Source organism: Peromyscus leucopus, chromosome 9, assembly GCF_004664715.2.
Source record: "Peromyscus leucopus breed LL Stock chromosome 9, UCI_PerLeu_2.1, whole genome shotgun sequence".
Classification (NCBI taxonomy): Eukaryota; Metazoa; Chordata; class Mammalia; order Rodentia; family Cricetidae; genus Peromyscus; species Peromyscus leucopus.
Genome location: NC_051070.1, coordinates 76,067,474 through 76,334,204, shown reverse-complemented (window position 1 = coordinate 76,334,204; position 266,731 = coordinate 76,067,474). Strand labels below are relative to the sequence as shown.

Below are 266,731 nucleotides of genomic sequence, written 5' to 3'. Positions count from 1 at the left end.
AATCGTCATAATTATTATTATTATTACCTTCAAAGTTCATACCTAACCAGGCCTGGTGCAAACAGGTCATCTCAGCTCCTCAGGAGATGGAGACAAAGATTTCAACATCAAGGCCTACCTGGGTGACTTAATGAGACATTGTCTGAAAAAAAAAAAAAAAAAAAAAAAAAAGCCAGAGGCATCACTTAGGGCATTTACCTAGTATTTGCGAGGCCCTGGGTTCAATTCCCTGCACCAAAAAGGAAAACAGGTGTTTCTAGTGAGCAAAAAACAGAACCTGACTTCCTTTTCCCAATGCCTGGTATCCATTAGCAAGTGGGGGTTCTTACATCACCACCCTGGCTGGAAACGTATGACCGGACAAAAGCACATATATCATGATAGATGAGGCTGGTGTCTCTAACCAGAGCTGTATGCATCACACCAAGAGCTGAAAGGGGCATTCCTTCCTCCGGTACACTTCAGTGAAGCTTATCTGAGCAGGGGAGAGTGCAGGATCAGGCAAGTCCCACAAGCAAAACAAGTTCCGAGGGAGGACTCCAAGCAATAGCCAGATGAGGCAGCATCTAGAGACAGCCAGGGCTAGGCACAGGAGTGCCTTAACGCAGTCCGGCTTAGTTAGGCGGCAAAGAGTTCTTTAGTACGTTAGCTACTAGGCGTCTTCTAACCAACAAAAACCCACTGTTGTGCTTCAGGTCTAGGTCCAACACCAGCATCTGCTGGATGAGAGCATGATGTAAGCCTCAGTGGGCGGAAGTATCTAAGGAGAGCTTGTTACATAGACATAAATATTTCTGCCTTTTCTGCTTTAAAGGGCTGCTGTAACTTGGTCCTTCCTTTTCCAGTGTACCCCACAAATAGACAACTACCAAAGTCAAAGTTTCCACTCTGTGGTCACTGTAATTCCAAATTGTGTCATCCATTCTTCTAGGAAAAGTGCAGATTCTATCATCTCCAATTCATGAAGTTAGCTGGAATTCCAAATGCAGAAGTTCCAAATCCTAGATATGGTTAAGTCTGTCCAACCCAGATAGACACCACAACCCACCCCCAAGAGATTACATGCCTCCGGCAGTGTTATAGCTGAGGCTTCCAGGCTCTTGGCCTCTTACACAAAGAAATAAGGACACAATGATTTGCATTTATTTATGTGTGTGTGTTTTTGCCTGATGTGTGTATGTACACATGAGACCAAAGAGGGTATTGAATCTCCTAGAACTGAATTCAGTTACAGAGGTTGTGAGCCACCATCCGGGGGACGGGAATTGAACCCAGGTCCTCTACAAGAGCATCCAGTGCTTATAACCACTGAGCCATCTCCAGTCCCAAAGAATTGTGAAAAGGAAAATGACTTAGGCCAGTTGACTCCAACAGAGTTCTCTGAACAAGGTGAAACAAAGGGATTCCAGACTCGGACGGTCTCAGAACTCCAGCTGACCAGAACAGACAGCATCTCCAGGGAAACGGAGGGGTGGCATAGAAAACAACAGGCTGGAGGAAGCTCAGTACTGGAGCTCTCCTGAGGCCCTGGGTTTGTCCCCATAAGTGAACAAATAAAGGAATAAAGGAGTGAATGATCTTGATGGCTACAGCTTAGTCAACCAGTTATTTTTAGTTGGGGGTGAGGGGTGGGGTTCAAAACAGGGTTTCTCTGTGTAGCTTTGGCTATCTTAGAACTCACTCTGTAGACCAGGCTGGCCTCAAATTCAGAGATCCACCTGCCTCTGCCTCCTGAGTGCTGGGATTAAAGGCACATGCCACCCCTGCCCGACTATTTTTAAGTTTTTGTTTTGTTTTGTTTTTCTGAGACAGGGTTTCTCTCTGTAGCTTTGAAGCCTGTCCTGGATCTCACTTTGTAGACCAGGCTGGCCTCGAACTCACAGAGATTCACCTGGCTCTGCCTCCTGAGTGCTGGGATTAAAGGCGTGTGCTGCTGCTGCCCGGACTATTTTTAAATTTTAATTTATTTATGTATGTGTGTGTGTGTGTAACATTTGAGTGCAGTTAAAGTCAAGGCTGAGAAGGACCATTTCCTCTGGATCTCAATGAGGCATCCCCAGATTCAGCAGCAACTCACCCGGCTCGTCTCAACAGTGTTCTGCTGGGAGCTGAACATGGCCTGTTTCCCTGGCCTTATTCTTGCCTTCGTGCCTCGAACACTACTGGATCGGGTGGCGGCCTGGGTAGGAGGCTAATCGTAAATCCCACATAATGGCCAATACATCTTACCGTAGCCAGCGGCAGGTAAACTCCTTAGGAGGCGGGTGTTGAAACGATCTAGGTCGGAGTTGCGGGGCTGGAACTGGGTCAAGACAGCATGGGAAGCCAGCAGAACAGAACCGACATAACTGGGCTCCTGAGAGACTTGAGGAACTGGAACAAAATCCTGGAACGTGTCTGGCCTGGCACGGAGGGACAGCAGGCTCAGGGAGGTTGGAACTGGAAAGTGGCCCATGTCACCTGTAAGCCTGTAAAGGAGGTCCTGGAGCTGACCGGCTGTCGGACCAATGGGAACAAACGAAAGGTCTGCCAGAAGGACAGAGCAATCCCTTGATGGCCCAAAATTCTGCAGCCACAGGAGAGGCCCATGAACGGCAGGGTACCAACCAGGCCTTGCTTGTAACTATCCCCACTCCCCGGGGCTCAGTGCCTGCTCACTACAACCCTGCTCACCTAATCCACTTCCGTTGTTAAGCAATGCCATCTATGGTTCCCCTCTTCTAAGATGCAGAATCCTGGAAGGAAGGGCACTTCAGCAAGCCAGTGGAATCAGGTCATCATCTATTCAACCAATCTGAGAAGCGCCCCTGAGGTAGGTACTTCACTGGGAAGCCTGATGCCCTGGGAAATACGGCTTCATCACGGTGGCCCAGAAGACTCAGTTCAAACTCTGAGGTACCGACTGGACACCTCTGGTCACCAGAAAGGGAGCTGAGCCAGGAGAATAACAGGAAGATGCACGACACTGCCAGCCCCCTGGAGGAGCCTCTAGCCTTGTTGGGGGGAAGCCAAGTGCACAGAAGACACAGACAGAGCGGGAAGAGTCACTAAGGGTCCCGGTGAAGATCCGAGCTGAGGGTGGCCATGTCAAAGAGCCTTTTCAGATTTCGCATGGCTGACCCACACTGACTCTTTCATCCAGGAGCCTGGAAAGTGGGCTGTTCCAACCCACAGTTTTCTAAATATTAACATGGGTGTAACTTCCTGGTTCTAGGGCCTCGCCTTGGTTCCCAGCCTCCAGAGTCCTCCTTTCTAGGTTGTATTAAAGAGAGTCATTCATACGGGTTTGCAGTGTGCAGAGGGGCCCACCCACACATTTAACTTGTTCCCCTGACTCTGGCCACTTACCAAGTCCTCGTGGTAGGCTGAGTGGTTTCACATTTACAAAATGCTCCTGTGACAGATCCTGTCTGTCACAGTCAAGCTCACAAGGCACCCTTGTGAGACGGTCACCAGCTCGGACACTCGGTGGGAAGGGAGGACTGTGACCATCAAGTGGAGACAATTGTGTGCTGCTCTGTGTTCCCAGCCCTCGGGAGATGGAGCCAGAAGGATCAGGACCAGAAGGATCAGGAGACCCAAGCCAGATTTGGCTATGTTACAAGTTCAAGTACGAGGCCACTGTGGGCTACATGAGACGCTGTTTCAAAACAAGAAAGACGGAGCGGGGAAATGTGAAGAGTTAGGCTTGCGGAATTAGAAAGGAGATTGAGAAGGGTGAAATGGGTGACAAAGATGGATGGGAGTGGGGGAGAGGACACACGGACAGGAAGGATGAGAAGAGATCGTCAGGGAAGGGCTACAGGGGGAGTTAAGTGTAGCTGAGAGGGGAAGGAGAATGGAAAAGGCACACTTTTAAAAAGCCATAATGATATCTCATGTCTCGTAGGCTCGCTTTAAATTTTAAAAAGTTTAAAACTTTTGAAACTTTATTTACTTCTATTTCATATGTTCGAGCATTTGCTCGAATGTATGCCTGTGTCCAAGGAGGCAAGAAAAAGTCATAGGATGCTTTGGGACTAGAGTTACAGACAGCTGTGAGCTGCCATGTGGGATGCTGGGAATGAATCCAGGTCCTCTGGAAGAGCAGCCAGTGCTCTGAGCCACTGAGACATATCTCCAGCCCCCTAATTTTATTTTGTTTATTTGATTATTTATTCATTTGTTTTTTGTTTTTGTGTTTTGGTTTCTCTGTGTAGCCCTGGCTATCTTGGAACTCACTTTATAGACCAGGCTGGCCTTGAACCTAGAGATCTGCCTGCCTCTGTCTCCTGAGTGCTGGGATTAAAGGCATGCACCACCACCTTTGTTTGTTTGTTTGTTTGTTTGTTTTGGCTTTTGGTTTTTAGAGACAGGGTTTCTCTGTGTAACAGCCCCGACTGTCCTGAAACTCACTTTGTAGACCAAGCTGGCCTGGAACTCAGAGATTCCTAATTTTATTTTTAATTATTAAAAGAATTATGCTAGGCATAGTGGCATATGCCTTTATGCCCAAAACTAGGGAGGCAAAGGCAGGGGGATGTCTGTCACTTGGAGCCCATTGAGGGCTGCATGGTGAATCCTATCTTTAAAAATAAAAGTTATGCCAGGCGGCGGCGGCGCACGCCTTTAATCCCAGCACTCGGGAGGTAGAGCCAGGCGGATCTCTGTGAGTTCGAGGCCAGCCTGGACTACCAAGTGAGTTCCAGGAAAAGGCGCAAAGCTACACAGAGAAACCCTGTCTCGAAAAACCAAAAAAAAAAAAAAAAAAAAAAAAAAAAAAAAAAAAAAAAAAAAAAATTTAAATAAATAAATAATAAAAGTTATGAGTTGAGCTGAAGCCAGGACTTGGAATTCGGAAGAGCATAAAAGGGCAGTGCTACCCAGCCGGAAGAGCTGAACTGGTAGCCCGTGTTCTCCTGGAAGCACGCTCCAGGCTAAGGGCTTTGGGGAGCCCGAGTCAAAGTCTGCAGAATGTAGATGTGCGGGAATCAATCAGTATCAAGCTTGTGGGAGTCGATTCCGCATCAGGCCCCCTGGCAACACTGGTTGGGAAAAATATTCAGAGAGCATTCAGAGCAGAACTGCAGAAGGAAAGCAGAAGGCCGGGCACAGGGGCGGGGTGTGCAATGAGGCACACTGGAAGTTGGGTAGCAGCAAGTTCCTGTTACAGACCAGGCAAGGCCCTGGAGCACTGGCTGCCTCGGACTTGGGTGGCTGACTAGGCAGAAACACTGGAGAGGACTGAGAATAATGTCCAGTACCTTAGAAGGCGCATGTGCTACAGTGCTGACTCTGTTGCATTGCATACTCGGGATTTGTGTCTTTCACTGTACATACTTTTTGCCTGTAAGAATTCTAGTTTGGGGTTGGGGATTTAGCTCAGTGGTAGAGTGCTTGCCTAGCAAGTGCAAGGTTCTAGGTTCGGTCCTCAGCTCTGGGAAAGAAAAAAAAAAAAAGAAAGAAAAAGAAAAAGAATTCTAGTTAGGCCGGGCAGCGGTAGGGCATGCCTTTAATCCCAGCTCTTGGGAGGCAGAGCCAGGCAGATCTCTGTGAGTTCGAGGCCAGCCTGGTCTACAGCTCAAGATCCAGGACAGGCACCAAAACGATACAGAGAAACCCTGTGTCGAAAACAAACAAATAAAAAAAAAAACACAAACAAACAACAATTCTAGTTAAGGCCTGCAGAGTTGGCTCATTGGTCCAGAGCACTTGTTGTTCTTCCGGAGGACTAAATTCCATTCCCAGCACCCCCATGGCAGCTCAAGACTGTAGCTCCAGTCCCAGGGGATCCAAAGCCCTCTTCTGACCTTTGAGAGCACCAGGCACACACATGGTACACATACATATGTGAAGGCAAAAATACTCATACATATAAAAAAGTAATAAAATAAATACATCTTACAAAAGAACTGCCCTCGACTGAATCCTTAGTTTCCTTCCAGCAGAGCTATAGTTAGCAGTTCTGAAACATGTGTGCGGCTATACCTGAGACTCCTAACTCAACACTGGGGCCTCAAAGCAGAGGCCCCAGTAGAAGTGAGCATAGTTAGCAACCAGGTACCTTTTTTTTTTTCTCATTTTCTTTAATTGAAAATATATTTTTTTCAAACAATATATTCTGAGCGTGGCTTCCCCTCCCTCATCTCCTGGATCCTCTGCACGTCCCCATCCATCAATTCAATGCAAGTGAAAATAAACCACATCAGCCAGAATTAAAAAAAAAAAAAATGAAGAAAAAGCATTAGAAACATGCATACACTCATACACAAAACCCATAAAAATACAGAATCAGAAACTATAATATACATGCAAAAGACCAGGTGGATAAAAACGACAAAAACAGGTCGGGTGGTGGTGGCACACGCCTTTAATCCCAGCACTCGGGAGGTAGAGCCAGGTGGATCTCTGTGAGTTTGAGGCCAGCCTGGGCTACCAAGTGAGTCCCAAGAAAGGCGCAAAGCTACACAGAGAAACCCTGTCTCGAAAAACCAAAAAAAAAAAAAAAAAAAAAAAAAGACAAAAACAAAAACAAAAGTGCCCTCCAAAAGCAGAATAAAGCAAAATATCTCCCCAAATGCCATTGAGTTCTTGGGTTGGCCATCCACTGCTGGGCATGGGCCTGCCGTCGAGTGTGGTTTCGTGGTTTCTACACCCAGTGAGACTCCATACAAAACTAATTTTTCCTTTGTAAGCAACTGTCAATTAGAGATAGCTTCCTGTTTAGGGGTGGGAGCTCATGTCAACTTCCCTCTCTCGGCATTGGGACCCCCTCTGGCTTGGACCTGTGCAGGCCCTGTGCATGCTGCCTTGGTCTCTATGAGTTCATATGTGCCTCCGTCCTGTTGTGTCTGGAAGACACTGTTTCCTCGAAGTCCTCCATCTCCTCTGGCTCTTACAGTCTTCCTGCTTCCTCTTCTGCACAGTTCCCGGAGTCTTGAGGGGAGGGGTTTGATGAATCCCTTCTCTGATGATGACTGATCGAGCCTGATCTGAGTCCGAACCTGGTGTGGCTCAGGGTATCAGTTTCTAGCTAGCTTTCCTCACTAAAGGGACAGGGGATCTTGCTGTCGATTTGGGTTAGGATTTATCTTAGTTATGGTTTCTATTTCTGTAATGAAACTCCATGACCAAAAAGCAAGTTGGGGAAGAAAGGGTTTATTTGGCTTACACTTCCACATTGCTGTTCATCACCGAAGGGAGTCAGGACAGGAACTCAAACAGGGCAGGAACCTGGAGGCAGGAGCTGATGCAGAGGTCATAGAGGGTGCTGCTTACTGGCTTGCTTTCCCCTGGCTTGTTCAGCCCACTTTCTTATAGAACCCAGGACCACAGCCCAGGGACGGCACCACCCACAAAGGGTTGGGCCCTCCCCCATTGACCACTAATTGAGACAGTGCCTGACAGCTGGACCTCATGGAGGCATTTCCTCAACTGAGGCTCCTTCCTCTGATGACTCTGCCTTGTGTCAAGTTGACACAAAAAACCAGCCAGTACAGAAAGTGAAGGCTGAACCAGAAAGCAAGTAGTGCTCAAAGAGCTACCGTTGTTTGAGTGGGATCTGGAAGACCCTGGAAAGCAGTATGAAGGGGTTGGTCAAGTGTGGAACAAGCATCAGAGTAAATGCGGCCTGAATAAAAGTCTTTACTGGGTCAGTAATATTCGGTAAACAAATCACTCGGTAAAAGGCAATAAAGCAACAATAAACAAGGGGGAGGAAGACCTTCATTACAATAAAATGTCCATCAACACAGGATGATGGAGGTGGACAGTTGAGAATAGATGCTTAAACCAGTGAAAGTCTGGTAAGAAAAGGGGCAACTGTAGCTGCTCCCTCCATCCCGGAGTCTGTGTCTTCGGAGTCAACCAGCTGCAGAGCAAAAATATTTTCCTTAATTGTGTCAAAACACTGAATCTGTTTTAAACATAGTTTTCCTTGCATTGTTACATAAATGACACATTGTAACAGCTATTTATATTAGGTAACAAATCTTTGTTTGTTTGTTTGTTTGTTTTTGGAGACAGGGTTTCTCTATGTAGCTTTGGAGCCTGTCCTGGAACTCACTCTGTAGCCCAGGCTGGCCTTGAACTCACAGAGATCCACCCACCTCTGCCTCCTGAGAGCAGTGATTAAAGGTGTGTGCCACCAGCGCCTGGCTGGTAACAAATCTTAAAAGGATTCATGGAGCAGCCACCACAGGTCCACTGCTCTCTAATGCCGCAAGCTCCACCTGCAGAAGGGAGTTTCTGTAAAGCAGGACGGCCCCCAGGTAAACCACTGGTAAAGCACCCAGGCAACACTGGACTACAAACGTTGCTGGGAGAATATACCCTCTTACAGGCCTGGGGTCACAAAATCAGCAAGCTCCTATGTACGAGAACCTCCGCACTTGGAAAAAAACAAAAAACAAAAAACAACCCCAAGCCAAGACATGGCAGCTACACCTGCAGTTGCCAGCTGTTAGGGAGGCAGAGGCAGGAGAGTCAAAAGTTCAAGGCTGTCTCAATAAATAAAAAAACAAGTAAAGTAAGTAAATAAGGGCCAGAAGTGTAGCTCAGTGGCAGAGTGCTTGCCTAGCGCGTGAGAGGCCCTGGATTGGTGATTGCATTCACAAACTCTCTGGTGAGGGGTTGTACAGGAATTCAAAAGAGAGCTGTACCTTGGAGAACCTGGCTGTTGGCCTTTTGCAGACAGACCTTTAGGCCTGCTTTGTTGGCCCTCTGCTGTCTGTGCCGAATATGCTTATAATGATGAGAAAAGCATGTAGGCTCTGCTATGGGGTCGGGGGTGCAGTTCGCGGCCGTTCCCAGCTGAACTCAGGTCCTCTGTGACTGCAGTACGTGCTCCTAACCACCGAGCCAGTGATCCAGTCGGTATGGCTCCTACATGAGGCCCTGGGTTTGAACTCAACACAGAAAAAAAGAGGGTCAGGGGACTGTGAAAGCTTTTCTCTTTTCTTCCTGTTCTTCACAGCTCTGAATTGTTCTATTATCCCCCTGGAGTCCTAAGGTCCCTACGTGTATCATTGTGAATGGAAAAACATGAAGCCAGGATAAAGTAATGGCTATTTGTCCAGACTCATTTGTGTGTGCGCTTGCAATAGAAATATGGAAACTAAAACATTAGTGCAAGCAAAATGCATCTGTTTTATCTTACAACAATTAGAAAATGACATTGTGAGGCTGGAGAGATGGCTCCGCAGGTAAGAGCACTGACTGCTCTTCCAGAGGTCCTGAGTTCAATTCCCAGCACCCACATGGTGGCTCACACCTGTCTGTAACTCACTTTCAGGGCTTCGGACACCCTCACACAGACATACATGCAGGCAAAACGCCAATGAACGTCAAATAGGAATAAATTTTAAAAAAAGAAAATGAAGTTGCTAAAAGTCTCCAAACAGTGCCCGTATTTGGATATTTTTACAAAAGCTTTCCGTTTTATTTATGTGTATGTGTCATGCATGTGGACTCGGAGAATTGCAGGTGGATGTGAGCCGCCTGACATCCCTGCTGGGAACTGAACTCAGGTCCTCTGTAAGAGCAGTGCATGCTCTCAAGCACCGAGCTAACAATTCAGTGTGTAAGATTTGGATTTTTCAACATAAGTACATTTTTGTATTGAGACCAACTAAATGCTATCGGTGGCATTTTTGTAAGAAAGTAGAGTTCCTCTATTCACTGTGCTTTTCAGGGTTGTCCTGTGTGGAAGTGCTTGGTTTTGAGTTTTGTTTTGTGTGTATATCTATGTGTGTGTGTGTGTGTGTGTGTGTGTGTGTGTGTGTGTGTGTGTATGTCTGTGTCTGTGTGTGTGTGCATGTATGCCTGTGTATGTGTGCATGTGTGCATGTATGTCTCAGTATGTGCATGTGTGTTTGTGTGTATGTGTAAGCACACATACACCTCTGCAGAGGCTACAAGAAAAATCAGGAAGTGCTCTTAACAGCTGAGCTACTTTTCAAGTCCCAGAAAATACTCATTTTTAATATTGTCCATCTCTTGTGCTATTCCTTTTTTTTTTTTGGGTTTTTTTTTTTTTTTTTTTGAGACAGGGTTTCTCTGTGTAGCTTTGCGCCTTTCCTGGAGCTCACTTGGTAGCCCAGGCTGGCCTCGAACTCACAGAGATCCGCCTGGCTCTGCCTCCCAAGTGCTGGGATTAAAGGCGTGCGCCACCACCGCCCGGCTCTATTCCTTTTTTTTAAGATTTATTTATTTATCATGTATACAGAAGAGGGTGCCAGATCTCATTACAGATGGTTGTGAGCCACCATGTGGGTGCTAGGAATTGAACTCAGGACCTCTGGAAGAGCAGTTGGTGCTCTTAACCTCTGAGCCATCTCTCCAGCCCCTCTTGTTCTATTCTTATAAGTTTGCTATTAAAATGTAGAAACTATTTCTTGTTTTTAATTTTTTATTATTTTCATTCTTCAGCTGAGACCCTGAGAAAAGTGACTTACTGTTCGTGAGTTACACTTGACCACAAGTGAGAACAGAAGTAATCCATGATGCTAGAGGGCCAGGGCAGAGGGCCAGCGGGACTGTTCTGGTTGCAAGGAAGGCAGACGGTCTCTCGTGTGGTCTTGGGGTGCAGGCGCTGATGCCCCAGATCCATTGAGACTTATTGCCGACAGCAGCGTTCAGTCCAACAACTTGTACCAGTGCCGCAGCCTTCAGCACCCTTCTTTCTGCTGCTGCAGCCTTTAGGGGTACACAGGACAATTTACGTGGACCTCCACCTCATCTTTCCTCTTTCCCCTCAGCCTCGGCATTTCCTTCTCCCTCCACTTCGATCTCACGGAGCAGGAGTTTCACATTAGATGGCACTAAGGCCTAAAGAGCTTCTTTTTTATTTTTTAAAGTTTATTTATTTTTGTTTATGGTTCTTTTGACTCCATATATATCTTCATACTTCATGTGTAGCTGCTGCCAAAAGAGGCCGGAAGAGGGTGTCAGATCCCCTGGAATGGGAATCATCGACAGTTATGAGCTGCCATGTAGGTGCTGGAGATTTAACCTGGGTCCTCTGGTAGAGCAGCTGGTGCTCTTAATCTCTGAGGCATCTCTCAGCTCAAACTATTAAATTAAAAAAAAATCAATGAAATTTATAGGTAGAAGTGATGGTGGACCTGTGGCCCCCAGCACCCTGGAAACTGATGGAGAATCACAAATCCAAGGCCAGCATCGGCTACATAGCAAGATCTTGTTTCCCTTCTCCCCTCAAACAAAAACAAAAAAACAAGAAAGGAAAGAAGAGAAAGTAGAGCCAGGGACATGGCTGAGTTGGTAGAGAACCTGTCTGTCATGTGCAAAGCCCTGAGGCAGACACCTGCCATCTTCTAAGACATGAGTGGTAACACACCTCGTACCTCGGCACTTGGGAAGTGAAAGCAGAAAGACTGGAAATTCACATTCATCTTTGGCTGCGTATCAAGTTCAAGGCCATTGGGAAGGCTGTGTGCGGGCTCTGTATAAATACCAGGGCGTTATCCTAGGAACTCGAGCCTTTGCCTAATTCGCTGCTCCCAGCATACCTGGGTCTCTCACAGGTAGTGACCAACAAGGCTTCAATCAGGTCACCAAGCAGCTGTATTTTCATATAGATTAGTATCTAATATCATACTCTCAAAGAACACAGCATTGTTCCTGTGATAGCCCTGCCCAAAAGGCATGTCCCGAGTCTACTCATGAGGAAACACAAGGCCAGCCCAAAATCAAAGACATTCTGTGAACAACTGACCTATCCTCTGAAAAACACCAGAGTCAGGAAACAAAAAGAGAGTCTCACAAGCTGTTCCAGAATAAAAGAGCATAAACAGACCTGGCCAAAACAAAACAAAACAAAACACTGCTGTGTGGTCTTGGATTTAGTCCTAGACTCAGGAGAAAAAAAAAAAAAAGTAAGGAGATTCCTGGAGCAATCAGAGAAATAGATGAGAGAATAATGGTTAATTCCAATCGAATTAACCACTCCTGGTTAATTCCTGCTCTGTGACTGTGCAGAAAACATACTTCCTAAAAGCTAGATGTGGTGGGACATATCTCGTGTACATACATTACCGGTGGTACGTACCTGTAATCCCAGCACTTAGGAGCTACAGACTAAAGGATGAGAAGTTCAAGGTCAGCCTTGGCTACATTTGATCAGATCTCAGGAAGCAAAAACAAAACAGAATGTCTGTCCTTTCTTGGCCTTGGAAATGCACACGGAAGCATTCATGGGGGAAGGAAACTGCGTCTCTCCTCACTCTTAAGTGACTGCAGAAGTGGTGGGGCCTGCCGGAAGTATTTGGGTCATGGACCCTTTTCTCCTGAATGGAGTTCCCATGAGCATGCGTTAGCCGTCACAAGACTGATAGCTGTAATGTGCTCTGTCCCCTTTTGTTCCTTTTCTTGTTACAAAGAATCCATTTGCCCTTCTGCTTTTCTCTGTGAATTTAAGCAGCTTAGGGCCCAGCCCACTCTTAACTTCATTAAAGCTATGAGTCAAAGTAAACCTTTTCCCTTATAAATGAATCACTATCGTTCCGTTGTTGCACTAGAAAACGAACTCCGTGACTGTGGGTTAGGAATTATATGAGGGGCTGGACAGGTGACTCAGCAGGGAAGAAGGCTTACTGCTCTTGCCCAAAGGCCCAGATGTAAGTGGTTTCCAGGACCTATACCAGACTGCTCACAACTCTGTAAGTATAGTTTCAGGGGGATCCAATACCCTCTATGTTCTGTGGGCATCTGCACAAACGTGGTGCACACAAGACCCACACATAACCGTAAATAAATATAATAAACAAATCTCGGGTTGAGTGGAGTACACAGTGCATGCCTGTAATTCAGGCTCTCTAGAGGCAGAGAGGCAGGCAGATTTCTGTGTGAGTTTGAGGGTGGCCAGAACTACACAGTGAGACACATATTTATGAATTACTCATATCGCTCTTGCTTGCCATTTTTCTTTTTTCTTTTCTTTTGTAAAATTTATTTATTTATTTTATGTGCATTGGTGTTTTGCTGGCATGTATCTCTATGTGTGGGTGTCAGATCCTCTGGGACTGGAGTTAGAGACAGTTGTGAGCTGCCTTGTGGGCGCTGGGTCCTCTGGAAGAGCAGCCAGGCTCTTAACCGCTGAGCCATATCTCCAGCCCCACTTGCCATTTTTCTGTATGTCAGAAATTATATAAATTAAAAGCAAAGCAACCTATGGATGTGGTCAGAAGCCAGGCAACACTCTGAATCTGTTAATTTGAAGGTCTGTGCTTCTTGCTGGGGCCAGAGAAAGGGCGAATAGGACACTTTGGGACCTGTGGGAGAGGACAGGTAGACTCTCCAAGGTAGGCTGGAGCATTTGTTATACAAATTCTGTCAGCACTGGACTGTAGATGAATTTCTAAATGGCCTTATTAAATTAAAAAACACGGAGCCAGATATAGGGTTAAAACCTGAGAGATCAAGGAAATAGGGAAAACCTCAGCTAACCTTACCTCACCAACTTCGCAGCTTCCAAATGTGAGATATTTCCTGTCCATCCACACCTATATGCCTTGCTGTTCTGCCATCTGATTTGCTCTCTCTGTCCAGCTACATCACTTCCTCTTTCTGCCCAGCTCTGTCACTTCCTGTCTGTCTGTACAGACCCCCAGGCCTCCATGGTTAACTAGTGTTGAAATTTAAGGCGTGTGCCACCGCCTGGTTCTGTTCCCAGTGTGGCCTTGAACCTACAGAGATCCAGACAGATCCCTGCCTGCCAAGTGATAGAATTAAAGGCATGTGCTACCATCGCCTGACTTCTTTGTTGACTTATAAAGGCTGGCTTTTTCCTCTGATCTCCAGGCAAGCTTTATTTATTAGAGCACAAATAAAATATCACCACATTTCAGCATGAAAGGACCAAAACAGATGCCATAACAGGCTGTCAGTCTTCTCTCAGAGATCAGGCCTCAATTTCAGTTTCCTGAGACTTGAGCAAGCAGTCTCTGGAAGGGCCATGAACAAAAGACATAGTCCTTGCAGTAACTCCCTTTCTGCATGTACTCTGACTGCTCAAGGTTCAGCCAGTTGTTTATTGACTGGGACTCCTCACCAACTTAGAGCTACATGCATGGGTCAGTGTGAACATGCGAGGACAGCCAGCCTCCATGGCAGCCCAAGGACAGAGTCTGGGACTTGTCCAGGCCTGCCCAAAAATGATAACTGTAACCGCAACCAGTAAATTCAAAGGTTACATACCTTCACCCAATCACATGATGCCGAGGCTTGTACCACCCTGCTTGTGGTTTTTTTCCCTTTAAAAACGCCTCACCCTGAGAGCTCAGGGCCGTCCTCCTTCACCTGGCTAGCCAGTGTGTTGGACGCGGATCAAGCCCGGGCTTGCTTGTGATCAATAAACTCCTGTGTGGTGTGTTTTGCATCAGATATCGGCTCTGTGGTGGTCTTGCTCGGGGCTCTCGAGATGCAGCCACAAGCAGCACAAATAAATTATCTAAACATCAAACTGGGACACGGTTCCGGGCAGCAGAGCCACCGTGTCCTGGGAGCAGAGTTCTTGCAGCTGTTTTGTGTCAAATGACTCAGATGCCACACAGCAAACAGCCAACAAAAGTGTCCTCGGTAAATACTGGTGCTTGGATTATTCTCTTCCGTAAAAGTAATTATGGTCTAAGTTTGCTTTTGTTACAACCCATTAATAAATACAATGCTTGTATTTTTGCAAGGAAACCTGACTTTTTAAAATCGGGACCCCTTCCCCGAAGGGCAAGGCCCCGGAAGTGTTTCTCTGTTGAGTGGGAGAGGCAGAAGCTGCCTCCAAGCAGTGATTCCTTCCAGAGAAGCAGTCTATGTTCAAAGGTAACTCACTCAGTGCGACCTCTGCGGCCCTTTACCTGACGCCAGCGGTCCCTCTCTCCTTCATCTCTGCCTTCCCTCAGTCTCGGCAATGCTAGTGATATAATTCCCACCATGCTGCTTCACAAAGGCTTTCCTTTGGGGGGCTGGGTGTGGGGTGGGGATGGGTCAGTGGCTGTGCTGGCTGGTTTTGTCCACTTGACACAAGCTAGAGTCATCTTGCAAGAAGGAACCTCAATGGAGAGATGACCTCCAACAGATGGCCTGTCAGCAAGTTGGTGGGGCTTTTTTTCCGCCCAAGACAGAGTTTCTCTGTGTAGTTTTGGTGCCTGTCCTGGATCTCGCTCTGTAGACCAGGCTGTCCTCGAACTCACAGAGATCCACCTAGCTTTGCCTCCCGGGTACTGGGATTAAAGGAGTGCACCATGGCCTGGGCTTTTTTCTTGATGAATGATTAATGTGGGAGGCAGGTGATCCTGGGTGGTATGAGAAAGAAAGATGAGCAAGCCATGGGGAGCAAGTCAGTAAGCAGCATTCCTCCATGGCCTCTGTTTGACTTCCTACCTCAAGGTCCCTCCTTGAGTTCCTGCCCTGACTTCCCTCCATGACGCACTGTGAGCTGTGAATCAAATAAACCTTTCCTCTCCGAGTTGCATTTGCCCTGTGCTTTTTCGCGTGACAGAAATGAAACTAGAACAGTGATCAAGAGCGCTTGCTGCACAGTCGTGGGGCTGCAGCCTGGATCCCAGCACCCGCGTAACCAGCCCAACATGCCAGCGCCAAGAGGGGCAGAGATGGGAGGATGGCTGGGCCTTGCAGACTTCCAATCTAGCTGAATGAGCCCCAGGTGCAGGGAGGACGCCTGCCCGGAAGGAATAGGCAAGAGCGATAGAGGAGGACATCTGGTACCCTCTTCTGGCCTCTACACATGTGTACAAGTGCATGCACCCAGAGACTACATGTGTGCTTATACTCACACAGGGACAGGAGTACCTCAACCAAAAAAATCAATTAAAAAAACCACTTGGGGCCTCAGTTTCTTTGCTAGTTTTAACCCGCGTGCCGCACACATTAAAGGATGAGTACGACAGACTTCTCAAAACAGGAGAATGTCAATTTGGGAGCCCTCCAAAGTGTACAGGACCTTGTAAATGCCTCCGACCCTCCACCTCACAACTCCAAACAGGGTCTGCTGCTGGGGAGGGGGACAGAGAGGTTTGTTTGTCCCCGTCCTCCCTCCCCTCCCCCGCCCCCCGCCCCCAGCCTGCAGGGAGTGTTTGTAGCTCCTGCAGGACATGGGACAAGGTGCCTGCCCTTGGAACACCTGACCGGGTTTCTGCCAGCTTCACCCTAAGAAGGTCTGGAAAAACAGCCAGGCCTCAGAGCCCATGAGTCATCTGGGTGGAGACATGGCTGTGCTTCATTCTTGCAACATAAAGAGCTAACAGAGTCCAGACAAAATAGGCTGGATTTTATAGCACTTTTTTTTTTAACCTTTTAATATTTTCACATGTCTGGGTATTTGGCCTGCATGTGTATCTGTGCACCATTCCCATGCATTACCCACAGAGGTCAGAAGAGAACGCCAGGTGGTCTGGGACTGGAGTTACACATGGTTGTGAGCTAGCTGCCATGTGTGTGTTGCGAATCAAACCCAGGTCCTCTGGAAGAGCGGTCCGTGCTCTTAACCACCAAGCCTTCTCTCCAGCCCTGTAACACTTTTAAAAGACAAGTGTATAAAGTGTATAAAATAGGCTGTACTGATGGCTGGGTGAGTCAGCAAGATGCAGAACCAGCTCAGCTCCCCCTCCCCCAACCACCACCACCACCTTTGAGGGAGCTGAGCGCTCCGGCAAAGGCAGGGTATGAACTTTGATTTCTAAAAGGTCAGTGAACAAGAAGTGGCTGGGAATTTGCCTCCCTCAGCGACTCTCCAAGCCTCCTCTCTCCTTGGCTTCAACCACTGTCAGTCTTGGCCTTCTACCCGTGAAGAACTTTGCTGACAGAAGGTCCCATCCATCTGCCTTCCCCAGACAGGGCGTATTGGTTTAGGGCTGATATCTGTGTAGTCTAGGGCAATGTTGCTTCAGATGTCTGTGTACCACCAATCTTAAAGAGTCTTATTAATAAAATCAAACCTAAGGCCAGTTATTGGGATGAACGCTGGAAGATCAGAGAAGCAGAACAAGCCACAGCTTCCTCACCTCGACAGTTCCTCAGCTGATCCTGTTTCCTCAGACTAGAAGGTTCTGTGTCCTCATCACAATGGCTCTCAGCTGAACTGCTGCTTGAAAGCCTGAAGCTTAACCAGCCAAAAGCTGCTAGTTTCTGGTCTTCACGCCCTATATACCTTTCTGCTTTCTGCCATCACTCCCTGGGATTAAAGGCTCACTTCTTGGGATTAAAGGCGTGAGTCACCATGCCTGGCTGTTTCCAATGTGGCCTTGAACTCACAAAGATCCAGAGGGATTTCTGCCTCTGGAATGCTAGGATTAAAGGTATGGGTGCCAGGGCTGGAGAGATGGCTCAGAGGTTAAAGCACCGACTGTTCTTCCAGAGGTCCTGAGTTTAATTCCCAGCACCCACATGGTGGCTCACAACCATCTGTAATGAGATCTAGCACCCTTTTCTGTATACATAATAAAAATCTTAAAAAAAAAAAAAGTGTGAGTGCCACCATTTTCTAGCCTCTGTATCTAATGGTTGTTCTGTTCTTTGGCCCCAGATAAGTTTATTAGGGTGCACAATATTTTGGGGAACACAATACCACCACATGTCTGAAGTCAGAACTACAGTTTCTTGGAGATAACAGGGTCTTGAAAGGCAGGTGGTCTAGTTCCTGGCCACCACAGCCCAGCCTCTTGACCTAATTTGTTTTCCTCACATATCCAAAGCATTTCCTTCAGGCAGTTACCTAAAGAGGGACACCTGGCCCTGATGTCACAATAATGCTGATCCTGAGGAGAAAATTGCTTCTGGAAGATCAGCTGGGAGAGTCCTGAGACTAACAACCCAGTACAGTGGCCACACCCAGTCCCAGAGTGCACCCCACCTCTCACCAGGGCCTTACGACTTGGCATTTAATTAGAAATGAGACATTTGCTTTCACCGGTAAAGTAGAAGTCTTGGGAAACAGCTGCCTTCTGTCTTTGCCTTTCTTGACTTTCCTCCTGCCTCCTGAGCTGAGCAGAGAGAGTTCATTTTGAAGGAAAGGGATAAAGAACCTGGGAAGATGTTGATAGAAATCTTTCTTTCCAGGTGACAAGTGAATGTCCAGCTCCTGGATGACTGAGCCACACTCTTCAAAATATGGATGTCTAGGCCCGGAAAGTCTGTGTCTCAGGGTGTGTACTGTCATATGAATATATGCTAGAGCCTTCTTGCCCAAGAAAATTTTACATGACTCAGGGCATGTAACTACATAAAAATGGGTATAGAAAGCAAAGGTTGACAGATAACACATTGTAAAAAAATTATTAAAGAAGAGTCTTTTAAAGTTTAAAAATTATATATACATATGTATACACACACATATATATAGTATACATCTATATGTGTGTTTTTTGTTTTTTTCGAGACAGGGTTTCTCTGTGTAGCTTTGTACCTTTCCTGGAACTCACTTGGTAGCCCAGGCTGGCCTTGAACTCACAGAGATCCCTATATGTGTGTGTGTGTGTGTGTGTGTGTGTGTGTGTGTGTGTGTGTGTGTGTGTGTTTAGATGTATACCCAGAACAGTGTGTATGTAGAGGACACAGAACAACTTTCAAAAGTCAAGTCTTTTCTTACAACATATGGTCCCAGGTTTTACTTTTACAAAGCTGTATCAATTTAAGGAATAGACAGATGACAAGGTAAACTGCTTTAGAAATATTCACCTGGGTGGTGGTGGTGCATGCCTTTGATCCCAGCATTCTGAGTTCGAGGCCAGCCTGATCTACAGAGCAGGTTCCGGGATAGTAGGGCTACACAGAGAAACCCTATCTCAAAAAAGAAAATTTTACTTTTTGTAACTAATGTTAATATTTTTCTTTTGCCACTGCCATGATTGGACCTAGAACCCCATACTTGCTGGGACAATCACCCTGCCGCTGAGCTACGCCCTCCACCTGTAACAAAAAAGTATAAAGAAGTAAATTAAATGCAGAGCTTGGCATAAGGTTGCAATGGGTCTGCCTGTATTATTTCAAACTTTGGAGTTCCCCAAAAGCAGATTTTCACATAAGTTGACTATGTAAGAAGTAAATACGAGCTGTAAATATGAACGAACTCACGGTGGCTGTGAGAGTCTGCGGAAGCCATGTGCAAGCTCAAGCCAGGTCAAACGCCGGCGTGGAGAGGAGGGCTGGGAATGTGGCCCATCCCTAGCTGAGGAGCTGTTGGTAACCGTTAGCTGCTGGGAGAGGGAGAGAGAAAGTCGGTTTTCTTTCAGAGTGTGGCCTCCTGGGGCTGGTGACCTGGTGGGCGGATCAAGGTGCTTTCCACCAAGCCTGGCAGCCTGAGTTTGATTCTCAGGAACCATGTGGCGGAAGCAGAGGACTGACCTCACGCATCACACTCAGTAAGTGTGATTTTAAAAAAGAGTGTAGCTCCTGGTGAGTGGACCACCCCCTGACTTTCAAGAACACCCACCTCAAAACCTCCTCCATGTCTGAGGAGGGATGAGGTCAGCTGAGCCATGGCAGCCCACACCTGCTGTCCCAGCGCGTGGGAGGCTGAGGCAGGGCTACAAATTTGAGGTCAGTCCCGGCTACACAGCAAGTCCCTGTCTCAACAAAACAAAACTGTCAAGCAGTCACTTCATCCATTTTGATTTTTTTTTAGCATTCTGTGCCTGGCATTTTGCTAGAGACTAAGGATAAGGTAACCAAAGGATGGCAGTCTGAGCTGGCGCTAAGAACCTCTTGAGGAAATGTGAAGTTCATCGTGAAGTAAGGGCCAACTCATTCTGAGAAGAAATCCTCCTTGTTCCCCCTCCAGGCCTCCGGCCTCCTGTCCGGGTCCCATTTCCCTCTCTCACTTCCGGCCTGTCGTTCCTTCCGGTCAGCACCGCGCAATGGCTTTCCTCCCAGCTGTGCCTGCAAATGTCTACACAGAACAGTTTTACACTCCTTATCTTCTCAGCCACCAAACTGTGCAGGTGGCGTCCACCCACGTCCCAGTTCTGAAAATGCTCTCTCTGTGTCGGTGGTTGGGATGCTTGCTGAACCCTTCCTGCAGACATATCACTGTTCTTGTCTTAGACAAGAGAGGGCATCCGTGAGTACATCGGCCGCGGGATTCTCCCTGTATCTGGCATCACTTTCTCGTTTCTCCCTACGTGGTTTGGGGGTACAGCCTCCATCCTCCACTGTTCTCTGTTCTTTCTGGGAGATGACAGTCACCTGGAAGACTTCAGCGACATTCTCTCTTTGCTCCAGCTGGGGTCTCCCCTGACCTTAGACCCTTATTTTCTCTTCTACTTTTCTTCTTGGGCATGCTGTTGGGTTTCCGATCCGTGGAAACAAAAAATCAAAGCGACGGTTTTCTTTTCCACTCTCCTCTCCACTGTAATTGACAGCAGCAGGGATCTGAGTCCGAAGCCTCCATGATGTCTGTGACTACCACACTGTCCCCTCTCATCCAAGCATTCTTCCTGCCACTGAGATCTGTTAGAGAGAGTTGACCTTGAGTCATCTGTTCCACTGAGGGGTGGTGACTAGGTTTCATCGGTCTGAGTCATGTGTTAAGGATTCTGAGGCAGCATCCAGCCTCACAAGAAAACAGTGTTCTGTCTGGTTGTGCCCCCACAGCAGAATGCACACCGTCCTTCCCAGTTAGCCTACACCTTGTCTGGGAAGCAAATGAAGCTTTCTCCTTCCTGTGGTGGGTTGCCATTGCCCTGGGCACTCTCTCAGAACAGGGTCTCTTAATAAACATTTCCCACTTGTGACCCCTCATCACCGCAGAAATTAATGCAACCCTGCATGTACAGATATACCAAATAGGACTAAAAATCAAACATTTATTGATAGTAAATCATAAAGAAATGTATTTTAAACAATCCTTTGGTGTATGTAGCAATTCACCATTTATTTAAGAGGAAAGAAATGTTTACACTTAAAAAAAGGATGTGCTTGTTTATTTAAATGTAAAATTAAACCTTGGCTGAATGTTTGATACTAAAAGATGTAGAGACATTCAATATTCTTTGAAGTTAATCAATATTTTGCTTTACAAATAATCAGTGCTGAGCATGCTGCTTTGCATAATCATAAAATGGCAGAAGTGTGTTTATAGCCATTTCAGAGATGGCTAAAAATTCTATTCTAATAGCAAGCCAAAATTCATTTAACAACTTAAAAATTATTATTATTTAATGGTTATGGGTGACTTGCCTGCATGTATGTCTACACTGTGTGTGCTTGGTGCCTGGGGAGGCCAGGAGAGGGCCTGCAGTGACAGACAGTTGTGAGCCACCACGGGGTGCTGAGAATCAAACCCACGTCTTCTGGGAGAGCGGTCAATGTTCTTCAATGCCCAGCCATTCCTCCAGCCCGAACATTTTTTTTTAAGTCTTTGCTTCCTAAAATCAAACCACTATGTTGTTCTAAGAGCAAAAATCTTGTAGAGTAGAAACACCGCAAATCATAACGTAGAAGAGCCTCGCAGGTGAGCCGGGGTATGTCAGACAGACAGCATGCACAGCGCAAAGTGGACTCTGTGTGTTCGGAACCAACGTTACGGTGAGGTCCCCAACCTTACGGTGAGGTCCCCGTGATACAACATGGGTGAAGACCGCCAGGGACATCCCAGGTGTGTTACCTGTTTGCTTTGGAATTAATTTTTGGTAGTTCTATGTTTGCAAGACTTTCACTGTTGCCACATTTGTCACGAGCCCCACATTCAGTGATGTGACCCACAGTCTAAGAAGCTGAGTCTTGAGTCAGGATCGTGATGGGAAAAACCACAGAGACAGCTGACCCAAGCTAGTGGGAGCTCATGGACTCTGGACTGACAGCTGGGGAGCCTGCATGGGACCGCACTGGGCCCTCTGCATGTGGGTGAAAGAGGCGTGGCTTGATGTGTTTGTGGGTCCCCTGGCAAAGGGACCAGGATTTATCCCGGGTACACGAACTGGCTTTTTAGAGCCCATTCCCTAGGGTGCGATGCCTTACTCGGCCTTGATGCAAAGAGGAGGGGCTAGGTCCGGCCCCAACTTGGTGTGCCAGCCTGTGTTGACTACCCAAGGGAGGCCTTACCCTCTATGAGGAGGAGGTGGGGGTGGGATGGGGGTATGTGGTGGGGAGCGGAAGAAGGGAAGGAGGAGGAACAGGGGTTGGTGTATAAAGTGAAAGAAAAAAATTTAATAATTAAAAAAAGAGAAGCTGAGTCTTGGAATACTTGGAATATTCCAAAATTCCAAGTATTCCAAGAATACTAGAGTCCTCTACCTTCTGACTCTGCCCCTCTACAGTTCAGCCCTTGTAGCATCCCTCTACAGCAGTGGTTCTCAACCTGTGAGTTCTGACCCCTTTGGGGTTTAAACAACCCTTTCGCAGACCATCTGAATATCAGTTATTCACGTTACTCTTCATAACAGTAGCAAAATTACAGTTATGAAGTAGCAACAAGAATAATTTTATGGGTGGGGGGGTATCAGCACAACATGAGGAACTGTATCAAGGGGTCACAGAACTAAGGAAGGGTTGAGAAGCGCTACTTTAAAGCAAACCCCTCACAAAGGACATTCACAATCTGACCTACCCACACCATAGTTTTGTGGCTCATGGTGTAGACCCAAGGCCTCCCTGCCTGATTTCAAACCCCAAGTCAGCCACTTACTCTCTGTGTGACCCTGGTCCATTTATTTAATTCCCGATGCCTCGGTTTCCGGATCAAACAAGTGAAAGTATTTATTACTCACTGATAGGTTGTTGTGAGGCTCATACAAATTGAAGGGCAGAAAAGGCCTGCCTGGCTTAGCTCCTGCCGAGTAATAAAGCCAAGGGCAACGTCCAGCATATTGCTACCACACCTGGAACCCTTCTCACCCTTGACTTTGGTCGGGGTGTTCCGCTGGTCCTGCCCTTCCTTACTGCACTCCCAGGAGGAGTAAATTGTCCTTGCTCTGCCCACCACAGCATACGTCCCATTTCCACCCTAGCAGGTACTCGGTCATACAGTAGTTAGTATCTCTGTGTTCACAAGGTCCAGTGTTTGGGTGCTCCTTAAGGGCAGGGGTCATGGTTTTCCTGTTGTGTTATCTGCTTCTACCGAGTGTCTGGAGGGCAGTAGCCCCGATTATGAATAATGACATGGTAATGAATGAATGAACTGGCCACGAAGGCAGATTGAGCACTGAGTAATAATAGTGTCAGAGTTGAAGTCGTTTATCTCCCTTGCAGGTTTCTCTTTGCTTCCTGGAAGACCGCATCGATCGCTTCGACGCTCTTTCCTGATTTTGTGCACGCATAGCCAGAAATCACTTGGCTAGCCCTGACCTTTCATTTGCATCCAGGATGGCCTGGCCTTTGTGAACGTCAGTGCCGTAATTCTCATTCTTGTCGCCATAAACGTAGATTGCACTTTTCATGGCCTGATTTCCTCCACCACTCGGTTCTGTACTAGGTAAAGAACAATAGGAGTTCCTTCCTTCCCTATTCCAGGCCTCTCGACACACCCTCCTCCATGTCTTTTTGAGACAAGATCTCACTATGTAGCTTTGGCAAGCCTAGAACTCACAGAGCTCCACCTGCCTTTGCCTCTCAAGTGCTGGGATTGAAGGCGTGCACCACCATGCCTGGCTTGGCATTCATTCTTGTTGAGAGCATGGGCAAGCAGCTCTGAGGTCTTCATGACTGTGAATATCATTGCTGCCAGCGGTCACAAGGTTTTTGGAGAACTTTGAGTTACAGTTAGCTTAGAGGAAGTAGCCTCTTCTGAAATCTTCCAACCACAGTTTCTGCCTGAGCTGAAGGCATGGCCTAGCATTCCGGCACACTCATGTTACTAGACTGCCACACCTTATAGTAAATAGCCAGGCTAGACTGTGCTTTTTGGATTCCCTGAGAAGTTTGCAACCTGGATTCCTACCCTTGTGGTTTCCCAGCCTATGACAGGCCCTTCAAAAGTACAGAGAGGGGCTGGAGAGGGGCTGGCTGCACTTTCAAAGAACCCAAGTTCAGTTCCCAGCACCAACTTGTCGGCTCCCAGTTACTCCAGCTCCAGGGGATTCAATGACCTCTTTGGGCCTCTGTGGGCCTCAGGCACACATGTGGTGCAGATGTATACATGCAGACATTCACATATACATATAAGATGAAAATAAATAAATCTTTTTTTTTTTTTAAGTGCAGAGAGAGCTAAGAAGTTGGCTCCGTGGGTAAGAGCACTTGCTGAGCAAGCCTCCTCAGATCTTAGTGCCCACATAAAAAGCCAGGTGTGGTCATGCGCACCTGTAACTTCAGTTCTTTTGAAGGGCAAAGGTGGCAGAATCATTTGGGCTTGCTGGTCCCCAGCCTAGCTCCACGTTCAGTGGCAGACCCTGCCTCAAAGGAACGTGGTGGAGAGTGATGGAGCGGGGCTCATGGCATCTTCCTCTCGCCTTCTAAGCGCACACAGGTGCCTTCTAAGTGTGCACACAAGTGCCATCTAAATGTGCACACAGATGCCTTCTAAGCACACACACAGATGCACCGCCCCCACCCATATGAAACCACAGGAAACAAAGGAAAGAAGACAGATGGCCAGAAAAGTGGCCTTGGTGGCACATGCCTGTAGTCCTGTTTCAAGAGGTAGAGTTAGAGGAATCAAGTCATTCTTGAGTCTGTATGTTGTTCACAACCAGCCCCAGCTACGTGAGACCCTGCCTCAAACAAATAACTAGAAACACAGAGGGGAAGATTCTCCATGTTCTCGGGGTCTCTGCACAATTTGGTTCTCCCCCAACTCACTGCAAAGATTTTGATGGTTGCTGGCCAGGAAAAGCACTGATGATATACACAGTGGGTTGCCGACATGAAGAGCTGTAGCCTGTTTGTCTTGTTCTCTACGCCCTGGCACAGCCCTAGCACAGCCCCGACAAGCCCACGGTTCTGTTTGCAGTGTGAGCATGTTTGTGCCAGGGAAATTTTTCTTATCAGTAGGTCACATGTACACGCACCCACCAGCTGACCCCCTTCTCTGCTTGCTCTGTGCAAAAAGCTCAAACAAAGCTCGCACCGGGAGAGGGTGTTGACAGTCTGTCCTGAAGCTCACTATGCAATCCAGGCTAGTCTCAAACTCACATCAATCCTCCTGCTGCAGCCTCCCAGATGATGGGATTAGAGCCACTACTCCGTGTTATCCCTTGACGGTCAGTTTTTAGTTTGGGAGGAACTTACTAAGCAGGCCTGTGTGTTCCTGGGGGGTAAGAAGAGGGTGACTGGGGAGTTGAGGAAGGGACAGAATGTGCTAAGGGGCAGGCAGGAAGTGAGACAACATTCCAGGGTCTTCAGCAACGTGGCAGGGAGATCTGATGGGAAAGGGTCAGGGAAGAAAGTGGAGGGTCCATGCGAGCACAAGTCCCAGTGCAGTGGCTCCCTGGAAGGTGCACCCCAACAGCGAGCTCCCAGAAAAGACTCTCCCAAGGGAAGTTGTCTGACTGGTTTGGACTTCATAGGGAAATCCTGGAACATGAGTCATGTAGTCATGGTAATAGGCATGGAAACCAGTGCTTTCTGGCTCAAGCCTGACCTGGCACACACAGTCCTCTCCACAAGCCAGTCTGCTGGGGAGCCTATGCCCTGCCCTAATTAGAATGCCTTTGTAGCCCGGGACAGAAGCCAGCTTTAGCTAGTCTAAGCTTTAGAAAGGCAGAGTTAAAAAAGGGTCCCAGGTGGGCTGGTCAAGAGTGGGATGCACAGTCCAAATGCAGACATGAGATTGGATATTTCAAGAATCCAGGACTCCACCTGGGTGTCAATCCTTCCTCCATCAAAGCCTTCCTCCTCCCTCTCCCCTTCCTCCCCCTCTCCCTTCCCCCTCCCTCCTTCCCTCCCTCCTCCTCCCTATTCCCTTCCTCCTCCCCTTCCTCTTTCTCCTTCTCTCTTTCCCTCCTCTTCTCCTTTCTTCTTCTTTTTCTTCAGTAGGATCTCAATAGGTAGCCTAAGCTTAGTTCAAACTCACAATGCTCCTGCCTCAGTTTCCCAAGTTTCATCAAGCTTCCTTGTTTTTTATTTTAATTTTTAAATTAAAATTTTAACTTAGGGTACAAAGAAACTGGTTTATTTAAAAAAACACTTTTTATTTATTTATTTATTACTGTGTATGTAACTGAGTGTACGGTACATGTGTGAGTCTGGGTACATGTGTCATGGCCTGTGTATGGCGGTCAGAGGACCACCATTGGAGACAGTTCTCCTCTTCCACCATGTGAGGGCCTGGGATCCAACTCAGGTTTTCAGGCTTGGTGGAAAGCACCCTTAATCATCTGGCCCCAAAGTGACGGTTTTCGCTGTTTTTATCGCGTGTGTGGGTCATCATACTCCGTTCTGGTCACCCTCTTCCTCCTGCCATGCCCTATGCTCCATCTTCACCTCAGACCATCTCTCTCCACCTTTCTCATCCAGAGGCAGAGAAGGTCCCCAGGTTAACACCGCACGGGCACCTCCCGGATACCACCTGCCTGCTGTCTGGCAGGGCCCAGGTGGGAAAGCCAAACACTGAGCCTGTGCGGGCAGATTGCCTCGGATTCTACCAACTTCAGTGTGTCAAGAAGCTCCAACCCAGGAACGGGGCCACCCTGTCAATCACGGCAGGAAGGTCATCTGGAGAGAGACGAGAAGTCATCCAGTGCCTGTCTTCTGTCCCGTCGTCCTGCTCAGCCCAGTGGTCTCGCGGCCCACCTCAGCGTTGGCAGCTCAGCTCAGCTGTCATCTTCTGAACTGCCGGTGACCATTTTAGCTCACAGGACAATTACCTCCTCCAGTCCTTCCTCGGTCGTCCTATTTTATAAGCTGGACTGTGTCCCTCCCTCATTCATGTTGAAGACCTAACCTCCAGTGCCTTTGGATGTGACTTTATTTGAAACTGGGGGCCTTGAAGAAGCTGAGAAGGTAGACGTGGGGTCCCTAGGGTGGGCCCTCATCCAGTTGTGTGACGGGGGTCCCTTCTATGGTAAGAAGATGGGGACTCGGAGATGCCCAGAGGGAACTGTGTGAAGACTCGGGAAGACACAGGCATTTCTTTTCTTTTTTAAGATTTACTTATTTGTTAATTATGTATACAGTGTTCTGCCTGCATGTATGCCTGCACACCAGAAGAGGGCGCCAGATCTCATTACAGGTGGTTGTGAGCCACCATGTGGGTGCTGGGAACTGAACTCAAGATCCCTGGAAGAGCAGCCAGTGCTCCTAACCGCCGAGTCTTCTCTCCAGTCCCCAAGCACAGTCATTTCTAAGAGAGAGGCCTCAGAAGAAACTAACTTTCATGTGTATGTCAAAGAATAAATAAAGGATATTCCATCACAACAGAAGAGCCAGGCATGGTGGCATGCCGCTTTAATCCCAGCCCTTGACAGGCAAAGGCAGGTGGATGTCTGTGAGTTTAAAGGGCAGCCTGGTCTACACGGGGAGTCCCAGGACAGCCATGGATACACAGTGAGACCCTGTCTCAAAAAGAAGGAAGAGGAAGGCACTAACTTGGTGTTCTTAGACGTCTGGCCCCTGTATTTGCAAGTAAGTAAATGTCTGTCGTGGAAGCCACCCGGTCTACAGTCGGTCTACAGTACTTCCCCACAGCACCTGAAGCAAACGCTTTCATTCCATTCTTCGCCTTATTTTCTGTCTCTTCACAGGCGCAGCCAACAGAGGTGTCCCATACTTAGCCCTGGAAGCGCATTCTGTCAGGGGCAGCTGCGGATGAGCTGATGGGCACGCTGAGGCCCCAAGCTCTCAGGAGAGGCTCTGGCAGGAGGGTGGGGTTTGTGGTAGCTAGTGCTAAAGGCCAGCTTGGGTTAGGCTCGTGGCAGAAACAGGACAGAGGTGGCTAGAGCTGAGGCGGGCAGGGAAAGGAGCTTTCCACTGTGATAGTGGATGGCTCTCGTTCCCTCATTCTGTTGGCTTCTCTCTACGCTGGTTGGCTAGGGCTGCCAGTGCATTCTTGAGGGGGCTTGGGCTGCAGCCTGGGCAAGGAGCCTGGGTAAACCAACAATTGGTACCTTGCTGCCACTGGCCCCATTTTATGTGTTGGCTAGGTTTTGATGAACTTGTGTACCGAGTGAGTTGGAAGGGATGGATTTGCAAAATGGCCGACGCATATGTCACATCCCTGCTAAGCGCGCTGGAAAGGAAGGACCAACTACAGACAGCTGAGATGTTAGCCGCGGACAGCCACAGTCCTTTGGTGCCAGAACTGGAAAGTGTTCTGTCTTCAAGGCATTCACTGTGTTCCCATGACACCAAGGCTCACCCTGTGTCCCTAAAGTTCCGGGTTCCCAACTCAGAAGCCCGCTGTGAGCCTCACAGCCACCAAACGTCCTCAGGCCAGCTCCATTTCTCACTTGTCACCTGGTCGTACTGACAGGATTCAGACACAGGCGGAATTGGCAAGTTTGCTGTGGACCAGATGTGACAAGGGGGAAGATCTTTTTCTTTTTTCTGGTTGCTCCAACAGTCTACTCTCTGTGAGAGTTACAGTCCATCGGTTTTTGTTTGTATTTCCCCAGGGCTTCAAGTTTTGTGGGGCATCTTTCTTTACTTGGCACAGTGCAGCTAGTTTCTGGGAAATTTCTCTCTCTGGCTTTAGTTCATGTTTCTTCATGCTTTAATTTTTATTGCATTTGATTTTATTTGTGTGTGGGAGGACATGAAAATGCCACGGCACATAATGGAGGTCAGAGGACAGCTTGCGGGAGCCAGCTCTCCCCTTCCACCATGTGGGCCCCGGGCTTGAACTTAGGTCATCAGGCTTGGTGGCAGACACCTTTACCTGCTGAGCCATCTCAACCCCCCGACCCCCCCCCAAGCTTTTTATATGTCCATAATTTTTTTTTTCCGGAGCTGAGGACCGAACCCAGGGCCTTGTGCTTGCTAGGCAAGCGCTCTACCACTGAGCTAAATCCCCAAACCCCATAATTTTCTTATTATTTACTTCTAGCATTCTTCTCCAATTCTAATTTTCCTATTTAAAAAGTGACTAGTTGGTTCTCTCTCTCTCTCTCTCTCTCTCTCTCTCTCTCTCTCTCTCTCGTTTACTTTTTTGCTCTAGTCTCCTTCACACTCTCCTGGCCTCTTCCTCCAAATCCCTCTTCGAGAGCACTGTGGGTATGAAGTTGCCCTGAGCGCCTTTGCTTGACTTTTTCTATCATTCGTTCATTAAATCAGAGCCCTAGCATCTCTGCATCAGGAGAAAACATGTGGCCTGTTGCTGCGGGCCAAGGTTAGGCTTGTCCCTTCTTTCAACAGGACCATCATCGGTATCTAGTAGTCATTCAGTGATATTTTATGAGCCTGTCTTGGACATTTATTTTAAATGAGTTTATATAGGCGTTGGGTTGGGTTCTGAAGAGTCATTTCCTGCACATATACAGATTATAAACTCCAGGCACTCCCTGATATAGCAAGACCCTGTGGCTAGTTTTATTTTGGCATAAAATTGGCAGAGAAGTGTTCTGTAGGATGGGGCAGTGGAGAAGTAAGTCTGAGCTTATGAATTTATTCGGTTCAGCATAAGTGAGCCTTCTAAGCAACAAAGATATAAGCTTTTTCTAGCCCTAAAAAACGACCAAAGATTACCCAGAGAGGAAGAATGTGACTCATCTCTTATCTCTATAGCAAACTGCTTGGTTGTCCACTTTTGGCTAGCCCTCAGAGAGAGGGCGTTCTTATGATTCAACATCTTAAGGCTTGAAGCATTTTCTTAAGGGAGAAAAGACAGTCCTGTGGCCCATCCTGCTCTTACTCACATGCTAATCATCTACAGATGACTCATTCAAACAGTTGGTTGCCAGGCTACCTGTGCAGAGCAGAGTTCACGGTAGATGTAGAATGCATCTACAGCCACACAGTGACTTCCGGGGGTCAGCTTGGAGGGGACAGCAATGATTCCATGGAGGCAGGCCCTGTAGAACGTGTCCATCTATCCTAGAGCACACAGTAGGCCTTCTCAGTGCCACTGAGGAATGAGTGCTTGTGTGCACATTTCCCTCTGGTTGTGGAAGACTGGCTGAGGTCATTCATTAATACACTAATAACTGATTATTTTAGAGACTACAGGAATTCTGGAGAGTCAGGTGACTTCTGGACTGCTCCCTGGTTTACATAAACCAGCTTCTACAGTGATTGGGGTGTTTGTTTTTGTTTCGTTTTCATTTGGTCTTCTCTACAGAAAGAATCAGCGACCAGGTGGCTTGTAAACAGCAGGCGCTCACACCTTATCACTCTGGAGGCTGGGACCCAGCACCAAGTCTGTGTTTGCCTTATTGTTAGAGTGTGGCTTCCCACTGTGTTCTCACTAGAGGAACAATTGTTCTCTCTTCTAGGATCTCATTAGAAAGGCCCTGACTTGATGCATTTTTTTTTTTTTAAATTTTAAGGTGCGTGCGTGTGTGCGTGCGTGCCTGCGTGTGTGTGTTCCTACTGTAGTCCAGGGCTTGAACTCCCAATCCTCCTGAATACTGGAATTACAGGCATCACCCCATTCTCAGTTCTTTCATCCTGGTTATTTGTTGTTTTGACGTAGGGTCTCAGTATGCAGCCTAGGCTGGCCTTAATAGACTATGTTTGGCCAGAGGCAGAGGCAGGCGGATCTCTGTGAGTTCAAAGCCAGCCTGGGCTACCAAGTGAGTTCTAGGAAAGGTGCAAAGCTACACAGAGAAACCCTGTCTCAAAAAACCAAAAACCAAAAACCAAAAACCAAAAAAAAAAAAAAAAAAAAAAAAAAAAAAAAAGACTATGTTTGAGAAATGTTTCTGAAAAAAAACTTTTTTTTCCCTATTCAACAGATGGAAGCAGGGAAAAAGGAAGACAGGAAGAGGGAAGGGAAGGTGGGGAGGGGGAGGGAGGGGAGGCCCACCGAATTATGGTTACTTTAGGCAAGGCTGTAATCAGCCATTCAGAAATGGAAAGAGCAGCTGACCGCAGATGAAGTTCTTCTCTCTGGACAGTGGCCGAGCACAGCGAGTCCTTCAGACCCCACACGGCACGGGACCAGAGCTTCCTGTCTGACCCCCTTGGAGCTGTCTGTCAGTCAGTCTTGGGGGTTTTAGTTAGAGCAGGAACACCTGGTGCCAGAGGAACCATTTCTCAAGCCCTTGGACGCTAACAGACTTTCACCTCCATCATGGTTGTATTTTATTCTCTATTCCTAAATTCTCTCGGGTCTAAAATGGGATTTGTAAGCAAGGGCACACGGAAACCACGGAACTGGACTGATTGCTCCATGGGTAGAAATAAAGGTTTATTGCCAAGGTAACACCCTCACTCCGGGTGGGGGAGAAATGCAAGAAGGTTTTTTATATGACAGGTAGCAGAATGGGGGCGGGGTGTCTTCCAGCAGATGCAGCCTGTTGGAATTGACCGGGAACTAGATGCCCTTGCCCTGGGTAGTTGACATTTAGGGGCAGATTAAGAGAGATTCCGGGTCAACAGAAACCACCTTGAAGTCCCTGTTTACCCAGCCAGAGTCCTTCTGTTTAGGACATAGTCACCAGCACTGCCATTTTGGGGGGCTGCTTTGGACCTAACAGGATTAAAATAATACCAACTCCATAAATGTATGTAAAGCCCTAGGCACAGTATGGAGCACACCAACGTTTGGTGGATATTAGCTGATGTTATCATCTGAAGCCGGAAAAGAAAAATCATCTGGAATATCCGTAACCACATCACTCAGTTTTTATCTAAATAAATGCTTCCAAACAGGTTATCAGCCTTCTTGCAAAGGTGGCGTGTATCATATTACAGACAGAGCTTCGCCCTGTTCTTATGATTTAACTGTCCCTCGCCCTGCAGTACTCTCCTCCAGTCTTTGAGAAAACATCTTTCTAGGAAGCAATTCATTCATTCATTCATTCATTCATTCATTCATTCATCTACTCTCATTCACCCATTCATTAATCAACAAATACCCACTGAGAAAAACCTACCATGTACCACCTTCTGAGTAGACCAAAAACACCAAAACTTTGGGGTGTTCAGACACAACAAAATTCAGTGCAGGAGTGAATGCAAACGGGGGGGGGTGCCTCTTACAGCTCAGACATGTCAGGGACACCTGCTCCTCCCTCCCCTCACACGCATAAGTCACTGCGCACTTCTGGGGAAGGCTTTGGGTGAAGGAAAGGGTAGCAGGCTGTGCCCGTCAGAGGCAGCTTCAGACTCAGGAATCGTGTGAATCTTAGAGTGTCTGGGTGCAGACGGCCAGGGCCCACTGCCAGGCACAGGTGAGGGGCGCAGGCCGGCGGGGCGTGTCCTTGTTCCAGCTTTGGACAGCTCCGGGGTCCGCAGGGCGCGGTCGGGTCAGGCGCCTGCTGGGCGAGGGATGCTGCCCCGCCCCGGGAGGGCGGGCCAGGAAGAAGTGTACTAGAAGTGCCCCAGCCGCCGCCCAACTCGCTAACAGCTAGCGGAGCGACGGGCGGAGCACTGACCAGGTGAGCGGCGCGGGCGAGGGGGGCCGGTGCTGCAGCTCAGTGCACCAAGAAAGGGCTCGGCTCGCGGGAGAGCCCGCGGTTCCTGCTCTGCGGCCTGGCGGGAGGCGACCTTTAGGGTCCCAGACGCGGGTCCACAGCCGTGGCTCCCCCACCGGTAACACTCGGAGAAAGTTAGCTGCGACCTACATACTAAGCATCCTTGGGGCGGCGGGATGCCAGCGTGCTCTGGGCACAAACGCCCTGCGCTCGAGTGAGCCCCAAGAGCCACCTTGCAGTTGGCTCTAAGCGGTTGGCCCTAGCTTGGCCCTAGGAACCAAGTCCCCCTCCCGGAATGCTAGGGGGCTGCCTGGAGACTCTACAGGGTATCTCCTGGGATCCTTGACTTGGCCAGCAGACTCATTTGGTGCACTTGCGGAGCCTTCCGCTAAAGATCTTGTTGTGTGGTGCCCCTGAGCTCTGCCAGGTCCAGCAGCGGCAGGGGCTATAGCCACTCCCTGCGTGCTGACCGCACGGAAAACAGGGCTGCCCATGCTCTAGATGGTAACCTCTAAACTTTTTGCAAGCCAAGTGACTCATCAGTGCCCAATGTGATTTGAGCAATAACATCTAGATCTGGGCTGAGGAAATCTTGGGTGTGGTGGTGTTTATCCCAGAGCTGCAGCCTTAGCTGGAGGCTTTTAAAAGTTGGATTTATTCCGAATTATCTGGGGCTCAAACACGAATGCAGGTTTGATGCGGGGATTGAGGCTGTCATTTAGGATTTCCTGTCCCAGGAACTGGAATATTTGTAACGTGACCCTTGGGGAGTTGGGTTTCTAGATAATGAGGACCTCTGGACCTAGTGACCCAACTTATTCTGAAGAAAACAATTGCAGTCACGGTGTTTAAAACTCACTAATTCCTGAAATTCCAAGTTGTTTGCTTCAAGTTTATATATTTCCGTATTTTTATGTCTTTGCTTTCTGAGGGAGGGAGGGAGGGAGGGAGGGAGGGAGGGAGGGAGGGAGGGAGGAAAGGAGGAAAGGAGGGAGGGAGGAAAGGAGGGAGGGAGGGAGGGAGGGAGAGGCAGAGTCTCACTACAGCCTAGGCAGGAACTCACTATGTAGCCCAGGCTGGCTTTCACTTTTCAATCCTGTCTCAGTCTCCCAAGTGCTGGGGTGTGAGCCGCCACCCACAACTGTTTCCATAAAAATTGAAGTTTGGTAACCAAAAGCTTTCTTTTCTGCCACAATAGTCTTTGGGTGGAGGGAAAAGGAACTTGGGATTGGAAGAATTTTTGTTGTTTTTAACTGAGGCAAGGTCTTCCTATGTGATCTAGGCTGGTTTTGAACTTGTGATTTTCCACACCAGTACAACCACACTTAGCAATTGTCTCCTTCTTGGTCACTGATACTTTTTTGCTTTGTTTTTCTTTTGTTTCTTGAGATAGGATCTTCCAATATAGCCTTGGCTGGCTTCATACTTAGTATATAGTCCAGGCTGGCCTTGAACTCATGGAACCCCCTCTACCATAGTCTCCAGAGTGCTGGGATTACAGTGTGTGGACCATCACGCTAGACTCTGCACATTGATTCTGAATACTTTTCAAATAGGTCCCTTTCCCCTAAGATTGTCATATTTATCCTTGATGGGGCTAGCTTCCTAAATTCACAATGTTTAGAGTTTAAAATCTGGGCTGTAGAGATGGCTCAGAGTTTAAGAGCACTGACTGCTCTTCCAGAGGACCTGAGTTCAGTTCTCAGCAACCACATGGTGGCTCAGGACAATCTATAATAAGATCTGGTGCCCTCTTCTGGCATGCAGGTACATATGCAGGTGGAACACTGTGTACATAATAAATAAATATATCTTTTTTTCTTTTTAAAAGCGGGCTGGGCAGTGGTGGCCCATGCCTTTAATCCCAGCACTTGGGAGGCAGAGACAGGCAAATCTCTGTGAGTTCGAGGCCAGCCTGGTCTACAGAGTGAGTTCCAGCACAGCCAAGGCTACACAGAGAAACCCTGTCAATAATAATAATAATAATAATAATAATAATAATAATAATAAAGAATTTAAAATCCGTATTATTCCATATCCTGGGGAGGACTTTCATGGGGTCTCACAGCTGGAACTTGGTAGGTAGATCAGGCAGGCCTGGACTTATGACACCCACCTGCCTCTGCCTCCTGAGTATGCACAGATGCTTTCCAAAGAACTTTTCCTTAGGTGGGTATGGGAGTAAGTACCTGTAATTCCAACACTCAAGAGGCAGAGCCCAGAGAATCTCAAGTTCAAGGCCAGCATAGGCTACATTGAGAATTCAAAGCCAACCTGGGCCAGAGAGTGAGACCTGTCTCAAAATAAATATATAAAAAAGTAACCGTACTTCTTGCCAGTGAGCTCAAGTGGCCTATCGTGGTCTTACTTAGATTTAGGTGCTGTTTGCCTAGCACCCTTGGTAGCCAGAGTCCAAGTCTTCACTGTAGCAGACCCATGTCCAGCTTGCTGTTGACTAGGGGTCATGCCTTCTTCCTTGACTGACACTTGGCTTTTCCAAAGGGAAAAAGTCAGTGACTGAGAAAAGAAACACAGAGTAACTTTATTTGAGGAACTGGGAAGAGAAGGAAATCCTAGGAGATAGCCAGTGTCCCCTCACTGACTGCGGCTTTGGGACGTGGACTTCCTCACGCCCTGCTTCATGTTTCCACAAAGGCGGGGAATGGAGTGGCGCTGCCTGGGTTCCTGGGGAAGGAGTGTGGGGAGGGCCTAGGATCACTAGTTATTGTTTTACAGTTTTGTTCTTTATGAACACAAGTTCCAGAAGAGTCCCTGGGAGCCCAGACAACCGGGTGGTTGGGAGGTAGGCACAGCAGTGCATGGAACAGTGGGTCACTCCTATTAAAGGAAAAGCTCCCAATAAACAGCTGGCTACATTGACTCATGTTTAAATCCATCAGAATGACACTGAGCTGTTTCTGCCTGCTGCTTCCAAATGCAGTATTTCCAAATACAGAGACCAAGTCCCATACTCTGCTTAAAAAAAAAAATCTTTGATGAATTTTGCTTTTTTTTTTTTTTTTTTTTTTTTTTTTTTTTTTTGCCGAGGCCCTTCAAAAATTTCTGGTTCTAGAAGTGATAGAATAGAGTTTATACGTTTACATGATCTGTAGGGTGGGAATAAACTGAGTTTATTCACTGGAAGGAAGGAGAGAACCAACTCCTAAAATCTGTCCTTTGACCCCCCCTTACACACACACAGACACACAGACACACACACACACACACACACACACACACACACCTGCAGACACAAAATAAATTCATGTACTTGAAAAAACTCTATTTGGGGGCTGGAGAGATGGCTCAATGCAGCATAATCAGAGAACCTGAGTTCAGATCTCGATCGCACACTCACAAAGCTGGGAATGGCCACCGGAGCCTATCCCTCATCCTGGATTGTGGATGCGGAGACAGGAGGATTCTGTGGGATCACTCACCAGTCATTCCGGCCAGTCAGGGCACCTCAGGCTCACATAGACATGGTCTCAGAAAGTAAGGGGAAGGGAGATTGTGGAAGGCATCTGGCACTGACCTCTGACCTCCCCACAGGGGCATGCGCACCTTCACACACAGGTGCATGATAAGCTTGCATACACGCACGCACACATGCACACTCCCATCTCAGTTTAAAAAAAAAAGATCTGTGGTTGAGAGAAGACACAAACAAAACAATAAATACTGGTTTTGGAAAAATACAACTTGTTGGTTACATTGTGGTTCGTCTTAGCAACGTGACTGTATGTACAGGATGGTATTCTGTGTTCAGTATCCTGTGTGTTGAATGAGTCACCGAGTTAGTGTTCTGAACAAAGCTTGAGCTTATTTTTAAATTTGTTTACTATTTCTGCATGTCATGTAGTTCCGGGTGAACCAGCCAGAGGGCTTTTCAGGGAAGTAACTAACAATTCCAAAGGATTTTATTTAAAAACATCAAACATGTATGGTTTAAAGTAATACAGAACAAACTTGTATTAGTCAGGACACTTGTGTCCTGGTCCCCAGACTGCCAGCAAGATGGCTTTGGGCCACTGAATTAGCTCTCTGATTTCTCACTTAACAGTGGCAGTGTTTTCCCCGGTGGGTCTCATCAGATTGCTAACAAAATAAGACGGATCTGTGAAAGTTCCCTGGGGACAGACCATCACCACACAAATTCAGGGAGGCCATCCCGTGGAATGTGTCACAGTTCAGTCCAAACTGTCATCCACGGCTCCCGTGAATCACAATGGAATCTGCTGTTTCTAAAACTTCATTTGATGAGGTTGAAAAATGGACTAAACCAGCCCTCATCCGAGGCTTTGCCAAGAACAAAGCTCAATGTGGAAATGTCCCTTACAGTTTCTAGTTGTATCATTCTTAAACATAATTGATTGGTGTTTTATTAATAGGACGCTTTTTGAAGAAAATTGTAAACTTAGGTTGTTTTGTTTTTCTCACACAGAATTTTCAAGTGAAACATTATTTAACATCAGAGATTTGGCCTTCAGATTTAAGAGCTTAACGTAAGTCTTCCAACCTCTTAAAACCGTAACTTACTTAAGAAAAAAAGGCGGGGGTTTGGGGGAAGTGTTACCTTTATGGCTTTTGGAGACAACCTTGCTATGTGGCTTAGGTTAACCTTAAACTCAATCCTCCTGCCTCAGCCTTCTGAGTGCTAGGATTACCGGTGTGCAGCACCACACCCAGCAATAGACTTCCCTTGTTTTGGAAAGAGGGTCTGCTCGGACCTGTAGCTTAGACGGGCTTTATTTACACTTTATCCTCTTGTGTCAGTTTCCCTAGAGGGGAAGTCACAAGTGGCTACCACCCTTTCTTGTAAACTTGCCTAGTTTGAAAACCTGGAACTCCCTGATAGTTTTTATTGCCTTGCTTCTGTATCTTTATGTAGGGATAACCATTAGCAGCCTAGATTGGTTCTTTTTCAACCATACCTGGTTTTGGCCCTAGGGGATATCTGGCGATGTCTGAAAACATTTGAGGCTGTCACAAGTTACAGGAATTTAGTGGCTTGAAGCCAGAGATACTGCAGAAGGGGTGGGAAAAGGGTACCCAGAAGTCCTAAGTTCCCTGCCCACTTTGAACTTCAAAACTGTTCCCCAACAGCCTTCAAAATGGACGCAGGACTACATAGCCTTGGCTGGCCCGGGACTTGCTACATAGACCAGGCCTGGCCTCAGACTCCCAGACATCTACCTGCCTCTGCCTTCTGAATACTGTGTGCCACCGTGCCCAACCTAGGCTTTATTTTCTTAAGAAAACCCTGAAGTCAGGCACTGTGGCTCAAGCCTCTGATCCCACCCACCGGGAGGCTGAGAGAGGAGGATTGCCCTCAGTGTTCCAGGCCAGAATGAGCCCCTGGAACTCGGAATGTAGTCCAGGCTGGCCTCAAACTCATGGTAGTCCTCATGCTACAGAATGCTGGGGTTACAGGCAGGAGCCAGCACACTCGCCTAATAGTTATTTCTGGGATAATTGAGTAAAATCGCAGGGGGCAAATGAAGTCAGAAGAGGCTTCGATTATTTCCAGGTCCAGGCAAAATGCTTCTGAGCTCAGCTAGAACTCACCCCAGTCCAAACAGCCCTCTGGCGGCTGCTTGTGAGGCTTACTTAGCACTGGAGTGTCTGCCAAAGATTCCAAGGCAGGGAAATTAATCCCCAGCACCCTAAAGGGGGAAAAAGTGCGAGCAAGTAAGAGAGAGAGAGAGAGAGAGAGAGAGAGAGAGAGAGAGAGAGAGAGAGAGAGGTTTCCAAGTCTGCTTCACTCTGAGGGAGCTGTTACCACAGGGGTAGGTGGTGCTTTCATAGGCCGGGCACAGGAGCAGGAGGAAGTAGGTTATGCCTGCAAACCAGCCCCGGGCAGCTTTGTGCGAGACAAACCTGTTTGACGGTATCTTGGCCCCCAAATGCTTCTGTGCCCATCGCCACCTGACTCACCTGTGTTCGGCTGCTTTACTGTTATTTGGAATAACAAGTACCTTTAAGAGAAGCTAGGCACCGTGGCTCACACCACAGCCAGCACTTGAGAGGCTGAGGCCAGAGGATCCTAAGTGCAAGGTCAGGATGGGCTGCGTAGAAAGACCTTTCTGAAGTATAAAACAAAACATCCCCAAATCCAAGGACACGAACACTCCCAGGTGTCACCTGCCCCTCAAGGCTTTGGTCCAACACCATCTCCCTTCCCAACTCACAAGCAAGCTCTCAGGTTTGAATGTCCCAGCAGTCTGGCCGCATTGATACCACCCTTGTGTGCATGCATCTCATGTCCTCTGCTGGTCTGCGGGCCTGGGACTGCATGGAAAGTGGTGCCTCAGAGCAGGCATCGGGTGTGCCAGTGGGGGATAAGTAACCAGGCCGCAGCTCTGCCAGCTGTCTCGGAGACCTCAGGAGGAACCGCCACACAGCTGCCCCCCAGTGTCCAGAAGGGCTGGGGAGAGAAAGGGGTGGCCTGTGCTGCCATAAATCCTTTCAAGGGTAGAGAAACCGCGGGAAGAAGGCAGCCGAGAGAAGCCGCACCTTGTACCGTATTTCACCTAGAGAAGAGGCAGAAGTGCTCACCCTGCCCTTTGCCCCTCAAGGCTTTACTCTCAGGCTTCAGACCAGGAGCTCCTGGCACCAAGGTCTAACTCCACAACTTAGGTCAGTTTGGAATTTAGCTAGAAAGTATCCCCGCCCCACCACAAGATGTCTTTTCGTCCTGCACCATTGACTTGGGCAAGTGATTGTAGACTGGCTGGAATTGCCCATCAACTATTTGGGATGCTAAATCTTTTAGGCTCAAATAATAATAACCCCCTTTGGCTTTTTTTTTTTTTTCTCTTAGGAAAATGGCAGATAGTTTTTCGGTAAGTATTTCATGTCTGCTTTCTTAGCCCGACACGCTCACAGGGTTAAAGGTTTCATTCCTGCTACCAAACTTTCCCTTTGACCAACCTTCCTACCATGAAATTCCCTCTGGCGCACCTGTCTGCTCAGGGCCTGTTAGCTGGAGGCTTGCTTTTCCAGCAGCAGATTCCAGGGAGAGACTTGGCCTCTGCAGCAGTGACTTCCCCGATGAAAGCAGCAGGCCCATGGCAGTTCCTGGTGTCAGTTAGAAGAGCTTAGAGGGCCCTGATCTGATGATGAGAGGCCAGACTCAAAGTAAACCGCAAAGGCTCAATCCCGAAGTCTGAGTCCTTGGAACTCAAACTGTAGCATAGACGAGGGCACAGTGAACTGTGGTGGTATTCTAATTGTACCAAAATGTGATTTTGATTGTATGTTAATAAAGTTGCCCAGGGGTCAGAGCTATTAGAGCCATAGCAAGAGTGTGGCGGTGGTGGCACACGCCTTTAATCCCAGCACTTGGTAGAAGAGCTAGGTAGATCTCTGTGTGTTCAGGGATACAGCCAGCATTGGAGACATATGCCTTTAAGACCTGGGGGGCTGTACATACAGTGACGAGGCAGTCACGTGTTGGGGTTTACAACCAATGAGAAGGCAGAACAAAAGACTATGAAAAGACTTACACACAGGAAATAGGTCTCTTTGGGAGAGCTAGGACCACCGCAGGAGGAAGGGTGAGATTTTAGCTCTGAGCTCTGACCTCTCGGCTTTCTCTTTTACATTGTTTCTGTGTTTCTTATTTAATAAGACGGTTGGTTACATCTACAGTGAACCTTCTCTTATTTCTCGGCTTCTCAGGTCACAAACGCCTGTAGTCCTGTGAATTCTATTTTGTGAATGAGTCTCGACCTCTAATTGTCTGCCTTTCTTTACAGCTTAATGATGCCTTAGCTGGCCCTGGAAACCCAAACCCTCAAGGATGGCCCGGTGCATGGGGGAACCAGCCTGGGGCAGGGGGCTACCCAGGGGCTGCCTATCCTGGGGCCTACCCGGGACAGGCTCCTCCTCCAGGGGCTTATCCTGGGCAGGCTCCTCCTAGTGCCTACCCTGGCCCAACTGCCCCTGGAGCTTACCCTGGTCCAACTGCCCCTGGAGCTTTCCCTGGACCTCCTGCACCTGGAGCCATGCCAGGGCAACCTGGAGGACCCGGAGCCTACCCTAGTGCTCCCGGGGCCTATCCTGCTGCTGGCCCCTATGGTGCCCCCACTGGACCACTGGTAAGGAGGAAGAGTTGTTTCATGGGCTTGATATACGGAGGAGAGGGCAGTAGGGGGGTTATCTTTAAGCCTGCTGCTTACAGCCGTGTCTCAAGGGCCAACCACAGGAGTATATTGGTCAGGTGGAAAAGGAATGTTCATACTGAGTTTATTCTGTGGCTTGTTAGTATAGAGAGATGATAAGGCATTGATACGTGCTTTAATATAAATCCAGTTAAGATTGTGGTACTGAGCTGGGCATAATGATGCACGCCTTTAATCCCAGCACTCAGAGGCAGAGGCAGGTGGATCTCTGTGAGTTTGAGGCCAACCTGGTCTAAACAGCGAGACTTTGTCTTGCCAAGCGGTGGTGGCGCACAATTTTAAATCCAGCAATCGGGAGGTAGAGGCAGCTGGATCTCTGTGAGTTCGAGGCCAGCCTGGTCTACAGAGTGAGATCCAGGACAGGCACCAAAACTACACAGAGAAACCCTGTCTCAGAAAAGAGAGAGAAAGGAGGGAGGGAGGGAGGGAAGGAGAGGGGGAGAGAGAGAGAGAGAGGGAGAGAGAGAGAGAGAGAGAGAGAGAGAGAGAGAGAGAGAGAGAGAGACCGACCCTGTCTCATTTTTATTATTTTGTTTGTGCACACTGGGAACTTTATCACTTTAGGCTGTGGCAAGATGGCCTCAGCATCTAGACAGGAGGCCTAAACTAGGGTTCTGTGTTAGTCACACGCATCGTAACAGTGTTAGCAATGGAATTCTACTTCCCTCAGGAAAACACAGTGTCTTACTGACACACACGTTCTCGTCTGTTCCAGAACGTGCCCTATCACCTGCCCTTGCCTGGAGGAGTCATGCCCCGCATGCTGATCACCATCGTGGGCGCAGTGAAACCCAATGCAGACAAGTACTGAGGGGGGGGGGCGCCAGCAGCCAACCAATCTCTTGATTGGCTTTGGAATAAATACTATCTTAAGATGCTACAAACTGCATGTTAGAATCCTGGCTGGGCTATCACATGGATTAGCCGTGTGATTTTTCTGTCAGGGCTGTTCCGAGTGAATGCTAACATTCTCAACTGTGTGTGTCCTATCTTTTGATCTTTATGAGTGAAAGCAGGGCAAGGACCATTGCTTTCCCTTTTGACAGATAAAACTGAGGCTTAGGTCTTACCAGCAGTGACCAGCAGGCTGGGAAGCCCACCCTTCTGAGTGAGCTTTATTATTTAAAGGGTTGGAGAAGATTCTGTTAAAAGATTTCTTCAAAACAAACCACTGGGACAGGATTGACTGAGGTGGACCGGTTGGGGGGAGGTAATTTAGGATACCTATGCCAGTTTATAGCAGCCAGGGGCAGACTGGACCCAGTGATCCCTTCCAGTTATGCTTACATGTGATACGACACAGCTGAGTGTCCCGAGCAATCCATTTCGCCTGTCCCTGACGTCAGTGGTGCCATCAACACCCCTGTGATCGTTAGTGAGTCTGTTTCTAAGTCCTATGGACAAAAGGGAGATATTCCAGCCAGATGCACAGGTTTATTTAAGAACCTTGAAGTAGAGGATTGGATATGGTGGTCATAGCCACAATCCCAGCTTGTAGGAGATAGAAATGGAAGATTCTAAGTTCAAGGACAGCCTGGACTATATAGAGCAAGACTCTGTCTCAAAAAACCAGAATGAAGCTATGAATTCCTCTGTAGTAGTTTCTACCTGGTAAAGGAATGAGCCATATTCTGTCACCAGATGGACACAGCTTTGATAGGCTTGCATTTGCTCCTCTGGTTCTGCACGAGAGGCACCATCCTAAGTGAGACCCTGTCTCAATGAACAGACCACACATATTGCCCTTCTAGACCGTCACGAGAGGATGGGCCCGCTCTTTCTCTGAGTTGGAACTCATGCTCTGGCTCATTTGCTTCCTGTACAGAAAAACAATCCCTATATGTTATAGAAAGGTTTGCCTTTGAGAAACTTAGATGCTCTTGACTTGATACATACTTTAATATCTTTAATTTCTGGTTTAACACAGGATTATTCTAAATTTCAAGAAAGGGGATGACGTTGCCTTCCACTTCAACCCCCGCTTCAATGAGAACAACAAGAGGGTCATTGTGTGCAACACCAAAGAGCATAACAACTGGGGCCGGGAAGAGAGACAGTCAGCCTTCCCATTTCAAAGTGGCCAACCCTTCAAAGTGAGTTATCGCTGCCGTGCGCAGACAATGCTCTTAGGAGGGGGAACACTTGGAAACCCCGTGCCTGTCCTGGACACCTAGCCAATCTTCCTCCCCACCCCAGCGACCAGACTTAGCAGGCTGGGGGTGTGGCCAGGAGAGGCATGTTATCCAGTTCCTTCGGGACCCTCCCCATCGTCACTGACAACTCCAAACTTACCCTCTTCTATACTAACAGGTTTAAGGATGAATGTCCACTCACTATAGGGAGTGCGTTTCCTGGCCTTTCCCAAACAGGCTATAAACTAACCAGTCCTATAAATTAATATTTGTCATTAATGAACGTCTTCCTATGTTGTTTTTAACTTTTAGGTATTTTAGGACCCACTAAAACTAAACTTGGGTGAAGGCAAATTATGCTTCTATGGTTTCCATTATCCATCCTTCTGATAATTTTGATGCCTTTTTACTGTGGTTTAAATCTGACAATCAAGATTCATTTTGCTATGCAGTTACCGTCTCTGATCTTTATCATTCCACAAAAAAAAAAAAAGGAATGTAACTCAGGTTACACTGGTTTAAAATCAATCTGTCTATTTCTTCCTTCCCTCTTGTTTTTTAACTTTTCTTTTTTCATTTAATATTTCTTACTGCATGTTTGCCTACAGGCCAGAAGAGGGCACCAGGTCTCATTACAGACGGTTGTGAGTCACCATGTGGGTGCTGGGAATTGAACTCAGGACCTCTGGAAGATTAGCCTGTGATCTTAACTCCTGAGCCATCTTTCCCCTCCTTCCTTCTTTCTATAGAAACTGACAAATGAAAATTACACACCACGGACAGTAGGTCCTGAAAAGCGTACACATGGTGGGCCGCCTGAATTGCACGAGGTACCACGTGCTCGCTCTCCCTGACGGTTTCCCTATCTGGTTTCTAGGTCCAAGTGCTGGTTGAACCTGACCATTTCAAGGTTGCAGTCAATGATGCTCACCTGCTGCAGTACAACCATCGGATGAAAAATCTCAGGGAAATCAACCAAGTGGAAGTTTCTGGTGACGTAACCCTTACCAGTGTTTCACCCACCATGATCTAATCCAGAAGGAGCAGCGTGCGAAGCCGGAGTTAAATGTTACGCATTTAAGGCTCTGTGCTCATTATGAGTGGAAAACTTTACATTTATTCCTTATCCTTCTTGTAAGGCATCCATTTAATAAATATTTTCATGCTGATGGATACCTGGTTTTTGTTTTCTGATACTAGGCATCAAATCTTAGGACCTGTGAATGCTAGGCAAGTGTTCTATCACTGAGCTACACAGCCCCAGCCCTTTAAGCTGTGTGTGTGTGTGTGCGCGCGCACGTGTAGGTGCCTGCTCACAGGCGAGAGGCATTAAGGCCTCTGGAGTTGGAGTCACAGGCGGTTGTGAGCCGCCTAACATGGATGCTTGGGAACCAGACTCAGGTCCTCGGGAAGAGCGGGTCAGGCTCTTCGCTGCCGAGTCATCTTTCCAGCTCCCTCTCCCCCTTTTTTTTTTCCCAGAGAGGATGGTTGAGTTGCCCATTCAGGAAGACTTGCATCTCTCTTCCCAAGGTGCTGGGACTAGTCAGGTCCACCAAGGCCCGCTCTAGCTGTCTTTATTTGCGCTTTGAATTGGTGCAGTGTAAGTGATGCAAAGGAAAGTATGGAATATTAGTAAGCCATCTTGAATTTCTAAAAGGAAATAGATGAGGAGTGCTAACGGTCCACCAGTAGGCAGTCACCACTGGCATCTGGGCAGCCATGCTACTTAGTACTGTTAGGTGATTCTGAGTAAAGATCAAAGGGTGCCATGTCCAGAACCCAATCTGGACACGGTAACAAGAGGGGTTGAGGCTGCTAACGCACACTGCATTTGTCTCCCAGAATTATGTGGTGTACCATGTAGACTCTTCCATACAACAGGGAGCAGGATGCTCACACCAGCATCACCGCAATCATGTACACTGCTCCACTGCCAAGGCCACACCAATAGGTGACTGGAACCATTCTCAGTCACGATTATTTATGGGACAGTCACGTATACAGTCCTGAAATAGCTGTAGTATAGGCTGTTTTTAGCCCATTTTCCTTCTAAAGCCATAAGTCATTGCCATCAAACCAGTATTCGATACCAATGAGACTTTCTGTGTCTTGGTTTTTATATCCACATTCTCCTACCTAAAGCTTCTATCTTTCCTATCACCAATATGCTCAAAGATTAGGGAAATGTCAGAATTCTGTTCTACTATCTTCTCAAACAATTTAAACTGTTGATCGTCACAAGCTGGTATCCCAGGAAGAACAGAAATCAAAAGGTTGGTAAAGTCAAGCACTTGTGGGGGCTGGAGAGATGGCTCAGAGGTTAAGAGCACTGGCTGTTCTTCTAGAGGTCCCGAGTTCAATTCCCAGCACCCACATGGTGGCTCACAACCATCTACATTGATTGGGCTCTGATTCTCTCTTCTGGTGTGCATGAAGACAGGTCACTCATATACATTAAAACAAAAACAAAACAAAAAAAAGCAAGGATTTGCAGTCAACACCTGAAGGAACAAGATCATGCAGAGAGCTTGCTCTCTCCTTCCGCCATGTAGGGTCCAGGCATCAACCTCAGGCCAAGCTTGGTTCCCTTAGCCGTCAGGCAATCTCACTGCCCTGGAACTTTGCATCATGTGGAGTATTTGTTCACTGTGTAAGGATGTGTTGCTGTGATTGGTGTAATAAAAAGCTCAACAGCCAATAGCTAGGCAGGAGAGAGAGGCAGGACTTCTGGGGACAGAGAGGACTCTGGGAAGAAGAAAGGTGGAATTGCCAGCCAGACTTGGAAGAAGCAAGATGGGCAATATGGAGGTAATACCATGTGGTGGAATATAGATTAATATCAATAGGTTAATTTAAGTTATTAGAGCTAGTGGGTCCAGCTCAAGCTAATGGTGAAGCTTCCATAATTAAGAGGTCTCTGCGTAGGGGGGTGGACTGGGGGGAAGGGGAGGGGGGCGAACAAGGGAATCCGTGGCTGATATGTAGAACTGAATGGTATTGTAAAATAAAATAAAATAAAATAAAATAAAAAAAGAAGTCTCCGCGTTGTTATTTGTGAGCTGGTGGCCGACAACAAAGTTCACGACACATTAGTTGACTGTTAAATCAATCTTCATCTTTTGGTAAGAGGCATTCCATGAACATTCCTTTGTGCAAACATCTTATGTAACCTTCCAATAAGTTGCTTGGACTTCATAATAAACACCATCTTTCTCAAATGGCACAATCACATCTACTTCTGACATAAAAGGTAGATTGAGCTTTCTCTTTTGAAAATGTCTAATCTTAAAAGATAACCTACAAAGTTCCTATTGCAGAATGTCTTCTTCCAATCCTCGGCTCACACTCAGACCAAAACAACAATGCAGGTCTGGCTATTAGCATTTGTTAGTGCTGCTGTCTGGAGCACTGTGTTTTGTATTTATTTTCTATTGTATGTATGTATGTATGTATGTATGTATGTATGTACGTACGTACGTATGTGTGTGGGGTGGGTAGCATATGCCATGTGAAGTGCCTTCATCTGCTGGGCTGTCTCCCTCCTGAATTAGCACTGTGTTTTATAATCACAAAGCTAAGAGTTTATCAAAGAATAGAGCTGGAGTGATGACTCCGTCAAGAGTGCACACCGCTCTTCCAGGACCTGGCTTCCAGCTCCCACATGAGGTAGCTCACAGCATCCTGTAATTAAGAATTTATTAAGGTGCCCCCCCTCACACCCCCCTCCTTGTCAATGGTAGCTGGCGCTGTTAAAGAGACAATTACCAGAGGCAGCAGGGTTGACCTGCAATAAATGGACTTCATGATCCAGAAAACTTCACCTAAAGGAACAAAGGAAATCAATGCTATTTGCTGTCAACAGATCCAGTTCAAATGAAGAAGTAGAAAATGAGGATGCAGATGCGGATATTGCTTCATGTTTAATATTTTACATAACCTGCATATTTACATGATCACCACTGAAGTGTGTCTGGATGAACATAGGACATTAAAACATCATGTAATACAATGTAGATAGACCAAACAGAAGTGAATACTAATGCGTATTCTTAAATTTTCCAACAATTTAAGAATTATCAGAGAACTAATGATATGAAGGAAAAACCTGTTTAGGGTTGTATTGAAGTTAAAAACCCTCCTGGTGCTCTCTACTTCGGGGTCTCAGCGGTGAGAAGACGATGAGGTCGCCACCAAAGGAGACATATCTGGCGCGGTCTCGCTGTCTGGTCTCTGCCCGTGTGCACGGACTGCTGCTGCTTAGGGCTGGCTGAAGAGCAAACGCAGAGAAGTGTCTGAGTTCACCATCAAGAGCTGCCCCCAATAAACTTCCTGCACTGCCAATTCTTAAGTTTCGTAAATTTCCCTATGTAACAATGAAATTATCAAAAACGCACGACCAGTGTTTCTCTGTGTAGTCCTGGCTGACCTGGAACTCACTCTGTAGCCCAGGCTGCCCTCGAACTCAGAGATCCGCCTGCCTCTGCCTCCTGAGTGCTGGGATTAAAGGTGTGCGCCATCACTGCCTGGATCTTTTCTTTTTTCATACTTTATTATAAAAACTTGAGGGACTGGAGAGATGGCTCAGTGGTTAAGAGCACTGACTGCTCTTCCAGAGGTCCTGAGTTCAATTCCCAGCACCTACATGGCAGCTAACAACTGTCTGTAACTACAAGATCTGACACCCTCACACAGACATGCATACAGACAGAACACCAATGCACATGAAATAAAAATAATTATTAAAAACAAAACAAAAAAACAAAAACTTGAACCATTTGGAAACATCTGGCAGAATCCAAGCCACTTATTTGGTAAGTTTTCAGCTAATTTGTCCTATCAGATTTGAATAGCAAAATGCATGTCAGGGGTTAAGACTATTACAGGGTATAAATATGGAAGCCTTTTCTCAATTAAAAATTTAAAAATACATGTATTTCATGTGTATGGGTGTTCTGCCCACGAAGGCCAGAAGAGGGCGGTGGATGCTCTGGAACAAGAATTACAGATGTGTGTGCTGCCCTGTGGGTGCTGGGACCTGAATCCAGGTGCTCTGGGAGGGCAGCCATTACAGTCGGCCCTCCAGTCCTTTCCCACATTAGAACAGGTAATGGCAAGACATAAATCCTGCACACAAGTGAAAAGGGAGGAGTTTCATTTTATACGAGAAACTGAAATCTCAGTATCACAGAGGGAGAGTTAGTGGCTAGCTTGGTCTTTAGAACAAGACCCTATTCTGAAACCAAACAAAACCAGGATGGGTGAGAAGTTTCAGCAGGTAAAAGGGGTGGCGACTTGAGTTCCATCCCTGGAAACCCCAACTGAAGGGAAGAACTCACTCCCAGAACTTGTCCTCCGACCTCCATACACATGCTGTGCCAGGCTCACACCCACATGGTAACCGTAAGTAAGATAAAAATCAAAAACTTTACAGTTGTAAAAATCTAGAACATACAGACACTTGCCCAATTAAGGTGGGAACTTACTGGATCGAGAGGGTAGAGTTCAGAAGTGACCTGTCTGTGCAACGGTACTGAAAAACAAGAGAAAATCATTTTAAAGAACATTCTACAAACGGACAAAGCTTTAAAAGATAGGGAAAACTACAATCAAATGCTAAGACAAAGCCATGCCCAGCTATTTTTTAATGCAATTAGATTTCTAGGTAAAATTCTTACGTTAAGTATAGGGGTGGCCAGGCGGTGGTGACACATGCCTCTAATCATAGCCCTCAGGAGGCAGGGGCAGATAGATCTATATGAGGTCCTGCACAGCAGGTCTACACAGCAAGTCACAGGCCAGCCAGGGCCACCTAGTGAGATCCTGTCTCACACAAAAGAAGTAAGTCCAGGTAAAGACATGAAAAGTCTGCACAGCTGTAACATTGTACCGTCCCTTGGGTCTCCAGCAGACCTGAGAACAGCATCACAGAACAGGAGACGAGGCCCTCATCATACTGTAACACAAATGTGAGGCCCAGTCCCCTTTACAGAATAACCACAGCACATAAGAAGATAGAAACAGGCATTTGGGAGGAAAAATGGAGGATTTTGAAGACAGTTTTGGGGATATGGGCAGAAGAAGGGAACTGAAGGAATTTTACTGACTGTGTGGACTCCCAACCAGGTTTCACACTAATGCCCCTCATCTCCAGTGTGGACCAGCACCTGTCTCTCAAGCCTCGGGTCAGAAGCACCGGACTCTTTCTGTCGTTTTGAGACAGGGTTTCACTGTATTGCTCATGCTGGCCTGGAATACCATGTGTAGGACAGGCTGGCCCTGAACTAGTAGTAATCCTCCTGCCTCTGTTTTGGTCCACCACACCTGGTTGAAGAACAAAGTATTCTGAAACTAGTTTGCATGATATTTCCAGTGAGCCTCTAATATTTTAACCTACATCATGAGAAACTACTTCTCAGAATTCTATGACAATCACACCTTCGTCTAATTTGTTTATCCAGGCTTCGCTGTATCTGAGAAAACTTTACCTGACTGGGACACTTCGACTTCTTCCTGTGAAGAGGCACTTCGTGAGGGGGAGTTTTTCTCAGGATTACTCATCAGCACATCTTGGGAGCTGACTTTAGAATGCAGCTCGGCACCTTCCACATCGGAAAGTGCCTCTGTCTGCTTAGTGTCATCGGCCACTCCACCAGCAGGAGAACAATCCATCGCGACATTCATCTTATTTACATCCTAGAGGTAAAAATGGGCACCATAGATTCCAATTATTCATAACTGGAACAAATAAAAAAGTCTTACTGCTGTGATATGTAAGAAAGAAAAAAAAAAAAAACAGAAGGCTGACATATTGAAAAGTCTAAAGAATGCTGGGCAGAGGTGGTGCATGTCTTTAATCCACGAACTTTAGGGGGCAGAGGCAGGTGGATCTCTGTGAGTTCCAGGCCAGCCTGGTCCACAAAGAGCTCCAGAACAGCCGGGGCTGATGAACAGAGAAACCCTGTCAAAACAGCAACAAAAAACCATAAAAAGTCTAAAGAACACTGAACCCTACTGTCTCGTTTCACATCTCAAAGAACTGATAGGAATGAAGGCAGGCTGCTCTCAGCAAGCACCTGCATCCAGCTCAAAGATGGGCAAACTTTTTTTGTGAAAGAAAAGTAAATTCACGAGAGCAAATGGGGCCTGGTGGCAGCAGACTACAGTGCTTCCCAGGATGCTGGCACAGAGGTCCCGGGACACGCCTGCCAGGCCTACAAAGTGAAAGAAGACACACATAACACACAGACGCGCACAGCCACGTCAGCAACCTCTTCCAGAGGATGAGAATGTGATTCCCAGGACCCACACGGCAGCTCACAATCTTCTGTAATTCCATGTGCAGGAGACTTGACACCCATTTCTGACCCCACAGCACTACATGCACACAGGGCACAGATACACATATGTAGGCAAAACATTTACACACAAAGTAATTCAAAACACTTAAAAAGAGGCCGAAGATTGCTGGCCCTTGCCCTAATTCACAGGTTCTACATTCACCTTGATGTGGCCTGAGGAATACCAAGAGAGGTGCGTTTCAAACCACCCAAGGGCTATTCAGATGAGAATGATGACTGCATGATTCACGTAGACTTCCAATACAAGTTTTGTTATTTTTTTCTTCCTTTCTTTGAGTTACTTCCTGTCTGACACAAATATATGACACCCTTGGCTACCTACCGCCACCTTGCAATAGACTTACATGCTCTATGGCACTTGAATCTTGCTCTCCAGGACTCGAAGTGTCTTCCACTCTGCTGGACCTGAAACAGACAGTGATTATACTCCAATAATCAAGCATATCACAGTCGTTCGACCTGTGCTTTGAGTCCAACCTTCATGGAGGGTGTTAGCTTGCCTAATGAGGTCAGAGATAGAGCCTGGCCCAAGAGCCTGCCTCAGCTGTACAGACTGGTTACAGTTATTGCCTGACGGCTCACAGGTCCTCTTCCTATGCCAATTACTCAGCCGAATACGGCTCCCCCTGCAACGCTGAATCGTAGCCAAATCCAGAGCCACATAACCAGGGTCAAGATGAGGCTGACCTCTGAAGCAGAGCAACTCAATTATTGTGTGGTCAGATTTGCTTTGTTTTTCATGAAAGAGTCTTGCTATGTAACCCAGGCTGGCTTCTCAATGTTCCTCCCTCAGCTTCCCAAGTGCTGGGACTACAAATGGGACCATGCTGTCTTCAAGTCGGCTACATTACTTTAGTATAATTCAATATATTCTAATCATAATGACGTTTAGACCAGATCTGGGTATGCATGGGCCCACAAACATTCAGACACAATATGCATACATAAGAATGTCATTTAGAAGAACAAAGTATAGGGCTGGCAGAGGACTTGCCTAGCATGTGTGAGGCCATGTGTTAAACCCAGCACCACCAAAACAAACAAAACCTGAGGATGCCACAACAAAACTCATCTTTTTGTATGTTAATAAAACACAAATTAGGATATTTATCTGTCATAATCTCTTTGGAGACCCACGAGATGGTTCCCTGCCACCAAGTCTGATGACCTGAGTTCAACCCCTAGAACATGTTGGGAGGAGAGAACTGATCCCTGAAAAGCTGTGCTCTGGCCTCCACACACCATGACATGGCATGAATGCATGAATCCACACGTTCAAAGTGAATAAACAGAATGTTAATTTCCATCTTTTAAAAGTTTGTTTTAAAAATAGTCTCTTCTGGAGAGATGGAGTTTGTTGTTCTTACAGAGGGTGGGAGTTTGCTTCCCATGTTGGTCAGCTTATAATTGCTTGTAACTCAGGCTTCAGGAAACCTACAACTCTCTTCTGCACTCTGTGGGACACACACACACACACACACACACACACACACACACACACACACACACACACACACACACGGTCTTTGCAGGTATCTAAACACACATGAAGCATACATGTAACATATACACACAGAAATAAAAATCAATCTTTTTTGGGGGGGTGGGGTGGTTCAAGACAGGGTTTCTCTGTGTAGCCTTGGCTGTCCTGGAACTTGTTCTGTAGACCAGACTGGCCTGGAGTCACCTGCCTCTGCCTCCCGGGTGCTGGGATTAATAAAAATGAATCTTGAAGAACAACTTATTGCAAAGTTGTTTATTTTCAAGATAGCTTCTTGAAAGACATTTGCAAGGAACATTTGAAAGAGTTAACTGTATGTGTGTGAAGGCCACACTGCACAAGGGAGATCCGAGTGACTGGCAGCAGTGAGCTCTCTTTTCCCCCTTTATGTCGTTTGTACAGACCCAACTCAGGCCACGGCCTGCAAATCAAGCACCTTTACCCACGGAGCCATCTTGCTGGCCCCAGATTCTCATTTCGAGGGGACAAATACTTATGAGTCAAATGCTATTACAGATCTTCCTAACACAGATAATAATCATAAGTTATACAAAGTAACATGAAAATAAATTGGTAGTTTACAAAACAGATTTTTATAATACCAAAAGCATTTTTGTAGCCCTAAAGGCTAACAATGCTTTCGTGTATACTGGAAATTTAGAAAGACTTTATCAAATAGTTCAGAACGCTCATGAACTTCGCCTACTTTCACTCGCACGGCCTGCCTCCCCACACCCCCTTAGTGATATTTTTTGCAATGACGAGTGTTCAACACTTTCCAAAGTTCAGATTAGTTCATAAGCCCAATAACCTTGTTTAGACATCAGATTACAATTTTATTTCCTACTTGTTTAAAATCCCTTTCCCCATCAGATGGGCTGTGCATTTATGAACCGTTATTAGATTATTTCGATGCATTTGTGGAGAGGTGACATTCCTATGGATCCATTTTGACCAACTGCAAGTGGCATTTCATTAAGATACCATTTAACTTTCCTCACTGGGCACCTGACATGGCTGCTGCATGGGCGGGCACTAGTTAACAACCTAAAGTGACATCTAGGTCGTCTGCACACACTGGCTACTTCCTATACAGACCAGTGTGACAGTAGGTGCCTCTCGAGCACCCCAGAAGCAGCAGACTGTCGTCAGTCCTGCTCTGGAGATGAGGAGAGTGAATCTCACTTAACTAACATGCCCCCAGTTTTCACAGCTGGCCAGTCATGTGGCGGGTCTTGAGCTCAGCTCTGCTAAATACCAGGACAGCACTCTGCTTTCCTCTCCCTGTACTGCGCCATCCACTCTGCCCATCTAAACGTGACCACTGACCAACTCTGATCTCTCTGCTTTCTAAGACAGGCTGTGCCTCTGTCTTAGGCTGGCCTCAAGCTCCTGGTTAAAGCATCACTCCACCTGTCTCCTGAGTGGCCAGGATTACCACCACCAAACTTGCTTCTGACTGAAATCTCAGTGAGAAAAGAGCAAGTCTAGCCTACGTGTTACAGGTCATCCATCTGTGAAACGTCTGTCACATTTTACCAGCTTAACCCTGAGAAAGGACAGTTACTACCGGCACCGTTAACCCTGTAATGCGCAGTGAAGAGATACCTGCTTTCGAGGATGTCCGGAAACAATGTCTTAGCGACACTTTCACTCTTGCTGCTGTGAGGATCAGGATTCTCCAGCGAAACCCTTTGATTCGGAAGGTCCCCTGCTGCCCCACTCTCAGGAACGACTCTGCTGGCAGACTTAAGTGCTCCAAATCTCTGAGAACGACGTTCAGAAGAAAGTGCTAGAAAAAGAAAGTAATCTCCATAGCAAAAGTCCTTTCATTCACTTCTTGTTCAGCAAGGCAATGCAAATCTTAACCAGGCCTTCTCTTGTCAACATCGGACAAGTGCCAGGGACTTCCTTTGAAGAATTATTGCTTAGACAGCGTGTCCCTTTGCTATCCATGCCTACAATGTTACAGAACTGCTCTTAAAAGGTTTGATGTTGACAGGCAGCAGTGGTGCACGCCTTTAATCCCAACACTGGGGAGACAGAGCCTGTTGGATCTCTGTGAGTTCAAGGCCAGCCTGGGCTATAGAGCGAGATCCAGGACAGGCACCAAAACTACACAGAGAAATCGTGTCTCGAAAAACCAAAACCAAAACCAAAACCAAAACCAAAACCAAAGAAAACAAAAAACAAAAACCCCACTAGCTGCTCTCCTAGAGGAACCAGGTTTGACTCCCGGCACCTCCTGGTGCTTCACAACAGCTGTAACTCCAGGCCCTGGGGATCTGAGGCCCTCTTCTGGCTTCTGCAGGCACCAGGCACACACACGGTGCGGATAACCATGCAGGCAAAGCATCTATGTACATAAAACACTAAACCTTAAAAAATAAAAAGAGGGGCAGCTCTGACAATTGAGACAACAGTGAGAATATTTTAGAAGGTATAATGCAATTAGCAAGTGAGCGAATCCTTAGCTAACCCAAATGAATGCTTGAGTCAAGAGTGTCAACCTGGCTGGAGTGAATTCCAGGACAGCCAAGGCTACACAGAGAAACCCTGTCTTGAAAAACTAAACAAAACAAAACCCCAGTTTGAATATTAATTATAATAAGTTCCTTTGATTATTTTGTAAAGCAGAATATTTCCTGGAAGGTTGAGGCACAGGCTGTATCCTGATGTAGTTACCAGATATAGCCAAAAAACAGGTTACTACACGGAAACAAGTGAATATTTATACATGAATTGTTGAGACACTCAGCTTTTTCCCATCAGCACTTGGATGGCTGGTGCCAGAACCAGACAGTCCCAGCAGGAGGTGAGAAAGCGATCTCAAGTGGAGTGAGCAGGTAGTAGCATACAGAAAAACAGTTGAATTCAGTGATATGAAGTGGGACCTGGTGGGACAAGCCCAACACCCCAGCCTCCCCAGAGGCAAAGGCAGGAGGATTTGAACAAGTTCCAGGCCTCCATGAGTTCAAGGACAGCCTGGGAAACATAACCAGACCTTGTCTCAAAGGAGAGAATTTCAAAAAGGGAGGCTATCACTCAGTGGACAAGTGCTTGCCTAGCTTACTTATGCAAAGCTGAGTTTGATCCCAAGAATCTCAATGAACAGCAAACAAAATGCAGCCATGTACAGGTTTCTACCAAGGCAGCTTGGGTACCTCCCCATCTCTCATGGGGAGAGGCAGGCTGCAGTCAGCTGGACTGCTCAGGGAAGAGCAAAGCCCAGGTCCAATTTCTTTTGCATCTGAATTCTAACCTAACTTGTCACAGAACCTACAGACTGGGATTACATGGCAGTAGCAGCTATGGAATCTTTTGGAAAACACAAACATGATCTTAAAAGATAAATCACACACAAGCCAATCTGATCACACCTCTCAAAAGGTGATTTGCACGCACATAGTCTATTTTCTAGAAATCGGTGCACTTTCATCTTTTCACGTGAAAACTACGTTTCACCTTTTACACAAGCTCCCATTTGGCCCAAATATTTCTCTTAAGTCTCTGCAAAAACACAAACCTGCAAACGACTTGACAGGACTCTCAATCCTGAAAAACCCGGCATCGAACACTATTTTGTCGACTTCCTTTGGTGCTTCCACAGCTGCGGCTGGGGCATGCTCCTCCTGCTTCAGTCTCTCTCTCATCGCATTTTTGATGGCAGCGAGACGATTTCTAGCCGCCATCCTTCCATCGTCATCCTGTTTTGCCTTGCTCGTTCTGGCAGGCACAATTTTTTTCTGCAGAGAGAAACAGTAGTAATTTAAGGTGACATCACCATGCTTTTCCTGTTCCTTTGGTACTGAGGACCAAACATTACCATCTGTGGTTTGATGCAGCTGGCCCCCATAAGCTCACAGGGAGTGGCACTATTAGGTGTGGCCTGTTAGAGTGGGTGTGGTCTTCTTGGAGGAAGTGTGTCACTGCGGAGGTGGGCTTGGAGGTCTCATACATGCTCAAGCCACACCCAGCGACTCAGACCACTTCCTGTTGCTTGCAAGTCAAGACGTAGGACACTCTGCCCCTTCTCCAGCACCATGTCTGCCTGAACGCCGCCATGTCCCACCATGACGATAATGGACTGAACCTCTGACACTGTAAGCCAGCCCCAATTAAATGTTTTTCCTTTATAAGAGTTGTCGTGGTCATGGTGTCTCTTCACAGCAACAGAAACCCTAATACACCACCTTGAACACTACCATTCTCTTCCTGTTCCTTTGGTACTGAGGTACATGGCAGGAAATCTTTCTACCACTCAAGTAAGTCATTAGCCCTTTATAACTTATTTTCTGACAGTCTCACTAAGCTGTCCCAGCTGGTCTTGAATGCACACCCACTCTGACCTTAGGACCAGTTGAGATTAAAGACCGGCATCCCCACACCAAGTTTCACCCTGTGTGGTGTGGCGGTTTGAATGAGAATGGCCACCAAACGCTCACGCATTTAAATGGTTGGTGCCCAGCTAGTGGAACCATCTGGGCAGAATTAGGAGGTGTGGCCCTGTTGAAGTAGGTGTGACTTTGTTGGAGGAGGTGTGTCGCTGAGGCTGGGAGGCTGGGAGGCTTCCTAAGCCTGCACGGGGCCTCTTTCTCTCTCCTCCTGCTACCTCTGGATGGAAAGCTCTCAGCTACTGCTCCAGCACCTTGCAGATTTGTTTTCCTCCACGATGACCATGGACGAACCTTCTAAGAGTGTAAGCAGGCCCCCAACTAAATGCTTTATATGACTTGCCTTGGTTATAGTGTCTCCTCACTAAGACATTTGGTTTAAAAAAAAAAAAAAGTTCAGTTTTTGTTTTGGTTAAGAACCTCATTGTAGGGCTGGAGAGATGGCTCAGAGGTTAAGAGCACTGGCTGCTCTTCCAGAGGTCCTGAGTTCAATTCCCAGCAACCACATGGTGGCTCACAACCATCTGTAAGATCTATGAGATGTGGTACATAATAAATAAATAAATAAATAAATAAATAAATAAATAAATAAATAGAAAGAACCTTATTGCACCGGGTGGTGGAGGCGCACGCCTTTTGTTCCAGCACTCGGGAGGCAGAGGTAGGCAGATCTCTGTGAGTTCGAGGCCAGCCTGGTCTACAGAGCGAGCTCCAGGACAGGCACCAAAACTACACAGAGAAACCCTGTCTGGAAAACAAAACAAAGAAAAGTACCTCATTGTGTGGTACAGGATGGTCTAGAGCTCCCTCATCTAAAAAATAAAACAAACAAACAAAAAAAACCAGGAAGAAAACAGCACTGAGGAGGAAACAGGAAGTGATATGGCTGGGTGCAGAGAGGAAGTGAAAAGCAGAGTAGAGACAGGAGCTCCGCCCCCTCAGTCTGAGGTTTCCTAGAGGTAAGAAGTCTTTCTAGTGGCTGGCTGCTCTGCTTCTCTCATCTTTCAGCTTTCACCCTGATATCTGACTCTGGGTTTTTAGAATTAGAATTCGTGCTACAGAAAACTGTTGGAATACAGTCCAGGAATGGAGTGAGGAAAATTCTGAATGCTTGTAAGAACACTCCAAAACATTCACGTGACCTGTTTCCGCAGAACACAGAATTGTTCTTGGAATGTGTTTTGTGCTCCTCAAAGGTGTAGCAGATAGAGGTGAGTTTACTTCAGATTTCTAATTATTGCTTGATGTTGTATTCAAGTAAATGTTTAAATGATCCTTTATATTCCTCTCTGGAAAAACATGTTTTACCACCTGTGACTTATCCTTGTGATTTTTTTTTTTTTTTAGATTTATTTATTATGTATACAGTGTGTATGACTGCAGGCCAGAAAAGGGCACCAGATCTCATTACAGATGGTTGTGAGCCACCGTGTGGTTGCTGGGAATTAAACTCAGGACCTCTGGAAGAACAGTCAGTACTCTTAACCTCTGAGCCATCTCTCCAGCCCCCTTATCCTTGTGATTGTATACAGCTTGAACTCATATGAAATTTACTCATGTGACCTTTTTTTTTTTTTTCCCCGAGACAGGGTTTCTCTGTGTAGCTTTGTGCCTTTCCTGGAACTCACTTGGTAGCCCAGGCTGGCCTCGAACTCACAGAGATCCGCCTGGCTCTGCCTCCCGAGCGCTGGGATTAAAGGTGTGCGCCACCACCGCCCGGCTCATGTGACCTTTCTTAATCCTCGGAGAATAGTGTTAAAGGCTCTGAATAAAGTTGGCTATTGCACGGGACTTTAATCTACCTCATTTATGGACTCCATTCTCCTAAGTTCCACTGCCTGTAGAGCAGTGACGAGAAATATGTAACTAAAATTGAGAGGATATACACCCGATGGCATGGCGATGCCATTCTTCTGAGACAGGAAAACAGTTCACGGAAATGATTTTACTAAAGATACTCTGAGATAACGGTGTGCAGAATTTGAGCTTGAGCAGTAACTTTTGTGTGCAGTACAGATTTGGGACACGTGGCTGGAGAGATGGAACAGCACTTGAGGAGCTGAGACATAGTAAAGATGTCTGACCAGGCAAGCTGGTTGGTTTCAGTGTAATAAGGTTAGATCTCGAACACATTTAAAGAGGGAGTAACAAATAAGACTGATAGACTGAGGGAAATGTATAGGAGTTAAGGGTGTGTCAAAGTATAGGTAAGAGATTAGTTTTATTTGATTAACAGTAGCCTTAAGGGCTTGGTGTATAGCTCAGACATAAACCTCCCCCAACCAACCAAACTGTAGCCTAAAACAAAGTAGGAGAGAGACATCTGGTGGTCACAGGCAGAATTACAACTCTTATACGATACAGCCACTGATACTACTTTCAGATCTCAACAATAAGAAATACCCACAGGATGTCAGGAGCAGCATTGCAACAATCCCATTATCCTGGAAGCTGAGGAAGGAGGATTCCATGTTTGAGTTCAGGCTGAGATACATAGTGAGACCCATCTCAAAAACATTTATCATTGTCTTAGTACCTTAAATAAATAACATCCTTTATTTTATAGAGGATTTGATATTTATTCAACCACCTAATCATTCCCCTCAGATCCTTGGAGTGAGACTTCATTGGGGAAAATAAGGTTTCTTTTAATTCTTTATCACTTTGCTCTGCTAAGATGGAATTCAGAACCTCTTTGTTTGCATAACACACTATAAAGTATGAATCAACCTGAGTTTATAAACTAAGTGTTCTTCCAACATCATAAGGAAAACTGACAATTTAATAAGGCAAATGTCCATCTGAAGCGTAAGAAAAACAGACTTTAAAAAAGATCTTAATGTGTACATGTGTGTGTCTGTATGAGACTGTGCATGAGTGCAGGTGTCCCCGAGTCCAGAAGAGAGCATCCACCCCCAGAGCTGGCATCATAGGCCACTGTGAGCTACCCTGTGTGTGTGCAAGAAAGAACTAGTGCTCTTGACCCCCTAATGGACTTTTATTAGACTGACAAAGCATGTTTTACAGGAGAATAGAAAACCTTATAAGCATAGTGAGGAAGAAATACATAAGATCTTATTACTCTACAGTCCATTACACAAAAAGCTTGTCAACAGTGAAGAGGTGTGATCTGCTCAGTAAGAGCATGAACTGTGGAATACAAAGGCCTGGAATGAAATCCAGCACTACCCTGGGCAAATTATTTAATCTTTCATTTTTCCAACCATAAATTTTAGATATAGCACTCCTCTAAATAGACTGCTATAAAGTTTAAGATGGGACTACTTGGAATTTAGCATAAATAAAACATGAATTACCTACGGCTATTGCAATTACAAAGAAATATATAAATGTAGGAGGTTTGTTATGTTTTGTAAGACACAGTCTTGTTATGTAGCCCTGGCTGTCCTGAAACTTGCTACGGAGCCCATGTTGGCCTTGAACTCATGGTAATCATTCTGTCTCAGCCTCCCAAGAGCTGCTATTACAAGTGTGCCACACCACACCTGTCAACATAGGTGCGGCATTCAGAACAAACCCATGCCCATCTACTCACTATCTAGAAACATACATGTCACCTGGATACCCCAATTCAATCACACATCTCTTCCTTCCCTCTCTTTAGAAACACACATCTTACACTTCATGTTTATTATATCCTTGCTCCCCCCCCCAAAGCAATCAGAATGTAATAAGCAATATATGAAATTTAGTTTGTGAAACAAGAAACCCAAAGCTAAATATTTTCAAAACTTATATGGTAGAAGTAAAGAATCAATGACTCCAAGTTGTCCTCTGACCTCCGCATGTGCTCCATGGCACAACTGGGCCACCACCCACCCACCCACCCACCCACCCGCATAAATACATGTTTTTTGTAAAAAACAAAAACCAGAGAAGAATCTATGCTAGAAATTTGGTTAGAAAATGCACAAACCTACCCGGAGGACTTTTTTGCTTGGATTATTATCGTTTTTCCATCCAGCTTCCTCAAGTTTGATGAGGTTGTTGAATTTTTGGTTTACATCATCTACCTGTTAATAAAAGCACAAGTTCATCCCATTAATGCTATGTTAAAATTGCTACTTTATGACTATAAAATGACTATGTTAAATAAACTGAAAATGGTGACCCAGAACTGGTTAGTTATTACACATAAAATCCTGTGTGTGTGTGTGTGTGTGTGTGTGAGAGAGAGAGAGAGAGAGAGAGAGAGAGAGAGAGAGTGTGAGGGAGGGAGAGAGAGAGGGGGGGAGGGAGAGACGGACGGACGGAGGGAGGGAGAAAGAGAGAGACTGCATGAGTGTGTAGGAGTGGCAAGGTCTTAAGTCACTGTGGGATGACCCACATCTCGCTGCACAGTCCAGGACATACTCTACCTCCCAAATGCTGGGGTTATTCAGCTTAAGTCACTGTAAACAGTGTTCAAATCAAGAATTTTTATGTAAAAGTATTCATTGGTAGTTTTGGCCTAGACATCTTATAACCTATGGAAAGGATGTTATATATGCATAACTCTCCCGGATTGACCGATGGATCACTGTGGTGGCAGAAAAGATGGCCTCGGTACCATTGCTCCTCATAACACAAACAGAATCCCTTTAAAAACACTGATCTCATTAAGGGACATCTCATTTTCCCCAGATGTGGGCAAACACAAACAGCGTTGCTCTTGGCACCGCATACAAATCACATGCCAACACACTCTGTCGATCGCTTGAGTAAACACTCAGGATGGTGACTTTGGGACCACAACGTCAGAGTCTATTTAGTTTTGCCAGGAACCTGGCCCTGTCACCAGCAGTGACAGAGTTCCTGCTGCCTCGTGTCCTGCTGCTTGCTCACCAGCATTCACCGTCAGGGTTCTCGAAGCGTCTGGTTAGCTGTCACCTTGTTGCTCTAACTGCTAACTGCCTGGTGGCATATGACGCTGACAGTTACAAGCTCACCATTTCATCAGTCACCATCTGTTTTCATTCTGGGCTGTGGCGTCTGTTCGGGTCTTTTTCCAACTTTTTAAGCTCGGCTGTTCATTTTCATGCTTTTCTCAATGTTTTTAGGGGGAGGAGGAGGGATGGGGGATAAACACTACAAATTCAAAGCCCGAGATGAGGAAGAAGGGATGCCCTGATGACCGAGTGCTCGCCGGCAGAGGGAAGCCCCCAATGCAGGTGCAGCAGGTGCATAGAGAAGGTGAAAATCCTTTACATAAAGTGTCATGGTCTTTGCAGGCTGCCTGATGTAGGTGCTGGGAACAGAATCGTAGTCCTATGCAAGAGGAGCAGGTGCTCTTAACTGCTGGCCCATCTCCTCAGCTCCCCACTAGCTTATTTCTGAAATAAACTCAGCAAGGTAGAAAATGTTCTTCCTCCAAAAAGGCTCCCAGCCACTGCCTCCACCTGAGAGCTGCTAGTGAAACCATTCACTCGGCTTCGAGTCTGTTTCGTGTTGAAGACGGGGTTTCTCTGTGTACTCTGGCTGTCCTGGAACTGTAGACCAGGCTGGCCTTGACCTCAGATCCACCAGCCTCTGCCTGGGATTAAAGACATGGGCCACTACGGCCAGCTCTTTTCATTTTTATCATTTCTTCAATGCCCGACACACAAGAGAATTCACTAACTGCACTGGCTCATGCCTCCCCTGTAGAATTACCTGTCACAGACTATTTGACACCATGGGGAAAAGACAATGCAGCTTACACGGTGCACCGGATAGCTCCCTTATCACATCCTAGGTAGCTAAACCACTACTGTCCATTTTACTGTCCTTAGAAGCAAATGTAGGAAGCACCTGACACATACCTGAAAATTAACCATATCCCAAAATCCATCCAGGTCGGAACAGGTCGTCTCTTTTTCACCTCGTTTATATTCACAATTATCCACCAGCCCTTCAAACTGTTTGAATCTTTCCATAATAAGGAGTCTTGTTTGACCAACTGTTGTGCGAATAAGGTCTTTAGCTGAAGAAGTTAAGAAAAGAAAATGGACCTTTATAGCAAGCCAGCCAACTGAGACTTAACCCCCGATCCCTAGAGTTTACAGAATTAAATTCTTACAGAAAAACAAAAAATAACCATCCAAAAAACTTTGCCACAGATACTGAGCCCTAGCTCCTGGCTTCACACACCAGTAACAATTAGTGGTGTTTATCCTCAATCACACATGGCTTCACAAAGAGTACCATTCCCTTTCTCCTGTATTTTATGAGAATTCAACCTCAAACAGGTCAAGTACATAAGTATCCCAGGACCTCACACTGGTAACTTTTTAAATAGCTTCTCCAAATAAAATAGGACTAAGGACTTTGTCCAAAATTTGTTTTCGTACTGATATACATAATTATAATTCAGAACATAGTATTGTATAATTAAGGAATATGAAATTAACAACACTATATACAAGTTCACATTAAAAAACAAAATACACAAAAGCTGTACACTTCTTTGGCATAGAGACATTAGAGGTTGAACAACTCTTGGTGTTTTGAGCAATACTGAAACTACAAAGTTGAACGCTAGAGTTTTAATTTTGAGAGAATGCAACAATCTTAATAGAAACAAGGGCTAGATATAGCTCTCTGGTCAAGCACTTTCTTAGCACCAAAAAGGTCCTGGGTTCAATCCCTGCTACTCCTCCAAAAAAAGAAACAGTACACGGCATCATCCTTTCTACTGTCAGGTGTGTTTGGGCATACCTGTAAGCCCAGCCCTTGACAGGCGGGACAAGATGACTAGGGTTCAGGTCACTGTCAACTACAGAGTGAGCTCTAGGCCAGCCTGTGCTAGGAAAACCTCTCTAAAACACAAAACGATATAATGCCAACAACAAGAAGAAACAAAACTAAGAATGTTTTATTCTTACCATCGTCAGGAATGTCCAGTTCCAGCTTCCTGTCCCACTCCAGGCACTGTGAGGTTAACTTGTCAGTTTCTGACTGGAGGATTTTTCTAAAAGTGTGACATCTGTTTTAGTTCTACAAGTGTGGCCACCTGAGTTCAGGTTGACCATTATGACACTTTAACACACAAGACTAGGATGGTTTAAAACAAAGGCACAAAACAGTAAAGGAAATAGGCAAAATAGCCATTTTGAAGACTTTATGGGTAAGGATTTAATGAACGAAATTTAATACACGAAACTCACAAAAGACAAATTTCCTGTCATATACACCTTGTGTATGCCCTTTGTCTATACCTAAAATTTACACTGGATGGATGATGCTAAGACCCACTTTCCCACTTCTCAAGCTACCATTGGTGATTTGTTCTGTTCTTTGTTCAGAGTCCAGCATCTCTTGGTGTGTAATGCGCACTCAGGTACTCTTCACAGAACTAAGGACTGCCAAAGCAAGCTGAGGATAAACCCGTGGACTCTAAGTTCACTTAGGTACAGCACTGCACAGCTGCCGTCCGGCAGTGAGGAGGCAGAGGTCGGAAGAGCAGTGCAAACGAAAGGCCAGCATGGTCCACACAGTGAGTTCCAGCCAGCCACGGCTACTACAGAGCAGACTGTCTCAGAAAACAAGGACTGAAACAAACACAATAAAAATGTGAGTAATAGTGAGGCTGAGAGACCTCCCCATGAGGCGGAGGCCAGTCTGGTCTACAAAGTGAGGCCCATGCCAGTCAGGACTACACATTGAAATCACAACTCAAAAAAAAAAAGAGAGAGAGAGGAAAGAAAGGTTAACACTACAGATCAATCTTAAGGACACTATGCTAAGTAAAACAAACCAGTCACAAAGACAGACCAAAAAAAAAAAAAAAAAAAAAAAAAAAAACTAGCCTGGGGTACTTGAGACTGTCTTAAAAACAAAGGGCCAGGCATGCCTTTAATCCCAGCATCTCAGAAGGCAGAATTAGGCAGATCTCTGAGGTCAAGGCCAGCCTGGTCTACATAGTGAGTTCCAGGACAGTCAAGGCTTTATAGAGAAACCCGGTCTTGAAAAACCAAAATAAATAAATTAATTAAAAGGCTGGGTATGGTAGCACACACCTTTGATCCCAGCACTCAGGAGGAAGAGGCAAGTGGATCTCTTGTGAGTTCAAGGCCAGCCTGGTCAACATAATGAGTTCCAGGACAGCCAGGGCTATGTAGAGAGATCCAAAGGGCTTCCATGTCCCCAAAAGAAATTAGTTAATTAAATGCAAATAGTGTGTGATTCTATTTAATCACATGACACACACTTAAAAAAAAAGTCACAGAGACAAACTAGAACTGTGTTTGTCAAGGGCTCTTGGGAGAAATAGGGATTTGTCTAGCAGATAAAGAATTTTTTAGTTTTACAAGATGAAAGCTCTGGAGATGGATGGTGGTAATGGGCACATAACACTGTATTTAATACCTGTGAGCTGTATACTTAAAGAACTGCATGATGTACATCTCACCATAGTAAAAAACTGGAAAACTATCAACACAAACTCAGGAGAAACAAACAAACAAGGTATGGGAGGGAGTGGGGTAGATCACCCCACAAACTCCCTAAGAAGAAAACCCAAGGACAGCTTGTTTTGTTCTTAAATCCTTTTCTTTGAGACAGGGTCTCACTATGTAACACAGGCTAGCCTGAAATTTGAGAGTCTCCCAAGCGCTGGGATTACAAGGGTGAGTCATCCTGTCTAGAGATGTTAGTGGTTAAACATCTACAGAACACATACAAGGCCTGGGTTTGAAGCGCAACAGTGAAGAAATATGAAATGATAGGCAAAAAGGAAGGTCTACTGTTCTCATCTATCCAGGCTGGTCTTGAATTTGTTATGTAGCCAAGGGTGACCTTTAACTTCAGACCCTTCTGGCTTTACCTCCTGAGTGCTGGGACAATAGGCCTGGTCAGTTTATTCCATTTTGAGACCAGTCCCAGGGCTTCCTGGGGGCTAGGAGTGTGTTACCAACAGACACTGGCAGTCCATCCATAAGATGCTCTCCCTCTTCCGTTTTGGCTTCAAGAGTGAGCAGCTGAACTCTGTTTACATCCACTGAGCCCGACTAAATAAACCATGATAGAGCAGGACAAGAGAGTACTCTGCACCCACATACGAGAGAGTCCTTCAGGTGCTGAAAAGGACTGTAAGCAACATTTACCACTAAATGAAAACAAAACAATGTACTGTACAAGACTTGCATATTCTCAAAAGACAAAAGGCCTGCATGTGTCCACAAATCCATTATCTACCTCTCAAAATAACACAAGAAAGTTAACACCTGCATGGGAGGGTCAGACTTCGGAGCTGGGAAGGCCACTTCCCTCATACATCTACCTACCCTTGGAATAGAAACCTTACTATGTCCTAGCTATTAGAAGAGTTAAAACTGCACAGTAAAAATCCCCCAAAGCCAGCTCCTCCCCACTCACCATATTAAATATGTATGCATAAAATTAAACACTTTAATTTGGGGTTTAATGTCTAGACATGAACGCACATTCTCACGGTCATAGCAGACAAACCTGAAATACGGCACATCATGCGGTGGCTGAGACACCTGACCTTCCCCTTCTTCAAGTGATGTGACTCCTCCCACCGAAAGGCGACTGGAATCTGTAGTAGACGCTTCCTTTTGATTTAAGCCATGTTCTACGATGCGAAAGAAAACATTACTCATTAACTAAGAACAATTTCTAGAATGACAGTCCTCACAAGATAATTTTTAAATTCCTTCAGTTTTCTCAGTGTTGAACTTTGAAATTTTTATTTCTACTTCAGTCATTTCATTCACATCTGTTCTATTATGGCTGTCAGTGTGTGTGTGTGTGGAGGTCAGAGGTCATTGCAAGTGTCGTTCTTCAAGCGCTCTCCACTTTCTTCCTGAAATGGTCTCTCCAGGGCCTGGGACAGGCCACCTCCCCTAGGGCTCCTTCCAGCTCCTGCCCGACCCACATCCAGCTCTGTCCTTGGCGGCTGAGCGATTCCCCAGCTCCTTCTCCATCCCCACTTTCTCCAGGCCCAGGTCACATTCCTGAAGCACGTGGTGAAAATGAGCTCTACAGGAAGTTCTTCAAGATCATCAGCCGGAGATGGGATGAGAACGCCGTACCTTCCTTACAGACTGCCGGAGAACCTAAAGCGCTCGGGGAGTCATTTCGTTCCTGCTGCGCTGTGTCTGCAGAGCAAGTCAGAGATTTTTGCACCAAGATTTCATTTGCTGCATCTTGAGTTGTAGTGCTAAAAATAACAGCAAAAAAAAAATATACTTCATGAAAAATGAAGTCCACATATATATAAAACTGAAGGACTGGAAAGCTGTGTTGCTTTAAAAAAAAAAGATAAAGTGGAAATGCTTTTTGTTTGAGAGTAGGCCTCATTACGTCACTCCCAGAGTTGCTTTTATTGAATACATATCTATCTGGGCATGGTGGTACAAGTTTATATTCCCAGCACTTCGGAGGCCAAGGCTGTTTAGGTTACAAAGGGAGCTGCTATCTCAGCCACAGTCCACCCCCCCCACAAAATTCTAAGGGGCTGGAGAAATGACTTAGTTACAAGCACTTGCAGCTCTAGAAGAGAATGTGAGTTCAGTTCCCAGAACCCACAGGCTGACCCCATCATCTGTAACTCCTGTGCCAGGGGATCGATGCCCCCTAGAGGCACTGCATACGGGTGGCACATTTTTTCCATGTGTACACTTATAGACACGAATGCAAATCACTTACGTACATAAAAATAAATCTTTACAAAAGTAAAGTAAATACTATTTAAGGGCTATAATTAAACCACGTATTTAAAAGCAAAACCCAACATGTTTATGATGAAGACAACTCACAGAAAATATCAAAACTATCAAAGGCATTACTGTAGGCTTCTGAAGAACTTGTCTCAAAAGAACTCTTTTGTGTGTGTGATTCATAGTTAGCATATTTCACTAACTACAAATAGTGCAGAAAAAAAGACAGAGGAAAAGAAAGAGTAGAAATGCAAGACAGGCATTTGTTACTCCTTTTAATAAAGTGCTTATTATTACGATTAATTGTGTATTAGTATTTGCGTGTGCTTAAAGATTTCATCTTACACTTCTGCTTTTAAAGGGTTCCAGTCACAACTGGGTGTCAAGAGAGCGCTGTCACTTCTATGACCCATGGGTGCCACTTGATAGGTCTTCAGACCGCACGGAGGCTGAAACACACAATGCGTGGGTGCGAAGGACTTCCTCTCCTTCACTGTCTTTGTTGAGCTCTCCACCTCTGGGAAGACGCCGCCCAGATCCATTCCATTCCCCGTTACACTGGTCTGCGGATCCATACTATTTTCTTTATCAACTTTAGAGGGAAGGACCTAGGTATAAGCAGAATCGAGTTGGAATTTCTCTTCCAGGAACAAACCCAAATTTTAACAGAAACACAAACAGCAGCAGCAGCAGCAGCAACAAACAAGTTTCACAGTGTGATGGCTTGTACTGATTGGAATTCTACAAGATTCATCTTCTGGGGCTCAGAGGTTAAGAGCACTGGCTGCTCTTCCAGAAGACCTGAGTTCAATTCTCGGCAGCCACATGATGGGTCACAACCATCTGTAACTCCAATCCCAGGGGATCTAACACCCTCTTCTGGCCTCCTCAGCCACCAGGCACACAAGTGGCCCAAAGACATATATGTAAGCAAAACACCCACATACTTAAAATTGGTAAGTACCTAAAAAATAACCTTGGGCTGTACATAATCTTACCACAGAACAATAGTTCTCGGTGTGATACAATGAGATCAAGCAATAGAATACAAAGATATTCTTCTAAGTCGGTTTAGTTGTTAACTGATATTTAGACATTAAAAAATAGTTTGGCTTATTAATGAGATCTGAACTCAAACTCAACCTAGATAAGGATCTCAAAGGCCAAGGTGTCAGTGAAAGTAAAAACCAATGATAACATGCAGAGGAACAATCATTTTTTAAAAATACACTTATTATGGTACTGTCTGTGTATTTGTTTGGGGGCATGCACACCAGGGCATGGGTGGAATTAGAACACATCTTTCAGATGTTAGCTCCCTTCCTCCACCTCGTGGGATCTGGGAATCAGGGTTGACAGCAAGGTCTTTAACCCACTGGGCCATCTCGCTGGCCCCACAAAATTAATCTTAGCATGGCTTAAAAAGATTCTCTCTCCATTTCCTTCCTTGGAGGATTTTGACATTCAGTAAGGCTCCAGGCAGGTTTCTTACTCTTCAGCAGGAGATTTTTTTTCCCCCCTAAAGATTAAGGTTGCACTGTAGTCCAAGAAACTAGGAACTCAAAATAGTTCCTTAAAATTTTTGTTTTCTTTTTTAATTTTTTTTTTTTTTTTTTTTTTGAGACAGGGTTTCTCTGTGCAGTTTTGGTGCCTGTCCTGTAGACCAGGCTGGCCTGGAACTCACAGAGATCCACTTGGCTCTGCCTCCTGAGTGCTGGGATTAAAGGTGTGCGCGACCACTGCCCAGCTTCTTTTAATTTCTATGAGTGGTGGTCAGAGGAGTGGATTCTCTCTTTCCACCATGTGGGTTCTGGGGATTAAACTAATCTGGCTTGGCAGCAAGCTCCTTTACCTGCTGAGCCATCTTGCAGGCTCTGGTCCTGTTTTTTAAGGATCTCATGGCTGGATGCTGTTAAAAACCCTAGCTTATTGATTCTTGACAACCTATACAGGAAATTCTGTTAGGGATGGAGAAATAAACTCCAATTACGCAGCTAATTGCAAGCATAGACAATACCCTGCTCTAGCTGAATCCAAAATCAAAGCATCTCACCCTATAACTAGTTCTTGCAAAAACAGTCCCAGCTGTGTTTTCCTAGTCTCCATTTTCTGTTAACCAGACTGTGCCTTCTCTACTTATAAAACCCAGGGTTAGATCAAGACACCTAACGACCAGTATCAGTAAATCCTTGTGACGCGTCCTTATGTGGAAGGCGTTGACGTGTGTGGAGGGGCTCGCTGAAGCAGTCTGCCCGCTCCCCTTCCGCTGTGTCAAGGCTCTTAGAGAGAAGCAGCCCCGTGCTCTACCTTGCCAAGTTTGGCCTCCACCTTCCTGGCGGGTCTTCCTCTACTCGGGCCCACTCTTTCGGATTCATTCTCTAAAATAAAAAACGAAGTAAGATATCCATTTTAAGACAGACAGGCAATGCTCCGTTAAAGTACTAGATCATTCGGTGAAGTTTGAAGAAAGACAAATAGGAATGTTTATCTTCAACTTTTAGGATTACAAGTCACACTATCAAAGGGGACAAAAACAAGTGAAATTTCCTGTCAAATACAAAGCAAACTTTATTTTGCTTTTCAAAATAAAGTATGTTTCCTTTCTTTCTGATTACCAAATACATACTGATTATAAAAAAGAAAACAGAAACAACAAATCTAATCTAAGCAACCAACCAACCAAACCAACCAACACAGCTGGGCAGCCTACAACTTCAGAACTTCCTCGGAAGACTGAGGCAACAGGATCAAGAGTGTAGGCTAGCCTCAGCTAATTGGTGAGACCTTGTCTCAAAAAACCAGTATGGCGGCTGGAGAGAGGGTTCAGCAGTTAAGAGCACTGCCTGTTCTTCAGAGGGTGACTCCCAGCACCTAGATGGCAGTTAACCACCACCTTAACTCCAGTTCCAGGAGATAAAGATGACCTCTTCTGGCCTCCATAGGCACACATGTGGTACACAAACATAATGCAGGTAAAACCCACCCACATTAAATAGAAATAAATCTCAAAAAGAAAAGAAACATAAACCAACAAAAAGGTCCAGAGCAGGAGTTCAGTTGGCACAGTGCTAACTGTAAGACAAGGACCCGAGTCTGGGTCCCAGGACTCTATCCATCTGCAGTCAGTGCTGGACCCCCGGAGCTTACCAACCAGCCAGGCTAGCTGAATGGGCAAGCTCCAGGGTCAGAGACTGCCCCTCAGAAAGCAAGGTGAGGAATAAGTGAGGAAGCGACCTACGGCCTACACACAGCCCTCGGCCATGACTCCAGTACCAATCTGATAATTCAGCATCTGTTTATAGTGTTTTTTGTTTATTAGCACACTGTATTTCAGGGCCATGATCTGTTCTGAAGCTTTCTTGTTCTTTATAAAGTGCATTACTGTGTGCGCACTGGGACAGTCCTTACCACCAGCAACTCTCGTAACTGGCTTTCTCGGGGCAGACGACACTGTTTGGGCCGTCTGCTTTGTCCTCTGAGGAGCAGCTGATCCAGTCACTCTCCCTGACGACACCATGGGCTGCACGACTGGGAAAAATAATCCAATCAGATGTCTTTTGTCATTCCTAAATTATTCCTGTGGCAGCACCAAGTGCATCATCATTGCTAATGTTCCCACCTTTTTTCTCTTTGTCCAGTGTTTTCTTTTCAGAAGTTTGTTTTTGGCCACATCCTGTTGTTTGAAGAACATTCTTGCTCTCAATCTGTGAAGAGAATTAGGTACTTTGTTATGTAACTGCATAAGAAATCAAATACACTTTTTTGTTTTTCCTGGAACTCACTTGGTAGCCCAGGCTGGCCTTGAACTCACACGAGATCCGCCTGGCTCTGCCTCCCTAGTGCTGGGATTAAAGGCGTGCGTCACCACCGCCACCTGGACAAATACACTTTTAACTTATAAGTTGATCTCAAAAGAATCAGCAGTTGAGACCAGCCTCAACCAATAGGGAGATACATGGGTCTGGGCTACATGAAATCCTATCTCAAAAAAACACAAAAAAACAAAATACAAAGCTGGTAGGCATGGCGGCACACACCTTTAATCCCAGCACTGGGAGGCAGAGCCAGGCAGAGCCAGGCGGATCTCTCTGAGTTCAAGGCCATATGCTCACTTGAGAATTCTGAAAACACTAACATTAACTGTGGTTTTCTTTCCGAGATGAGGCCTTTTGTGTTGCCTAGGCTGGCAAGCTAGTCCCCTGCCTCAGCCTCTTGAGGAGCCATGAACAGTGAGTGGCTCCTGGACCACGGTCCAGTTAGTCGCTCAGGGGTACAGAGCGTGCCTAACCTGCAGTTCCCTGGCCTCTGATTCCCAACACCGCTGGGGAAAAAAAAGCAACAAATTACAACAGCAAAAGAGAAATCTCTGAATTTTACATTTACATTTCTCCTAGGCAGAAAGCCTTTTCCTGGGGTTCACTCACCTCCTTAAGACTACACCCTACATGTAAACACCTCAGTAAGGTTTCCCTGGACTGCTCCAACTGAAATGTTACTCAATGCCATCTCCTATCTTACACACCATATGTATCGATTTTATTTCTAGGCCCTCAGAATTGTATTCAGCACTGTAAGTATCCCCAAAGCTAGAGGAGCTACGAGGACATGGCAGTGACCCCAATATGTTAAAAACATGAAACTTAGCTTCCTTACTTGACAGAAAGTCATACTCAGGCCCCCCCGACATACTTAATTCTCTCCCAAAGCCTTCATTTGCTGCCATATTTAGAGGATCCGGAAATGTGTCTCAGCCACCTTGTTGCTTTCCTCATTCCGATCTGCACTTCCTGCAGTTGGTGTGGAACGCACAGTAGCAGCACAGTAAACAGCAGCATGCGGCTGAAGTCTGGATGGACTGCATTAAGAGGTGTTTCTGCACAGACTATTGTGAGTGAAAATCTCCTTGGCCTCTAGCCAGAAACTAAGTCACCGCTAATTTTCACACTTCTGATTCAGGTAAATAAATCACTATGTTTGCATCCGATTTTAGGTTTAAAATGGAATTACAAACTTTTGAGGGAGGAAAAGGCACAGTATGTTATTTCAGTAGCAATTATCTATACACAATGATACCTTAGTCTGTTCCATGTGGTCTTTGGCTTTGGATCTTGTAATCCGCCCACTGTATGGAAAAGCCTTTAAACAGTTAAAAAAAAATCAATTAAAAAAGAACAAAAACGGAAACACAAATACAGACAAAATTTATTCTATGTCTCAGTTTAATATTCAAACGTTTCCCTAAGTTAAGTAGCTGCTTTTCAGTTCCAGAGTTAAAGGAACTGTCTGATGTTTTAAGTTAAACCATGGACGCACCTTCTCGGGCTGGGTCCTCACACCCCTCTGGTCTGTGACGGGGAAGCCGGGGGCAGCAGGCTGGGTCCTCACACTCCTCTGGTTTGTGATGGGGAAGCTGGGGGCGGCAGGCTGGGTCCTCACACTCCTCTGGTCTGTGACGAGGAAGCCCGGGGCAGCAGGCTGGGTCCTCACACTCCTCTGGTTTGTGATGGGGAAGCTGGGGGCGGCAGGCTGGGTCCTCACACTCCTCTGGTCTGTGACGAGGAAGCCCGGGGCAGCAGGCCTGTAGAGACCCACTTTAAACACTCCTCGCTTAGCTTTCTCTCGTTGTTCTTTCAATTTCTGAAGCTGCTTTTCTTCCTTGTATTTCTGGAGGAGCTGCTTCCGCTGGTCACTCAGAACCGTTTTCTCTGACTCTAAGGGGAGCAGAGTGTCAAACAACAGTCCATGAAACATTTTACACAAAATATTACAAAACAACTTTTGGTTGTTTTGGGTCTTTTTTTTTTTCTTATTTTTTCAAGACAGGGTTTCTCTCTGTATAGCCTTTGCTGCTCTGTAGACCAGGCTGGCCTCGATCTCAGAGATCTGTCTGCCTCTGCCTCCCAAGTGCTGGGATTAAAGGCGTGCATCACCAGTGCCTGGTTAACATCAAATTTCTAAAAGCACACTTTTTGTCTAATTTCATCTGCTAAGAAATGCTTTTAATACTGTCCTATTAATTCCTTAACACTGTAAAACAAGTTATTTATTTTTTGTCTGTTTGTTTTTTTGAGTCAGGGTTTCTCTGTGTAGTTTTGGTGCCTGTCCTGATCTCAATCTGTAGACCAGGCTGGCCTCAAACTCACAGAGATCTGCCTGGCTCAGCCCCCACCCCACCCCCCCATGCTGGGATTAAAGGTATGCACCACCACCACCACACCACCACCACCACCACCACCACCACCACCAGGCAAAACAAGTTATTTCAAGCTCAAATCATTTTGAAAATTGTATTCACTGTGTATGCCTTCACTTGCTCAATTAAAAAAAAAAATTGGTAAATTGATTACTTCAGGCTGAATCACTTAAAAGAACTTTAGAATGGGGCATTTGATCTGCCTTCTCCTACATGCAACAAGCATGAAGAATTCTTTTGGTATTTTTTGACATATGCCTACAAGCTATATCTTGAGAGAGGGAAGCAAGGTCTTCGCTAGCCTGGCATTAGCAAAACACAAGGTTCTTTTGGCAGTCTAGTTCAGTGGAAGAGCACATGCTTAATTAACTGCCTAGCCTGGGTGAGGCCCTGAGTTCGATTCCTCACACCTTGCAAACAAAGCAAAAGCATTCTTTGGGAGGGATGTCACTCATCACAAAGCCTTCCTCAGCGGGGCTCCAGTTTTTGACTAGACTGGCTCTTCCACCAGCTTTATCTCCCTAGCTCTGCGTGTCTCTCAGCAACACTGCTGTTCTTACCACCCTGTTCGGTCATTCCTTCACAAGCTTACCGACCTTTGCTCTAAGAAGCATCACACTGTGGTCATTTCTTTGAATTTCATTCTCTGTAAATTTTATAAGCTTCTCTGTGAATTGTCTCTGGCATTAATCAGGTTCTTAAGCCTAGGCCAAGCCTGCATAAGAACTGGTCCCTTGTTGGGCTCTTGTTTTTGCTTATTTCAAGTTTTTCACTTATTCCTAACCTCCACATTTTTGAGAGTAGAAATTACATCTAAGGGTTTTACTAGACTCAAGTTCAATCTTTGAAGACAGAATATGTCCTAGACGACACTTCCATTCTCTTTTGAACCCATTCCTATCTCCCCCACCCTCCCCCCTCCTTTGAGCCAGGGTCTCACTACATACAGCCCCTACGGCTTTAACATGCCTCTGCGTCCTGGGTACTGGGATTAAAGGCATGAGCCATCACGTCAGGCCCCTCAATTACTTTTTAAAAATCATCTCTGCTTACATGCCTAATAGGCATTATAACTTCAACATGTCCAACAAGCAGGCTGTACATATATACTTGTGTGTACATATACAGACATGCATATGTATGTAATAATAATAAAAGAAAGACTATCAATTTAGGGACATAGGAGGGTTTGGAAGGGTGGGACCTAAGAACTGGCGGGAGGAAAGGGAAGGGGGAAAGTGAGGTAATTCTATTTTAATTTAAAATGTATTTTTCAAAAATGAAAAATTGAACTCAATTTTAAAAATGCCTTTTCCTAAAACTATTGTTGTATTCTTCAATATTCACTGTATGTTTTATCTGTGCTCAGACCACAAAAAAAAAGTCTCCTTTCAAAACTCTGGTTCTAGGCCTTTTTCATTTCCTGCAGGCTCCCCAAATAGGTTGTTATTTTCTCTTTCCAAACAGGCTAGCAGGCCCAGTTCCTTTTTTCTTCAAACATGCACTATTCACCTCAGGTCAGAAGAAACAAAAACCTGGAACTGTTTTGTCCAGTTCTCGCCCCTCACACTTCTTCAGAATCTGGGAGAGCTGGGCGAGGTGGCAGACTATCACCTTCCAGTCCCAATACCACCCTTTCCAAAATCAGGTTCAAATGCACAGGGTGCACATGCCACACTGACCCTGCAAACCGTAACATAAAACTTCTAGGGGCCAAGAGGACAGCTCAGTGGTTACAGCGCTTGCTAAGCAACCCTGACACGTGAGTTTCACCTCTGGAACCAACATAATGTTGGTGGAAGGAGAGCCGAGCGCCGAAGCTGTCCTCTGAGCTCCACACACTTGACGGACAGAGAACGGCCATACTTCCATCTACCTCCCACACAGCACCAACCAAACCTTCTAAGAACATTCTCTCATTCACCACTTATGTTGTGAGGCATGACGGCCATTTAGTTTCTAACTCTTGGTATATAAACAAAACAGGACTCCAGTGACTCCTGGCTAGAGCTTAAGTCATGCCTTGGTTCTCTTCCTCCATCCCTATAACACTTCTTGCCTTCTAGGACACTCTATTTTCATTGTTTTTTATTTTTTTCTGAGAATAACCCTTTTTGCTTATTCAGTTCTTTCTTTCCTTGCATTTTGGGCAAATGTTAAGCATGATCTCTTAGGGGTTGGGGATTTTAGCTCAGTGGGAGAGCGCTTGCCCAGCAAGTGCAAGGCCCTGGGTTCAGTCCTCAGCTCTGGGAAATAATAATAATAATAATAATAATAATAATAATAATAATAATAATAATAACCTCTTTGTTCTCTCTAGATGACTGGCAAAGTATTTTTATTTTATTTCAAAGGTTCTCACCGAGTTATTTAGAATGATTTTCCTTTGATCAGTGGAGTTCTTTAATTTCCCTCCCAGGCATTAAACCAACTTTCACTTTGCTTTTAATTTTTATCTAATGCATGCATGCATGCATCTGAGTGTATGTATGTGTCTGTATGTGCACCACATGCATGCAGGAGCCTGTGAGATCAGAAGAGGAGTCAGACACCCTGACGCTGGAGCTGCAGATGGTTATGAGCCACCACACCAGGAACTGAACCCAGGTCCCCTGCAAGAACAGTAAGCATCCTTAACTGTGAGCCATCTCTCCAGACCCACTTTGACTCACTCTGAATAGTACTTACAATTTCGAAAGGTCTTTACTTACTTGTTTTGGTACTGGCCTTTTCTGGAGCGAGGTCTAGAGACATCTCATGTATATTAACAAGGTCTCTACCTTCCAATGGAATGTTGACATCTTTCAAGCCGAAGTGCCTGTTTCGTTCATATACCTTGTGTCTGTTTTCCTTCTGAGATAATGACTTCCTGTGAGCAATCTGGGTTCTGATCATTTCAGTGCTTAAATCTTTCCGAAGCCGACTGGCAAAATGTGAAGACATCCTGTCAAAAAAGAGAAATAGACATTAACTTAATGGATTTTCATTTTATTTTTATTTATTTATTTATTTATTTATTTATTTATTTATTTTATTTATTTATTTTTCCCCTGGAGCTGAGGATCGAACCCAGGGCCTTGAGCTTGCTAGGCAAGCGCTCTACTCCTGAGCTAAATCCCCAACCCCATGGATTTTCATTTTAGTATTTAAAAAATTAAGATCTGAGACCAGGTGGTGGTGGCTGGCTCTCCCTTATAATTCCATCACTTGGGAGGCTCAAGAAAGCAGAATATTGTGAGTTTCAGGATCTTCTGGACTAAAGAGTAAGAGCCTCTCTCAAAGACCAAAATAAAGAAATTAATAAAAACAATTAAGATTTCAGTCTATCTCTTATACTCCTTTGCACTCCCTTGAAATGAAAATATTAAAACATACAACAGAATAAAAATGAATAAGTATGAAAGTAGAAAGTTATCAAAGACAAAGATACGTGCCTATCTGGGGTTTCTGGGTAGAAAGCTGCTCAGCAGATTAAATGAAGCAGAGGCAAACTATAATCTAGAATACAGACAAGAGGCAACTTGTGAAGTGGAAACAAAGGAAGTAAAGAGCTGTTACAGAACAACTTCCTTAACCTTCCTCTGGCGATGAAGAGCCTCAGCCTTTCTTCTCAATTCAAACAGCAAAAAATGAGCCGGGCGGTGGTGGTGCACGACTTTAATCCCAGCACTGGGGAGGCGGAGGCAGGCTTAAAAAAAAAGCAAAAATGGTCTGGGGAGATGGCTCAATCCACCTGAGTGCCTGCCACACAACCCCGAAGACCCTAGCTCATCTCTAACATGTTAAGAGGCAGGCGCAGCAGCAGCACATATCTGTAATTCCAGTGCTGACCTGGGCAGATGCAGGCACTTTACTTCTGCCAGCCAGCCTAACTGAATGAATGAGCTCCAGCTTTGATGAGCAACTCAGGAAGAGAGCTGTCTTGGTTAGTGTTTCTATTGCCGCAACAAAACACCATGACCAAAGAGCGAGGGTTTATTTGGCTTACACTTCCAGATCACAGTCCTTCATTGGAGGAAATCCAAAGTTCCTACTCAAGCAGGACAGGAACCTACAGGCAGGAGCTGATACAGAAGCCTTGGAAGGGCGCTGCTTCCTGGCTTACAAGCTCCCTATACCTTGCTCAGCCTGCTTTCCTATAGAATCCTGGACACCAACCAGCCCAGGGATGGCACCACCCACAATGGGCTGGGCTCTCCCACATCAATCACTAATTAACAAAATGCCTCACAGCTGAATCTTATGGAGTCATTTTCTCAATTGAGGTTTCTATCTCAGATAACTCGAGTTTGTGTGTCAAGTTGACGTAAGACTAGCGAGACAATAGACCCCCTTATCAGTTTGACAAACACACACATCACTATTAAGCCACAACCTTCCCTTTTTTTGTTTTGTTTTTTGGAGACAAGGTTTCTCTGTGTAGCTTTGCGCCTTTCCTGGAACTCACTCTGTAGCCCAGGCTGGCCTCAAACTCACAGAGATCCGCCTGCCTCTGACTCTGCTTCCTGAGTGCGGGGTTTAAAGGCATGTGCCACCATCACCTGGCAACCTTTCCTTTCTTGTTCATCCCCAAGATCTCACATTAAAAACATAAATAACTTGATAAGTCCATAGCCCTTACAAATTCATTCATATTTCAGTCTCTTTAAAATACCCAATCTCTTTACAAATCCCAAATCTCTTTTAAAAGTTCAAAGAATTTCGCGCTGTGGACTCCTGTAAAAATAAAAAGTAAATTACATACTTTCTTACTTCAAGAGGGAAGAACCAGGGCACAGTCACAATCAAATCAAAGCAAAACCAAACTCCAAGTGTAAAAAACACAATGTCCAATGCCTGGGATCCACTATGATCTTACGGGTTCCTCCAAGGGGCTTGGGTCACTTCTTGGTTTTTCGAGACAGGGTTTCTCTGTGTAGCTTTGCGCCTTTCCTGGATCTCACTCTGTAGACCAGGCTGGCCTCGAACTCACAGAGATCGGTCTGGCTCTGCCTCCCGAGTGCTGGGATTAAAGGCGTGCGCCACCGCTGCCCGGCTTAGGTCACTTCTCCAGCTCTGCCCTCTGCAGCACACACAGCTCGTCTTCTGGGCTCGGGCTGGCTCCACTCCACTGCTGCTGCTGTCCTTGGTGGTCTTCCCATGGTAACGGCATCTCCGAAACTCTGGGGTCTTCTGCAGCAGCTGGGCTGCACTTTCACCAACAGCCTCTCCTAGGCTCTCTTCATGGTGCCAAGCCTCAACATCTCTGCATGACTTCTTCAGTCCTGGGCCTTCAACTGCCCCTGAGACTGTACTTTCACCAGGGGCCTCTCCTGGTTTCTCACAGCCAAGCCTCAGCTACTCTTCATGACCCCTTCATGCTTTCAAAACCAGTACTACCTTCGTGACTCTTACACGACCAAATTCTGCTTGCTGTCAGCACAAGGTCCAACTTTGGTCGCCTCTGGAACACGGCTTCTGTGCACTGACTCTCAGGAAACACTTCCCAGAAGATTTCACCTCAACGGTGCTGGTCTCTTCTTAATCATCGCTAACTTCTCAGCTCCAGCTGACCAGCATCGAGGATCCCAGCAAAGAAAAGTTTTTCTTTAGTAGTTCTGGTATCTTTTTAATCACAGCTGATTCTTAAGCCCCAGCGAACGAGAACCAAAGAATCTTCAATCAAAATGGCAAAGAGCCCTGATAGTCTTTAAACTTCCCTCTGAAATTTCACAGGCCAGACCTCCGTCCTCTGCACTACTCTCCACATTCTTATCTCCCAAGCTCCCACAGAATATCCCACTGAGCTCTCAACACTCAATGGCTTTTCTAGCCCAAAGTTCCAAGGTCTTTCCACAATCCCCCTAGAAACACGGTCAGGTCTGTTACAGCAAACCCCCCAGTTCACTGGTGCCAACTTGTCTTAGTTAGGGTTTCTATTGCTGCAACAAAACACCAAGAACAAAAGGCAAGTTGGGGAGAAAAGGGTTTATTTGGCTTACACTTCCACATCATAGTCCTTCACTGAAGGAAGTCAGGACAGGAACTCAAACAGGGCAGGAACCTGAAGCCAGATGCAGAGGCCATGGGAGGGGTGCTGCTTACTGGCTTGCTCCTATGGCTTGCTCTGCCTGCTTTCTTATAGAACCCAGGACCACCAGCCCAGGGATGGCACCATCCACAATGGGCTGGGTCCTCCCCCCATCAATCACTAATTAGGAAAATGCCTTACAGCCAGATCTTATGGGGGCATTTTCTCAACTGAAGGTTGACTCTAGTTTGTGTGTCAAATTGTCAAAAAACCAGCCAGACAAGAGCCATAGAGGAAGATGCCTGCCATTGACTTCAGGCCTCCACAGCATGTGTATACACACACACCAAACACACTCCTAGCAATAGTTATTGGGACTCTGACACAGAAGGCTCAGTAGAGTTCAAAGCCAGGTTGGGCTAGAGTGAGATCATTCCAGTGCTAGCCTACTGTGATGAATACTCTTGTGATTCTAGCACCCGGCTAAAGCCGTCCTATGAAAACGGTTGAGACCACAATCTCAAACCCACAATCACAGCACTTGGGAGATGGGAGGCGAGAGGGCTGGGCCATGGCCAGTCTTAGCTCCACAGGGTGTTCAAGGCTGGAGAGAGCTACATGAGACCTTGTTTTAATCCTCTCCCCACCCCACCCCACCCCAAAAAAAAGAAAAAAGAAAGAAACAGAAAACAAGCCAAACACAAAGTAACTACTAGAGAAAGGGTTTAAGCAAAACTTGGTAACACTGTTAACCTCATCAGTTTGCCCCATTATTTTTGTCCATCTTAGAAATCATACTTTGCAATGACCTTTTCTTAGGAAGATCTTTTTGTTTTTGTTTTCAAGACAAGGTTTCTCTGTGTAGTCCTGGCTGCCCTGGAACTCAGAGAGATCTGCCCCGCCTCTAGTCTCCTGAATGCTGGGATTAAAGGCGTGTGCCACCACCAGGCTAGAAAGATCTTTGATAAATAATGTATCCGAGCAAAATACTGGAGAAGGACACTAAGGACCAAGATCTGATTCCAAAAGTTTTCTATCCCTAGTCCGCTTTCTGTTGTGATCAAACACTGGCTAAAACCTACTTAGGAGAGAAGAGGTTTACGTGGCTTACAGCCCATCCAGGGAAGTCGAAGCAGGAACCTACAGGCAAGATCTGAAGGGACCATACAGGGGCCGCTCCACAGTGAGGGGAGCAGCTGACTGACAATAACAGCCAGTACCTTCCACTGGTGGTGATGATCAAACGTGACTCTCACGCCAGCCCCCTCGCGTGGGCTCTCACCCTACTCCCCTGTATTTTAAAACACCGTAAGTTCTAGCTTTTAAGATTTTCAACTTAATAACTAGAGGAGGTAACAAATGACAAGAGTCTTCATGAAAAGCGAAGGCCGCTGCCACTTCTGGGCTCTTTTGAGAGGCTTACAAGTCAGCTTACAAGTCAGATAGATTCTTATCTCCAACACTTTGTTAATTCTCTAGGACAACATGCATAATTTTCATGCCGCTTTTTAATTTCTCGAAGACACACTCTCTCTCTCTCTCTCTCTCTCTCTCTCTCTCTCTCTCTCTCTCTCTCTCTCTCTCTCTCTCTCTCTCTCTGTGTGTGTGTGTGTGTGTGTGTATCTGCATATTAATGTCCAAAAGAGGGTGTCGGCTCTCTTGACGCTGGCTACAGGCTAAAGATGTCTAATGTGAGTTGCTGGGAGTGACGTGAACCTCTGCAAAAGCAGCAAGCGCTCCTAGCTGCTGAGCCATCTTCCTGGACCACGCAAACATTTCAGCCTAGGCCATTCTCAAGCCGGTATGCGGCGAAGGAGGACCTTGATCTCTAGATCCTACTTACCTGAAGCCGCTTCTGGGCACGATCCCCGACAATCCCGCAACAGAGAAACCTCCGCAGACGCGCAGTGGGAGCGCCTCGAGCCGGCCCTGAACTGAAACTTCCCGCGGCGGGTCGCTGATTGGAGGGACCTTGGCCAACACTTCCGGAAGCTCCCGCCCCTTCCCCTCGGGCGAGGCTTGCGATAGGTCGGTTCTGTGCGACTTTTGAATTGTTTGGAAGGCGAAGGACTAGGAGGCGGTGACGGCGCGGTAAACAGGCTGGCGGGGAGCGTCTGCCCCGCTAGAGTGGACGGGAGGGCGAGGCCAGCGGAGGAGCTTTCCTTCTCGCCTCTGCAGGTCGTTTATTCTCATCTCCTTTCATTTTAAAAGATTTTTTTTTCTTTGCCGGGCGGTGCTGGCGCACGCCTTTAATCCCAGCGCTCGGGAGGCAGAGCCTGGAGGATCTCTGTGAGTTCAGGGCCAGCCTGGGTGGGCTACAGAGTGAGTTCCAGGACAGGCGCAAAGCTACACAGAGAAACCCTGTCTCAAAAAACTTAAAAAAAAAAAAATTGCTGAGACAATGGCTGGCGGGTTGGCTTAGCAATTGAGAGAGCTTTTTTGCTCTTGCAAAGGACCCAGGTTCAGTTCTACATGGTGGCTTACAACCAACTGTTACTCCAATTCCTGAGGATCCATCATCTTCTGACCTCTGTGGGCACAAATGTGAGGCAGATACATAGTCAGGCAAAACGCTCACGTGCAGAAAACAAAGTCTTAGAACATTTAATAAATAAGTTCTGTTTTTAAAGGCTGAGTCCAGACTGGCAGGTTTCACTGGAGATCTGTGAGTTCCAGACAAGCCAAGGCCACAGAGCATGATCCTATCTATATCCAAACAAAACTGTTAGGAGCGTGAGTGAAACCATTTTGTGTAACTTAAAATCCATTCTGTGTGATTTGGAATAATATAATGCCTATAAGATAGGAGCTTCAGCTATGTTCATAGCAGCACTATTTGTAATAGCCAGAACCTGGAAACAACCTAGATGCCCGTCAACGGAAGAATGGATGAAAAAAATGTGGTACATATACACAATGGAGTACTACTCAGCAGAGAAAAACAAGAAAGCATGAAATTTGCAGGCAAATGGATGGAACTAGAAAAAAATCATCCTGAGTGAGGTAACCCAAACCCAGAAAGACAGTCATGGTATGTACTCACTCATAAGTGGGTTCTAGATATAAAATAAAGAATAATCAGACCACAACCCATAGAACCATGGAGGATATATATATATATATATATATATATATATATATATATATATATATATATATATATGCATGGAGGTCCCCAGGACGACTGTGGCTTATAATAAATTTCAGTTTTACTCAATTATTGAAAAAAATAGCCAAATGAATGGAAACACATGAACTATGAACCAAAGGCTGAAGGGCCCCAGCTGGATCAGGCCCTCTGAATAGGTGTGACAGTTGATTGGCTTGATCAGTTTGGGAGGCAACTAAGCAGTGTGACCAAGTCCTGTGCTCATTGCATGAGTTGGCTGTTTGAAACCTGGAGCTTATGCAGGGACACTTGGCTCAGTCTGGGAGGAAGGGACTGGACCTGCCTGGACTGAGTGTACCAGGTTGATCGCAGTCCTCAGGGGAGGACTTGTCCTGGAGGAGGTGGGAATGGGGGGTAGGCTGGGGGTGAGGGGAGGGGGTGGGAGGGGGGAGAATAGGGGAACCCGTGGCTGATATGTAGAACTGAATGGTATTGTAAAATAAAATTTAAAAAAAAAATAAAGAAACAATTTTGAAAAAAAAGAAAAAGACAGGAGCTTGTCACCAGGTAGCTCTGATCAGAGCTGGGCCTCAGAACCAAGCTCTGGTATGTTGGTAAACCCAGCCACATGGTAGCTCAGGTAGGAGCCAAACCCAAGGCAGGCCTAGACATGCCTAGACCGAACCCAAAGGTGGCCTTGATATGTTAGTGAACCACCACCAACTCATGAGCTCCAAAAACACAAATCTACCATTCAGTGATATAAATGATACAGAAACTGGATCTTTGGGAATGGTCTTTAGGATCTCACTGGAGTACTCCTGAGACATAGCTTCTCTACCCTCTGCATGGATACCCCTGGGTGAGAGGACTAGAGATTGGCCCCTGTGTGTGGCCCTGGTGGCAGTGGCCATGGAACCATATCTGCCACAGTCCTTGGGCTCACAATTAACTGCCTGTTGATGCCACTCTGCTCTCAATGACCTGCTGGACCTCCATTTGTACCATCCCCCCAGCCTGCCAACCCTGAAAATCTTCATGGCTGATGTGGGTCGAGCCAGCAAACCTCTCAAAGCATCCTCACCAGGGAAGATTCCCCAGCGAAAGCCTGCAGCACTCCTTGCCCAAGTTCTCTACTTGGTGAGATGTCTGTTTAACTTTTACATTAGCGGGGTATTGTAAGGAATGCTTGTATGAACAAAACGAGCATATTCTTCTTTTTTAAAAAAATTTATTTTATGTGCATTTGTGTGAAGGTGTCAGATCTCCTGGAATAGTAATTACAGACAGTTGTGAGCTGCCATGTAGGTGCTGGGAATTGAACCCAGGTCCCCTGGAAGAGCAGCCAGTGGTCTTAACCACTGAGCCGTCTTTCCAGCCCTCAAAATGAGCATATTCAAAGCCCACCTCCAGTGACACACTTCTTCCAACAAGGCTGCACCTCCTAATTCTTCTAATCCTCTCAAACAGTTCCAATCCTGGGTAGCTAAGACTTTTATTATGTAAGCTTTTTAATACAAATCTAATAATTTTAATATATGAGCATATGGGGGCCTTTCTCACTCAACTCTCCACAGCTAGGTTGGTGGCTAATACTCGTCATCCCAGCAATCTGGAGGCAGAGGCAGGAGAATCCCTAGTTCAAGACCAGCCTGAGCCACATAATGAGGTGCTGTTTCTTACAAAATAGTAAAAAGAAAAAAATATTAATTGGGAGCTGTCTTGGTTGAGTTTCTATTGCTGTGATAAAACAGTGACCGAAAGTAAGGTGGAGAGGAGAGGGTTCACTGGGTTTACCTGGTCGCCGTCCGTCCCTCGAGGGAAGCCTGGGCAGGAGCCTAGAGGCAGGAACTGAAGCAAAACCCACGGAGGAGCTCTGCTTCCTGGCTTGCTCCCCCTGCTCCCTTTGGTCACATCCTCACACATCCCAGGACCACCAGCCCAGGAGTAGCACCGGCCACAGAGAGTAGGCACTCCCACACTAAGGAAATGCCCTGCAGACTTGCCTACAAGCAATCTGATGGAGGATTTATCTCAAGTGAGGTTTCCCTTCCCAGACAATTCTAACTTCTGTCAAGTTGATAGAAACAAATAAATAACAACAACAACAAAACAACCAGGACAGATACTTTACATATATCTAATTTAAAAAAATAAAATAAAATTGCAAACACAGCTGGAGATAGAGCTCATCTGGTATAGCTTTTTCCTGGCAGGTACAAGACCCTGGATTTAATTCTTAGTACCCCAAAGATAAAGAAAAATATATAGAAAATGTTGGACCAACTACAATTACAAATTAAATATTTATTTATTTTATGTGTATGGGTGTTTTGCCTGCATGTATGTGTACCATGTGCATGCTAAGTGCTGTCAGGGGCCAGAAGAGGGCGCCAGATCCCCTTGAACTGGAGTCACAGATGGATGAGCCACCATGTGGGGCCTGGGAACTGAACCCAGCTTCTTCTGCAAAATCAGTGGGTGGTCCTAACTTCTGGGACATCTCTCTAGTCCTTGAGATGACAAATGAAGAGAATAGAAGCCATTTCAAATCTATAAATAAAGATGGTAACTACAAATGCTAGTAAACTAGCAATCTGTGGGTAGATTTTACTTAAAAACCTAGATATTTGCTGTTTACAAGATATATTCTCAAATCCCATTGATATAAAGAGTCTGGAGGAGGGTAGTAGAATCACAGACAAATAACCAAAGGACGCCTGGGCAGAGGTGTGCAGCGGTGCTAGACTATACTCAGAGCTAAGGAGGAGGCTTTGGCAGGAGGATCTTGAGTTTGAACCCATCCTGAGCTAGGAGACATTGTCTCAAATCAAACAGACAAAGCATTTGTTAGAGATGAAAGGGGTCTTGGTACAATGACAAAAAGTTCTGGTTTGCCAAGGCTGGACACTTTGTAACACGGATATATCTATTAAAATAATTGACAAGAGATGGAACCAAAAAAAATGTTAGAGTTATAGAGAAAAAAAATTGAGAGATTCTGCCATCATTGTTATCCTAATTAGAGTTTCTATTGCTGTGAAGAGACACCATGACCACAGCAAAACATTTAATGGAGTGGCTTACAGTTTCAGAGGTTTAGTCCATTATCGTCATGATGGGATGTGGCGGCGTGCAGGCAGACATGGTGCTGGAGGAGGAGCTGGCAGTTCTACATCTTGCACATATAACACTGGGCGTGGCTTGAGCACATGTGAGACCTCAAACCCCGACTCCACAGTGACACACTTCCTCCAACAAGGCCACACCTCCTAGTAGTGCCACTCTCTTTGGGGGGCCATTTTCTTTCAAACCACCCCAATTGTGAAAGAGTGTATTGTTTACTTTCTATTTCTAATACTATAATGCACTTTCCAAAGATGGGTAGGAAGTTTATAAAGGTTTGTTATCATTCCACTCTGAAGACAGAAAGTCCAAACATTAGGGCACAGACTCTGGCTAGAACCCCTGGAGGCTGTACCTCTTGTCTGGTGGCATCATGATGGGCATGCTATAAAAAGAAGAGATCACAGGGTACCACAGGAAGTCAGAGACAGCCTGACCAGTGATAGAGCCTGGAGAGTCACACTAATGGCTTCCAAGGAAATGACCTCAGTGACCTCTTAGCTTTCCATCTTTTAAAATTAACAAAACAAGATTACATATTTGGGTGTTTTGGCTGCATGCAGGTCTGTATACCATGTACATGCCTGGTGCCCATGGATGTGAGAAGAGGGTATTAGATCTCCTGGAAATGTGGTTACAGATGGGTGTATGCCACTGTGTGGGTGCTGAGAATCGAACTCATGTCCTCAGGTGCTTTTCACTGATGAGTGGTCTTTCCAGACCCATTCTAAAACCACACGTTTCAACCACATTCAAACCACAGTAGATTTAACATATGCCTCATAAGCTCAGCGGGAAAAACTTTGGCAAGTAGACAAGCAAATATTAACTTGATAATTAACATACTTGAACAGAAACATAAAACAAGGAGAAAATGCATTTTCCATCAGCACTCACAATACACATGACAGTTACAAATGATCACACACTAGACCATGACAAAAGGCACCACGAAGCTTCAGAGAGCAGATCTCCAATTAAATCAGAAACCAAGAACAAAAAGATAAATTTAAGACTGTTAAGAAATAGGTTGAGCTGGGTGGTGGTGGCACACACCTTTAATCCCAGCACTTGGGAGGCAGAGGCAGGCAGATCTCTGTGAGTTCAAGGCTAGCCTGGTCTACAAAGTGAGTTCCAGAACAGTCAGGACTGTTACACGGAGTAATAAACCGAAAAAACAAACAAACAAAAAGAAACAGGTTGAAGAAGAAATTACAACGGAAAATTTAAAAAGCCTAAAGCTAAGTGTTCTGGTGGGAACTCCACCTCAACCCCTGGCACCCGTGTACCCAAAGAGTCTGGAATGTTCTGGTGGAAGCTCCACCTCAATTTTCCTCCCCCATCTCTCTCTCTCCCCAAACCTGCCTCCTCAAAACTCTCCCCCTAGAGCTGCCCTCCTATTCCAGACCCTCTCCCCCTCAAAGCCCACCCAAAACCAGCTCCTCCCTGGGGCTGCTCAAGACCATACCTCCAGGGTACTTAAGGCCTGCTAGTCATATTTGCCATGTGACCCTTCCTCTGTGACCCTTCTGTGACTCTTCCTCTCTGACTCTTCCCCTGACTTCCCAAGGTCACCCAGGATTGCTTTGCTCATTAAACCTGGATTTATTAATTCAGTTTGATTGGATTATTACATCAGTGGCGGGCTGGGTGGGGACGACCCAGAAACCAGGGCTTTAAAACAATCACTAAGTGAAAATGAAAATAATGTTAATCAAAACTTATAGGAGGCCCTGAAATAATGACTCATTAGTTAAGAGCGCTTGCTGCTCTACCATGGGACTGGAGTTTGAATCTCAGCACCCATATCAAGTGGTTCTCGAAGACTTTTAACTCTAGCTTCAAGAGATCCAACACTTTCTTCTGGCCTCCAGAGCACCTGCAAACACACATGCGTACATGGTCTTACACACACACACACACACACACACACACACACACACACACACACACACAGTGTTGTGTTAGTGTGAGTGTGTTACAATGTGTGTGTGTGTGTGTGTGTGTGTGTGTGTGTGTGTGTGTGTGTGTGCATGTGCCATGGTGTGCTTGTGGAAGTCAGTTAACTGATGGTGCTAACTTTGGGGAGACTTTGGGAGGCGGGATTTGTCTGGAGGAGGGAGGTCCTGAGGGTGGGCCTTGAGGATTATAGCCCAGCCCAGCTTCCTGTTGACCTCTCTGATCCTGATCCACTGAGAAGTGAGCAAGCAGCCTCTGGACGCTCTGCTCACTGCTCTGGACGCTCTGCTCACTGCTGCACTGCCTTAGCGAGATGGACTGCATCCCTCAGATGTGAGCCGAGTAAACCTTGCCTGCCTTTGTTGCTTTTTGTCAGGAATTTGGCCACAGTGATGAAAAAATATCTAACACAGTGTTCAGTGGATAAGTATACTTTTTACAAAGGAGAAAAATGAGTGAGAGCTGAAGGAACTAACCCACTTTCTTAAGGATTTTATCCTGTGAGGACCTTAATGACTACAATATCTTATACTTTTTTGGGGGCCGGGGTTTGAGACAGGGTTTCTCTGTGTAGCTTTGTGCCTTTCCTGGATCTAGCTTTGTAGACCAGGCTGGCCTCGAACTCACAAAGATCCGCCTGGCTCTGCCTCCCAAGTGCTGGGATTAAAGGTGTGCGCCACCACCGCCCAGCCTTATACTTTCTTTTACTCAGAGTCAGGATACTTTTGTGGCCATTGTCCTGTAACCCAAACTGGCTTCCAACTGGCCAAATGGAGACTGGTCTTGAACTACTTGAAACTTCAGAAGTTGTTTATTTTAGGTATTTAAATACAGCACAATCTGGTAAAAATTTATTCTTGTGATGATTAACTCAATCCCACGGGCACAACAAAGCATATCTAAATCTCTTTGAGGAACAGAGTAAGCTGAATCACACGTGACACCTTCCATAAAGATAGACATAAAGATAGCTTGTATAGAAACAAGTTTACGAGGATGAACCTGGAGGAAGGTCCCATTCGGGGAAAGTCTCCAGCCACACATATTTCACAATGGTCACCAGGCTAGAACGTGCATTTGCTCCAGCCTTCCAGGCAGAAGATAGGTTTGGGATTCCTTTCCTTGAAGGAAAAACCCTGTGTGCTTAACATTCCAGGTTCCTCCAGTCCATGTGAGCACAAAAGACCTCCATGCCCCCTACAGTTCTCAGACTTCCACATATGTACCAAAGCATGCATGCACCCACATTTCTACACCACATAATAAACACACACACACACACACACACACACACACACACACACGAAATGAATAAAAATGTGTTGTGGGGTATCCACCAGAGATGACTACTCGGACATGGGTTTAAACCAATAGACAGTCTTTATCAGCTGGCGGGGACTGCACTGGGTGTTCGGGGTCCCAGTGTAACCCCGAGCCTTTCTCAGGGTGAGCTTTTAAGCACAAAAGACATATCCTGGGTTGACATACTTCAGTGAACAAGAACAGTTAGCCAGAAGAGGAACTATAGGAGCCAAAAAGCAAGGTTAGTACATTTAGAGTCTTGCCCAGAACTATGTATTTTGATGGATTAAGTCTTTGTTTTCGTGTTTGGCTAGTAGTGCTGTCTACATGCTGAGTGTCTACACGGCCTGACCTGCACTTCCATCATGGCGTCAGTTGTGCCAAGGTCTGGGAGCCTATGAAGGTCTGAGGGTCCATTACAAATGTAATAAAAGCAGTTCAACTGGATCACATAACCTGATTGCCTTTTGACTAACTGGTTTTCTTTTCCAGAAGACTGCATGCTCACTGAAGCTGTTCTGTGACTCTTGTTAATTTTTGTTATGTTATAAACAAGTTATAGTTGTAACTTGTTTTTATTTTGGAGGAAATAGTTCATTTGTAGAAAGGCAAGGAGTTTTTTCCTTTCTGTATACTTTATTTGCTTATTCTTTGTGTGTTTGGTTGCAAACACACCACGGCGCACACATGGAGGGCAAGGGACAGACAATTACAGGAATCAGTTTTCTCCCACTCTGGTTTCTAAGGCTTGAACAAGTGCCTCTAACCACTGAGCCACCTTACTGACCCCAGGAGTTTTTCCTGAATATTTTTAGCAGTTGTTTATGATACAGGAAGAGATTTAGCAGTGAATTTTAACCGTGAAAACCTAGTGCCCATGGGCATATTTTAATGAGTTCTTCATTAACTATATCTTATAAATATTAATGAGGCCATGTGTTAAAAAGAGCCTTATTTATTTTTAATTGATCTAATTTTGTTAAAGTGTTTCCATTCAGATAATGTAAAAATTAGAATAAAACAAGCCTAATATGGAAAAATTCAATCTCCCTACTTTGCCCGACTCTCTTCCAGTCTGTAATTCATTTCCATAAATAACTGACGGTGATAATTTCTGCTTTTAGTTTAATATATTTCTGCTCTTCAAGTTGTGTCAGATTCACATAGAGTCAGCTGATTTTCTTCAAAGAACACTTAAGATTTTAGTATGATCTATCTATCCCCCCACTTCTGGATGCATATTTTATTTACTTGTTTGTTTTTTAAGCAGAGTTTCACGGTATAGCCCAAGCTACCCTGGAGTTCATGAGCCTCCTGCTTCTGTCTGTTGAATGCTGGGGTCTAGGTATGCACTATAGTGCCCACCTCCTCTGTGTTTTTATTACTGGTATTTTTTTTATTAGTTTTTAAAAGTACTCTGGTGGTTGATTCATTGGCTTTAAATAATAGAGTTCTCTAGAGGAACAGAACTTATAGAATGAATAAGATCTCTTAAACCCTATTTATATATTTATTTTGGTGAGTGTATATGTGCGTGGATGAGGAGGTCAGAGAACAACTTCCAGGAATTTGTGCTTGTCTTCTTTCATGGAGGCTCTGGGGATTGAACTCAGGTCATCAGGCTTGGTAGCAGGCATCTTTACCCCTAGAGCCAACTTGCCGACCCTAGGCTCTAGGAATTATTTCTTCTTTCTTTCTGCTCTCTCCTTCATTTCCTTCCTTTTTTTGCGGGGTGGGGGTGGTTGGTGGGACAGGGTCTCACTTTTTAACTCTGTAGCCCAAGCTGGTCTAGAACTCACTGTGTAGCTCAGGCTGGCTCTGAATTCTTTGGCAATCTTCCTAGGTGAGCCACCCAGGCCAACCAGGCCTGTCTTGATGTAGTCAGGTTTAGAATGAGGATTAACCATCACGGTTACAACACCACGGTGTCTGAATATTTAAAATATTTATGGTATTAGTTCATATTTCTTCTAATTTATATTTCCCTTTACCATTTCCCCACTCAAGAAAATATCACGCTCCAAATGTTCTCACCTTAGGTATAATACAGGGATGAAAGTATGGTTAGCTGGTAAAATTTCATTTGCTGCAAACCTAACTCAGTGAGACGTTCAGGGCTTAAGGGTAGCCCCATGGAAACAGAGAAGCGGGAAGCTGGCAGGGCCTTCTCTGCAGAGATTGGGTAAGGGTTGGGGCAGTGGCCAAGCGTGTATTCTCCTCAGATACTGCTCCATCTTGGTATCCTGAGGCAAGGGCAAGCCTCAGAAGAGACAGAGGTGGCAAATCTTGGAGAAGGTAGGATGCTTGCACAGGCTTTCTGACTTCAGAAAGACTCACGCCACTCACTGGGCCCAGAGGCAGGAGCGGAGCCCTGCGATCATTCATGGAGACTCTTGGGTACCTGACTGCAAAGATTACTCATGGTGGAAGGGTCTCCCTGCTCGCTAGTGCTTTGGCAACTGTGTGTCATGACCGGACCCTGAGAGATCAAGGAAATCCCAGACCATCTGCAGTTCGTTTCTTATTTAGCAGTACTAGAGGGAGAGGAAAAGAAAGGGAGGTTGTCCCAGAAGCAGGCTTGGTTAAACTTTTGATTACGTTTATTTTATTATTTTGGTGTATGGGTGTGTGTCCGTTGTGTGTGCCACAGCTTGTGTGTGGAGGTCAGAGCAGGTTCTCTCTTTCCAACATGTGGGCTCCAGGGATAGAATCCAGGTCCTCAGGCTTGGTGGCTAGTGCCTTATCTTGCTGGGCCATCTCACCGGCCCCAGAAGCAGGCTTTTAAGTTGAAGTGTAGAAAAAAAGAGGTATTTCTCACACTTGAGTTTATTGACTGAGATTTTTACCCTGCTACATAATTTTTATATTGTCAAAGTTTATGACGTATACACACTGTTCTTTAATTATTAAATTTTCTGTGCTTTGATTCAGATTAAACCAGGGTTTGGAGGCTGAAGAGCTGGTCAGTGGTTTGGAGCACTTCTTGCTTTTGCTGAGGTCCCAGGTTCAATTCCCAGAACCCATGTTGTGGCTCCCAGTCAACTGTGACTCCAGTTATAGGGTGTCCCTTTCTGATTTCTGTGTACCCCAGGCTTGCACATGGTGACAAGGCACATATGTACATGTGTGTATGTGTAAACATATGTATCTATATAGAGATAGATACACACATGTGTGTGTGGTAAAAAACACTCACGTATATAAAATTATTTATATATATATAATTTACAAATTAATTAATTAATTAAATAAATAGTATCTGCTGGCTGAGAGGGAGCATGCTCGCTGAGTATGTACAAGGCCCTGGGTCCTGTCCCCACAATCCCTCCCTCAAACACAAACACTTACAATAAATATTATCCCCATGTTAGCAGGCTTCACAGGCAATGCAAATTATGCTAAGAATATACATATATGTTATATATATAAAACACTAGGGACTGGAGAAATGGCTCAGTGATTTTTTTAAAGATTTATTTATTTATTATGTATACAGTGTTCTGCCTGCACACCAGAAGAGGGCACCAGATCTCATTATAGATGGTTGTGAGCCACCATGTGGTTGCTGGGAATTGAACTCAGGACCTCTGGAAGAACAGCCAGTGCTCATAACCTCTGAGCCATCTCTCCAGCTCTGATGTCTCAGGGATTAAGGCACTTGTTACTCTTGCAGAGGACCCAGATTCAGCACCCATAGCCCACAACCATCCATAACTCCAGTTCAGGGAGACTTTTGAGAGCACATACACACACGCAAAACACTCATACACATGTACATTTCAAAAGTCTAAACAAATTAAAACAACAGGGTGTTCAGATAATGTTGTAATTAAATACATGCAATCCTCTGTAAGTCAAATAGTATGATTTGAACTAATTAAGAAGGAAAAAGTCTAGGAGTTTGCCGTTTCATTTCTTACTCTTTCTGGTTCCACGTGATTGCCATAATTGTTGTGTAGCCTGGGAGCTTAGGCTCCTTCTTTGTTGGCCAACTGTTTTAAGAAATTTTTCTATGGAAGGAATGAATTTTAAACTTGCCTTTTTATTCCCCAAACAATTTTATTTTGGCCCCATGCTTAATTAATAATAATGCTGAGGTGAAAATATTTTCCTCAGATTGTTGAAGCTATTATTACACTTTATTCTCCAGTGTTACCCATTTTTCATCTATTTGCACTAACACGAGTGAAAAGAGCTGAGCTGGAGCCTCCACGTCTCTTCTGTTCCGAGTCTTAGAATCACTTATAACTTCTGCTTCTGAGTGTTGAATGAGTGTCTCTGGTCCCAGATCTCTCACCAGAAGCATCTTCTGTGAGCCCTCCCGTGGCCCTGCAGCCCACTGCTCTGTCAGTGAGTCCTCCCGTGGCTCTGCAGCCCACTGCTCTGTCAGTGAGTCCTCCCGTGGCCCTGCAGCCCACTGCTCTGTCGGTGAGTCCTCCCGTGGCTCTGCAGCCCACTGTTCTGTCAGTGAGCCCTCCCGTGGCCCTGCAGCCCACTGCTCTGTCAGTGAGCCCTCCCGTGGCTCTGCAGCCCACTGCTCTGTCAGTGAGTCCTCCCGTGGCCCTGCAGCCCACTGCTCTGTCGGTGAGTCCTCCCGTGGCTCTGCAGCCCACTGCTCTGTCAGTGAGTCCTCCCGTGGCTCTGCAGCCCACTGCTCTGTCAGTGAGTCCTCCCGTGGCTCTGCAGCCCACTGCTCTGTCAGTGAGTCCTCCCGTGGCCCTGCAGCCCACTGCTCTGTCGGTGAGTCCTCCCGTGGCTCTGCAGCCCACTGTTCTGTCAGTGAGCCCTCCCGTGGCCCTGCAGCCCACTGCTCTGTCAGTGAGCACTCCCATGGCTCTGCAGCCCACTGCTCTGTCAGTGAGCCCTCCCGTGGCTCTGCGGCCCACTGCTCTGTCAGTGAACCCTCCCGTGGCCCTGCAGCCCACTGCTCTGTCAGTGAGCACTCCCGTGGCCCTGCAGCCCACTGCTCTGTCAGTGAACCCTCCCGTGGCCCTGCAGCCCACTGCTCTGTCAGTGAGCACTCCCGTGGCCCTGCAGCCCACTGCTCTGTCAGTGAACCCTCCCGTGGCCCTGCAGCCCACTGCTCTGTCAGTGAGCACTCCCGTGGCTCTGCGGCCCACTGCTCTGTCAGTGAGTCCTCCCGTGGCTCTGCGGCCCACTGCTCTGTCAGTGAGCCCTCCCGTGGCTCTGCAGCCCACTGCTCTGTCAGTGAGTCCTCCCGTGGCTCTGCAGCCCACTGCTCTGTCAGTGAGTCCTCCCGTGGCTCTGCAGCCCACTGCTCTGTCAGTGAGTCCTCCCGTGGCCCTGCAGCCCACTGTTCTGTCGGTGAGTCCTCCCGTGGCCCTGCAGCCCACTGCTCTGTCAGTGAGCACTCCTGTGGCCCTGCAGCCCACTGCTCTGTCAGTGAGCACTCCCGTGGCTCTGCGGCCCACTGCTCTGTCAGTGAGTCCTCCCGTGGCCCTGCAGCCCACTGCTCTGTCAGTGAGTCCTCCTGTGGCCCTGCAGCCCACTGCTCTGTCGGTGAGTCCTCCCGTGGCCCTGCAGCCCACTGCTCTGTCAGTGAACCCTCCCGTGGCCCTGCAGCCCACTGCTCTGTCGGTGAGTCCTCCCGTGGCCCTGCAGCCCACTGTTCTGTCGGTGAGCCCTCCCGTGGCTCTGCGGCCCACTGTTCTGTCAGTGAGTCCTCCCGTGGCCCTGCGGCCCACTGTTCTGTCAGTGAGTCCTCCCGTGGCCCTGCAGTCCACTGTTCTGTCGGTGAGCACTCCCGTGGCCCTGCAGCCCACTGTTCTGTTAGTGAGTCCTCCCGTGGCTCTGCAGCCCACTGCTCTGTCGGTGAGTCCTCCCGTGGCCCTGCAGCCCACTGCTCTGTCGGTGAGTCCTCCCGTGGCCCTGCAGCCCACTGCTCTGTCGGTGAGTCCTCCCGTGGCTCTGCAGCCCACTGCTCTGTCAGTGAGGCCCTGCAGCCCACTGCTCTGTCGGTGAGTCCTCCTGTGGCTCTCCAGCCCACTGCTCTGTCAGTGAGCCTTCCCGTGGCTCTGCAGCCCACTGCTCTGTCAGTGAACCCTCCCGTGGCCCTGCGGCCCACTGCTCTGTCAGTGAGCCCTCCCGTGGCTCTGCGGCCCACTGCTCTGTCAGTGAGCCCTCCTGTGGCCCTGCAGCCCACTGTTCTGTCGGTGAGTCCTCCCGTGGCTCTGCAGCCCACTGTTCTGTCAGTGAGCCCTCCCGTGGCTCTGCAGCCCACTGCTCTGTCAGTGAGTCCTCCCGTGGCTCTGCAGCCCACTGCTCTGTTAGTGAGTCCTCCCGTGGCTCTGCGGCCCACTGCTCTGTCAGTGAGCCCTCCCGTGGCCCTGCAGCCCACTGCTCTGTTAGTGAGTCCTCCCGTGGCCCTGCAGCCCACTGCTCTGTCAGTGAGCACTCCTGTGGCTCTGCAGCCCACTGTTCTGTCAGTGAGCCCTCCCGTGGCTCTGCAGCCCACTGTTCTGTCAGTGAGCACTCCCGTGGCCCTGCGGCCCACTGCTCTGTCAGTGAGCCCTCCCGTGGCTCTGCAGCCCACTGCTCTGTCAGTGAGTCCTCCCATGGCTCTGCAGCCCACTGTTCTGTCAGTGAGTCCTCCCGTGGCTCTGCAGCCCACTGTTCTGTCGGTGAGTCCTCCCGTGGCTCTGCAGCCCACTGTTCTGTCGGTGAGTCCTCCCGTGGCTCTGCAGCCCACTGTTCTGTCAGTGAGTCCTCCCGTGGCTCTGCAGCCCACTGCTCTGTCAGTGAGCACTCCCGTGGCTCTGCGGCCCACTGCTCTGTCGGTGAGTCCTCCCGTGGCCCTGCGGCCCACTGTTCTGTCAGTGAGCCCTCCCGTGGCCCTGCGGCCCACTGCTCTGTCAGTGAGCACTCCCGTGGCCCTGCGGCCCACTGCTCTGTCAGTGAGCACTCCCGTGGCCCTGCGGCCCACTGCTCTGTCGGTGAGTCCTCCCGTGGCCCTGCAGCCCACTGCTCTGTCTTTGGTGCTTTGTCTGGAACAACTCTGAAGCTGTCTCAGAAAGAACCTGGCTTGTTTTCCAAGTTTTGAGATACAATTTTCTTTCTTTTAATTTTTCTGGAAATTTAAATCCATGTAGTTCTTAAAGTTTGGGATACATCAATGATACTCAAACCGTTTTCCACCACTAAGATTTTACAAGGTTTATGTTTTTATTTTTTGTGTATAGGTGTTCTGCCTACACATATGTCTGTACACTACATGCAAGTGTTGCCCATGGAGGCAGAAGAGGGTTTCAGATCCCCTGGAACTAGAGTTACAGACAGTTGTTAGCCACTACGTGGGTGCTGGAAATTGAACCCAGATTCTCTGGAAGAACAGACAGTGTTCTTAACCACCGGGCCACCTTTCAACCACCATTGCTGTTTTTTAAAAATAACTTTGATGGTATTTCGAGGATTAGCCATATTGGAAAGTCTGTAGTTTGATCTAGATCTCTTTGCATTCCACTTCTGTTAGCAGTAGGTCTGCAGAGGAGACTTAGTGGTTAAGAGCATGTATTACTCTTTCAAGGACCTGAGTTCAGCCCTCAGCACCCATGTTAGGTGGCTCACAACCATCTGTAACGCCAGCTTCAGGGAATCCAACACCTCTGGCCTCCGTGGACATTGTCATTTATATGTACATATCCACATAGAGAAGACACACACCCAAAACACACAATTAAATATAAATCTTTAAAAGATGATTGGTTGTGGGGAACTAGTGTACCTGTGTGAATGAACATTCATGACATAAACAAGGCCATGTCACGTTTCCTTCAACAGTTTCCTCATCCAGGGTGCCTGCCGCCTGGGACTGCTCCCCTACAGAAACCCCCTACCAAGATTGGCTAGCTCACCTCTTCATTCAGCTAAAAAGAATAAACTCACTGAGTTTATTCTTTTTAGCTGAATGAGTCAGTGAGTCTCCATCCTAGTACACAGGCCTCCTAATCCCAGCTTCTCTCTCTCTCTCTCAAGACTTATTTATTATGTATGCCTGCAGGCCAGAAGAGAGCACCAGATCTCATTGTAGATGGTTGTGAGCCACCATGTGGGTGCTGGGAATTGAACTCAGGACCTCAGGTAGGGCAGCCAGTGCCCTTAACCTCCGAGCCATCTCTCCAGCCCAACCACAGCTCTTCAGTACATATATCTGTCATTTCTTCATTCCCCATCATCTCAGTAGTGTCCATCCCAAAGCCAACAGGCCATGGCAGTTGTTTAATCATTGAATCCGTCATCTGAACACTTCTGCTTAGTATTAAGTTCTCAGTGCTCAGCTTCTCTTTCTGTCTTTCCTGAACAGCACTAGAAAACCTTACTAGAATTGTGTGTATTAGTGAGTACATTAGTTACTTTGTATCTCTGTGACCAAATCACCCCACAGGAACGACCTAAGGGACTTTTATTTGGCTCCTGGTTTCAGAGGTTTCAGTCCATCATGGCAGTTCACTGTAGCAACACAGCGTGGTGGAAGCCGTTGACAGAGGAAGGAAGGAAGGATCTGGGGGTCAGAGATAGCGTTCAAAGGCCTAATCCCAGCGACCTACTTGTGCTAGCTAAGTCCCCTTTACGCGGTTTGCTGCCCAGTATCCCTTCTTTTGGGAGACAACCCAAAATTCCAGAGTTCCGCAGCCTCCCCAAATAGTGCCAGCAGCTCTGTAACAAGTGTCCGAAGCATGAGTGCATATCGTTTTCAGAACTCGGTGCACATTTAGAGAGATTTTACTGCCATGATAGTTACAGATGAGCATCATTTCCATAGGAATGACAGGCATTTGTCATCAGAAGAGAGAATAATGAAAAATATATCAGCAAGTCCAAAAGTTAAAACAAACCACTTGCCTATAATCTTATCATTTCCATACACTATCCAACTCAAAGCATTCTACAGCTAGCAGGAGATGATATTTGCAATGCCTACCTACCGTAAGTGTGAGAAGATGAACAGAGGTTATCATAAAATAGTGCACAGGCAAAACCCATCACTAAAACCATATTTAAGGCAGAAATGGGTATAGCTGGGGTCACAGGTGTGTCCTATCTCATCCCATTTGTGCTTTGTGTACTAGTCTACATATTTAATTTTACTATAAATATCTGTGATGTCCTTATCTGATGATCCTAAATTCTCTCTCTCTCTCTTTTTTTGTTTTGTTTTTTGAGACAGTCTCTCACTTTGTAGTGCAGGCTGGCTTCGGACTCACTATGTAGCCCAGGTTGGCCTCCAACTTACAGCAATCCTCCTGACTCAGCCTCCCAAGTGCTAGGATTTCAGATACAAGTTACCGTGGCCTGTGTTAAAGCCCGTTCTTGGGAGGTAAATCTTACTTTCTTAGTAGATAGATCAGTTCATCTGCTTTCATAGTCACCTGCGTCCAAATCTATATCGTCTCAGTTCATTTTGGAATTCCATTCTTGAGCCCTTCTTTAAAGGAACCAAGCAGCAGCAGTACAGTGGACTCACCAAAGGGGGGCGCCTCCAGGTCTAGCAGACTGTGCACACAATCCTGATTCTGTCTGTCCAAACATGCTGACAGAGTGTGTAGACAGCAGCAGGAAATATACAGCTGTAAGATATTATATTAAAGACAGCATGTATATCTGAAAAACCATTAAACTGTGTTTGAGGCCAGCCTGGTCTAGAGTGTGAGTTCCCAGACTGCCAGGGATACACAGTGAAACACTATCTCCAAAAACAAAACAAAACAAAAAAAACAAAACAAACAAACAAACAACAACAACAACAACAAAAACAACAACCCTAAAAAGATGTGTACATTTTACTACATACATATAATACATCAGTAAAAAAATTTAAATTTTTTTTTTGATACAGGGTTTCATGTAGCCCAAGATGGCTCAAATTTGTGAAATGGCTAAGGCTGACAAAACCTCTCTCTTCCAAATGAAAGCAAGTGTTTTGATTCACAGTACTGGAAAAATAACTAAATAGCTAAAAATTAACTATCGAATTGAAGCATTTTACATAAGGAATCATAAACTTTTTCCCTGTTATTGAACACAGTAATGAAGTTTCACAAGAAGTGCTAAGTGTGAACAATTTTCCTGGGTAGTTAGAGCATCTATTCATCTAAAAAAAGGACATTTATTTTAGCTTACTGTAGTACATTTAAAACATACAGGTGGATATACCATGAACATTATGCTGACAGATAGGAACATCATATGAATGAGAGCTAAGAGATCACATCTGCATATATTTTTAACATGTTCAAATTTTACAAACACAATATTGAGTGAAAAGTCATAAATATCACTCATATGTAAACTTTCATACAAAATTCAAAAATATTCTAAATAAAATCCACTTAGGGATGTCCACATGGATAGCCAACGTTAAAGAAATGCCAGACAGAGAGGAGGTGGGGGGAGGGAATTGGAGGAGAGGAGAGAGGGGAAAATGCAGTTGGGGTGTAAAATAAATGAAAAAATTTTAATTAATAAGAAATTAGAAAAGAAAAAAGAAACGCCAGAGAACAGTTATCATTGTTCTGTGAAATCAGGACAGTGGCTGCTCCTTAAGGGGAAGGAGGAAGATTGTGTTGTTTGAATGAAAATGGCCTCCCATATACCCATAGGGAGTGGCATTCTAAGGAGGTGTAGTTGGAGGAAGTGTGTCACTGGGGGCGGGCTTTGAGGTCCCAGATGCTCAAGCCAGGCCCAGTGTCACACTCTCTTCCTGCTGTCTGGGGATCTGGATGTAGAACTCTCTGCTACCTCTCCAGCACCATGTCAGCCTGCATGCCGCCATGCTTCCTGCCGTGATGATAATGGACTAAACCTCTGAACTGTAAGTCAGCTCCAAATAAATGCTTCCCTTTCTAGAGTTGCTGTTGTCATGGTGTCTCTTCACAGCAATAGGACACTGACTAAGATAAGGACACAACTTGAGGATAGGGACATAGAGGGCTGTTAAGGTGTGGCCGAATCTCTCCTAGTACTTAGCCTGGGTGCTAGTCACACAGGGCTTGTTTTATAACTACTAATAATTACTCCTTAAGCAAAAAGAAAAAGATAAAAAACAAACAATCCCATAATTAGATATTTTATACTCCAAGAAACCCAGGGTTTTATCTACTAGTAAACTAAAAAGAGTTGTAAGCACCTGGAATTATCTGTTGGGTGGCCAGATCCTAACAAATATAAAGACAGAACTCTAGAAAATTAAAATATGGGATGTCCAGTAACTTCACATAAATGGCAAATACTTTTGTTGTGGTTTGTTCTGCAAGCCTGGGGGCCATACTCAGGATAGACAAGCACTCTGCTTCTGAGCTACAACCAATCTCTAACAATAATTAATATATCTCCATGCAATCAATAGCTGGTGTTATACAACATCTAGGACATATTAAAAAAAACAACAACAACAAGACAAAGCTGGGCTGTGGTGGAGTACTCCTTTAATCCCATCACTCAGGAGACAGAGGCAGGTGGATCTCTGTGAGTTTGAGGCCAGCCTGGTCTATAAAGCAAGTTCCAGGACAGAATCCAAAGCTGCACAGAGAAACCCTGTCTCAAAAAACAAACAAACAAACAAAAAAAAACCAAGACAATTATATATTTGAAATTTACAAAAAATGAAGCATTGGAGATTTTACCTGGCAACTTCTATTATACAAGTTATACAGGAAGAAGTAGAGTGATGAGCAGACAAGCCTCCAGAGGAAGAAGGAAAAAAGAAAAGAAGTTAGTCTGGATCTAAGCTCCTTTTGAACAACAGTGTAAATGGATCTTCTAAGTTCTGTTGTTGCAACCATTCTAAGTGAATTTACAAGCTGTAGCAAACCATTTCTATCAGCCCAAAGCATTGTCAGCAAATGTTGCAAAGAGCCATCAGTCCTTCCTAAAAATTACCTGTCTCCCTCCTAATGCATCGGATGCTCTTCTCTTAGTCTTGGAGGAAGATATGCGAGCTAGCCCTGGTTATGCGCATTTAGACCTAATTTTTTTTTTTTTCTGATGTGGAGCTGATGCTTGGGAGTGGAGTTGCAAGGCACACTACTTTGTTCTGTCTACAACTTTCTCTTTCCGATGACTTGCCTTGTGTCAGAAACCGAGGGAGGCTCTAAAGACAGGGTAACTTTGAGGACAGACATGGGCTCCTCTTGGGTCTTAGAGACTAAGCGATGGGAACTGTAAATTGTGACATAGATATGGATTAGTTGGCGTACGTGGTAAAGCAGTAGTTAGCTACAGTGGCTATCTACTGTTTGTTGCCTAGTATCCCTTCTTTTGGGGAACAATCTAGAATTCCTATTTACTGTCTGGTTTAGCTGGAATAGGTCTCGAGCTTATTGCCATGACAATGATTCAAGGATGATCACATACTACAGTTGAGAGTGACAAGCCAAGATACTTCGGGGAAAGTAAGCATCCACTCTTGCTGTGGAAAGTGGTAAAGCTTGGTAAGGGGTCACCGTATTGCTAACTTGAAGGAAGCCATTCAGATAGCAAGGGTGAAGCAGTAAGTACACGCCACCAGGAGGCATCACTCACACATGCAAAGCATGAAGTGAGCAGTCGGAAATAGCATCCTGGTCCCACTGAGGTGCCCCGATTCAGGACCAGCTTGAAACTACCCGTAGATTTTTCTGTTACATTGACCAGTGGATGTGCCTGTTCGTTAGAGCAGGTGCGGTTCTGTCACCTGTGCACTAGAGCTGTCAAAATCTAGGAAGACTTCCCACTCCCACCCTTGAGCTCCCTGCTGTGCCTATTCCAGACACTTGCACGGATATAAAACAGATGCACGTAATACAAGCCTTTAAACTTTTACGTAGATACGTGCGTGTAAGTCACTCTTCTCATTACTGACAAATTCATGACCAAAGCCACTTAAGGCAGGAAGGGTTTGTTTTGACTCATAATTTAAGAAGGGCTGCAATCCATCATGGGAGGAAGGCATCGCTGGGGGAGAGTGAGCCCACAGTGACTCGCCCCCTCCAGCTAGGCTCCGCCCCCTAAAGGTTCCACAGCCTTCAAAAATAGAGCCACCGTCAACACAAAATGAACTCAGTGATAGTTCTGTTTATTTTAATTTGTCATTTGTTTGTTTGTTTTTGTCTTTTTTTTGGTCTTATTGGTCTTTTGCTTGTTTAATATTCGTTTTTGTGGGGTTTTTTTCAGGGTATTTTTGTTTCTTTTGTTTTTTTGGGGGGAAGAGAAAGAGAAAAGGAACACAGAACTGGGTGGGTGGGGAGGTTAGAGAGGATCTGGGAAGAATAAGGGAGGGAAAAACATGATAAAATATATAATTTTTTTTTAAAAAAAGAATATTTATATAAGGCTGGAAAGATGGCTAGATTAAAAAAGGAAAAAAGTCACCACACCAGCTGGGTCCAAGCTTTCAGACATGTGAGCCTACAGGGAACATACCCCATCCTAACCACAATAGTATGCATGCTTTTAAATTTTTATTAGGTGTGTGCGTGGGCCACAGCACTTGTATGGAGGCCAGGAGACATTTGTGGAGCTGGCTCTGGCTTTCCACCACGTGCCTCCTGGAGATCAAGCCTCGGTCATTTGTCAGGCTTGGTGGCAAGCACCTATACCCTCTGAGCCATCTACCCAGTCCAGCCGTTTTTCCTTTTTTCTTTTTAGAGACTGGACTGTTACAAGTTCAATAGAACTTCTTGTGTGCCTCTCTGATTTCATGCTTCTCCACCTTCCCCAGAGGAAACCACCTTGCCTCAGCTGATGTGCCCGAGTGTGTGGAGATCATTTGTCTACCCGAAACCTTCCTCATATGCACTAAAATCTTGACCCTTTTCCTCTATCCTTCAGGGTAAAACGGGACAGGAAATAACAAAAGACTGAACATACCAACTGTAGCAGTTGTCCTTATACAAGTCACTTCAGGATCCGCAGGGATTTGTGTGAGACAGACTCATTTCACAACAAAGGTGCCCAGGAGAAGCTGTCCACAAGCGTGCCGGGCTCCTGATTAATGTTGCTAATAAAGGACAGAAGGGCCTGTCCATCAACCTTGCCTCAGTGAAGCTAGCGGTTTGTGATTAGAGGACATTGGTCTAACTTAGTTGAACCCCAGGAGAGGAGATAAGTTTTAGGCTCTAACATCTGTAATATAATATCTGGAAGCGGACAAGACTGGTTCTGCCTCCATGAAAGGAGAGGATGGTGGGGACGGGATGCTCCGGTCAGCTTGGGCTTGGAGGATGAAGGATCTGTCTAGCGAGCAAGGCGATAGAACCAATGAGAAAATACCTGAACACTTTTCAATTTGTTTTGATTTGTCTTTTTAAACAAGGCTTCACTCTGCAACCTAATCCTTCCTCAGACTCACTATGTTGCCCATACTGGGGTTGAATTCACTGCAGGCCTCATGGCTCTGCTTCCCCAGGGCTGGGGCATGAGACACCACACCAGAGTTGAGCATTTTTGAAGAAAGAATTACCTTTTGTTTTTTTTTTTTTTTTATGAGTAAGCAGGGCCTGTGAGATGGCTAAGTGCTTAAAGGTGTGGAAACTAACCCTGGCACCCCAGGTTAACCCCTACACCCCACAGAGTGGAGGAGGAAACCCCACTTCCTCAAGCTGTCCTCTACCTCCATACTTACTGTGGTGTGCGAACCTAGGGCCTCACAAGAGCCAGGCGATTCTTTCTCTCACGGAACTACAGCCCTAGCCTGGATTTATTTTTAATATTTTTTTCTCTTTTTGAGACAAGATGTCAAGTAACCGAGGCTGGTCTCAAATTCACTGTATAACTGAGAATGACCTTGAACTTCTTGCTCTTCTGCTGTAAGATTGAGCGAAGATTACTGATATGTACTACCCCACGGATATGTACCACCCCTCCTGGTTTATGTAGTATTGAGATTCAAACCCAGAGCTTTGTGACTGCTAGACACTCTATCAAGTGGTGCTCAGAAGATTTTTTTTCTTATAGTTTTGATTTTTCTTGTCATATTCAGTTTGAGTGAGAAGTGATTATTTCTTACAAACACTTCTCTTTTTAGGTCACAGTGGAGAAATTTGGAAAATGGTGCTAACTGACCAGAAATCTGGTGATTTGATTCCATTATATAGCACCATACCTACCAGTCATTAAGAGAGGACACAAGTGAAGTCAAATTAACTTCAGAAGATGTGTTTGGGAAACCTCTCAACCCTGGATGTCGTCGCCAGCTGCTTTTCACCTGAAGCGTTTTCTCTTCGCACAAAACCGAGTTACCGAATGCAGCCTTCCCGAGTGTCGGGTTAGGGTAACCGTTCACCTGTGGTAACTGTGGGTCCCAGGACTGATGTTTCTTCCCCCCTCTCCTCCTTTCTCTTCCTCATCAAGCCAATCCTGAGGATTCCGGCAACTGCTAGCTGTGCCATAGTTCAGGCTAACCGTTTTTACGCTGTAAGTTTATCCATGGCATTCCACAGTGCCGTGGCATCCCAACTACAAGTCAGTTACAACGCTAAACCTGTAGGATAACCAGACGTGACACCTGCTGAGTGGTATGTGTAGACAGGCAATGCATTTATAAAGTGAGAGAGGAATGGAGCAGGTGTGGTGAATCAGAAGTCTTGATGTGGACTGAAAATGTGTTTGCTTCTTCAGAAACCAGGGATATTTTCTTTCTTTTTTTTTTTTTTTTTGGTTTTTCGAGACAGGGTTTCTCTGTGTAGCTTTGCGCCTTTCCTGGAACTCGCTTTGGAGACCAGGCTGGCCTCGAACTCACAGAGATCCGCCTGGCTCTGCCTCCCGAGTGCTGGGATTAAAGGCGTGCGCCACCACCGCCCGGCCGGATATTTTCTTACTTTCATGTTCAACACTTTTCATAAAATGTATTACCTAAAAGAGTATGACTCCTAATCATAGTTCCCTGTACCGTCTCTGGATGTTGGATTATGTTCCTTCACCACTGTATAAACCTAAATAAAAAAAAAAAAAACTAAATGGAATTTACCTCCAGGTGGGCATTCATCAGACTTCTGTGTGGAAACCTCCTTTGTGGTATACAACGAGTGATAACTGGTATATTAATATCTCCTTTTCTGTCTCCTACTAGAGAGCTGTTGGCTAATTCACTAGCTTAAGGACACTCCTCTGCATTAGAATTACTAAAGAGTGAAAATATTTGCTAAGAGCATTAGCTGATCTGTCCTCTGCTGTGACATCTTTTATGTATGAAATGTAAATGCCAAAAGGAAATCATAGGCCTCGGCACACGGCCTTTGGGAAACCGACAGCAACCCATGACTAAACTGATTTGACAATGGATGTGTTAACAGATTCTAAGCAGAAGTTAATTGCTCAGCTTTCTCAGCAGATACTCTATTTTGAAGGAAAAGGTGCATAGTACAACCCTGAGTCCCAAGAAAGGCAATTGCAATTAATTTAATGATAAATTTGCTTTTATCAGTGACTTCTGTGGTGTTGACAGAAATGTTGGTGGAACGCTTCTTTCTCATCTGGAGCCCTTCTTGCACATCTGGAACTTCAGAGTCAGTCCTGGTTAGTAACACTTTTATGTGTAAACTCATAGCAGTTGGGGGCTGGTATAATTCCTATAGAGAAGCCTGTGCTACATTCATCATTCTGAATGAAAGCAATGGCCATTAACCCATTTCCTGGTTCTTCTCTGCATATTCTCCAGTAAGCCATTGGTGAGAATTTTAGAACAGAAGGACCCTTGATTTGGAGGTAGAGTGCCTGGATTTGAATACAGCCTCCAACTAGCTGTGTGGTTGCCAGTGTGTAGTGTAATCATCTCTCTGTCTCTTAGATCTTTGTCTGTAAGTGGTCACCAAGTTGCCAAACAAGATATTAAGACAAAATGAGATAGCTCATGGGGAAAGAAGCACAGAAAATCCTCTCAAAAACATTTGAGAATGAGCATTTTGATGCAGGCCTGGAACTCCATCACTCTGGAGGCTGAGACAGAAAGAACAAGAGATGGAAGTCATCCTGGGCTGCTCAGGAGAACTTATCTCAACAAACAAAACAAAGAAAAACAAAACAAAAACACCCTTTTAATCTGGGGCTATAGCGAAGATATAGTGTGCTTGTCAACAGGCAAAAACATCCTTTTAATCTGGGGCTATAGCGAAGATATAGTGTGCTTGTCAACAGGCACAAGGCCCTGGGTTTGCTCTCTAACCATGTAAAACAAAACAAAACAAACAAAAACTTCAGTTGATACATATTTCAACCATATTCTTCCAAAGAAAAGCAGGAGCTGGAGAGATGGCTCAACAGATAAGTACACTTGCTGCTCTTGCAAAGGACAAGAGTTCGGGCCCCAGCACCCACACTTGCCTGTAACACCAGCTCCAGGGGATCTGACATCCTCTTCTGGCCTCTAAGGACATCTGCATGTGTATGTACATGCACGCACGCACGCACGCACGCAATACACATAAATAAAATAAATTTTTGCCAGCTGTGGTGGTTTATACCTTTAATCCCAGCAACCCGAAGGAGGCAAAGGCAGGTGGCTCTCTGTGAGTTCAAGGCCAGCATGATCTATATAGAGATTTTTTCATGAAGAAAAAGGAGAAGGAGAAGAAGAAGAGGAAGACCACATTTTTGTGTCAACCAGACAGTGGCAACAATTATCTGCTCACACCCAGTAACGTTGCATTCACATTTCAAGCCCATGTCCTCAGGATGAATAGCTAGTGCTCTGAACAACTGAGCTGTCTCCCTAGGGCCCCCAAAACCTCTTCTTGATAAAAGCAGTAGAGGAGAATCTTCCCAACCTAAAAAGGACACCTATGAAAAACCAACAGCCAGCTCATACACCATAATAAAAGATTGTTTTCTGCCTAGAGTCGGGCGTAAGACAAGAACAGCACCCCTCTTCCTCTCCCACTCCACTTTTGTTTTTGAGTCGGAAGTCTTGATGCTGCCCATGCTGGTGACCAATTCCTGGGCTCACTTGATGCTCCCACGTAAGCCTCCCAAGTAGCTGGAGCTATAGGCTTGCCCCCCCCCCCATGCCCAGCTTATTCTCATCAACTCAAGTGAACATTTCATTAGACATTCTTTCTAGGTAAATTGAGTAAGACATTAAAAAAAATGGTATCTGAATTAGAAAGAAAAAATTAAAACTTTTAAATTGACATGATTTTACATGTGGGAATGGGGGATACAGCTTAGTGATTACATGCATGAGGCCTTGTTTCAACCACCAACTGGCATCACATAAAATAAAAACAAAAACCTTATGAAAATATTCCTTGATTCTGTTTATATCAATCCTCTAATCCAACAGATCTAGAGACACAAGAAGTGACTGATGAGGCCTTAGGTGTAGGGCTTGGAGAGGGTGGGTAGGGATGGAGGCATATTCGAAGGATAAAACCTTTTCTAAAATTGACTGTGGTGGCAATGGCCCAGCTTCTGTAACGCAGTCAGTCCCTTGAATCTGCAGGTTCCACATTTTCACAGTCAACCAGCTACAAACTGGGGGTAAAACTGTACATATGTGCACTGGACGCCATACCCAGGGCCTGTGCATTCTAATCATATGCTGCACCACTAAACAATACCCTAGCTGCCTGAAAACACTTATTTTCTCTTATTAACCTTTTAGTGTACAAATGAGTTTCATTATGACATTTCAGAACACATATGTCAAGTGTGCCTTGCTCATATTCACCCCTCTTCTACCCTCCTCTGTCCTTCCTCTCTGCTTCTCTGGCATCCTTTATCCAGAATTTATTTTTTCAATTGCTCCTGTTGTGGCTGGAGAGATGGCTCAGCAGTTAAGATCACTTGCTGATCTTGCAGAGGACTGGGTTTGGTTCCAATCACTCACAGGATGGCTCACAATTGTCTGTATCTCCAGTTCTGGGCATCTGACACCTCTTTTGGACCCCATGGGCACCAGGCATGGACATGGTACACAGACACACATGCAGAAAAACATTTATACACATAAAATAAAAATAAACAAATCTTTAAAACAATACTTCTCTGCTAAAACGTTTCATGGTCTTGCCATTATCTTTTAAACAGTATAGTATAACAACTAGTTGTGTGCTATTTTTTTTAATCATATGTTTTAAGTAATATGTGAGTCACAGTTACATGGGAGGATGGCTACAGATTATATACAGATACTATACCATTATATCCAAGGGATTTTACCACCTATAGATTTTGGTATCTGTGGAAGGACCTAGAACCAATGCTGTGGTGGCTTGAATGAAAATGACCCCCATAGACCCATAGGGAGTGGCACTATTAGGAGGTGTGGCTTTGTTGGAGGAGGTGTGGCTTTGTTGGAGGAGGTGTGGCTTTGTTGGAGTGGGTGTGGCTTTGTTGGAGTGGGTGTGGCTTTGTTGGAGTGGGTGTGGCTTTGTTGGAGTGGGTGTGGCTTTGTTGGAGTGGGTGTGGCTTTGTTGGAGGAGGTGTGGCTTTGTTGGAGGAGGTGTGGCTTTGTTGGAGTGGGTGTGGCTTTGTTGGAGGAGGTGTGGCCTTGTTGGAGGAGGTGTGGCTTTGTTGGAGTGGGTGTGGCTTTGTTGGAGGAGGTGTGGCTTTGCTGGAGGAGGTGTGCCTTTGTTGGAGGAGGTGTGGCTTTGTTGGAGGAGGTGTGGCTTTGTTGGAGGAGGTGTGGCTTTGTTGGAGGAGGTGTGGCTTTGTTGGAGGAGGTGTTTGTTGAGGAGGTGTGGCTTTGTTGGAGGAGGTGTGGCTTTGTTGGAGGAGGTGTGGCTTTGTTGGAGTGGGTGTGGCTTTGTTGGAGTGGGTGTGGCTTTGTTGGAGTGGGTGTGGCTTTGTTGGAGTGGGTGTGGCTTTGTTGGAGTGGGTGTGGCTTTGTTGGAGGAGGTGTGCCTTTGTTGGAGGAGGTGTGGCTTTGTTGGAGTGGGTGTGGCTTTGTTGGAGGAGGTGTGGCTTTGTTGGAGGAAGTGTGTAACTAGGGGGTGGGCTTTGAGGTCTCAGAATCTCAAGCCTGGCCAGTGTGTCACTGTCACTTCCCGCTGCCTGCATAGTGTCCTGACGTAGAACTCTCAGCTACCTCTCCAGCACCACGTCTGTCTGCATGATGCCATGCTCTCTGCCATGACGATAATGGACTAAGCCTCTGAAACTGTAAGCCAACCCCAATTAAATGTTTTCCTTTGTAAGAGTTGCCGTGCTGTGGTCATGGTGTCTCTTCACAGCAATAAAACCCTAAAGACAAATGCCTTGTGGATATTGATAAATGACAATATACTGTAATCAACTGAATTAATACTTTAAGCAGGCAAATTATATTTATTTTGTGTTAATTATATCTCACTAATAAATAATAAAGCTATATTGTCTTTTAAATATTTTGTTAATCCTCTGAGAATTTCATACAATGTATTTTAATCATATTCACCTCTGTCTTTCAGCTCCTCTCAGGTTCACTCCCACATTCTTATCCACCCACCTTCCTGTGCTCTCTCTCTCTAAATTTAAAACCATTGAGTCTAATTTGTGCAGCCCAGCTACTCTTGGGAGTGGGGCTTGCACTGTACTATCTATGGTCAACCTACCAGGGTCACATGATTAAAGAAAATGAACTCTCCCTCTCCCAGCACTATCAGATGTTAATAGCTCCTCAGCTCCTCAGGGTGGGACTTCATGCCCACCTTCCCCTTCCCTGCTGGGATTATGTCTGGCTTGAGCTTCCGCGGGCCTTAGGCATGCTGTCATGGCTACTGTGGGTTCACATGTGCTGCTGCCCTGTTGAGTCTGGAAGACACTTCGCCTGAAGTCGTCACCACCTTTGGCTCTCACAATCTTACAAGAAGCTCCCTGAGCCTCGGGGGTGGGGCATGACACAGACCTCTCATTTAGGGCTGAGCACTCCTTAGTCTCTGGTTCTTCCGACACTGGCCTGCATCAGGTTTCTGCACTGATTGTCATCTACAGCAAGAAGCAGCTTCTCTGCTATCCGCTGAGAGCCTCACTGACCTGGGCTTCCAGGTCAGACTCCACCTCCACAAAGCTGTCCCTTTTGAGGGGGGATGTGAGTCTCTCCTGAGTTCAGTGACTGGAAAGCACAGCTGAGTTTGTCATTGCGCCCTTTCCTCTTGGCTCTTCCTTCCTGAAGGCCTGTGGACAAGCTTCAGCTTGGCCCCATGGGGATGTAGCACATTCAAGATCTTGCCTTGTCTACTACCTGCTCTGTGGACTTCGGGCTTGCTTAACTAGCCCACAATCTCATAAGCCAATTCCTTATAGCACAGTAAGTATGCTCAGTTTCATTGGTTGAAATCTGACTTTGAGAGATGCTGGTGGAGAAGAGTTTTTCGATAAATACTCATTGCAAGAACCTAGGCTGGACATTTGGTTGAGGATTAGGGGAGCCATGGAATCTGCCAAATAGCCAATCAACACCACTTCCCTTGGGAATGGCTGTTGAGTAAGTTCTTTTCACCACGGGTTGGAAAAGCAACCTTGTGAAGCATGGAGCAAATTGTGCTGATCCTGTCCTTATTGGAAGGGAACAGCTGTCTCTCGTCCTAACGATGGATATTCCTTTATACGATCAATTTTACAAAACCTGGAGGACACTGTGGATGATGGAGACATGCCCATTAATTTAGCATTTCTTTAGCATGGTTCTATCTATTCCCTTACTCCACCCAAACAATTTGGTCATCGGAGAAAATTCTGAACTTGCACAATGCCAGAATAATAACTTGGACCTTTTAGACTGAGGGTGTCATGGTTTGTATAAACGGTACCCCAAATCTAGGTTGTAGGCATGACTCCAGGCGATACTGTTAGGAAATGGTGGAGTCTTTAAGAAATGGTGTGGCTTTATGGTCATAATGGACTCATTCATCAAAGGCTCCAAACATCAGGCCCAGCTGGTCAGGAACTAGAACCCATGAAATTGTGCACCCTAAGAAATCTGTTCTGTTTCTGTTAATTGCACTGAGTATGTTATTATGGTGATGAAAAGTCAGCAGGGAATCTAGATGATCCAACCCTAGAGTCCATGTGGCTGCTAGATTCTAACCCACAGAAGTTAGTACTCATCCCAGATCCGCTAGTCTTCTAGCAATAAGTTGGAAATAGTCTGTATTTTTTTTTTTTAGCCCACTGTACTTTCTAGCATATCTTGTCTTTTCCTTAATATGCTGAGACAAAAAAAAAAAAATAGAATGTCATGCTATTTTTCCCTCATTTTACATGCTTCCCTGGTGATCAGGATTTTGTCATTATTATAGATGAAGAAACGTGTGTACTGTGGGATAGATAATTTTCTCATGGCCATAGTGCTTACAAGAGGTAGCACTGGAAACGAAATCTAGTACTCTAATTTTAGTCCCAGGCTGGAATTGTGAGATTATTTTTCTTGTCAAAATGCCAAACTAAACTAAAGAGAAGAGTAGAACCCTGTGTTGCTAGGACAGAGTGCCTGGCTTGGGTGTTAATTCAACTGCCCAACTCTGGTTCCTTTCCAGCATGATGTCACAGTATGTTGTGGAATTAAAATTTCCTCTCAAAGAATAGAAGGAAATAAGTAGAATGGGGTGTTACTGCCTAACTCCAAGCCTGTGATCTTAATTAACTCTGATGTGTTACTGCCTCCCCAGGAGTGTAAGGTGCAAACATAAATTTGTAGACAGCCAAAGGAAAGTTTCACCAATTTTCCAGGAGCAATTTAATTTATACATTATTCATTAAGTAATAGAACTTAGCACTTGTATATTCTAGGTTTCCTTAAATAATCCCCCCTGTGGTATCATTACAAGAAATCCAATAATGTGAAAGATACATATTAGGCCACTCTGTGGCCTGGAGAGGGGACGCTGGTGATTTTTTTGCAGACTGCTATTTGTTAATGAGGCCATTGCCCTGGCTTTCTATGAAATTTACAAGTTCATTTAGATTTTCTGCAGAAAGTCTTTAACCACATATATCCGTTTCCTATGTTGAGCATTAAAGTCACTCATCCTTCGCTCTTCATCGGGTGCTGTTTTAGGGACTGGGAGTAGGGTGATATATTGAATAGAGCTCCTGGTCTCATTACGCAGAAGGTATTATAAAACAATAGAGCTCATTTGCGGTTAAGTTAGGCATGCCACCTGTGGATTCGCTTGTGTCCGTGGGAAAGAAGAAAAAGATGCACAGGAGCTGCAGCTCAGCGGGAAAGAGCCCTGGCTGCTCCCCCGAAGACCTGTGTTCGCATCTCAGCACCTGCGTAGATGCTCACAACCATCAAGGCTGCCCACTCGCTCCATACCTATTCACTATGGTCCTTGAAGTCTCAGCTGGAGCAATAAGACAACTGAAGGAGACCAAGGGGATACAAACAGGAAGAGAAGAAGTCAAGGTATCTTTATTTACAGAAGATATGATAGATATACATGTGTGACCCTAAAAATTCCACCAGGAAACTGCTACAGCTGAAAAACCTTTCAGCAAAGTAGCAGGACACAAAATTAGCACACAAAACCCACTAACCTTCCTATATACAAAACAACCAAAGGAAATCAGAAAAATAGCACCTTTCACAATGGCTTCAAAAAGTGTAAAACCTCTTGGAGTAATTCCACCAAGCAAGCAAAAGACTTGTATGATAAAAACCTTAAGACATTAGGCCAGGCGGTGGTGGCACAAGCCTTTAGTCCCAGCACTCCAGAGGCAGAGCCAGGCAGATCTCTGTGAGTTCAAGGCCAGGCAGACCTACAGAGCGAGATCCCGGACAGGCACCAAAACTACACAGAGAAACCCTGTCTCGAAAAAACAACAACAACAAAACAAACAAACAAAAAACCCTTTAAGACATTGAAGAAGATATCAGAAGATGGAAAGCTCTCCCATGCTCATGGATAGGCAGGAATAATATAGTTAAAATGGCCATCCTACCAAAAGCAATCTATAGATTCAATGCAATCACATCAAAATTCTAACACAGTTCTTCACAGGTCTCAAAAGCACAATTTCCAGCTTCATACAGAAACACACACACACACACACACAACCCAGAATATACAAAACAATCCTCAGTAATAAAAGAACTGCCGGAGGTATCACCATCCTGATCTCAAATTGTACTACAGAGCTATGGTAATTAAAACAGCATAGGTCTGAGGCTGGAGAGATGGCTCAGAGGTTAAGACACTGGCTGCTCTTCCAGAAGTCCTGGGTTCAATTCCCAGCCCACACATGGTGACTCACAACTATCTCTAATGAGATCTGGTGACCCCTTCAGGCAGAACACTGTATACATAATAAATAAATAAATCTAAAAAAAGGAAGGAAGAAAAGAAAACAGCATAGATCTTCCTAGGAAGGGAAGATAGAATAGTAACAAATAAACTGGCGGGGAGGGGGGCTGTAACAGGAGGATCCAACAAGTAGGGGAAGGGATTATGGGGAGGAGACAGCTAAAACTAAGGGCTATTGGAGGGGTCATATGGAAATCTAATACAGTAGAATCTTTCTAAAGTATACACATATAGGAAGATGATCTAAATGAAATCGCCAAATAATGGGGGAGACGGAGCCCTAGTTGAACATCTCACCAAATGAAGCTTCCAGTACCAGGAACTGGTTACATCTAATCTAGTTGTTGGCCAAAGGGGTCCCATGAGAACTCCCAAACAACCTAGGTGATTGCCAAGGCTGTTGGCTGCTCTCCACCAAGTGATGGTAAGGCCCTATTGCTGACGACAACACCTTTACAACCCAATGAACACGGAGAAGTCAAGCCGGTGCCTACCTATGTAGCAGGGCAAGGTTTCTCCATTTTGTCTCAGTTGAAGCCATCTTTGGTTTCTAGCCCCTGCCCTGAAAAGTCCCATGGGAAAGCACCCTCCCCTGTTCTAGAAACTCAGGGTTGAAATGCCCCAGCAAACTGCGTGTTCTTTTTTTTTTTTTTTTTTGGTTTTTCCAAGACAGGGTTTCTCTATGTAGCTTTGCACCTTACCTGGAACTCACATGGTAGCCCAGGCTGGCCTCGAACTCACAGAGATTCGCCTGGCTCTGCTGGGATTAAAGGCGTGAGTCACCACCAACCGGTTTAACTGCGTGTTCTTGACTCTTGTTCAACTGCTTGTTGGTCCTCCTGCAACCGCCAGCCCGGATGTAGTTTTTTTTGCTGTGTTCTTTGTCTTTAAAAACTCCCTGTAATATGCATTTGAGGCTGCTCTGTGAGAAGTGTTTCTCTCCAGGCAGTCACTGGCCGGCTTAATACAGACTCTCAGTTTGAACATTGGTTGTACTCAGTGGTCAGTTTGGGGTTTTTACCCCATAACACCTGGAGCCTTCACCCCTATGGACTAGTGTTCTTGGTACTGGAAGACACTCTGCATGCTACCAGAGCAGAAATGTAAACACCAACCCAGCCACCAACCCTTCGATCTGTAATGGTCTATAACCTGCCTGCAAGATATGCTGATACAATAGTTGCACACACTTGTGGGAGTAACCAACCAATATTTGATTTGAGTTGGAGTCCATTCCATGAAATGGAACCCATACCCAGTGCCGCTCGGGTGGTCCAGAACATGAGACCAGATGGGCCAGGGACTGTTTACTGCTCTTATGTCATGAACCTGGGAGAGCAGGGCCCCAAAATGAAGAGGACTAAAGTCTCGTGCAATAGTCATGTTTATTGAGAGCATCAGGCAGTTTATACCTTGAGTGTTAAGAAAGGTCACCTGAGGCCGGGCGGTGGTGGCGCACGCCTTTAATCCCAGCACTCGGGAGGCAGAGCCAGGCGGATCTCTGTGAGTTCGAGGCCAGCCTGGTCTACCAAGTGAGTTCCAGGAAAGGCGCAAAGCTACACAAAGAAACCCTGTCTCGAAAAACCAAAAAAAAAAAAAAAAAGAAAGGTCACCTGAGTAAAATTTTCATGCGTTCAAGCTGTATACAGTCACAAGGACAAACTGCCTGTGGCAAAAACATGTTTTTTCCATAGAGGCGCATGAATAACAACAGCTGAAGTCAACTCACTCTTTTTTTTTTTTTTCTTTCAAGATAGGGTTTCTCTTTGTAGTTTTGGTGTGCACTCTGTAGCCCAGGCTGGCCTTGAACTCACAGAGATCCTCCTGGCTCTGCCTCCCCGAGTGCTGGGATTAAAGGCGTGCGCCACCACCACCCGGCTGTCAACTCATTCCTATCTGTTAACATCTGGGAGGAGCATGAAAACACATTCCCAGAACAATTTTGTGTTTTTGAAGAAACTGAGGTCACAAGATTCATGTTTTGTTTTCTTGGGGTTTTCTCACAAGCACTCAGAAATCTCCTCACACTACTCCATTCTTGGACCATGTTCCAACAAGGGACCGAGGGGAAAACCAAATACTACTGTCCTGTTAAAGGAAGTTGGCAGTAAAATCATTCCCTAATGACATTCTGCTGTACTTACAGATCAGTGTCTTGCTCAGCCATCATCAGAGAAGCTTCTTCCTGCAGCAGATGAGAACAAATACAGAGACCCAGTCTGACAACATGCAGAGAGTGAGAGACCTTGGAACTCTCTGCCCTAATTGAGATGTCTCCATCAATTCTCTCCTCTCAGAGCTCAGGGAATTCTGTAGAAGTGGAGGTGTGGAGGATGTAAGAGCCAGAGGGAATAAAGGACACCAAGGAAGCAAGGCCTTCTAAACAGAGCACTACAGATACACAGAGCAACTCGCAGAGACTGTGGCAGCATGCATGCATCTGCACCAAATGTGAGACTGTGGCAGCATGCAAAGCAGGCTTGCATGGGTCTGCACCAAATGTGAGACTGTGGCAGCATGCAGAGCAGGCCTGCATGGGTCTGCACTAAATGGTGGCGGCCTAGAACTGAGAGGAGAGGTGGACACCCATACCCATCCCTAACCCAGATGACTATTTGCAAATGGAGAATAAGTTTTCTCCAAGGGAGTCTCACGGAGGAAACATGCCACTCTAAGGGGAGGTCCTGCCAGGCAGTGGTGGCGTACGCCTTTAATCCCAGCACTCTGGAGGCAGAGCCAGGCGGATCTCTGCGAGTTCGAGGCTAGCCTGGTCTACAGAGGTAGTCCAGGACAGGCTACAAAGCTACAGAGAAACCCTGTCTTGAAAAACCAAAAAAAAAAAAAAAGGAGGCCCTATGCTTGGCAAAAGATGGCTAACACAAAATGAACTCGGTTTCATGTTTTCATGGGTTTTCTGTGTTTTAGAACATGCGTGTCTCTGTGTTTATATTGCATTTGCTGTATTTTTCCTTAGGCTCTTTTTCTTATGTTTCATTAATTTTATTTTGATTTTTTGTTTTTGTTATATATTATTTTATTTTATATTAGATGCCTTAGATGCCTGTTGTCTTTTAATGAGAGACAGATGAGATATAGATCAAGATGGGAGGGGGAGTTGGTGAGGAAATGTGAGGAGCTGAGGGAGGAGAAACCATAATCAGAATATATTGCATGAAAATAATCTATTTTCAATAAAAGAAAAGAATGGCAATAAAAACAATTCCATACATGCATTGAATATGTTTTGATCAAATCTACCCCCCAATTCCCTCCTCTTAAAACCTTTTTACCCATTAAATTAAATAGAAATATACAACTAAACAGCACAAATATAGAGCTTTTGTGTTATAATAAGAAGGCTACCCCGGTAACCCAGCTCCAGACTCAGATGTGACCCAGCATCCTCTGGAGTCCCTTGCTATTCACACCCATTTCTCCTCCCCAGCTCCTCTCCTGGCTTTTGAATCAGCCACTCTCTGGTGTCCTCTACAACTTCTTCCCTCCTATGTGGCACTTGTACACTAACTTACTATTGTCCAGAATCGTGCTTTTAAAAATTATTTGACATATCGCTCCTGTCTTTGGATTTGAAGAACTTCAGATTTTGATAAAGATGGTTAAGCTAAGTGCATATAATTAATGATAGTACTGACCACATATGTGTCCTGAGTGTATTCTATCCCTGTCAGTGGTTAAAAAAGTAACAAATAATGAGCCAGGCGTGGCACCAGGAGGCCTGGGCTCTTAGCATTGGCAGTACTGAGGCAGGAAGGTCATTTGTGCCAAGTGAGACCCTGTCTCAAAAACAAATGAATAAAATGCTAATGAGCATTTTGAGATCTTTATTAGTATCAGCTTCATACAGTCTCAGCAGATACTTGATGTTGGAGGGAAGCTCCCCAAACATTTGTTGTGTCTTTGGAGTCTCTTTCGGTCTCCAGGTTTCTCCTCCACTCCTTCCCTTGTATTATTTACTGTGGAAAGCAGTGTGTCTGACTTAGACCTCCTTACCGTCTCTATTTTGTTGATGACACACTCACTGCATTGTTCTTGTTTGTCTGTCTTCTGTGTTTCTTAGAAATTGGCCCCTAGGTCCAGAGGCATCATCAAACTCAGGTTCAATTCTTCTCATGCCCTTTATTTGTTTTTGTGTGAGTTTGACATGGGGTCTAGGTATGTTAGACTTTAAACTTAGGATCCCTCTGCCTCAACCTTTCAGGTACTGGGATTACAATTGTATCCCACCATGATGACCCCTCACCTCCTCTCTCATTTTGACAGTCTTGTTTGTATTTGCTGGGACAAGGGACAGGGGAGTCTGGTCTCCAAAGCTTGCTGTGTATATAATGGAGAAGTAGAAGTGTGTCTGTCCAGATGCCCAGACAGCACAAGCTCCTTCAGTAAGCTTTGCCCATAGTACAGACTTCAACAGGAGTTAATCTTCTGCTGTCACTATTTGACATCCAGACTGTCTCAGATTTAGCTAATGGGAGACCTTCAAACTGGCTCTGATCTTTCTCGAACTTACCCATCATTCTTTGAGTGCTTTGTTACTTTCTTGCTCAACAAGATGTTCCAGGAACACTTTGACCTTACCCTGTCCCAGCAAGTCAACCGTTTATTCGTGGATTTTTGTATCTTCTTTGTGGAGAATGGAGCTCCCTTCCTGTATTAATTCTCTTCTTTGACCCTGACAAAGATGGCTCCCATGATCACAATGCCTTCAAATAAGCTCCCTGTGTATAAAACATTTCTCCACCAATGACTGACTGCCTTGCAGACCAAGACATCACCTTCCCTATGGCTAACCCAGGAGAGGAAATGATGTCTCCATAGTGAGGCAACCCATCTGCTATTTCTACTGTAACTTGTAAAATGCATGTTATCCAAAACATGAAATACTTTCTTTTCAAGTAATGCCTACTCTTACTCTGTGTGTAAAAGTTTATAGATGAACTTTAGAACTCTATTTATTATAACCCTAAGAAATTTATTTCACGTTTATTTATTTTGACATTGATGGTATATATATAATAGCTGGAACCACCTTGCTTGGTGTGTCTGCTCTGTTTACGAACTTACTGCACTTGAGAATGGTTGTTCAGCTTCTTTCTGGATATACAAACTTGACAGATGAGATCTGATCAGCAGGGGAAAGGAGTGAGAAAAATTTAAAGTCAATTAGCCACAGATGCCAATCTTAAAGAGGTAATGAAAAAACTCAAATCTCACTCTTACTCAATAAATGTGTTTCTAAAGTATTTGCTACATGGCTGTGAGCATTGCTGTTAATAAAGGTAGCTTTTATCTGCATGAGTGCCGTGGTTTACAAAGCATTTAAGAGCTAACATCCTAATTTCTTCTGGCTCTGTGGCATCACTGAGATCATCTTCACTTAATAGATACATCGAAGGCTTGTTAAGAATGTAGCTTGTTAGCTGGGCAGTGATGGCGCACACCTTGGATCACAACACTCAGGAGGCAGAGGCAGGCAGATCTCCGAGTTCAAGGCCAGGCTGGTCTACAGAGTGAGTTCCGGATAGCCAGGGCTATACAGAGAAACACTGTCTCAAAAACAACAACAACAAAAACAAACAAACAAACAAACAAACAAAAATGTAGCTTGTTACTGGTCACTTAGCTATTAGAATTAGAATCCAGACGCAGTTGTTTTTAAAATATATATTAAAGTATTTTATTTATGTGTCTGAGTGTTTGAGTCTGTGCACCGTATATGTACCTGGTACCTGAGGAGGCCAGAAGAAGGCTTCAGAGCCCTGAATCTGGAGTAACACATGCTTGTCAGCTCCCATGTGGGTGCTGTGACTGAATGGTCCTCTGTTAGACAGAGCTGAAGCATCCCTCCAGCACCCAAACACAGTTCTTTTAACCCATAACTTATTGGTCCCTTTTCATTACTTATTTTTCTAAATTGGGATTTTTTTCTCTCTTCTCATACTTGTCTTGTTTGCTAGATTAGAAATGGGTCACCACCTTTCCAAGTATTAATACGTCACTCCTGTGTCCCCAGGCTTGAGGTCATTCTACCAACCGCACTAATCTCAATTCTTTTTTTGGGGGGGAGGGGTCTAGACAGGGTTTCTCTGTGTAGCTTTGGAGCCTGTCCTGGAACTCACTCTGTAGCCCAGGCTGGTCTCGAACTCACAGAGATCCTCCTGCCTCTGCCTCCCTAGTGCTGGATTAAAGGAATGCACCACCACAGCCCAGCCCTAATCCCATTTCTTTAGAGCAGCTGCAAATGCATATTGTTCCCAAAATTTATTTCCCCCTGTTTCCTAGTCATAGGCTGTTTACAGGAAAATGGCCACCCCAGGGTAAAGTCCCCTTCTGAGTGTGCGTCTAAGGTAGGCATGGCCACAGGATAAAGGCAGTGATGTGCCCAGCTGCTGGTGTCCCATGCTTCTTCTTCCTTGTACCTTCTTCATCCTGCTGCCAAGGGTTATGACAACGAAGGCTGAATCCTAGGAATGCCACTAGGATCAGAGTCCCAAGGACAATGGAGAGAGCTATGGCCCAACCTGTATTATCACATTATAGATGCTAGTCAGTAGAGAGAGCTACTCTGTTTGGTCCATTGGTATTCTGACTTACCCAGGCACATCCCTATGTACACATTTATCCTTCTGTGGGCTCTACTGATTTTCCCAGCATTAACTTGCCTTCTGTCATCATCAATCAGTAGGTAAATGACATTGATTACACGTTTTACATCTAGAGGTCCACCCTCCTGGGATAGGGCCACTCCAGGTCATTTCTACTGGGTGTGAAGAATTGGCTCAATAATGAGTGTTAGTTCATTAGTGACAGTCAGCCTGCGGCCTTTCTGTGCTCCTGGTGATTGGTTCCGCTGACACAAATAATTGGAGGATTGGTAGAGGCACCTTCTCCTCAGAAAGAATGCAGTTCCACAGGCAAACATGGAAGCCGCTAGCTGTACAGAAACCAAGGTAAAGAGAATGCAGTTGGAGAAATGTAGATCCAAGGGAATTGTGGGTGATTTCTCTGAGACTGGACTAACACTAAAGCCAACATGTGGCCATTTCAGGAAAATGCCAACATATATCCAGTAAGATTCTTTAAGCTCAGCTGACTTGGGTTTTCTGTTACTAGCACTAAATATATCTCCTGTTACACCTTGCAGTGACTTCAGGGTCACATCAGTGTTCAGTAAAGCCCATCAAGCTGAGTGTAGTGACACAGGCCTATAATTCCCAAGGCAGAGGAGCCCCTCAGGCCCAGAATTTGAGGCTAGTCTTGGGTTCAAGGTCATTCTTGGTTATATAGCAAGTTCAAGGTCAGCCTAGGCTACATGAAACTTCGTCTTAAAAAAAAAAATCAAAGATGGAGAAGTTAGCATGATGGCACACTCTTGTAATCCGAGCCCTCAGGGAGCAGACACAGAGGGTAGATGCCGACTTGAGGCCAACCTAGTCTAAATAGCAAGTTCCAGTCCAACAAAGACCGCATAGTAAGACCTTGTCTCAAAATATGAAAAAAACAAAACAAAACATGGAGGTTTCTCTCTCTCTCTCTCTCTCTCTCTCTCTCTCTCTCTCTCTCTCTCTCTCTCTCCCTCCCTCCCTGTCTCCCTTCCTCTTTTCCTCGAGATTGTGTCTTTCTGTGTAGCTTAGTCCTGGCCATCCTGGAACTCACTTTATAGACCATGCTGGCCTTGGACAGAGATCCACCTGCCTCTGCTTCCCGAGTGCTGGAATTAAAGGCGTGTGCTACCACAGCCCGGGCTTCTTACATTTCTTATGCTGTTCCATTTCTTTAGTTTTTTTTTTTTTTTTTTTTTTTTTTGCCCATTTCTTGGATGTTGTCAGTAGTGAAACCTTCAAAAGTGATTTCTCTTAAGTTTCAGAAAGATGGGCACATTGAATGTCTCAGTTTGTCAATTTATTTAAATATTCCCTCCCCCCCCCTCACCCCCCCACCCCAGAGCTGAGGACCGAACCCAGGGCCTTGCGCTTGCTAGGCAAGTGCTTTACCACTGAGCTAAATCCCCAACCAAATATTTCTTTTTTATTGACAAGTGAAAACATATTTGTGGTGGACAGACATTTTAAATATGAATACATTGTAAAATGGCTAAAATGAGATAACATTCTTTATTTCACACACTTTTTGTAGAGCACTGGTTTTCTTGCTAATTTTCAAGTATGCTATACATTATTATTAACTATATCAGCTCTCTTGAACTTATTCCTCCCATGTAACTACAGTTGTGTCTTTTTTTTTTTAAAGATTTATTTATTAAGTATATACAAAGTTCTGCCTGCATATATGCCTGCAGGCCAGAAGAGGGCATCAGATCTCATTACAGGTGGTTGTGAGCCACCATGTGGGTGCTGGGAATTGAACTCAGGACCTCCGGAAGAGAAATCAGTGCTCTTAACCTCTGAGCCATCTCTTCAGCCCCAATTGTGTCTTTTGACCAACCTCTTCCTGACCCTCCTCCAGACCGGCCTTTTCTTTCAGATTACATTCATAAGGGGGATTTTATAAGTCTTTCTGTGATTGGTTTATTTCACATCTTGTCCTCTAAGTCCACGGAATCACATGGCATGGCTTATTGCCCACCTGATTAATATGCAGCTTTCCCCGAGAGCTGCTCGCTCACAGCTTAGGTCTCAGACTTCCTTGTGTTTCAGGCCCCAGTACCATAGGCACCTCAAGCACATTAGCCACCTAGCTGCACTAACCTCATCCTTCCCAAATGCCTTGCTCTGTAAAATTCTCTGTTCTCACTTAAAACATTACTCTCACTCTCCCTACATTCCCAAATTTGAAGTCAGCCTTATCTTCCAATTTCCCCTTTCAACTGTATTTAGCCATTACATGCAATTTTTTTCTTCCGAAATGAACTCAAGGACCACTGCCTGACCCAGCCGCGAACAATCAATCTCCCATCTAGATGACTTTATTTTCCACCTCGTCATACTCTTTCCCATCTATTATATGGAATTCTAAAATCCTGCTAAGAGTCTTCAAAGACTCCTTTAAAAACCCTTCTTATGGAATGTCTGACCTCCTACTTGTGTGTTGGTGGGGGGAAGATCGGGTCTTACTATGTACCCCAGGCTGGCCTACCACTCAGTATGTAGACCTGGCTGGCTTAGAACTCCAATCCATCTGCCTCTGCCTCCTATATGCTGGGATTAAAGGTGTGTGCCACCATGCCCGACTTTTTTTTTTTTCTTCTTCTTCTTTAAGATAAAATCTTACTCTGTAGCCCAGGCTGGCTTGGAACTTACTATATAATCAAGGTCAACTTTAAAGTCATGGCAATCTGCCTGCCCTAGCCTCCCAAATGCTGGAATTACAGGCATGGGCTACCACATCAGACTCCCTTTCTTCCTAACATCAAAGTGGCATGGTCATTTCTTGCCATGTTTCCACACTCTTTGCTCACATCCTTGCCCGTGTTCTGAAAGTTCCTCTTTCTTCTTAGAAGTGATTTAAGCTCGCCTCTCCTTCAGTGCTAAAGTCAAGATGGTTGTGGTATTTCCTGTGTGAAATCCCCGCAATTGCGAGGCTGAAGCGGGGGATGTTGAGTATTCGAGGCCAGCTTAAGTTTCCGTGTGATGTCCTGTGCCATCCCCACCCTCAAAAACTAAATTCGGGTCTTCGTTCCTCAAAGAAGTCGTCCCTCTCTCCTCTCTCCTCCTAGAATCAGATACCCAGTGGACCAGTCTGTCAGAGGTCGTCTTTAGTGGACTCTCCAGCCTTTGTAGGAAGCACTACCATGGTGCCCAACCTGACCTGTGGGACCTGGTGATCAGGTAGATTATACAACCTGAAGGCAGACTTCTTTAAGTCCTCCCCTGCCCTCTTTCTACTTTGATCTCCAGAATTAGAAATCCTAATCCCTTTTCAAAGAAGCAGACTGAATCAGAAGAGTGGTAGTTGACATAAAAAGCAAGTGGTCCTGGGACTCGGGTGAAGGGGAGATTTGAAAGAGAGAGATGAATCTAGCACTGGGGAAGGAGGGGGCTGCACTGAGGAGTGGGGGCGGCGGCGGCGGCGGCGGCGGCGGCGGGTGCAGGTAGTGGGGGGGAGGGGGAGGCTGCGATCCGGCCCCAGTGAGGGAATTTAGGGTAGATACGGAATGAAGCAGAGGCATCCTTTATCTCCAGCGGCACAAAAAGCCTTTTTGTGCATTCGTCCAGACTGTGCGAACATGACCTGCTTGGTAAGGTCGAGTAGCAAGACTCTTTGGTAACGAGAACAGAGTTCTCTTCCTTCTGGAATATGAACATAATGCAACAGTAAGTCTCTGGCTGTCATGGATGACCCACTTACTGAGTTGTACTGAAAAGTTTAGTGGAGACACTATTTTCAGAAGTATGGACCAGGTTAAGGGATCCAGTGAAGGCTGGGGAAAGACCCGAGATTAACAACAGCTGGAATCTATTGCTACTGTAAACCTTAAGAGATCAGGGAGGCAGCAATATCTCTGAGACCTGGGAAGCCGGAGCTGTGGCCATAGAGTAACACAGCCATGGCCAGAGGGACACAGGGTGTAGCTCTTACTTTTCTCTAGTCCCTCATTTTGGGGGGTGGGGAATGTTCCTTTTTAGTCGTTTCCTGTGGAAAGCTATCGAAAAAGGGAGCCCAGGGTTTGAGGTCCTTGGACATCATCCTTCTAAGGCACAGAGGAGAGTGGAGAAAGAGCAGATAGATGGTGGATCAGAGATCAACCCAGAATGTGCATCACTCCAGGGTTCTAACAGCCACAGCCTGTACTCTAAATGGGGCTGTACGGCACTTACTCTGTAACTCCATTGCAGTTTCCGACGAGGATGTCCTTAGCCTGCCCAGGAGCAAAAGGTGTTTGAACAATACACAAATAAACTAGATGTGGGTCCCTTTATGAACTTACATCCAGTGGGCAAGCTCTGGGCACTTAGAATTGTCCATTCTGTGCCGCTTTTTATCTTTTTTAGTGGGCTTTACTTTTTCAGAGTCCAAGAGCAGAGATGTGTCCCGGTCATTTCATATGATGTGAGTTTTATGGTATATTCTGAAACAAACAAAAAAACTCCAGAATCTTAGTACACATGCTGTGGAGAACCTAGAGAGTCCCCACAACTGCCTTGTAGATACGTGTCTGAATCAGATGATTGTGGCTCTCTGCTCTCCATTTCTAAGCTGTCTCCTACACTTTTTTGTTTGTTTCTTTTTTTTGTGGTGTGTGCGCGTACGTGCGTGCATGTGTGTATGTGTGTGGTGTATGTATATGTGGTGTGTGTGTGTGTGTGTGTTTGTGCACGTGTGATATGCGCAGGTGTTCATGCCTATCACAGATGTTAGGAGGCTAGAGGAGGAGACGAGGGGTCTTCCTCACAATATCCCGACATTCTGGATGTATTAGGGTGGCTTACAGGCTGTGGTCTAATTCTTCTAACAATGGCTGTCCACCAGCATTGAAAGGACACTAGCCCACCTGAGCATGTGGCCCTGGCAGGCCTTGCGCTCCCACCCCCTTGGCCTTGCTAAAAATCATTAGATTACATTCCTAAAGTTAGCCATCAGGGTCTAGTCCATTGGCCATTGCTTCCTTGTGGTGGTTTGAAAAAACAAAACAAAACAAAACAAACAAACAACAACAAAAAAAAAAGCAGCCCCCAAAGGAAGCAGGAATCTTAGGAGGTATGGCTTTGCTGGAGTAGATGTGGCCTTGTTAGAAGAAGCATGAAGGTAGGTTTTGAAGTCTCATATATTCAAGCACATCCAGTATCTCAGACCACTTCCTGTTGCCTCTGAGTCAAGATGTAGGACACACGGCTACTTCCCCAGCACCATGTCTGCCTGCACACTACCATGTTGCACCATGATGATCATGGACTGAACCTCTGAAAATGTAAGCCAGCCAAATTAAATGTTTTTTTTTCTTTATAGGAGTTGCTGTGGTCATGGTGTCTCTTCACAGCAATAGAAACCCTGACTAAGACACTCTTACTGAGGTTGACCACCAAGGTGCAGCTATGAAAGTGTTGAAGTCCAGCAATCAAAATGCCCTTTGGCTCACCTAATTAACATGCCCAGTTAAATTTAAACACCTCATCCTAACACAGGAATTCCCTGTTGTAACTTTATTTATTTATTTTTGAGCTAAGGATCGAACCCAGGGCCTTGTGTTTGCTAGGCAAGTGCTCTACCACTGAGCTAAATCCCTAACCCCTGTTGTAACTTTATAAACTGCCATTTTCCTATGTTCCACGTCCATCTCCCCTCTATCCAGAGGCAGTCCTTTGTCTCCACTGCACCCTGGGACAAATGCCTCTGCTCCTTTTCCTTGTTCTGTTGTGGTTTCTTTTGGCTCTTTTAGGGGGCCAGCTCCTAAATAATTCACACACAGAGGCTTATTCCTACTTATGAATGCCCAGCCTTAGCTTGGCTTATTTCTTGCCAGCTTTCCTGAACTTAAATCGTCCGTCTGTCTTTTGTCTCTGGGCTTTTCCGTTCTCTTACTTCTGTAAATCTTACTCTTACTCCATGGCTGGCTGTGTAGCTGGGTGGCAGCCCCTGGAGTCCCCATTCTCTGGCCACTCCTTTCCTCCCAGATTTCTTCTTCTATTGATCATCTCTGCCTGCCAGCCTTGCCTATGTCTTTCTCCTACCTCACTCTTGGCCATTCGGCTCTTTATTAGACCATCAGGTGTTTTAGACAGGCACAGTAACACAGCTTCACAGAGTTAAACAAATGCAACATAAACAAAAGTAACACACCTTCAAATAATATCCTACTACATTGTTCCCTTCCCCTTCTCCCTGGTCCTCTATCTCCTGTCTTTGTCTTCTATTCCCTGCTTTCTGTTCTGGGGCAAATAAATCTCCTTTGTGCTGAGAACTTGGCCTTGAGGGTCCTGAGCTGATACTTTCCCCTTCAAGCATAAAACCCAATGATCCACAAGGCTAGATACCTCAGACGCTCTTCAGAATATGCCGGAATCCTGAAGAAGTAGCCTCTAATGCCAGTGAAGGAATCAACTTGCCAGTCTCTTTCCTCAGCCTCCTCTGTCTTTGCCCAATGGGCCCATGACCAATGTGGCCAGGTTGGCAGAGATGAAGGTTATGCATGGGTCGACAACCTGGACTTTCAGTCACCATGGCTACCTAGCTACACCTGCTGCTGATGCCAGATCTGCCAACAGCAGAGGCCAACACTGAGGCCCAGATATGGCATCATTCTCCAGGAAACCAGCCAGCGACCTGATGACTATATTGGACCATTGTCTTCATGGAAGGGACAATGGTTTGTCCTTAATGTTGCAGATACTTATTCTGGTTATGGATTTGCCTTTCCTTCAGGTAGTGCTTCTGCCAAAACTACCATTCATGAACTTACAGAATGCCTTATCGTGATATTCCACACAGTATTGCTTCTGACCAAGGAACTCACTTCACAGCCAGAGAAGAGCAACAGTGGACCTACGATCATGGACTCTGTTGGCCTTATCATGTTTCACAACACTCTGAAGCAGCTGGCCAGATAGAATGATGGCCTTTTGAAGACACAGTTACAGGGCTAATTAGGTGGCAGCAGCCCGGAGGGCTGGAGCAGGGTTCTCCAGAAGTGTTATATGCTTTGAATCAGCATCCAGTATATGGTACTGTTTCTCCCATAGCCAGGATCTATGGGTTCATGAATCAAGGGGTGGAAAAAGTAATGTTTCCACTCTCCTGCCTAGTGACCCACTAGGAAAATTTTTGCTTCCTGTTCCCATGACCTTAGGTTCTGCTGGCCTAGAAATTTTGGTTCCAGAATGGGGAGTGCCCCTGCCAGGAGACACAACAAACATTCCACTGAACTGGAAGCTCGGACTTCTCCCTGGCCACCTTGGGCTTCTGATGCCCTTAATCCAACAGGCTAAGAAAGTAGTAGTGTTAGGAGGGGAGATTGATCCAGATTACCAAGTGGAAACTGGATTGCTTCCCTACAATGGAAGAAATACAGAATGGGTAGTAGAGAAAGGTAGTTATAAATACCGACCAAGGCCACATGGCCGGTTGCAAAAGCAAGGATTATATAACTGACATGCATGTTTCTGTCATATTTTGTTAAGAATGTGCTTGTGAAGATATTTGTGTGTTCTTTTCCCAATTCTATATTGCATAATTTAATATCAATCGAGAGAATATCAGTGGTTATCATATTTCAGTTTTGAGTCACTAAAAGAATGTCTCTCAAGGGACATGGCCATGTATTCTAAAATTTATTATGCATTTGTGGTCATACGTGGAGTAGTTATATCACCGTAGGCACCATATGGCCTGGTTGTCACTTTCATTTTGAAATTAAGCATGACAAAGAGATGTGATTGTGTATCAACTTGACAAGGGGTGGGTTTGTGATGGCTATTTTTGGTTGTCAATTTTTACTACATCTGGAATTAACTAAAACCCTAGTAGCTTGTGCACTTGGGAGGGATTTTTATTAATTAAATCATTTTAAATAGGAAGACGCATCCTAAATGCAGATCTTTTGAGATGAGATAATCCAACTTAAGTCTGGGCCACACCTTCTGGTGGCAGTCCATATAAAGGACATGGAAGAAGGACGCTCTTTGCTCTTTGCCTTTTTGCTAGCAACTTCATTTCTTCACTGGCATTAGAGGCTGAAGACCATTTGAGACATCCAGTTTTGTGGGCTGAACAACTACTGGATTCTTAGACTTTCTGCTGGAAGACAGCCATTGTTGGATTAGCTAGACCACAACCTGTAAGCTACGCTAACAAATCCCCTTTTAAAATACATTCATTCTCTCAGTTCTTTCCCTCTAGAGAACCTTGATGAATACAAGAGGAATTCTTATTCTCACTTTTATGGACATCATAATGTTTTAAGGGCTTCAGAATAAGAAAATTACAAGAGGAAAAGAGTCATTGGCCAATGTTCTACCAGCACTTCCTATCACATCTGCTGAGGTTTATACCTGGTGTCACTGTACTAATGAAGAGCTGCGTTCAATCCTTAGTCCTGTAAAAATAAAACAACAACTAAAGTTTAAAAAGAAATGACTACATACTAAATTCCACTCTGGAAAAGGTTATGGAAACAAAAGAAATTATCGATCACCAGGGATGTGGTAGGGAAGGATGAAGAGTCCAAGCATAGAAGGGCTTTGGGACAGTGAAGTTATTCTGTGCCATACCACAATGATGCATGCAGTCACTGCACATTGAACCAAACCTGGAGAATGTCTGACATCAAGTGAGAACTCTGACATACACAATGAACTCTAGGCGAACATGATGTGCAAGTCTGGGCTCATCCCTGTAAGAAGCACACCACCACCGTGCTGTAAATGGTGGAAGATGCTGTGCACACATGGGAACTCTGTACTTCTCACTTAATTGTGTTATGAACCTAAGAATTATTTTTAAAATATAGTTTATTAATTAAAAAAATCTAAAGTTTACAAGAAAGGTGGTAAGGATAATACAGAAAACTTACCAAAAAAGTCTTAAGCCAGCCTGGCAAGGTGGCACCAATCTACAGTCTCAGAGTGAGACTCTGTCTGAAGAGGGGTGGGGTGGGGAGACAAAATCAAATAAATGAATAAACAAATAGTAAACTCTTGCACCATGTAATCCTCAACTCAGAGGCTAACGTGGGTAAATATCGCTGCTGATTCCTGAGCTGCCATTAGATCCCATCAGGAGTTCCAAATTATTATTATATTAATACTACTGCTAATAAAATTCAGGTCCCCTTCAGCGGAGAAGGAAAGGGGACCAGGAAACTTTCATCAGTTTTAATGGAAGTGACATTTGATAATGGCCTGGGCTTTGCCAGATCTTTCCTTGGGTTTGAAACCAGGAACTTAAGAAAGAAAAGATACAAGCATTCAAAACAAATTGAATGTGATTGACAGCATGAGAATGATTTAGTCTTTAGAATGTGTGACAAAACACACAAGACTGCTCCCAAAACAGAATTCAAAATGCCTGACAGAAATGCCAGCAACGTCAGAAGCACTAAAAGGAATTTTGGGTGAAAAGTCTGATTATCAAGAAAGCATAACACTGTGTTCACAAGAAGCTGAAGAATGGAACAGAAGACTGGAGGAATTTATCCCACAGAAAAGAAGTCTAGACATGCTTAGGACATATGGAACACGTTCTAAACAATTGTGGGGGGAGGGCAAGCGTACAGGGAAAAGTGGCCAAAAATGAGAAATTGGACTCCACTGGAGAAAGATTGGAAGAAAACCACACAATGTGAGAAATTTGGAATTAGACGCCTGAATGGAGTGTGAAAAAAAATGGATTGTTACAGATGAGTTACTTGTGCAAAGGTTTTTGAAGAAAAAAAAAATCCTAAATGTATATAGTACAGATAGGAGGGAAGAAATTGGTAAAACTGGTGACCATAGTAGACATTTCCAAACCAGTACCTGATTTACCACAATCATTATTTTTCAGCCTGCTGTATTTTGCTCTATTGATGTATCTTCTGCCTTCCTCCCATGACTTCAGCCCTTACATCTATTTCCCAAGAAGGCAATAAAAGGACAGTTGCTGGGGTCCTGAGCACCTCAGGCAACTGGAGAGGGGATAGAAACCACAGCAGTCATTGAGCATGACACAAATTGACAATCAAGAAATCTGAAGCAGAGTGGGAATGGAGGGCAAACAAGGGTGGGAAGGGCGTGAAAGAAGCGGTACCCATTTTGTTATGAGGGCTGGAGAGACAGCCTCAAACATTTTAAGGGGTATGTCAAGAAGAGGGGAGATGGTGTTAGAGCCTGAAGGAGGATCTGGGGGTTAAGGAAGGGGTGTCTTTCTCTTTGTAGAATGAAACCTACCCCCAACCTCAGGACAACAGCTTCACAGATGGTAGAGACATTTTGATCTTTGTAGGCAAAGTAGAGAAAGACTAACGAAACTGTGGAAAGAAGTCTTCCTGGAAGTCCTGGTGTAGCCGACCCATAGAGGCACTGTTGCTGTGAAATGCCATGCCATTGTTCATGAGAAAGAAAGACAAAAAAGACATCCTCAGCTCAGAGATGAATTCGATTTCAGATCAAGAACTAGACTGATTAAACACGAGAGGAGAAGGTGCCAGGTAGTTCTTTCACCCGAGTCTCCTATTCCAGTGTGGGACCTTTTCCTACTATCACCAGGACCTGGTCGGGTTATGTCCCTTGAATCTTGTCTTCAGAATGGTACTTTTTGACTAGATGGTCCTCTTTGTATCAGAACGTCATTCTTCCACAAATAGAACCAAAATGAACACAGAGCTCTCAGGAAGGGAGAGGCCAAACTCTGGCAGAATGTCCAAGTTCTTTCAGAATAACCTCAAGGAAAAGAAATGAAATTTCATAAAAAAAAAACAATTCAGAAGCAATTTACTCTATAGATTAGGGATAGAAGCCTAAGGGTGGAAAGATGTGAAGAGCTGAACAAAAAGTCAAAGCCAAAATTCCTTCCAAGGAGATAGAAAATAATTCATGAGATATCACCAAAGCTAGTTTATTTTTTCATAAAAGGAAGAGTCATAACAACCGGTTGAGAGTTATCTAGGCTGGAAAAAACTTGATAGTTTAAGAATAGAAAATGCATGCATTTAGGTGCTTGGAAAATACTCTTAAGTCCCTAGCTTTCACATTGGTCAGAGATCCAAGACTAACCCCTAAGGAAGCGACCCTCTTACCAATCATATCCACAAGGAAGGACTATTCAGCAATGTTGAGGAAGTCAAGGGTCTGGAGCCCTATATGGATCATATGTTTCCCCCTAGGGTTGGAGGTCCCTCTGATAAAAGATTCTTCTCTTATGCCAACCCCATCTTAACTCCCATCTCCTAGAGAATCAAAAGACTTGATCCTAGTGTTCATCATGCTGACAGATGCTCAGAATTTTCTTTTGGTTCCACTCGCCACCTGAATTGGAGATCAGTGGTCTGAGTGGTCCTTCCCTTATCCTACTGTCATGGATCTGATGTTACAGAGAGGCAGAAGAGCCTAGGGACATAAAATGTTATTTTCTAACTCTTTGCTGTAGCGTCCACATCAAAAGCTCCAATATCCTGGAGCTCCCACCGAGGAACTGCTGAGAGCCGACTCTGAGCTTCCTTTCCCGACTCCAGCACATCAGTAGCCTGAACCTGACCAGGGTGGGAGTATTTATACCGCTCTTCAGGCCAGTGCTGTGACCATCCAATTGGAGCTTTGCTGCAGCACTTCCCCAGCCCACCTCCAAACCTGCTTTATCCACAGGTGTAGTGGTATTTGCTAAAAGGCTGATTCTGTGATTACACACCTATTAGAAGTTATGGCCATTATGAGAATACCTGTACAAATTAAGATTGACAATGTCCCAATATATATCTCAAATAAAATGAGACAGTTTTTTGCTTATTATGACATAAAGCATGTTACAGGTATAACACACAATCCCACAGGCCAAGCAGTCATAGAAAGATCCAATCGAACTTTAAAGGATATGCTAAATAAATAGCAATCAGTAACAATGACTCCTAGAAATAGATTACATAGTGCTTTATTAACCTTGAAATTTCTCAATGCTGATGAGAAAGGAACAACAGCTGTGGAGAGACATTGGACAACAACAACAACAAAAATTCCCAAGCTAAACAATTGGTTTACTTCAAAGATGTGTTGACCTCGGAATGAAAACCAGAATACATCCTATATTGGGGAAAGGGTTTTGCTTTTGTTTCTGCAGGAGAAGAAAACTATGGATACAAAATTAATAAAAATTCGATTTGAACAGGAAAAACCCTTTGATGAGGAGAAGTAATAGCCCATCCACCCATGTGACATCTCTACAAGTAGTAAGAAAAACTCAACAAACAAGGGTCAGGGCAGGGTTCTGGTTTTTTTTTTTGTCTTTACAGGATAATAGGAATTCCCATCTTCAAGAAATCATAAGGCTTTGGACACCCAGAGGTCTACAGCAGAAGGGAAGAGCCTATTGGTACTAATATACTCTACAGGGCAATATCTCACTACCTAACATCAATATCTCTTTAACTGTAGAATAGCTGTGGTCCTGATTCAATTATAAATCAAGCTGGCTTTGGAGCTGGAATGTGCCTCTCTCCTCTAAACCCAAGCATGCTGTTAAAAGAAAAAAAAATTAAGAGATTCTTTCTCATATTGGAAGAGCCAACTGATGTGAGACAGAATAAAACCAATAATCTAAGGACTGTTGTTTTCAAGATTCTATTTCTTTCCATGCTTATTATTGATTTCTCAGAATTCTTCCTCACACGTCATGTCATCTTTAGATTCAAACTTTCCATTTTGATATTAATAATGTTCAAGTTTTCCACAGTAGAAATAAGTCTTCCCAATACCAATCTCTGAAGTCTTTAGAAGGAAGATGGAGCCCCACAACAATGACTCTGCTTGTCCAGAAAGATGTCATGGTACCTAAGACCATTACTCAATGATCAGCTTTGGACTGAAGACTCTTCAGGACAGTTCCAAGATGAGATGGTCCATCATACTACACTTGTAGCCAGAATCTCAGACAACCTTATCCATTTCTGAGACTGGCTACGGCTAGCCCTATTGAGAGCTAATTATCTGAGCTTTCTTACAGGACCCCACAGAGATACCATCGCCCCCTAAACAGCAGGAAGTAATTCTAAGAAAATGAAGCCCCTCTCCCAAATGTTTCATTAAACTCAGGGTTATGGATGGATGGTTGTACGGTTGGGGGTGGAACATTAAAATTTGGACTCAGTATTCTCCTTTAGAAAAGAAAAAGGGGAATGAATATGTATAGGATATTAAGGTAGATTATTGTATTTACTAGTAAACTAATTCAGTAAAATATCAGCCTTAAATAATTTGCACTGATATGGATTCTTGTATATTGATACAAATGTAAACTATTCTTATATTCCTATTTAAGATAATTTGTATATTGATACAAATACAAAACTATATTTGTTGTATTGTACACATAGTCTTACTTTTGTTTGAAATATTTTATATATTGATACAAATGTAATATTATGTTTGTCATACTGTATGTATGTTCTACCTCTGTTTAAGGTATTTTGTATATTGATACATATTTAGGATTATTGTCACATTGCATATTGCACTATACATTCCTACCTCTGTTTAAGCTATTTTGTATATTGTCACAATTTTGAGGTCATTGTTCTTATATGGTACATCTGTTTACAGACTGTTTATCTTAATATGAAGCCTTAGTCCTTTAGTTATTTAAGCAGAAAAGATTTACTGGTTTATAGTCATTCATGCTTGTTATTTCTATAGTTGTGTTAGTTAGGCTCTCCAGATTTACAGAAACATATGTCAGATGGATAGGTAATCTTCAAACACTTCATAGACCTAGAGAATATGGCATTTAAATGTTTTTATAATACTGTTGGTGTGAGACATCATTGCTCTTGGCAGCACTGATCTGACCCCGAGAGAATGTTGGGCTTCTGAGACATTTCTGTTTGGAAGTTTGTCTTCTTCCTGGCACATAATGGCCTGCTGGGCAAAGAACTGCCCTCGCCTCAACTGCTGACAGTATGAATGCTGTCCTTTCTGGATGAGCAAGACACAAGGAAAAGTGACTACTGAACCTTGCCAAGACAGGGTAAGATGGTCTTTTAAACTTCTTGCTTCTTAAAATGGTCTGTCAGATATTCTAGGCCTATAGCCAAATTGGTTGCCCCAATGATGCTGAGAAACTTTAGGTGATTGTCCAGGCTGCCAACTGTCTCTGTCTATTCTCGAAAGAATTTTGGAAATTGTTTGCATTTTCTGCTTTCTCAGGTATTATTATGTTCTTTCTCAGGTCTTTGATGGGGTTCAAGACTAGATAGTTACAGTTACAATCTTCTCATATCTTAGCTAGAACATATTAATACTAGAGTTAGAATCTTCAAGACAGAGCAGCTATGGGAGTAATCTTGGTAAATACGCCATTTACCCATGTTCTGGACATTTAGCATGTCTTTCTTATTTGTTGTTTTCTTGTTGGTTGTAGTTCCATTTTGCCTTTGTTTTTCCTGGACAATACTTGATAATCATTCTTATTGTATATAGTTTATATTAAGATTAGAACCTTCTTATTTAGACAAAAAAGGGAACTGTAGTGGATAGGGCCCGAAGGAGGCGGTGCTTCCTGCTGTTGTCCCTCTTAAAGGAAGTGGAGAAGGGTCACATGCCCCTTCTCCCTGCTCCTACCTGCAAGGTGGATTCGCTCCTGGTCAGATCAGAGGATGACTTCTGCTGTATTTGTGAGTGCATTTCCTCAATTTATATCTTCATAAATTTTGTTACCCATTTAATAGACTCACGTGGATTGATTATAATACACAGGTCCCTGGCCCCTTGGCAACAATTCTTCCTTGTTCTTCAGTCACTGATGTGTGGGAATCGCCTAGAGCTCTCCAGTCAGATGGTCAGGGACAATGTTTCTGTAACCCACTTCTCCTCTCCTGGGCCCTGGAGGTGAGTAAAGAACAGCATGAAACTGGACCAGATTGCCTGCTGTGCTGGCCCAGCCTTTCCTCAACTGGTAATCACTCGGCTGCCATTCACTCCCCTTCTTATGCAGTATTCAACATGGTAGGAGAATGTCTTCTTTATGTTGAATGCTGTCTTTGGCATAGGTCTCAGTTACAAATTCATTTTAATTTTCATCACAGTTATTCTGTGTGTGTGTGTGTGTGTGTGTGTGTGTGTGTTTGTGTGTGTGCGCACACACACTTTTTGAAAAGTGTTGTTGGTGTTTTCAAGCAAGACTTGGCAATAGAAGCACCATTATGGCTGCTAAGAAAATGTCAGCAAACTCAGAAACTGCACCAGAAGTTGCTGGCTTTTTCAGAGAACTCAATTCTAAGTAAAATTCATTCCCCGGGCCATTTTAGCAAGCTATGTAACTAGGTTAGTTTAGCCAGACAGGGCCTCCTTGCTGCAGCAGGTGCCTGCTAATTAGGTGTTCAAGTGCTTATCAGGAGCAAGGCCAGGCTGGCTGGTCTCACGCACATGCTGAAGGTTCAGCCAATTAAATTGCAGTCATTAGGAAATGCCATCTTCTTAAAGATTTCAAAATGGCACATGAGATCCTCCTGGTTTATTTAGAGAACACTGCCTTAAGCATTAATAGAAAAAAAAATCTCCCTATCACTGATTTTTATTAGCCTCTGATATAACTAATTCAAAGATATCCTGGAAGCACAAAAACACAAATTATTTTATTATTAGCCAGCTACCGAGCTTGTTTCCAGAAGAATAGGCCAGAGTCTTTCTCCCCTTATTTTGTTTTCTATTCAACCTATTAGACAAAATAAAAATATACAATGTATACGCTAGGATGTTTTCAGCCACAGAGTTTTTAAAGCCCCATAAATTCCTTAATAATAATGGGACGTAGGACCTCATCTGACAAGAAGTCTTAAGGGTTGGTTAGTCAGTTTCGTGGATTCCAGGAAGGATGCAGGGAACTTCCATTCTTTGGCTTTGCTATCCTCGTTAATTTGCTTCTGCTAACTGCTCTGAGGTCCAGCATTCCAGACAGGCACTGTTCTAGACACCACCACCTCAAACAGGCATCTCACAGCGGGATTGCAACCTAAATCTTATGTCCTACCCCTCTCCCCTTGTCCCCTTCCCCCTCTCTCTCCAAGCAGAAAAGTGTGTGATGCATTTTACCAGTCTTCTTTAAGGTTAAGAAAGGTCCTTTCACCTCAGCATGGAGGTGTGCGCCTGTTAGGAGGCTGAGCCGGAAGGATTGCTGGGAATTTGTGGATAGACTGAGCTACATGGTGATACCAGGCCAGTCAGGGCTACACGGTAAGATCCCCTGTGAACAAAACAAAACAAAACAAAAGCCCCCTTTCCAACAATATATCAGCAAACTTCCCTTTGTATTTTATTGCCAAGATTTGAGTCTCACTCATTGGAGCCAATCATTTACAGGGAGGTTGGCCAACACTGTTTTGCTCAGGGCAGGGCTTCTCAAGTTTGGGATTATTGGTGTTTTGGGTGGTGTGACTGTGTGTCGGGAACTGTACTCCCTGATGCAGAATGTGGAGCATTTATTGGACACCTACAGTGTCTCCCCTTAAGTGGTGACAATTGGTCTCTGGAAATGGCCAAATGTCTTTTGGAAGTGAAGTCAATCTTCCCGTGGAAGGAAAGTAATTGACTTAGAGCAATCGTTATTCACTCCACAGGTGCAGACCCACTGCCTCGGGAGCACAGAAAGGCTAGCAGAGATCAGCTCTGTATGATTTCTCAATTAATGCTAGTCTATCTATATCAGTGGTTCTCAACTTTCCTAATGCTGTGACCCTTTAATACAGTTCCTCATGCTGTGGTGACCCCCAGCCATAAAAAGATTTTCATTGTTACTTCATAATTGTAATTTTGTTATTGTTATGAATTATAATATAAATATCTGTGGTTTTTTGATATTCTTAGGTGACTCTTGTTAAAGGATCATTCTGACCACAAAGGGGTCGAGACCCACAGGTCAAGAACCACTTATCTAACTGCTCAGTGACCAGTATACATAGTTTTGTGATCAGTTGGTGATGGAGAATCTCTGATCAAGTGTAGCTCCTGAGCCAGGCATGGTGGCACATACCTTTAATTCCAGCATTCGGGAGCCAGAAGCAGGAGGATCACTGTGAGTTCGAGGCCAGCCTGGTCTACAAAGCAAGTTCCAGGACAGCCAGGAGAAACCCTGTTTCAAAAATACAAAAAAAAAAAAAGTGTAGCTCATATCAAAGCAGCAGCATTACTTCGGGATGCTCTGCTGTTTCTAGGAGACTCAGGTGTCCTCATCATCAGTGTGTCTTTGCAGGAATTCAGGATCTTTCTGACGGCCACAACTCTCTTATCACTTTTATTATTCATCTGCTGGGGATTAGCACTTATGTCTTAGATTCAACTATTTCTTAATGAGAAAAACTATGAACAGTTTTATTAATTCAACAACTATATTTTGGGACCTGCTGTGACTGGGGATGTATATTAATAGAGGAAAATGGCCGGGCTGAATGACTAGACTTGACAGTCAGGGAAAGCTCTTGGAGGAGAGACATTTTAGCTAAGACAGGGGAAGTGGGAGAATGAACGAGGACGAGGGCTTGTCTGATAACGATGGATCCCACTTCTGAGAGCAGACTGAAGAGTCACAGAGTTTGGGAACAGCGTGGCGGTGATAATGGTGATGCTGACGCCAATGGCGACCGTGTGCGTGATGAACTTTGTCCTTGGAATGAAGCTGGCTTTAATTCCTTGTGTGCTACACTAACTATCAGGATACATAAGGTTGCATCCTCTCTCTGTGATTTTTATTCCAACTCTTAAGTTTGCATTGTCATCTCAGCTCTTGGTTCTCTCTTAGGTCTTTTCCTTTAAAAAGTCCCAACTTCTGTGTTTCTGTTTGGTCAACTTCGGACCTCAGAGTCTGCGGCTTCAGAGACTTTCTCTTTTGTTTGACTTCACCGGCTAAGGGCCGCTGGGCAAGTTTCAGGAAGAGTCTTGGGATCAAGACGTCTCTCTTCTTCCCATTTATTTTTCAACTGCTCCCACCGCTCGTAACTACAGGGGCTAGATGCTTCTTAATGCAGTTGTTCTTATGGAAAAATCCTTAAAGCACTTCTTCAACCATTGTTTACCCAATAAGAATCACAACTTGAGGTTAGCTGCTTGGTATATCGATGACTGTAACTCAGTTCCGCATCTCTTCAGAGCAGTTGTGCCACAGGAAATGGTACATCAAAGTGAGTGGCGTCCGTGTTATGAAAGAACTACATGGCTTTGTGAAAGAACATACTTTTGGGAGAGTAGGTAGGATGGCAAAGGAAGTTTAGCTGTGACTCCACACCTCCTAAAAGGACAGGCGAAATCTCCACCCAAGCCGCACTTGCTCAGTAAATGTACCAAGTCAACCCCCATCCTAATACATAGATCATAGCATCTTTGGTGCTCTTAGGGGATCCTTAAGCCAACACCCAAACTAGGGTTGTGGCTAACCAGTTACAGAGAGGGACCTTCCGGGCTAAGGGATGAGAACAGGTTTGGAAAGCGAACAGATTGCTTAACCCAGAAAAGGCTCTAACAAAATGACGTCATTGATTTGTGCTCCGTATACTTACTTAAATTCTGCTAGAGAAGGCATTTCATGCATATGTTTAGAGACAGGGTCTCATGTATCCCTGACTGGTCTTGAACTCACTAGGGGCTGAGCACAGGGTCACACACCACAACCCCAGGATGTGGTAGGATGAGGCAGGAGGGTCTTGCGTTTCTAGGCTATTCTGAGGCGCAATGAGAAACCTGTCTCAATAACCAAACAGGCACACAAACAAGTAAACAGGGAGATGAGGCAGGAGGATTGGTAATTGAAGGCCATGAGAACAGCAGGGGTGAAGCTTGTTGCCTAAGCCCAGAATTCTAGTAGAAAGTCCAATATGAAGGGGTGGGATTGGAAAGCACTGTATCCTGTTATCAGACCCTGCCCTGGTGCTAATTTCCATGATAGAAATGGAGAGTCTCTGGCCGGAAGAAGGAATCAATCACTTCTTCCATGTTTCCAGGAAGTGAGATATCTACTGAAGTCACCACAGCCCACAGTGGCGGAGGTATAAAAGCCATCTTCTGAAAGTTGCAGAAAGACCAAGGACACTGTTGACAATGAGATCTTCTGAGGGTGATGTCATAGGCATACAGAGACCTAGGGCCTTACCTAGGTTTGCTATGATGTTGTCAATCATCAGTCCTTATGTTCTTTATGAAAGTGAGATGAACTAAAGTAAGTTGACCTAAAGGACTTTTGAAAAAATATGACTCTCCTTTTTGAGGTAGACTCTCATGTAGCCTAGGTTGACCCGTTACTTATAATACTTCTGCCTTCTGCCTCCTGAGTGCTTGACTACAGATGTCTGCCACCATGCCAGGTCAGTTTTAAACCTCGTGCATGTCCACAATCAAGTGTATGTGTGCATGTACATGTGAGCACATGCCAGGTGTCTTCCTCAGTCATCCTTTACCTTAGTTACTTGCTTACATTTTAAAAATTCAACTTGTTCATTTTACTTTATGTGTGAATTTTTTGACTGCGTGTATGTATGTGCACCACACACATGCCTGGTGCCCTCAGAGGTCAGAAGATGGCATTGGGTTCCCTGCAACTGGGATTATGGACGGTTTCAAATCACTGTGTGAATGCTAAGACTCAACAAGTGCTCTTAACTGCTCAGCCATCTCTCCAGTCCTTACTTATTTTTTAACGTGTGTGTGTGTGTGTGTGTGTGAGCTCACACATGTGCGAATGCACATGCCATGGTATGTAGTGGGTAGCCATTCCAGCTTTGGTCTGGAAGTTCCCACCCCCATTGAGGCTTCGGTAACTGTCACACCTACAAGGCGGGGCCAAGAGAGGGCCCTGAAGACCCGAGATCCAGATGTGCCACCCTCTCTTGGTTCCCGGACCCTAGACGCTGGAGGTAGACTGAGCAGAGTTCTCCAGAGAACACCACTGGACTGCGCTACGTCTTTCTTGACCCTGCAACCTATCTATCCCTTCATTTGTAAGTTATGCCACTAAATAAACCTCCCTTTTAACTACGTTGAGTGGCCTTAATAATTTCACCAATAATAGTAGGTGTGTGGAGGTCAGAACTTGGGGGAGTCAGTTCTCCATTTTCCACATGTGTGTCCTGGGGATCAATCTCAGATCACCAGACTTGGCAGCCGGCACCTTTACCTGTTGAACCACCTCTTTGGTTCCGTTTATTTATTCATTGACTTAAGATATTTTTTATTTCATTTATTTACTTATTGTGTGTGTTTGTGCGTGCATGCACAAGACATAGGCAGGTCAGAGGACAACTTATGGGAGTCAGTTCTCTCTTTCTACCACGTGGTACCCAGGAAATGAACTCAAGTCATCAGGCTTGGCAGCAAACACCTTTACCCGCTGAGCTGTCTCCCTGCTCCTGTCTCATGCAGCTAGATTGGGCTGAAACTTACTACGTAGCTGAGGCTGGCCTTGAACTCCTGATCCTCCTGCCTCTACCTCGAGAGTGGTAGGACTATAGGTAAGCCCCACCATGCTCAGTTTATATGGTTCTGGAGGTTGGTGGAGCCCAGGCCTTTATGAACATTAGACACACATTTTACCAAGCTGAAATACATGTACAGCTTCCTCCCCATTTTATTTTTTGGGGCCTCATGAACATGGAACTGAGTGATCTGGCTAGACTGGCCAACAAGCTCTGGGGGTTCCTCATGTCTTGACTACCCCCCCTCCCCCGCACTGGGACTACAAGCTTGTGATGCCAGGCCTCCGTCTTTCCCATGGCTGCTGGAGTAGGGCTCAGGTCTCCCTGCTCACTGGGGAAGCACAGTACCGGCTGACCCATCTCTCTGGCCCTGAGTTTAGACTTTAGAAAGCACTTTTGCCCTTCTTACTGGGTCCTCACAATAGCACACTCCAAGTAGACAGGAGCGGCCTGGGTTCGTGCAGCAAAGATGGTCCTTGATGCAAAGCCTAATGGAGTCGGCCTCCTGTTTCTTGGTTTCCTTCCCCTGAGATAGGGGAAGTGAATGCTGTAAGCATTAGGGGTTTGAGGAAGAAGCTAAAGATGGAATGGGCTGGGGGTAGGGCGGTGTTTTGCCTCCTTTGGAGACAGGAATATGGTTTTTAAACAGGAAGTGGTAGGGTCTTAGCTTTTCTCTTAATTGATGTTGTGTTCCACCCCCACCCCCAGCACAGAACAGCAATGAAACAGAAGCTTATCCGAGACAAAAGCCATTGTACTGGTATTAGTTTAGGGCAGCGCTTGCTGGCTTGAGAAAAGTCATTTCTAGTCATTGATATGGTAACCAAAATTGTGTATGATATATTTAGACCTTTTCTGCTGCTGGGCCACCTTGGCCTGTTCCAGCTCCTGTAGGTTTCTCTGTATCATTGTAACTGACACCCCCCAACTCCCCCAACCCCCAATATACACACAGGGAGCACCGTGTACTGAGTGTCCATTACAGGGCTTGTGGTGTTTTGTATTGCTTTGGCTCTCTGGCCCTTTTTCTTGCTGTTATACAAATGGAGAAAGTCAAGGGAACATCTTCCTAATGTGGCTTCACAGCTTTACACTTTCGATCAGTTCTGCTCAGGGAGGTCCAGTGGCTGGTCTGTGACAATTAAGTGTTTAAAACTTTATTGGCTGGCAACTAGGCCGAATAATTTTATGCATGTTCTGTGTACTCATATGTGTGTATGTTTATGTGGACACACAGGCATGTGGAAATCAGACACTGTTCACTGTCTTTTTTTTTTTTTTTTTTTTTTTGAACTTGCTGAGTATGCTAGACTGGCTGGCCAGCAAACCCTGGGGATCTGGCTGTCTCAGTCTCCTTAGTGCTGAGATTATAGCCCAGGCTACCACACTTTACTAGTGTTTTGATATGATTTCTGGGGACTGAGCTCAGGTTCTCAAAGCCCCATTGTATGTTTCAGACAGAATCTTGCAGCGTAGACAAGACTGGCCTGCAATTTGCAGCAATCCGGAGCCTTTTCCTTCTCAGTGCCAGAGCAGGCATGCATTGCCTAGCTTTGCAGTTTGTTAACAGCCAGCGCTCATTGCGTGTGTACCTGGATATTATGTTACGGACATTTACATAGGGTTTAGTTGCTTGATTTGGTTTGTGGTTTGGGGGAGAAGGTTTCACTATCTAGTCCAGGTTGACCCGGAACTCATGGCAACCCCTCAGCTGCACAAGTGCAAATATTTTATGGGCATGTGCCACCACTTACCACCTGACTTCCTCTGCTGTTACGGGAGTTTCATGAGTTAAAGAACATGAGTTAAAGAACGGACCCTGCAAAGCATAACTCAGATAGCATTGTACTGAGGTGGCAATGGCTTGCACACCGATGGCCTATCATTATCCAAAGTTCTTTCTGATTTCCTGAGCTCCAGTGCAGTATCTGTGGGGGGAAAAATAGGGCTTTGTTTTTGTTTTAAACATTTAACACTGCATCCAGGGAGATGGCTGAGTGAGTCGAAGATCTTGCTGCAAAAGCCTTACGGCCTGAGTTCCAACCCTGGAACCTACACACACATCCATACAAAGCCTTGCGCTGCTTAGCAACTGAAACCACCGAAGATACTGCCTCCACAAGGTGAGAAAGACTCACCCTAAATGTGGGCAGCACCCCTGGATGGCTGGGGCTCTGAACTGCCTATAAAAAGATGCTGAGCGCCACCACTCACCTCTGTCTACTTCCTGACTGTGGACACCATGTGACCAGCTACCTCTTAATGCCACTGTACCTTCTCTGCTTCATATTGTGAGCAACAGAAACCCTTTGCTCTATGTAATTAAAAAAAAACCAAAACTTTAGGTTTATTCATTTTACTTCATATTTATGAGTTTTGCCTGCATCTATGTCTGGGCATCATGTGTGCCTGGTGCCCTTGGAGGTCACAAGAGGGCATCAGAGCCCCTGAACCTGTAGTTACAGCAGGTTGTGAGCTGCCATTCGGGTGCTAGGAATCAAACCTGGGTTCTCTGTAAGAGCAGCAAGAGCTCTTCACCACTGAGCCATCTCTCCAGCCCCACCAAATAAGCCCTTTATTTCTTAAGTTGTTTTTGTCAAGTACTTTGATCACAGCAAAGAAAAAGTGACTGATGTAGGCCAGTAGGCCTGGTACTGATACAGCCCTTAGGCCTGGTGCATACTATATAGCCCAGAATGGCCTCAAACTGCTAACCACCTCCTGTCTCAGCCCCCAAATTTGGGGATTACAGATGTGTGCCACCATGCTTGGCTTATTTTTACATTTAAAAATTACAGCGTGTGTGTGTGTGTGGGGGGGGGGCATCCATGGTACACATGTCGAGGTCAGAGGATAACTTTTGGGAGTCAGTTCCCTCCTCCCATCAGGTGGGTCCTGAGGATTGAACTCAGGGTGTCAGGCTTGAGGATAGGTACCTTTATCTGCTGAGCCATCTCACTGGCCCTATTTTGACATTTTGACACTTAAGACTTCACATGCCTGTCATACATACATGTTTCAGAAGAGATTTTTTTTCTCCAGTTTGAGTAAGGTGTTTTAAGAATTGTTTTATGTGGATAGGTGTTTTGTCTGCGTGTATGTGCAGCCAGTGTGTGTCTGGTGCCCAAAGAGAGTGTCAGATCCCCTGGGACTGAAGTTACAGGTGGTTGTGAGCCACGGTGTGGGTGCTGAGAATCACACCTGGGTCCCTGGAAAGAGCAGTCAGAGATCCTAACTGCTGTGCCATCTCTCCAGACCCTCGAGTCAGGGTTTGACTGTGGTACACTGTACAAGCTGGTCTTGAATACTTGAAACCTCCCATCGGACACTCCCAACAAGCATTCCTAAGAGTAGTGTTACATTAAGAGAACTGGCTAGAACTAACTTTTTAAAAAATGTGTGTGCAACATGAGTTTATGTGCACTACGTGCATGCAGATACCTGCAGAGACCAGAAGAAGGTGTCAACTCTCCAGGAACTGGAGTTCCAGGTGGTTGTGAGCCACCTAATGTGGGTGACCAGAGTCAAATTCAAGTCCCATGCAAGAATAGGTAGGTGATCTTAACTGCAGAACCATCTCTCCAGCCCCTACTTTCTTAAAGGGCTGGATAAAACCAGACTTTCCTGATTTTGGTGCTAGGACTCGAACCCAGGCCCTTTCGGACACTAATTTGTGCACAATCCCTGGGCTAACCTCCAGAAGGCTCACAACACCTGTAACTTCAGATCCAGGAAATTGACCCCTTCCTCTGGTTACTCCAGGAACCCACACAAGTGGCATACACAGACCCGGAGGCAGGAGCTGATGCAGAGGCCATGGAGGGGTGCTGCTTGCTGGCTTGCTCCCCGTGGCTTGCTCAACCTGCTTCCTTACAGAACCCAGGACCGCCAGCTCAGGGATGGCACTACCCACAATAGGTTGGGCCTCCCATGTCAATTACTAATTAAGAAAACGCCTTACAGGCTTGCCTACAGCCTGATCTTATGGAGGCATTTTCTTATTCGAGGCTCCCTCCTCTCAGATGACTTTAGCTTGTGTTAAGGTAACATAAAATTAGCCAGCACATTGTCCAATGTGGTTGAAATTATTCAATGGAAACAATTTTAAAGATTATTAAAAGGTGTTTTATTGATTCTCTGACTTGAATCTAGAAATTGAAAGCCTTTTTTTTTTTTTTTTTTTTTTTTTTTTATAAATTCATTGACAAGCCTGTAGGTTGCTGTAAACTAGCAGTTCAACCTCAAAGTTTATGTACTTTCTGGTAGGTACTTCTGTCATAATTTCATGTAAAATATATATTTTTTGAAAATTAGAATTTTATCTGCATGATGTTTTGCCTGCATATGTCTGTGCACCACGTGCATGCATTGTCTGTGGAGGTCAGAAAAGAGAGTCTAATTCCTTGGGACTGGAGTTACAGAGAGTTGTGAACCACCTCGTGGTACTGGGAATTGAACTGAGTTCCTCTGGAAGAGCAGTCCAGGCTGATCTCAAATTTGTGTTGTTATTGAGGATGACCTTGAACTTCTGGTCCACCGGCAGCCACTTCCCAAATTCTGGGATTACAGATGTGAAGCAGCGTGCCCAGTGTGTACGATGCTAGCTAGGTATCAAACCTAGGGCTTTGGGCTTGCTAAGTGGTTGGTTTTTACACGCTTGAACTCGGAAATAAACACCATGTAAGCTCGTGGCGGACCCGAGATTAGGACCCAGGTACGTTGGCTACCGAACAGTGTCCAGCATATGACTTCTGGACCACCTGGGAGCGCTAATGAACTTGTCACTCTAGCCTTGCTCTAGGGTTAGGGTCCTAGCCCCGCGGTGGCCGCACCGGAGCTCCCCGCCGTCTCCACCACTGGGGGGCTCGCAGGCGCTTCTCCCGGCGGCCTTCCACCTCTCTCCGCAGCGCTCGCGGCCACCGGCAGGGGGCGCCGGCGCGCGCGGGCTCCGCGGCCCCGCCCCCGGGCAACCGTCGATTGGGCCGGCGCGTGATGTCACGCCGGTTTAGCCAAACAAATGGGTTTCGGGGCGAGCGTTGGGCTCCGCCGCCGCACCGCGCTGAGCTCCTGGTCCGCCTCAGTCTTGGGGAGCGAGTCAGGCCTGCCGCCGCCGCATCGGGCTGCCGCAGCCCCGGGCCAGGCCCCGGCCGGGCAGAAGCACAGGTGGGCCGGGCGGGGAGGCAGGGGCGCGAGGCGGGCGGACACCGTGGCGGCTCCCGCTGCTCCCCGCGGCGGGGCCGGGCGTTGGGGGCGGGGACCCGCGGGTCGCCGCGCTCGGGGTGCCGCCGCCGCCGCCGCCGCCGCCGCTGCCGCCGCCGCGTCCTCCGGGCGCCGTCCGCGCGGCCTGGCCCCGAGGTCGTGCGCCCGGTGGGTCCCTGGGCCCCCCGAGAGGCGGAGGACCCGAGCTAGGCCGCCTCCGGTGAGCTGTGTGCGGGGGGCGCGGGGTCTGGGGTCCGGGGTGGGGGGGGTCCCAGCGCAGGTGAGCGGCGCGTCCCCTCCGCCCTCCCTCCCCCGGGGGCCCTGGCGTGTGAGCCTGCGGCGGTGAGGTCACAGTGCCCAGGCTCCGGGCGCCTGTGATGTCAAGGCTCGACCCAGAGAGACCGTGATGTCACCGCAGGCCCCGAGTGGCGACCTTGGCGCGCGGAAGGGCTGGGAGGACCCGCGGGGAGAAAAAGGAAGTTCAGTCCCTAGCAGATTTGAACCGAAATCGTGGGATCTCTCGGCTTCGTTCCGTTCGAATGTAATAATTGTCAGGTGCTTAAAACTTCATTTTCGGGAAGCATCGCTAGTACGCTTTGAGGACGTTTTGGGTTTGGAAATAGAGAAGTCATGGGGGACCTTGGGGGGTGGGGAGGGCGAGGAAGGGGTACTGGGGTATTCACTTTCAGGAAGCTAAACTCAGTTTGATGGTTTGATAACGGCAGTGGCTGGGGAGGGGTGCGCGGGGGCAGAACCAACTGGAGTGCTGATAATTCAGTTGGCTTTATTTACCTTTTTTTTTTTTTGGCCAGTCATCTGCTTGTTAGCCTTTTTGTTAGCGAATGGCCATGGCAAGCAGATCTTAAACGAACTTTGTCTTGTAAAGAGGGAGAAGCTTGCATCAATGCAGCATTCTTTTAAAATAATAATCGCCCGAGGATTTAATATATCCAGGTGTTTTTTTGCACCACCCCTCCTCCCGCCGTTCATCAAGGATAATTGGAGGTTTTCTGTGGTTATAGCTCAGCAACAAGCCTTTTTGCTTTTTTTTTTTTTTTTTTTTTTTTTAAAAACCATGACTGGCCTGTAACTTAATATAATAACACATCGGAAGCCTGCTTTTCGGGACAGGTAACTGAAATTTGGTCGGTAGTGCTTTTGAATGTGAAATTATAAATTTTAGCAGGTGATTTTGTGAATGTTGTTTTTCCTCGGGCTTTCAAAAGATAGAAGATCTGCGTAGAAGCTGGCGTTCTAAACCTGCTTGGGATATTCCAGCGAATCAGTCTTTTCATCCTTTCTTCCCTCTAAAATCCGGTTCAAAAGGTAGCAGACTCAAAACTGGAGCATAATTATGATTAGGATTTTCAGCAGGATGCCTTCGTAGGAGCTGTCCGTGGGTCCTCAGGGACAGTTACTTGTACTAGTAGGGTGCTCTCCCCCCAATACTTCCTGCTTCCCATTTGTTCTTCAAATGTTTGCATATCGTTTAATAACTTCTTTTTTGACTGGGTCTCGCTCTGGCTCTGAGTGGCTCAGTACTTGCTGTGCGGCCCAGGGTGGCCCGGAACCCTCATCAGATACCCTGTCTCTGGTGTGCTGGGAGTGCCTGTGTGTGCCATCACACCTGCCTCCTTGAAGAGTTTTGATGTCTTTTTGGATTTTACATCGGTATGCAGATGAAATGCCAATTAACACAGGAAATGAAAGCAAAAGTTATCTCTGTTAATATTGGATTTGGGTGTGTGTGTCCAGAGATTCAAGTCCAGGGTCTTCTACACACAAATATTGGCCCTGAGCTACATTCCCAGGTCCTTACTGTTGGATTTGACTCGAAGTTCCCAAGACAAGCCTTCTCAAATCTTATTTTATCCTCACCAAACTTTGATAATTCAGTAGCCATTCTGTGTATTGTTGAACAGAATTTTTCCCCTTAAAGAAATTGGAAATTGGGGCTGGAGAGATGCCTTGGCGGTTAAGAGCACCGACTGCTTTTCCAGAGGACCCAGGTTCAATTCCCAGCACTCACATGGCAGCTCACAACTGTCTATAACTCCAGTTCCAGAGGACCCTCACACAGACATACACACAGGCAAAGCACCAATGCACATAAAATAAAATAAATAAATGATTAAAAAAAGGAAATTAGAAATTGTATACTAATAATGTCCAGGTAAAGCTTTTACTAAAATTTGAGCCTTTGGAACACCCAGCACGTGTTATTCACATGAAACTGCTGATATGCGAGTGGGGCAGGTGGGTGTTAATCTACCTACTATTTAAGGTCAGAGAATGGTCTCACAGGGGATATGTTCCAAAGTTGACTGTGATACTAAAAGGGACCCCTACAGGAGTCATTGTTAGGTAGGCTCCTTCCTGGCTCTGTCAGTGGTTCTCAACCTTCCTAATGCTGTGACCCTTTAATACAGTTCCTCCTGTTGTCGTGACCTCCAACCATAAAATTTATTTGCTCCTTCATAACTGTAATTTTGCTGCTTTTATGAATTGTAATATCTGATATGTGACCCCTGTGGGAGGGGTCACGACCCACAGGTTGAGAGCTCCTGCTCTATGTAAATTGACTGTGCTAATGTAAATGGGAAGGGATGGAAGTCAGTCTGAATGGGAATGGCAGACCCTGGGGTTGATGGCCGTGCTTGGCGGTGCTTGTCTGCCTCATTGCTTACCTTGCTTGGGTGTTAGTTTTTATTTTGACATGGAGAAAGAAGAGTTAATAGGTGGAGAATGGAAGTCTTAGTGGGTTCTGATGTTACTAAGAGACACTGGTGGGCATAGAGAAAGCCTCCTTAGTGTATCGTTGCATAACAAGCCATAGCTATGGAACATTTGTATAACCTGCTTCTACTTTGGATGCTTTTCACCCACGCCTTGCAGATTTGGGTTCTAGGAAGCAGCTCTTACTTCTTAAATGGCTTTATGGAAATTGGAGATTAAGCTTATTTTAAGATATTTTGTCATTGAGTTCACTTCCAGAACTCGGAGGGACCGAAGCAGTCGTTAGCGATGTGGCATCTTCCTAATGGGTACACAAACCCTGGGATGAGGGTAGTGTCAGAATTCTCTCGGCTAGGCTTATTGGGCAGTTATTTTACTAACGTGCAGAACTTAAAATCCTGTAAACATTTTCTAACCTTAGTTTATGCTCAGCGAGTGGAATTTCTACAGTATTGAAATGCCACTGGACTTGACTCTTGTCTTAATGCTTGTTGGTAGGAGGAGAATAGTCTTGAGAGACTTCATTTAGAGCCACTTTCCCAAATTTGCAGCTGTTTAAAACCAGATACTTGGGGGAAGCGACCATGGTGTGGTGAATGCCTCTCTTGTTAGGTCATTGGTGACAGGCAGGATTCAGGAGGTGCATAATCTGCATGCTGTCCTCTGGAAGCAGCAACAGAAAAGAGCAGATGAGCTCTGATGCACAGTGGGGCATTTGGAAATGGATTTCTGTCCATCCTTGTCTACTTTGTCGCCCCCACTTATGTTTATGAGATTTTGAAGCAGGTGAGCCTACTGTATCATCCAGGACGGAGTTCATAATTAAAATGTATATGATTCTCAGTGTTCATTTAAATTACTTAACCTTTCATTTTCAACTCCATCTTCTAGTTATTGCTCCACAGGACTCTACTAGAGCATCCCGTTGGAAATACTTAGCTTCACAGTGTAAGTCTTAAGTGTGAATCCAAGCCTGTGCTAGTGTGCCTGCACAGCCCTGTCAGCCAGCAAACACTTTTTGAGCATCTTTGTGCCAGAGACTGCGGCACATGATGCAATCAGTGCCTACTGCACGTTCTTACCTTTTCTTCTTCTTCTTTTTTTCTTTTGGTGTGTGGGTGTGGGTGTGCACTTGCGCACTAATGCACCCTCCTGCATGGGAAGAGGTGTGGAGACCAGACGTCTCCCTCAGTCACTTCTCCACCCTAATCTTTGAGACAGTTTCACTGAAACTGAGGGTCACTGCTTTATCTAGACCTGCCTGGCTAGTGAGTCCATGGGATCCAACTGTTTGTCCCTCTCCCAGGTACTGGGGATACAGACATGTACCACTGTGCTCAGCTTTGAATGAATGGGTGCTGGGGATCTGAACTCAGGGCCTCATACTTGAGTAGCAAGCACTTTACTCCTCCTCTGAGGACCTGTGTCCCCATCCTTTACCTTCGATTGACATTGACTTAGCAGAGAGAGCACGGGGTCTGAGGGATTAGAATCAGGCCCATGACTGCTGGTACACTTGGCCGGTCAGGTGTTCCCAGACTGTTAGTTAAGGAGGCATTAGAAACGCAGGTAGAAAGGATAGGGAGGACACTGTCATAGCCTCAGACAAAGGACTTATGTCATTACGTCACTGATTTGTATTGTCCTAGAATGAATGGCGAGGATAAGTGCCTAAGGCCAGAGCTAGTCTGTGTAGGCCATCAAAATTACATCTGTTCTCTGTTCCCCCTTTCCTTCCTTCCTCTCAATTTTTGGTTTTTTGAGACAGAATATTACCACATAGTTCAGGTTGGCCTTAAACTCACAATTTCCCTGCAGTAGCCTTCCAAGTTCTGAGACTCTAGGCATGCTTCACCACGCCTGACTGTCTTCACTTTCAGGTGTGTGTGTGTGTGTGTGTGTGTGTGTGTGTGTGTGTGTGTGTGTGTACCTTTTTATTAAAGTGAGTTCTCTTAGTTTGTGGCCTTGAGAAGTGCATGAGCCTCTCATAGCCTTCATTTTTAGTCTTTTCTTGACATGTTATGGGGAAAATTATTATTACAGAAAAATATTTGACTGTTGAATACCTAAATACCCACCATCTAGATTCTGTAATTCCATAATAGTCTGCGAATAGTCAGCTGACTTTGTCTTACTACCTGTTTATTTCCCTCCTTTTATCAGCCAATCTTTTAGTTTCGTTGTATTTTATAGTAAGTATATTTCACATGTACATACTTCAGAATACTTAATACTTACTTAGTTTTAGGTAACATTTATAGTAAAATGTACAAATCTGTATCTCCATATCCATGTAACCTGTGTATCCTGTCAAGATCACAGGACATTACCGTCACCGCAGAGAGTCTCTCGTCAGTTTAAGTGGCCATTAATCTTTCGCTGTATTACATTCCCCAGTTTCTTCTGAAACTGCTTAAAAACCCGCTTGCCTGCTTCGTTAGTGCACATCTGGGCAGGGTTATTCTGGGGGTTAGGACAGCAAATGGGCGCTCAGGTGGTGGGAGCGAGCGGGTGCCTTTACCAGAGAGGCTTTGGGACCGCCTGACCTTGTTGTCCTGTGTGGGAGTCAGCAGGCCACCGAGCGAGCACAGCATTGGCTGGTGTGAAAGAACCTGGCTAAGCTGTTTTGTTTTAGCAGCCCTACCGAGGAGGGGGAGTGGCCCTGGGAAGCAGTAACTGAAAATGTGGGGATGGCTTTGGGGGTGGGTAGACAGGAGACAGTGGGCTGCTGGGAAAGGAACTTTAAAGACACCTGTGGACTCAGGTGGAAGTGAGGAGTGGGTTGGAAACTAGAGGGCTGGCAGTCGTGTTGAACGTGGACAGAACAGGGCAGTTGTGTCCTTGTGCTCTCTCTTCAGAAACACTTTCCGAGCCGTGGAAGAGTCACCTCAGCAAAGTGCTGACGGTGCCCGTGGCCTCTCTTGACGACTTACAGTAATATGACGGCGACAAAAGCAAGTTCCACGGGAGATTCATAATGAAAAGGGACAAACTGGCCCGGTTAGAAAAGAAAGACACTCGGGGGAGAGCGTGCAGGGTGTAGCCCGGTGAACTTTGGATAAAGAGATTAGCGTGGGCCGGTGAGGCCAGGTGCTGTTCATCAGGACAGTAATCCTGAAGGCATGTCAGCCCCTGTACAGCTGCCCTGCCCGTCACAGGCCCAGATGACCTCAAGGTTCTGTTCCTCACATTCCAGTGTCCACTTCCGACTACCCCAGGTGCAGTCTAGGTCACAGTGGCCACCTCTCTGGAGGTCTCAAACTTTAGCTGTGTGCCTCAGGCTCCTCCAGAGCAGAGTGCCTAAATTGTGTGTGCGAGTGTGTATGTATGTGAGTGTGTGTGTGTGTGTGTGTGTGTGTGTGTGTGTGTGTGTGAGAGAGAGAGAGAGAGAGAGGGAGGGAGGGAGGGAGGGAGGGAGGGAGGAAGGGAGGGAGGGAGAGAGTGAACAAGAGTATGGACAGGGCATTCTGTATTCACCTAGATCTCAAAGCATGCTCTGGAGAACTTTGGATTCCAGACAGAGACCCCCACTCCCATCCAGTAGGTGGGCCGTGATGGAGAGCTCCCCCACCCCCATCCAGTAGGTGGGCAGTGATGGAGAGCTCCCCCACCCCCATCCAGTAGGTGGGCAGTGATGGAGAGCTCCCCCACCCCCATCCAGTAGGTGGGCAGTGATGGAGAGCTCCCCCACCCCCATCCAGTAGGTGGGCAGTGATGGAGAGTTCCCCCACCCCCATCCAGTAGGTGGGCAGTGATGGAGAGCTCCCCTACTCCCATCCAGTAGGTGGGCCGTGATGGAGAGCTCCCCCACCCCCATCTAGTAGGTGGGCAGTGATGGAGAGCTCCCCCACCCCCATCCAGTAGGTGGGCAGTGATGGAGAGCTCCCCTACTAGGGCCAAGCTCCATGGAGCTTTAGGGATGGAGTTGCCCCTACAGCCTCTGGAGTCTCCAGCTAACAACTCCGGCTTGATGAGATTTGCAGCCTGGGCTGTGTCCAGCAAAGCCATGGGAGTGGCTACTTCTTGGATCCTTGGGGGCCCAGTCCCCAGCATAGTTTGTCTGGAAAGCAGGCTATCAAGGCAGGGAGACTATGGAACACAGTCTGGGAGGTTCTGTACTTCGTGACAGCTTTAAGAAATGATTGGTTGATCTTTTAATGCATGCTCCACTCCCCTTTGGAATTGTGTCTGACTCACTGCTGGGTTTTGGAAGCACTTGAACTGTTTGGTTCTTTGGTTTCACAGGCCGGTACCAGACAGCAGTTTGCTTTGTGATGATTTTCATTCATTGATTTAGACGAAAGTCTGGACGTTAGGTTTCTGAGTTGTTGCTTGGATTGCCTGAGACCTTTGGGGCTGTTGCTAAGGAGTGAAGATATTTTGTATGACCTTTGGAGGACCAGGAACGGAAGTCTGTGGCTCAAATATGTCCCGCCAGATTCTGTAGTGAATCCTAATCTCAAGGGACGATTCTCAGGAGCTTCGGGCTGTGATTAGGTGTGTCCTTAGAAGAGCCTTGTTTTCTTTTTAAAAGGACTGGAAGTTTTGTTGTAAAGTATCAGTAGGAGAAGTGCCAGAATTTAGGGAGAATTTCTTAAAATTTGGTTTTCAAGTGTATGAGTGGCTTCCTGTTACGTACGTGCGTGAGTACCGTGTACTGCCTGGTGCCTGCGGAGGTCAGAAGAGGACGTTGGAAACCCTGGAACTGGAGTTACAGATGGTTGTGAGCTGCTGGGTGGGTGCTGAGAACTGCACCCCAGTCCTCTGCAAGAGCAGCCAGTGCTTGGAACCCTTGAGCATCTCTCGGTCCCCCCTTAGTGACATGCTTTGAGGAAAGAGGAAGGAGAAAAGCGACTTAGTGAAATCTCTGTCCTGTCTGTCACCATAGGTTTTGTTGACTTGGTTATTTCTATGTCCTTTCATTTCCTGCCTGCCTCTGTTTCTCACCTTTGCTGGCAGGAACTTCTTTGTTTTCCAGATCCAGACCCACTTTAGGGCTTCTCATGAAGTCACCCTTCTATTTATACCCCATAAGCTTTTAATTTGCTAGTGTTCCCTCTGCTAAGAGGAGAACCTCTTTGGAGTATCTGTTCGTTTTTTACTCACTGCTCAAGATGTCTGGCATTCTCCATAGTAATGACACCAAATGGGACTTAATGAGAAAGGATTTGTGAACGTTGGGATGGCTCTCCGTGTTAAATTGAGCTTCTAGGGACAAACCCCAGTGACAGTGCAGAACTTGCCTGCTAAATCCATTCCTTCTGCCAGCACAGGCCTTAGGACCAGTGTTCGAACCAGAGGCTGCCGCCACTGTATGTGATGGAGTTCTTTGGAGAAAATGTCCTGTTATTCTGTCTTCCTGGGAGACTCTTGGTGCCATGTGCTGTCATGATTGGAGTCTTCTGCAGTGTACTGTGTGAAGAGCTGAACCGACTCACCCAGATTATCCTTTGGGTGAAGATACAGCCTCTTCTAGTTTTGTTGCTTCTCAACAAAGCCATGGCTTGTAGTTTTCTGAGAGAGCCTAGTGAAATCAATGGTAACATTTGTTTAATTTTTAAAATGTTGGGATAGCAGAAAACTAGCTCATTCACTAGCTAGCACCATTGAGAAATCCAAAGATAAAGTTGGACTGCATACTTGTGTGTTCTGACTTCATTTTTGCTTCCTTCCTTTTTTTTTTTTTTTGAGACAGGGTTTCTCTGTATAATGGTCCTGGCTGTCCCGGAACTTGCTCTGTAGAAGCCTTGATCTTAGAGATCCTCCTGTCTCTGCCTCCCAAGTGCTGGGACTAAAGGCGAGCGCCACCACCCGGCTTTCCTTCCTTTATTTAATGAGCTCAACTTTTATGCTTTTTGTCCCTTTGTGGTCATAGTACATTTGTCATAGTTCATATCTCATGTCCTCATGCCATATGCAGAGGGGAAAGTCCTGCAGAAGCTGTGGGAAGGGCTCCTAAGCTGTTCTGTAGAACTTTGGGCAGCATGAAGTCTGAGGCCCCTTTCTTGAGCAGACCTTGACTGACATCCTGCTGACACATGGCCGTTGGAGAGGAGGGGGTCAAGGCCAAGGGCCAATAGATGCAGACAGCACACGCCCACTGTGCCGTCCCGAGTGCGCCTTTCCTGGCTCCCGTTGGTCAAGCACTTGTTCATGACTGTATCTTCTCCTCTTTAAATCTCTCCTAAGCCTCTGGTGTGGAGTAAGGATAGTCTGGTGGTTGAAGAAAGAAAACTCTCCTTTGTTTTATGAGCATGCTGGAAGAGGTGGGAGGACTATGTAGGGTAGTACTGTCCAATAAAAACACAGTGTTCGCCACACGTGCAGTTTACAGTCGTCTATGCAAATCATTTTGCGTGTGTGGTTTTGGACAAAAATTCCAGAGACAGCTGGGCAGTGGTGGCACACGCCTTTAATCCCAGCACTTGGGAGGCAGAGCCAGGCGGATCTCTGTGAGTTTGAGGCCAGCCTGGTCTACAGAGCAAGATCCAGGAAAGGTGCAAAGCTACACAGAGAAACCCTGTCTTGAAAAACCAAAAAAAAAAAAAAAAAAAAAAAAAAAAAAAAAAAAAAAAAAATCCAGAGACGATGTTCCCTCCTCCTTCCTTTTATCATTTTCTGTCTTTGAGATATAATGTAGCCCGAGCTGAGCCAGAGTTCAAAGTCCTCCTGGCTCAGCCTCACACCTGTGATCCTACTTTTGAGTTTGAACCCACTCTGATTTTCTTGAAAGTCGTTCTTGTAACTTTTTGTTGTTGTTGTTTTTGGTTTTTCGAGACGGGTTCTCTGTGTAGTTTTGGTGCCTGTCCTGGATCTCACTCTGTAGACACTTAGTGTGCGGTTCCCGCAGTCACCCCCTCTACTTGGTGTGCGGTTCCCGCAGTCACCCCTCTACTTGGTGTGCGGTTCCCGCAGTCATCCCAGTGCTCTATTTCTTCAGCCTTGCCTTGCCTTTTATGTTGCTTCAAATATAATCATTCCACGCCAGATATGGTGGATACACCCATATTCCCAGCACTTGAATGCATTCATCAGGAGTTCAAAGCCAGACTCAGCTATGTTTGAAGGCAGCCCGGGCTACATGAGACCTTGTCACAAACAAACAAACAAACAAACAAACAAACAAAAACCCAACAACACCCCCCCCCCAAAACAAAAAACCCAAACCAATATTCAAACCCAAACCACAGTAATCCATTAAAAAGAAAGATCTGTTTCCATAAAACCTCCTTGGGGTCCTCAGTTCCTCCTCACCTTTCCAGTTCCTTAAATTCCTATTAATGTGCACATCGAATACTTAGCTACTTAGTACTTCTGCTTCTACATATATGCAATTGTTTAATTGTTCTTTTTGTTTCATGTGTATTAGCCTTATTTCCTCTTCTAAATCATAAGCCTCACATCTTATTATGATCCTAAATTGCACGCGTGTAATTGAAGACTTAGCTTTCCCTTAATAAGGTTTTAATATAGCTGCCTATTTAAATTTGTGTCCTTAAATTTTTTAAAGTTATTTTGTTTTCTACTCTGTTGTCTAACTTTGAGATATGTTTTTAGCAGATTGGGTTGTTGGAGTTGGTGTGTGTGCATATGTCTGTGTGTGTTGCTGGAGATTAAACCCAGGTTTCACATGTGCTAGGAAAGTGCTTTTTAAAAGTTAAAATGATTATGTTTATGTAATTGCTTATTTGAATCACTCTAGGAACTACAGAGATAATTATTGATTAGCTGGAGTTTCTTAAGGTAAAATCTGTATTTGATAAGGATGTCTCAAGAGGACCCATTTGCTTTATTGTTGAAGAACCAGGAGAGGCAGACCAGTTTCCAAAGTAGGGCAGGAGATCTTATTTCAAGTTCAGACATCAGGCTTAGTCTCTGGGGTTCTCAGTACCTCACAGCCCCCACTCACTGTAGTCGGAGGGTGTAGGTCGCTGTAGTCGGAGGGTGTAGGTCGCTGTAGTCGGAGGGTGTAGGCCGCTGTAGTCGGAGGGTGTAGGCCGCTGTAGTCGGAGGGTGTAGGTCGCTGTAGTCGGAGGGTGTAGGTCGCTGTAGTCGGAGGGTGTAGGTCGCTGTAGTCGGAGGGTGTAGGTCACTGTAGTCGGAGGGTGTAGGCTGCTGTAGTCGGAGGGTGTAGGTCACTGTAGTCGGAGGGTGTAGGCTGCTGTAGTCGGAGGGTGTAGGTCACTGTAGTCGGAGGGTGTAGGCTGCTGTAGTCGGAGGGTGTAGGTCACTGTAGTCGGAGGGTGTAGGTTGTTGTAGTCCAGGTTGTCAGCTGCTCTAGGTGAAGAGCTCTCTGTGTTGTAGTATGTTGGTCCTTTCAGGTGCTATGAAGAGGACCATCATAGCATCTGGAAAGAAGTTTAAAGAGGGTCAGAACTTGATGCTTTAAGGAATCGCCCCTCCCCCAGTTCTTTGACGTGTTATGATAATAATTAGCTTGATGAAATAGAAATATGTTAACATTTTTAATTTGTGGAATTTTAAGACCCATTATTTTCCTGGGAAATGTAAACTAGGCATTGATGCTACTAAGTGCATTAGTTTTTTTGTCTGTTTGCTTGAGATGGTATCTTTCTGTGTAGCCCAGGTTGGCCTAAAATTCATGCTCCTGTCCTGTTCTAGTGCTTGGATTACAGGCATGCCCACCAGACCTGGCTAAGTCCTGTAACCTTTGCTCTTAGCACGCTGTACAGATTTTCTGTTCTTTGACAGTCTTTAAGCATTCTCCATGTCCTGCCGTTGTTTTCCCGGACTCCTGTGGAGCACATGTACTCCAGAGGACCCACTCCTTACGAAGAGTTTCTAATAGTTGGTGGTTTTGTTTGTAACTTCCCGAGCCTATCTGAAGCAACCTGATGGTTGGCTCCGTTTTGTTTCACAGTAGTGAGGATCAAACCCAAGACCTCACAGTTCACAATTTCAGCCCAGCCTGTTGTTTTTGCTGCTGACAAGAGAAATGATAGATGATGTCTCCTTTTGGGTTGAAATGTATGTATGCTTAGCTTAAAAGGTTGTTTGGATTTTGGGTGGGCCCATACCCGAGTGGAGGTCTGTGTCCCAAGACTGAGTACTGGTGCAAGAAAACGGCTTGCTGCAGATGTAGCTCTCGGGGTGCATAGAATCTGCAAGACTCCGGTCATCTTTGGTGCTAAATATCTCAGATCTAATTTATATTTCTAAAGTAAAGGAATATTTTTTATTTTATGTGATATAATTATTATCATTACATAGAAATAGATAGAAAATGGAATCTAAAATTATATATCCAAAAATAGATCCAGTCTCAAATGGAGTAGTCAATTTAGACATGTATGATGATGCTTACTTGTACCTAACAGGGGGCGGGGTGCTGAGGCAAGGGGATTTTGTGTTCGAGGCCATCTTGAGCTACACACAATAAAACAAAACTCTGTGTGTGTGTGTGTGTGTGTGTGTGTGTGTGTGTGTGTGTGTGTGTGTAGGCAAGTCTTGTTTATTTGTTTATGTAGCCTAGGCTGACCTTGAACTTCATCCAGATCCTTCTGCCTAGTATTACAGGAATGGGTTGTATCACCAGGGCTGGTTCAAAAAATAAAATTTTCGTAACTCTTATGTTTATGCTGTGGAGAAAGGTAACTTATGCGTATGTTAAGGCAGTGTTGACAACTAGATGGGGTGGCTCACACCTGTAATCCTTTGAGGGGCCGAGGCAGCAGGATCATCAGGAGTTTGAAGACAGCCTGCCTTAGACAGTGAGTTTCAGCCTGGCTTAGGCTACCTGTCTCAGAAAGAAAAAAAGGGAGAAACAAAACTATTGAAAAGGTCACCACCTTTGGTCAGCTTGATACATCTCATCTATTTCTACGCTTAATCAATCTGCATGCTTGCTAGTGTTCCTATTTGTAATTCTTCAGGATCTTTATTCTTGACCCCCAACCCCAAATCTTTTATATGATTTCTTTGGTTAATGGGACCTTTTTTTTTTGTTGATCATTTTTTTCCATAGAAAAAACAAAACGATTTATTTTTATTGTATGCCTCTGAGTGTCTTGCCCGTATGTGTGTGCAACGCCTGCATGCAGTACCCACAGAGGCCAGAAGAGGGCATCAGATCCTCTGACATTTGAGTTCTAGACAGTTGTTAGTTGTCATGTGGGCGCTGGGATTTGAACCCTGGGTCATCAAGAAGAGCAGCAGGTATTCTTCACTGCTGAGCCATCGCTCTTGTTGGCTTTTTAACTGCATTTGGTTACTTTTGTCTGTTTCTATTAAGAACACGTGATGAGAGATTAAAAGATAGCTAGTGTAGCTAAATGGGACATATTTTCTTATCCCTTCTCAAAGGAATTGACTTCTTAGGCTTTCCATTCCCTTTCTCCTTTCCAACACTTTAATTCTCTTATGTCTAGTATGTGGTGGTTTGACTAGGAACGGTCCCCATAGGCTCATACATTTGAATGCTTGGTCATCAGGGTTTCGGGGATGTGGCCTTATTGAAGGAAGTGTGTCACAGGGGGTGGGATTTGAGGTTTCAGAAGCCCAAGCCAGTCACAGAGGCTTGCTTTCCTTCTGCTGCCTTCAGATCTGGATGTAGAACTCTCAGCTGCTTCTCCAGCACCACGTCTGCCTGCACGCTGCCATGCTCCCTGCCATGATGACAGTGGACTAGCCTCTGAAACCGTAAGCCAGCCCCAGTTAAATGCTTTCTTTTGTAAGAGTTACGGAGGTCATGGTCTCTGCACAGCAGTAGAACACTGAGACATAGTGGTTCTTCCGGCGCCTGGTTCCACGCAGGCGCCGGAAACTAAAACTACGGCTTTTGAGAAAATGTTTTTTGACTAGGTCATATCTTCAGTGGTTCAGAATGCCAAAGGGGCCGTTTCCCCCCACCCCTCTACTGGTTACCCATCCCTCTTTAGAAACAGCAGGATTGCTGTGTCTTACCTGTTCTCAGCACATAGAAAAACAAACACAGAAAATACAAAGAATCTAAAAAAAATTAAAAATAAATATGTGGCACTTTGCTTTTATTAATTTTTTTTTTTTTATTTTGGTTTTTCGAGACAGGGTTTCTCTGTGTAGCTTTGCGCCTTTCCTGGAACTCGCTTTGTAGACCAGGCTGGCCTCGAACTCACAGAGATCCGCCTGGCTCTGCCTCCCAAGTGCTGGGATTAAAGGCGTGCGCCACCACTGCCCGGCTGCTTTTATTATTTTTTTAAACATTTTTTTTCAATCTTTACATCTTGGTATATGAAGAAAGTATTTGTGATCTAGAAGGCCTGAACAGTGGGTTAAAAACAAGTGTTTCCGATGCGAGAGTTGAGGAAGCACTTAGGCCTGGTGCAGTGCTTGTAATGGCCCCTCTCCTCTCTTTAAAGTTAAGGTGTAATTAACTCACAGGCAATGCTGCAGTCGTGGGACGATCATCTAGTCTGTCCGTCTGTACTTCCCTCACCTTCGCTTTCCAGACCGTGTAGGCCCTTTCTCTTCCAAGTGTGGTCCTGGTCCTCGGTGACCTATCTGGATCTTCAAGTGAGCTCTTCCAGGCCGTGTGGTTCGAGGAGCAGAGGGTACATGCCCACCTTTTGAAAGGAGGTGTCTAGAAGCAGTTTTGTTACTCGAATGCGTTGTTATGGTCACCCCAGAGTCAGGGAGGTGGGAACCAGACGTCAGCATCTGTGTCGCCGGCTGCCGTGCGGTCTTGTGAATGAGCCCTGTGGGTAGAGCTGCTGCTCACAGTAGTGAGAGAGATGGAGACCGGAGAGCACGTCTGCCTGTTCTCTGTCCCAGTTTTCACAGTAGGTGATGTCAGAAGTATAACCGAATTGTGGCCGAGGCCGTCTCTGATTGGCCCAGTAGGATAGGTAGAGAAAGTAATTCTATCCTAATGCCCTAACGGTCTGACAGTGCCTGAAAATGCAGACTGCACATCAAGCCAATGTCATGCTAAGTCAGATGATTGATACACATGCAGCAGCACATTTCCATTGTCCTACAGGAAACTAATGGTTGATGGAAAAGAAGGAAGGCTTTAACTCATCACTGCCTCCCAGCGAGCTTGGGAGGACGGTAGACGGTGATGTGGTACGGTGAGCTTAGCGTGTTAGTATGCCTGGAGTGCCAGCTACAGGGGAGGACCAACCGCTGGACTCCAGGAGTTGGAGACGCTCCTTCAAAGCAGATGAAAGGTTAATCTAGCTTTCATTGTTATTTTTTCTCCTCTGTTTTCCTTCCATGTACATGTAACCTGCAGAAGCAGCATTCACAGCCCACCTGCTTTAGCATCCCAGGGCTGTGAGTTCTAATTGTTCTCTTAGCCTAAAGAGGTAAAAACAAAGTAATAAACGTATGTCCTGTTTGGTTTGCTTTTACAGAAAGATGCATGTTTTGTTTTTTTATATAATTGTTTTGTTGAGATTCTCTAAATTTTCTTTTTTACTCTCCAGTTCAAATGGGTTCAGATTACGTAACATATATTTTGCCAAAACTCTTTAGGAGGCTATTGAGTTTTTTCAAGTGCATTTCAATGCTGGGTGTGGTTAGGTATGCCTATAATTCCATCACTCAGTTTACATGGTGGCAGACCAGGAAGCATCCAGGACAAGGGGCAGGTATGACTTCAGTTGTCCACCGTAGTGACCTTCTGCCACTAGCCAGGCCCCACCTCCGTGTGTGTGTGTGTGTGTGTGTGTGTGTGTGTGTGTGTGTGTGTGTAACAAGTGTCCAGAAGAGTAGCAGACTTTCCAGTTCCAACCAGACCAACGCAGTATCAGTGTTTTGGCCTTTCTAGGAGGGAAGGGAACTTAAATATTATAATGCCAGTGAGCATACTTTTGAATTATCACTAATTAAATAAATTTTAATAAGAACTTGGTACCCATGACCTAAAACAAGGGTTTTGAGATACTTGTAGTGCAGAATCATTCACTTTTCTGGGTTCAAATTTCTATACATTTCTCTTTTATTTATTTTTAAAAAATATTTATTTGTATTTTATGTACATTGGTGTTTTGCCTGTAGGTCTGTGTGAGGGTGTCAGAGCCCCTGGAACTGGAGTTACAGACAGTTGTGAGCTACCATGTAGGTGATGGGAATTGAACCTGGATCCTCTGGAAGAGCAGCCAGTGCTCTTATCTGCTAAGCCATCTTTTCAGCCCCCCATTTCTCTTATTTTTCAGAAAACAAACGACAGAACAGTGAGGGTTACCAGTCCAAGCCTAGGGCAGGCCCTCCGCCCATCACTGGACTTTGTGGTGTTCTTCAGGGTCCTTCTGAAGGTCTCATGGCCTAGGATAGAAACGGGTGCTGGCCGTGGACTTTTCAGTGGGAAGGGCACAGTTAGGTAGAGATTCGTTAAGTGAATGTATGTGAGTTGTTTTGTTTCACCAGACATACTTTTCAGGGGAGGCGGAGAGAGAAGAGGCTGGTGGCTTGCCATCTTACGTTTTGCTTGTTGGTATCATCCACCAGTGTCTAAATAATTAGACCAGCAAGCACCTGTCCTGAGGTTTGTACTGGTGCTTCCTGTGACTGGGTTGATGTCGTTCGATAAATCTAACTCCTGTAGACTCTTACACATCTCCACCCTATTTAAATTGCCACTGCCGATTTTCCTTTGCGCTTCTTAGCTCCTTGGGCTTCACCTCCCTAAATGTTAGAGTCAGTCTGAGGCAGGAGTCCCAAGTGTGTATAACAGGTGTAATTTAGGAGGAGTAAAGGGGCGGCAGGGGTAGATCTGCGATCCTTTTCTTTGCCTTAGCGGTTAGCTCCTTGAGTGCTGAGTGCTGGGATTGAAGATGTGCGCCCCTGCCCCTGACCTGCAGTGTATTGATGCTGTGTGTGTCTGCTGCTCGCAGTCCTTCTCACTCTCCGTGTGCTGGTCCTTGAGAGCTTTGCTTGTCCCCCACATTCCAAGTACTCTGTAGATGCTCAGAAGACATTTGTCACGTGAGTAAAGGTAGGAAAGAGTGTAATATGAAGGTTAGCAACCAAACAGTTTACATAGAAAATATCTGTTCAAAAGTGTTTCCATTAATTAAAAAATAGTTTAGGAGTGGAGCCCAGTGTGGAGGTAGAAGCAGGCTGATCTTAGAGTTCAAGGCCAGCCTGGTCTACAGAGCAAGTTCCAGGACATCCAGGGCTACACAGAGAAAAATCTGTCTCAAAACCCCCCCAAATAAATAAACAAACATAACAATAATAATTTAGGAGCTTAAAATAATAAAATTACTTTGGAGACCACTGTGTTCTTTAGCAATAGCAAGGCAAACAGATGTGTGTTCACTTAAGGATTGTATATATATTTTTTCCTCTATTTTGGCACTGCTGGTTATTCAACCCAGGGCCTTGCACATGCTGGGCAGGTGTTCTGCTGCTAGGCTACATCCCCAGCAAAGACGGTTTCTTCTGTTGGTGGGAAAGGGACTGAGTTTTGGCTTGATGACTCGGTTCAGATCCCAGCACTCACATAGAAAGCTGGGCCTGCAGCACTGCTGTGATAGTTCTGTAATCACAGCATTAGGAGGCAGGCAGATAGAGTCAGCCAGCTAGCTAGGCAGCCCGCCTGAATCGGTGAGCTCCAGGTTCAGTGAGAGACCCTGGTTTCAAAAATTGAAGCAGAGAGTGATGAATGGTGACTTCTGCCCCAAACCTGTATGTATTATGTGCTTGTTCACCTGTACATGTACCATATGTACACACCACGCTGAAAAGTCAGAAGAATCCATCTGCCTCAAAGTGCCTTGTTTAGCACCTTTGAGTGTAATCCATAGGGATGGGATAGTGAGGCAAAGCCCATTAGATTGCAGTTGTCCCACGGTGTGCAAACGAACGTCTCTTTCCAATGGGAGCCCTCGAGGCTGCAACAGAGTGAGGTATGGCAGTGTAGTAACTCGCTTTCCTTCATTCTTCAGCTGGAGCTGGGCTTTGAATCTGAAATGTCTTCCAAGGACTCCTGCATTGAAGGCTTTCCCCAGTACAGTCATGCTCAGAGGTGGGGCTTTGAAGCTATGGCCTTGCTTGATCACTAAGCTGTATCCTTAGCCTTTTTTTAAAAATAGGATTTTGCTAGTTGCTTAGGTTGGCCTTCAGTTTAGGCTCTTTCTACATCAGCCTCCAAAATAGCTGGATTTACAGATCTGTACCACCAGACTTCTAGTATCTCACTGTGATCATAATTTGCCTTTCCCTGACAGCTAATGTGAGTGACCATTTCTTTTCTTTGTTAGTATATCTTTTTTGGAGAAATGTCTGTTTAAAGCGTGGTTGTTTTGTTGATTATTGAACCCGATGCATGTGTATGGCCTGTTCCATCTACTCCATCTAGGGTGATACTAGTCTTCACTTGTTGTTAAAGCTAATTCAAGACCTATTAGTAGTTTGTCTTCATTGCTGTTGGGAGACACTTGAAAGCAAGTAGTAGTAGTCAAAGACTATCGAGACCGAGCCCGGGTAGCATTTATTTATATGTTTTGTTTGGTTGAGACATCATCTCTTACAGCGCAGCCTGGCCTTGAACTCACTGTGTAGAGGAGGATGACCGTGAACTTCTAGTTCTTCTTTACAGCTGCTGGGATTATAGGTATTACTACTTCTGGGTTTGTATAGGGCTGGGGATCAAACCAAAGGCTTTGAGTATAGTAGGCAATACTTACCTGGCAGGGGAAATACCATGATCATGAAGATAGATGGTTTTCCCAGGGCGAGGCTTATCCATTGCACTCCAGATGTACTGACCCCTGTGAGTTCCCCAAATGTGGGAAAGTGGACTGCGTACTTTGTGGTAGTGGGGGACTTGTTCTCACTCTCCCCTGAAAGTAAGAAAAATATTTGACAAGTACTCTGCCAACTGAATCACATCTCCAGCACCTCTGTACCTCTGTTTGAGGCAGTCTTTTTTTTCTTTTTCTTTTTTTTTTTTTTTTTTTGAGACAGGGTTTCTCTATGTAACAGCCCTGGCTGTCCTGGAACTCGCCATGTAGACCAGGCTGGCCTTGAATTCAAAGCGATCTGCCTATCTCTGCCTCCTGAGTGCTAGGATTAAAGGCATGCACCACCTAAGGATCTCTTTTACTAGGCTCATCTCTTAGCAGTCTATACCACTTCCCACCAGTACCATACTAGGGTCACACTTTCAACACTTGGGGCTCATATTCAAAGCATGTCCAATATGTGTCCAATAATCATTGGTAGTGAAGTTAGAAAGGCAGACTTGAAAGCTGGGCAGTGGTGGCATGTGCCTTTAATTCCAGCACTCAGGGGCCAGAGACAGGTGGATCTCTGAGTTTAAGGCCAGCTGGTCTACAGAGTGAGTTCCAGGACAGCCAAGGCAATACACACAGAAACTGTCTCATAAAAAAAATGAAAACAAAAACAAAGGACAGACTTGGAAATCCATGGAGATACTGAGATATCAAGTCTGAGACTGGAGATTCTTCCTACAAAATGGAGAAACACCTATTTGAACACATTTTCTAGTTTCAAAGGTAGGCACTCAAAATAGGATAGTTTTCCCAGGAGTTAGTTAAATTATAGGTTAATATAATTTAGTATGAACATTATCATTGTCTTTCTCAGAACTTGGTCTTTCGGCTCTCCATGACTGGGCTTTGTAGCTGAGTGGTCAGTGGGTGTGTTTCAGACTCAGGTTTATTACATCTCATAGATTATTCGTGTGTGAGCCGATGAGAAAGTCCCATGTTTACAGATTTCCATGTTCCCTTCCGGGAAAGCAAACTACTGTGCCACTTTTAGGCAATTGGGCATTTCCTCCAGTCAGTACCAAGAGCTAGTTTTCTAGTTATCTCACCGGTGAAGAGGATGGCATCCTCCTAGTGTACACCATTCCTTGTTCCTGCTCTGCTCAATTGGATGTGAGGGTAGGATTTGGAAAGAAGGGCTTGGCCTTTTGCCTTTGTCTACTATGGCTTTCTCTCAGGAATACCACAGGGTTTGTCCCGCAAATCTGCACACTTAGTCTTTGGAGGGGAGAATTCTCATGGTGGTAACAAATAGTTACACAGGTCAGTTACCTGCCTGGGACTCAGGTAGAGGGAGGGGCTTGGTTGTGATGGCACAGTCGAGTGGTATTACAGAGTAATTGAGTGAGTGTGTTAGCCAGACACAGGCACATTGCTAGGCCTTACACGTGGAGTCGTTAGAGGAGGACTCCCATAGAGAAGTAGATGCACTCATCTGTGTATGTACACGCATATTTTAAATGAAAAATGTAAAGGGCCTCAAAATGTTAAAAAAAGAACATAAAATTAAACAAGTGATTTTTCCCCCCTACTTTTAAGGTACACAAAGGAAAGAATAATATCTAGATTTATTGCTTAGGTATTGTGACATTATGCTGCTAAGGAGACTAAGTTGTTAGTAAATGCCTCAATTCTAATAAAACTGGCTCTAGGTGTATGATTATGCTTATAATTTTAGTATTTGCTGTGGTGGTTTCCTACCACCCTTAAAAACTATGACGTCTGCCGTGCATTTGAGTGCTGTACTTTGATGTTGTCAATAGTGGAGTGTGTTTGGTAGTTAGGAACATCATTCCTCTAAACCACTGGCACACTTACCGTCTCTCTCATCTGAGAAATTATTTCTAAGAATATATTGAGGTGCTAATTAAAGTCGTTATGGGTGTTCTTTGATTCATAGAAGTCAATTGCGAACAGCTTCAAAACCCTCACAAAATACGCAAGCTGCAGCTTCCACAGTCTCTAGAGAATAGCAGTTTCTTTACTTCCAAGTGTGTGTGGAGGCTTGATCGAAACGGTTCGGTACTCTTCTGTGTGCTGTGCTCTGTCAGTTAAGCTGGTTTTTATTTAGACCATTAAATGGGTCCTAAATATGTAGAATATTGATTTTTTTAGAATTTCTTTTGTTATTCTAAAATGGATTACTTCCAAGCCTGGCATGACGGCTCACAGCTGTCATCTCAGTACCTGGACAAGGAATCAGGGGATTGCTGTGAGTCTGAGGCCAGCCTGCTGTACATAGGAGTTACAGGCTATTGTGGGCACAGTGAAACCCTGTCTGAAAGCCCCTAAAACAAGAAACCTCACTCAAATTCCTGGTGTATAGTTTAGAAGGTTTTGTTATGTACTTTTGGCAAATGATGGAACTTAATTTGTTTTCACATAAGCTTATTTATTTAGGACTTACTAGCAGCTTCAGTCTCAAATGTTTTTTTTTTCCCATTAAATCATTGTAAGTACCAAATAATTTGGGTTTGTACCCATTTTTGTTATAGTCATCTTTCCAGGCTGGGGGTATAAAGTAATTTTTTTAAAAAATGTTTTTGTAAAGGCTGGGGAGATGGCTCATTAGGTAAAACCCTCGCCTTGCAAGCATGAGGGCCTGCGTTTGATCTCTAGGACCCATGTGGGTTGGTTGGTTGGTTGGTTGGATGGTTGGTTGGATGGTTGGTTGGTTGGTTGGTTGGTTGGTTGGATGGTTTTAAAGGCAGCTTAGGCTGTGACATGCCTAGAATCCTAGTGCTAGGGAGGCAGAGGCAGGTGGATCTTTTGAGCTTGCTCACCAGTCAGCCAGACCTAGTCGATGAGTTCCAGAGCAGTCAGAGGCCCTATGTGGGGCCTGGGAAAGAGCTGGTGACTGTTTCCCAGGTTGCCCACTGGTTTTCCCATGCACAAACACACAAACGTTTTGGGGAGAGATTAGAAACGTGGGCTGGAGGAGTAAATCAGTGGTAGTCAGCAGTAGGCTAGGGGTTTGCTGATCACTTGGATAGAACTCAGGAGTAGGCAAGTGACGTTTGTCTAGCGTTAGCAGCTCCAGGTGTTGAGTACTAGCTCTTAGTGTTCCAGCTTTCAGTGGTACTGCAGCCCGAGCCCCTCAGCTCCCTGCCCCTCGGTACCTCCCCAGCAGCCAGGTCCGGGAGCATTGTCACAGTCCTCCCGCCAGCTGCAGCCCTCTCGCTGCTCAGTTTGCTGTCCTGCTCCTTCACCTTCCACAGTCTCAGCTCTTGTAGTCCTTCACCTTCTCTAGTCTCTGTCCTGGCTGCCCTCCAGGCCTCATCCACTCCAGCTGATGGGTGTGCTTAGAGCTAATAGCCCCCTGGTGTTCTCTGCTCTTCATGCAACCAGCTCAGCCCACTCCAACTGCAGTAAAAGAGCATGAGTAGTCAATAAAACCAGGAAGGCCACAGAACTTAGTCTTCCTGGGGCTGTTATACAGCACAGGGAGGCCATGCACACAAGACGTGTGCACACAAGACGTGTCTCCCGGACTGAACCGTTTGAGGGCAAGACAGGTTCCAATGCAGCCATGCATGCAGTCTTAGCTCTGTCTGCTAACCCTAGGCTTTTTGCATGCTCATACTAGGCTGCACAGGAGTACTTGGTTTGCCTGTCCTGTCCGTTGTGAGTCAGGGAGGTACAGGGCGGAGTAAAAGTTTTTACAAGGGGTGGGGTGGGGGGCAAAGCTTCCTAGGGGCCTGGCAGCACGTTTGGAATGATTGTGGCCGAAACAGTCTTTGAGGCAGGAGCTAATAGAGAAGCTGTTGAAACAGAAGCAGTGGCTTCTGCTGTAGCTGTTATTGTACTTCCTGTGGCCATAGTAAGACACCTTAGGATGTCTGGGGCTGAGTCTTTCTGATTGGCTGTGAGCGGTTCAGAGCATCCATGGCTGGCTGTAATAAGGACAGTTCCATGGATCAACAAAGAAGTAATGATTTAGGGCTCAGTGAGTGGAGAAAGGCGCTTGCCACCAAGCCTGCCAACCTGAGTTCAATCCCAGGATCCAGGCACATGGCAAAAAGGGAGAACTGACTGCCGGCGCGCACACGCACACTGAGTATTTGATGGAAATTCTTATGGCTTCTGGAGAGTGGCCGAGTTGAAGTTCAGTTGCTGCTGCCCTTGATGAGAACCTGAGCAATGGCAGTGCCACTGTGTTTAGCTTTTTGTCAACTGAGTCCGTTGGGAAGAGTGAGCTGAGCCTCAGTTGAGGAAGGGCCTCCATCAGATTGGCTGTGGGTGAGCATGTGGGCATTTTCTTTCTTTGAAATGTTTACAGTTGTACGTGTGGGGGGAGGTTTGCCTCCTGTTACGTCTCTGCAGCGCTCTTGGGTCTTGTGCCCCTGCAGACCAAAGGAGGCCGTCAGACCCCCTGGAAGGAGTTACAGACAGATGTGAGCTGCCACGTGTGTGCTGGGGGTTGAAACTGGGTTTTTGGAAGAGCAGCTAGTGGTTTTAACCTCTGGCTCATCTCTCCAGCCCATATAGTTGAGTTATGTGAACGGTGTCAAAAACAGTTGCGTAATGCTTTAGACTTCATAGAACAGAGTGAAGTTAGGAAACCATAGAGGAAGAAAGTACTTGGCGTCCTGGGGGGGGGTAAAAACAGTAGCTTACGTCAGAGCAGGCTTTTGCCTGATGCTGCTGCTTCATTCCATTTCCACTCTTACTGAATGTATTTGAAGTGAAGTTTGCTTTAGAGTTGCAGCACCTGAAGATTTTGACAGCTTTTTGCTGACGTTGTTTCTGCAAAGCATCTTTTTGAAAACTGTATCTCACATGTAGTATCCAATGCATATATTTAAGTGTGCAAATGATATATAAGGAAATAGTATATGATCTTCCAACACTGTGTTTAAAAACTGGCCTTATTTGTGTCTTTGAAAAAGGAAGCCCTTTTCCGATACTCCTTTTTTTTTTTTTTTGGTTTTTTTTTTGAGACAGGGTTTCTCTGTGTCGATACTCCTTTTTAAGCAGGAAGCTTTTCACTGTGTAAAGGAGAAAGGCGGGTCATCTGCAGAAGGGCCAGTGCTTCCTCTGTCCTATCAGCTAATTCCAAGACTGTTACATGTGATCTCCACCCATTTCGTTTGGCTCCAGCCTTTGCTCTCATGATCTTAGGACTGATGATTCAAAATTGCTGTGTGCGCTTTGGCACAGCAGGAAGGTACCCTAATAACAACTGCCGTTGTCCTCTGTACAGCTTGTAGTTACTCCTACAAACACAAGCACAACAGGAGAGCCTGGCAGGTCAGAGTTCTGCTCCCAGTGTGCCTCTGTGCTCCTGCAGGACTGGCCGACTGCGTCTTCTGTACAGTGTTCCTTCTCAACTAAAACGGGTTTGAACGTGTGCACAGTACATCTAGCTACGCTGACTTTTTCCTTTTTCTTTTCCTTTGTAAGGTAAGGTCTTACTGTGTTGCCCCGGCTGGCTTCAATCTCCCTTTGAATTCTTTTCACAGTGGTAAGCAAAGCAAAATGTATGGAAAGTTAAGTGGCCTTGCTTGTATGAGTTTAATTGTATGTTTGAATAGCTAAGCACTGAAATGCTTTTGTGTGGCTCTTGTCTCAAATGTTTTATCTAGTTTTACCCCTTTGGGGTAGTGCTTGTTTGTTCGTTCTTTCCTTCGTTCCTTCCTTCGTTCCTTCCTTTGTTCCTTTGTTCGTTCGTTCGTTCCTTCCTTCCTTCCATTCTTCCATTCTTCCTTTCTTTTCTTCTTGAGACAGTTTTGTGGTGTAGCTCTCTTCTCTGTTGCCGTGAGGAGACACCATGACCAAGGCAACTTATAAAAGAAAGCATTGAATTGGAGGCTTGCTTGCAGTTTCAGAGGTGAGTCCATGACCATTGTGGCAGGGAGCCTGGCCGCAGACAGACAGGCATGGTGCTGGAGTGGGAGCAGAGAGCTTACCTATCCACAGGCAGTGGGCAGAGAGAGACTGAGTCTGTCCTGGACTTTGGAAACCTCAGTGCCCATCCCAGTAATACACCTCCTCCAAAAGACCACACCTCCTAATCTAGTGCTTCTCAACCTTCCTAATGCTGTGGCCCTTTAATACAGTTCCTCATGTCCTGGTGACCCCAACCATAAAATTATTTTTGTTGCTACTTCGTAACTGTAATTTTGCTACTGTTATGAATCATATTGTAAATACTTTTAGAAACAGAGGATTGTTAAAGGGTTTGTGACCAACAGGTTGAGAACCACTGTCCTAATCCTTCACAGAAGAGTTCCAGCAATTAGAGACTGAGCATTCAAATATATGAGCCAATATGGGCTGTTCTCATTCAATTCCGCACTGTCCTTAGCCTGGAACTGACTATGTAGACCATGCATGACCTTGTACTCATGGCAGTAATCCTGCCTCAGCTTTCTGTGCTACGATTAGGCATGTACCAACACACTAGACTAGTAATTTCCCTTGTTAATATCCATCCCTGCTGTATAATCAATCATCAGTCTCTCTCTGTGTGTGTGTGTGTGTGTTTGTGTGTTGTTTGTTTGTGTGTTTGTGTGTTTGTGTGTGTGTGTGTGTTTGTTTGTGTGTTGTTGTTGTTTTGTTACATTTAGTTGTTGTTTTGTTACATTTAGTCTTCTTTTTTTGTTTTGTTACATTTAGTCTTCTTTTCTTGAGACTGGCTCGTTATATAGCCTAGGCTGGCCTTAAATCAGGATTTTTCTGCCTCGGCCTTCTGAGTGCTGGGGTTATAGGTATGTGCCACCATACTCTTTTTAAACAAGGGGGTTCTGGGGCTGGGGAGATAGTTCTCTGAGGAGCCTGGGATTGGTTCCCGGTACTCTGAGACCACCCCCCAGTAACTCCAGCACACAGGTTTTGACACCTTTTCCTGGTCTGCAGGCACCATCTGTGCATGTAGAGCAGACATGCTTGCAGACAAAACACCCACACATAGAAAAAATGTTCAAAAATGAGAAAAAGTAATTGCTGTGTGCTGACTTTAAATTATGGAGAAATTCTTTGGGGACATGAAACAATTGTGCCGTATTTTATGGTTCTGTTTTCTCTGAGACAGGGTCTCACTTTGTAAACCTGGCTGGCCTTAAACCTGTGGTGATCTTCTTGCCTTTGCTACGTTAGCATTGCTGGCATGTGGTCCAGCACCTTCCCATTATTGTATCTAGTAAGTGATGTGGAAGGAGAATGTCAGTATCCACAGGGTAGAACTCAGGAAAGCTTCCATATTGCTTCAGAAGGTTACCTTAGTAACCTGCTTACTGGTCTCTTTAGGAGAGAGACCTCATGGCACCTTTATGTGACTATCAGCATTTAGTCCCATTTTATTGATTGACAAGTGGGGGGATCAGAGAAAACAGGCATTGCTTAGAGTTGTGGGCACAGAATGCCAGTTTCTATGTATATATGTAACGCACAGACACTCATCATCATCATCATCATCATCATCACCACCACACTGTGACTCTGTTGTTCTGAGGATGCAAGCCAGGGCTTAGCACTTGATGGCTAGTGCTCTGCTACAGAGTGGCTAAGTTCTCGTCCGTCTACTCCTTCCTTAAACTTTTACTTAAGTGACTGATTTCTAGGGTCAGTTTGTCCTTTGGGAAATCCATTGGATGACAAAATGTTGACTATATGAAGTAAACCAGCATTTGATGATAGGGAAAGAAAGAGCAGCTCCTTTGATTTCTCAGAGAACTTTTGCACTGTAATAACTCGGGCCTTAAGAATGCAGCACTGGGGTGTGGTGGTGGCGCACGCCTTTAATCCCAGCACTTGGGAGGCAGACATAGGTGGATCTCTGAGTTCGAGGCCAGCCTGGTCTATAGAGCAGTTCCAGAACAGCTAGAGCTACACAGAGAAACCCTGTCTCAAACACCAAAATAAGAGAGAGGGAGGGAGCAGGAGAGGGGAGGAGAGGGGAGGGGAGGAGAGGAGAGAGTGGAGAAGAGAGGAGAGGAGAAGAGAAGAGAAGAAGAGAGAGGGAGGAGAGAGGAGAGAATGAGAACACAGTACTGAGGTAGTTAGAGGACTTTAACAGTTTGCATTTCAAATTAGTATTTTACAATCTGGTCATTATCTTCATTTGATATGTATGGAATTAAGTATAAGCTAGAACTTTTTTTTCATCTTGAAGTATATTGTTCTTTACACTGTATCATAAGTATTAAGCATTACTACATTTGAGGATCAGATTTTCAGAAGAAAATGGTGGTTTACTAGAAAACAATCTCCATACTTAGGGGTTGAAATACTTCAGCCAATCAGTACCATAGATTCTTGCTTAGTTCGCTGATACTTAAATGACGAGATTGTAGTAGGTGGTCATCAGTACCTCTTTAAGGGCTCCACACTGATTATGGCTTTTTAAATTTTACGTCACTTTTCCTGTGTGTATTTGTGTGTGGAAGTGTGCTGGCACACACGAGGAGATCAGAGGACAACTTTTAGAGTCAGTTCTCTTCATCCATTGGTTTTATAAATTGAATTCAGGTTATCACGCTTGCTTGTTTACTGAATCATCCTGCTGACCTGTGGAACATATTTAAAAGCTTGGAGGGACATTGGGGTGGGGGACCGTAACTGTATTTAGATGGTGAAAAAGTTACAAAACAGTACTTGCTTTCACTAAGTTTTAATGAATCAGTGTTTTCTTCCAACTCTAACAGTGTTAGCAATGTGATATTGTCACCGATAGAGTAACTACTTTTTCCCTTCCCTTTCCTCCCTCCACACCCTGCCATATAGCCTCCTTGCTCTCTTTCAAATCCACGGCCTACTTTATTCACTAATTGTTACTGCATGCATAATATGTATTTGTATATGTATTCCTAAATGTACCATACAGTCTGTATAATGTTACTTGTGTGTATGTTTTCGGGGCTGACCATTTGGTGTTGGAGAACCAATATGTGTGCTCTTCACTGGGGAAGACCACCTTTCTCACTCCCAGGTTTCCTTCGTTGCTTCTAGTTCTTGGTGGGCTTTCCCCCTCCTTTGGCATGTGTGCTGATGTCATCCTTCAGCTCTTGGTGGGCAGTCATGTTGGTGAGACTTCTGGGTGTAGCTTCTGACACTACTGGAGACACACTCTCACAGCAGACTCCCTGATCTTAACAGTCTGTCCACCCCCTCTTCCGCAGTGTTTGCTGAGCCTTAGGTGTGAGTCTTTTGTAGATGTATCATGAGGTCTGTGCTCTGCAAGTCTGAGTTTTGATTGGTTGTAGTCTACTGTAGTGGTCACCTGTCGTAAGGAGAAGTTTCCTTGATGAGGGATGAAGACTACACTTGCTGAGTATAAAGACAAATGTTTTTATATTTATGTAAATGATTGTTGTTAGGGATTGTACTCAGTCAAGTAGTGGTTATAGGTTCCTTCAAAACCAGTGACTTCACTAGCATGGAGCAGCTAAGTAGCTTTCCATAACAGGTGTGCTTTCCCTTTTGTTGAGCAGGGTAAGTAATCTTAGCACATCCTGCTTGCTGCACAAATCTTGTAAATATTTATGTTGGTCACTAAGTAGAAATTAAGATAATAAAAACCTTGTTACTAGAGCATGTTACTTAATTTGCTAAAAAGGAAAAAGTAGAAGTAGAGGCAGGAGGATATCTCTGAGTTCTAGACCAGTCAGGGTTACACAGTGGAGATTCTGCCTTGGGGTTGGGGGTGAGAAGCTGGGCTGGGTGTGTGCTTCAGTACTAGAGTGCTTGCCTAGCATGCCTGAGTTCCTCGATTGAATTTTATAGTTGATTTTATTTTGTAACTACATCCACACACACTTCTATTTAAAATATGCTGAGAAGAGCTAATGTCTCTGCCAGAGGAGTTTATTGCACTCCCCTGGGTTAAAGAGTAAAGATTAAATAGCTCAGCTTGTTCTGGGTTAGGGGTAGCACTCTGTGAGTGCATTAGGGGGTCCTACTAGTAGATTGAATCTAGGGTTTCCAGACTGATAATCTGTGCTGATGTCACATTCCTCTAATACTGAGTTTGGGTGAAAGTAAAGTTTGTGATTGTGATCATCTATCTGCTTTTCTTTTGTTTCTTTTTATTCATGTTTTTCTCATCTCTGTTTTGGATACACTTTTTGGAAGAATTGAGTTTGTAAGTAGTTGTTCCATTTGATGGGTTTAGGAAAAGACCTCTTGAGGTTATCTACTGTTGATTTTCCAGGCAGGAGGACTAGCTTGCCAAGAACAAAAGTTACCAAATAACACATGTACTGTTCAAAATATTTCTGAGACAGGTCAGTTGGGAAGCTGTTTTACCTTAGAAATATGAGGGCATTTGCTCCTCAGTGTGAGAGGGGACTGGGGAGTGACAGTAATTTATGGATTAACTGGTTTTAAGGAAGGAAATAGTAATAAAATCTTAATATTAGTAAGAATTTATGGCAAACTGAGGAGCTTGATTTGGAACACACAAACTGCTGGAGTGGTCAGGTGGTGAGGGGGTTGAGGGGGTGAGCCGTTATTCCAAGTGTAACAAATTTATCTTTAGACTGGATAGGGTGGGATTTGCATTCCCCAAGTTACAATGAGTTTCCAGATCCTTATCAGTTGAGTATTAGGAGTGACTGTTTTTAATAGTGATAATGAGGCAGCTATTCCCAGGAGGAGACTTAGTCACGGGCAGGTTTGTCAGAGTCCTGAAATAGTCTGGGAAAACTCAGGATGGAAAAAAGCAAACTGTTTCAAAACAGAACAAAAACTTGAAGCTGTTTTGTAGGGACTGTGAGGTGGGAATTGATAGGGGTGGTGCCCATCTCTTACCCAGGGAAGCCAAACTTCCCTGAAGTGCTAAGCTTTTTAGAAGCCAGAAAAGATCAGTATTATGTACCTAGAGTACTACAGGGTTAACATGAAGTTGTGAATAAGAATAAATTGATAACAGCTATTAATCTGCAGTTATATTCTTTATATAAATTGGAAAAACAATTTTACATTAGAAAAAAACATCTGGTAGCAACTTTGTTTAAAAGAAACGATTTTTTTATTTATGTGTATCTATATGAGTGTATGCCACATGTGCACAGGTACCCAAGGAGGCTATAAGAGGAGTATGGTCCCCAGGAGGTAGAGTTCCAGGCTGTTGTGAACCACCTGATGTGGTACCAGGAGCAGAACTAGGGTTCTTGAGAAGAGCAGCAAGCTCTCGGAGCCACTGAGCTGTTTCTCCAGGCCCAGGCTGGTAGCAGCCTTTTGAAAGAAAATTTTAAGTAGCATTTTGTTGCTTTAATTTTAAATGTTTTTATAATTAAAAAAAAAAAACAACAACCTGGTACCAGATACTGGGGTGAAAGATCAAAGAAGCAGAGCATCCACAGCCACCACCCCTTACCTCACCAACTCCTCAGCCTGAAAGACCCTCTAGTTCCTGTCTCTTCACGCCTTATATACCTTTCTCCACCCAGCCTTCACTTCCTGCGATTAAAGGTGTACACTTTCCAACAAAGGCATGAGATCTCAAGGGCTGGGATTAAAGGTGTGTGACTCTCAAGTATTGGGATTAAAGGTGTGTGCCACCACTGCCTGGCTGTGTTTTTAATCTAGTGGCTTGTTCTGTTCTCTGATCTTCATACAGATTTTATTAGGGTACACAATGTATCAATCACCACATTTCCCCTATTTTGTCTAAAACAATAAAAGAAGGTTATAACATACGAAAAACTATATAAAATAAGTATATATAATATATAAAGTCAAAAATTTCATTAACAATGTCCAGTCCATAAACATTTGACAAATTCAGAGAAAATACTCCATTATCTGTCCTATTTTGGTGAGTCCAAAGTGTTGTACCTAATTCACGTTCTATCCTAACTTGTATTACCAACACAAAACTATCTTTTGATGTCTTTCAGACTTACACACTTTATACCTCTTTGGTGAGTTTCTTTTCTGAATTGGTTAACAAGGAAAACTATAACTAACTAGTCGTCAACTCCCTCAGAGACCTGAGAAGGAAATAATATTTACTGAGTAAGCAGGAAGTGCAAATAAATGACTTCTAAAACATGTAAGAAATGACAGAAATGGGGCTGGAGAGATGGCTCAGAGGTTAAGAGGGTGGACTGCTCTTCCAGAGGTCCTAAGTTCAATTCCCAGCACCCACATGGTGGCTCACAACCATCTGTAATGAGATCTGGTTCCCTCTTCTGTGTACATAATAAATAAAAAAAAAATGACAGAAACAGCAGGCTGCCTGGACAGTCACCCAACGTTCCTCTGCAACATTGGGGCATCCATCTTCGACCTACAGGCTTAACATATCGGACAGACTCATCTGTGAAACAAGATTTTTCTGAAGGTCGGTCCTCTTTGTCTTAGCAAAGTTCAGCGGTCCTTTCTCTTGTGTCCTGCTTGTCCATTTTGGACAGCATACTGTCAGCAGTTGAGGCAAGGGTACTTTCTTGCCCAATAACTAACTTTTGCCACACAGAAATTCCATATGGAGTTTCTTTGATGCCCATCATCTTCTGAAGTAGATTGGTGTTGCCAGGAGCAGACATGTTTCATTGTCATTAAAAAAAAAAATCTGTTATTAAAATAACTTAAATGCCATATTCTGTAGACCTCTGAAGTTTGAAGACTACCTATCTAAAATATATCTGTTTGTCCTTGAAAATATACCTAATATGTCTACAAGTTCATAATAGGTGATTAACTATATGTTAATTAGTTGGTAATAATAATGTTCAAGGACTAACAATTTGTATTACATTGTTAAAAGAGTATAGCTGTATACTCCTGAACAAGAGTAGAAATATATATACAGTATGTTCCAACAAAAATAATCTCAAATTTGTATCAATATACAAAATTTGTATAATATATATATATATATATATATATATATATATATATATATATACAAAAATTTAATTCTATTGTTTTTGGGATATTTGTTGTTAATCTCTCCCAAAAAATTACTGCAACTTCTTTGCCAAGGTTCACGTTCTGCCCATAATTTGTCAATTTCATCATTAGTTAAAGATACAATTTCTGCTGGGTCTATTCCTACTAACTGATGAAGTCTCAATTTTCCTTTTAAAATCAACTCAGAGATCTTTTCCACATAAGTTTAAATTTTTTTTACTCTGTTTATTTGGTAGAAATATCCATTCCAATGTAATATCTTCCTTCTGTATTAAAATTCCTGTGGGAGAATGCTTAGAGGGTAAAAATAACCAAAATGCAATCAAGCTTTGGAGCCACATGATCCACATATGATCCTGTATTTTCTTTTCCACCAAAGCCAATTCTCTCTTAGCTTCGGCTGATAAATTCTCTTGGACTATTTAAGTCCTTGTCACCCTGTGAGATTTTGAACAAATTACTCAGTTCATCATTTTTTACCCCAATAGTGGTCCATAGACTAATAATCTTTGAAAGTCATTAAGAGTCTGTAATTGATCTCTCCTAATTTGTACCTTTTGGGTTCTAATTTTTTGTAGACTTATTTTATATCTTAAATAATTAATAGAATCTCCTCTTTGTATCTTTTCAGGAGCAATTTGTAATCCTCAAAAATTTTCTTCTTCAAGCATTCTTTCTAAAGTATCTACATTTGAATCAGGTAGTAAAATTGTTTTCCATGTAATGGTAAACTATAGTGAGGAAGTTGTTTACCTATTACTTCCAATGGCTGTCGTACAAAATATTGGCACAGGGTTGGGCTATTTAACATTCCCTCTGGGAGAACCTTCCATTGATATCTCTTAACAGGCTGAGAATTATTGTAAGTAGGCACTGTGAAGACAATTTTTTCTCTGTCTTTTTCTTGTAAGGGTATTGAGAAGAAACAGTCTTTTAAGTTATAACTATAAGAGGTCATCCTTTAGGTAACAGAGAAGGCAAAGGAATTCCAGATTGTAGAGAGCCCATTGGCTGAATTACCTTGTTAACAGCTCTTAGATCTTTTACTATTCTCTACTTATTAGATTTCTTTTTAATAGCAAATACAGAAGAATTCCAAGGGCTGGTTGATTTTTCACTATGCTGAGCATTTAACTGCTTTTGTACCAGCTGTTCTAAGGCCTATAGTTTCTCTGTTGTTAAAGGCCATTGCTGAAACCATACAGGCTTGTCTGTTAATCATTTTAAAGGTAGAGCTGTTGGTGTCTTTGGAAGATCAGTGGCTGTTGTGCCCTCTCGTACAATCTGAATGGTGAGTGACTGTTCTTTATAATACTTTGTAATATTTTTCTCAGAAATATATGTTAGTTTATGGTTTGTTTCTGAGATTGGAGGAATGTTAATCTAGGTTTTTCATTGTTGTAATAAATTATTTCCCCATAAATTCATAGCTATATTAGCCACATAGGACTTTAATTTTCCTCTCTGTCCTTTTGACCCTATACATTTGACCCATCTCACACTCTGTTTCACTTGAGATAATGTTCTAACCTCTAAAAGCTGGATATTTACCTCCTGCATTGGATGCCAAAATTCTGGTACAGTTATTGTAACATCCACATCTGTGTCTACAAGACCTTCAATGAGAATGTCATTTATTTGTATTTTTAATTTTGGTCTTTGTGCATTTATAGAAGTCTGCCAAAAAATTCGCTTCATGATTTCTCCTGAATTTTTTGTTCTCTCTTCTTTAGCTGTTCTGTCACCCCAAGCAGTATGGTTTTTTTTTTTTTTTTTTTTATAGGAGGCATTAGATTCTTTAATTGCTCTGGGAAGGAATTTCTTCCATGATGACAGGAAGGACTGAACCAAATTTGACATGTGGACCTGTGAGAGGCTGCTCAGCAAGTTTCCTGATGACAAGGTCCTGATGACCTTGACTGTCCCTTGTTCTACATTCATTAGTCCAGTGTCTGCCTTTACCACAACTTCTGCATAATCCAGGAGGGAGGGGCATTCTATTTGGATTATTCCTTGAAAAAACATTATTTCTAGAAACACTTTGTTTACAGTCCCTTGTTTATCACAATTGAAACATTTGATGTTTCGATTTTTTTCTTCAAATCTCTGAAAATCACCTCTCCTATCCAAGCATCATCATGATCATGAGATTCAACATTAATTGTATCTCAGCTCCATTCCTCCAAGGGTGCTGATCTTGTTTTTAATGGCCCAATTATCCTTTTGCATTGTGCATTAGCATTTTCAAAAGCCAGAGATTCAGTTATTATCTGTATAACTTCTGAATTTGGTATCATTCTATGTACTGCTGAAGTCCGTCTTCGTAAGAAATCAGTGAAGGTTTCTTTTGGGCGACTTTTTCATGAATTCATGCCCAAAGTTGGACTCCAGACTATGGGTGTTAGAGTAGGAGTGAGGGGTGTTCGTGAACCTGTAGGGCACACTACTCTTTAACACCAGGGTTTACTAATTAGTAATGGAGACAGGGTTGACCTCATTAGGCCAAAAAGGGTGGGAAAGGTAGGCTGCCTTTATGTTTGTCTATCTTAGGTCAATGCTAAGAGCAAAAGAATCTTTTTATTTTGTGTTAAGATTTCTTTATGGCTGCCTGCATACTAGCATAGCAAGCTATGAAACCAGTTTTCCTTAAATCCAGAAGTGATAACATACTAGATTAAAACAATCACGTCACTCTTCAGGGAATACATGCAAACATGTGGGTAGGTGCCTTGGTTGGACTACAGTCTGCATATTGTCTTCGCTGTCTGTGTTAAGCAAATTCCTCCTTAACATGATGCCATTATGTTCACCATCATCCTGTCTAGAAACAGCATTTGCTATATGAATTGTGTTTTGAAACAGGCCATGGTAACCTTCCTGCCCCCCACCCTTCGCTTCACCCCTCAGAGCTGAGGACCCAACCCAGGGCCTTGTGCTTGCTAGGCAAATGGTCTATCACTGACCTTTAGTCCCCAACCTGTGATAACTTTCCTAGTGGAAAAGAATCAACCTTAAAGCTATGTAAAGAGATAGACTGATAGAGCCCAGAGAATAAAAAGCTCTTGCTGCACAATTCTGATGACCTGAGTTTGATCCAGGAGTCCACAGTGGAAAGAGAAAACTGACTCCCAAAAGAAATCCTGTCACCTCCACACACGTGCCTCAATACACACACTCAGAAATAATAATAAAAAAAACAATATTATAGAAATTATGTAAAGGTATAAACTAGAAACAAATGGTATCCCAGTTAAAACAGTGTATTTCATATTTCAGATTATGTTATATACTAAAAGTATTACCTTTCGTGTTGGGAATAACAGTATGAAAGATCAAAGTTGCTGTCATCTTAGGGCACATTTGAGAATTTATTGAGTTGTCATTTTAACTTCTACACAATAGTGCTTTGAATATTGTCTTGAAGGAAACAAGACTGCCACCAAATGCATGACTTGTTGAGGTAACTCACACGTTTATTGAGGTGAGTTAGGTATACCCTGTGACATAGGAAAAAAACAATTAAAAAGAACTTGGAGTTATGGAAAAATTGGAGAGTCAGATAGCTGTAGTTTTATTCGGGTAATACATTTTTTTTAGAAACTGAATGTTTCTATAATGTTATAGGAACTTAGATTATAATAAACAAAAGAAAATTTCTTTTAGGGGAAATGATTTATTATTAATGTGAAAAAGTTATGGGGGTGTTATGAGAGAGGTCGCACAGTGGTTAAGAACACTTATGCTTTTGCAGAGTATGGGATTTTGGTTCTCAGCACCCACATGGGTAGTTTACCTGTAATCCAGCTCTAGGGGCATTGGATACCCTGGCCTCCAAGGGTACCTGCGCTGAAGTGCACATACCCACACATAGACACATACACACACAGTTAAAACAGAAAATCTTTTACAAAGGAATTATGATCTAAATAGTTGAATTTTTGTTATAGTCATGTTTTTGTTCTGTAGTTTTAATCTGAATACTAAATGCGTGCAGTTTATTCAGTAGCTCTGTAAGAGTTGCTTGGAAGAACAGCAACATTTTAACAGCAACAGTGCTTTTCAGTCTCAACCTTCCCCTGGAGATAGTACTTTAAGCTTTTTCTTTTCATTTGCTTAAATGTTCTCTACAGGGTCTTCCTGGTCTGCCTGTCTTGCCCAGACTGGCCTCACTCATGGTACTCCTCTTTCCTCAGCCTCCTAAGCACTGAGATGTGGGTATTTGCCACCGTGCCCAGCTTAGCTCTCTGTTATTAACAGCATTCTTTCTTCTTTATTATTTATTTTTTTATTGGGCTGGGTTTCAAGTAGCCCAGGCTAGGCTCAAAGTTACTGTGTAGTTGAGGATGACTTTGAACTCTCTTGATCCTCGTGTCTACTTCCTCCCAACTACTGGGATTACATGTTTTTGCCACTATGGTTGACCATTAATAGCATTCATACATTCTGGTTGTTGAGTTTCCAGCTTCAAATACGAGGATTTCATTTTTTCCTCATTCCCAGAAATACTTTTATTCTCTGTCTTCTAATGTAGGTGCTTACCAGTTTGCTTAGGTTGTCACTCTAAAGTAGTTACTATTCAGGTAAGCTAGTGTCACCTTCATAAGACTTAGTGTGCCCTGGCATTTATGTATTCATTTACTTTTCTTTTTATAGTAATCTAGTTCAGCTTTTCCATTTCCTCTCAGGAACAGACTCTTGAGGTATTCTCATAACTCTGTGTTCCCGAAGATGCACGCCCATTTGGATCATCTGATTTTCTGCTGGGCCACTCTGCCGTGTCCCGACACCAGCATCTAGAAGGTAGCACTGCCTATTGTGTTGGACTTCCTGTGTAGAGTTTATGTCTTCTTTATCTTGGTTGAGATCCCATTACCCTATCTGTCCTTGTCTATGCCCTTGACCTTCACTCCCAGTGATGGGACTTGAACCCAGGGCTCTGCATGGTAGGTGAACTCTGTACCACTGAACAACATTCCCCTGCCTAGTTTAGTCTTTAATTATAGCAGAACATACTCTCATAGTCCCTGCTGGAGAAAGTTAAACTTGTGTAGACACATTTGATCCATCAAATTTACTGCCACGGTAGACAACACAAAGAACGTAGAACTTTTTATCACAGGCCTAAGTAGAGGAACCTTGCATATTTTGTATGGAACTCAAAGTGAAGCAAGAGACCTGAACCTTGAATGGAGTGTAGCAGGCAGAGGTCTAGGACTTGTTGGCCTTCAGGGAAAGGAAAGTGGAGCAGGCTGTGGAAGGTCAGTGGACACTTGAAGCAAGCGTTTGAATAGCTCCCCAGGGGAATCTCTGTCTGGGGATAGTGTTGCACCAACCTCGCCTTCTAGGAGTTAGATACACCTGTCCCTGTATTCACTATTTAGAGCGAAGATGATGTAAATCTCTTCTATAGAAGAGGAGCTTGCGGAGCCTTCCTGTGTCTGCACAGGAGCATGTGTTACCCTTTCCATTGCTGTGGCAATACCAGACATAAGGAAGGAAGGGCTGATGTTCGAGTGAGGAGCTGGTCCATCATGGCAGGCATGGCAGCCATCATCCTGCATCCACAATCAGGAGCAGGGGGAGGGGAAGGGTGCTGCTCAGCACCTAGTCTCCTTTTTATTTGATCCAAGGACCCCAGGCAGTGAGACAGTGTCACCCACATGCTCAGTAAAACCTTTTAGAAAATCCCTTCACAGACACACCAGAGGTCAATCCAGTCAGATGGACAATCACATTTATCCATCACAACAGATGTACAGCTTCTCGGCACAACCAATTCTAGGTATACCAAAGATGTAGATTTGGAGTGAGGTATTTTACTTTCCCATGCCTTTAATGTCTGAAGATGGCTTATTCTGTCCTTATTACTGTTCAGCTGGATGTGGGGCTCTAGTTTAAAAAGTTTTCCTCGCTCCCTCTGCCTTTATTGTTTCCTTCATCTTAAAGAAACAACATGGTTTCATGGTTTTCTCTTGCTTTCTGGTTGCTTGAATTTCTTTTGTGGCTATTGTTTTTGAGATAGGATCTTTCTGGATCTTAGACTATCTGGAACCCTCTTTTTATCCACTCTGACTGCTCCAGGCTCCTGAGTGCTAAGATCACAGACATGAGCTACCATGCCTGGTGGAATTCCTCATCCTTTGTTTGACTAGTTCTTTGTCCTTCAGTGTAGGAATGAGGTCACTGCATACTCAATGAACCTTGTAATCTGGGAACTACTTTGTAATTGCTTTGTATGATGACTTTCCCTTTTTCTCGTAGTTTTCTTTTGAACTCAGATAACTTGATTTTCTAGACATAATCATTCAATGTTTTGTCTTTTCTATGAAGGATTTAATTTCTTTCCTTCCTTCCCACTCTGTCAAGTTTCTGGGTTCAAGGGATTTCCCTGCCTCTGCCTTCCTGGTAGAGCTCAGCTCCTGTCTTCCCTACCCCCTTTTCTTCCACAGTGGCTTGCTGTGGGACATAGATTGGCTTTGAACTCTAGATGATCCTCCTGCCTCTGCCTCCCAAGTACTGAGATTCTAGACGTGCCTCCCTCTGTTATGGTTTTTTGTGTTAGAGATGTCTAAATTTTTGGTGGTTCTTGTTTCCTAGTGGAATTAGAATAGGAAAGCTCTGAATACACAAGTAGGACTTACCAGCTAATGTTAAGTTTCACTGGTGGTGGTGACCTGGCAGTAAGTTTGGAAATTTTTGTGTCTATATGTATATACATTTTTTCTGTGATAGGATTCCCCAGAGACTTCAATTTCCCTCGAAGTGGAGGCCCACCTGTTAGCTTTTTGGGACAGGTATTGGTAGATGAAGCTCAAGTCAGTGATCTATTAAAGGTGGCTCATACTTAAACATTTAATTGGGAGCGAAAGATGGCTTAGCAGTTAAGAGCACCTGTTGTTCTGGTAGAGGACCCAGTTCAATTCCCAGCACCCACACAGTACCCGTAACAGTTACAGGGCATCTGTTGGCTTCTTCTGGTTTCTTTGGGCAAGGCATGCACTTAGAACTTGTTAACTCTGGCTTAAGTAACGTCATTTGGTAACTTGGAGTGTTTGTGGTAAGCTGTTTGCACCACCAAAGTCAGCAAATACTGCAAATGTGCATATTTTCTCTTCCCCCACCCTCCCCTGCCGCTTGCTGGGCTCACCAGTTACTGCACATCACGGGCTGGGGTCTATTGCATCCTTGATCACTGTGTAGGTGGAGTGTGGGTGGATTGTAGGTGTATGGAACTCTCTGAAGGTTCCATAATGGAATTCTGTGGAAATAAACCACAGTCAATTAGCAGGAGAAAAGACATGCATTTTTAAAAATAATATTCTTCCTAAGGAACCAGGAAGTTGGGGGTGGATGCAAGTTTTTTGAGTAAATGGTTTTAAGGGAAAATTTGTAGCCACAAAGAACAGACAATAATACTCTGGGACAAAGTTCATCTTGGCTCTGGACATAGTGTTATCCCAGTCATCTTTCCTGAAAGTTCCTCTTTCCTGTTCAACAGGTTTAGGAAGGAGGGCTTAGAACTATCATTCCTCCTAGAAGAACTTAATTTTAGTTAAAGAACTTTAGAGAACATCCCTCTTATGCTTTGAGAGAGACAGGGATGGGAGAAGGTTAGACTTTGGTTTCGAGATTGCTTGTTTAGTTTACAGATATTCAGCATGTCAGCATGCCACACTTTGCAAATTGGTTTCTGCATCCCTTCACCTCAAACTGTCTGCACCTTGATTGATGTACTGAAGGCCAGACAGCCATCTGTTTTAAATAGGACCTTTGGCCTTTTGCAACCTGGAGAAAGGAGAAGGGCAGTGATGTGTACACCCGAAAGAAAATAGGGAATTTGGACAATATTTCAGAAAAATGTTAGTCATTCCATTGTTAGCCCTGCTACTATTTTTTTTTATTATTATTGTTAGGTGTGTGGGTGTTTACATGTGAGCACACATGTGCGTTCATATGGAGATGTCTTCCATCACTTTCTAGTTATTGATGCAGAATTTCTCAGTAAACTTAGCCCTCATCACTTCTGGCTAGTCTAACAGCCAGCTTGCCCCCAAGAGTCTCTTCCTCCCAAGTGCTGAGATGCAGGCAGCTGCTACACCTGTCTGGCATTTTCCTAACTGAAGGCTGAGCATCCAAACGCTTGTTTTCACGCTTGTCAGACAGGTGCTTAATCTACTGAACCAGCTCCCCAGCCCTTGACTTCCTGGTTCTGTGTCTTTGGGGGAATGACTGAAGGGTGTGTGTGTGTGTGTGTGTGTGTGTGTGTGTGTGTAAACCACACCCCCTCTTGGTATTTGGGGAATGATCAAGGCAGAGCTATGTGTTTAGTCTTACCTGGGAACCTGTGATAGAATTCTTGATAAAATAAGTAAATGATCTCGACTATTAAAGAGATTTTAAAATAGGCCTAGCCAGTCTCCAGTTGGTTTGCAAGTCAGGAAAGATTTACTTCTTGTGGGAGGAAGTTTTTTCATTTCCCTGAAGTGTAACTATCTATAGTGGTTAAACTGAATGATTTGTGCTTGTTTGTTTGCTTATGAATGTGTGGGAAGGTGAAACAGTATCAGGTTACATAGTTTGGTCTTCAGGAGGACTGGACCCAGTAATATTTCCTTGTTCCGATTCTTTAGCAATTCCAGCTATCCGTCACTGGCTGGTCTAGTGACCGATCGTTCATCCACTCTGGTAAGCAGTTAATTGGGCCATAATCTAGTGAGACTTTGAGTCATCCATGTCATGTGAATGGGCTGCTCAGACTGTTAGTGCCCTCCATTTCAGAGTCCAGGGCCTTCTCCTGCCTTGTCTTTGCTGACAGCTCTATGATAGTGCAGAAATGTCCTGGAAACCAGGTGTGATGTAAGCGGAGGCAGCACTTCAGAGACAGAGGCGAGGTCCTTGTCATCCCAGGTTCAAGACCAGCCCTGATACCCCGTCTCAAAATAAATGAGGGAGGGGGTCAGGGTGAATGAGGGGGTAAGATTTTAGGTCAGTTAAACTCTTAGATTCTCCTGTTAAGGAATACATTCTTCCTTTTCTTTTTTCTGTTTTGTTTCTGTGCTGAATAGTGAACCCAGGGCCTTGTACATGTTTGGCATGTACTTTACTACTGAGTTAAATACCTGTGCTTCACACACATGCTTTAATTTTTCAAAAGACTTTTGTGGTTCAAGACAGGGACTGTTGTAACTAAGGGGAATGGATTCCCGATCAAGTCCCTTGTGATACTGGACATGTGAATTACACATAGACCCAGGTGAATGTTGGAATTCAACCTTGTGAAGAATGGTAGTTGGCTTAATTACTGTTATATTGCTGTGAGGCGACACCATGACCAAGGCAACTTATAAAAGAAAGCATTGAATGTGGCCTTGCTTACAGTTTCATAGATTGGGTCCATTACCATCATGGTGGGGAGCCCAGCAGCAGGCAGATGGGCACGCCATTAGAGCAGTAGATGAAAACTTATATCCTTATCCGAAAGGAGGAAGCAGAGAGAGAAAGACTGGGTTTGGTGTGGGCTTTTGAAACCTCCACTCCAAGAAGGCCACACCTCCTAATCCTTCCCAAACAGTTTCACCAACCATGAAACCAAGCATTCAAATACATGAGCCTATGGGGGCCCTTCTCATTCAAATCACCACAGTGATCTTTGTAAAGATCCAGTATATAGGAATATCCAGTTGCTAGGTTTTAGTAAGCATTTACACAAAATGATGTTTTGTTCTTCTTTTCTGTCTCCTCTCAGTATCCTCTTCTGTGTGCAAGAGGTTTTCCTGTTCTTCTTCTCTCTAGTTAGTGTGATGAAATCTAGGTCAGACTGTATGTGGGCTAATTGCTGTTTTCAGTTCTCACGAGATTTCCAGTGATTACCCTCAGACATGCAAGGTGGAGGTGGGGGGCAGCTTTCTTTATAAGCTTATGCTCGAGACCAACATCCTGTGGTATCTAAAAGGACCTTCTCCAGAACTTTATTCATATGAAAAATCACCTTGAATTGGATGTTAACAGATTACCTTTAGTGAAAAATGGGATTATATGTGGTTATCTGGGTCCTGTGGTAACTAACCCTGCCTTCATCTGAAACTCATCTGCATTTGCCTTGGCATTGCCTACAACATGCATTTGAAGTACAGAATCTATAAATAAGGGAGGGACCTTTTTAAAGCATGGTCTAGAGAGAATTACATAGGGCTTTTATTACTTGATTTTTGCTGGACTGAGGAGTGAGCCGAGAGCCTTGTGCATACCAGAAGAGTCTACCATTAAACTGCACCTTCAGCCATTATTGTGGGGTTTTGAAAAGCTTACTCGGGCACTGGACCTTGTAGAAGTGACAGTGAGTACCTGGTTGTCCAGATGCTCTTCTCTCAGCCTGAGGTGGTAATGTGGGCAGCTGCATTGGCCTCTCACAGTTCTCTTGGACAGATAGGATGGGCTTTGGGGAAACACACTACCGTATTCCTTTTCTGTTTAGAGTCTCATAGTGGACACTTTTTTTTTTTTTTTTAATAATCTGTAAGCTGGATGTTAGGGGGTGTTAAGTCTAGCTTAGGTAACATACTGAGACTTTGTCTCTAAAACCCCCAAATCTTTAAAACTTTAAGGTGAGAAAGTTTATAGTTTTTAATGCACAGTCATAATTTTGTTAAAACTTCTGTGAAAGCTGGAGTACTGTTGATATGGCAGATGGTCGTGATAAAATGGGAACATGTCAACTAAAAAGAAACCAATGTGGGTTGAATTATAATTAAAAATATCTCTATGACTCACTAAAATATTTTTCATTTGGGTTAACTTGTTAATGCTGTAATCTTGTTTTATTCATCTTTTGAGAAAACCCAAGTAGACAAAGCAGGCTGGCAGGATGGCTCAGCAGGCCACGGTGCTTGATGCTGTCTATGCCTGGTGACCTGGGTTGGATCCCCGGGTCTCCTCCCATGCTAGTAATAGAACAGTTCTGACCTCCGCATGCCCACCGTGGCACATGATATTTTCTTTACAAAAAAAAAAAAAAAAAGCCAAGGATGCCTTTAGAATTTCTCCAATGGTAAATTTTTAGGGCATGGCATGAACTTTCTGAAGTAAAAGAATCTTAATAAGATGATTATTTGTAGAAGCTAATAGAGACTTTTGCTTTCTCTTCTGTTGTGGAATATTAGTTGAAGATGTGTTATATTCATTTATGCTGTGGAATATTTGTTTAATGATGTAAACATGTTGCATTTGTTTAACTCTGTGAAGCTGTGTTACTTTGCCTGTCTAAAACACCTGATTGATCTAATAAAGAGCTGAACAGCCAATGGCAAGGCAGGAGAAAGGATAGGCGGGGCTGGCAGGCAGGGAGAATAAATAGGAGAAAAAGAGAAAAGGAGGAACGAGAAAAAGAGAGAGGACACCAGGGTCAGCCACCCACCCAGCAACAGAATAAGAAGTAAAGAAAGACATATAGAAAAGAGAAAAGTAAAAGCCCAGAGGCAAAAGGTAGATAGGGTAATTTATAAAAGCTGGCTGGAAATAGGCCAAGCTGAGGCCGAACATTTATTACTAAGAGTAAGTCTCAGTGTATTTATTCAGGAGCTGGGTGGAGGGCCCCAAAGAGTAGAAGAGTTAAAAAAACAAAACAGAACAACTGCACTCTTCAATGAGTTGTCAGAAATGAACAGAATTACTTGCCAGGAATACCTGGTCATCTTATTAGGAGATTACTCCAGACACCTTAATGGGCAGAGCTTCTTCCCATCTTGCCAAGAGGAATGGCCATCCTTGATTTCCTGTCTCTTGCATAACAGCCCAAAGTAGGCAAAAATGATATTTTTTATTGAGATAGTTCACATCATTTGTGACTGTTGCACTGGAGCTGTTTTGGGTTTTTCATGCTTGAAATCTTACTGAGCCCAGTCAAAACTGGTTCCCAGTGAGTTGATGGTCATTTTACCAGAAGGAAAAAGGAGTGTTCTAGGTTTCTTACAAGGGTACAGGTCCTGTTTATGAGCTCTCCATCTCAATGACCTAATGATCCCTTAAAAGTCTCACCTCCAAATACAATCACATTGAGACTAAGGGTCCAGTATAAGGGACACAAACATGTGTACAACAGTGCTAAATAGTACTTGCTAAGAATTTGTTGAGATAGCTTCTCACACTGTTAGTAGTTCAGCACCATCAGTTTGCACACTACCCTTTGATTCCCGGCTTCCCTGTTTCACATTAGTGGGTCTTTAACAAGACCAGTGCATGGGAACCTTTGAGGTTTCCTAGTATGTTTTGAGTTTGTGACCAGTCTGAAAATGTGTAATGCTGAGCTCGTTGATGGAGCAGAGCTGTGCATAAGAGAATATAGCCCAACGCTTTTGTTTTCTTCGGTCTTCTTAGAGTCCAAAAGCATCACCTCATGTTTATAAATATACTCTAGAATTGGTTCTGTTGCCCCTATCTCATTCTTAATAAGAACAATGCCCCAGAATGCTCTACATTTTCAACGAAACAGCTTATTACCATGGTAACAAGGAATTGGCTTATTCTAACTGAGGCAGGGTTCTGGTCTAGTGCTTTCAGGAGAATATAAAAACAATCCAGTTATTTTGTTGAAGACTTAATCGTATGACCTGTTCAGGGTCATGTCCAGATAGCCTTAGCTTATAACTATGACAGAGCACAACCAAGGGATATTGTAAAGGAAGGACAGTCCCCTGAGTTGGGATCTGTCACCTTGTGAAAACACCAGAACAGGTCCAGATGGCTGCCTGTGTACCTGAGGATAACCGAATAACTTCCTGTTCAGTGTCATTCCCATTCCCATCCTTCTCCCAGTCCATCTTGAAAACGGCTGACTGGCAGAGGTGTAGGAGAATAGCGAATCGCATGAGAAGACAAAAGTAGAAAGTGATTTTCCTTAGGCCAGATTGTCCATGTGGCCCTCTCAGTCTTTCATCTAAACATGTGGTGGATGAGATTTGGAAGTACGTTTCTTGCATTTTGGTCTGGGGCAAGGCTGTTTAGAACCTGCATCGTCTTAGGGGTTTTCTTTAAGAGTGAAGCAAAGGTGTGGTGGAGCAAGTTGCTGGGCAGCAGAATAAAAGGAATACAAAGGGATTTGAGATTTGCCACCCAGCCTGTTTACCCCAGCTTCTGTAGGATGAAAAGAAATTTAAACATTTTCTGGTAGTTAGTAAAATATAGTTTAGCTTATGAATAGAATTTAAAAGTCTGGTAAAAATCAAAGTATAAATCATTTTAGTTTAGCTAAATAAAATCTATGAATAGGGATAGTCTTAGAAAGTGTTACATTTTATTATGCAAATAGGAAAGTTTTGGTAGACAGGATAGGAGAACTCCTAATATTACAAACATTGTGGATAGTTTGATGTAATTAGAAGATCAGACCTAAAAACCGATGTTAAAATTTGGAGGTGAAAGTGCTGGCAATTGAACTTGAGGCCTCCTGAACAATTTGTGTAAATAAGTTGTACTTGACAATATTTGTGTATCTGTAAATGTACTGTTTGGGGACTGGCACCCAGAGAGGTGAGCACACCCCCGACTGTCAGCTGAGAGATGCTGTTGTAGTGCAGGAGCGTGAGCACTGTGGCACATGTCGGGAGGGAGGGGGAGTGTGCAGAATGAGTGAGCGGACGTTGAGGAGCAGTCTTTGTGGGAACAGTCCAGGAGTGTTCTGAGAGGACATTTGAGCAGACCCCTGGAGGAGGAGGAGGAAGGAAAAGACACGAGTGGATATCTCTGGGAAGCAGCAGGTTTTGTATCAGCAAGTGTCAACGCTGGGAGGTAGGATTGTGTGTGTCATGTTTGAAATAGAGTCTGGTTTTCCACTAAACTGAGTAAGCACAGAGGAGAAGGTAAGCAGAAATGGGAAGTGAGCCTGTCTGCTAGAACTTGTGATGGAGAGTGGTGTAGTGTGGAAGACGGTAGGATGGGAGCTGGGGAAGAGGACTCCGTGATTGAGAGCTCTTGCTCTCACAGAGGACCCAAAGTGGATCCCCAGCACCCACATGGAGGCTTCCAGCCGTCCATAATTGCAGTTGCAGGGGGCTGATGCCACCTTCTGCCCTCTGAGGGCACTGGGCATGCATGTGATGCACTGACACATGCAGGAAAACACCAGGACAGAAAAGACAGGATGGTCGGGTAGAACGTCTCTGCTCTTACAGTGCAGGAACAGACGGAGAGAGCAGCATGGCGCTGAAGGAAGGGCGGCGCCTTACTGAACAGGGTGGCAGCAGTGGACAGTGGCAAGTAGTGGTTGGAGGACAGAGCCAGTGGGATCTGTGAGGAAGGAAAAAGGGGCCAAGAAAGAGTCGAGGTTTCCGGTGTTAATAAGTGGAAAGATAATGCTTCTGTTTATTAACATGAGGAAGACTGTGGAATGTGCAAAGGGAGTCAGAACTTTTACTTTAGACATGCTCAGTTGAGATGCTTATTTGATAGGCACATGAGAATTAAAATAGCTGGTGTACAAACTGGAGAGAAGTTTGCGCTGATTCACTGAGGCATACCATTGAGAACATTAATGGGATGAAGGAGGTCCCGACATGAATAGGTCCCAAATTGCTTGAGGTGCCATGGGACATCTTTAAAACTTAGCATGTTCATGAAAACATTGTGGTAGGGTGCACACTTGCCCACATCTGTAATTTAAATGTATGTTTAGGGATATATGCTTGCATGTATTGTGTGTATTTTTTTTGGGGGGGGGCTGGGTTCAGCAGTGTACAGTTCTATATGTGCACCTAGTAGTGTTTGTTACACACAGGAAACAGTGAGCGAGTAGAAAACAAGCACTTCAGCCAGCTATGGGGCTTACACTTGTAAGTCCAGGTCTTGGGAAGCTAAGGATTATGAGTTGAAGGCCAGTCTGGACTACATGGTGACATGCCCCACCCCCATTTTTAAAATGATTTTTTATGTGTGTGGATGCTTTGTCTGCAGGGTGTGTCTGTATACCACATATGTGCAGTACCTGTGCAGGCCAAGAGAAGGGTGTCAGATCCCCTGGAACTGGACTTACAAATGGTTGTGAGCTGCCATGTGAGTGCTGGGAATCAAACCTGGCTCCTCTGGAAGAGCAGCCAGTGCTCTTAATGCTGAACCATCTCTCCAGCCCTATTCCCCCCCCCCCCCTGCTTTTGTTTTTTAAGAAAAGAAGGGGCTAGAAAGATGGCTTGGTGATTGAGGATGTGCTGTCCTTACGAGGGGACCAGCACCCATTGTCAGGAGGCTCACAGCCACCTGTAACTCTGGCACCGTGGGACCCAACTCCTTGGGCACTTGCACTCACACATGCATGAGCGTATATATTCTATCTGAGCCCCTATGCCACTGGTTCTTAACCTCTGGGTCCTGACTCCTTTGAAGGGGTCGCCTAAGACCATCAAAAAACAGATATTTGCATTACAATTCATAACAAGAAAATTACAGTGGTGAAGTAGCAATGAAAATAATGTTATGGTTGGAGCATATGGTCCACAGCATGAGGAACTGTATTCAGTGTCACAGCATTAGGAGGTGAAGAACCACAGCTCTAGACAGTAGTGTTCTCGATTAAGGCAGATCCTCTACCCTATCCTCCAGATACATATAGATTATTTCTTACTATTTTTCCCCTATATGTATTGGTGCATGCATGCATGCATGTGTCTGTCCCTGTGCGTGTGCCACAGTGCATCAGTGAGTGTGAGGTAATCAGAGGACAATTTTTTGGGGTTCTCGCCTCCACCATGTGGGTTCCAGAGACCAACTGTTGGTCACCAGGCTTGGCAGAAAATATCTTTACCTACTTAGCCATCTTGATAGCTCTGTAAAAAAAATTTTAATTATTCTAAAAATCAGTGTAGATTGGTAGTGGTAGACCGGTGAGACAGATCTTACTCTGTAGCCCAGACTGGCTTCAAACTCAGAATCTGAGTCCTTGGAGTACAGGCTTACAGTAGTATACCCTGTTTCCAGAAGTTCTTTCTCATTTATATTACCATGTTCCTGGTTTGGTTTTGGTCTTGAAATATCATCTCATGCAACCCAGACTAGCCTTGAACTCACAGTGCAGGATGATCTTGAGATGATCCTCTTGTCTCTGCCTCCCAAATGCTAGTTAGGAAGATAGGTGTGCACCACTATGCCCAGTTGATGTGCTGGAGGTCAACCCAGGGTCTTGTGCATGTTAAGCAAGTACTCAATCAACAGGGCTGCATCTCAACCTTTACCCTGTTCTATTTTTAAAGACTTATTTATTTATTTATTATGTATACAGCATGTATGACTACAGGCCAGAAGAGGGCACCAGATCTCATTACAGATGGTTGTGAGCCACCATGTGGTTGCTGGGAATCGAACTCAGGACCTCTGGAAGAGCAGTCAGTGCTCTTAACCTCTGAGTTCCCCTTTACCCTGTTCTTAAGCCTTAAAAGCACTAAAAATTAATTCATTTATTCCAAATATAGATGGGCAGGGATACAAACCGCTCTGAAAGACAAGCCTCATGGCCAGCAATAGATAGATGGCTAATGTGAAACGAACTCAGTGGCATCTTTGGAGATTCTTTTCAGGGCTTGTTGTGGAATATTACTTTAATTGTGTGTTACATTTGTTCATGCTACATTTGTTTAATTATGTAAAGGTGTGTGGCTTTTGTTTATGCTGCATTTTATTATGTAAAGATGTGTTGCTGTTTCACTTTGCCTGCCTAAGGTTCTTGATTGGTCTAGTAAAAAGCTGCATGGCCAATAGCTAGGTACCTGATTGGTCTAGTAAAAAGCTGCATGGCCAATAGCTAAGCAGGAGAGGGATAGGCGGGGCTGCTGGGCAGAGGCAACAAGAAAAAGGAGAAGAGAGGGAGACACCCAGGGCCAGTCAGCTAGACACAGAGTAGGACATACAGAAGGAAAGAAAGGTAAAAGCCCTGAGGCAAAATGTAGATGAGAGTTAGTGGGACAAGTCTAAGATAAGGCTGAGCATTCATAACTAATAAGAATTCTCTGTGTCATGATTTGGAAGCTGGTTGGTGGCCCAAAAGGAAGCCTGTTGCAAGGCTTTTTTTTTTTTTTTTTTAACCTTATAGGTCCTTTGCGTATCTATCATGGCTTCTGGTTTTGTGTTCTTCCAGGATTCTGGTGTGTACAGATCGGTGTGTCACTGGGTCTGTGTGTGCTTCTTGTGCTTTTCCCTTTGACTCCTTTTCTTCTGTTTGTTTTTGTCCTGTTCCTGTTTTGTTATCTTATCATCATTCTTTAGATGCAGTTGGTTATCTAAGGAAGACAGGGTATGGATTGGGATGGCAAGGGGAGTTGAGGAGGATCTTAAAGGAGTTGGGGGTGGGGAAACCGTTATTATATTGTATGAAAAAAATCTATTTTCAATTAAAATAGAAAAAGGGATTTCTGGAGGAAAAAAGGTGGGTAATTTGACTTCTTCAGAGACTATACAAAACTTTGAGATAACTGGAAAAAACTAAGGTGCGTTTTGGTGGATAAGGTCAGATGTTTTTGTGTGGGGCACGATTCTTTCTCACTTCCCACCTTATTTTTTGAGATAGGCTCTCTGCACGATTTCAATAGTCTGGCTGGTCTGCAAGCCCCAGGGATTATCCTCATTTCCTTAGTTCTGGAATTACATCACCCGTGCTGGTTTCTACGTGGGTGCTGAGATTCGAACTCAGTTCTTCATGCTTTACCACAAGCACTCACTGTTGACTGACAGTTGATCTCCCCAACACCAAGATCAGATCTCTTTGAGAGAAACAAAACTCAGTGAATGAGCATCTAGAGAGCTTTAGTTCAAGTTCTAAGCAATGTGAGCACTGTGTGTTGCCATCTATTCAGGTTTATGACTTGAAGGGGACAGCTAATAAATCAGCATTTTATAAAGAATATTTAATTAGACTCCTTGATGCTTTTTAATTTTGCATTTCAAAGGTATAGCTTTCTATTCAGTAATAATTTGAGGAAACAATTAAAAATTCTTTGAGGAGTCACATAGTTTTCTGGGATTTGTAGAAATGTGGAAGAATTGGGGGGTGGTAGAAAAATTAAACATGGATCTTTTATAATCAAAAGTCTTTGTGACTGTAAAGACCAAAAGGGAAATTCACAATGATGTGATCTTTCTTAAAATTTAGTATATACAAGTTTTTTTGCCAGGCATGGTAGTGCATGGTTGTAATCCCATGAGATGTGGAGGCAGGGAGGTCAGGAATTCAAGGTCATCCTCCAGGTGGAGGCCAGCCTAGGCTATAGGAAACCTTGTCTCAAAACAAAGGATTCCTCTGGGCTTCTCAAACCTTCTTATTTCTTCTGTTTCTGTTAGGTCTGGAGTAGGAAACATGATCATTTCAGCGACACTTTTCCTTTTTGGTAGCCCTCCTCTCCATGTCAAGTTAAAAGTAGCCATTTCCACTGCTTCCCTTCCCTGGCTTTGTTTCTCTTGTTTGGTCTTCTTCTCCCTCCCTCTCCCCTTTCCACATGAGAGCCTGCAGAAGGCGGTATGTGTGGTTTTAGATTTATGGCTTTCCCAGAACTGTGCCAGAAGTTTATAGCTAAGAGCTGGGTGTGGTGGTACATGCCTGTAATCCCAACACTCTAGAGGTTGAGGCAGGAGGATCATGAAAAAAGTTTACAGCCAAGCAGCATCATATAGGCATGACATCACTTTTTTCTTTCCAAATATAATTTCAGGGCTATAAACTCTAATTCCTCTACACTTTTGCTAATATGAACAACTTTAAAAATTCAAATTTTCAACCTGCTTTCTGCGGGGTTTATTTCTCTCTTATTCCATCCTCCTTAGAGGTAGTTGGAGGTCTCATACATGTTTTCCTATAATGTATTTCAAATCGGAGACTTTAAGGGCTGATTTGACTATGTATTAGGATTGGCTTCAGTCCCCCAAAGATGTTCCTGTTTGTTTCATTTCTCTGTGATTGCTGATGTTCTCCTCCTCCTATTTGTTTGTCATTCAGCTGAATGTTCATGTTGTCTTCATGGGCTTTGTGCCATAGCCAACAATAAAAACAAGCAACCACTACACCTTCTTCTGTGACCTGGTTGGCTGCAGAGCAGCTTGGGAAGTCTGACCTGAGCACGTGTGTGTGTGTGTGTGTGTGTGTGTGTGTGTGTGTGTTCATGTCCCTGTCTGTCCACAGCCTTCACTCTTTTATGTCCGGTGTGTTTTTAAGTTCATCTCCAAACTAGAAAGTACACTTGATGAGGGTGGAGTTTTTGTTTATTGCCTCTGAAAGGATGCTTAGAACCTAGGAGCCTGAGGGACTGACTACTGCAAGGACCAAGGCTGGTGCTGAAAGATAATTAGGTTTCCCAACTGTGGAATTTGAAGAGGAGAAACAATGTACTTGAACGTCTAGATTAGAGGCTGGAATTGTTTTATACTTGTTAAATGAGATGGAAGAAAAGCCCTCACAGTTAAGCACTACATTTCTAATAGCCTGCTCTCTGCAGGCTCCACCAGATGCTCTCAGTGTCCCACAGCAGCGGTGGTACAGAGCTGGAGGAGGGACAGAACTGGAGGAGGGACAGAGCTGGAGGAGGACAGAACTGGAGGAGGACAGAGCTGGAGGAGGACAGAGCTGGAGGAGGACAGAGCTGGAGGAGGGACAGAGCTGGAGGAGGACAGAGCTGGAGGAGGACAGAGCTGGAGGAGGGACAGAGCTGGAGGAGGACAGAGCTGGAGGAGGACAGAGCTGGAGGAGGACAGAGCTGGAGGAGGGACAGAACTGGAGGAGGGACAGAGCTGGAGGAAGACAGAGCTGGAGGAGGGACAGAGCTGGAGGAGGACAGAGCTGGAGGAGGGACAGAGCTGGAGGAGGACAGAGCTGGAGGAGGGACAGAGCTGGAGGAGGGACAGAGCTGGAGGAGGACAGAGCTGGAGGAGGACAGAGCTGGAGGAGGACAGAGCTGGAGGAGGGACAGAGCTGGAGGAGGACAGAGCTGGAGGAGGGACAGAGCTGGAGGAGGTGCATCTTGGAAGTGGTTACTTCCTTTGTGGTTCCTTTTTTTGTTAACTCTCTGGTTTATATCTGTTAATAGTTTTTCCTACACTGTTCTCATCTTCTCCTGCACTGAATGACTGCTTATCTAAAGTCATATGATATAAATTCGAGTAATGAGTTCCATCCCAAAGAACAAATGTATTGATGTCCTTCAATGTATATACAGTTTTCTAGTTACGTTCTGTGATCATATGTGTGCTTTGCTTTTATAACAAGCAAAATAGTCTTTTCATATCAATTTGGCTAATACTGGTTTGAAACCGAGGGTGACACATGCAGTCTAAGTGCAAATCCCAGTTTGTTCTGTAGGATTTCATTTTATCATTTGGGCGGGCACTCTGGTGCATGCTTGTGTACCCCGCCCTTCCATCTCTTTCCCCTTCCCTCCCCTCCCCTCTCCCCCTCTGGGTGTGTGCCTGTCTGTCTCTGTCTTGGACAGGCTAGCCTCAAATTCATGATTGTTCTTCACAAGGCTCAGAGCACAGGCTCGTATGTCCCATCACACTTGGCTAGCTAGGTAGGCTTGGCGTTCTAAGAGAACCTGGCAATTCCCTCCACTGTTCTCTGTTAACTGCTGCTGAAATCTTCGTTTGCACATTGTTGAGCTTTCATTTTGCTGTCACAAAATTAAGGTTTTTAGTACATTGAAGCTTATCTATCTTTAGGCATTAAAATATTTTCCTAGTGAATTCAAGAACTAAGAATGTGATACTTGGTTATCTTAGGGTGTTTAATATTTTTCTTAACTGTACATTCTGTTTGAAGGCAAAATAAATGTTACTTTCACTATAAGAACTGATTTTCTTTCCTTATTTCTTTCTTCTTTTCTTTCCTCCTTTCTTTTTTCTAGGCAGCATCTCATGTGGCCCAGACTGGCTTTGAGCTTGCTGTTAGTCCAAGATGACCTTAGACTCCTGAGCCTTTTTCCTGAAGGCTCAGATGACAGACTTATGGCGCTCATGCCTGGCGGAGAGACCTGGCTTGTAGAGGGTCTACTTGAGTGCGAGCTAGGTCTAGACCTCAGTTCTCCATAACACCCTGCCTGGGTACTGCAGGTTAGCGTCAGTTGTTTCCAGGTAATGGTATTTGTTAATCACTGTAAGTTTTTTTTAGATGGAGAACTCTTTTTTCCAGATTGTCTTAAATAAGCTGTCTAAAACTGAGATATAAGTGTTGTTCACACATGGTGGGATGAAGTACTAGAGCCTGAAGTAAACCATATTGCTAAATGTTTTCATAGTGGGCATTTAGTTACCTCATTATTTATATCTTTTATTAAAAGAAAACATGTTCCATTTTGCACCAGTGTATCAGGAATGTTGAGCTATGATGTAATGGCTATATCTGTGACTGTTGGATTGTCCTAGTTAGCATTCTGTGGCTGTGATAAAAAAACATTGACCAGAAGCAACTTGGGGAGGAAAGGGCTTATTGATATATACTTTCAAGTCACAGTCTATCACTAAGGGACACCAGGGCAGGAACGTGGAGGCAATACCTGAAGCAGAGACCATGAAAGAATGCTGCTTACTGCTGGCTTGCTTTCCATGGCTTGCTCAGCTTGCTTTCTTAGATACCCTTGGGCCACCTGTCCAAAGATGCTACCACCTACATACAATGGGTTGCTCCCTCTTCCATTAATCAGAAAATGCTCCACAGGTGTGCCCCGCAGGCCCATTTTGATGGGGACAGTTCCTCAGTTGAAGTTCCGTGTCCCTGGTCTTCAGCTGTGCCACGCTGATGAAAACTGCCCAGCACAGTGGTCTTGAGCTGGTGTCCTTTTCCGAGGGTGTCCTTCTCCATTTCTGCCTAATGGTTGCAGGAGTACAGATGGTGAGGGGCTGACCCAGAGTGTACTCACATCAGGACCACTAACAGAGTGGATGGAGAAAGAGGATCAGCTGGCAGAGTGGCCCCAAGATAGAAGTGACTCAGCAACAGAAAAAGCCAAATGAGATGCTGTGAAAACTGTAGGTTTAAAGCATTCCCTACTAAATATCACGCACGTGCTGCTAAGTTTAGGGGAGGTGTGGGGGGCGGTATCTGTGTTGCTTTCTTACCTTTTCCAGTGGCCTATGATTGACTGCGAAGCAATGCAGAGAAGTAGCATCCTGTCCTGAGTGTGGAAAGGAAAAGGTTGAAACCGTGCATCATAAGTTCCAGCAGTTGTTAGCTGTGATTGTGGTTGCTTGGTATCTATAAAATGGATGATAGGGAAGGAATTTGTAAAGTAGGAACTTTGGATGAAGTAGTTTTGTCGTTTCTTTTATCCCATTTCTGTTTTCTTCTAGCCCCTGGATTTTCCTCCTCCCCATGTGTCTCCTGTGCGGTCTTTCTCCTTCCTGTGGCAAAATACTTGAGAGATGCAGCTTAGCTTGCTCACTTCTCCTAGGACCTGGAAAGAGAGGCCCGGAGGAGCTCTGGTCTATACCTTGGCACCCTGCCTCCATGTTCCCACATTTCTTTAAGATTTTTTTATTATTTCATGTTTATGAGTGTTTTGCCTGCATGTACGTCTGTGCACCACATATGTGCCTGATGCCCAAAGAGGTGGTGAGCCTCCATGTGGGTGCTGGGAATTGAACCCAGGGCCTTTATAACAACAAATGCTCTGAACCACTGAGCCAACTCTCCAGCCCCACGTCCTTACATTTTGAAACTAGTTCCATGTCTAGAAGGTTCCACAACCTCCCCAAACAATGCCACCAATTGGGGGCCAACTGTCGAACCACAGGAGCCTGCGGGGGATTTTCCCGTTCAGACCCTAACAGTGTGCTCTACTTGGGCCAGCGGTGACCCTTGATCTTGGCCGTCAGCCTCCTTTGTGGTTGGCTTTGTTAGTAATAGAAATACTAAAGGGCTCTAGATGTGGTCTCTGCATACTTCCTAATAATTCGGAACCAGGTAAATTGCAGTTTTCTGTTGAAGTTAATAATATATATGTTTTTAAAATTAATATAAAATTGCTATACAGAAATAACCAGGACATGATGATAGGACACAGCTTACTTATATTTTATAACATAAACATCAAAGTATTTTTCTGATTCTTAGTATTCTCTTCCTTTCTAGTTTTTAGGAGTCTGTTTATCAGAAAGTTTATTGTGCTAATAGTTTGGCTTTTTTATTTTTAAAAATCTATGTAGACATGCCTTTGGACAGCTGTGTTTGGCATAGTGAAGACTCATGGGGAGACTTTACACTGTTTCTGGTTAAAACTTGGTGTCTTTATACTGTAAAAAACAGGATTTGGGGCTTTTGAAAGCAAGAGGGAGGATGCTGAATACCTACATATCTAGACTGTTCTATCCCAGAAGCTATTAGCAGTATGAAAGTTGTTTTGTGTCTCTTTAATTTGACAGTATTAAAAAGTAAACTACTTTATTGTAAATGTGTTTGTTTTCACAAAGCTAGTGTCCAGAATTTTCTTTCAAGTCTGACATCGCACAGGAATCGTTGAGGTAACCAGAATACTGGGGAACGCTACTACTTCAGCCAGACGCCTTCGCTTTTCAGGAACATAACCAAGATGGGGTGACTGTGGCCTAGATAGCACCTTCTACTTCTGTGTCTTGTTCACCTCTCACCTGCGGGGGGTGGGGGGAGGCACAAGATGAAGAAATGATAGACAGAGCTGCTTCATTTCTCAGCTTCCTAGGATGCTCGAGTATTGATTAATTGGATCCTTATGATGTCCTATTTAAGAGAGTCTGCCTATTGGCTGGTTGAAGTCCTTACATCTGGCATAGATTCCATTCTGCTTGATGCTTTTCCATGGATAAGCCACTGTGGGACATACTCTAAAGAATACAGAAAGGAATTAAGAGTGTCCTACTGTGGTGCAGGGGAACTGCCCCAGGAAAGCACAGATCTGGTAGTTTAAAAGAGGCCCACAGTGGCAGGTTAGTAATTTTGGTGGGTTGAGGATAGTACAGTGAGTGAGACCTGGCAAAGAAGGGTGGTAATAGCAGTAGCCCACCATTTTTCAATTACAGACCCTTTGCAGAACACTAAAGCACATGCATAAATGACTCTGAGGAGCCAGGTATGCTGTCCTACTTAGAAGGAGAGGCAGGCGACACCAAGGCCAGCCTAGTCTACCTGGCAAGTTCCAGACTGTTACCTTAAAATTTAAACAACAAACAAAAAATTGGCTGTGACAATGTTTTTTTTTTTTTGGTTTTTCGAGACAGGGTTTCTCTGTGTAGCTTTGCACCTTTCCTGGAACTAACTCTGTGGCCCAGGCTGGCCTCGAACTCACAGAGATCCGCCTGCCTCTTCCTCTTTAGAGCTGGAATTAAAGGCGTGCGCTGCCGCCGCCGCCGCCGCCGCCGCCGCCGCCGCCACCGCCACCGCCACCACCACCACCTGGTGACAAAATTCTTGATAAACATTAGGGCTTCTAATTAAGGGAAGCCTGCTTTACTTTCTCTGTATTTCAGTTAGTGAAAACCCTGTGGTTTTTCTTTTACAGCTTTGCTACTAAAAGTACTTACCCAGAAGGCCTAGAAACCACAAGTCTTCTTGCTCTGTCCCCCAAGTGAGGATTACAAGATCTAAGTTGCCATGTTTGGCTTGCTAAATTGCCCAGCTAGGCTGTGAACTGGAAATCCTCCTATCCTAGCTACATTGTCCCCTATTCCCAGTAGCTGGGTGTCTTCGTCACTGTTCCCTTACTAAGAGGAGACACCATGACCAAGGCAACTTATAGAAAGGAGCATTTACCATGCTTACAGTTTCAGAGAGTTAGTCCAGGAAGGCAGGCGGGCAGGGTGCTGGAGAAGTAGCTGAGAGCTTGCCTCTGATCCACAGGTTGCAAGCAGAGAACAAGTGAGACTAGGCCTGGCATGGGCTTTTGAAATGTCGAAGCCCAGCCCACCCCAACCCCAGTGACACTCCTCCAACAAGGCCACACCTGCTAATCCTTCCCAAACAGTTCCCTAACCAGGGACCAGGCATTCAGACATAAGAGCTTATGGGGGCCATTCTCATTCAGACCACCACACTACGATTGCAAGTCTGTACCACCAGACCCAACTAAGAACTAATTAAATTATTAGTTACTAATTAAAGTCAATTAAAATAGGTGGCTTTGATCTGTGACCTATATTTCCTTTTAGAGAGTGGAGAAGTAGGATTAAGGGAAAATAATCAAATGCATTTTGCTTTCTGATAGGAACCTTTGTACAGTTCATTTGGTGACTATTATATATTATATAACTCATTTGACATTTATGACTATTGGTTGTTACATATGGTTCATATAAACATGCATGGTTTTAAGTACTATAAAGTCTACTGGGACAATACCTTAAGGGTTTGATCCCTAGCTGTGCAGACACAAGTGCTCACGCTAGTGCTCTCTCACATACACATTCTAACACTATGACTCAATCAGGAGAAGCAGCTGCTGGGAGACTGAAGCAGGAAGATTATGGGTTCAAGACCAGCCTAGGCTACATAGTAATGATGACAACCCTGTCTCAAAAATGCAAACAAGAATCATAAATTTATTACTATTTTAAATGTATTTGAATGAGTGTTTCACCTGCATGTATGTCTGTGCATCCCACTGGACGAGGCCAAAAGAGGGTTGTAGGACCCCTTACAGACAGTAACAAGCCACCATGTAGGTGCTGGGAATCAAAACTGGTCCTTTGAAAGAGCAGCCAGTGCTCTTAACTGCTGAGACATCTTTCTAGCCCCCAAGAGTTATAAGTTTTAATTGGTAAGTTAGTTTGTGAAATGAGAATATTAATTGTATCTAGCTGAGTGGTCAGTGCTCCATCAAAGGGACTAAGTCACGTTGATACTTAGAGAATCTTTTCTCTTTCCCCACATGAGGGAATGTGGGCAGTTAGGATTCTTGCTATAAAAAGATATTTACAAGATAAGTTTTTACATATATCTTACATTAAAGTTGGTAAAAGTGAAGAGTAGTTTAATAAGATAGATTCAGGTACTATATAGGCTGTTTATAGTATGTAGACTGGGGACTGAGAGTCATACCTGTTTAGGGACAACAAGACACTCCTAAGAGTGCCTGCCGCCATGCATGACAACCTGAATTTGAGACACAGATCCCACATGGTAGAAGGAGAGAATAGACTCCTGCAAATTGTCCTCTGGCCGTCACACATGTGCTGAGGTAGGTATACATTCCCCTTTCTCTATGTGCGTGCACGCACGCACGCACACACAACTTAAAAAGAAAGAAAGAAAATCATGTGTTTAAGAAGTAAATTGATTGAACCAGCTTTAATGGTTCATGCCTGTAATTCTATCACTTAGAAGCTCTCAAGTTCAAGGCCAGCCTGGACCACAGTAGTGAGACCTTTGAACAGTACATCTTGAGCTTTCTTTAAAAGAAAAAAGAAGAGAGAAATTGGTCGCCATTGACCATTGGCCCTCTTCAGTTCTTTTTTATTACTTGATTTCCTAGTAGCTCCCTTTTCTTTCTTTTTAAATTGCTTCCTGATTTACTTCCTGTTCAGTTTTCAGTAAAGGGTGTGGAGTGGAGTGAGATCTCATGTTGGTGCCCATTGTCTGAACCAGGAAGGAGTAGGGCAGCTGTGGGAGTCAGGGTGCAGAGCGCCCTCACCCCCCAGACCTCTCCAGTCAGTGAGCCTGTAGCTCCACACTGTGTAAACGCCACACTGCGCATATGTCCTAACGAATGTTTCAGGGCTCATTTCTCCAGTGTTTCCCAATGCTTCTGTCTATTTTTCTCTCTTTGAAAACAGTAAAATAGGAAAATCCAGCTCTGTACAGAAATAGAAAAATAAACTGTATAATGAAGCTTTAGTAGATTATTACCATGTATAGCCCAGAGTGGCCTTGAATTCCTGATCCCGTTTTTACCGCCCAAGTGCTAGCATTATGTGTTGATTATTTCTCTTATTAAAAGGGACTCTTATTAAGTATATCCTCTCACCTTTTTTCCTGTTTTGAGTTGGAAGTTATCTGAAGAACTGTTCGACAGCTCCCCCATGACCAGATTTTGCTGTTCTGTACATCTCTCTGGTGGCTAACCTAATTCCCACTCTCCCAGGTTTTCCTATAAATTGCTGGCTGGTTCTCCAGGACTGAACAGATTGCAGTTGGTAGGTTTTGGTTTTGAAAGTGTTTTTCTGTCTCATCAGGAGTCCCTTTAATGTCTTAGCATGTTTCAGTTTTGTGACTTAGCAGTTCAAGTCCTTGATACAGGAAAGGCTGTAAAATGGGTGTGACTGCTTCTGACTTTCCTTCTTTCTTCTAACCACCGCCTAGGAGGAAGTCCATTTTCATTTCACTGTATTTTTGTTGAGTTAGTGTCCTCTAGGACCCTGGGTAGCAGGGACAGGATTCGGTGTTAAGATTTTTGGTATAGTGTATATTGAGTAACTAGTTGGTAACAGGCCAACTTCAAATTCCCTATGGTTTGTCTAGGTAGGGTGCTGTCTTAGACTACTTAATGACACTCCTTTCTCAGCTTGTTAGGGTTTAGTTTGTTCTCAAATTAACATGTACATCTCTATGTGGATACCACGTGTAGCTGTTTTAAGGCCTTCCCTGCTTGCTTTTCTTGTTTTCTTTTTCCACGGTGCTGGAGGCGTTGAGTCCAGGGCCTTAAAATGCTAGCCAAGTGCTCTGTTATTGAGGTGTGTATCTCCAGCTATCCTTGAGTTTTTAAAATGAATTCACATGCTTATTTTCTGAAGTCTGAGTTCTGGACTTGATTTGAAATTCGAGCAATGAAGTCGTTGGTACTAAAGTACTAGTACAGGTAGGTCGCTTGGGCATTACTTACTGAAGGCATTGGTTTTATGGTGTGTTTGCTTGCTTTGTTTTGTTCCGTTTTCTCTGGAGTGGGGACTTTTTCAAGACGCAGTCTTGCCTAGTGTTTGTTTTATAGCCCTGGCTGGCCTCAAACTCAGGACAGTCCTCCTTGCCTTCATGTCTCGTGTGCTGGGATTACACATGTGTGTAGCCCTCCCCCTTCTGTAGAAAAGAGCCTTGGAGAATACTGTTTGGTAGGCTTTCCAGTTTACGGAAAGGCCCAGTTTCCACTTGACTACACTACGGCATCTGGGGCTCATTCAGTGTCATCCAGGGCCTTCTCCACAGTCTTCTGTTAATGTTTGTAATGTGATGATACTTTCGTATCATTTGAAAGAAAATATCCAGAATCCTAGTCACCATGGAAGTATTTTATTGAAAGCAAATAGCTGAAGTTGGCAGCCCAGAAAGTAGAGGTTGCCAGCTCAGTGACATTTCTGTCCTGGGACTATAGTGGAGATTTTCTTCAGGTCTGTTTGTCTGCGATCTTTGCCTTCATGGATTCTTACTGCTTCTCTTCTTTCAGAACTTGTTTAACCTCAGTGCCATTTAAGGATTACCTGAGTCTTTAAAATACCCTTGGACTGGGTTGGAGAGATGACTCAGCACTTAAGAACACTGGCTGTTCTTCCAGAGGTCCTGAGTTCAATTCCCAGCACCCACATGGTGGCTCACAACCATCTGTAATGAGATCTGGCTCCCTCTTCTGGCCTGCAGGGACACATGCAAACAGAACACTGTATACGTAATAAATAAATTTTAAAAAAAAGAAAAGAAAAAGAAAAAAATACCCTTGGACTGTTGGTGGAGATATAGAAGATATAGTAAGTTGAGACAAAATTTGAGGTTTTTTAAAACATTTTTTGCTATTTTACTTATTTTTCTTTTATGTGTATGGTGTTTTGTCTGCCTTTATGTCTGTGAATACCACATGAATACAGTGTCTGTGGAAACCAGAAGAGGGCATTGGATCCTCTGGAACTGGAACCACAGATGGTTGTGAGCCACAATGCTGGTGCTGGGAATCTAACCTGGTCCTCGGAAAGAGCAACCAGTGTCTTAGCCATTGAGCCATCTCTCCAGCTCCTAATGTGTGTGCATGCGTGCGCGTGCGCAGTGGTGCGGAGGGAGATGAAAGGACAGCTTTTGGAGATGGCTTCTGTCCTTCCAGTATGTGGGCTCCAAGGATGGCACTCGGCCTCTCAGACTTAGCAGCAAGCCCCTTAACCATTGAGCCATTTTGCCAGTGCAGAATTTAAGTTTCTCAGCAGTTTAACAGCATGTTAAGTTTTTAAATAGTTTTAGAAAATAATCGTGTAATGAATGTTTTTAGTGAATAGAAGCTGATTTGTGCATGTGTGTGTCTGTGCGTGCGCGTGCATGCATATGCACTTTATTGTACTATTCTAATGTCTTGGGTCTAATTCAAAGCCAGAGTGATCTGATTGAGCCACTCTGGACAGTACAGATAGGTATCACATTATAGCATCTCTTTCCTGTATTAAGGCTCCCTCATATAAAATACAGTATTCAAATCAACGGTGTTGAGCAAGGCTTTGGGGCCGTAGTATTAAATGACTCAAGTACAGCAGCAGCTGCCCGTGCAGCGAGCATGCACAGTTGCACAGGTACAGTGTGACACCACAGATCCATTTCTTCTTCTCAGAACTGTCTGAATACATCTAGAATTCCTTCTAAAGGAAAGTCAGGAGTACAAGCCAGCTTTTCGAATTTCACAGCATAGTACCTTACTGGCTGTGAGGTAGGTATGCTGAAATGATAGCCTGTAGTGACTCCTAACTATTACATATTATCTTTTATCCTGGCCTCTGCAGCTAACATTATGCCAAATTGCAGTTTAGATTTGTATGTATATGTGCACACACACATGCATGTGACCATATACTTGTGTGTGTGTATACATGTGTGTAGAGGACTGAGGAATTATAGATATGCTCTGCAGGGGAGTGTTCATCTTGTTTTTGGAGACAGGCTTTCCTCTTGGCCTAGAACTTGACGAGTAGGGTAGGCTGATTGAACCCCACTGTCTACATCCTCAGTGCTGGATTCAAGTGAATGTCACTATGCCGGGCTTTTGTATATGGGCCCTGGTGTCAGACTCAGCCCTCATGCTGATAAGGCAAGCACTTGACCAACAGAGCCGTCTCTCCAACCCTAGAGTTTTTCCGAAGATGAATTCTCTTTTTCCCGCTTACCCCGTAGTTTGAGCTAGTATTTAAAATTCATTACTGAACTGATGGTTGTGCTGCTTTCCGTACTTTGGGGAAGAGCTAAAATGACCATGTTCCTCTGCCCCGTCGTTTTCAAGGCAGTTCTTCAGAGTGTGTGTGTAGGGGTGTGTGTGTGTGTGTGTGTGTGTGTGTGTGTGTAGGGGTGTACACATAAGCGCACATGTGCTATAGCACACGAGGTCAGAGAACAACTGTTCTCTTCCTCCACAGTGGGTTCCTGGGATCAAACTGAGGTCAGGCTTGCTCATCTTTTAAGAGGCTTCTTATTTTGTATTTATTTTTTTAAGAGGGTCTCCTGTAGTCCAAGCTGGCCTCAAACTAGCTGGGTAGCTGGAGACTGTCTTGAGCGTCTGACTCGGCGCCTTCCCCTCCCAGCTGTACCACCACCTTCCGGTCTGTGCAGGGCTGGGATCAAACCCAGGACTTCCTGCGTACTAAACAAGCACTGTGCCAGTGAGTCACAGCCCTGGCCCGGGGTTTGTTTTCCATTTTGATAGACAAGTGATCTGTAAGTTAGTACTGCATGACGTAAGTCTGCAGATCCTGATGAACTTCAGAGGGCTGGTTTGTGGATCTCTTGAAACTGTGACAGACTTTGAAGACATGTGCCGTTTCCTCAGGAGTGGTCCATTTTCTTTGATCAGTGTTTCAAAGGTTTGCTGACTGGAAAGAAAAAAGTAGATGATCACTGTGCTTGTTATGAAAGAGATTTTAATTAACAGGAATGATAACATTCTTCCCTGTCCATATCTATCTTTTAGTAAGTTACAACTTTGTCCACTATATTCTCACCAATGAGGTCTTGAGTCATCTTGAATTATATAGAGTTTCTATCAGTTAGCTTTCCTATTTTTCCCCCTTCTATCCCTCCCTCTTTCTTTCTCTTCTCTCCCCTTTATCTCCTCTCTCCCCTGTCTCTTTCCATCACTCTGTAGACCAGGCTGGCCTCAAACTCACAGAGATCTATCTGCCTCTGCATCTCCCCCATTCGGGGATTAAAGGAGTGTGATCCATCATTATTTTTCTTTCGTGTGATTTCAAGGCATATTAAACCTGGGAAGTTTTTATACACACTTTAATGTTTGTCTGTTGCAGACTAGCTCCCAGTACCTTAGAATTTGACAATTTAAACAGAGGCATTAAAAGAAGAGCTAATGACTTCCAATGAGCCTTTGGGGGCCAAGTGCTAATTCACTGTAACTCCTGTGCGTGGCTGTTTCATTGTCCTGGGGAGTCTATCATCAATTACTTATTTTCTGAAACTTAGTTTTGTTTGGTCTGATTTATGGTATAAAGTTTCTGTAACTATCAACCCTGAGTCGAGCGGGCCCTGCTGTCTGTAGTACCACTGCCAGTTCTAAGGTGGACGCTCTGGACATCAACTCTTTAGAACTGCACGCTTCCAAAGGCCCTCCTCCCTCCCTGTTGTGCTCTCTTGCTCGCTCTCTTGGTTTTGCCATCAATTAGGAAATAACAGGAGATTTTTTACCCCCATTATTCATTACTAACCATTTAACCACCCTGGGACAAATTCAGCCACAAATGCTTTGGTGAATGTTCCTGTGAATCCATGGGTGAATGGGCAATGCCAGGTGTCTATGGCTCTGGCTACCTGGGTGGTAAGAGGATACTGAGCCCCTGAGTTCAAAACCAGCCTGAGCGACAGAGTGAGACTCTGTTCTTTTAAACGGAAAGAAAATAGCTGACACTCTCCTGACAAAGCCATCCCCTAGTCTTCTGAGCTCGTTGTAAGAAGCTCTTTTCCCACATAGAGGGTTTTTTTTAGTGTTCTGTGGGAGTTGGGTGCATTCTGTCAGTACTTAGAATGTGGGGTGCATTTTTCCTTGTGCTTAGAGATAGATGTGAGGTGCATTTTTTCCTTGTGCCTCTGTCTGTTCACACCTTTCTGGCCTGGGCACCTTTTCAGTTAACAGCAGTGGAGTGTCTTGTGCCTTCTTTAAAACTACTGCTCTGATAATGCCTGTCTCAGCGCATCACTCTGCTGTTTGGCATGTAAGAAAATCTGACCTCATTTCAGAGATAAAAGCTCTTTTATAAATGCCCTCAGAATCCTGTATAATTTTATTTGTACTGTAGATGAACCTAGACGTTTTGTTGTTACTTCCATCTTCTGTTTGAGGCCTTGATGTGGTGTGCATGCTGGCTCTTCGCTCCAGAGCTAACGTAGTCTTACCTCATCCTCCTGAGGAGCTGGGTACAGGTGTGGGTGCTAGCATGCCCAGCAGCCACCTGTGGGAGACATTTGAAATTTGTTTTCTTTTGTGTTACTGTGTAGTCCAGGCCAGCCTCTCAAGTCTTGATTCTCTTGCTTCATCCTCCTAAGTGTTTAATTTAATTTACTGGTATGAACCACCATGTTGGGCTGCCCCCCCAACCCCCCCCCTTTTTTTTTTAAAGAAGGAAAGTGATCCTAAGAGGTTCTACATGGTTTTAGGACTTAATTATTCTTACTTTATGTGTATGAATGTTTGCCTGCATAAATGTATGTGAACCACATTCATGCCTGATAGCCTTAGAGGCCAGAGAGGACATTAGTGGATCCTCTGGAACTGGAGTTGTAGAATCCAACTCCCATCCTTTGCAAGGGCTCCAAGTGCTTTTAACCACTGAGCCATCTCTCAAGCCCCGAGCTTGCCGTTTTATTCTTAATATCTTAATTTTATTATAACCTAGGTCTGGGTCTGCAGAAGTCATGACTTGATTATTTTTCTTTTTACTGTGACAAAATACCGGACGAAAGCAACTTAGAGAAGGGGGGATTGATTTTGATTCACAGTTCCAGAAGATACAGTTCCTGCGGCCGGTGGCTGCGGGAGGAGCAGGAGGCAGTGAATGAGTAACTGTCCTTTTCCTCCTCAGGCAATTGGAACCTCACATTTAGAGTAGATCTTCCACCTCAGTTAACCGAATCTAGGAGCTTCTCATGGACATGCCCACAGATTGGTTTCTGTGGTGATTCTAGGTCCCATCAAGTTAACAATCAAGGTGGAGCTATAAATCATTACCACCACCACCACCCTTCACACACACACACACACACACACACACACACACACATGCACAAGTATGCCACTAGAATTGCTAACCATTTGTGTGATGGTCTGAGGAAGAAGATACAGTACTTGTACTTGTTTTCTAGAAGCCTTTTTTGTTTGTTTGTTTTTTGAGACAGGGTTTCTCTGTCCTGGATCTCACTCTGTAGACCAAGCTGGCCTCAGACTGAGAAATTCTCCTGCCTCTGCGTACCAGGTACTGGGGATAAAGGTGTGTGCCGGCACCACCCAGCCTGAAAGCTTTTTTAAAAAAATATTTTAGATAGGATCTTTAAAATATTCTTAGCCCTTTTTCTTATTCTCATCACATGTTGCCTTTGAATCCTTATTGATCAGGTTTATCCCTGTATATAGAGTTATTATTTGGCACTTGTAATCCGAGCAAGTGAGAGGTGAGACAGGCAGACTCTTGCCTGGACTGTAGTCCTACCTCAAAAGACCAGGTGCTAGGGATGCAGCTCGGCGCTTTGCCTGTTCAGCACGTGCAAGGCTGTGGACTTGATTCCCGGCACTGGACATAGGACAACCTTACTTTGACTTTTTGATGCGTTGGTGTTCATACACAATTTTTTGGCTGGTGGAAGGGGTAAGATAAGTCTCACATCATAACCCAAGCTATCATGGAACTGACCTTGAACTCTCAGCCATCTTCACTTTCCTGAATGCTAGGATTACAAGTGTAATCTACTATACCTCACCCCATACACATTTTTAAACACATAAATTTAATCTTTTGTGGTCTAAACTTGTGATTTTATACTATTTAGATGTTTTCCCACTTTTTCCTTAAGATTTATGTATTTTTATGTATACGTGTTTGCCTGCATGTATGTATGTGTATCAGTACCTTATAAATAATGTGCTGCCCACAGAGGTCAGAAGATGACACTGGACTTGGATCCCCTGGCATTGGTTACAGATGATTATGAGCACCACGTGGGTGCTGGGACCAAACCCTTTGCAAGAGCAGCCAGTGCTCTTAGGTGCTGAGCGTCTCTCCCCTCTTCTCAAGTGTAGGAGCTGGACTTAGATGGTATCCAACCAGAATACTGAAGAGCCTTTGAAAACTCGGTTTTGGTCATCACTACGTGAAACTGTCCAAGTTCGAGTTACTTGACTCTTAGTTTCACCACAGTCTTGCAAATTCAGTGTGACAGATATGTTCTCCCTCACAGCCGAGCTTCCAAAAGCTCCTCCGATAGAATCCTCTGCTTCCCATCACAGCTCCTCACAGCGGGTCATCAAGACGCCCCCACCAGCTGACACTGTGCTCAGGAAAGTTAGTCCTCCCCTCTCCTAACCACATGCGGCCTGTTAGTTAATTACCGACCACTTACTTTTCAACATGTGCACTGTGTGTTGTTCCAGACTCTGGTAGTGACTAGTCTCATTTTTGTTGGTTTGGGTTTTTTGAGATAGTCTGGGGGGTGAGAGCATGCACTCGTGCATCCAGTTCTTCACCCTCTAGATGTTCAAATAGAGATTGAACAACTAGTTTCAATCTCTAATTGAAATCCCTCGGTGGCAGCCGGCTTCCTCCTTTCCTCTCGTCTACCTGACTCTTGTCTACTCTTTTACAGGCTCTCGAGCCGCACAGTTCTGAGAAACCCAACTTCCCTCTGCCTTCCCTTCTGCAGACCTGGCCCGCCATCTGCTGCCAGCCAGAGAGGAGCCATTCTTCATGGAGAGTTAGTTGCCAAAGCCATAGGACGGACCCTTGGTCCTTCTCCTCTGTCCTCTAATCGTAATGAAATTCAAATCTTGCTGGTTTACATCCCATCTCCCTACTGTTGGTGCCTGAGCTCAGACTCTGCTTACCTGCATTTCCCCAAAACGTCTCCTTTTGAGCCTCTTAGGACTCTGTATGTTTTCTCTCAAGGCTTTAGCTTAAAAAGTCAGGGCCTCGCACCTTTCCTGGATCTCGCTCTGTAGACCAGGCTGGCCTCGAACTCACAAAGATCCTCCTGCCTCTGCCTCCCGAGTGCTGAGATTAAAGGTGGCGCAAAGCTACACAGAGAAACCCTGTCTTGAAAAACCAAAAAAAAAAAAGAAAGAAAAAGAAAAAAAAAAGTCAGGGCCTCTAAACCCGTTTCCCCTCAAGCTCTGCTGGTGGCCTCACCTCCAGATTGCCCACCCCTCCTCTCGTCTTCCCTCCTGGACTCTCACAGTACCCACACCACCCCACAGAGTGGTGTGTACCTCACAGTACCTCACAGTACCCACCCCACCCCACAGAGTGGTATGTACCTCACAGTACCTCACAGTACCCACACCACCCCACAGAGTGGTAAGTACCTCACAGTACCTCACAGTACCCACCCCACCCCACAGAGTGGTATGTACCTCACAGTACCTCACAGTACCCACCCCACCCCACAGAGTGGTATGTACCTCACAGTACCTCACAGTACCCACACCACCCCACAGAGTGGTATGTACCTCACAGTACCTCACAGTACCCACACCACCCCACAGAGTGGTATGTACCTCACAGTACCTCACAGTACCCACACCACCCCACAGAGTGGTATGTACCTCACAGTACCTCACATGTACCTCACATGCCGTTGCAGTTGTTTAGTTTTCTGTCTCTCTGCAGCAGTGACCGTGTCTTACGGTTGTGCAAGTATCCAGTCCTGAGTGGCTGGTAATTGCTGTTGTATGGATCTTGTTGCTTTAAAATTGGTGATGTGATCAGCATTCATCTTTCTGGTCCCATCCTAACAGTTCTATAAAGAAGCGGGACAAACAGGAGGGAAGGCTGCTAGATGGCCTGGCATGGACTCTGGTGCTCTGTCTGTCTCGTAACCACCGGCAGTGCAACAGAGATGAAATGGTTGATATCCTGGCAGTTGTGCTAGGGATGCTGAGGACTTCTTTTAGTGACCTGGTATAGAGACCAGGGAGGAGGAACCTAAGTGACTCCGTTTCTGGCTTGCTAGTGTGGGTACCTGAGGTTGTCTGTCATCAACTTAGTAGTGTTGGGTTTTGAGGTTCTTACTCACATCCAGGTGAGCAGGTCTACCTGACAACAAACAGTAGGCTCTCAAGTCAGGAGAGTAGGCCACAGGAAATGGCAAGATGGAGAGTCATCCATGTGTGGGAACTAATTAGAGTTAGGAATGGTCATCTAGACATCACCTAAAAGGAATCATGGTCTGTAAACAGAATGAACCTTGAGGAGCTCTGATGTCACGAGTCAGGAAAGAAAGCAGACCTGGAAGGTACTGTTGAAGAACCTGAGCAGCTGAGGCTAAAGGAGGCCTGGGCAGTAACAAGGCCCTCACTTAACTGTTTCCGGGAGAGAGAAAGAAGTCCATCTTTATTTACCCAGCTTAGGATAGATGCATGCGCACACACTCTTTCCTCTGCTTCCTGTCACACAGTTCTCCTCACTCCTGTAGCTCCCCTGCCGAAGTCAAAGCCCCACCAACAGCTTTTGTTAGAAGATGTGACAGTCACCAAAGTCCCTTCCAACTTTAGTATAAGATTTAACACAGAACTTGGGCCCGGTCCTGGGGAACTGATGGATTGGCCCTTCTGACGTGTAGGTGCTATATAGTTTTGCATTTCATTACAAGAGAGGAGGGCTTGATTATAGCAGACTTTGTTTAAAACAGAGGCATGTAGCCCACGCTGGTCTCAGAGTCACTGTGTAGCTGAGGGTGCCCACAATGGACACTGTCCTCACACCACCTCAGTCCTCAGCCTCCTGTCTCTGTCTCTACATACGGTGGGTGCTGGGGTTGTAGGCACGTGCCAGCATGCCTAGCTAAGTAGAGCAAACTTTGAAAATAGAATTTTGTAGCTCAGTGATGGAGTACTTACCTAGCACAGATAATGCCTGGCATGGACAAGGTTCTAATTAAGTAATGAAGAAACTGGCAGCCATAGAAACCTAGCTGGAACTTTCCACTGTGCTCGTCTCTAGAGTGGGATGGGGGTGGGCAAAGTGCTACCATCTGTTTTTATTTTTTGTAACAGATGCTCTGGTACCCTGCATTATATCCTTAATTCACCACCAGTTTCAACCAAAACTCAGATGTTTGTGGTCAGAGTCTTACCAGAACCTAGTTTTTGTCTCAGAACTGTTAGGTCCACCAAGGGAAGGGGGAAAGTTGACACTCTTCCCGAGTCTTTGACCAGCAGCAACAGCTAAACATGGTGCCTCCTAGGCCTCCCTCCCCAGCAGTCAGTTGGATTATGGACACCTTTATTCTCTCACTTCCTTCTTTGGGATACCTCCAATTTTTATCTTGCTCAAACTATTGATTCAGTTATTTTCAGTAGAGCGGACTCTACAGGTTTTGTGTAAACAAATGCCTTCCCCAATTACACTAATTTCTTCTCAAATGTCTCTGTCAACAATAGTACCTGTCTTAGTTAGGGTTTCTAATGCTGTGACTAAACACCATGACCAAAAGCAAGTTGGGGAGGAAAGGGTTTATTTGGCTTACACTTCCACATCACTGTTGATCATTGAAGAAGTCAGGACAGGAACTCAAGCAGGACAGGAACCTGGAGGCAGGAGCTGATGCAGAGGCCATGGAGGATACTGCTTAGGGCTTGCTCGGCCCATCATCCCAGGGATGGCCCCACCCACAATGGACTGTGCCCTTCTCCATCGATCACTAAATAAAATGCCTCTAAAAGGCATACAGCCTGATCTTCTGACGGCATTTTCTCAGTTGAGATTCCTTCTCTCAGATGCCTGTGGCGTGTGTCAGGCTGATGTCAAATGAGGCAGCACAGCACACAGCACCTAAAATGCTGAGGGTAAGGGGGGGGGGGCAAAGAAAACACTGTGTAATGCAAATCAGCACACACACTGCTGCAATGTAAATTCCTTCACAGGTATTCTGTAATGAAATCATTCCGTGAGAATTTATTATTTTCCCCCTCTAACCTCATTTCACTTACAGAAGGGTATGGAAACCCAGCACATAGTTGGCACAAAGAGAGAACACTCAATATGACTCCTTTATTCATTCATTCATTCATTCATTCATTCATTTATGTAGCATCTTGTTCTTGAAGAATTCTTTTGGGAAGACTAAATTATAGCATATGACAATGTTGTAGGGCAGAAAGGGGGAAGCGTTCTCCATGTGCTTAGGGTCTGAGCTGCCTGAGAGCAGGATAGAGCTGGCTCCGTGTAGGGGTGCTTGCCACCAAACCTGGAGACCCGAGTTGATCCCGGCACTCACATGGTGAGAGGAGAGAACCGACTCCGCCACTTGTCCTCTGCGGCTCCATATGAGCTGCACGGCATTCGCCTGTGCCTGCATAGACTAAATGTCAAGGAATTGTTAAGAGGCACTTTATAGACCGTAAATGCAGTTTCCATTCACATGGAAGACAGCCGAGCCTGGACTAGAGAACTACAAAAGGTAAAATGAAAGGTAAAGAACAACGTCCACACTTGACCATCAGCACTGATACCTGAAGGTAGTTAGACACTCAGAAAGCCATGCATGTGAAGGCTGTGCCCCCAGGATGCCTGTCTGAAGCGATCATCTCCACTTGAATCATCTCCATGCGCAGGTCTGCAAGTGTGGCCTCACTCACTGTCACAAACCTGCTTTATGTTGGTTGGTAGGATTTTTTTTCAGGAGACCAGACATCTCTAGAAAACACACTTTCTTCAATCCTAGGGAGTTTTTGTGGCAAGGGCTAGGGTAGGTGTCGTTGGGCTATCTAGTATTTCAATCCTTCAGCTAGCATATCTACACAGACCCAGAGAGGAAACACCTTGCCCGGATTGTATTCCCCGTCTAGCTACTCGTGATAGCAGAGACCAGGACACAGGACAGTGTCCAGTAATCATCTTTGTCTCATTTCCGAAATGCCTTCATCCTTACCCTCTGGCCAGGAAAGAAAGGCACCATGGCTTTTGTTTTGTTTGTCTGGACTAGTTGGATGTTTTCAGAATTAGTGGCGAACATGGGCTCCATGTTTTATTTAAGATAGCTACAGCTGTGACACTTAGATCTGACACTTGTCTTAGTCAAAAGGACAGTAAGGATGGACAGTTCAGATGATTCACATCTGTAGATTCTATAGATGAAGCCCACTGCAAACAAGTGAAAAGTCATAGAGAGCAGAATAGCTAACACTCTGGGAAGGGTTGAGGAAATAATTATTTTTACATGCAGCCAATAAACTGCAAGTTGTGATGACCTAGAAAGATAACAATTAAAAATATGCTAGGGGCTGAAAGTTGCTGCCACACCTTTAATCCCAGCACTTTGGAAGGCAGACAGATCTTTTGGGAGTTTCAGAACAGCCAGGATTACAAACTGAGACACTCTCAGAACAAACAAAAAAAAAAACAAAACACCACCACACAAACAATCTACTAGGATTGGGTGTGGTATGCATGCCTGTTGTCCCAGCATTGAGGGAAGCTGAGTCAGGAGGATCACAAGTTTGAAACCAGCATGGGCTATGTGATGAGAGACTAGTTATGGGGAAGCAGAGGTGGTGGTGGTGGGGTGCTGGGATTGTAACTCAGCTGGTAGGGTACTTGCTTAGTATCTACAAAGTCCTGGGTTCAATCCCCAACACTGCATGTAATCTTGCGATTATGAGGCAGGAGAATTAGAAAGTCCTAGTCCAGCCTGGTCTCCATGAAACCCTGTCTCCTAAAAACAAGATGAAATGAACAATCTTGGGGTCAGGGGAGTTCTTTAGTCCTCCTACCTCTGTGCCTAGATGTGATAAGGAAGCAGTCTCAGTACATCAACTCACTTAAAGGATTCATTTACAGTATTAGCCCTAACGAGCTGAACTGTGACTTTTGGTAAAGACTTTAAAAGTTGGGAAAACAATTTCTCTTGCTAGAAGCTGCACCTAAGTCAGTTCTGTTCTCTCCTCTTCCAGGGCATCTGTTATGCACCTTAAGCCATACTGGAAACTCCAAAAGAGAGAGCACCCTCTCGAAGTCAGCAAGGACACCCTGCGAACGCCTGTGAGCCACCCAAACTCTGTCAGTGATGAAAAGGGCAAAGCTAACTACATGAAACCAACTGTCTTTCCTTCAGCCTCCCTTGGCAAAGCAACATCTAGAAAACCTTTTGGGATCCTTTCTCCAAATGTTCTGTGCAGTATGAGTGGGAAGAGTCCTGTGGAGAACAGCTTGAATGTGAAAGCCAAAAAGAATGTGCCGTCTGCAACAGTCCACCAGAGTGAAGAAGAAGGGCTGCCCGGGAGCTGGGCTATCGTCAAGCCTGGGAACACGAAGGAGAAGATTGCATTCTTTGCAGCCCACCAGTGCAGCAGTAGGATGATAGGGCCTATGAAGATCAAGAGCTCCTGGGATATCGATGGGAGAGCCACTAAAAGAAGGAAAAAGTCAGGGGATCTTAAGAGAGCCAAGGTGCACCTAGAAAGAATGAGAGAAATCAACGGCCAGTGCTACCAGCCGGAGCCCTTCGCATGTGGCATCGAGCACTGTTCTGTGCATTATGTCAGTGACAGTGGGGATGGTGTCTATACGGGGCGGCCTCTGTCGGTGATACAGATGGTTGCCTTCCTTGAGCAGAGGGCCACTGCTCTGCTAGCTAGCTGTGCAAAAACCTGCACAAATTCGCCTGCTATTGTGAAGATCACTGGCCAGTCCCGAGGTGTGCCACCTGCACCTGAGCCCTGCTCTGCTCCAGGAACCTGTGAAGAACCTACGGGAAGAGGGAATCCCGAGGCTGGCAGGCCACAGAGCGAGCCAGTCCGTGTCCTTGACATGGTGGCCAGGCTGGAGTCCGAGTGTCTAAAGCACCAGGGCCAGCGGGAACCTGGGACCCTGTCGCGGAATAACAGCTTCCGTCGGCACGTCGGCAGGGTGCTGCTCACCAGTGGTGCTCAGGCCAGTGACGCAAAGGAAAAAGGCACCGAGGACGACGCTGACGCCCCCGACATCGAGGGACACCCCATGCAGTCACTGTCTGTGGGAGAAGGACCCTCCACAGCTGACTGTTGTTCTGGGAGTGACCAGGCCTGGGATGGTACGTCTCCGGGCTGTCCCTCACTGCCAGCAGGTGTGAGCTTTCATGTGGACAGTGCAGAATTAGAGCCAGGTCAGCACACAGCTGTGAAAAACTGCAGCAGGCACGACATAGAAATGACAGGTGAATTTGAAGAATTGCCCTTTTCTTCTCACACCTGTCTCCAAGCCCCCGAACTGCCCACAACTGCTGTCAGCTGTATGAGTAGAGCCCTTGTTCCACTCGGGAGCCACAGCCCTGACCAGAGAAAGGAACCTGTGTGCATCAGCATCACTGTGTGCACAGTAGAGAAAGCCCAGCCTTCTGCTTTAGACCCCCTTGAAGAGCCTCTTCCAGGGATGCTGTTTTTCCTGTCACCGGGACAGGACCAGCAAGAGTGCTCCCAGTTGGACGAACACACATCACAGGAGGCTTCGGAAGCCAGTAAGCCTCAAGATGCTGGTGAGGGCCACCAGGTCTGCGAGGAGAAAGAGGTTTCTGTGGAGCCGTCCGTCCCGGCAGCCTCTCTGGTGGACAGTACGCTACCAGTGCTTGAGGCATCCAGTTGGAAGAAGCAGGTGTCTCAGGACTTCCTGGAGACCAGGTTTAAAATCCAGCAACTTCTGGAGCCTCAGCAGTACATGGTATGCCTGCCTCACCACATCATGGTTAAAATCTTCAGGTTACTCCCCACCAGGAGTTTAGCAGTTCTTAAATGTACCTGCCGCTATTTCAAGTTCATCATCGAATACTACAACATCAGGCCAGCAGATTCTCGGTGGGTTCGAGACCCACGCTATCGAGAAGACCCCTGCAAGCAGTGCAAGAAAAAGTATGTGAAAGGGGATGTGTCCCTGTGCCGGTGGCACCCCAAACCTTACTGCCAGGCCTTGCCTTACGGGCCTGGGTACTGGATGTGCTGCCACCGGTCTCAGAAGGCCTTTCCCGGCTGTAAGCTGGGCCTCCATGACAATCACTGGTTACCTGCCTGCCACAGCTTCAATCGGGCACTCCATAAGAAGTCCAGAGGGGGCGAGCCGGAAGAGGAGTACTGACGTCCAGGCGAGAGGCCCGTGAAACACCGAGTCAACCCTGAGACGCCGACTCCTCCCCCGTCAGGAGTCTGCGCAGATGAGACTGCCGTCGCTGGGCAGTTTTTCAACTCTGAATTTACCAACTGTACATGAGATGCGTTCCATGGTTCGTGTCGTGGTGCCTCACATCTAACCCTTTCAGCCGGGAAGAACTCTGCCTGTTTGCCTCCATCAAGGACATTCAGAGGTCACCAGGTAGTCTCCACAAGGGGATCTGAAGTGTTCCTGTACTGGCTCTGTACTTGAGTGGAAAAGAAAGCAAAACCTCTGAGAATTATGCCTAAAATAGAAAATTGGGCACCTTACCTTACACCTTGTATGCTTGATCCTGTGAGAATGTTTGCAGATGGATTTTATGCCCTGTGGTGTTTACAGTGTATATAATGGTTGTGTTTTCATGGGGCTGTGAAAGTGCACATTAAACCTGAGCGCCTTTACCTGGAGATGAGTGCATTGGCCCCTCTGTAAATAATGTGATGAAAATCCAATATTGTATATTATGGCAGTTGACTAAACATAATCAAAACAGAATAAGACAATATCATATAATAGTCAGATTAAAACATTGTCCATCCTTTTGTCTGGTTAAAAAAATTTTTTTTAAAAAAAAATACTTCAATAAAGAATGCGCATTTTAAATGGGGCCTGAGTTTACAAAGATTTGGAGGGTAGGGGGTGGGATATAATCTTTAAAGATTTTATGCGTAAATGTGGGCGGTACTGGGACTCTCTGAAAGTGTGCTGGAAACCAAATCTGGGTCCTCTGCAAGAGCAACTAGTTTTCTTAACTGCTGAGCCATTGTAACCCAAAGATTTATTTTGTGTGTGCACGGGTTGCCTTTTGAGGGCCGGCACCAGAGGAGGCCAGAGGCAGCCGAGCTGCACCATGGAGCTTGAGGTCCATGCAGTGTGAGCCAACAGACTGAACCCGAGTGTTCTACCCCAGTCATCTCTCCAGCTCCTGAATGGGAGGGTTTTTAAGGTCCTTATGAATTGAGCTGTAATAAAAAACAACAAAACCCCACAACCAAAGTTTGATGTGTGCTCACCAGATGCCTAAAGAGGCCAAGAGAGGGCATCAGATCCCCTGGAACTGGAGTTAGAGTGGGTTGTGAGCCCACGTGTGGGTGTTGGGAATCAAACCCAGGTCCTCTGGTAGAACATCCAGTGCTCTTACCTGTGGTGGCATTCTCCAGACCCCTGGTTAAGGTCCTTCTAAAGTTTTGTTTGGAAGCTGTTTGTGGTGGTTCACGCCTGTAATCCCAGAACTCTGGGGACAAGGCCAGAACACTGCTGAGCTTGAGGCATCCATGGGCTAAAAGAGATTTCAAGCACACCCTAAAAATGTTATCTGAAAGAAGGGAGGGTAGCTTTTAACTTGTCTGTCCAATACGTACTCCATATTCCCTGTACAGCAAGCAGTGTTCAGGGGATTCTCACAGCCTGTCCATCGTCGTCGTCACTTAGAAGCCACTGAGAATCTCTTCAGGCTTGTGGCCAGCTGTCTGATGCTTAGTAAAGCTGAGGAGTCCTGAGCTCCCAAAAGTTGGGGTTTGGAAAAAAAAATCCAAAGACTAGGTTGGTCTGAAATAAACCACGCACGCACGCACGCACACACGCACGCACCAAAACCTTGTTGTTAATGGAAGTTGCAGGCAGGGAGGACAGACGGCAGCTGCGGGTGAGTGATGGGAAATCAAGGGCAGTGGAGACCTTTAAGAAGATACAGATTTGACCAGGACTCGCAGGGCGCTGAGGGCAGGATGACATCGACCTGGTTGAGCAGAGGGGCATGAGGGCAGAGCGGCTCCCAAACGAGAATTAGTTTTGATTTTTTTTTTTAAGATTTAAAATTTGTGTGTGTGTGTATACATACAAGTGCATTTGTCTTTGTAAGCCAGAAGATGTCTGATCCCCTGCATCTGGAATTACAAGCAGTTATGAGTGTTGGGAGCCAAACTTGGGTCAGTGGCTCCTAACTGCTGAGCCATCTCTCCTGTTTGGGTTTTTTATCCTTAGCCATAACTGCTAAGGGCAGGCTGAAACTGCAAAGTGACTCCATGCCAGGGAGGCCACCCCTGACAAATGGACCATGCTATGCTGGCGTGCAGACTCAGGCTGAGAACAGCTTGTCTTCAAGACATCTGCTCTTGGTTTGTGCCAAACTGGCAATCAGGGTCCAGTAAGCTTGTGTTATTTAATTCCTCACAATGTGGGATTAAAGGAGATAACACCCAGGATGACAAGGGTGTAACATACCCCATGCACTGTGTGTTCAACCAGTGCTGCTGGCCATGGCTCTCCCTCATGGGTACACGGGGTAAATAGCTGGGTTTTCATGAGTCAGCATTTCTGACCTGGTTATCACATGCTACACAGCTGTGAGTGGGGTGGGGCTGGGCTGACCGAGAGCAGGGGCACAGGGTGGCCCCATGCTACTTGGCATTACCTCAGAAATAGATGGCCCGATTTGACCTGTGGCAGGACAGGGTTCCCAGTGCTGAATAGAGGCTTTTGCTGGTGCTATCAGAAGGCACCCATGCTGGTCTCTACTCCAGAATGTAACGCTGCTTTTTGAGAAAGACTATGTTGCCCCCTAGTGTTGACTGTAGAAATAACCCACTCTTTGACTTTGGTTTTAAGAGTCTCTGGATAGATGTTTTGCCTGCATGGATGTTTGTGTACTGCCTGCACGCAGTTCTGTAGAGGCCAAAAGAAGGCAATATGTCCCCTAAAGTGGGGGTTACAGACAGTTGAGAGCTCTCCTGTAGGTGCTGGGAACTGAACCCCAGTCCTCTGGAAAAGCAGCCAATATTAAGCCCCCAGGAAAGTACTCATGTCAGCTCGGGTGTCCCTTCCCGCATCACTAAAGGATCACGACATAGACATTGCAGGGCCCACCCGTCCTACCCAGCCGAGGAAACTGCACTCGCAGCCCCTCCAGGAGGCGCTGCCACCCTCCTAGGGCTTCTCCCACTTCAGGGTTTGACACGCTCTTGCTACCAGTTGGGGAAGGGACAAAGAGAATGCATTCGTGTTTGGTAGACAATTTGTAATCCCAGCACTTGGGATCACCTATTTGAGGCCATCCTGCGCTAACGTAGTGAGACTCTTTCAACAAAATCCCAAACATAATATGCTTGTTGCTGTCTGTCCTGGGCTCTGCTGGCTCCACCCCAGCATCTGCCGGCACTCGGTCCTGTCTCCTCTGTCGGGTGCCCCAACATGGCCCTCTGTATCCCTCTGTGTAGTTGCCTGGCCTCGGGGTAGCTAGTTTCAGCTTCTACCTTCAGTGCCTCTTGTGGTACACACTTACTTCATAACATGTTTGCAACCAATGTTTGGTCAGCACGCTCTCCATGGGTGAGCCAAATTCCCAACCCTTTCCACACTTTTTTTTTTTTTTTTTGAGACATGGTCTCACATAGCCCAGGACATCCTTACATTTATGATCCTCCTGCCCCAGCCTTCTGAGTGTCTGGGATAACAGACATGTACCATCAGACCTGGCTTCCTAGTGCCAACTCAATGTGACAGGTGCTGGCAAGTATGGACAACACTGGCTCATTCCATAAATTTCTATGGAAACCCGAAGAGAATTGAAGGGTCTGTCTCTGGACATAGCTGCTCCCAGGAAACTGCTTGTGTAGAGAAGTTCCTACAGGAGCTATGGCTGTTTTGTTCTGGACCCCACTATTACAGATGCCTGCTCTAGACTACTGCCGCCAGCAGCTCCCAAACAGCAGGACAATGGGCAGGTGCTCCTGGCCTGACCGTGGGGTTCCCTTAGGCTTTGTCTAGTCCCCTTTGTCATGTGTACTTTCGGTGTCTGTCAGCCTTTTGAGGCATCTTGGACATAGTACTAGCACTCTCTGCCACATCAACTGTTGACATCTCTCTGCTCAGCAGACTATCTGTCGTCTTCGAGCAGACTGCCTCACATATCCCATAGAGTCACTGGACACTAAACCCTTCTTCACACCATGTGCAGTGTCAATAATAAACTGACATCATCTACTGCACATCAGGTACCAAGTCCTGTAATCGTACGTTGTGCACACAGTGGAATTCTATCGTTTCAAGTCTGTTTCCTTTGGGCTCAAATGGACTAGTGTTAAGACTTAAAAGTGTGACAAGTACGCCATCCCTTCTGCTGTGAGCACCACTCTGAACTTTGTGGAAGGTTATGGCCATAGCTGATGTCTGCAAAGCCGCACAGGAAGAGCAGACATTGTGGTCAGGCATCTATCTGTGCCTAGCTGTTGAAGCAGAACCTCAGTGGGGCAGCACCCCTCTAGGAGGCTGACCTTGTTATTTGAGGGGAACAAGGTCACTAGAGTTAGCAGCTGGGAGCAGGCCTGGAATGGCCCAGAGATGGCATCCCTTGTGGAAAGGAGGAGACCTACTTCAAGCCAATGAGGGCTGGCAAGATGCTCCTCTGGTAAAGGGGTTTGCTGTGCGAGCCTGGTGTCCACATAAAGGTCTTCTTACCGCTGATGTCTGTAGCACACATACCCCCTCTAATTTCTCTAATTATAAAAAAGCCAATGAAACCGTTTTCACCTCCTAAGGTCCCTCAGTAGAGAAGTGAGTCTCCAAAGGTATCTGTTCTGGAGGGTTTACTTTTCCCCACCCCACTCTGGTCCTGGGAGTCCAACCCAGAGCCATGCTAGGTAGATGGGTCACCATTAAGCTGTACCTCTGCCCTTTCACGCATGATTTGTTGCATTTAATTTTGAGATGGATTCCAAGTTGCTCAGGTTGACCATAACTTGTTCTGACTCAGCTTCTTCAGTGCTGGGGGAGCACCATGCCTGCTCCCTCCCCCCTCCCTTTTCCCACAGGACAGGGTTTCTCTGTGTAGTCCTGGAACTCGGTCTGTAGAGCAGGCTGGCTTCGAACTCAGAGATCCTCCACCTCTGGAGTGCTGAGACTGAAACCGTGCACCACCATTGCCCTGTCCGCCTGACTTTGTAAAGACAGGGTCTCCTAATGGAACTTGGAATACTCCTCTCTCCTTCCAAGTGCTGACATGACAGGGTTGTACCATCATACCGAGCTCAAACTATTTTAGGTTGGGTTTGTGAAAATCAAGAAGGCCCTCAAATGTTCTCACTTTGAAATGATAAGCACATGCGAAGTAGGTTCTCAAGTGAGCACTGAGGGGAAAGTAGCATATGCCCAAATGAAAATTTGGTGCCTCCCCCTTGCCTGAAGGTAGTTAGTAACAGTGCATAGCATGTAACGTCAGCCAGGCAAGGCTAGCTGCTGCAGCTGTGGTGAGCAGTATGCAGACAGCAGGACTCAGAGCAGCAACAGCAGTGGGTATACAATCTGCTGTGCCCTTCACATGACCTCCCTCCTTGCTCTTCTGCACACACTGAACCACAAAATCAAAGCAGAGTCTCTGACCTGACAATGGTCTATTATGGAGTATGTTGATGTTCTTTTAAAAAGAAAATCAGTGGCTGGATCCAATGAGAAACTGGGAAGTTGTATTTAATCCAATTTGTCCCTGCTACATTGTCTGCATAGCTGTGCCTAGTTTGGTAGGAATGGAGCCAAGCTTGGCCCACCCAGCCTGCCTCATTCTGGGCTGCTGACCTTCAGTCTACCCTCCCTCTCCAGCCCTTTCTGAGCAGCCTGAGTGGCTGCAGGGAGGGTAGTTATTGGCTCTGCGTTGGCCTTATTTTCCCTCCCAAGCAGAGACAGGAGGCTGGCTACCCCAGGGTTCAAACTGGGACCTGTGGCATGGATGACCTTTCCCATGACCAGCAGTAGTATTGGCCCTGGCCTTCTTGAACCTGCTAAGCAGATTCTGAAGAAACAAAAAACAAAAAACAACACACAAAAAAACTACACTTGGAAAATGAGCAAGTTCATGTGTAATTTATAAGGTGTGGATATAGGGGTGTGCCATCCCCAGTATTTGCCAAACCCAGGGCAAAGACAGAAAACTTACCTTCAGCCATCCACCACCACCTCTGCCCCCTCTTTCTGTCCTCTGCACAGACACACACCTTCAGACTTCAGGGTTTGTTTTGTTGAGACTCACTAGTAGCCCTGGCTGTCCTGGAACTCACTATGTACTGACTACCAGGTGTCTTAGTTAGGGTTTCTATTTTGGTGAAGAGACACCATGAACACAGGAACTCTTATAAAGGAAAAACATTTAATTAGGGTGGCTTACATTTTCAGAGGTTCAGTCCATTATCCTCATGGAGTGACATGGTGACATGTAGGCAGACATGGTGCTGGAGAAGTAGCCGAGTGTCCTACTTCTTGGCTTGCAGGCAACAGGAGGTGGTCTGTCTCATTGGGAGTGGCTTGAACATATGCGACCTCAAACCCCGCCTCCACAGTAACACACTTCCTCCAACAAGGCCACACCTCCTAACCATGCCACTCCCTTTGCGGACCACTTTCTTTCAAACCATTACATCAGGCTAACCTCAACTCAGATACAGCTGCCTCTCTGCCTTTGCTTCCCAGTGCTAGGAATAAAGGTCAAACACCTAGCCAAAGACTTAATGGCCTTATCTGTGGAGGACAAAGCTCAAGGCTCGTCCTTAAACTGTAGAATCAACTTCCGGAAGTGGGAGTCCCCAGGAGTCCCAGATGGCAGCGCTGCTTCACAAGGTGTGCGTGACAGAACCAAGGGCTGTGTGTCGTGATGGGTCTGAGGGCTCACAGGCCTGGGAAGGACTGGAAGAAACACGGGATGAAGCAGGAAGGCACCAAAAGGTGATACAGCCAATCAGCCTCCTGGCCACTGAGCAGGAAGGAGTGAGCCTGGAAGGGCAAGGGGAGATAACCCAAGAAAGCCCTTGGCAGGATATGGGAAGCAGGTGCAGTCACTGTATCAGTCAGACTTTCCCCAACATAAAGCCCCTTAAAGGCTACTTCAGAATCTCCTCCTCTGTGCCTGGGAAGAAGGAACCTATTGCCTAAATCCTGAGGCTCTTCCAGAGGCCCTTAGTGCTTAAATATTCCAATTTCAGAGCAGAATAACTTTAGTGAGACCAGCAAACCACTGCATTAAGTTCTATTTCCTCTTGACCATGCAACTCTACTCCAATGCTCTTTTTTGTTTGTTTTCGAGACAGGGTTTCTCTGTGTACTTTGGAGCCTGTCCTGGATCTCGCTCTGTAGACCAGGCTGGCCTTGAACTCACAAAGATCCACCTGGCTCTGCCTCCCGAATGCAGGGATTAAAGGAGTGCACCACCACCACTGCCCAGCCTACTTCAGTGATGTGTAGAAAGGAAGGCTGTGATTTAGTGGGCCCAAGGGAGTGCTCCAGATGCAGAATTTCTAGCAAGTTCCCAGGTGATGCTGATTTTGCAACTACAGGCTCACACCAGTAGAAAGGGAGATGTTAGAGTAAGCATCTTGGGCATGCCCAGTGCAGCGGATGATCTCTGCTTTTAGAGTCTTTCTCTAAGGTCATCAAGGAGTCAGAACTCTCTTATGCCGGCAGCAGCAGCAGCAGCAGCAGCGCCCACCAGAAAGCGTATTTCCCTGTCACCACTAGACCACCTCCTCCTCAACTGCAGATCTGATGCTGTGCCTGTCACTGTTGACACCTCCTGACTACTGCTGCCAAACCAGTGAGCAATTATCCAAACCGAGAGCTAGGATGCACATACTTGTTTATACCCGCAGAAATGTCTTCAGAACTTAGGAAATGCACTACTAAACAAGTGCAGGGGGAGAGGAGAGAGGTGGCTCAGTTGCATGGTCAAGAGGACCTGGGTTCAATTCCCAGGCCATCAGGCGTCTGATCGTGCCAGAATTAAAAAAAAAAGAAAAGAAAAAAAAAAAAAAAAAACAAGTACAGGGAAGTACTTTCCTCAACATCTGGCTGTCCTCGGAAGTCATAATAAATGCTACACCACCATACTCCAAGGAGAGGTGGGTATGGAATGTTGGTGTGGTTCTGGGAGCATCAACACTTCAGAAAGAGTCTTGACTGAAGAGTTTTCTCTCAACCTGCCCCAGCCCACTGTCATCACCGACCTTGAACCTCCAGTCACTTTCTTGGCTTTTGAAAATAGATTTATAGCTTGAGCATAGTAGCTGATGCCTTTAATCCCAGCACTCAGGAGGCAGGGGTGGGTGGATCTCTGTGAGTTTGAGGTTAGCCTGGTCTACATAGCAAGTTTCAGGCCAGCCAGAGCTTTGTAGTGAGAGACTGCTTCAAACACAAAACAACGATTTATGACTTATTTGTATGTGTATTAATGCTTTGCCTGCATATATGTATTTGCAGCACACAAATCTCTGGTGCCCACAGAAGCCAGAAGGCAGCAGTGGATCCCCTGGAACTAGAGTTAGGATGGTTGTGAGCCACCAGGGGGGTGCTGGGAATTGAATTAAGGTCCTCTGCAAGAGCAGCCAGCACTCTTAACCTCTAAGCCATCTTTTCAGGTTAACTTCTGGCATTTTAAGTCCACTAAAGTTTCCATCAGACCCTCTCACATCCCAGCCCCCTGTACTCCTTTCTACAAACACACAATGACAACATGTTATTGTGGGTCTTGCTGAATCACCATTTGAATTCTTCAAGAAGTTTGTCCCAGGTTGCCGAGGTGGCCCAGGGGGTGGAAGCACTGGGTACCACATCTGCAGACCTGAGTTCCATCCCTGGGACACAGCAGAGTGAGAAAAGACTCACATGAGTTGTTTGACATCACACGTGTGCACACAAAGTGATTTTCATAATGAAGTGTGCCACCCGGGTGGCTTTTGGTGTTTATAGAAAATTTTGTTTCATCCATTTAACTCTATGGGTGAAAACCCCTTTCCAGGCTCTTTTCTCACCAGATGCTTGATTGGGGGGGGGGGGGGGCAGCACAACTGAGGTGCTCAGAGGTCATGCCCAAGCCCAGGTTCAGACTTCCTGTCACACTTTATTGAAGCGTTCCCCACCTATTGGGAAGTCTCCTTTTCTTCCCGTCTGCCTCACTTCCTGCCGCAGACAAATGTGACCATGGATGAAACACCTTCCTTCCTTCCTTCACATTACACGGAACCTGCTCCTGGCTTCTAACTAGGAAAACAGAAAGGCAGGGACTCGGAAGCCCAACCCCTCTGTGAAGAGCCTTCCTTCCATCCCAGGGAAAGCAATGAATGGCACGACTAACCATTCAGCATCCTTCCTAAGGGCCCAACCTGTCCCACCTCAGTCACTTACCCTCTACTTCTAGGTGGCTCTTCCACACGACCCCGGAAGCTACTGGTGCCCATCTGAGAGATTAAATACAAAAAAGGTTTCCAAAGCTAGCAGACTCATCTTGGCTTGAGAAGTCCCTCTAACATTTGAGGGAGCAGGTTCCATGCGGGCATCTCAGAGGCCCATCCTTTCCCAGGTCAAGCCTCAAGGTTATGGCAATCAAGGAAAAACAGGTCTTCGGAGAATGAAATGCGTGACACCTACTTTCTTGTCTGCCAAAGATGGGCCATCATGACTAAAGGCACTGTAATCAGTAATTTTAAAAACAAATTTCTTACCAAGCAAAACATTCTTTAAGCGTTCCTCTTTAATTTCCAAGAAGCACTCCAGGGTTAGTCTGCACTCTTGTTAACGTCAATGTAACAGAAACAAACAGTAACTGGGAAAAGGCACACAGAGCCGAGTACTGTTAAAGGATTTATTGCAGGAATACAATAAAAGTTGAGAGGAATCTGTGTGACTTCCCTGATGTGGAAGTCTCAGCTGCAGCGAGGGTTCGGATGCTCAATTCTTTCCAGAGCACCCTGCCTCCTCGCCCAGCGCTGTCCGGACCACGGTGACTTACAGCCTCTCCAGTAAGTCACACAGGTGGCAAGCTTTCCTTGGTTCTATTCAATTACATAAAAATGTCTTTTATAAGACCATTTAAGCAGCCTACTCGGTACTCTGAGTTTCTATTAGTATTACCTTTTGTCAATAAATCATTTTAAAATGGAAAACATGACCAACTTCTATGGCTTTTGGTTTAAAAAAATACCAGCTCCATTTCTTCAGAAAGCTGTTTACATATAGTTCTTGCACCTACAGGGAAGGTTTTAATAAGCAGCAAAGAGTACGGGGAAACAGTGGTTGAAATGTGTATTTAAGAATATTTACAACAGGTGGATCCAGTGCAAAATAATGAAACTCAAAGGATTTCAGCAGCCTGGGGCAATCATTTCCTGTGACGTAAAGTGACCGAAGTGCCTCTATCTGATACTAAAAACAAAATACCATCAACCCTACACTTCCTGCCTGCTTTGTTAACCGCTGTAGACAGGAGTCCGTGATGTCTGCACTTTCTGAAGCTTCCTCTCAAGCTCATGGTTTCTTTTTCACCTGGTATCTGTTCATTCTACCAGACTCAGTCTGCAAATTCTAGAAGTCGATGGCAAAATGCAAGCCCAACAATTATGAAGCTGAGCAGGACAGACCAGTCAAATGAAGGCCTGCAAGAGGGAAGCCGTCTCCTCCCCAGGTGGAGATCTAGAGCTGGAGACCATGGGGCTCCTGGTAGGGATCCAATCCTTTTTACAAGTCTACCAACAGCAAGAGCTCTGTAGCACCTAAGCCTGCAAAGTATCAACCATACCGGTGAGCAGAAGCTAGGGGGCAGCGAACCGCTGAAGGACTTGCCTGAGGTACACACCATCGCCCCAGGCACTGTACGGCACTGCCACCGCCGCCGCCGCCCCCACCTCGGAGGGCGCTTTTCACAGGACTTCTGTGGTCTGTTACCTAGGCCTTCTTTCTTTTTTGAAGTTATTAAAAATAAGAAAGAACTACTTACAAATTTGAACATAATGCCTCTCGTTATAGTTTTCTGTAAGATTGTCATGAAAATGGTCTCTTGGAGGAAATTCCTTGAGCACTTCCTGGGACTGCTGCACGGTGCTCCACACTGCACAAGGTGCTGCCTCCAGAACCAAGGAGACACCGGGAACAAGCAGGAGGCGTTTCCCCGGAACACCTCCCCGCCAAGAAACTGGACAGAAGAGAATGAGCACTTCATCAAGTGTTCAAACTGTGCCCAGGCAGCATTTAGCTCACATAGGGAATGATAAAGGGGAAAAGTACCACTTTAAAGTGAGTATAGTACAGAGAACTCCAATGACTTACACAAGAATGAACTCATTTCCCCTCAGAATACAAGGAAACTGTCTGGACATCTCCAAACATCACAGCTAGGACTCCCCCATCCGTCATGTGGTCTGTAGACTAAAGACCTCGGTTTCTTTGGTGTGTGGTAGAAAATCAGGAATGTGATGCATGATGACGACGACGACGACGATAGCAAAAAGCTTTCACCACCTCCCCTCCCGAGACGACTGTCTCCCCTGTAAGACCAAAGCTGTGGCTGGCAAGTCTCTCAAAAAGATGACAGACAAAACAAACTCAGCTTTTGTCTTCCATTCCTTACCACCAAGAAACACTTCCTTGTGATCTCACAAAGTCTAGAACTTAGTGTCGGGAAGACTCGGCATCCCAGGAACCAGCACACTGACTGTGGGGTCGAGGGGGCTCAGACCAGGGGCCAGGAGGCCACAGGCTCAGGGCTGGCAGAGGTCCTGAGCACGTCAATCACCATCACAGGCCCCCTGACAGGCAGGCACACGTGCTTGTCCTAATGCTAGGTTAGCCCCTCTGATAACTACACAGACAAGGTTGTTCGAGTGCAGTGGGAAAGATTTCACACGTCCTGGTCTACACTCACTAGCGGTGTCCAGTATATGCTTTGAACCAGGAGGTCACCGAGGCCGCGGCGGACGAGATCATCCCACCAGCACTGCTGCTGGCTATGGGTGGAGATGCCTGGGTGCTCTGGCTCTGGGAAACTTCCACTGGCTGGGAAGGGATGTCACAGAATCGGGGGCTCGGCAGGTTCTCCCAGTCTGTGCCCAGGTCAGTCTCCTCATCGCTCACACGCTCGTCTCCACTCACATCTGATTCTCCAGCAACTCCAGGGTCCACAAATTCCATGGACTCCTCAAGGTCTGCTCGCACTTCAAAGGGTCCTGACCTGTGTGGACATAGACGGGCTGTATAAGCACAATCTCCCATCCCAAGATCATCTGAGTCGGGCGTTACGGGGCATGGGAGAGGAAAGCGACTCACGCTGCTGCGTTTCTTTGTTCTGTGTGTGTGAGAGACAGAAGCGAGCATTCATGTGGAAGCCACAGTACAACTTTCAGGAGTGATTCTCTCCTCCTACTTTTCTTTTTGAACTTGTGTACACTAGGAAAGCTGGTCCACAGCTTCTAGGCGATTCTTCTGTCGGCCTCCCATCTCAGACTACAGATGTGTGCTACCTCACCCAGCTGCCTTTCTCCGTGGGTTTCAGGGACTGAACTTGGGTCTCATTGCTTGTACAGCAAACACTGGAACCCACTGGAGTGAGCCACCCCCCAGCCCATGTCTTTACTCTTGATGGAGGATTTTTTTTTTTTTTTAACATAACACATTTCTTCCAGGCAAGCAATTTGAATTCTTTATCTTTCTACTAGGTTGCTTTTCCCTTACTGACTGAAAGACAGACCTACTCTAGATTTGGATTTGCTCTCTATTATAGATGTTGCAAATGTTTATTGTTTGTCTCTTTGTTTAAGATATAGGCCTTACTAGAGTCAGTTAGCTCCCACATAGTAATGTGTGGGGCTCCCTTCACTTATTGAGTTTTGAGGTATGGCTTGGTTAAAATTTCACTCACTACCCTATGAGTATAGACTAGTCTTTTCTCTTAGGTCTCTTATACATCATTTAAAAACAGGACCTTTTATTTCTGGAACTTGTTTGTATATATAGAATATGATAGAAAACCAACTTTTTCCTCATTTAATGCCAACTAGCCCAACACTACTGACTATGATCATCTAATTCAGCAGGCTGCTGAAACACAGTCCTGCAGGTCTATGATCTGCCACATAACTCATTCTCTTTTCTAATTACCATGCATACTATTTATATGCTAACAGCAGCTTTCTTTCTTAATTGGGGGGGGGTAGTATTTGAGACAAGATCTTACTATGTAGCCCCAAGCTGGCCTCAAAGTCACAGGCCTTCTGCCTCAGTTTCCCAAATACTGAAATTAAACAAACTTTTTTTTTTTTCTTTTTTTGTTTTGTTTTTGAGACAGGGTTTCTCTGTATAGCTTTGTGTCTTTCCTGGATCTCACTCTGTAGCCCAGGCTGGCCTTGAACTCAGAGATCTGCCTACCTCTGCCTCCTGAGTGCTGGGATTAAAGGTTAAATAAACTTTATTTTTTGTTTATATTACTGGGGGTGGGCATGCCACAGCAAGCATGTGGAAGTCACAGCACGATTTGTGGGAGTCATTTCTTTCCTTCCACCATGTGGGGCGGGGCAATCCAAATCAGGTAAAGTCCCTTTATCCCTTTACCTACTGAGCTATCTCACTGCCCGCCCCTGCCCCTCCCAAAAAAGCCACATTTTTAAAAATTAACTTCATGTGCCCTGTTTGGAAAGGGCCAGCCCTTGTTATTCTTACTCTGCCCCGGCTGCCAATGCTCCAGCAGGGTGAACTTTGGAGTCAGTTTGTCAAAACTCTGAAATGCCTGCTGGAATTCTCCACCAGGCCTCCTTTGGGGAAGAAATGGCACACACATCCTTAGCTGAGAAAGTGATGAAGGAGTTCACTGCCTCAGACCTGCTTCCTACAGACTACTCCTTAGTCAAGAGGCCACTCAAGAAATGTGTGTCGGGCTGGAGAGATGGCTCAGCCGTTAAAGGCTAGGCTCACAACCAAAAATATAAGAGTTCGGTTCCCAGCACCCACAGCTGTCTCTCCAGCCACCTAAAAAAAAAAAAGGAAGAAAGAAAGAAAGAAAGAAATGTGTGTCAAATAAAACCTGACTGTTTTCTTTCCACAGATGCTCCCCAACTTGAAAGCTGAAAATATTTAATAAGTCAAAAATGCAAATAACTTTTAACTATGCGCATGCTAGGCTCATGCATACACTTGCCCCTTTTGAGTTGCTCAGGCTTGCCTCAATTTGTGGTCCTCTTGCCTCAGCTCCTGAGTAGCTGTATCCAGGCATTTGCCACCTCAGTCAGCTCAAAAACTCTGATACACCATAGTAACAAACACCAACATTTAGTGTGGTCTAACTTTAACACACTCAGAGTGCTTACATTAGCCTACAGTTTGAGCAAAATCACCTAGTAAAAGCCCATTTTCCAAGGTGTAGACACATCAGCTATACCCCACCTCTACAAAAACGTGCACATTCTGATGAGAGTAAGGATAATGGGTAAGAGCCTAGAGCAGGTTACAGAAGATGAGCCTCAAGAAGTTCATGCTCTTTTGGGCTGGGTGCCTGAAAGTTATCTAGAGTAGACCATGGGGGAGAGGGGTGTTCACTGTTACTGATTTCTGTCTTTAAGCAGATGAACTTCAAGGCAGCTCACTCTACGGACTTCCAATACTTGTAACAAACAGTGATCACACTGACCGGGTGAGGACACAGCATCCGCAAGCACAAAGGAAAACACACAAAAGACCGCACAGCTGCCAGAGGCGAGTTAGAAAAGAAACACACGAGCTTCAAGAGAAGCACAAGGTGGTGGCCAGGGCATCTGAGCCCCTCTACTACATGTCACATGCTAAATGCACTCTACCACAACTTTCTCTAGGAGATGGTTGCAAAAGGAGAGCACAAGGACTCGTGATCAGCTGTTTCTTCTGCACAATACTGTACAACTTCTGTCCTTGCCGGAGAATTCAGGACTCGGGGAACACCAGATACTAGGCCAGTGTGCATCCTGGTTCTACTTAAAAGCAGCCACTGAGAAACAATGCTCAGAGAAAAGTCGCACATACAACTTACCTGCCTAGGTGCTCAGAGTGTGGGCTGACCAGATGCATTAAGTTCCTGAGGGTATGCAGTGGTTGTAACTGATCCAAATTCACATGCTAGAAAAAGCAAAGGCTTGATTAGTACTTTCAACACACAGCGACTTCAAAATGAGTTCAAAGCCCAGGGCTTGTACCTGAGAGGAACAAAGGTAGAGGATGTTTGCATTCAGTCTCTTCACCGCACGAGTCAGTTTCTGTTTGCTGAGGTTTTCTCCACAGAACTCACTGTAAATAAGACAAGGATACGACTTCTAAGATTGGTCTCCGAGACAGTCTATTTTAAAACGTTCCTTCCGAAGGGTATGTGTCAAGTGCAGTTCAGCACCAGCACAGCACATTCCTCCTTAGTAAACCGCCTGGGACAGACACTCCCTAAGCACTGAGCTCCCTAAGCACTGAGCTACAGCCCTTATGGGGAGCAGCTCCCGTCATCTCGTCACCTGCAGCTGCAGGTCCCTGGGTGACTGAGCAACTCCGCCTCAGGAGCTCACGTCACACAAGCAGGAATGTTACGGAAAGGGACACACAGGGCACGTGAAGCACCAACAGGGCTGTGGAGGAGGAAATTCTACCACCACCCACTCCGTGCACAGCGACACTGGAGACTTCCTAGGGCCCCATGTGCGCCCCTCCTAATCCCCACTGCCTTCTCTGCCTGCAGCTTTCTTCCTTAGCATCCCACCCACCATCCACGGCTGGTTCCTTTCCTACTATGCCCCGAGTTAGGAATATAGCTCAGAGGAAGAGCACTGGACCATCTGGGTCCAATTCCCCATGACAGAAAAAAACAAAAACCGAGGGGAAAGATAACCCACGCCCCTCCTGCCGTCACTGATCTCCATCGGCACTAATCACCATGGTAAAGTCCAGCTGTTAATTATTTGAGCACATGTCAAAAGCCCAGCAACCAGATACTGAGGCAAGAGGAGCCTCAGGCCATACCAGCCTGGGCTACACGAGACCTTGCTTAAGAACAAACAAACAAACAAACCCCTTAAGTATAGCCTGCTTCTGTCCAGTGGTAAATGCACGGTAACTGGAGGGTGGGAGCTCTAAATGGGAACTGGATAGACTGTGTCTTTACAAATTTAAACATGAAGCTGGGCAGTGGTGACACACGCCTTTAATCCCAGAGGCAGGTGGATCTCTGTAATTTCAAGGCCAGCCTGGTCTACAAATTAAGTTCTAAGACACCCAGAGCTGTTACACAGAGAAACACAGTCTCAAAAAACAAAAAAGAAAAAAGAATTTAAACATGAGGCCGGGCAGTGGGTGGCACACCCCTTGGACCTCAGCACTTGGGAGGCAGAGGCAGGTGGATCTCTGAATGTTTGAGGACAGCCTGGAAAGAGAGTTCCAGGATGGGGAGGACTAAGTCACAGAGAAACCCTGTCTGGAAACAATACAAAAAAAAAAAAAATAAAATAAAAAACAAACAACACAATAGTAGTAATAATGTAAACATGAGGTTTTCATAAGAATGGAACAACCTTCCCAACCCACACCCCACCACAATTCACTCAGCTCCTGTGAACAGGATCTGCAGCATCCTCCCTGCATCCCCTGGTCCTTTGGTTATTTCCCCAAGAACCAGATGGAGTCTCCGTCGTCGCCTCAGATTCATGCATGACTGTAACACAATGAACCGGCGACATCTTCTGAAAACAATGTTAATATTTCTGCCAAGCCTTCTCTTAGCTAGTGTAAGGGCACACCAGGAACTCAAGAAATGGCTGACGAAGTACTGCCACCTTGATCACTTGCCTGTTGCACAGTTTTTTGGGCAGATTGACATCCAATATGTGAGAGACGATGTTGACCAGCTGAGTAGCATAGCCCAGCGCAGCACTGATGGTGTAGGCAGGGTTGTTATGCTCCATGTCTGGGGATGGACACAGAAGTCACACACAGAGCACCTCCACATCAGTAAAAACAGCAGAACTGAGACTTTTCACTTAGGGTTTTATAGGGACATTACTGATACCAGGTTTCACTCTCACGGCATGATCAGACACAAAGAGTTCTAAAGAAGCCAAGCATAAATGCATTAAAGTCTACACTGACTGGGCCTGGCAATGTATCACCTAACAATGAATGACCAAATTAGCTCACTATGGTGACTCCTATCTGTTAATGCCAACACTGGGAGGCTGAGGCAGGAGAATCAGAAATCTGAGGCCAGCCTGAGCTACATGAGATCCTTCCCCAAAAATCAAGAGCTGGGGGGGGGGGATCAGGAGGCTGGAGAGATGGCTCAGAGGCTTAGAGCGCTTGTTGCTCTTCCAGAGGCCCCGAGTTCAGCTCCCAGCACCAGTACTGAGTGGCTCTGTACAACTGTATGGAATTCCAGCTCCAGGGTGATCAGAAACCCTCTTCTGGTCCCCACACTCTGTACATACATTCACACAGACACACAGGGACACATAGTTAAAAACTAAAATAAATCTTTAAAACACACAAGGGCGAGGCTATAGCCTAACATGCAAATGCCCTGGGCTTGATCTCCAGTAACGTCCAACTCAAACGTCACCTCCTCAGAAAAGCCTTTCCTTTTGTTGTTGTTTTGTAGTTCAAGACAGGGTTTCTCTGTGTAGCTCTGGCTGTCCTGGAGCTCCCTCTGTAGACTAGGCTAGCCTCAAACCCAGAGGTGCATCTGCCTTTGCCTCCTGTGTGCTGGGATTAAAGGCGTGCTAAAGTACAATGTAGAAAGGCCTTTCTTGACTGAAGGTAGCCAAAGGTTGTCCCTTTCTTTGTACCTCTGTCCTACCCCAAATCTCCTGGCTGTTCTCTTAGCACCCACTCAGGGTATGGCCCCTTCACCACTTCCTTATAGCCTGCCATGGTTAGTTTTAATAAGCAACTTAACACACCTAGAGTCTCCAGTAATGTCCAACTCAAAATATGTGCTGAATGAGTAATAGACCATTCTTCTCCACCCAAGACAAACTGTAGGGCATTTCAACTTCCATTTAGTACTCCAATAGTTCAAAGCTAGACACTAAAGCCAATACGCAAAAGGCAGCAAGATGCACTTGTATAAACAGGAGTTTCTCTTCTTCCCTCCCTTCCTTCCTACCTAAAGAGATAGATAGGGTTTTGCTATACGGTCCAAGCTGGCCTTGACAATCCTCATGACTCAGCCCTCCAAATGCTAGGATAACAGGCATGAAATACCAGAGTTGGTCTAATTATGTCTTTTTATATGAATTAAGCAATATTAACCTCAAAGGTGAAATGTCATCAATCTATCAAGTGATGAATATATAAAATGAAGATAGCCAAACAATGGAAAACTATTCAGCCATAAAAAGCAATGGAGTACTAATATATGCTATGACATGAACTTGTAAAAGGCCAAGTGAAAGAAAGCATGCGTGCGCACACACAGACACACACACACACACACACACACACACACACAGACACAGACACACACACACACACACACACACACACACACACACACACACTGCATGATTTCACTCCTAAGCTGTCTAGGCTAGCCCATCCACTGGTAGAAAGCACACTGGCTGCGCTGCCTAGAGCTGGGGACGAGGAGAAGGGAACTAAACACCTGCAGAGCATGCGGCTTTCATCTGGGATGGGAACATGCTTGCAGACAGCTGTGCATGCACTACCCCCAGCTGTGCACTGTGCCGCACGCAGCACTGTCCACGCTGTCACGTCACCCATTTCAAAGACTATCTGGCCCCTCACCAGGCCCCTGGGTCGTCCTCTTCTCTTCTACCCAGTTGTAGTAGGCGGAGTAGTCCCCGTTGTTCGGGAGGCTGATCCAAGGGCCTGTAATGCTAATGCTGGTGTCACCGTTGTGGTCATCACACACCCATCTTCCAGAGAGGTAAGTTGTCCTCCGGGCCTCAGCAAGCTTGCTCACCATGCTGGAGGTCATGGCACTGTCACTCTCCGAAGACACGTCTGCAGGGTCTCTGCAGACCAACAAGAAAGATTAGAGAGGAAATGCCGAAGCCACCTGAGTTTTAAAGAAGCAACAGTGTACATCTAACACACATCAAGAAAAGGTACCAGCAGGCACAAGCACAGAAGGCAGGTTTCCCTCTTGTCTTGTCCAGCCATACACATGTGTACACTGTCACGAGAAACACACGGTCACAGGTGTGGAACTGTGTGAACAGCAGAGTGCACTCATACAAATGAAGACCACATCGCGACATGGCACAGTATCATAGGACTATGTGGTCTTGCTGGCCAAAAGTCATTATGTGCCACATGAATACATGTGTACATGTTTTCTTTTTAAAAAATTTCAACCTTATGGAAAAGTTACAAAGGTTTTAAAGTTTTACCCAGATTACCAATTCTGGAAAATGTAATGATCAAAATTAGGAAGCCTAGATTCAATCCTCATACTGAAAAACAAACAAAACACAACAAGGAAGGAATTAGTCTGTTATCTTTTTCTGTTTGGTTTTTGAGTCAGGGTCTCATGTCTCTCAGGCTGGCCTTGAATTTGCTGTGCTACAGAGGCTGGTCTTGAACTCCTAAAGTTATAGGTGTATGCTGTCACACACGTCCAGATACTGTGGTACAGAAATCAGGTCATTTACAGTACCCCTAACTCATCTCCAGAGCCGATTCAATTCTGTAGTTGTAGTTGTAGTCCAGGATGCAAATCCAGAATAACGTGTTGTGCTCAGGTAACTGCTGATTGATCAGGATGTAATGCTGGCATGAGCTTCTGTTCCACCAACTTCCAAGGCCTGACCAGTTGTCTTTATGTAAATTTTTAGTAACTGAATTTTTCTCCACTGATCCAAAATACTTACCAACCTTGTATCTGGATTTTGTATCTGGACTTTCTATCAGCGCTGAGGGACTGAACCGAGGGCCTCTTACTTGCTGCCTAAGGGCTCTACCACTGCGCTACATCCCTGAAACAGGGTCTCCTTAAGTTAACAAGGTAGCCTTAATGTGCAGTCTACCTACGTAAACCTCAAGTATCTGGGGTCACACAGGTCTATGCCACCAGGCATAGCTTTACCACCTACTAGACACAAATTACTTGGCAAGATCAGGGAGGAAATGGGTTTTCAACCTTGAAGCAAAACTCAGACCTTTAAGTTTTTAGGAAGCCAAATCTGGCAACACACCAAAGTCTAGACTGAGGGAGAAGCAAGAAAGAATGGTTACTAGTCACCAACTATCAGTCCAGGCAGAGCCAGAGAGCCAGGAGATACAAGGGCCCTCACTCAGGTCAAGTGGCCGGGGTTAGAGAGCACAGGAGCGTCTTGTGGTTTCTACACCCATCAGTCAGTATCTGCATCTACAGACTACTGAGAGATGGAGGAGGAGGCCAGAGTGTGCACTCTATCTACAGACTACCGAGAGATGGAGGAGGAGGCCAGAGTGTGCACTCTGTCTACAGACTACCGAGAGATGGAGGAGGAGGCTAGAGTGTGCACTCTGTCTACAGACTACTGAGAGATGGAGAAGGAGGCTAGAGTGTGCACTCTATCTACAGACTACTGAGAGATGGAAGAGGAGGAGGCCAGAGTGTGCACTCTGTCTACAGACTACTGAGAGATGGAGGAGGAGGCCAGAGTGTGCACTCTATCTACAGACTACTGAGAGATGGAGGAGGAGGAGGCCAGAGTGTGCACTCTATCTACAGACTACTGAGAGATGGAGAAGGAGGCCAGAGTGTGCACTCTGTCTACAGACTACTGAGAGATGGAGGAGGAGGCCAGAGTGTGCACTCTGTCTACAGACTACTGAGAGATGGAGGAGGAGGAGGCCAGAGTGTGCACTCTATCTAGAGACTACCGAGAGATGGAGGAGGAGGCCAGAGTGTGCACTCTATCTACAGACTACTGAGAGATGGAGGAGGAGGAGGCCAGAGTGTGCACTCTATCTACAGACCACTGAGAGATGGAGGAGGAGGAGGCCAGAGTGTGCACTCTGTCTACAGACTACCGAGAGATGGAGGAGGAGGCTAGAGTGTGCACTCTATCTACAGACTACTGAGAGATGGAGGAGGAGGCCAGAGTGTGCACTCTATCTACAGACTACTGAGAGATGGAGGAGGAGGAGGCCAGAGTGTGCACTCTATCTACAGACTACTGAGAGATGGAGAAGGAGGAGGCCAGAGTGTGCACTCTGTCTACAGACTACCGAGAGATGGAGGAGGAGGAGGCCAGAGTGTGCACTCTATCTACAGACTACTGAGAGATGGAGGAGGAGGCCAGAGTGTGCACTCTATCTACAGACTACTGAGAGATGGAGGAGGAGGAGGCCAGAGTGTGCACTCTGTCTACAGACTACTGAGAGATGGAGGAGGAGGCCAGAGTGTGCACTCTGTCTACAGACTACTGAGAGATGGAGGAGGAGGCTAGAGTGTGCACTCTGGTCTCTAGCTCCCTCACCTTCCCTTTTTGGTAGTGCTAGAGATTGAATCTACTAGGGGCTCATGCTGGGCAAGAGCTGAGCTACAGCCCAGCCCTTTTTTAGATTGAAACGGGATCTCAGTTAAGTTACCCAGGCTGCCCTTCAACTTGCGATCCTCCTGGCTACATCCCAGTGATTAGGATTACAGTTTCAGCCACTGGGCCCTGGTGAAAAGGGCCTTTTCAAAAGCACCCCAGACGGCTGTGATAAATGGTGAGGTGAGGATCCACCATTCCCTGAGAGTCCCTACGTACTAAAATCACAGTGCTGACTCGGCAGAGCAACAAAACACCCACTGCCAGGAAAGGCTAGGTCAGCACGTAAGTCTAAGTGCTGGGTGTGTTCTTACATCCAAGTTCACACTCTAAACAGACAATTTTCAACCTTCAGTTAACAGACAAGGCAATCAGGTTTGTGGGCTCACGAGTGTGTCTCACACACACACAACTAGTAAATGGCCTGGCTGGCACTGTGATGACATGACCAAACAGATGGTCTTTCAGCATGAGTGTGAGTCAGCACGTAACCTGGAAGCTTTGTGACAGAACGCAGGCTGCCCTACCCCTTGTCCTGGCTGCCTCCCTGGCTTTACTGTTTGCTGAGGAAGATAAGAATCAAATGTCAATACCAGGAAAACAAGGACCCTAGAACGGGGCCCAGTAAATTAAGTGTTGACATACTGGAAAAAAAAGTCCTCAGAACCTGGTCCCCATGCCAAAGCCTTCCCGTACCTCACAGAAGTCTTCACTTCGTCCATTGGGAAGATGATGGAGGTGAGCTCTAGGATGTGGGACCTTCGCAGACGCGCCAGCCGGTCGTAATGACCCTTCAAGTCAATGGTTTTCTTCTCCACCAGGTCCCCAAGCTTGCGGTTGTGCCGCTGAATCTTCTCCTTCTTCTCTTGGTGCCGCTGTGCTCGGCTGTAAAGCTTCTGGTTCTTTTCCTTGTTTTTGAGAAGGCCTTCAGAATCTAGCAATGAATCACATGCGTCCGTGAGCCCGCCAGGCCGCTGCACAGCACTGCTTCCCTTCTCACTGTATACTCAGGGTAAAGCCTCAGGGAAACCACTATGGGCCATCCTGGAGAGAGCCTGGGGCCTGTGGAGTCTGAGGCTTGCCAGGCTCATCGTACTGAAGTCAAACTTCATTTGAGTCACAAAAAAAAACTGCACTCTAAGATAGACATCGAGGAACCACATTTTCAAGTTCAAAACCAAGCTCAGGACCTTCCGGGAACACCATCTCTTGACACATGTGAAGCCAAGTTCTCTACTTTACTATTACCTATCACCTGTGTGATGCCTCAGCAATCACCCTACAGTGACCCCATTAGCTAGTCTACAATCTACTTATGCCTTTCTTTCCACTCTCACTCGTTTCTAATTAACTCTCACTTAAATGCTGCCCATCTCCAGAGTGGCACAACTTCAACTTCAACCTATCTGCCCCCTCTCTCCTTCTCTCACCCTTCCTGGGGTGTGTGTGTGTGTGTGTGTGTGTGTGTGTGTGTGTGTGTGTGTGTGTGTGTGTGTGTGTGTGTGTGTTCGTTCCTCTTGTCTCAGCCTGCTGAATGCTGAGATTACAGATATGTGTCACCATGCATGGCCCTTGCACAATCTTTATAAACTACACCCAGTGCCTGACATTCTCAAACACAAACCAAACGTTTTAACCTCCAAAATGGCAATGCCCCTGTTCCCTTTTACCCTACGTTCAGTGCCTCCATCCTTCAGACCCTCTTAGATGGACCCACTTATCGTTAGTGACTGGACAATGAACACTGAATGAATCCTGCAAACGCTCATCCCCCACGGCCGTTCAAAATGCTATCTATCTGGGACTGTGCCTTAGTTGCTCCTACTTTTCCCATTTTCCAGTATTTTGTTATTATTGTTTTTATTACTTTTCCATTATTTCCATTATTGTTCTCACTGGCAAGGCTCTGCCCATAAATGCTTCCCAGATTTGTTTCTCACAACCTGGACTCTGTGTTTGACTTCTAATGCATACAGTTCTTAGTTCTTCACACCAGGCCCAGTGAAGCCTCGCTGCCTCCTAACCAGGCTGTAACAGACACCCGATGAGCAGAGCACCTGTGAACACGAGCTGCTCCTCTCTCAGGACCTAAACATGGGCTTGGCACAGGCAGGAGCTTCCATAGTTTTCCATCCCCTCTCAGAAACGCCTCTTTCTCAAACCAGCTCCACCTAGATGTCTTGGTAAAACACTCTGGGGCTTAGTTTTACTTACTTTCACTCCTTCATGTCCATGATTTCTACTGACCCCTGAAGTACTTACAAGAACCTGTCTAGCTGTGGTCCTGAGTCAGACTTTTTTTTTTGGACAGTTTAAACTCATTACCTTCTCCCAGCACAGGGGACAGGATGTTCAGGCATCCCATCAGCAGCCAGTGCTGCAGGAACTCAGGGCTCCCTCAACTCCCCGTGGTGTCTTCCCTAAAACATCAAAGCACTCGATGCTATTTCTAATCAACTCTGCAGCCAGATCAAGCCCAGCTTCAAGTGCACATAACCAGCTCTCCTGGCCATGCAGTTCAATGTATCTGCACATTCTGCATGGTGAACCCTTAACTCCAAGGCTTTGGAGAAGCAAGCCGCCAGGTGCTACAGCTTCTAGTCTGTGCCCTTTCCTGGGCACACAGGGTGTATTTCAACAACACAGCAGAAAGAAAGAAAAAGGTTACTGGGCAGCAACCTCTTCGTCTGTGAGCTTGGGTTCATGAATCACTTCTAGAGTTTGTGAACTCCTTTAAAATAGCTTGCAAGACAGTGCACAGGCTTTAGAAGGCTGGCACCAAGACTGCAGCCACCTTCCATCAAGCAGCAGTTTTCAATTCTGGCGGGCATCAGAGCCATGCCTCCAGAGCAGCCCAAAGCGGGGTCAATGGATTAGAGCTGACAGCAGTGTGGAAATCTACAGTAAGTGTAGACAAACTTTTCTCAACAGAGCAATATGATGTAGCTGTAAGCCTAGGGTGGATCCTAGACTTCTCTGGCCCCCAATTTCCAAATGATCATGAGGTCACTTTCATAATGTGTTACAGTCCACTGCTTTATGACATGTTTTTGTTTTAAAGTTTAGAAACCTGTTAGAATGAGCTGATTAAAATTTTATGCATGTACATGTTCAGCATACTGTACAGCATCAGAAGGTTGGGACACCTGCCTGAGCATCATGGGAGGCTGCTGGGCAAATGTCGAGTCAATGTTAAGTAACTACTTCTGGTGCTGCTGCTGAACCCAAGACCTGGAGAATGCAAGCAAAAGTCGGGGCTTCCTTCTCCCTGAAGATCCATACCTATATATCATGCTACCTTGCTGCTCTAGCTGTCCAGCCCATCCAATACCACACAAGCACTTCATGAGAGTAAGGACCTTCTAAGGAAGCTCTGATACTATCACATACCACTATAAAGTAACTAGTCTAAAAGAGAAGGGATTCATAGACATGATGGGGACTCTAAACTTTATAGACTAGTTATGGTGGTTTGAATGAGAATGGCCCCATAGGCTCATTATGTTTGAATATTTGGTTTCCAGTTGGTAGAAATATTTAGGAAGGATTAGGAGGTGTGGCTCAGGGGCTGGCTTTGAGGCTTAAAAAGCTTCCTGCCATTCCCACTGAACTTTCTGCTTCCTGCTTGCATGCCTTTGTTCCGCCATCATGGACATTAACCCTCTGGAACCATAAGCCTAATTAAATGTGTTCTTTTATAAGCTGTCTTGGTATTGTGTTTATCACAGCAACAAAAAAGTAACTAGACACTAATCTTGAGAAATAAATGTTTCTAAGGATATGATTTCTTAGAGGGCATAAAATTTAACATTCACCTATGATAACATATACAGCATTTTTCTATAATGTGAAACCAGTAGATTTTATATACATTAATTCACTACAGGGCAAAAGCTATGGTTTCATGTTTCTGCATGAGTTACTGAATATTACAAGGGAGTCCCAAGTCAGACTCTGCCCTTCCTGTCCACTCCTGCAAAACAGTAAATGTGCCCCAATGCTTACTTTTCATGGTGTTGGGGATTAAGTCAAGAGCTGAAGGCTGCAAAGCACTAAAGTGAACTACATTCCCAGCCCTTCCTTTTCAGACCGGGACAGTAAGTTACTGAAGACTTCTGCAAAAATCCCTTACTCTACATCATACTGAGAAAAGCAAGCAAGCAGAGGCTTTGCTTCCCTGTACAGACAACCTAATGAGGAGAGAGGAGGCTAGTGAATTTCAGGCCAACCTGGGCTACACAGAGCAACACCCTTTCTCAATAAAGAAATAAATCTGAAGAATTAAATGCTCTAAAACCACAACTATTTTGTTTTTGTTTTTTTCAGACAGGGTCTCACTCTGTAGCCCTGGCTGTCCTATAACTTGATGTGTAAGCCAGGCTGGACTCAAGAGATCTGCCTCTGCCAGAGTGCTGGGATTAAAGGTGTATATCACCACACGCAGCCTTAAAATCCAGAACATTTTGAGTGCTGATATGATGCTACAATTTTAATTCTACACTTGACTTGTTATCAAAGTCAAAATGCAGGCACACTAAAAATACTGTATGAAATTACCTCCAAGACACATGTATAAGGTACATGTGAAAAATTAATTTCATGTTTAGAGGGTCTCAACATTACAATATCTCATTTTACACACACACACACACTTCCAAAATTGAAAGAAATCTGAATCCAAAAAGGCATTTCAAATTAGGGATTTGATATTTTTTTTTTTTTTTGGTTTTTCGAGACAGGGTTTCTCTGTGTAGCTTTGCGCCTTTCCTGGATCTCGCTCTGTAGACCAGGCTGGCCTCGAAATCACAAAGATTCGCCTGGCTCTGCCTCCTGAGTGCTGGGATTAAAGGCATGCGTCCCCACCGCCTGGCAGGATTTGATATTTTCAACCCACTGTAAACTCTTCAAAGTCACTGATAGCCTGTGATGGTCAATACAGCCAATTTGACAGGATCAAGTATCACAGAGGACAAACCTCTGGTTATATCAGAGAGTTTCCAGACTAGGTTAACTGAAGTGGGGACCACCTTGAGTGTGGGCAGCACGATTTCTTGGGTTGAAGAACTGAACAGAGAGAGAGCATGCTAAGGATCGGCACTCGTGTCTTTTCTCCCCGACTGGATGCCATGTGCCCCAAGCCTCAGGCGCCTGCGGCCATGACTTCCCTGCCTGGGCAGACTCTAGCCTCCAACCGTGAGCCACATAAACCCTTCCTTCTTTAAAGGAGGTGCTTCTGTTTGGTGTTCAGTCAGAGCAATGAGAAAATTAACCAACTCCCGTCCCATCCCTACCTCTTCCATTATCCCTCCAGCTCATTGACTCTATGAAACTCACTCAGACCTCTCCCTGGGGCTGAGGGAGGGGAAGTACTTACTTTTCTTCATTTCTTCATTTCCTTTACAGATTGTTTGTCTCAGCTGTTCAATCCTCATCTTGCATGACATTATTTTCCATCTCTTAAAAAATATGCAACAAATGTCACAAACGTTAGTCGCATGGGATTATCTACTGGGAATCCCTGCTTAGTTTCAGTCTATCTTAGGAGACAGTGAAGAAAACACTATCCTAACTACATTTGTTGTAACTGTTTGTACCTATGGTGGATTACAAAGGGAAGTGTTTTTCTGGTTAAATACAGTAGCTGCTGGGGAATTAACAAGAAAGAAATTGATTCAGTTCTTTCCCATGTGTTAGAGCACAGAGGAAAATGCCTCTAACCTTTCCCTACAAGTACATAGTTACCCACCAGCCTGGCTAAGCTGGTGAGATGGTATACAAGTAGAATCTTAGCACTTGGGAGGGTAGATTCAAGGTTCAGGATTTCAAGGCCACCCCGGCCTACATAAGGCCCTGTTTCAAACCCACGAAAATACAATTATAATACATGACATAAAGATTCATTTCCCCATACTATCCACATATCATGTCTAGTGGTGACTGCACAGACAGTAGATTCAGACAGAGTGTCTGTGTCATCACAAAAAGACCAACTGAGTTCCACTCTCTGTGCTGGCTCCTGAGGTATATTGCAAATCAAATTTCCTGAGGTGACTAGGAGAATTCCACTAACCGTGAAGCTGTCTCTTTACATTAGCAGGAACAGTACAGTCAGGTACAGTTTTTCCCTAGTGAAAAAAGCATCAAAGCTTATAGGACCTCTGCCTGGTTTGAATGAGAAATTGCTGTGGATATCTGTATGCTGTGAATGTGTTGCTCTGATTGGTTAATAAATAAAATGCTGATTGGCCAGTAGCCAGGCAGGAAGTATAGGCGGGACAAAGAGAGAGGAGAATTCTGGGAACAGGAGGGCTGAGTCAGGAGACACTGCCAGCCGCTGCCATGAGATGCAACATGTAAAGATACCAGTGAGCCACGAGCCACATAGCAAGGTATAGATTAATAGAAATGGGTTAATTTAAGATATAAGAACTATATAGCAAGAAGCCTGAACCAGTAGGCCGAACAGTTTAAATAATATAAGCGTCTGTGTGTTTATCTGGGTCTGAGTGGCTGCGGGCCCAGGCGGGACTGGAGATAACTCCAGCTACAAGAAATGGCCCCCATAGGTTCACAGTGTTTGAACATCTGATCCCCAGGAGGTGGAACTATTTGGAAAGATTAGATGTGGCCTTGTTGGGGGAGGTGTGTCATTGAAGGCAGGATTAGAGGTTTCAAATGCCTCCCAGAACCAACACCACCCCCCCACCCCCTGCCTCATGGTTATGGATCAAGATGTGAACTCTCAACTGTTCCTTCTATCCCCATAATGGACTCTTTATGCTCTGAAACATTAAACCAAATTAAGTGTTTTCTTTCATAAGTTGCCTTGGTCATGGTGTTTTGTCACAGCAATCACAATTATTTTCTATTGTCTTCCTATGTGTGAGTAATTAAAAGTCTAAAATAAAGTATTTACAGTGTTAACATTTATATAAGTAGTCCAATGACACAAGACACAGAACAGTGGCAGGGTTTTGTTTTGTTTTAATTTTCATTTACTTTTAAATATTGGTGGTGCGTGGGGCTTGGGGGAAGCAATGGACCACAGAAATCAGAGGACAACTCATGTGGCATAGATCCTCTCCTCACTTTTATGTGGATTCTGATGTGGAACTCATGAGTGTCATGACTTGTGCAGCAAGTCCTTTACCTGCTGGGCTATCTTGCCCACTCCACTGGTCTTAACATGCCCTCGCCCCCAGTCCTCAATCAGCTGGCCTGATAGAAAGCTGGAATGGCCTTTTGAAGGCACAGTTACAGGGCCAATGATGTGGCAGCAGCTTGGAGGGCTGGGGCAGGTTCTCCAGAAGGTGGTATGTGCTTTGAATCAGCATCTAATATACAGCACAGTTTTTCCCACAGCCAGGATCCAGGGTCCAGGAATCAAGCAGTGGAAAGGGAATGGTTCCTCTCTCACTCCTAATGACCAAAGTTTTGCTTCCTGTTCCCATGACCTTAGGTTCTGCTGGCCTAGAAATTTTGGTTCCAGAATGGGGAGTGCCCCTGCCAGGGGACACAACAAACATTCCACTGAACTGGAAGCTCGGACTTCTCCCTGGCCACCTTGGGCTTCTGATGCCCTTAATCCAACAGGCTAAGAGAAAGGAATAACAGTGTTAGGAGGGGTGATTGATCCAGATTCCAAAGGGGAAATTGGATTGCTTCTCCACAGTGGAGGTGCAAGAGATCCTTTAGGTTCTATCTTGGTGCTACCATGTCCTGTGATTGAAGTCAATGAGAAACTACAATTCAATCCAAGTAAGTCACAGACCCTAAGGAATGAAGGTGTGGGTAACTCTCCAGGAAAAGAGCCAAGACCTGCTGGGGTGCTTGCTGAGGGTGGAGGAAATACAGAATGGGTAGTAGAGGAAGGTAGTCATAAATACTGGTTAAGGCCACTTGACTAGTTGCAATAATGTGGGTTATAACTGAAATGTGTGCTTCTGTTGTATTTTGTTAAGAACATGCTTGTACAGATATTTTCTTTCCTTGGTTTCTGTATCATATAATGTAACATCAATTGAGACATATCAGTGCTTATCATATTTAAGTTATGAGATACTAAAAGAATGTCCCTCAAGTGACACTGCCATCTATTCTAAAATATATAACATGTTTGCAGTTGTGTGGGGGCTATTTATATCATGTTAGGATAATTATGACCTGGCTATTGTTTTCAATCAGAAATTAAGTAGGACAAAAGCAGATACGATTGTGTGTCAAGATGACAAGGGGTGGTGGACTTATGATGGCTATTCTTGACTATCAACTTGACCCCATCTGGAATTAACTCAAAACCCAAGCAGCTGGGCATATATGTGAGGGATATTTAGTTAACTAGATTATTTGAGGTTAGAAGACCCATCCTAAATCTGGGCCCAACCTCATGGCAGCCTATAAGAAGGATATGGAAAAATGCTTTTGCTTTTTGCCTGCTTGCCCTCATTCTCACTGGCAAGTTCATCTACCCTGCTGCTGAGACATTCTTTCACTGACTTTAGCGCCTACTACTTTGGGATTCTAACATATACTGAAGACCAGCTGACACATCCAGCTTCCTGGACTGAGCAACTACTAGATTCTTGGACCTTCTGTGGGCAGACAGCCGCTGTTGGACTAGTTGAACCACAGCCTGTAAGCCACTAATAAGTTCCCCTTCTACATACATACATATGTATATGTATATTTGTTCTATCATTTCTGTTCCTTTAGAGAACCTTAACACACCTGCCCTTATTTTTATCTTGAGAGAACTATCCTATTATATAATCCAGCCTGGCCTTGAACTCATGATCCTCCTGCCTTAGCCTCTCCAATGTACATCTCTAAGTTAGGCTGAGGATTCTATAGAAAAGTGTGTATGTTATAAGGATTTTTAAAGATTCTTCATTGAACATCTTAATTATAATATTCACAGCATGAGACACTTCCATCATAAATATTCTTTAAGTGTCATAAAAATTATACATGATACCTTATCCTTTAAAAAACTTAGGACAGAGCAGATAAAAGGAAATGTGACTGTTACATGGAGTCTGTCCTCCTCGTCAGGGACAAGCTCTTCCTTTATAAGGCTGAGTCAGCTCAGAGCCTTGTGAATGCTCAACCCACAGTCCTCTGCCAGAATACCCACAGTGCTAATGCCAGACCACCATGTATCCTTTGTAGAGTATATTTAAAATACACACACAAAGGAATGATATTCTCTTGCCTTTTTTTCATTAAAAATTTCATCTCAGACATAGTTTCTTTTGGACACATGTATACTAATCACATTTTTAAATTTATATCATTAAAAATCAAACTGCCACACTAATTGAACACAATTATGGGATTTGCCACGATACTTCAATACATGAATACCAAAGCATCTTCACAGGCCATGGATTCTTCTCAGCTCCTGAACCTAGAGCATTCATTTATTAACTTTGCAGTGGTGCTACAGTTTGCTACCCATACCTCTCTGTGTCTGTATATATTTCTTAGCAGAAACTTGCTGAGCACACAAGTCCTCTGAAAGTACCAGACTACCTCCAAGTCAAGTGTATTGCTGCCAACAGGGAATGAAGGTGTCAGAGTCCTGTCAAAGTCCTTAATTTACACGTTTGTGTTCCTCTTCTCAGTTCAGGAGTTAATTTTGTTTAATTACAAGACTTTTAATTTAGTTTACTGTGCTAAATACTTTCTTCTGTGGCTTCTAAAGGTCCTACCAACACCGAATTATGTAAGTCCATTACTATATTCTTTTGTGTTTTAAGCTGCAAGAAGCCCCAGCTGGCTTCATGTCTCAACCCTCCTATCTTCAGCTCAAGTATAGAATTCCAGGCACACATCACCACACCCAGCTCTTCCTGATTCTTTAGTATTTTACATGTAATCATTAACTTATCTGCACAGGTGTTTATTGTGAGTAATTTCTGCAAAATGGACAATCTATTTGGTTCTGTATTACTATGCCAAGAGCAAACTTGTATAATTATCCTTTATGACGGTTGTATAATTTAATCGCCTATCCTATTTGGTATATCTCCATGTAATAGTTTAAAAGGCCACACTACAAATATACTTAAACACCTGACTGTCAAATGTGATGAAAAACTAAGTCAAATAATCATTAAGTTCTACCTTAACTTAGAAACATGTAGCCTCGTGTATGAAGACCATTAGCTTAACCACTTGTTGGAACTTACCAACTGATCTGTTAGCCGTTTTCCTTCCATCGCTTTTAGTACTCTGTAGGGAAAGAGGCAGGGTGAAGATTTGAATAAAAATCTTACAAAGCTCAAAAGATACAAATCAATCTTTAAAAAGTTATTATGTTCATGGTGTTTTGCCTCCATGTGTATGCCTGGTGCCTGGGAAAGCCCAAAAAGGACGTCAGATCAATCTCTAAAACTGGAGTTACAGCCGCTTGGGAGCTGCCATGTGGGTGCTGGGAACCAGAGGCCTCTGGAAGAGCAGCCAGGGCTCCTAAAAACTGAGCCATCTCTCCCCTCTCCCTCTCCCTTCTGTTTTCAATACTGGCTGTTGCTGTGTGCCCAGGCTAGCCTGGAATGCACCCTTCTGATTATAGGTGCACACTGCCTGGCTAATGGATCAACTATTTAAGGTGGGTGCTTGGAAAAACCTGGAAATATCAAAGTGGGTCTTAACAAATTATTTTACAAATTCTTTATTCCTTACAATTGCTCACTTCTTTCTTTTTTACCTGTAACATTACCAAGAGCTTTGGTCCTCAGACATAATCAGTAATTTCTATGAGTCATAATCAATAATAATGACCGCCACAAAATAATTCATAATCTTAAAACACAATGATTTGTTCTCAGAGAAAGGGCAAAGACAATGCCTCTGCATAATTTGTCCCAGGAATGAAGTACTCTGGGAAAAAAAGATTCTGTGATATGCTATGAAGTCTTTCTGTATGCTCAGAATATGTGTTGCTCCCATTGCCTAATAAATAAAGCTGTTTTGGTCTATGGCAAGAATGCTTACAGCCAGGCAGGAAATCCAAGAGAGATAGAGAAGAAAGGTGGAGTCAGAGGGGACACCCGCCGCCACCCAAGGAGCAACAAGATGCCATCAGACTGGTAACACCACAGTTACATGGCAACATATAGATTAACAGAAATGGGTTAATTTAAGATGAAAGAGCTAACAAGAAGCCTGAACCATAGGCCATACAGTTTGTAATTAATATAAGCCTCTGTGTGCTTACTTGGGCCTGAGCGGCTGTGGGACTGGACACAGGACACAGGACAACTTCTGTCTACGATGCTAGAATAAGCTAGAGAAACTGCTGGGTCAAATATACTCAGGCAGGCTTTTAAGAAGCACGTTTTTTTTTTTTTCCTTAGGAGGAGCTGACTGTGGAAATTACTGGCATAGGTATCAGTTGTCTTCACTAAAGGTATTTCCATATTGGTCTGGTTTGGGAAGGATTGGCAGAGGGCAAGGCATGTAGGGAGAAGAGAAGCCCTTAAAGGCTGAGCCATCTCTCCAGCCCTCATTTTTTTCTTTTGTTTTCAATATTGGCGGTGGAGTCCTATGGGAACCACCTCTGTAAATGAACTTGGGTCTCACAAAGCTGAGCAGGACCAAGGGAGCAACTCCTCTGTCCAAATACCGAGTCATTACTGTGGGAAAGACTCCAGGTCTTGGGCCAAGATTTTCTAGAAACTTGATAGTCTCTCCTGCTTCGCTTCTCTCAGACACTCTCCCTCCTTTCCCCACACTTTCAAAGTCTGATGCTCCACCCACTGAGTTATCAGGGTGTTTCCCAACACTTCAAAACATAGTCTGCTAAATGAGCTGGCAATTCACATATCTGCACACCACAGCAACAGATTAAACTAAGTGGCTAGAGACAGCCTCTACAAATTAAAGTATAAAAACTCACTCTTTCTGAAATTCTTCTTGCTTGCTCTTAAGCTGGCTTAGCCTTTCCTTCTTGTCAATAAACCTGTAAGAAAAAAAAAATCCTGGTTTATTTACATCCCACTGGCAAGTTTAATGAGACGCCTACTGATTCCTGAGCTGATCACTTCTGCAAACTCCTGTGGAAAATACCCATATCCTGAAAATAAACACTTCCACAATAGTGTGCACACACCTGGGTTTGTTTGTTTGTTTGAGATACAGCTTCTCTGTAACAGTCCTGGCTGTCCTCAAACTCAGATGCACCTGCCTCTGCCTCCTGAGTGCTGGGATTAAAGGTGTGCGCCATCACTGCCCAGTGTTCCCTTCCTTTTTTAATAGAATATGAAATTATAGCCGGGAGGTGGTGGTGCACGCCTTTAATCCCAGCACTCGGGAGGCAGAGCCAGGCGGATCTCTGTGAGTTCGAGGCCAGCCTGGGCTACCAAGTGAGTCCCAGGAAAGGCGCAAAGCTACACAGAGAAACCCCGTCTCGAAAAAACCAAAAAAAAAAAAAAAAAAAAAAAAATGAAATTATAAATGTCCCCTCTCAGCATCATTTCAGGTGCAGCCCACAATTTCTGATAAGGTGTATTTTTATTATCGTTTAGTTTGAAACTTCTTTGCCCCATCATTATTTATTTGTTTGTTTGTTTGTTTATTTTATTGTTGTTTTTTAGAAATGTCATCATGGTTTCCATATTTGTAGCCATTTTTAGGTAGCTTCTTACTACTGTGTTCTTTGTTTGGTCAGTTTTTGAGACAGGATGTCACACATAGCCCTGATTGGCCTGGAACTCACAACAGAGCTCCATCTGCCTCTGTCTCCCAAGTGCTGGGATTAAGTCTTATTTCTATTTTTAAATTTAATATTGTTATAGTCACAGACTATACTCCATGAGATTTCAAGATCTATATTTGTTCTGTCTGTGAAAGTTCCATGTACATCTGAAAGAATGTTTCTACAGTCATTGGGTACAATGTATATAACTGTCAGCGAGTTGACAGTGGCTGATAATATCCCTCAGATCTTCTGGATCTGTGTCGTTCAGTATGGTGGCCACCCGACACACGCAGCTGCTGGACATCTGTGGCTTGTTATGCAATTAGGATTTGAGGATGACAGTATGGCTAACATCATGCAAACAATTAGGAAATGAGCAAATAGCAGCTAACATAACTCTCTCTAAAATACTATTTCTATAACACTCATGTTTAACACATACTAGGTATTTACCTCTAAATGGACAGGATAACATGATCCAATCATGACCTTATGTAGGACTGAAAATGTACAACATACACTAAACAAATAAGCAAAAGCAGTAACTTTATACATGACAAGTTAAATACTCCTCAGAATAGGTCCATCACTATAGACACCTCACTGGACAGCACTACCGTGTCCAGTAATAATGGTGGCAACTGCATGGAACAGTTCAGAAACCACACCCATGAGACTCAGCAATTAAGCAGACATTTACCACAAGCCTACAACACAGAACAAGCATCCTCCAGAGTTCTGAGAACTGCTGTATGCTATTCTACAGCACGTGTGTCCTCATGCTTCCCCTGCCTTGCAGGGGACAGTAAGATACACATGGTAGTGCATGCCTGTAATCCTATACTCAGGAGACTGAGGCGGGAGGATCATGAACTCCAACCTAGCTTGGACTAGAAGGTAAGATTTGGGGAGGGGAGACTGAGACTAGAGTGGAATTTACTTTGACCTCAACAGAGGCAACAGTAACTTATATTCAAACTCCCAAGGTCCTCAAATGAGACAGAAAGCTGGCATAGAGGATAAAAATCTTGCTTTTGTGAGCTATAAGAGTGAGATAGCAGACAGATCTAACCAGAAAGTCTGTATTATGCTGGTTGAGTCTCATGGCCTTCTTGGAAAATGTAATGGGAAAAAAACAACCACTCCAACGACAAAACCTTAGCATACAGATGACAGCAGGAATAACGAACCAAAGATAACAATAAGAAGCCAATCTGATACCTTATGAATTATGTTATCTTTCATGAAAGGAATTCAAAATAGGTGGTGCTAAGAACAAAGCAGGCAGCTGTGCCAACGCATTAGGGGCAGATAGGAAGGACTATGGCTGCTTGGCACTTGCTCATCCGTACACTCATTCATTCTCCACATCCTCTCCATTGCTCAAAGATATGGATGGATGCCACCATCCTGTGCTTTCTCAATATGGTTTCCAAGAAAGAAGTGAAAGGAAAAACAATCACCACACTCAATGAAATCGGAATGGTTTCTCTTTTATCTTAAAGTAGGGTGTGGGAGGGTGGATTCATATTTTATGCATTGTTTTGCAAGTTGGCTAGTGTCACAGATGATCTTGTTATCTCTCCCCATTGCAAACATACCAAGATCTATCTCATTCTTCATTACTGCCTAGCATAAAGCTGCTCACACAGCCCTTACTGACGGAAACACTGCTGCTCCCAAAGGCTCACTACTACCAGTACCAGGACAGATGCACACCACAGTGCAGTCTTTACATACTTTTTATTTTCTGAGAAATTCTTACAAATGAGACAAGATGCTAGTCAAAGAATATTCATATGCAAAATTTCCTCTACAACATTTCACAAATGTATCACCTCCCTAAGAGCAGATGATGGGGCCATTCTGACTCCCCAAGTTCTGAACATGTGTCTTTGCAATCCTCTTGGCTGGTTTACCTGCCTATACTTCACTGTCAAAGGCTGGGCATCTTCAGAGCCAGCCGGCGTCTTGTTCTTCTGCTACTCTGTCAATACCCTTCATCCATTTTCTATCATCTTTTTCCTTTAAAGATTATTACCACAGAATTAGGTATTGTTCTTTCACTCATGGTGAAATCATGCTTTTCTTCCTCTGTTTTCTTACTGCTTGTGAAAACTCGGTCATACTCTTTTGTTGTTGCTTAATGACTTAAGCTGTGTTGTTTTCTAAAATGAATCTGCCAGTGAACTTTGTCTTCCCTCCCAAGTTAAAAATGCCTACTTTTTGAGACAAAGTCTCACTGAATAGCCCTGGCTTGACTTGAACTCACTATGGGGTCCAAGCTCTGAACTCAAAGAAATCCATCTGTTTCTGTCTCCTGAGTGCTGGGATTACAGGTGTGGGCTACCATACTTGGTATAAAAGTGACTTCAAAGCCAAGTGTGGTAGCATAGGCCTATATTCTCAGACTCAGATATTTACTACATTCCTCCTTACTTATACTTTAGAGTATATTCCTTTAAAAGAAATTACTCCTTTCAATTGACTGGTGTTTCTTAAATGCTTCCACAATTTTGTGACTTTTTCCCACTAAAATGTGTGTCTTACTGCTGTGAAGAGACACTATGACCAAGGCAACTCATAAAAGAAAAAGCATTTAATTGGGGACTTGCTTACAGTTTCAGAGGCTTACTTAGTCCAAGAACACCATAGTGGCACGCAAGAAGGCATGATACTGGAGAAGGAGCTGAGAGCTACGTCCTGATTCTCAGGTAGCAGGCAGAGAAAGACACTGTCATGGGCTTTGAAGACCTTAAAGCCCACCTCTAGTGACACACCTCCTCCAACAAGGCCACACCTCCTAATCCTACCCTGACAGCTCCTCACCTGGGAACTAAGCATGCAAATACAGGAGCATATGGGGGCCAATCTCATTCAAACCACAACAATCCTTCAAATCAACTGTCAGGTAGGAGAGGGTGTTCACATAGAACTCAGTGTGGCATGTGGTCACGCCAGCTCTGAACTCCAGCAACTTCCTGAGTGTGATACCCTTCTACACTGAGGATGAGGATGACTGAAAAATAGCTGTTAGGGGCGGGCAGACATTACAGGCAAAGGAAATTCCACTATGTGAAAAATTACTTTGTCCCATGCCTTTTAACCATCGAGGCAGCCAGCTAAGACAGGACCATAACTGCTGTAAGGGGCACTGATTAGGACAAGCTCCTAACTCCACTGATCACCAGTCGCAATCGTGGGCAAGTGAGTACATCTACCCTCAAGTCAGACCAGTCACATAAATCTGTCCCATGTTTCCAGAGAAACCACAGACTCTATGATCTACCTGTATTGTTAATTCGGTGCTAGGGACAATTAGCAGTGAGCAACACTGAGCACTTACTGTGTTCTAGGCCAAGTACATTAAGAAAATGACAAGTCCTTCAATCTGCCCCGAGTCCTTGTCCTCATCCTGGGGCTAAACTTAGACTCTAGGATTACCGCAACACAGAAGTCTCAGATATTCAACTGACAAACATTGTATTTATTTGTTTTCCTCAAAGGGGCAAAAGACTGTAACCTTTTGAACAAGCAACTGACAGCCTGAAAAATATTTAAATCTCTCAACCAGTTAATTTGGTGCAAAGAACTAAGGAACCAAACTAGAAATGAGTAAAGATTTACATCTGAAGATTCAACTATAGTCAGTTATAGTAGCAAAATGTTAGGAACAATTTTAATGTCCAGTAGGAAGTTTAAATGATAACATGCTACCATAAACACTAATATTTTTTTTGTTTGTTTTTTCGACAGGGTTTCTCTGTGTAGTTTTGCTGCCTGTCCTGGATCTCACTCTGTAGACCAGGGTGGCTTTGAACTCACAGAGATCCGCCTGGCTCTGGCTCACAAGTGCTGGGATTAAAGGCGTGTGCCACCACTGACGACACCACCACCACCACCACCACCACACACTCTTCTAGAAGAGCACACCGGATCCCCAGAACTGGAATTACAGGCAGTTTGTGACTCATCATGTAGTGCTGGAACAGAATAGGGGTCCTAAGCAAGAGCAGCCCTAATCATTGCCCTTTGACACCAGGGGGAAAACATAAACTATTCAATAATTAAAATTACTCATGCTTCCCTTTTGAGGTTGACGCACACTATACACACACTCACATAATTCCTCCAAATTCCTTAGCTTCTTTGAGCAATCACACTCTCTAGGTTCCTTAAACTGGGGCAAGAGGAGTGAGAGTTATCGCTTTCTGGTCAACGGGAAGGAACTTTCCTCATCCCTAATTTCAACACATGTGGTAGAGGCCTTCATGACAACTTTCCAGCTCCAGAAATAAGTCAGTGAGACATCTAAGGCAAGTCAGAGAGCAGATCAACCTCTCAGCGTATTACCAAAGCTTTGCTGAGAAGGGAGGGGCACAATAGGGCTAATTACACACTTAGAGACAGCTAAAGAACTAAATGTTTCTTTTTAAAATTCTTTTAATTTTTTCTTCTTTCTTTTTTTTTTAAATGCATATGGCTGTTTTGCCTGCATGTATGTCTGTATACCCTGTGCATGCAGTCCCCAGGGAAATCCAGCAGAGGGCCTCTGGAACTGGAGCTAGGTTGTGAACTACCATGTGGTGCTGGAAATCAAGCCTGGATCTTCTAGAAGAGCAACCAATGCTCATCATAACCAATGAGCGATCTCTCCAGCCCCTCAAATTAAATATTTCTTAAACTGTGATCTAACATGGTAACAGTTAAATGATTACTAGCCATCAAAATTTCTTTTAATTTTTTGTTTCTTCTTTCATGTTGGAAATGGAACCTAGAGCCTCATAATTACCTAGCACACACTACATAGTGAGTTAAGCCCTAGCCCTTTTCACTTGAAGTCAAGACAAGAGGGGACAGAATGTGCAAAAGGCACGGTCTTATTGGGAAGGTTCTGTCCCTCTACAACAGAACATCACGGAGGAAATAGTAGTCAGCACAACAGAGCAGAGCAGTGCTCGGTGCCATCACTCAGATGAGGGGACACTTCTGTAGTACCTGCCCAGAGGACAAAAGAGAAACCCAAAGCATCATGCTCAGACACTGCACACAACGTCGTCGGAATGGGTGATTCCACATCTTCTGAATTAGACCGAAGTACAGAATCACATGGAGACTCAGGGATCACAGAGCTGGGGTGAGGCACTCCTCACACTTGCTGCTTCTGCAAACACAGGAGCAGTAAGTCACTTCCCTCAGCTTACTCTGAATTAAGACACCCGTTGGTAAGTAAGATAGGAAAATTCCTTTTTGTTGTGCAGATAGATAGTAAATAAAAATAGGGAGAGATCTTAACATTTTTTAAAATGTTTATAGTTATAAAGGAGTAATTAATATTTCATGCATTAATATGACAGTTATTAAGTACAAAAAACTTAAGATCTGCAAAACATCATGTGTTGTGTGGTCTCACTTTGGCATGAAAAGTAAAATATTAAGGACTATACCTCACAAAAGTAGCCCTGTTGTGGGGCTGCGAGAGTTATATATCAATGTTTCAGCTCAAGAGCTTATATGTTCAAATGTTGTATTTACAGTTAATTTTCTTTTTTTAAAGGTGCCCATTCATGTATAATGATTCAAAAGACTTGAATGCTGCCTCCTCTTGTGTGTGAGAGCAGGATATCATGGAGTTATCTCCAGGTGGAGGACCCACTGAAGTGATCTTCCTAGACCCAGGTCACAGTGCTCACTGCAGGCAGCTCAGCCTCACGGCACTCCCAAGCATGGTGCAAGAAGACTTAGATTACTAGCAGCATCGAGATGTTCAGTGGTGAGATTCCAGACTACACTGGAGCTGGGTGCTCTCACCTGGCTCCAAGAAGGAGGGGACCAACACTGTCTAAACACCCACTAAAGTCTCCGACAGTCCTGTAGTCTTGACCCCTAAAGCACTGTCTCCTCTCTGGCAATTTCTAAAGGGAAAACCCCGCCCTCAGAGCTATGCCAGCACTGCTCTGCCATCCCCAGGGAAGCACTAAACGTCCTAATGGCATCACCACATCAACTCAGAACCTTCCATATCAACAGCAAACTGCAAGCCCCAGGACTGGCTTAAAAAAAAAAATCAGTTTATTTTCCGTGAACTGTTAAATGCCACTGGTGCTTTAAAGAGATTCGATTATGACAGGCTTCAAAAACAGTGCAGAAATCTTGGCAGTTAAAGAGAATGTTGGGCCTGGGGAGTACTGGACTATGGCAAAGGAGCAGCTGGAGGTAAGAGGAGCCCTGGTCACCAGGAATCTTCACACAGTGGCAGGCAGACAAGCCAGAGTGCTGGCTCTTCAGGCTTGACGCCAACCTTTGCATAACTCATTAAAATGCATATGGTCCTTTTAGATACATCTGAAGTCTATCTAATAAAATCAAAGGTTTTTCTTTCCTGTTTTACACGCCCATGTACACACAGGAAACATAGTTCAGATGTGGAAGTGAACTAGAGAAACAGTACAGCCCAGGATCAGGTCAGCCACCAACTCTGAGCCTCCATTTCCTCATCTTTCAAACAAGTTCATAATTTGAGAGGGTGTAATAGGGGGAAAACTGTGGTAATAAATGAAATGATACTTACTGAAAACAAAAGATGTGTTCTCTTAGCCAATCTGTATCTGTTGATGGAATACATTAAAAAACTATAGGCTAGGAACTGAGGCATTCTGGAAGGACATCCATGCAATAGAAAAATTGATAAACTTGCTTCAGCTGTCTGTATTACTGCCCTCTCAAGACAAAAGAGATCTTTTCCCATTATAAACAAGTGACTTGTTAAGTTTTCTTGTAACTGAATCTCTACAATACTGACTGCATTTATCTACATCCAACAACAACAACAACAAAACGTTAGCAGGGCCAGAAGAGCTGTTTCAGAGGTTAAAAGCCCTAGCTGCTCTTCCGATGACCTGGGTTTGAGTCCCAGCAACCCATACAGTTGCTCACAATCTTCATTACTCCAGCTCCGGGGCGTTTGACACCTTTTTCTGACTTGAGGTCAGCAGGCATGCACATGGTGCAGAAAACATGCAAAAAATTATAATATTTAAAGAAAAATCTTAGCAAACACAGACTCCTGCCAGCCAGTCATCTCACACCCCAGAAACTATTTCCACAGGACAGAGATAGAGGGACAACCAAGAAGATACTGGTGAAAGAACAGAGGTATCTAAATGCATTTTGGGCATGACTTTCCCTTGAAATCTATGGTAACATCTCAACTTTTCCTCACCCTTTAATCCAGCTCAATTTGGATAGTCCCTGTATTTCTGCTTCTGAACAAAAAAATGCAACCATGTATTTCTAAGTTATCAATGAAGGTAACACAGCATCATTCCTAAAATTGTACTTCTAAAGCCTCACCATATGGCCAGAAAACAGGTCTTTCTCTACTCCCCACTAGGACACCACTGCCTCCTAAACTAGCAGGCAGACCCCAACTGCCCAGATCACATTCCCACCCCCAGTTGATCTACTGAAAAACAATCAACAAGTGCTTCCCAGATTTGAGGGAAAAGATTACTCAACCTGTCAGTTTTCTATTGCATAACAGTGCTATTTTGGGAGTTAGATAAACACATAATCCAGAAAAAATAGGCTCCTGTTAAAAAAGCATAAACACCCAGCAGCACAAGATGCAGAGAAGACTTTGCTGGGAGAAGTGCTTCCAATCACAGGAATGGTAAAGAAGATACATGGTCCTCTTCATTCCTTATGGAAATGTGCAAGCTAAAGGGTGGGTGAAAAGACAGACTAAAACAGGTGTTGCATTAGACAGACAAGGCAGAGGTGAGCCCAACAGTATTCTAGACAATAAAAAAGGAATGTTTCCATGTCTGTCAAAGTCACACCATCTCCAATAGTATCTAAAGACATGTTAGCTGGGTTTGATGGTTAATGCATATGACCTCAGAATCTCAGTACTTGGCAGGCTAAGACAGGGAGTAGTGTGGCTACATAGTTCCAGGTCATCTCCATGAGACCAAAACAAAATGACACATATTTCTTTTTTTTAGAGCTGAGGACTGAACCCAGGGCTTGTGCTTGCTAGGCAAGCACTCTACCACTGAGCTAAATCCCCAACTCCCACATATTTCTTTCAAATGACCTAATTATTGTGAGATTTACAACTTTATTATCTAATTTTCCCTAACTGCCAAACTGCTAACCCCCCACATATTCAGCTGGTCTAGGTTAAACAAGGGCTTAACTGTACTATGAGGGCTTAACTGTACCAGATTTTATTTCCAAGTGGATCCAGTCAATGAGAGGCTTTTCATGAAGTTCAAAAGAAAAGGAGACTAAATAAAGGCAGGCGCAGAATACACAATTATTTACAGATAATGAAGACAGTAGCACAAGTAACCTTTACTCTAGGTTTGAGGCCTGCTACAATCAGTCAAATCCTGGAGAACAGGCCAGTCTTTCTCCTCAACAACTTGCCAGGGTAGCTGATACATGTACTGGAATCCAACAAGAATAACTAAACGGCACCTGGCTACCAGGACAGTGGTTCTGGCTCTCCAGAGTCTTTCATCCTGTTAGACACTGAGTAATGATCTGGAAACAAGAACACTGACAAACTGCTTCTGAAGGCACAGAGCTCAAGAGAGGAAAGGGTGAGAGTGAAGGGAAGCTGGCCAACAGACCACTGTGGCAGTCCTGTAAAGGATAAGGGAGTGAGGCACTTGCTCTTCATTATTCTGCTTATTAGGAAAAGAAATCCACTATAAACACACCCCTCTTCAGAAAACTCAATACTCATAGTTAGCCAAGAATTTCTATGTAAGACTGTGCTGGCTAGTTTGCAATGCTAGGGACAAAGGAAGGCTTTGCACGTACCAGGCAAACACTCTACCACAGCCACATTTCCAGAACTGTTTTAAAAAATGGTATCACCTCGGCCATGCCTATGTGCTACACCCTGCACTGAGCTGATGATATGACGGAACAAGAAGTTGCACCTAGCCAGGCAGTGGTGGCGCACACCTTTAGTCCCAGCACCTCAGGAGGCAGAGGCAGGTGGATCTCTGTATGTTCGAGGCCAGCCTGGTGTACACAGTGAGTTCCAGGACAGCCAAGGCTACACAGAGAAACCCTGTCTTGAAAAAGCAAACAAACAACTCCAACCCCCCTCCACCCCCGCCCCCCCCCAAAAAAAGAAGAAGCTGTGCCTTCATGGAAAGCATTTTGGGTGCTGGCATTTTACTCAAATAACATTACACACGGAGGAGGCATTACATCACCACAACATGCACCAAGCTAGCAAATGGGTTGGTGGAAATGAGAGCCTTGCAGAGGATCAGGATGTGACATTTAACTACAGAGGTGATTGCTCTAGATGTCCACTAAGACATAATGAAAACACAGTACATATACAATAGTGAGATTTTATTTGGTCATAAATAAAATTTATCAGGAAAATGGATGGAATATAGTATTAAACAAGGTAACATTGTCACAGAAAGACAAATACTGCATAATCTCACTCATATGCATATCCTAGCTTCTGGGATGTGTGTGTGGGGGGGTGTAGTGTGGTGTGTGGTGTGTGTGTCTAACTGTGGGCTAAGACCAGAGAACTAGAAAGGAGCTCATAGGGTAGGGCAAAAAGAGGCTTTAGGAAAAGGAGTGGCGGATGACCAAACATGACAAATGTGGAAAGAATATTGATAGAAGAAAGGTTCAAGGGAGAGGGAACAGGAACATGGGAAAGGAAAGAGAAAGAAAAACTAAGTATGTAATGAAAATGCTGTAAGAGGGTTGGGCATGGTGTGCACACCTTCAGTCCTAAAACTTGGGAGACAGAAGCAGGCAGATCTCTATGTTTACCACCAGCCTGGTCTAATAGTGAATTCTGACCTGCCAAGGGCTATCTATGTAGTGAGAGCCTGACTGAAAAAGGAAAGAAAATGCTAGGGAAACCTATTACTTTGTGTGCTAATTTAAAAATTCAGAGGCAAAAGACAAGGTGCCTATTAACAGGGGGGAAAAAATGTTCAAATGGAGAACAATAAAGAGATATGTCTGGATGTGAAATTTGAGGAGACTCATGACTATGGAGCAACGATACCTGAGTCTATTTTTTAGCGCTTATTACATGCTAGACATCACACTAAGTACTTTAAAAGCATGTTCTAAAAATCACTCCCAGAAACCTATGAAGTATGATACTCAACCATTTTCAAAATGAAATAAGCGTCAAAGAAATGTGCTCAAAATCATATAGCAAGTTGTGGAACTTGAATTCAATTCAAGACAGCATGAATCCTAAGCTCATCTTTTTAACTCAACCTTATAGCCAAAGTTAGAGATCCATACAGTATCCAGATCACGTGGTGATTCACATGCCAAGGCAACAGATTAGATTTTATTTTAAATGCAGTGGAAAGCAAGAGAAGGGTTTTAAGCAACAGACTGACATGGAGCTTGCTTACTTTTTTAGAGGTGAAAAGCAGGGGTGGTCATGTCTGCATAAAAGGAAGGATTACACATGACTACACAGACCTAGTGGCGACCTGTAAGCAGACAGAAAGACGGGCTTTCGTGTTGGACTGAATTAGACTGGCTGCTGGTGGTGACTTAGATGCTAAGGCGTGAAAGAAAAAAGCAAAGACCAAGACAACTCCCTGATATTTTACTTCAGTAACCAGTGGGTCATGAGAGATGATGCAGAAGTGGTCTGTAGGAATAGACTGTGAAAGAGGGCTAGATTCACTGAATTCTTAAATCTGCTAAGTGAGGATACAATCGTGCACAAAAAATACACAATACTCCCTCAGAGTCTACACCTGAGGGGATCTGACAACCAGTAAGTTATTAAATGGTGATACAACAATAAAGCACATTAAGTAGAAATGAGGTCATTAGTTGAAGGGTCCAAAAGAATCTTCAATGTATAAGCAGAGGTCTGAAGGAAACAGGAGGCAGCCACGAAGATTACTACAAAAGTTCTTGGCAGTCTGTGTGCAACTGCAAATGCTCTGAGGTGGAAGTGTGCTTGGACTGTCAAAGAAGCCAAGAAGGTATAGCCTAACAGCTAAGGGAGAAAATAATGAGAGATTGGTTCAAGGCAATTATATGCAGGACTTTGGCTCAAGATTGCAGCTTTCACTTTGAGTAAAACAAAACCAACAGAAGATCTGAACCGAAGAATGGAGTGGCATTACTCCTGTTATATGTAGATCACACTACCAAGAAGGGTTCAGGAAGCAACAATCCTCCAGTGGATTAGACTGTATAATGATGAAAGGCTCAGACTGAGGACAGGCTTTTTTTTTTTTTTTTTTTTGGTTTTTCGAGACAGGGTTTCTCTGTGTAGCTTTGCGCCTTTTCCTGGAACTCACTTGGTAGCCCAGGCTGGCCTCGAACTCACAGAGATCCGCCTGCCTCTGCCTCCCGAGTGCTGGGATTAAAGGCGTGCGCCACCACCGCCCGGCTAAGACAATTTTTTTTTGTTTTGTTTTTCAAGACAGGGTTTCTCTGTGTAGCTTTGCGCCTTTCCTAGGACTCACTTGGTAGTCCAGGCTGGCCTCGAACTCACAGAGATCCGCCTGCCTCTGCCTTCCAGAGGACAGGCTTTGAACGCTCAAAATTTGTTGATGGATTAGATATGGTGCTTTACTGAGAATTGGAAGGATTTTTTTTTCTTTTTTGACCTGAATAAAGGAAGGATGGTATTGCAATTTACTGTACTAAGATGTGAACAAAATTTATGTGAAATTAGGAGTTCAGATTGTCATGTTAAAATAGAGATAACTAAACCGGGTGGTGGTGGTACACGCCTTTAATCCCAGCACTAGGGAGGCAGAGCCAGGAGGATCTCTGTGAGTTCAAGGCCAGCCTGGTCTACAGAGCAAGATCCAGGACAGGCACCAAGGTTACACAGAGAAACCCTGTCTCTGGAAAAAAAATAGAAGTAACTATTACAAACTTAAATACAGGTGAGGAAGGGGGAAAAATTAAATACAGATGTTGAGCAGCATGCTCTGTTCTGGAATTTAGAGGTCTGGGTCGGAAATCTAAGACTGGCCATCTTCAGCATCTAGATGGTATTAAAATTACAAGAATAAACCTAGGGAAGTGTAGATGCTAAATACTTGATAAGCTTCAACAACTAGACATTCCCATGTTTCCTCATAACAGAACTGCTTTAATTTCTAGAGCTATCACTTAGGACAGCAGTCCACAGTCTAAAATCATCAAGCTCATCCATAAAACAGCACAGAACTAAAAAGATTTTGTTACACCAATTATCTTCAGAAGAAAAAGAAAGGAGCCCCATGCCATGATCACAGAAATACTGGGAACTCAAAACATTCCCCAATCTACATGGTATATAGTTTAGCAGCTAAATGCATAGGTATATGGATTCAGGATGTTTGGGTTTTAGTTCTGTGTGACTCCAGGGCAAGGCTCTTACTATATGTACAAGTCTCCTCAGTAGTCAGTTGGGGATAACTTGTGTAGTTGCTGTAAAGGAATAAATTCTTCAACTTTAATGTTAAAAAAATTACCTGTCTTATTCGGACATAGGGGCACATGCCTTTAATCTCAGCACTTGGGAGGCAGAGTCAAGCAGATCGCTGCGAGCTAGGCTGGTCTATATTAGTGAGTTCCAGAACAGCCAAAGCTATATAGTGAGACACTCTCAAAAAACAAACAAACCAAACAAAAATTCTGTTTTACTATCATCAAAACTCATTGTTGAAACAAAAGTTAGGAGACAAAGACTCTAAGCGTTCATTTTTCAATTTTCTTAATTCAGAAGACAAAATATTTTACTAAACTCTTTTAGCTAAAGGCCTGCAACTCAAAACACATTCCCAAATCCCCAGTGACATAAAATCATCTTTAAGGTTACAGAAGATGAGGCAACCTCCTAGTCCTCGTTCACACATTAGAGCTAGCTAACAAGGTCCATCTGTGACCCAGACAACCAGGACCCACTCCCTCCTAACCAATTAAGTTCTCTACCGGTTCCTTCCATAGAAAAGTATAGACGTCTGAAGACGGGAAAAGGTTAAACCAGGCTTCTGAATGGCAGTACAGCAAAGAACTAGGATTCCTCTACATATCAGCGGAGTCTTCTCCAGAAAGACACTATTTCCTTTTCCTTAGTACCCAAGAGGGCCGTGGAGAAACTCTCTGGTGGGTGATGGAGAACAGCGAGCTTCGCTCACCTGGCTCCCACCCCCACCCTACCCAGTGGCAACAAAGCGCCGGCGCAGAACAGCCACACTCTCCTTCCACAGTCGCCGGACTCCAGGGCCGGGACTGGGGTGTCCAGGCTCCAGCCTCTGGGCGCTGAAGCAGAGGAAACAGAGAGGCAGAAACAATAGGGCTGTGGCGGCCGCCGTACCTCTCCTTGTCGCGGCCGTCGAAATAGACGAAATCACCGCTCTGGACGCACTTGGCGCAAGTCAACCGCCGGCGAGTGGTGTTACACAGCGGACACCGCTCGACCGCCACGTACAACCCCTCGGCGTCGTCCACCGAGTCCACCAGGTCCCGAGCTAGCGCCCGCGGCCCGAAGCCAGGAGCCTCGGGCGTCCAGGATCCCTTCCCACTGGGAGACGCCATGATGGTCTGAGCGCAGGGCCAGTCACGTGGGATTTTGTTTTCATCCAGGTGCATCCTGGGCGCGGGGGCGGGGCCTAGGGGCCGGGGCGGAGTCTAGAGGCTGGGGCGGGGGTCTAGAGGGCAGGGGCGGGGCCCAGCGGCCCAGGGACCAGACCCGGAGGCATACTGTCCGGGACGCGCGATCCCCGGGTCTTCCTCCGTGCCCTCCCAGGCGGCTGCGCAGTTCGGCCTGCTGAGTGGAGCTGTGCAACGCCAGTTACGTTAAGCAAAGTATGGTAATGGATGTCCCAAGCATGCTCTGTAAAAGGCGCGGGAACACAAGAAGGGAATTCATTTCATTCACTATGATTACTTTAGGTTTTTGGCTAAAACTACAAGGAGCAAAGTTGAGAGAGAGACAGAGTTGGATCTTGGAACTAGCTGAAGTTTGACTCACCTTCCTCCTTAACAGCTGTGGGATTTGAAGAAAATCCTTTAACACCTCTGCCTGACTTTGTCCAGGCTCGTGGATGTAATTGCTGTACCTCCATAACCCCGGAGGGTTAATCAAAGGCTTCTCATAGCAGCCGAACACTTTACATATCAGTGAACACCAAACTGAAGATGCAAATCAAAGCTGTATGTTTTTAAAAACTGGTTTTAGTAGATAATGTCGTCTATGTAGCCCCCACTTCCCTGGAGTCGCAATCCTGCTGTGGCGGCCTCCTGAGCGAAGGGATTATGGGCTTGTAAC

General features: G+C 45.1%; 5 protein-coding genes and 1 non-coding gene across 12 annotated transcripts; 4 read left to right on the top strand and 2 right to left on the bottom strand.

The window, feature by feature from the left end:
• Positions 1-32,360: 32,360 nt before the first annotated feature.
• Lgals3 (galectin 3) lies at positions 32,361-43,944 on the top strand. The gene is made up of 7 exons (XM_028873576.2): positions 32,361-32,417; positions 36,898-36,958; positions 39,277-39,298; positions 40,214-40,555; positions 41,355-41,443; positions 42,567-42,732; positions 43,649-43,944. Exons 3-7 carry the CDS (start codon positions 39,281-39,283, stop codon positions 43,802-43,804), a joined length of 771 nt encoding a protein of 256 aa, XP_028729409.1. The 5' UTR covers positions 32,361-32,417; positions 36,898-36,958; positions 39,277-39,280; the 3' UTR covers positions 43,805-43,944.
• Positions 43,945-46,672: 2,728 nt separating this feature from the next.
• On the bottom strand, positions 46,673-80,835 carry Dlgap5 (DLG associated protein 5). Of its 2 annotated transcripts, XM_037208595.1 has the most exons (20): positions 80,732-80,835; positions 75,590-75,822; positions 72,228-72,396; positions 71,999-72,125; positions 71,759-71,821; positions 70,305-70,389; positions 70,094-70,213; positions 68,993-69,063; positions 67,031-67,293; positions 66,059-66,186; positions 65,472-65,598; positions 62,888-62,973; positions 61,826-61,986; positions 59,966-60,058; positions 55,157-55,376; positions 53,239-53,422; positions 50,474-50,534; positions 49,257-49,464; positions 48,255-48,301; positions 46,673-47,038 (listed from the first exon to the last, which is right to left on the bottom strand). In XM_037208595.1, exons 2-20 carry the CDS (start codon positions 75,819-75,821, stop codon positions 46,898-46,900), a joined length of 2,586 nt encoding a protein of 861 aa, XP_037064490.1. In that variant the 5' UTR covers position 75,822; positions 80,732-80,835; the 3' UTR covers positions 46,673-46,897. The 2 variants fall into 2 exon arrangements, with proteins under 2 accessions (XP_037064490.1, XP_028729351.1); XM_028873518.2 differs by having other exon boundaries at positions 71,999-72,396.
• A 2,200-nt stretch (positions 80,836-83,035) lies between these two features.
• On the top strand, positions 83,036-95,403 carry LOC114695960 (calphotin-like). The gene is made up of 3 exons (XM_028873481.1): positions 83,036-83,137; positions 92,720-94,294; positions 94,387-95,403. The coding sequence occupies exons 1-3, from the start codon at positions 83,036-83,038 to the stop codon at positions 95,401-95,403; spliced, it is 2,694 nt and encodes an 897-aa protein (XP_028729314.1).
• Positions 95,404-144,656: 49,253 nt separating this feature from the next.
• On the top strand, positions 144,657-219,042 carry Fbxo34 (F-box protein 34). 6 transcript variants are annotated; one of them, XM_028873570.2, is made up of 2 exons: positions 144,657-144,811; positions 216,213-219,042. In XM_028873570.2, exons 1-2 carry the CDS (start codon positions 144,666-144,668, stop codon positions 218,362-218,364), a joined length of 2,298 nt encoding a protein of 765 aa, XP_028729403.1. In that variant the 5' UTR covers positions 144,657-144,665; the 3' UTR covers positions 218,365-219,042. The 6 variants fall into 6 exon arrangements, with proteins under 6 accessions (XP_028729403.1, XP_028729407.1, XP_037064488.1 ...); XM_028873574.2 differs by lacking the exon at positions 144,657-144,811 and adding an exon at positions 144,972-145,067; XM_037208593.1 differs by lacking the exon at positions 144,657-144,811 and adding an exon at positions 145,135-145,402.
• Positions 163,208-163,374, top strand: LOC114696060. The gene has a single exon (XR_003734950.1). It is a non-coding gene; the product is annotated as a U1 spliceosomal RNA (small nuclear RNA).
• An 8,999-nt stretch (positions 219,043-228,041) lies between the features above and the next one.
• On the bottom strand, positions 228,042-266,037 carry Atg14 (autophagy related 14). The gene is made up of 10 exons (XM_028873569.2): positions 265,778-266,037; positions 251,626-251,688; positions 249,917-249,959; positions 245,101-245,182; positions 240,423-240,660; positions 236,986-237,215; positions 235,033-235,150; positions 233,403-233,493; positions 233,240-233,325; positions 228,042-230,416 (listed from the first exon to the last, which is right to left on the bottom strand). Exons 1-10 carry the CDS (start codon positions 265,996-265,998, stop codon positions 230,110-230,112), a joined length of 1,479 nt encoding a protein of 492 aa, XP_028729402.1. The 5' UTR covers positions 265,999-266,037; the 3' UTR covers positions 228,042-230,109.
• Positions 266,038-266,731: the final 694 nt, after the last annotated feature.

Excerpts from the sequence above, each read along its gene's own strand:
- Lgals3 (XM_028873576.2), top strand. Across the intron at positions 40,556-41,354 it reads GTGCCCCCACTGGACCACTG|AACGTGCCCTATCACCTGCC; the intron begins GTAAGGAGGAAG and ends CGTCTGTTCCAG. Across the intron at positions 42,733-43,648 it reads AAAGTGGCCAACCCTTCAAA|GTCCAAGTGCTGGTTGAACC; the intron begins GTGAGTTATCGC and ends TCTGGTTTCTAG.
- Dlgap5 (XM_028873518.2), bottom strand. The coding sequence starts at position 75,821 with ATGTCTTCACATTTTGCCAGTCGGCTTCGGAAAGATTTAAGCACTGAA. Across the intron at positions 55,377-59,965 it reads CAAGCAAAAAAGTCCTCCGG|AAAAAAATTGTGCCTGCCAG; the intron begins GTAGGTTTGTGC and ends TTCTCTCTGCAG. Across the intron at positions 49,465-50,473 it reads ATTCAAGTGCCATAGAGCAT|GATGTAAATAAGATGAATGT; the intron begins GTAAGTCTATTG and ends TTTTACCTCTAG.
- LOC114695960 (XM_028873481.1), top strand. The coding sequence starts at position 83,036 with ATGGCTGATGTGGGTCGAGCCAGCAAACCTCTCAAAGCATCCTCACCA. Across the intron at positions 83,138-92,719 it reads TTGCCCAAGTTCTCTACTTG|CCCACTGCTCTGTCAGTGAG; the intron begins GTGAGATGTCTG and ends GTGGCCCTGCAG. Across the intron at positions 94,295-94,386 it reads TGCAGCCCACTGCTCTGTCG|CCCACTGCTCTGTCAGTGAG; the intron begins GTGAGTCCTCCC and ends GTGGCTCTCCAG.
- Fbxo34 (XM_037208593.1), top strand. The coding sequence starts at position 145,254 with ATGTCACCGCAGGCCCCGAGTGGCGACCTTGGCGCGCGGAAGGGCTGG. Across the intron at positions 145,403-216,212 it reads TCGAATGTAATAATTGTCAG|GGCATCTGTTATGCACCTTA; the intron begins GTGCTTAAAACT and ends CTCCTCTTCCAG.
- Atg14 (XM_028873569.2), bottom strand. The coding sequence starts at position 265,998 with ATGGCGTCTCCCAGTGGGAAGGGATCCTGGACGCCCGAGGCTCCTGGC. Across the intron at positions 249,960-251,625 it reads CAAGAAGAATTTCAGAAAGA|AGTACTAAAAGCGATGGAAG; the intron begins GTGAGTTTTTAT and ends CTTTCCCTACAG. Across the intron at positions 245,183-249,916 it reads AACGGCTAACAGATCAGTTG|AGATGGAAAATAATGTCATG; the intron begins GTAAGTTCCAAC and ends ATATTTTTTAAG.